Genomic DNA, 266674 nt, shown 5'->3' with positions numbered 1-266674 from the left:
AGAATTACGTTTTTAGTTCAGAGTTTATCGAAGTGTTATGAATGTGTGTACAATACAGACGAAGACTGTCAGGAACTCAACGTGTTAAATAAAATATTTTTTTTCTATACAAACTGCAATAAATCAAAGCTTATTACGATATGAATCGCTGAAGCCTTAGGTGCTTGCAAACATATATATTGCGATTTTAGCAGTAGATATGTCTAGGTTACACTATTTCCACTTCCAAGTTATTTTTTGGAGATAGTAGTATTATGCTGTCATGTAAAACCAGGCAGTAACAGCTTAGTGGGAGAACAAGGAACAGCAGCACACAGAATTTGGAGTTAGTTCTTGGCAGAATGTCATTCTGTGTGAAGTTTGTGTGCTCTTCCTGTGTCACCTTCCAACAGAAAATCCAAAGATAAAAGTTTTTGTTATTCTCAGAAGAAGATAGATCAGGCCCACAAGACATTTTATAACTAGCCCAGTATTTTTATGACCGACTTTAATCCAATGCAGAAGTGACATTACACTTCCTGCTGCTCAGGCATGGTCTTGAATTATTGTAAACTGAACAGTATGTAGCATCTTTAAAGTCGGAGTAGCATGGTGGTTAGTTCTTCCTGGCCTGATGGATGCGCAGTTCTAGGAGAAAAGTCTATAACCTCTGGAGTTTGTGCGCTTCCTCTGGATTTTTTTTCCTCCCTAATCCTTAAGATTTATGGAATAGGTTCCAAATTAGTCTTGTATGAGTGCAGGCATGACACCTGTAATGGACTGGTGTCCCATCCTGGGATGGTTTCCTCCTTGCTGCCAGGTTAGCCTCTGGCATCATTCGATTGTAAACTGGTTTAAGTGAATTGTAGAATGCCATATTATGTTACCTTTCACAATGGTCACTGCTACAAAGCAGTTTGTAAAGATTAATGGTTACACGATAATGATAAAATATAAATAAAAATTGCAGGCCATGTATTCTCGCCAGAGTAGGTTTCTGCTTTTTTTTTTATCTTGGACAACAAGGAGGTGCTGGAAATGGATAAGAATATGGATAAGCCAGCTAAACAGTTCAAAAGTGGATGTATGTAAAAACAAGTGAAGGATATCATTTTTAAAAAATGAATACTCTTTTTAATAGTTATCTAAATTATATCATGGTTGTTAAAACATAAAACACATAAATTCTATTTCTATTCCATTCTAATAAATAATAGCTTTTTTCCCTTTGGTCATGACTTTTTCTGCAAAATGTGAATGTATGCAGGAAATTAACTTTGATATGTCCATCTCATTATGAAACAATATAAAATCAAAAACGGCTGTATCCAATCCAGTTTGGAATTATTTTGTTTCTGATTAAGGTTGTAATTGTATAGGGTGGTCCAGATCTAATTATGCAATTTTCCTTACGCTATAACTTATGAAGTTTTTTACATAGAAAATCACCCAAAAATCCCAGACCATGGAGAAGTGTGCGAACTGACGACATGAAGAATCATCTTTGCACCGAACTGGAATTGTCCCTGCATAAATCGAAGTCATCCAGATGATCTGGATCTGCATAATTAGATCTGGACCACCCTGTACACAGTGGTTAGCACTGCAGTGACCAGTGCCTATGTGACTTTGTCCAGTGTGGTATCCTGTTCATTTCTAATTCATGCCTTGCACTTGCTGTGTCTGGGGTAACTCTGTGTCACTATAACTCTAATACAATAAGAGAGTGAAGAAACAGGAAGGAGAGGAACTGTAATTACATCCTTTCTTTGATGTGAGTCTTAAAAGAGTTGGTGACATAATAGAGCTTTTTTCTCTTTGTACTGTTTGGAGTGTCTCCTGTAAGAAGAGGCAAGTGGGAATGACAGAATGCTAATTTTCTTAATGTTGATCACTGTGGCTGTGAGCATACTGTGAAAAGTAATGTGGACAAAAATAATACCTAACAAAAGTGCCAGAAATTTGATTAAACTTTTTCCTCAACAGGGGAAAGGGAGTAAAAATGTTGAAGTGGGGACTATTCAGAGTTGAGCCAGAAAATAAGTATGACTTTACTAATTAGCAAAACTCAAGTTACATTTTTCAATAGCGCACAGAGACATTTGCATTTTTAATAAACAGTTGCTAACATGTACATGGTGTTTCTGATAGAGAATTACATGAATGGGGGATGGATGGGTTAATAATATTCTGACTTCTTTCAAAAATGACACTACTTTTAACATTTTAAATATATTAGCATGCATGTGATAGTTTTTTCAGTAGCTCATAAACCATGCAGGCTTCTCATTATTATCAAGTTTTGATTTCCAATTGAATCTAGAATAGAGAGAAAAAATATTAAGAAAGAGAATGAGTACCAGAAATGTATGATCAACAGATCTCCTTGTCAGCTAGATTCAACAGAAATCATAAATCCAGCCTTTTTCTGTAACAATTCTGCCAATTCATTCCCTGCAAAATTTCCTGACATTCCTGGCATGATCATCTGCATAATGGTCTTTTGTTTTTTATGTTTTTTTAGGTCTGTTGTTTTTTTTTAACTTAAGAAGTGGTAAATGCATTTCTTTAATTAAAAAGTTAACATTTATTTGTCAGGACAATTAAGTTAAATGTAAATGTTTAACATTCAAATTTATAATAATATAATAATGTGGCATCCATTTAAGCTTATACAGACTCTATAAAAACTTATAGTACTTTATGGCACAGGCCTTCATGATAGCACGGACTTCAGAGACCCCGGAAGCGTAGTACTGGTACTACTTACATTAAAACATCATCCATCCAACAGGCTCTCAGACTGCTAATTCAACTCTAAGTTATGACAAATTGCAAACTAGAAAGTGTCAAACTTTAACTATGAACAAAGCTGTCCACGCTCTGCGTTTCTTCACTACATGGTGCATGGTGAGTGACTTTATGTGTGTAGGATGGAAAAGGGGGCCGCACAGAATGAAGATTTCATTTTCAGGCTCATCAGTAGGCCATGTATAATTAATCTTTAGCTGGCAGTAAACTTAAAGCAGTGTGTTTTGATTGAAGATTTCCAAGGGTTGAGCTACAGGAGCCTAGTTTAAATGAACCGAGATTGCAAATGCAAGTGCAATTACCATGTAATCTGTCGGTAAACGAGCCACTTGTACTGATTGCTGCTTTGCCATCTTTCCATTTTTAAATTCACCTTCAAGGGCACAGAAGGGAGGATTGTGGTGGGGGAAGAGAATGAAGAAGCCAGCTCTTTTATCAAGTGACAGCAAACAAACAAGCCTTTTGTTTGTCATCAAAATAGTAGGCAGTGCTGTGGCAAAAATAGAGGCTGTGTGTTTTTTTTTTTTTGGGCATTTCCCAGGTGTGCAGCTCTCCCTTCTCACTAAGTGTGGTTTTTTCAACATGTTCTGTTTATCAAGTCAAAGCCTAATTGACCTCTCAATTTATAATAGTGTGACAACCAGCCAAAAAGTGCCACACTATTTTTATACTCTGGGACCAAGTTAGACTAAGAGTCCTTATGTTTGTGCCAGGTGAACAAAGCTATAGCAAAACGACTTTGTGTTCTTCTTATATTCTTATATAGCATGTCACACCTTTACTAAAAACCTTGGTGTTTAAAGACAAATTATTTCCAAAATAATATAAACCTGGATAGAGGAGAGGGGAAGAGTAATGTGGATGGGAGAAAAACTATAGTTTCATCCTTATAAGGCTGTTATTGCCTCCCTTGCTGCCGTAGTTACCCACTGCCATGCAGTCAAGTGAGAGTGCATGTGTCCAAGTGGCAGCCTCTCAAGGTGTCACCTTGAGCCAGTGGAAAGGATGAAAAGCATTAATGGATATCTTAATTTAAAGGGAGTGGAGGGACTGACTGGCAGCAGTGACTTCAGTGGCTTTCAAATATAAAGAACAGAGACAACTTGATGTGAGCCTACTACTGACAGAGTAGTAATAAAGTACTCTGACAATAAACATTGTCCTCTGAGTGGGAGGCAACCAATGTGGCCATTACGGTGGGTCATCTTTTTCCACAAGAACAATAATGTTGAGTTTTCTTCCATGGCTTATGTGTACTTTCCTTTTTGTGTCTTATTTGTTTAAGTATGTTTAATGTGTTTACAGTATGTAATTTTTGTTAATATTGTATTTTATTTAGTTTCTATTTAGCTTGTGTTGGTCTCTGATGTTGTTTGTATTTTGTGGAGGGAACCCCAAGAGGCAGGGCCACCCTTATGTCTCAGCAAAGGGACCACCTTCAGTGTATAAATTCAGGCTGGTAAGTGATTCCCTTAGCATTTCATTGATTGTTTTGGGAGTTGCAAGTGTTGCTTTTCTTTGATGATGCTTATTTCTGAATTTCTTGCTTCTTCTTTTGGGATTACTCATTACTGGATTATTGATTGAACTTGTTTGCTTTGAGTTGCCCTCTTAGGCAAATCCTTTTTTGCCCTTATTTTGCCTTTTCCCACTGTGTGCTTTATACATTTCTTTGTTTATAAAGATTCTTTGCTCAGATTGACTTTACAAGAAAGAGGTTTTTATGTTTTTTTCTCTCTTGTGAGACATTTTTTAGATCTCTTGGACTGTCTTGTTATTTTTCCAATTTTGGGTTCTGCTTCGTCCAAAGCCTGCAGTAGTCTTTAGAGGATGGCTGGTTTTGAACAGACCATTGAAGATCCTAGCCTGCCTTTGTGGTGCTTTGTGGAGGCATCATCACATTTTCATTATGTTTGTGCCAAGATTCCAAGTTATTTTGTCTCCATATACAGTATATTAATTTGTTTAGTTTAGTTTGATCACTTTCTCTTCGATTAAGTTTGAAGAATGTTGCAAAAAGGTACAGACACTACAGGCTTCTTGGAAGTGCTCTTTAGCTTCTTCCAATCTGCTAAAAAAGAGGAAAGGTATTCAATGCTTGGATATGAAAAACAATATGTCACTGTGTACAATAAGCAAGATGTGATGATGAAAAATGGCATCTGACTCCTGTGTCATAATAGGCATAGTGACCATAAACAACATTGGTGCAGCAACTCAAAAAATGGAAGTGACCATGCAAAGGAGCAAAATGTATTTAGCTTATACAAGAAGTGTGGCTCAAAGCTATTTATAACAAGTAAAAGAAAATTTACCATCAGATTACAGAATATAAAGAAAGAAAGAAAGAAGACAGCCAATACATGTAAGCAAACACATGAATAAATAAAACAAAATTGCAAGAGTTTCTAACAGAATTAAGCATAACTCAAATTACTCTATATAGTCATTTAAATCTCTAATAGTTGTAATGGTAAAACTCAGAGTCCAATGCTATGGTCATTTAGTTAGGGAGGGGTGGAAAACAAAAACTTCACTTGATGGTAGACTGGAGAAAATAAATCTGTAATGAGTCCAAGGCCTAAAGACCACCCAGTACCCTCTGGGCCTTCTACAAGACATACATATGATAAAGTTATTCGTTGTTATGGCACAACATCTCAGAAGATTTAATGCAGGATATTTTATCAGTAAAGCACAAAATGGACTCCCCCATAATATTGATAAAAATATAAACATCAAGAACAATTTCAAATAGTCCAAAGTAAAACAGACTGCATCCCAGGATGACAAAAACCAGATTCATTACCTTCACGTGTTACATTGACAGTGTCTAAAGATAGTATTTTGGTCCTTTAAAAGTCATCGTCCATTGCAAAACTATATTTGATATTTACATATTTGGTTCTAATCTGCCTTTTGGATTACTAGACAAATGTAATTATTAATTTTTTCTATAGTAGATATTTTAAGGAAAGTCATGCAAATTGCAGAATTCATAACCTTGAAGTCCCCATCCACTTTCTAAATCATTTTTCCAACTAAGAATCAGACAAAACCATTGCCTAGCCCAGCAGCGTTGGTCACAAAGTGGGTACAACCCCAAATGGACTGCCTTGAAATCTAAAAGTGAAAAAATAATAAATGTTTATTCTTAGTAGTGATTGGCATTTTGAGTCACTTTACCAATTTGATTCTTTCAAACTACCCATTAATGTGAGTCAATTTGTTTGATTCATTTAGAATCTGGCATAAATACAAATTTCAGGGTGGAGCATCCCGACTGATCGAACCCTATATACAAAGTTGAATCAAATTGTAAAGGCAATTTGAAAATTACGCAATAAACACAGGCTAAGGATCTGTGTTGGTATCTAGAAAGTTGCTCATTTGAATCCCCGTTACTGCCAAAAGGGATCCTACTCAGCTGGGCCCTTGACCAAGGCCCTTAATCTGTAGTTACTCCGAGGCGCTGTACAATGGCTGACCCTGTGCTCCGATTCCAAGGTGTCTACGAAAACTAACATATTTCTGCTACAAAAAATTGTATAAGGTGAAATAAAGCACAAAAATATATATTTAAATAAAATGTTCACAATAGGTCATGGGTGCTCTGCTGTTAGTCTGTTAGTCTAGCTGAAGCCAAATGAGCATGGACACTCCGCTGAAGGTTTGCACCATTGTTGAACAAACACTCCATAGAGTCATTTCTTTAGGCAGAGAGAGTGAAACCTGTTGAAATTCACCAATGGATGCAGGCGTCTGCAGATCAGAAATATGTTTCGGTACCCATCAGACTCAAACTTTATGGTTAATGAAGGCATTCGCCATGTCCATATGAGCATGTGTATGCCATGTTGATCATTGACCCGACAATTTCTACCCATTCATAAACTTTTTGTTGACTTATGCTATTTTCACTTCTGTACTGAGCCAACATCCTTCAGTGAATTTAATGTAAGAGTTAGAACGTGAGAATTTAACATCAGAGTCATTGTGCGTATTCAAACTACACATAAACCGTCATAAACATGTTGGAATGCGTCAGATTCTATCTGTTGCGGTTACTGCCTAATTCCAAAATTGCCTTTACTTTTTGACTTACCCTTGTATATAATTTAATAATTCATAAGTTGCTATATATCTATATAGTGTGACGGGCAGCCTCGGCCATTACCAGGCAGGGACGCCACCTGGATGGAAAGACCAGGGAAAAAGAGCCTCTCTGAGGCACTGCCTCTTCTGGGACACAAGAAGGCAGCCCTCCTGTGCAGCTGTGGCACCACATGTTGCTGCAGGGAACACCAGGACTTGGAATTTGGTAAAGCCCTGTTGGTTTCCGTGGGTGCTGCCAGGGGGAGCTGCAGAGCCATATGATGGATTTCCACCACACCTGGGAATGATTCCTGCAGGTAATCCTGATGAACCACCTGGAGCACTCCCAGATCCTGCAGGTGCACTCCAGTCTGAGAGCCAGAGTCGGGACAAAGCTTACTGGGAGAAGGAGGAGGAAGAGGAGGAAGAAGAAGACAACGACAATGAAGAAGAAAGAAGGTACTGAACATTGTGTGCTTGTCTATATTGAGGTGGGGAGCAAGGGAAAAGCACTGCCCCACGAGAAATAAATGTGTGTGACTTTAGATTTGTGCCTCTGTGCCTGTCTGTGTTTGAGTTTCGGGTGCTGTACGCCCACAACATTCCGCAATATATGTAAAGTTATGTTGTCACTTAAGGATTAAATTAGAGGGGTAATGATCATTATATTAGAATGGGGATATGTATATACCTACATTTAGACTTGCAATGTTCATTTCCCTGTTAAGTTGTAATGTGTTAGAAAGTAGTGTTTCTAAAGTTAAGCATTCAAGATATGGAAGGATATTGATAGGAAACAAGGTTGCTGTTTTGATATGGTCTGCCATGTGCTGGCAGCTGCACAGAATATAGCCTTTTTAAAAAAAAAAAGAAAAAGAAAAGAAATCAGCCTCCATCCAGTTCTTTTTGTTGGTTAAAAGAATTCCATCCACCTTAGAAAAGAAGCTTTATTAAATATATAATGCAAAGTTGACTGAATCATTCACTCACGCGCTATACGCCTTGAGACCAGCTGCCAGAAAGGGAGAGTGAAATACAGGAGGACTGGACTTGGATTCCTCGCACCCAAAACAATCCGACGGAACTTGTGCAGCTCATAGGGAAGAGGACATGGACATTGCATACACCAAATTAGTGGCGTCGAGCAGAATTCATGGTCCCCGAACCTAAAAAAATAGAATAAAACCTCGATTTGACGTTTTATAATTCGCATTTTCACACATAAAACATTTTTGGGTGCTGTGGTTGAAATAAAAAGCTCTTGTATGAAGAAGCGGGAGTCTTTTAAGCCAATACGTTTAGACTAAAAGTGACTGCCCTGATTTTGCCTCCTATCAGTTTTTTTTTTATTTTTTGACTGCTAGTATATATTTTGCTTCTGAATAATTCTTTCTATCCTGAACGCAACCGCATGAACAAATGAAAAGAACAATGTTGTCAGACAGATGCAAACTAAAAGATGATGGTTGCTGCTCTACTTCATCATGATGGTGCAAGGCGTACTTTGCTAATCGCGCTTCTCTAAAAATATCAGATCCGTGTCACATATACTGTAGATGAGCTGCAGGGTGAATGTTAGCCTGTTTAGTTTCAAATATCAAACGCAAGGTTTAAAAGCGGCGCAGTTGCTCTCAAAAAACCCTGCGATGTTGGTGGAAAAGAATACCATTGTGAAAGAACAACAAAATCAACAGTGATAATTCAACAGATTAAATGCACCAAATCAGGAAACTTCAAACCGGATGATATCAGTTCACACGAAAATAACTACAGCGCATATGGCGAAAAAAAAACCTAAAATATACGGGGTCCTAAGAAATTTCTGACAATCTACTGTTCTTAACACTTTTTCCCCATTGATCCCTACAAAAACGCTGCGTTTTTTTTCCTGTATTTCAAATTCCTTTATGTGTCCGCTGAAGTGTGTAACTGTAGAAACAAACGTTTAGAGTCGTAATTGAACCCGCGCAGTAGGCTACCTGACCCATTTTATGCATTTCGTTTGAAATTTTTTATGACATTATTATATATTAGAATACAAATAGACTTATTTCTATTCAAATACTGGATACCCTTTTTTCTATCTGGGTCTCTCGTCACACCGATATACTGTAAATAAGTCTGTCCTTCTACTGTGGGCTGGCACCCTGCCCGGGGTTTGTTTCCTACCTTGCGCCCTGTGTTGGCTGGGATTGGGTCCAGCAGACCCCCGTGACCCTGTAGTTAGGATATAGCGGGTTGGATAATGGATGGATGGGTGGAGGTTTGTCCATACAATGGGAAGAGATGGGCAAAGAGGACGAGGAGATGTCTTTTCTGTCACCATTGCAGCTATGCTCGATTCACCTGACGTACTGTAGTTTGCTACAATTATGACACGGCCAGCATTTCACTAATTCCCCTTTTCACTGATACGTTACCCAAATATTGCCTTTGGTAGTTTGGCAATGGCTTGTTGTACCAGTTGCTTGATTTGAGCAACATTTAGTTATCTTCTATTTCTTATCATGATAGATCTCTTTGTTGTCCACTAGCAACATATATAGATTATCTTGCGTTAATCAGTGTTTTGCTTGTAATGTCACACAACCAGTTTTTCATGTGTCATTTAGACTAAAAATGCACAAAATATATTTTTTCCTTTTGTAAGAGTTAAACATATTAACATGATATTCTAGCTCCCAAGAGCCAGCTTCTGTAGCCGAGGATCGGACCGCCAAGGTCCCCGTCTTCGGCCACCACCCAACTCACACTGCATCCGACCTCCTTGGCCCCTCCTACAGGTGTGTGAGCCCATGGGAAGGGGGACCCACATTGTCTCTTCGGGCTGTGCCCGGCCGAGCCCCATGGGTGCAGGTCTGGCCACCAGGTGCTCGCCATCGAGCTCCACCTCCAGGCAGGCCTGGCTCCAGAGGGGCGCCCTGGTGACCCACGTCTGGGTGAGGGAAAACGTTGTCCAAGATTTTTGTTCTTCATAGGAGGTTTGGTTGAACTTCTCTTTGTCTCATCCCTCACCTAGGACCAGTTTGCCTTGGGTGACCCTACCAGGGATGTTGTGGGTCGGTGGGGGGAGTACTTCAAAGACCTCCTCAATCCCACTAACATGTCTTCCAATGAGGAAGCAGAGCCTGGGGACTTGGAGGTGGGCTCCCCCATCTCTGGGACTGAGGTCACCGAGGTGGTTAAAAAACTCCTTGGTGGCAGGGCCCCGGGGGTGGATGAGATACGCCCGGAGTTCCTCAAGGCTCTGGATGTTGTAGGACTGTCTTGGTTGACACGTCTCTGCAACATCGCATGGACATCGGGGACAGTGCCTCTGGATTGGCAGACTAGAGTTGTGGTCCCCCTCTTTAAAAAGGGGGACTGGAGGGTGTGTTCAAACTACAGAGGGATCACACTCCTTAGCCTCCCTGGAAAAGTCTATTCGGGGGTTCTGGAGAGGAGGGTCCATCAGATAGTTGAACCTCGGATTCAGGCGGAACAGTGTGGTTTTCATCCTGTCGCGGAACAGTGGACCAGCTCCACACCCTTAGCAGGGTCCTAGAGGGTGGATGGGAGTTTGCCCAATCAGTCAACATGTGCTTTGTGGACTTGGAAAAGGCGTTCGACCGTGTCCCTTGGGGAATCCTGTAGGGGTGCTCCGGGATTATGGGGTACCAGACCCCCGATAAGAGCTGTTCGGTCCCTGTACAACCGGTGTCAGAGCTTGGTCCGCATTGCCAGCAGTAAGTCGAACCCGTTTCCAGTGAGAGTTGGACTCCGACAAGGCTGCTATTTGTCACCGATTCTGTCCATAACTTTAATGAACAGAATTTCTAGGTGCAGCCAGGGTGTTGAGGGGGTCCGGTTTGGTGGACTCAGGATTGGGTCACTGCTTTTTGCAGATGAGTTGTCCTGTTTGCTTCATCAGGCCGTGATCTTTAGCTCTCTCTGAATCGGTTCACAGTTGAGTGTGAAGCGGCTGGGATGAGAATCAGCACCTCCAAATCCGAGACCATGGTCCTCAGCCGGAAAAGGGCGAAGTGCCCTCTTAGGGTTGGGAGCGAGATCCTGCCCCAAATAGAGGAGTTCAAGTATCTCGGGGTCTTGTTCACGAGTGAGGGAAGAATGGAGCGTGAGATTGACAGGCGGATTGGTGCGGCGTCCGCAGTGTTTCGGGCTCTGCATCGGTCTGTCGTGGTGAAAAAGGAGCTGAGCCGTAAGGCAAAGCTCTCAATTTACCAGTCGATCTACGCTCCTACCCTCACCTATGGTCATGAGCTATGGGTAGTGACCGAAAGAACGAGATTGCGAATACAAGCAGCTGAAATGAGTTCCTCCGCAGGGTGTCTGGGCTTTCTCTTAAAGATAAGGTGAGAAGCTCAGTCATCCGGGAGGGGCTCAGAGTAGAGCCGCTGCTCCTCCGCATCGAGAGGAGTCAGATGAGGTGGCTCGGGCATCTGATCAGGATGCCTCCTGGACGCCTCCCTGGTGAGGTGTTCTGGGCACGACCAACCGGTAGGAGGCCCCGGGGAAGACCCAGGACACACTGGAGAGACTATGTCTCCCGGCTGGCCTGGGAACGCCTTGGGATTCCCCCGGAAGAGCTGGAAGAAGTGGCCGGGGAGAGGGAAGTCTGGGCCTGTCTGCTTAAGCTGCTGCCCCCGCAACCCGACCTCGGATAAGCGGAATAGGATGGATGGATGGATGGATAAACATATTTATTGTTGCTGACTTTGTGGAGGTCTGGTGAAAAACCTTCTAATGTCTGTGTGGGCTTTCCTTCTGTGGGCGGTGCAGTGGTAGCACTGCTGCCTTGCAACAAGGGGACAGGTAGGCCTTGTGTGGAGTTTGTATGTTCTCCCCATGTTCACATGGGTTTCCTGCTACAGTCTAAAGACATGCAGGTTAGGTGGATGCTAAATGGACCTCTGATGTGTGTGCTCATCCTGCAATTGGCTGGAACCCTGTCCAGGGATTAATCCTGACTTGTGCCTGATGCTTACTGGAATAGCCTCCAGCTCCCCCAAGATTCTATTTGAGATAGGATTGGAAAGTGGATGAAGTGGTAACTTTATGTTTGCCCCATATGGTATGCTGACTGGTATCCTGTCCAAGGATATTTCTTGCTTTGCCCCAGTGCTGCCAAGACTGCAGGTTGGAGAATGTAATGGTAAGTTAGAATATTTATAAATAACAGATGGACCAAGTGCCGCTCCTATCCTTAATGGGGAAAACAGAAAGTTACAGGTGTTTGTAGATTAACTTCTTTTGTTATTTTAGGAAGGATGGGGTTAGATCGAAAGCATAGGGCCAAATAGAGTATTATCTATCTATCTATCTATCTATCTATCTATCTATCTATCTATCTATCTATCTATCTATCTATCTATCTATCTCTTATTAACATCCTTTTTTATAACAACTCTTCTCAACCTTTATCAAGTTAGGCAATATTTTGTGAAACATGGTGATCCTTGCAGGTTCCCATAAAATAAATTTATATTTGATGTTATTGTATATATTGCTTCAGTGTTACTAATGCTGGGCGGCATGGTGGCGCAGAGGGTAGCGCTTCTGCCTTGCAGTTAGGAGACCCAGGTTCACTTCCCAGGTCCTCCCTGCGTGGAGTTTGCATGTTCTCCCTGTGTCTGCGTGGGTTTCCTCCCACAGTCCAAAGACATGCAGGTTAGGTGCATTGGTGATCCTAAATTGTCCCTAGTGTGTGTGCGTGCCCTGCGGTGGGCTGGCACCCTGCCCAGGGATTGTTTCCTGCTTTGGCTACAGCAGACTCCCGTGACCCTGTAGTTAGGATATAGCGGGTTGGATAATGGATGAATGTTACTTATGCCAACTATGATGTCTGTAGCTCTAATGATATCATAATAAAAATAAATTAGTTAACTTAGCAATGTGATAGATAGATAGATAGATAGATACTTTATTAATCCCAAGGGGAAATTCACATAATCCAGCAGCAGTATACTGATACAAAGAAACAATATTAAATTAAATAGTAATAAAAATGAAAAAAATTAAAATAAAATTAATGTTCGCATTTACAACTGGAATTGAAGAGTCGCATAGTGTGGGGGAGGAACGATCTCCTCAGTCTGTCAGTGGAACAGGACAATGACAAAAGTCTGTCACTGAAGCTACTCCTCTGTCTGGAGATGACACTGTTCAGTGAATGCAGTGGATTCTTCATGATTGACAGGAGTTTGCTTAGTGCCCGTCGCTCTGCCACAGATGTTAAACTGTCCAACTTTAATCCTACAATAGAGCCTGCCTTCTTAACAAGTTTGTCCAGGCGTGAGGCGTCTTTCATCTTAGATGAACCTAATGTGCTGGAGTATGACTCTCAAGAGCTAAATTTAGTGTATTTATGATTTTTCCCTTTGTGGAGACAGATATGTAAAATGTAGCTTTAAACAGCTTCATTTTGGAATAGGCTTTTAAAGTGCTAAAGGAAAGTGCTATAGGCTTCATTTATAGTCGAATGACACACTGCATTCAATTCCTGCACAGATGACTGTTTAGGTGGAGCAGGCATGTTCTCCATATGTTTATGAGTATTCTCCCTTATTATTATAATTTACTGAGGCATTCCAAAGACATGAGAGTTAGAGTAGGTTAAAATGCATCTGAAATTGGCCCATATGTGTGCCTATAGGTCAGTGTGTTTATGGTGGGCTGCACATTGTTGGTTCATGCATTACATCTCAAGTAATAATAGGGTGTGAAATTGAATAATGAATTAATAAATAACTGTTATTTCAGAAATACCTTTGACGTTGAGCTGGACATCAGGTGTCTTAAAATGCTGAGGGAGACATGATTTCTATTTTTTCTGCTCACCCACAGAAAATCCCCTTAAGGCCAAAAGCGAGAGGAAATAAAAAAAATAACCACAACATGATTTTATGACAATCATTGTGGTTGCAGGCATAAAAAGTACAGTGGATCATGGGGGACGAGTAAGTGATGGGATTGAAGCTGCATTAGGATTTAAGTGTGAATATTGGTGTGACAGTTAATGATGGCACTGCAAGGATTTTTAGAAAACTGATGAAGGTATATTCCCAGGGCCCACGCCACGCATTACAATTTACAGAGTGCAGATATTTCAACTTGTTTAATTATTTTTTTTCTGGTGTTTTGTGATATTTGGGAGTAAATTCTGTTCTTTTATCTAAAACTTACTTTGTTTTGGAAAATGTTTGCGTTAGGTACACCCATATGCTAAGTTTATTCCTCCAAAAATTTAGGTTTGATTTGTTCAGGAAATGTCAATCTCACTTTCATTTTCTGTTTCTGGAAGAAATTAAGAGTTACTAATTCACATTTCTATGTTTGCTGTTTTCTTTTAACATCCTTCCATCCACGAACCTGTTTATTCAGTTCAGGGTTGTTGAGAGCCAGTACTCATCCAAGCAGCAATTGGACAGTCCCATACACTCAGTGTCATTCATATCAGACCCATCTAGAGTCACTACTAACCTAACGTGATCATCTTAGAGAGTGTATTGTCTTGGAATCACACCACAATCCATCTCAGCTTAGACATTTGTACTGTGGTAACTGCTTGAGGCCAGCCACAAGCCCATAACATTTGAATTACAAGGCCATGAGAAGCAACTCCTTTGTACTCTAAGCAATAAGGGAACTCCTTTGCTCATGCAAGCAGCAACTGCCTCTTAGCACTGCAAGTAGAGTGCTTACGAGTGACATCAGCTGAGCACTCTCTCACTCAGCCCCCACTTTTGCACAGCACAGCCACTACACTCCACTTATCCACAGTGCAAATCCTGCCGACTGTGCCAAGTGTTTTGTCATGGAATCACACCATGATCTATTACAGTTGGTTACTTATACTGTGTTACATGTTGGTGGACAGCCACAAACATAGATCTGGATTACAAAGGCAATGAGAGACAGTTCATTTTCATGCTGAGCAATGGGAGAACTAACATATCATACATCCTAAAATGTCCAGGGAGAAAATTAAAAATAAAAACAAAAAAACGTTATTGATGGTTATTAAAAATGCCGGAATCCCAAGGGACCAAGCAAACCATAATCAGACATGTAACATGTAACAAATTATTCTCAGATCTACTTAATCCATTTCAGAGTTGCAGGGGATCATCTCTCTCTATGTCTCTTCACCCTCAGTACCTCCAGTCTCTGGTTTTTCTATACTCCACTACAAGAAGATCTGTTCTACTTCAGCCTGTCCGTTAACTGTCTCTACTTGTGGAGTGAGCTGTGGAGTAGGCTGTAAAGTAGCTAGTAGCTAAACTGCTCCAAATCTTTACTCAAAAAGACACCTCTTCACAAAGCACCTTGGGACAGTTTCAGATCTCTGCTCCTCTGTTCTCCTTATGGATGTTGACAATCATTAATTGTCAGACTATCATGACTGGTGTGACAGGGGCTTGGCATCCTTACCCAGCCGGGACGCCCTGCACACTATATTCAGGGGGAGCAGCCATGGACATTGCAATACCTTTCTCTGAACGCTAGTTGGCTGCCTCTCTGGGGTGGAACAGTGCCTTGGGATCCCACAGGGCATCCTGGGAATTGGAGTTGGGTGCAGCCCTGTTGGGTCCCGCAGGTGCCGCCAAGGGGTGCTGTATTTGGGACTCCTGAGCCTGTGTGGGCAACCAATTCGTCATACCCGGAAGTGCAGCCGGAAATCAGGGATCAAGCGCCTGGAGCACCTGGACTATAAAGGGAGCCAGCGACCACCACTCAGGGGCCAGAGTCGGGTGGGAGGAGGACAAAGCTTGGTGAGGAGTGGTGGAGAAGGAAGACGAGATTTGTGTTTATTGTGTGCTTGGGACTGTGTTGTGTCTGTGGGTATGGGGAAGGTGTAGCCCACAGATGAAGAAAATAAAAGTTTATTTCATTTTACACATGCCTCCCGTGTCTAATCTGTGTCAGGTCAGGCACTATACAGTGTCATTCTTACACTTAAAGCTTTTTTAATTTTTCTCTGTGACAGCTTAACATATTTCCTTGCTCTTTTGTTTCTGTTTAAGGTGTTTTAATATGTGGAATTCATTTACATGATTAGTTTTATGATTGATTCATGTGCAGTTTCCAGTCCATTTCCTTCAGATGACAACCAAGAGTTGTGGCATGTGACATCTCTATTCCAACACTATAAAGGCCAGTGAAGTAGATGTCATGGTTGTCTTAATTTCTGAATAAAGCAAATCAAAGTTCTCTTGGTTTAGTAGCATGTGTGTAATGATGCTAAGTTTTTTTCAACTTTAGTAATGACCTCTGCATATGTTTTTAACAAAGAATTCCGAGTTTCATCCCAATCCTGGTCCAGATTTCCTGTTGTTTTTCTAGCTATACTGAATTCACTGCTTGGGATCAGGAGATGGGTTGTGGTTTTATTAACTAAAGCCTTGGAATCCTCCACCTATCCAATGACACCACTGGTCTGGCCTGAACTGTTCCAGTTGACTAGAGTCAGGCTTGCTTGAGTGAGGCCAGTATTGATTCTGGCCAGTAAGGCTTCAGGTCTGCTTTTTGTGGGTGTTTTTGAAGGCCTCACCTGTTTTTGCTATTTTGTGGGGTTAGAATCACAACAAGTGCTTATGGAAGTTATTACGGGTGAATTCTGTGCAGTCTGTTACTAAATCTAATGAGGGCATTACTTTCTTACACAGAGAATGACATGTCAGTGGTCATTGAAATAAATAACACTAAGTACAAAAATCAGTTCTCCTTTGATCCCTAAGGTTTCCTTTGTCTGTTTTTAAAATCTAGATTAAGATCTGACAACTTTCAATCTCAAAAATATTGAAATATTCAGAAAATGTGATTTTTTTTTCTATAGAACTGTATGATGCAAAAAGCAATGTAAAGGGCAGGCACAGTAGTTGTCACAAGTGTCAAGAAAAGGGGAACATGCTGGAGTCATGGAAGTGCTGAGCCTTCTCCTCACAGGTGTGTCTCGATAAAAGAAGAAATCCAAGTTGTGAGACCTGAGAAAAGTGAAAGTGCAAACTTATTTCCTTCACCGAGTGACAGATAGTGAGTGACCTCTGCAGCAAATGAGAAGGGAGACTGGCTGACAGCTGGGATACTCTTGCCCACAGCGTACAACACTTTTTACAGAAGCAGAGACTTAAGTGAGGCTGCTCACCATCAGGGATCCTTCATTGCAGAGTGATAGCCAGCAGACTGTGAGAAAATGTGCCATAGCACTATATCTGTTGAACTCAGAGAGAACGCCTCAGCCTTAAAACGACTCTACAGTAGACACGCATTGCTTGTTATACTCACTGTGAGTTTACTTAGTCACCAAGATGTATGAGAAATAAAATTTTGTTCAAAGTTAATTATTCTATGCTTGATTCACCATTCACTGACATTTCATTTTCTCCCAAGAGGATGCATACAAGGATTTCAAGTGCTTTCATTGAAACAATACCTATTACATATGGAGTGATCTTCACACCAAGTCTATTCATGGCGTGAATGAAAGACAATGTAGTGATTTAACATACAACTAAAACACTCTGAATGTGCCAGGAGAACTGGAGGCTCATTAATGTTTTGTTTTTTTTAATCTCATGGCACAAAGATAAGATGACGATGATAATATTTTTAAACTCTGCTCTTCATTAACCTTCCATTATAGATGATTTCTCGTGGGAATGCACTACTGGAAAACAGTTTTGTGTTGCGTGTACTTGTGTTTTTTTTATTTTGGTAACTAAATGGGTCGCCTGGCTGGTTCCCCAAAACTCTTTCAGTCTTCCTGTGATCTGTCCACTCGGTCAATACAGGGTGAAGGCAACTCTGCACACAAAATATATTCTGTAGGGATTATACTTCACAGCATGCCTGAGAAAGAAGCGTCAGTTCTTGTTGCCACTGAGATGTTTAAAAAGGCAAGCATTTTGCATTGTGAGTGGAAGAATGCCTTTTGACTTTTAATCTTACTGTTCTGATGAGCGGCAGCACGGTGGCGCAGTGGTAGAGCTGCTGCCTCGCAGTTAGGAGACCCGGGTTCGCTTCCCGGGTCCTCTCTGTGTGGAGTTTGCATGTTCTCCCGTGTCTGTGTGGGCTTCCTCCGGGCACTCCGGTTTCCTCCCACAATCCAAAGACATGCAGGTTAGGTGGATTGGTGATTCTACATTGGCCCTAGTGTGTGCTGGGTGTGTTTGTGTGTGTCCTGCGGTGGGTTGGCACCCTGCCCAGGATTGGTTCCTGCCTTGTGCCCTGTGTTGGCTGGGATTGGCTCCAGCAGACCCCCGTGACCCTGTATTTGGATTCAGCGGGTTAGAAAATGGATGGATGGATGGATGTTCTGATGAGCTGTACTGCTGCATTTTCCCAGATTGCTTCCACTTGCCATTAAACGACTATGTGGAAAAGTGAGTACATGGAAACTGTTGACTTTTTAATCATATTTAAACAGGTGAACATTATATCTTCATGTAAACAGTGCCTACAGATAAAGGTATAGAAATGGCACATAAAATCGTTATGGTGTATTCATTCTCATAATCTATGAGGGACATTCAAAACATTTCCGCACTTTTTTAACTCTATTTATTAAGAATTTCAAAAACAAATTACATTTTATTTTCTACCTTCATTAGAGATTTGCTCAACATTTTAAGGCTTAATTACAACTCCTCCTACCTTCACCATTTCCAATGAAAATATAAAATTCTGGAATTTTTTTTAATGTCCCTCGTAAATTATTATTTGATGTGTGGAAATAGTAAGCCCATCTCTGAATTTATCTACTTCAAATCCATTTAACTAGAATAAGGCATTTCAGATTAGGTGGCAATGATAAGACCCCACTTAGTGAGTATGCAGGTGGATCCCATCTTATGAAAACCCCAAATATCGAGGGGCTGGTTTTCTCTTTGCTGTTGATGTGTATGACAACATCATGCCAAGGACAACAGAGCTCTCCAAGAAAGAAGGTTGCGAATGCCTATAAGTCTGGCAAAGGATTTAACAAGATCTGTAAATTATTCGGAATTGAGTTAAAGACAGTGTTGGGATAACAGAAAAGATTGCATTTCGAGTAGGTCTGCACCAGGGATCTTCTTGAAGTCCTTACCTCTTTACTTCAGTTATGGATGTATTGACTCCAGGAATAAAAGACCAACCCCTATGGTGCAGACTTTGTGCTAATGACACTGTGTAGCTCCAGAAAAGAGGAGATGGAGAGGAAGTTGGAAGAATGGAGAAGGGCTTTGGAAGATAGAGGATTGAATGTAAACAGGAATATATGAGGTTATAATGATGATCAAAATTCAGAAGTTAGCCTGCAGGGAAAGCTATTGAAAAGAGTGGTGGATAAATGTAAATATCTAGGATCAGTGGTAGCCTCAGATGGAGAATTAGATGCAGAAATAATCCATGGAGTGCAGTGTGAAAGGAGCAATTGGAAGAAAGTATCTGGAATATTGTAAGGAGAATTAAGGCGAGGGTAAAGGTAAGGTTTTTAAGGCAGTAGTAAGACCAGCAACATATGGAGCTCAGACATGAGCACTAAAGGGAACACTGGAGAAGAAATTAGATGTGGGAGAAATGAGAATGTTAAGATGGATGTGTGGAGTTGTAAAAAAGGACAGCATAAGAAATGAGACAATCAGAGGTCCAACAAAAATGATAGAGAAATTTAAGAAAGTACACGATAGTAGGCTGAAGTGGTATGGATGTGTGACGAGGAGAGACAATGAATATGGGCAAAAGAGTGATGGGAATGAAAAGGTGAGGGAAGCCAAAGTGGAGGTGGATGGATAAATAAAGAGAAGATCAGAAGGAAAAGCGCTTGACAGAGGAAAAGGTGTGGGACTGAGCTGTATGGAAAAGATAGATGAAGCACATCAACCTCACACAGAAGTGGGAAAAGATGAAGAGGAAGAAGAAGTAGTAGAGACAATGTACTGTAAGGAAAATCATCCACAAGTGGTGTAGATTTTAAATGACTAATAAGTTGTCTAGGAATGGCAGGCCCAACAAATTAAGCCCAAGAGCTGACAGTATAATACAACAAATCGTTTCAGGAACACCACAATTCCATTTCAGGGAGTGAAGGTAATGCTTGCAAACACTGGTGTCAAAGAACATGCATCTAAAATCAGAAAAAGACTGCACAAATTTGATTTGCATGTGAGGTTTGCCAGGAAAAAAGTCCTTGCTGTCCAAAAAGAATATTAGAGCAATACTACAGTTTGCCATTGAACATGCAAGCAACGTCCAGGTTTTCTGGAACACTATGCTTTGGACAGATAATTCAAAGGTAAGATTTGTTTGACTACAATACAAATAGACATGTTTGGTGCAAACTGAAGAGAGCATTTCAGAAGAAGAACCTCATACCAACTGTGAAGTATGGTGGTGGAATTGTTATTGTTTGGGGTTGCTTCATTGCCTCAGGGCCTGGGCAGCTAGCAGTCTTCAAGTCAACAATGAATTCTGCATCATATCAAAATATCCAAAAGTTGAAGTTAAACCAGAAATGGACAATTCAACATGATATTGACCTTAAGCACACATAAAAATCCACCAAGGAATGGCTCAACAAGAAGAAATGGAAAGTTTTGGACTTGCCTAGTCAAAGTCCTGATTTGAATCCCATTGAAATGCTGTGGGGAGATTTGAAAAGGAAGTACATGCAAGAAAACCCACAAGCATCTTGCAACTGAAGGAATTTTGCATGGTGGACTGGTAAAAACTTCACCAAGTTGATGTCAGAGACGGGTGGGTGGTTATGCAAAACACCTACAAGAAGCTATTTCTGCTGAAAGGGGCATTGCCAGCTCCTGAAGTCATTGGTGGGCTTACTTTTTCCCCAGTAGATCATTACATCTATGCAAATATTTGTTGAAGAAATGATTGAATAGGCAAATTTTCATTTTGTTTTTATTCAAGCATATCACCTTTATTGTTATGCAAGTATAAAGAAAAAGTCAATAATTTCCATGGGGTGTACTTACTTTTCACATAGCTTGGATCTGAATTGTTTAATGTATTTAGATCTTGTATTCAGAAGATGTCATGGTGGTTAGTATAGAAGGTGAAATATAAATAAAAACAGTCTGAGACAGACTGATGGGAACTTTATCTAAATACATTTGTTTGCTCACCTCATGTCTTTTTCCAAGTCCTGTAAGTGCAGTTTACATACATTTATTGGATTTTGGATTTTCTTGAGTCGCTTGCCTTACAAAGCAGTTACAGAGCCCTCTTTCATGAAACAAATATTTCAGATTTGGGGTTTAATGCATTTCCAACATCTGGCCATATTAATTATAGAGGTGATGCTCTTAGTGTTATTATTGAGATGTCTATTCGATACACTAACTAGGCCAGAACATTCTGCTTATGCAAACCTCCAACCCCGGGAGGATTATTGCCATTCTGATTTTCTCTGTGACTGGGGTGCTCTGTCGACTGATTGCAAGATTTGTTACTTTGGCAAGCCCAGCTTGGCCATTACTCTGATTGTGAGGCTAAGCTGCAGATGATAATAATCCCCAGATCTGCATGTGATTGCTGTTTTTACGGCTAGTCTCAGAGGAGCAGCCGATGCCTCTGCATATTAACATTTCTTAGGGCAGACTCCAGCAGAGTGAGGCCGTATAGGAGGCATTTTCAAAGTCAAAAACACAATAAATGTGAAAACAGACAGGCAGGGGTATATTGAGAGGGGAGTCAAGATTACATTTATGAAACCCAATATGGGTTTAAACCAAAGATGGTGCCAGAGGAGCCCAGCAAGGAGCTAGGAAGCAGTACTCTTCCTCATTGATAACTTAATATACAAGTTGATGTTTACAGTGTGGTAGTCACCAGGGACAAGCCTGCATCCTTGCTGTGATTATTCAACTGTAGGCTGCAGGTGCTTTCCTCAAAATTAAACAACAAATTAGAGATCTCATAAGCAAGAAGTTGCAGTCATACAGCTCTACCAAGAGCGCAAACTCCACTAAAACACACAAACATAGAACATCCTAGGGAAGCTAAAAATCATACATCTAAGATTTTTTTGACATAATTGGCTTACAAAGTGAATTGAGGAGTAGCTTGTACCTGAGGGTAGGAATGGAATATGTCACCTTTAGGTTGGTAGACAGATAGTGAACCCCAGCTTTCAGAGGAGTGACATGGTCATCCTGGGTTACCTTCTTCCTTGAGAACCTATGTAATGTGACAGCAATGGCAGCCAGTTTTGGAGTAATCTGTGATACCTCTCCACCACACCTAAAAAGAGTTGCAGACTCGTGATCTTGGTAGTTAGGGGGTACTTCATAATTGCAGTAAGTTTAATCCATCCATCCGTATACCCAATGTCCATTACCCTTGTGGCTTGTAGGGGGTACTGCAGCTCCCCAAACACCTGACACAAAGGCTTGGACACAAGTGTAGAAAATAAACAAGAGGATTTATTATGTTAAACGATTCCCCAGGAAGTGTTTCTCACAGCACAAACACAAGTCCAAAGTACAAGCACACAACTTTCTTTCTTTCTTTCTTTCTTTCTTTCTTTCTTTCTTTCTTTCTTTCTTTTTCTGTCAATCTCTCTCTCTCTCTCTTTCTTTCTTTCTTTCTTTCTTTCTTTCCTGGTGACTTCTCTGCCTCTTCCGCTCCTCCAGGTAAGCTTTGTCCTCCATCTGACTCTGGTTCCTTGAACAACAACAACATTTATTTATATAGCACATTTTCATACAAACAGTAGCTCAAAGTGCTTTACATATTAAAGAATAGAAAAATGAAAGACATAAATTATAAAAAATAAATCAACATTAACATCGAATAAGAGTAAGGTTCAATGGCCAGGGGGGACAGAAAAAACAAAAAAAACTCCAGATGGCTGGAGAAAAAATAAAATCTGTAGGGATTCCAGACCATGATACCGCCCAGTCCCAGCAGCAAGCTTCTTTTATATTGGTCCCAGGAGTACTTCCGGTGACCTATTAGCATGGTCCAGAAGCACCTCTGGTTAATGCAGGAATTCCAGAAAAGTTAGGTTCTGCAGTCCCCACAGCACCCTCTAGAGGCACGCCCAGAACCCAACAGCGCTGAGTCACCAACGTCCAACTCCATGCCAGCTAACGATGTGAGGGGAGATAATGCCCTGTGCACAGTACACTCTCTCCCCCAGCCGTTCACTACACCACTTATTCCAAACAGTGTCAGGCAATGGGGGGATCCAGACCTGGAGAGGGCACAACTCACTTCATTATTTTAAATAATGCATTCATGCTGTGTTTCCAGACCAGTGGCTCACAAACTCGGTCCATGGGACCCACTGTGGTTGCAGATATTTGTACAACCAAATTCGTAATCAATGAAAATAACTGATCTCATTTCATTAGCTGTTTTTATTATCTTTTCTGTATTTCTGCATTCAAAAAAGCACAGAAGTATGATTTTTAAATATTTTTTTGCTATAGCTTTAAATGTTAAACTTGCCTTGACATTAGAAATAAAAACTCTTAAACTCACATAACTCACAAGTATAGCAGAAACATCTCCATTTTGACGCTCTCTGTACTAGGAATCTTGTTTCAATTGAAATTCTTGCATTGATATGAATATGAAATATAGTATGTGTCGTCTTATTCTTTCTTTAAGACTGTAGATGGCCAGTTAGACATTCACCTAGAACTCATGTTTCTTCTGAAGCTAAGACAGAAACTGGCATTGGGCTACATGAAAGGAGAGCAAACTTAGATCCAAATGTCCCTACTATTGTAATAAAGTCATGGCACACTCCCCATGGGGTGAGATTGTGATCTGCCATGGGCTTTTACCTTGTCCGTGTTATATTATATATGAATCCTTAAATAAGAAAACTGTAGCTTTGTATCAAAAACAACCCTGAAAAGCTGGGATGGAGAAATGGGTAGATAGGTGGTGGATTCAGCATTGGAGCAGGGCATTCTGTCACTCTAGTGTGGCCGGTAGAGGGTTCTTCAGTTCCTCGAACATGCAACAAAGACAAGCTTGGACATAAGTGTAAAAGCACAAGAAAGTTTATTTGTGGGAAACTCTTACAATAAGTGTTTTCCATGCCACAACCACAAGTACAATAAGCACAGCACACAACGATACTTTGTCTCTTCCTCTCTCTGTCTTTCTCTTTGTCTCTGCCTCCTCCTGTAATCTGATATGAACTTTGGCTACACCTCCACTCCTCTAGCAAGAATTGCCCTGTACCTCCCGACTCTGGCTTGTCCCTCTAAGGCAGGCAGCTCCTTATATTTCCCACCTGAGAGTACTTCCGGTCTTCCATACACGTAGTCTGAAAGCACTTCTGGGTGAGGTTGGAGACCCATGAAGTAGGGCTCTTCAGTCCCTGCAGCACCCCTTAGTGGTACTCACTGAACCCAACGGTGCTGCACCAAAGAACACCATGTCCCATGATGCCCTTTGGGAGTCCAAAGGACCGCTGCAACCCACATGGGCTGCCATCTAGCGCTCTGGGTTAGATAATGCCCTGTGCATGCTCTCTCCCTGGTCCTTCCATCCCAAGGGTATTCCAGCCGGGTAAGGACATGGGCTGTCCCTCACACTAGATAAAACATTATTGTGTCGGCCCCTTGAATTCACAAGATCAACACCAATAGGCAGTGATACATAAAATCCGCATGCAACCCAGTATCTGCCTACACACACACAATAAATATCATAGCAATACCGTACTTTCATACTCAACATCCATCAAGTGAGCAAAACAACACACATGGTCCCTGTCTGAGTCCAACAGGATTTCTAACACTTTAATGGTGGTTTGAGACACACATCTTGCACCAATGCAATCCTTTGACAATGTGCTGTCTCTCTATCATTCTCATAAACAGACTGGACATCTACGTAAGAAGAAATTCCATACAAAACTAGACTGGCAGGGTGCTTAAACAGCTGACAAAAAAAACATTAAAAAACTTAATACATTTTATATTAATTAGGCTTAGCTGTTGTGCCTGGGAGAGGAACTATCTACACTAACAGTGGCTTGTAGCAAAGCTTTAGTAGAATCAGTGACTTGATAACTTGATGATGTTGGATTATCATCTTTGCTGAGTACAATTAAAAGAAAGAGCATCTGTGTTTTCATGCACCTGCTGTTTCAGCAGTCTCCTCTTTTTGTATTTGTAAAACAACAGTTTTAAACATTTTAACATGCTGTTCTTCACTGTTCATAAACAGGCACTCATCCTGCTCATTAGAATTGCTGTCAGTGCCCTAGAGTCAGGAATCAATGACCTCAGCTGGGACAGACACACTCTCTAGCCATTTGACACAAGCAGAGAGTGCATGGTAGTGAGTGGTACATTTGGAGAGGATGGGAGTCCTGCCATGTTGGTACATTTGGCCACCCTTGTTGAAGTGACACTCTAGGCAATTGCCAAGTTCACCTATATGGAAGAGTCAGGTGTGGAGGATAGTGCTTTTACTTTGAACCAGATCCTATATTTACTAAATGGCTGATCACTTCTAATAAGCTAAGTCTGTTCCGAATGAAACCATACTTTGTCATTCATACAGTGTCCACTCATCTGAAGTGAGTGATCTGAATGAAACTGTAGGGCTCTCCGGGGTTGGATTTTAACTTGAGCAAGAAGTTCCTACAATCCAAAAGCTAGACAGAATTGGATCACAATCTGAAGTGATGGACAGATGGATGGGTTGTCAAAAGAGATGGACAGACAGATGGTTTAACTCACACCAAAAAGACCATAAATGTAGCAGTCATCTCAACAAAAAGGCAGAAGATACAAAAATATATTAGAAGACCAGAACAAAACCACTAAACCAGCAGCCCTGTGATTTGGCTCTCTGATAATAAGGCTGGTGTGTGCGGCAAACGTGACCAAGCAGGTCCAGGTTTGGTGACCTCTGACCTTAATGCATCTGCTGGCATTTCATGTGCAGCACCTTCATGTCAGCAGCAGCAGCTGCACAACCAAATCCCTTCATTGTATTATTGTAATATTTCACTGATGAAAGTGATTTTGCCTGCCCAGCCATCCAGATGTTACTTTTCCTGTAAAAAAAAGACGAGGATCATTGGGTTATTAAGAAAGAGGCAAATATTAAAAGTAAGGAAGATAAGGATCCAGCAGAAAAGAAGATTACATCTGATTTTCATTTTCACTTCATTTACTTTGGGCAGCAATCTGCGACCATAGCACACTCTAAAAATACCAGACGACTCAAGCCATATTATATCTCGTAATCTCAGCGCAGCTCAAATCAAGTCGTGAGCAGTTTTCATGTCAACAAGTAAAATCCCCTTAAGAATTAAGATAACGGCTTGGAAATTGAATCAAATCCCTGGTCTGGAGGAGGAGGTGGGGTGGCAGAGGACAATCCTTTGATAAAGATCAAGAGGAAGCCTTTTCTACTGGATTTTTTTTTTGTTGTTGTCCCCTTTAGAGGACAATAAAATGTTCTTTGTGGGATTAGAATGCTTTCCTACCTTTAATCTTCATCTTGTTGATTTTCTATTGTAAAGCTGGTCAGGGTGGACGTCAGCGCCCATAATGAGGCTGGTGGCCCTGTGTTGCTCTTTTGTCAGCCGAGTCCAGAGCATAAACTGGCCATAAGTCTTTCAGACTTTCTGTTGCTGACTACTGAGAGTATTGATGGCATTGTTTAAATGTCTGTAAATCGTTATTCTATGATATCAATCTCAAAGGTGGTCTCTCCATCCATCCATCCATCCTCTTCTGCTTATCCGAGATCGGGTCGTGGGGGGCAGCAGCTTGAGCAGAAATACCCAGACTTCCCTCGGGCATTTCTTCTAGTACTTCCGGGAGAATCCCGAGGCGTTCCCAGGCCAGCCAAGAGACATAGTCTCTCCAGCGTGTCCTGGGTCTTCCCCTGGGCCTCCTCCCGGTTGGATGTACCCAGAACACCTCACCAGGGAGGCGTCCAGGAGGCTTCCTGATCAGATGCCCAAGCCACCTCATCTGATTCCTCTCGATGTGGAGGAGCAGCGGCTCTACTCTGAGCACCTCCCGGATGACTGAGCGCTCTGAGCACCTCCCGGATGACTGAGCTTCTCACCCTATATTTAAGGGAAAGCCCTGAGGAAACTCATTTCAGCCACTTGTATTCGCGATCTCGTTCTTTCGGGCACTACCCACAGCTCATGACTGTAGGTGAGGGTAGGAACGCAGATCGAACAGTAAATTGAGAGCCTTGCCTTACAGCTCAGCTCCTTTTTCACCACGACAGACCAATGCAGAGCCCACATCACTGCGGATGCCGCACCAATCTGCCTGTCGATCTCACGCTCTATTCTTCCCTCACTCGTGAACAAGACCCAGAGATACTTGAACTCCTCCACTTGGGGCAGGATCTCGCTCCCAACCCTGAGAGGGCACTCCATCCTTTTCTGGCTGAGGACCATGATCTTGGATTTGGAAGTGCTGATTCCCATCCCAGCTGCTTCACACTCAGCTGCGAACCGTTCCAGTGAGAGCTGAAGATCACAGCCTGATGAAGCAAACAGGACAACATTATCTGCAAAAAGCAGTGACCCAATCCTGAGTCCACCAAACTGGACCCTCTCAACACCTTGGCTGCGCCTAGAAATTCTGTCCATAAAAGTTATGACCAGAATCAGTGACAAAGGGCAGCCCTGGCGGAGTGCAACTCTCACTGGAAACGGGTTCAACTTACTGCCGGCAATGTGGACCAAGCTCTGACACCAATCGTACAGGGACCGAACAGCCCTTATCAGGGGGTCTGGTACCCCATACTCTTGGAGTACCCCCCACAAGATTCTCTGAGGGACAAGGTCGAAAGCCTTTTCCAAGTCCATAAAACACACGTAGACTGGTTGGCCAAACTCCCATGCACCCTCCAGGACTCTGCTAAGGGTGTAGAGCTGGTCCACTCTTCCACGACCAGGATGAAAACCACACTGTTCCTCCTGAATCCGAGGTTCAACTATCTGATGGACCCTCCTTTCCAGGACTCCCGAATAGACTTTTCCAGGGAGGCTGAGGAGTGTGATCCCTCTGTAGTTGGAACACTCCTGCCGGTCCCCGTTCTTAAAGAGGGGGACCACCACCCCGGTCTGCCAATCCAGAGGCATTGTCCCTGATGCCCATGTGATGTTGCAGAGGCGTGTCAACCAAGACAGTCCTACAACATCAAGAGCCTTGAGGAACTCCGGGCATATCTCATCCACCCCCAGGGCCCTGCCACCAAGGAGTTTGTTGACCACCTCTGTGACCTCAGTCCCAGAGATGGGGGAGCCCACCTCCGAGTCCCCAGGCTCTGCTTCCTCATTGGAAGGCATGTTAGTGGGACTGAGGAGGTCTTCGAAGTAGTCCCCCCACCAACCCACAACGTCCCGAGTCGAGGTCAGCAGCGCACCATCCCCATCATATACAGTGTTGACACTGCACTGTTTCCCCCTCCTGAGACACCTGATGGTGGACCAGAATCTCCTTGAAGCCGTCCGAAAGTTGTTCTCCATGGCCTCCCCAAACTCCTCCCACGCCCGAGTTTTTACCTCAGCAATCACCAAAGCCGCATTCTGCTTGGCCTGCTGGTTCCTATTAGCTGCCTCCAGAGTCCCACAGGACAAAAGGGTCCTGTAGGACTCGTTCTTCAGCTTGACGGCATCCCTCACTGCCGGTGTCCACCAATGGGTTCTGAGATTGCTGCCACGACAGGCACCGACCACCTTACGGCCACAGCTCCGGTCAGCCACCTCAACAATAGAGGCGAAAGGCGAAAGATGAAAGGTGGTCTCTTTTGAGTTTAATTATAAGACCTAATAATATGGCCCAGATGCCAGGGCTTTAGCGGCCTGTCCTACCAGGGGATGTGCACAAGGTGAAAAGGTTTAGGGCAGATAGTGCACAAGAGCCTCGCTTAACCAGTGTCTCCTTATGGCTTGGGGAGAGGTTGTGAGTCACACTTCAGGGGTCTAATCTCATACCTTGATGGATGTGGGGTCACTATTTTAGGGTCAGTATAACAACAAGGCTCATGGTTGTTCTATCTTCTCTCACTTTGTTGGCCTTAAAGATCACTTAAGATGGTGTTGCTCAGGGCTCCCATCCCAAATCCACATTGATCAACAGGTCACTGCTGGGTGGTGCATAAACCAAGATATTGTTAATTTCCTTGCACTTAAATCTCACTCCTTATTGGCCGCAGTGGTCTCCATTAGGAGGTCAGTGACTTGACATGATGATGCTCACTGCTGTGGTGTGTCAGTATTAAGCTTCAGAAGTGACCTCCTTCTGCTCAGTAAACTAAGATGAAGCAACTGTATTCTGTCTGCCAAACACAATGCCTTCTCAGTGGTCACTACTGTGAGGTCAGCAAACTGAAATGACTTTGATTTCTTCTCATTCAAATCTACATTCATGCAGCCATCCATTTTCTAACCCACTTATTAAATTCAGGGTCACTGCCTTTTCCAGCAGGAGTGGTCTTAAGAAGAGCCAGGACAACAGTAACATACACTCTCTCATGGATGGTTTAGAGTTACCACATTTGGGCGTAAATCTCTGACCGACTCAAAGAGACAATAAGGTTTAAAGAGTAAAGAACAAAAAATCAAAGTCTAGAGGTTAGAAGAAGTAGTCTTACATAAAACACAAAAATCAAAGATTTATTTTTTCAAAATACAAATCTCTTAAAATGGAGTCTTCACAGGGCCAGAACTGAGGAGGGGTACCCCTACAAAAATAAGAAGTGAACCAAGCCAGCACCTTAACTAACCAGCCCAGAAAAGGCTCGCCTAAAGTCAGCCTAGTCCCAAATAGCTTGAAAAGCCCACAGATCTATCAAAAAGTGGGGAGGATAACCATCAACCACGACCTGTGAACTAAAAGGGCAGCAAAGGTTCTTCGTAAAATGATGATGTATTAGCAAAATAGGAAATTAGATAAAAATGCTCAATACAGCAAAAAAATGACAAAACAATGTACCAAAATAAGAAATTCACAGCAACCCAATCCTAAAAACCACTATCTATAGGCAGAATCCAATACAATGGGCAAGAAAAATCACAAAAACCAACAAATCCAAACAGAAATAGCAATACTCACAGATACTCCAGACTAGCGAATGACCTCCGACTCCTCCTGATCCTTCCTAGCTGACTGAGGGAGTTGTGATGTCAGAGTGGCCCCACCTCCTAGGGCTCCACCCAGAAAGAACAACGAATTTGAGTAATTTTGAAAGAACTGTACACAATTAACCAAAATATGGAAGATAACAATACAAAGATGTCAGAAATCACAATAAAACACAGGATAATCCATCCATCCATTTTCTAACCCGCTGAATCCGAATACAGGGTTTGCCGGAGCCAATCCCAGCCAACACAGGGCACAAGGCAGGAACCAATCCTGGGCAGGGTGCCAACCCACTGCAGGACACACACAAACACGGGCCAATTTAGAATCGCCAATCCACCTAACCTGCATGTCTTTGGATTGTGGGAGGAAACCCACGCCGACACGGGGAGAACATGCAAACTCCACGCAGGGAGGACCCGGGAAGCGAACCCGGATCTCCTAACTGCGAGGCAGCAGCACTACCACTGCACCACCGTGCCACCCACACAGGATAATGCATAACAATATAGTTTTATCCATTTCTTGGATGACACAGAAGTGTTTGCGCTGACCCTTATATGGCTACATTGATGACACCACATGCTGCACATTCCCAGGGAGTTCTGGGAAATATCACCATGATAATTACCAACACAAACGTCAGAAAATGATGGCACCCACAATAAAACAAAATGTCGCTGCAACAAAATGTAAAAATTTTCAACTTTTTCAGGATGTGACAAAATGACAAAAATGAACTCCTTGGTTATAAAAACCTCCAACTCAACAAGATGATGTAAATAAAGGCACGACTGATGTACACATGACCTTAAGATGAACGTTCGTTCTTCTCCTTTCCACATCAAATTCTCCCTCAGTCCTCAGTAGTCACTTCCGAGTGTTCAGTAAAGTGGGATGACCTCACTTTCATCACACCTTAATGCTGCATTTTCTAAACCCCAGAGGGTCACTTCTGTGTAGTCAGTAAACAGAGATGAAGTTTCCTTCTACTCCCTCCCTCCTTCTCAGCATTCACCCCCCATTAGTGTGGTGTGGGTGATAAGTAATGCGAGATAACCTCACTCTCTTTTCAATCTAACCTTATGCAATCAAGCGTTTGCTATAACTTGCAATGAGTCTTTTACAGCTCTGGAGGAATTTTGGCCCACTCATCTTTGCAGAATTGTTGTAATTCAGCTTTATTTGAGGGTTTTCTAGCATGAACCGCCTTTTTAAGGTCATGCCATAGCATCTCAATTGGATTCAGGTCAGGACTTTGACTAGGCCACTCCAAAGTCTTCATTTTGTTTTTCTTCAGCCATTCAGAGGTGGATTTGCTGGTGTGTTTTGGGTCATTGTCCTGTTGCAGCACCCAAGATCACTTCAGCTTGAGTTGACGAACAGATGGCCGGACATTCTCCTTCAGGATTTTTTGGTAGACAGTAGAATTCATGGTTCCATCTATCACAGCAAGCCTTCCAGGTCCTGAAGCAGAAAACAACGCCAGACCATCACACTACCACCACCATATTTTACTGTTGGTATGATGTTCTTTTCTGAAATGCTGTGTTCCTTTTACGCCAGATGTAACGGGACATTTGCCTTCCAAAAGTTCAACTTTTGTCTCATCAGTCCACAAGGTATTTTCCCAAAAGTCTTGGCAATCATTGAGATTTTTCTTAGCAAAATTGAGACGAGCCCTAATGTTCTTTAGCTTAACAGTGGTTTGCGTCTTGGAAATCTGCCATGCAGGCCGGTTTTGCCCAGTCTCTTTCTTATGGTGGAGTCGTGAACACTGACCTTAATTGAGGCAAGTGAGGCCTGCAGTTCTTTAGACGTTGTCCTGGGGTCTTTGTGACCTCTCGGATGAGTCGTCTCTGCGCTCCTAGGGTAATTTTGGTCGGCCAGCCACTCCTGGGAAGGTTCACCACTGTTCCATGTTTTTGCCATTTGTGGATAATGGCTCTCACTGTGGTTCGCTGGAGTCCCAAAGCTTTAGAAATGGCTTTATAACCTTTACCAGACTGATAGATCTCAATTACTTCTGTTCTCATTTGTTCCTGAATTTCTTGGATCTTGGCATGATGTCTAGTTTTGAGGTGCTTTTGGTCTACTTCTCTGTGTCAGGCAGCTCCTATTTAAGTGATTTCTTGATTGAAACAGGTGTGGCAGTAATCAGGCCTGGGGTGGCTACGAAATTGAACTCAGGTGTGATACACCACAGTTAGGTTATTTTTAACAAGGGGCAATTACTTTTTCACACAGGGCCATGTAGGTTTGGATTTTTTTTCTCCCTAAATAATAAAAACCATAATTTAAAAACTGCATTTTGTGTTTACTTGTGTTATATTTGACTAATGGTTAAATGTATTTGATGATCAGAAACATTTTGTGTGACAAACATGCAAAAGAATAAGAAATCAGGAAGGAGCAAATAGTTTTTCACACCACTGTATCTTCTAAACATCAAAGGTTACTATTATAAAAGAATATAATATTTCTCTGTCATTTCACTCTTTCTCAGTTCCAGGGGTCATCATGCTGTGGTCACCATTCTGGAAGTCTGCAATTTTCTTTTAACACTAATTTGTTGTTTTGACAAGCGACATACTACCGATCTATATTAATTTATTTTGTATCATACTGCTACTTTTGAAAACCACTTGGTGCACATCCTAGGGTGAAATCTCCACAGCAAGCTGGATAGCGAGAGGCTATTTCTGTTCAAGTTCTCCGGCTCCATTAACCACATATCACATTTGCCATTTTTATTTCTGTATTTTTTCATCATTTATTTCCATTCTTGTTTCTGCCTGTAGTCACTTAAGGGAAAATTGTGTGGGAAAAAAATGTCCATTTGCTCGGGCCATCTGCCATTACGTCCGATGCACTCCGTTTCACGGCAGAATCAATTTACTCGCCAGACGACACGTATTTAACATTAGTGGTCTGGCTCAATAGAGAGCGTCCTGCAGATGAAACACGGAGAAACATTGCTAATGATAAAACGCACGCGGCTTCGGGGAATTCGGAGCTCCATAAGCTGTCACTCTCCATCCCATTAAACGCGCCGTGAGCTGCGCGCCGGACGCCGAGGGACCTTCGCTGCGCAGCCGCCCGGCTGTGTTGTTTGCACACGCCGCTCACATGGCGTCATGAATTATTCAACACTTTTATGCAAATTGCGCCGCAGCCGAGGATAGATACGTCCAAATGAACGGTACAGGCAGAGATGGACTTTTGTCCATTTAAACTGAATCAAGGAGTCGGTGAAAGATCCTGCAGGCAATTAGAGCGAAGCCTCCGACGGGAGGTGCTAAGTGGTCCGCCGGACCGGCCGTATTTGCGTCATTAATATGCATGAGGCCGGCCCGAGAGCCATCAAGCGGCGGACTCCGCAGTTCCCCAGCGCGGCACCGCTCATCAGCAGCACATTTGCGCTAATGTCCTGAAATGAATCCGCACTCATGTCAAACGGGTGCTTAAGACGAGAATTTAGCGCAAATTAATCCGGAAGCTGAAAAAGGGAGCTCTTAAGATCTGAGCGCTTCAAGATGCAAATGGCCGGCCGCACTGCCACTTTGTTTTCATTCCATTGGATGAATAAACGTGGGCACCATGTATGCATCCTAGCTGGCGACCCAGGTAAAGTCGAATTTGGTGTATGTAGCGCCTTTCTCGGTACAGATGTACCAATGTAAGGTGTGAGCGAGCTGTGGACATTAACATGCATTTGCTCAGATGAAAGAGGTGGGACAGCCATAGGCTACAGGCCATATCAGTGGCAGAAGGGTCAACAGGTATGAGTCTACCCACAGAGCAGTCTTAACAGCATCACAGGCCCATGACAAAGTAGTACGCTGGGGCACTTATTTTGATAGCAAAACAGAAACAACCGTAGGCATCAGAAACCTTGTGGACCCCTATGCTCCTGGGGCCCCTGGCAAGTTCCCATTGTGCCCATACATTACGATGGCCCATCAGGCTACCCAGTCCTGACAGGCAGTGGGGCACAGGCCTACCAGATATTGCACACAGTAAGTAACAAACCTTCTTTAACAATGTAACCTTTGATTATAATTTTTAGAACAACCCTCAACTGGGTCTCTTTAGAACACACCTAGAAGAGCCAAACACAACTCACAAAGATCCTGTCTGTGGACTTTAGGAAGAGCATTTGTAGGATTTGCAGGGATTAGGGTCTTGGCCCCCTCTGTGGGGAGTGAGGTATAGCACAACTTGTTCCTGCATGTAAAATCAAAGTTTGTGTGTGTGTGTGTGTGTGTGTGTGTGTGTGTGTGGGGGGGGGTGGTCTCCTTGAGATTGAACACACATAGGTTAAATAACAAATTTTCCATTGATCAGGAGTTATATTATATACAATAGCCAAGGAGATCAGGGGTTTGATGCTGTATCTGGGAATGAAAGATTACAGGCTGGGCACCAAAGATTAAGGTCTGGACAGTTCTCTCTCCTCCTGAGTCATGGGCTTCCTCTTCAACAAACCATAGCACATCAGGATTGGGAACCACACTTCTGCTCTCACCCAGAATACTACGTGTTGAGTGCTCTTCACTCTGTTTAGCCATGACTGCAACCCTATTCACCTGGCCAATACTATAGTTAAATTGGCTGATGAAACCACAGTAGTTGGATTAATTGCAGATAGATGTCTACAGGAGTGACGTGGGAAACCTGGGTGAGTGGTGTTGTGAAAAAAAACCTAGACCTAAACACCACCAAAAGAAAGGAGATCATCACAAACGTCAGAAGAACTAAGACAGAACACTTCCCCTTGCACTTTTATGGAGAAGTAGTGGAATATGTGCAGAGCGTCCAGTTCCTTGGGGTTTACATAACAAAGCAGCTGCCATAGTCCATTTACACCTCTGACCTGGTAAAAAAAGGCCCAACAGAGACTCTGCTTTCTTAGGAAACTGAAACAGGCCCAACTTCCACAAGAATTCCTGGTGAACGTCTGCCACAGCACCGTCGAGAGTGTCCTCTCCCACTGCATGACTGTGTGGTAGGCCAGCTACATGGATGGATCTGCGTTGTGTAGATATCTGTCATTCCAACAAATGGTGCATTGCAAATATTTGTAGTAGTGCATTTTATTACTTGACATGTTTGTGATACGTGGTGTGAATGACAGAGACATAGCAAGCAGATGGAATTGTAGATACATACTGTAGACATTTATCGTTTTATTAGGTGGATAGGAAGCCATCACAAGCTGGTGGCACCAGGAACAAGTTTGAAACCATCCTGAGCACACACCTACAGGAGAATTGCACAGCATGCAAACTCCAGCCAGGCATAGACCATGCAATGGACTGATTGTGCACTAGTACACAGTATACACATCCACACGAGAGCTGTCACGAAATTCATGAAACTGACGCTAGAGATATTTGCATTGTCAACATTAATAAAAACTTATTACATGTTGATCCTTATTTCTTCTACCACTGGAGGCACAGCTAACCGCAATTGGATTGGGTGCCAGTGTTACAGGACCCTCTCAGGCACACAGTCATGAAGGGATCAGTTTGGAAATGCCAGTGAAACTCCTCCGAGGATATGGCAGGAAAACTAATGTAACCAAATGAAAACTCAACACAGACACAAGGGAACATGTAAACTCCACATGGACAACCTTGAACCCATGGGGCAGCAGCAATCCCCATTCACTAATACTGCTGCCCATAGTTAGATAGATAGACAAATAGATACAGTCATATGAAAAAGTTTGGGAACCCCTCTTAATTCTTTGGATTTTTGTTAATCATTGGCTGAGCTTTCAAAGTAGCAACTTCCTTTTAATATATGACATGCCTTATGGAAACAGTAGTATTTCAGCAGTGACATTAAGTTTATTGGATTAACAGAAAATATTCAATATGCATCATAATAAAATTAGAAAGGTGCATAAATTTGGGCACCCCAACAGAGCTATGACATCAATACTTAGTTGAGCCTCCTTTTTCAAATCTAACAGCCTCTAGACGCCTCCTATAGTCTTTGATGAGTGTCTGGATTCTGGATGAAGGTATTTTTGACCATTCTTCCATACAAAATCTCTCCAGTGCAGTTAAATTTGATGGCTGCCGAGCATGGACAGCCTGCTTCAAATCATCCCATAGATTTTCAATGATATTCAAGTCAGGGGACTGTGTTGGCCATTCCAGAACATTGTACTTCTCCCTCTGCATGAATGCCTTTGTAGATTTCAAACTGTGTTTTGGGTCATTGTCTTGTTGGAATATCCAACCCCTGCATAACTTCAACTTTGTGACTGATGCTTGAACATTATCCAAAAAAATTTGTTGATATTGGGTTGAATTCATCCGACCCTGGACTTTAACAAGGGCCCCAGTCCCTGAACTAGCCACACAGCTCCACACCATGGAACCTCCACCAAATCTGACAGTAGGTAGCAGGTGTTTTTCTTGGAATGTGGTGTTCTTCTTTCTCCCTGCAAAATGCTTTTTGTTCCCACCAAATAACTCAATTTTTGTCTCATCAGTCCAAAGCACTTTGTTCCAAAATAAATCTGGCCTGTCTAAATGAGCATTTGCATACAATATGTGACTCTGTTTGTGGCGTGAGTGCAGAAAGGGCTTCTTTCTCATCACCCTGCCATACAGATGTTCTTTGTGCAAATTGCGCTGAATTGTAGAACGATGTACAGATACACCATCTGCAGCGAGATGTTCTTGCAGGTCTTTGGAGGTGATCTGTGGGTTGTCTGTAACCATACTCATAATCCTGCAAATATGCCTCTCCTGTATTTTTCTTGGCCTGCCAGACCTGCTGGGTTTAACAGCAACTGTGCCTGTGGCCTTCCATTTCCTGATTCAATTCCTTACAGTTGTAACTTACAATTTAAACCTCTGAGATAGCTTTTTGTAGCCTTCCCCTAAACCAGGATACTGAACAATCTTTGTTTTCAGATCTTTTGAGAGTTGCTTTGAGGATCCCATGCTGTCACTCTTCAGAGGAGAGTCAAAGGGAAGCACAACTTGCAATTGACCACCTTAAATACCTTTTCTCATGATTGGACACACCTGTCTATGAAGTTCAAGGCTTAACAAACTAATCCAACCAATTTGGTGTGGCAAGTCATCAGCATTGAGCAGTTCCATGCATTCAAATCAGCAAAATTACAAGGGGACCCACATTTTTGCACAACCAGTTTTTCACATTTGATATTATTTCATACAGCTAAATATTGTACAACTGCTTCACTAAAAATCTTTGTTCGGAAAACACCCAAGTACTCAGATGTTCCTAGGAAATGAAAGACATACCACTGTTATCTTCTTTTTGTTGAAAGGAGAGTAAATTATTATGCAGGCTGAGAGGGGTTCACAAACTTTTTCATATGACTGTAGATAGATGTGAAAGGCACTATATAATAGATAGCTTTCCCAAAGGGCTGTGTGCTTGACTGATTTTTTCATTTTTATAAACTTACTTTTAATGTATCAATAACTTTTTGATGACTTTTGACACCATTTGGGTCAAAGCAAACTGAGTTGAGAGGGATCACTCTTTAGTCCAGAGGTGAGCCAAAGTCCTCAATGAGCTAAATTCCTAAATCAAACGCTCTTGTAATTAAAAGATAAGAAATCCAATGAAATGTGAGATTAGCACAACATCATCAAGTCGTAAGATTCTTGATCACATCGTCACGTAAAGTATTTGTTTTTTTGAATGACAGAAAGAGACAAGATGTTTGACAAAGGAGCCTAACTCATTTCATGAAGCTTACTTGGGAGACAAAGGTGGAACTGCTTCAGAGAGTGTTCCGATTTTTTTGTTTTTTGTTTTTTTTTGTTACAATGGCACGATGATGAACCTGATTTTATATCTTTATAAACAGCTGAGAGTATCTGTGAGCTTTTCCTCTGGAAGCCGAGTAAAGCCGGAGGAGGACTGCTAGAAATTCTAAGGACGTTTTAATAGTTGGACACCAATCGAAAATGTAATCAGTTCTGAACAGAGTAAACCTTCAGTATATTTCTTTTTCTCACGTGCTTGCATAAGCCTCCACCCCAATCATTTTTTCTTCATATTAAAAATAAAACGACCAAGAGACCTTAATCACAAAAGAGACATTTATTTATTTATTTTGTGCACAATGAAACGCGAGTAATCCACAAGCCCCCCAGAGCTGTACAGTTTCGTGTGTACTGAGCCGATCAAACCGCTGCATCACATTACATGAAGCGCACCAGATGACAGGGCGGTGGGACGGCGAGGACATCTAGTGGTCATAACTAGAAACTGCACACGCTAAGAGCACGAAGGATGCCCGCATCCAGTGATGGATTTCACACGAGAGCAGCTTGACCTTTCAGCACGCTACCCATAACAAAATGCACAGGTTTGAAGAATTAAATACTGACACCTTAAAAAAAAAGTGATTCCAGAAAGCCATCGAAGAACGTGAGATGCCTTTTCATGTTCGACACTGACGTTAAAACTAAAGCACCGATGGTGAAGAACTCTTTGTACATTAGAATCTTATGGCCTTATGTTATTCTTAAAGGACTATTCAGCTGCTCTGGCTTGGCATTTTTCTTTCTTTCTGTTTTGATGAGCGGACATGTGCATAACTGGAGCTGCAGATTTCTTGGCCAACATTTTACAAGACACAAGAAGGGCTTAAAAATGGCTCACCACATTCTCTACTTTTCTAATAATACTGGGGTATTTCAAGCCCCTTTTGTGGTCCAGAAGATTCCTCAGGATGGGTTGGGCAGGAATACTCAATGCGTGTGAAGCTGTCCTACCTGTAGCTGCAATCATTATGACCAACGCAGACCAGTAAGATACAGTACTGTAGTATATTAAAAGAGTGAGGCAAGTAACAGCTGCAGTAGCACTTCAAGATCAAGGCCACCTTGTAACCTTTACAAATTCCATAACTAGCATCCATAAAAAAAAACAGATTAAGCCAGTGTTCATAAATGGAGATTCTGTTTGTTACACCACGATTTAAAGTGATCAATACTGAAATGATGGCCCTGCAAGTAGGAGTGCTAGCATACCTCAGAACCTGAATATGATCTTGTGTGGCACCCCGAGACACCAGCCTGGCAGTTCCTGTAAAGAGATGGCATTATGAAGGATGTCCTACATCACTTTCCTCCTGCCTCCCACATCATGAGATATCAATCAGATATCATCTTTTTAACTGGCATCTGAAGTGCACAGCAAATAGCCATGCCAACACATACAGGCAGTCTGCTGTGGGTGGCACATTCATCTGCACATAGCGTTTGAAAGCTCATTTTGATTTTTCACATCTGGGCCAACGATGGCACTCAGATTGGAATTACCGACCCAACGATACTAATAACACTTGATTTTCCGCAGAGGTGTGATAAATCAGGATTATCCACTTGGTGGGCATACAGCTGATCTATTGGCACACAACTTGTTTTCAGACCAAACATCTGTGAGTGTTTTTAAAAGAATTGAAAATCATACTGCAAACAATATAATGGCATAAAAAGGCCACATCCGAAACCTCTTCCATGTCACTAAGCCCATCAAATCCCCTCACAAAAGGGCCAGTTTCCATAAGCTGCGGTCTGCAGTTCCCCACTGTCTGTATACAAAGCTGGCCATCATGGCCGCCTGCGTACTGCAGATTCAAACCCACATGCACTGGACTCCTTTAAAAAAAAAAAAAGACTGGCTTCAATGAAACACCAGTGATATGACACATATTGGAAAAAGTACACAAAGAAAGAAAGAAAGCGGGATTTGTCCACGAACGTCTAAATATGGGCATCATGGTGGCACAGTAGTTAATGCTGCTGCTTCAGAGATCTAGTATTTCTGCTCATACAGAGCAAATATGAGACACCAGTGCAGAAATTAAAAGCACATCTTTGGATTTGGGGAGAAAAACAGAATCTTTGGAGAAAGCACACATGAACAGGTGAACATGAAATCTACATGTATGAGACACAACAGATGGGAATTGCACCCAACTAGGAGCCACAGTGCCACAAGGTGCCTCTGTGGCACAGAATAATAGCCCTAATGCATGTGTGAATGTCTTCTCACATGCAGACAAATTCATTTACTAATATTATTTTACCAACTTTGCTTATCCTCTTAACAATTTAAAAACTTTTGTCTTGGCATACAGTTCACACATGTTTAACTGACACTGAAAGCTCAGTCTAGATCTTCACAGGATCTTTTCTACTGAAAGCCCTGCTATGACAGAGTTGGCTGGTGAAGCCAGACTCTGAAACCCTACAATTGCTCGGTTACTTCCCATTTGGCATGTTTTACTCTTCTGCAGGTGACAGTGGTGGCCAGTTTTCAGTCACCATGAAATCCCAGGTACCTTCCTCGCGTCTATCCCACCCCAGTACAACTGTGCCTTACATCAAGGACATCATCATCTCGTTCTTGTCTCCAGTATACTTGCGTACCCCAATACGTTTTGCTCAGTTTTCTTAGTGAATGAACTGTGGTTCACGGGGAATCATTTTTACAAGAGCGCAGTGTGAGTTCCTGCCCCAATTTTGGGTTTCATCTTTGCATTCATTGACTGGTTATGACAAATATCAGTCACATTTTAATAATGCTGACAGTGCTCCGTACAAAATACGCGCCTATTAGTCATAAGCCACAAAAGACAAAGGAGTCGGGCCCATCATGTGCAGACCTCACCCAGGCTGTGACACGTGTTGGCGCACTGCTGCACACCATGCTATGTTCCCATAAACCAAATATACCTTGTAATTTATTTTAGAAGTTGTTCTTTTTGCAGACAGTGATGAGTCAAGAAAAACTACCATTTTTTATCATTTCTTAGGGAATCATTTCATATTCATTAATGTGCTGCTAGGCTCCCAGGAAGTCGTAATAAGTGATCTTGCCTAATGATTGTCATGAATTCACTGATATAAAGGTGTCATACCACCGCGACTGCTTTCCTCTTCTTGTCCTGTTACCGTGACCCTTAATGACTGCTGTGTTTCACCCAATCCTGACTTATTTGTAGGATTGACCATAAAGAGCTGAAGTCTTGAGATCACTTCTGAGGCACATAGTCTTTGATAGTCAAAGTAATATTGGCCATCGTATTAGGTAGCTTCTTCAATTACAAAACAAACCAAAAGAGTAAATCGATAAAAGCAGGGAATTCCTGTCCCAGCCCTTGCTGACTAAGACACCACTGCAGGCAGGATGCTTGTTCAAGTTCATCTTTCAGAATTCCTCTAAGCATTTGCCTTCAGCACTAACAAATGTCCATCTTTCAGGTCGACACTCCATTCTAGCAGCCTCCAGGCTGTCACACAGCAGTGAAGGGCTTCTTGTGAGGGGCTTCACTGCCTCCTCGGCTTATAAAATTAAAATCAAATGCTTCAAAATTCTAAATAATTTATTAACAGCAGGTTTGCAGTGGGGCCATCTTGACTGTAAACTATTATACAGCTCCTGCTTCCTCTCTTTAGTACTCAGCTCATCATTTAAGTGTCTCTACCCAGCACAGTCTCTTCTGAGCTGGGCCATCTTGTTACATCCGTGCTGGTCTGTGAGCACTGCTTCTTTGGAACCTGGAAAAGAAAGTTAAGAATAAAACATTAAAACCACCTCACAGACTGTGTATATCAGTGTGACAGCCTGTTATGGGGATAAAAATGTTATGTTTGTCAGCTTTTTAAAGAAGACTCATCCTATTTAACGTGAATGTTTTCATTTTAGGATAATGCAGATAAGATGCAGCTTTTAAATGAATAAACTATCCCACCAAGATGATAACTCATAAAGGAAAACTACTCTAACTTGTGATTGTGTGTATTTTAACAGGAGTTTAGCAAAAAAGGTTCAGAGAAAGGAAAATGCATGGACATGACAGTGACAGACAGGCAAATGCAAATGACATCAAGAGATGGGGCGAGAGGAGATGCAGAAGACGAGGTGAAAAGGCCAGCGAGAGAAGTAAAGTTTTAGAAGGCTAGGGTTGAGATCACTTTAGGAAAAGGAGACATTAGATCTGGACTTCTTTGAACCAGCAGCTAAACATATTAAGAGGAATAATAATCTGTTTTAATAGTGTTGAATTCTGGGAGGCATGCAAATACCTAAGAACTTAGTGAAGCACAGATAAACTAACCAGAGTGTACAGCTTCAGGCTGAGAGCAAGATCAAGGGAAATTCTCAGTTGTCTGATTTTTGACTGATATCACCTATTAAAAAACAGCCATCTAGCCATGATATTATTAAAGTTAGCACCTCTATTGGTATGATGCAGACATTATACGGCTTTTCAGAGAGGCAGATGACATTTTGCTTTTAAGACAGAGTGATGTGACACAGTTTTTTTTAAGAATGCAATGTTGGTATGAGAGACAGAAGACGTAGACAGTTCTGAAGCCATACTGAAACACTGCTGTCAGATGATGAAAGTACAGCGTCACCCAAAAAGGAAAATGCATCCCAATCAGGAAGAGGACAAAGGCTGTGCCATGAAGATGTGTGCTTTTAAATAATGCAATAGTTGGCTATATGGACATTGATTTGTTCAGATTGCTCAGATTCCTTCTAGTTTTTTGCTTTGTTTCTCTGGAAATAAACATAAATAACAATTAAATTAAAGTTTGAATATTATCTCACTGAAACTTGTTGTGTATATTGGTATCATCTGCTCCAAGTGATGAATGTAATTTATTTGTTCAGCTATATTGAAGGTAGCCATCAGTAAACTGAAAGATTTCGGCCTGCTGGCAGGAGGGTCTCCTGGCCTTGTCGGAGTTTATCTTGTATGTTTGTGAAGGTGTGAAGTGTCCTCACTCTGTTAGGTTTGTGCAGCCCTTTCAAAGGTGTGTATATGGGAAATCCCAGCAGGAGTGCATCTCTTGAAGTGATTTCTGCCTTTACTAAGGTAGTTTTTAAAATGCATCCCTTTCACGGGAAGCATGAACACTGCGACATCTGGCCCTTGCTAAGGTATTGCAGCTGAGGTAACCAGCCTTGGCCATTGATGAGATATTGAAGCTGAGGTAGGCAGCCTTGGCCACTGCCATGTGTGATGAGTGAATGTCACACAGGTAAGTATTGCAGGGTGTACGTGAAAACCAATGCTAATAGTTTCAGCATTTCCATTATTAACTTGTCCACCAATCAAAAAGAAAAAGTTGCATGATAAAACACAACATAAAAATGGCAAAATGAAATTTAAATAAATACATTTAAAAAAATGTAGATATGAAATCTTCACCCTTAGCCAATGGCAGAACCTACCTGTACAACTAAATGCTCTTTTCTTACATTCTTACACCTTCTGGAAGACCAATTTGTCTACTAGCTTCAGAGTCAGCTTATTATTTGTCTGGCTTCATTCAAACAGGTATACTTTTCAAAAATCCATCCATTTTGTGAAACTAGACCTACAGTAAAGTCACTGTGATTGTAAGATTATCTTGAAAGAAATGGCTGCAAAGCTGAACCAAGCCTGAATGAGATTCCACTCTATTACAGGGTATGGAAGCAGAAGCTATACCCATAAGAGAAGTTTATAAAATGTTAGTCATGTGGGACCCCTTTCGGTATCCATGATTTCAGTTTTCCATGGTTTACCATAGCCCAAAAACATTAAATGGACAATTCCAGAAATAAGCAATTTATAAGTTTCAAATTACATGCTAATCTGAGCCAATGTTTTTATCTTTTTGGATACATGATGTCATGTCCACATTGTTGCATTCTGTGTGCAGCACACAGCGAAAACCCTCCGTGTCTCACCTTATCTTCACCGCACTGTCATATTCATTCAAAGGAAACAGCATAAGTGTAATAATGAGCAATGTATTTTATTATTATTTAATGTTATTGTGTGTAATTTATCAATTAAGCTTTATCAAAGTTATGTATGTAAATGAAAACTTATTTGTATATAGGGTTTCGAACATCTGCGATAGATCTTGGAACGTATCATCCACAGATACAGGGGGGACTGCTTTACATTTGATGGGTTGTTTAGGATTTAATCTTAACAATGTCATAATAAATATGGCAGTTATTTAATAATTACTAGCCAACCCGCCTACGCCGCATAATCAGGCCGCTTTTTAAATGATTTTTAAGCACAGAGGAAAAAATAAACATTTGAAAAATCCGTAATTTAATAAACCACCAAGAAAAGTAACATTGCAACAATGCACACTACGAACCAACATACAATTGTCCGTGACTGAAAACCGGAGGAGCGCTGTCGCGCTTTCTCCTTCCAAAGCGAAGGACGGGGTTGAATGGCACTCATTCAGTACGCACTGGCCGCTTATGTGCCCGCCCCCAACTCCCTACCTGAGTCGCTTTCGTCTGTGTACAGTCCACACGCACCTGTAAGTCACGTTGACTGTTAATTTTCCAAACACCGCCTCAGTCGGTTTCCACGTTGATTTTTCATTTTTTATATATAATCCACCAAGTCACCCGACCATGGGGGGCTTTACAAAGGGCAGGGACGTAATCAGTGCGAGCGTATGACCCGCACGTACTGGGAATTTCTCGTTCGTGGAGAACAATTGGAAGCCACGGTCTCCATCACGAATGGGGTTCAACGGCTTACCCACGCCGGGTAGACACACGTTGATCCATTCAGTGTAGCGTGCGTGCAGTACCAGACATACAAGTGCATCACAGACCTGTTAATGCTTAATCTCACGTGGCTGAAAGCCACTTGTCCCTCTAAGAATTTGGACGCCGACCACTGTTGGGTTGTGTAACTATTTAGCAGGCGGGAGTCTCGTTCGTTTTCGGAAATAACCAGCCAAATCGCTCCACCAACTAAGAACTGCCATGCACCACCACCCACAGAATTGAGAAAGAGCTATCAATCTGTCAATCCTGTCCGTGTCCGGGCCGGGTGAGGTTTCCTGTGTTAAGTCAAATGAAGCGAAAGGCTCCACACCTGGTGGTGCCCTTCCATCAATTCCTTTAAGTTTCAGCTTTGTAACCAAACTCCCCCCTGAACCCAAAGACTTTGGTTACCCGGTTGGCTGCCGGATCGCCTGTTGCGGGGCCTGCATTGGTGAAGCAGGTGAGACGGTAATGAAACAGAGGCACAGGGCTTATTGGTTTTTAAAGACTGCTTCCTTCATTGGGTTTTAACCAATGCACGAAACGAACCAACACACAATCGTCCGTGCGGCGCTCAGGGTGGAATGGGAGGAGAGGAGAAGGACATCCACTCCGCTCCCTCCGTCATGTTAGTCTGCTGATTTCTCGTTCGGTAGACACTGCCTGCTCATGTGCCCACCTCCAACTCGTCACTCGAGTCGTTGTCGTCTTTGCACAGTCCAGATGCACCTGTGACTCACGTAGACTTTTCATTGCTCTGTGCGGTTTTGGCTGCTTTTGTATATATAATCCACCAAGCCACCTGACCACGGTGGGAGGGGGGTGTGTACAAAATGCAGGAGTATCTAAGAAGACGCATGTTTGTCGCGAGATGAATTGCTGTATGTAGCGTGTAAAACAGTTTGCTATAGTGCACGCGGTCGTGCGTCGTAACCGAAAACTCGTTTTTTAAAGACTGCTCACTTCATTGTGTTTTAACCTCAGTTGTAAAGGAACGTTTTAAGGATCCCATGCGATACCCATCGCAAACAGTTTTACACGCCGCATATGGCGATTCACCTCCGCAAGAAACATGCCTCTATTAACAGTCAAGGTGGGTCGGAGCTGCATGTGACCTCTACGACAGACGAATATAAATGACACCGGTTTTTCTGTGTCATCGCGTCCGAGTTGGTGAGTTGTCGTCGTATCCAATGGTCTTTGAGTTGGTGGGCGTGGCTCCTTCCTGCGTGCGCCATAGGTGTCTCACTTGTCGGTGGCTTAGTGAATCCATGCCCCTTCCGGCGTGCTTTCCATGGTTGTCTTGCCTTAGTGAATTATATATATAGATAATGGTGATGATTTATTACTATCCGGAGTCCTCCTTATCCCTGGCATATCCATCTAGATGGCATGTACAGTAGCTGGCTTCTGTCTATCACTGCTCTGAAGTGTAATTGTGGCCCTCAGTGCTCACCACATGTCTTGGGGCAAGAGGTCTGCTAGTAGGTTATGAACCAGAAAGAATCAATGGCCTCAGGGAGATCTAAGGCATCGGTGATGGTATGTCAGTCAGTGTAGATGACGACAAGAACAAATGCCAAGCCTCAATTTCTGCAGTGCCCTCTCAGTTTAAAAGTAAGGTCTCCTTTTTACACAATAAATTGTGATGAAGATGACATCCCAAATGTATGTTTTGGGTTGTTGTATATTCCAGGTATTGGAGTTCCTGTTTCTTATGCACAACGCTGTATACTTGAGCACATTTAATTTATGTAATGTTCACCTCTCGGAGGCATAACCAGTTTGTATTGCAACCTGCTGGAATGAATTTGGATGTTCATCAGCCTGCATAAAGTGTGAGCAGTGGCAAATGAGGACATTGCTCTTTAAATCGCCATAATCACTTCTGGAGAGAGATCATTAAATATCATTCAAATTTCTGGAATTCTGCAATATGAGTCTAATGCTATTAGATATCTATCACTAAGCACAAGAAAAATGTAACCTTTTAATTTCAGGAACCCTTCAAATATGTGAGTGCAGATTAATCTTCATTTAATTTCAAAAGCAATTGAGAAAAACTTAAATGGTTAAATTTTGGCATCCAATGAAGTGAAATGGGAGTAGGGTTTACTCTTTTACTAAGTGGGAATGGTGGACCCCTTTGTTTAATTTTTCTTTTTACTTTCACTTTAGGAAGAAGAAAGTAAAGTATCTCTGTCATTTTACATTTGCAGGCCTAGAATGGGGGCTCCTGTAATTAAATATGCATTATGTACCTTATATAAAAAAACAGAAGAAATGAATGATAGTTCTCCTTCATATGCTTCCTTTAACTTATTCAGAAAGAATGGAATGGAATGGGACGACATGTTGTTTAAATTCTATAAAAAAAGACCTCATTTCATTTCAAGGGAAACTCATAGGAAACTGAAATGGGGTCATATTTCATTATATTTAAATAACCAGCCACAGAAGTTCAAGAAGAGACCCCCACCCCCCCAATGGTATGGTTTTATTTCACATTACAGAGAAGTTTAGAACCCTCCAAAAAGAAGAAAATGGGGGGCCTTCTTCATTTTATGTCAGTACAGAATAAATACACGTGGTAAGCTCTCCTGCAATTTATACAGAAATGACTAAAAGAATGGAATGATGAAGAAGAGTCTCCTTAATGTCTTCAGTCTGGTAAATATTTGGGTAAAGAATTGAGTGGCCTTCTCAGTTTCATTGCAATACAAATCATTTGGGATTTTACATATTAATGATATATTCAAGCAAAATTCTATCCCTTTATTGGAAAGCATCCAGTGGGACAATTGGGCTAAAATTCCCCTCTCACTAATTCAGTTAACAAGAATATTTTCCAAACTACTTAAACTTGTGTTCAATGCATTCCTGTTTATACGGCTAAGTCCTTTCTTAAGACTAACTTTTTTTCAATAAGAAATTGTCTCATTTGAGCAAATCAGATTAGAAGAGATAAACTTGATATATCCCATGGGGAAATTTAGAATTAAAATGTTGCTCCAAAGATCTAAGACAAAAGGAGGTTTGGAACTAGCAGACAATCAGCTCTCATGCTGGCATAGTTTAAAAAATGCCAGCAGGACGCTGTGGCATGTGATGGATCGCAAGACCTTCAGCTCCATCGAGTACCGTGGACGTCTGCATAACTGGTAAAACCCAATGGTTTAAAACTCATTTAGATTCTGCTAGCAATTTTACACTCTTCAAATGAAATCGGGCAATTCTCCCTTCATCACAATATTACCGTTTTACATTTTATGTTACAAATTATGAATTTGAGACCTTTAAATTCTTGTATATAGAAGTTTGCATTACTCGATCAATTCTGAGAAATGCAGCTTGTTGCAGGGCATTCCTTTCATTATTTATCATTTTAATACAGTTCCCGAAAACTGTGTCCGTCGTCTATTACAAGGACACTTCTTTTAAATAACCGTACATACAGTATAAAGAAATAATTACAAAACCATATCAGCCTCTATAAGACACCTTCAACCTCTACACAACGCTTTAAAATGCTGGAAGGTTAAACTCTCAATCATAAAAAAATAAGGGGAAAGCTATTTTTCACAGAAAACAAATCTTTACAATTTGTTTAAGACATTGATTAATACAATATAAAAGTATAAACTGTATCATCTGCATAAAATATTTCTCCAGATTCCACATGCAAAAAATTTGGTGCCAAACACTAACACCAACGCTATTGGACATTACAGGAGTGTAGCCAGCCTCCCATGTCGGGTGGGTCTTTTTTACAAAAATTAACTTTTTTTTTTTTTTTAATTAGCTTTTAATGTTTTTAATTTCAATATATGTTATATATATATCTGAGGCCTAAGGGTTTCTTGTGAAAAGGTTAAAATAAACTGATATACAAGATGGACCTACTGAACCAAAAGCATAGCTTTGTCTCTCATTCTGATTCTTACTGAAGCATCACATTAGTGTTAATTTCAAAGCAAAATGCAGCCAATGTTTTTGTTTATAAATTAACTACATAGATAAATGAATCTTGCAAAACAGAACCCAACATTTGATAACGTTAAATACTAACACTACTTAACATGAAATGCTACATTTTATTCAGTTTCAAAAATGTAATTTTTCATTTGACTTTTGTAGGTTTTGTTTAAAAATTACCTTGTTTTTATGGCTGTTCATATTTCATAGTTGGACTTTACCAGATGGCCCTTTTCAAAAGAGCTTATTATTTACCACCTGCACTGCAGGACAGCTCATCCACCTGCAGCTAAGCATGCTCAGGCCTGGCCAGTACTTGGATGGGAGACCAACTAGGAAAAGCTTGGGGTGCTGCTGAAAGAGGTGCTGGTGAGGCCAGCAGGGGGTGCCTACCATGTGTGGTTCCCAATGTCCCAGTGCAGTGACGAGGACACTTTGCTGTAAAAATGGTGCCATCCCTTGGATGAAGTGTAAAATCGAAGTTCTGACTCTCTGTGGTCATAAAAGATCCCAGGGCATCCTTCTTATAGAGTTGGATGTATCCTGATGTCCAGGCTAAATTGCCCACCATGGCCTGATCATTCTGGACCCCCCCAATCATTCCCTGTATCAAACTGTCCATCTATCTCTCACCACTTCACCACCTAACAGCTAATATACTGACCATACTGGTGCAAAATGGCTGCTGTCACATTATCCTGGTGAATGCTGCACATTGGTGGTGGCTGAAGTGACTCCACACTCACAACGTAATAGTGCTTTTAGTGGTGAGAAAAGTTCTATATAAATGTCAAGAATTAATACTTATTATTATTGAAGGGTGGTGCAGTGGGTAGCGCTGCTAGGAGACCCAGGTTCGCTTCCCGGGTCCTCCTTGCGTGGAGTTTGTATGTTCTCCCCATGTCTGTGTGGGTTTCTTCCTGGTGCTCCGGTTTCCTCCCACAGTCCAAAGACATGCAGGTTAGGTGCATTGGCGATTCTAAATTGTCCCTAGTGTGTGCCCTGCGGTGGGCTGGCGCCCTACCCGGGGTTTGTTTCCTGCCTTGCGCCCTGTGTTGGCTGGGATTGGCTCCAGCAGACCCCCATGACCCTGTAGTTAGGATATAGCAGGCTGGATAATGGATGGATGGATGTTCTGTTTTGAGACAATTGTTTGTTTTATTTTTTCTAACTCTTTTCACCCCATTTTTCAAAACTACCGGTTGCTCCAATGGCACCATCAAGGTTAAAGCAGTTGATGCATACCAGCTATGCATTTTTTCGGCATGTAAGTGTAGTGGTTTTAATTTACATAATTTCAATATTTTGTATGTTTTTAATAAAACATAAATGTTATTTTATGAACACTAATATGTCTTATTTTTCTGGACTGCTAGCAGCCTGGGGTAGGTCGAATGACCTTACTAAACCCACCCTGGCTATGCCCATGCATTATATTTTTAGCATCCTGTTGTAGGCCTTTGAAATTTCTTCTCTGTTCTCCTGAGTGAACATACTAACGTACAGTAGTTGTCTTGATTACACTGCTAATATTTCTTGTCATTTTCCTCAACTGGAAGAAACCCTATGTTAACATTGACTCCACAATGGCCTATACTATACTCTCAAAAACAGGAACATGATGTTCATTTATCAGGGATCAACCCATGTACTCTAAAAAATAATGGCCCTGTTTAAAGACATTGCTCTTTTTCCAACCCCCCAGCAATATTTAGTATCTGGGACTTTTCCTTTCTCTCCATTATTTCCTTGTATGTTACTTAGAGATACAGAGACAAGAAATTATTGTGTAAACAAAAGGCACCGAGTAAGTGATAACAATGGGAATTACTCTTCCTTTGTTACTTCTGTCTTCTTATCAGAATTCACATCTACCCCAAGTACAGCCACGTTGAGGCAGAAATAAATGATCACATCACCTCAGGACAGAATGACAAATGGCTATATAGCTGGTGCTTACTGCCAACTACATAACTAGGATCAAAATCTTGACATGTATAAAAAGTACTAATGTGGAAAACCTTACTAACTGACCTATGAGATGTCAACTCTTATGACACCCAAAAGATGCAATACTTATAAATAAATAAAAAGAATATCAGACCTTCGTTCCTGGTCATGGCTGTTTGGGTAAGATGGCAAAAGGCGAGACAGCAGGTTCTGCTGCATTGCTGACGCTGACGGAAATCCAGAACCACCTCTCAGCTGCCGGAAAGCAATTTCAGCATGAACACTCCGAGAATTTGTCGTGATGAGTCCGCTAGTGTGTTTATACTTTTTATCTGCAAAACAAAACCATTACATTTTATTTTGAGCTTGCAGATTATGAAAAGAACTAACAATTACTGACACTTCAGAAATGTTTTGTTCTTAGAATATTAAGACAATTTCAGTCCTTAATTGTTTGCTCAATCCATAAATGACAAGTTGAATAGGAGCATCAAGTACATACCAGCCCAAGTTTATTTCAGTATCTGTCAGTTGTCACGCATGCGTGGCCGAGGATCTCCTCATGGGCTCAGCCAAGAGATGTGATAACCCGCCAGGCCAGGAGGGGTCACTGTCTCTAACATTCTCTTCTCGTTCTCTCCCTGCAGCACCGAGAAACTGCCCAGTGGGGGCACTTAGCCCCACCCAGTCTGGTCCTTGTCATAAAAGAAGCCCAACTGATCAGAAGGTGGAGTCACTTGCAAGCAAAGCAAACCACCAGGCACAGATCCAATGATGGACCCTGGTTTCCATAGCAAAAAGCCAAATTACTTTTTTTGTTTACTTTGCCCAAGCGGTCTGCTTATTGAAGACCAGGGGGTTATTTTTGTTGGACTTTCCGTCATTAAATGGGACAACCTGGTTGGTGTCCCAACTATACCTTTGCTTTGTGACCTGTCATTTCTGCACCCGACCACACAGTCCTAATCCTGCAGTCTATCGGAGTCTGCTGCTGACCAGTAGAGGGCATGTGGGACAAAAGAGAGTGCATGACAAATGTGAGCAAATGACAGGGCCAGTGACAAAGGCGTATAGAGATAAAATGCAAATGAATGCAGCACATCGAATCTCATTTAGTAGACAATCCACATGCCAGTTATTCAGTTGCTCAGAACCTGTAAAACACATGCATTTTTGGCTAAAATATTAGATCAAATCATAAACTAGAACATGCACCCCCATAGTACTGGGCTTTTGAATCAAAGATATGCCTTTCCACCTCATTCATTGGTCAAGAGTCCTGTCTTCATTTCAAAAGTAAAGTATTATGGGAATTTGTCTTCCTGTTTATAATGGCCACTGATTTTTCCAGAAGTATATATTTAACAATATTTTAGCTTTTGTTTTGCATGTTCTCAGCATACGACTGAATAACTGACATGTGGATTAAGTGGCACCAGTAAAGTGAGATATTTTTTCTTTTTTCCATGGACGTTTTTCACATTGTTTGCTGTTGTGTTGCATAAATCACCATTGGGTTCGATTATATCATATCATTTTTTTCGCTTTTGCTTGAAAACATAAGAAACAAAAGTTTTTCTTGGATGTTGTTACAAAATACATGGGGTAAGTGACATAAGAAATATCACTCTTCGGTGGAGTTTTCCTTTAACACTGAATATTCCCTTTTCTAAACACATTGGCAAAAAAATCAGACCAATTATTCTTTCTCTGTCAAAGGGCTTTGTAGAAATATACAGGGTGGTCCAGATCTAATTATGCAGATCCAGATCATCTGGATGACTTTGATTTATGCGGGGACGATTACAGTTCGGTGTGAAGACGATTCATCATATCGTCAGTTCTCACACTTCTCGATGGTCCGGGATTTTGCGGGTGATTTTCTATGTAATAAACTTAATAAGTTATAGCGTAATAAAAATTGTATAATTAGATCTGGACCACCCTATACTGTATACTGTAATGGGAAACATGCACCCTAAAGCCTAGACAAGTTAATAATTCACTTTGTATATTCGGAATGTTTGAAACCTCTCACATTTAATGGTCTCGTGGGGCAAGGCATCTTCAAATCCATGGGTCAGGACATCTTGACTCATCAAGTGCTGCAGCCCACCAGTCATGTGCATGTTGTTCATTCGGAGAGGGGCTGGCTTTGTCATGACAGGCAGAAAACCAGACAGACCGATTTCAAGTGTAGAATTAGCAGGCACAGATCCCTGTGACAAGATAAAGGAAAATACACAGATCAGGGAGAAGCCAATATTATCACACAAAAATGACTTCCAGCCTTCATAAAACATATGCTACTCATGAGCAAGAGCTGTCAAGTCTGGGCATAAAATACAACAGTGACACACTGCCAGCAGGTCTTTAAAAATCCCAATCTTGAATAAAAGGGCCACCACAGTGTGTCACACATACTTTCACAGAGTAACCAAAAAATGCCCCCCCCATGAATTAGGGATGTATTTTCAAGTCTCGCCCCACTTTCTGTCCTTCTGCTCATGAGTCATGTGTGGCTGGCTGTACCATATAGGCAAAACAGGCGGTCACCTCAGGCAGCTATGCCTTTTAGATTCTCTTGTTAGATATACACAGATGCACAGAACCTCAAAAGAAAATGTCTGAACTTATAAAGAGAAAGAACTCATATATAACCACAAGGGGATCCCCCACCTACTCCCACCCCCCTGCAGTTCATTTTGACAGCCGGGTATGAGTTATATGAAACCCCAAGCTGGATGCTCTTTGATCTGATATATATTGCTTTGGACGCAACATTTTTACTTTTGTCTACAGCAGCAAAAAAAATAAGAGCTGGCACTGCCAATCCCCACAGCATTCACCACTCATATGCCCAGCATAAATATAAAAGGCAAATTAAAAACTCCACATATTCCCTTGCTGTGCCTTCCAAGGGTCCAAAGCATCTTCCCAGACCTCACATATTAATTTCCTGACAATCCAAGTGAAACACAAGGTAAGCCATAATCTCCATGGTTTTTGTCAGGGGAATTCTAATGCTTTGGGGTCTGTTTGGATGGACTAAGTGGTGTCTGTTCCAAAGCTCCGCACACAGGGAATAAAGGCTAAATAATGGCAATGCTAACACTGTTAGGTAATGACTTCAGCATTGTTCTCCAATGATATCTAAAATGTTTATGTTACACTGTGATTATTTAGCAAAATAATTAGAGGAATCAAGGGATTATGACAAAATCAATCTATGTTTTGAACTCAAAGTCCCCATTCTACATTAAAGCTATGAAGCCTCTTAAAACACCAGGTCATTTCTGCTGAGCGTAGTCATGTGTGTGCTTAACAAGATGATTAACGGGGTCTGTCAGACGTAATAGGAGGCAAACTCAGTGGTGCATTATCGGGAGATGAGATTTCATCTAATCAGTCAGATGAAGCAAAGCTTAACTGCTTTTAATTCCTTCTATGAATTATATTCAAGGGCTCTTCTCTATTGTCTTGCTCAAGAAGGGTTCACCCATCATATTGAAAATACATTAAGAAATATGGAAAGAGAATGCACTGGGTAATACGGTGCGAGTGTGGGACAGCGCAGGAGACTCTTCAAAAACTATTTTGAAATGAGTAGAAGCTAACTATACTCAAGAATAACACAAGAACATTGCTGTGCATTTTCTAATTAGTAGGAGAATAGCAGAGCTCTCTTATTGATAAATATGTCGAAATTAACAATCCATGGATTCTCTAAACCTGCTAATTCCATTTTGGGATTGGTGGAAAGCTAGAAACTGTCTTGTTGAAGCTGGGCTCAGGTTTATTCTCTCTCACAGGGCCAGGTTATAACTACCAACTAATATAGTGTAATGTGCACATCTTTAGAAGGTGGAAGGACAAAACTGTTATGAACCAAAGAAAAACAGGGTGATGTCACACAGAGCAACCCAGACTGACATTCCACACATTTTGTTATATTGCAACCTTATGCTAAAATTGATAAAATTCATTTCTCTCTCATCAAACAGGACTTAACACTCCTGAATAATGAAGAAAAAACTGGGATTTACGAATTTTTGCAAATGTGTTAAAAATTTAAAAAATCCTGAAATATCACATTGACTCAAGTTTTCAGAACCTTTACTGAGCACTCAGCTGGAGTACATTTGGTAACCATTTCAGTTGGGAGTCTTCACGGGTATGACATCAATAGCTTTGCACATCTGGATTTGGGGATTTTCTGCGATCCTTCTCTACAGATCCCCTCCAGCTGTCCGGCTGGATGGAGACCATCATTAGACAGCAACCTACAGGTCTCTCCAGAGATGTTTGATTGGGTTCAAGTCTGGGATTTGGCTGGGCCACTCTATGACATTTACAGAGCTGATTCTAAGCCACTCTTTTGTGCTTAGGGTCTTTGTCCTGTTGGAAGGTGACCCTTCTGCCCAAGCTGTGATCCAGAGCATTCTGGAGCAGTTTTTCATTAAGGATTTCTCTGTCATTTGCTCCATTCAGCTTTTCCTCCACCCTGTCTAGTTCCTGCCACTGGAAAGCGAGCCAAACAGCGTGATGCCGCCATCATCCGGCATCACTGCTGGAATGGTATTGTACAGGTGATAATCAGTACCAGGGTGTCCTCCAGACATGATGCTTAGAATTAAAGCCAAACAGTTCAACTCTTGGTTTCATCATACTAGAGAATCTTGTGTTACATAGCCTGAGCACCCTTATAGTGCCTTTTTGCAAACATCAAGCAGGCTTTCATTTGCCACTATGCCATATACTCCAGATCAGTTGAGCACTGCATTGGTGGTTGACCTCCTATACGTTTCCCATCCTACACACAAGTTCTCTTGAGCTCAAGAGTAACCAGTGGGTTCTTGTTCACCTTCCCAAGGGCCTTCCCCTCTGATTGACTGGATAGGCAGCTCTAATAAGAGTCGTGGTTGTCTCAAACTTATTTCATTTAAGAATTATGAAGGTAACTGTGCTCTTGGGAAGCCATTGATGTTGCCGACAGTTTTTGAGAATGGTACCTCAAAACAGTCCTGTTATTAATCTCTGAAGGCAACTCCTTTGACTTCATGGCTCGGTTGTTTTCTCTTATGGACATCATCAACTGTGTGTCCTTCTGTAGGCAGGTGTGTGTCTTTCCTAGTCATACTGTATGTCATCAACTGAACTGAGCACAAGTGGACTCCAAACAAGGAGAGAATGAGATGCACTTGAGCCAATTTCAAGTGTCTTTTCAAGGGTTTGAATACTTGTATTAATGTAATATTTCACTTTTACTTTTAAATAAATTTGCAAAAATATCCAAAGCTTTGTCATTCTTGGGTGCTAAGTGTTGCTAGAAAAATGAATTTGAATGATTTTATCAAAAAGCTGCAACATAACAAATGCATACAAATGGAAGGGGTCTGAATACTTTCTGAAGGTACTGTATATGAAAACTGTAAAAGCCAAAAGTTGTATCTGAATGAGCAGGTCAAATCTAAAATTAATTCTGCACTTTCGTCACCATGTGACTTCTTTCTTTTGCAAGTTGAATAAAGGTGGTAGTTTTTTAGCTGGTAGAAGTACATGAATAAGCTCAAGTCATTTGTTCCTTTGTAAATTGTTAGTACTTACTTATTTTCTCAACATTCACATCGAAAGATTGCTCTCAAAGTACATTTAACTGAGGATCTCCACAGAGTGGGAAATGTATTGTACAAAAACCATCATGATGGAAGAACCTCCTTTACAGGTCAGGACCAGAAAAAAACATGATATTTCATTATTAGAATGTCACCAAAATTATATGGTTTTATCTCTGTCCTTGTCTTCTGCTCTTGTTAATTTTTAACTTTACTTATATCCTGCAGAGGCTTACAAATGTGAACAAAAGTTCATGCATCAGCAATCAGCAATCCAAACTACTGCCATTTTGTTTCTGTGATTAAGTTTCTATATTATGATACTTTGGTCAATTATTTGGCTATAACATTAAACTTTCATTGTTGCTATTGTAGACAGAAAGAGGAAAATACTGAAAAATGTAAGAAATTTGAAAAAAGAGAGAAAACCATCAAGCCTGTTTGTTTAGCTAATAGCTACACTGTCCCAATATCTCATCCAGCTTCTTCTTAAAGCTTGGCAAGGTCTCTGCTTCAGCTCCACGGCTCGGTAGTTTGTTCCCGAGTTCTTCCACTTTTTTTGAATAAAGAAGTGCTTTCTGGCTTCAGTGTAACAAAGCCTGAACTGGATCAGCAAATATGGCTGTGCATGACTCCATCGTTGGAGTTTTATTAGAGTAGATAGATAGATAGATAGATAGATAGATAGATAGATAGATAGATAGATAGATAGATAGATAGATAGATAGATAGATAGATAGATAGATAGATATTTACTTGTCCCTCGGTGAAAATTTGGCATTTACAGAAACTCTTTAAATAAATAAATAGCGGGGTGGCACGGTGGCGCAGTGGGTAGTACTGCTGCCTCACAGTTAGGAGACCTGGGTTCACTTCCCGGGTCCTCCCTGTGTGGAGTTTGCATGTTCTCCCCGTGTCTGCGTGGGTTTCCTCCCACAGTCCAAAGACATGCAGGTTAGGTGCATTGGTGATCCTAAATTGTCCCTAGTGTGTGCTTGGTGTGTGTGTGTGCCCTGTGGCTAGTGCCCTGCCCAAAGGCTTGTTTCCTGCCTTGCGCCCTGTGTTGGCTGGGATTAGTAGTCTCAATTCCAGTGAGGCATTATGCAGATGTATTACTGTTTGGTATGAAGGAGCCCCCCTAAAACATTTCTGCTGAGTAATTTGTGTCTGAAAGTCCTCAGTGTTAGTGTGTCAGCATTATTTAGAATGGCACTCAGTTTTGTTTTCACTTTCTCAGGAGGTCCAGAGTGTGTCCCATAACTGATCCTGCTCTTTTAATTAGCTTGTTGATTTGGTGGGCCTATCTAAGAACATCAAATAAGAAATTGTGTCCAGAGAAACACTAAAAAGGTTTCTGCAGATTGGAATAATGAAGAATCACCCTACTTCTGTACAAACTGTAGATCACATGAGCAGTCACTATAGCATCATCATGGTCTGTTGTCATGTTGGACTAGCTCTTGGGTTTTGGAGGTCTTTTGATTTTGAAATTTAAATTTATTTATTGCTTCTGTTCTTTTGTTTCGCCTTTGTGATGATGCCATTGAGTTGTTTCACACTTTGCGATTACTTTTGTGTTTCTGTAGTCAGGAGGAATCTACCATTAGGGCATTCTGGAAGGGTCTTTTCACCAATCCACCCTCTGCATTCTGAAACACTCGAGTCCCCACAAAAATGGAAAAGGGCCCCCTTGCTCAATCAAACAATCGAGTCTCCGCATGCTGAACGCAAGAGTGGGAAACACCGCTCAGCATTAAACTACTGGCTGCGTTATTAAAAGTATGGTAAACACTCTGTTAAGGAACTAAGTCACTCAGGGGCCTGCGAGGGTCTTAATCTCGCCTAAGAATTCTTCAGCCAATATTTCACTTTAAAATATTAAATACTAGCAAAATACCCGCGCTTCGCGGCGGCAAAGTACTGCCTTAAAATTTTTATTAAGAAGAAAATTAAACCTTTTTAAACTGAGGGAAAATATACCAATAATTATTTGTTAAGGATCTCTTTGTATACCATATTGTGAGTTCGGCCCTCCGGTTGTAATATGACCAAGCTGTGCGCTGAGCTTACTCTTGAGCATGTAACTTACAGTTGGCCAAGTGAAAAGTAATCTTGTTTCAAATCTCACAGCTTGGATTGCTGCTGTCATAATCGGTTTGAGTTTCATGGTTTGTTTCAATTACGACAGTATTTGTAGGACTTGTGTTGAAGAGACATTCGGCATCTGTCAAGCGTTGTAAGTATATAACCGGTTTCATTGATAAAATCACATCCAGCTTTTGAGAGTTTAAATATTCATAAACATCAAAGTGTCCACTACTGAAATCGTCACCTGTGAATCTAAGATGTTTAAGACCGTTACGTGTAGAATTTCGAAACGAAACCTGCTTAACTTTTGTAAGTAAGCTGTAAGGAATGAGCCTGCCAAATTTTAGCCTTCTACCTACACGGGAAGTTGGAGAATTAGTGATGAGTTGGTGAGTGAGTGAGTCAGTCAGTGAGGGCTTTGCCTTTTATTAGTATAGATAGAAGAAGACTGAACATAATGCACCAGAGTTCTGCTAATCGAGCTGAGGGTTGCAGGGAGCCAGAGCTTGTTTCAGTTTATCATTACATACTTGACTTTAAATGAAGCAAAACAGAAGTTCAGGATCTTATATATAAGTATTTTTTGAATTTATTTTTGTATTTATTTTTTTACAACCGGAGCCTAGCAAGACTAAGTGACTCATTTTAAGGTCTCACAGAAATGAAAATGGAAGGCTTGAACTGGCAACTTTGTGGATTAAAGTGCGACCCCCCAGGCCACTACACCACACCAGTATATTCTTAGTGCATAGCAAGTCATTTCAAACACATTTTTCTTGAGCCAGGGTTGGCAAGAAGTATCTGAGGTTGCTCCCATGGATTTTATCTTTAGGTAACAGTAGCTTGGGTTTACCTGCTGATCTGCAAGCTGAAGCTCGGCTCTCGTTCTCTCTTCCACTGTCACTCCAGTCCCATCAAGTGTCTGAAGGCCAGGAATTCGAAGTATGACTGTAGACCGATAGATCACCTTGCGACTCACCTAGCAGGAATGATTATAATAATAATTAATTACATGTATGCAGTACTTCTATAATCTATTCAACACACTTAAACACAGACAGTGGGAAACCACATCAACCACCACCAAGGTGTAGAATTCACATGGATTATGTGACAGCAGCCATTTTTTGTGTCAATATGCTCACCACACAGTAGCTATTTGGTGGTGAATGGTTGCTAGATAGTTAGCTAATAAGGGATGATTAGGGGACCAGAACAACCAGGCTGTGGTGGACAGTTTAGCCATGGTATTGGGAAACACTTCACTCTTTTCAAATGACACCCATGAGTCTATGACCATAGAGAGCAAGGACCTCAGTTTTACATCTCATCTGAAGGGCGACACCAGTTTTTATAGCACAGTGTCCCGTCACTTCACTCCGCTTCATTTCCAACTCCAAGCTTCCCTGGCTGAAGGAAGGAGGCTTCTCTTAAAGTGTAGCCCTTGACTACTTTGGGGGTCATGGCCAATTGGCTGACCAGCAGTTCCAGGCTATTCCTGACCCTTTGGGAAGTATACCACCATCTACTTAAAGGGTCAGACACACCTATATTTGGCTGCAAGCAAGGAGTAGCTTCCTGCTGCTCCCTCAAGGTGGTAGGGAGGACTTATAGGTGGTCTCTAGTCCTCCTTTGGCCACCTTCACTCCTCCATTTATGAAGGGATCTCCAATTCCCTGATTGTTCCTTTGTGTCCCATCCAGGCAGTGGTCCCAACCAGCTTCGGGACTGCACAAACAAACAAAAAAAAAACCTACAATACACTTCTGCACCCTGCTCACCTTAATACTGAAATTCAGGGTAATACAGCCCATCTGTTCGATTTCTAATCAGTGCCTATTTTGGCAGCACAAGTAAAAAGAACATTCTGGACAGGTCATTACTCTATGGGAAGGCACAATCACTAATAAAAGGCCAGTTCAGAGTCATCAATAATCTAACATGCATAATTTGAGACAAAAAAAAACACACACACACACAGAGCACCAAAATCATACCAAAGACTCTGAAGCAGCACTAACTGCTACATCACTCGATCAGACATTTTAATTTTCATACATTTCTTCAGAGAATGTCCCGCATAACTATGGGACAAGCTAACATGACATATCCTCATTTTACCTAGGATGACACCAAAAGAGAGAAAATCTGGCTGCGATCTATGAGAGGCTCACTCCAGAGGACCGAGATGAGCCCCTCACAAGTATTAGGGCCTAGGATTATCATTTGGGACCAGAAGGCCGTTCCAACAACTGTGCAATCTGCCTGCATGTTTCATTAACTGACATAAGAAGTCTTGATGCATTTTGGAAGAGCATCCTGTTGGGTTTACAGTGAAGACAGATGGGGGCTGTGAGGATTACCTGCCCTGTGGGACAGACGGTCAAGCTGCTTGATTTTATTCGATTTTTTTCTGCTACTTGCCGCACTTTTTTTTTTTCCAATAAAATTCATATTTCTAGCCCGAGCTGAAAATGACCCCACAGTGTCTATGACAACCTCTTTGCCATTTGGTTAGAGGATTTGTTTCGGATATCTTTAATCTGGCCAGTATTAAGAGGGAATATGCGGGCAATCACTTAATCCATTTAATTTTGAAATGTATCATTCTTACGGTCAGAGGATTTCACATTCTATAATTCCTTCTTATAGTGCATGCTGATGTTTTGTACATTAGCATATTCTGGCAGATTCTCATATTTAGAAAATTAAGACAGTTACTCACTTGGAATGAATCCAGGCATTTAAATGACAACGCACACCACTGTTTCTTATATGCTAAATGAAAACTGGTTTATAAATACTGCCACACATGCACATTAGTGCATCATCCTCTGGGTTCATCTGAGGTGCATAACAGCACCCCAGGAAGATAGGGGAGCTGCCAATCCCTCCACAGTACCGAGGAGACGCCCAGTGAGGTCAGCTGACTCCGCCCCTTCCAGTCTCCTGCCTATAAATGATAGGGTCAACGGACAGAGGCATCCCTCTGTGATCAGAGCACAATACAAGACAGAGCTGCTATTTCATAGCCTTCGAAGGAGACAGACACACTAAACTGTGATCGGCTCTCTATTTTTTGGCTATCTGATTTCTGCTCTGTGCCACAGATCACTTGTTTTGTTTTCAGTTTGATTCAATTACATGGGGAATGACTGGGTTGGCACCCTAACATGGGACTTGTTGTTCCACAATATATATTATGATTCATCATCCTGGCCAGATAAGGTTCAACAGAGAATGATATCTATCATAAAGATTGATAATATTTTTTATTATTAATGTTTAACAATGTAAATGTTTAAACAAATGTCTATCGTATTTTAATGCCCAGGGTTTGTTTCCTGCCTTGCGCCCTGTGTTGGCTGGGATTGGCTCCAGCAGACCCCCGTGACCCTGTAGTTAGAATATAACGGGTAGGATAATGGATGGATGGATTTTAAAGTGCAAAGAAGCTACAGTAGATAAACCAATGTTTGTTACCCCCAGAGGTTTATTGATATGAAAAAGACCATTTGGGTCAGTTTATGATTTAATTGCAATTCTTTCTTGTTCGTTTGAAACTACATTTGTGCATTGCTTTGAAATTGGAGAAAATGCTACACAAAGCAGGACTTGGCTTGGGGGGCTATGATTCAATACGTATTTCAAAAGCCACAGAATCGCTTTAAATTAAGGTTAATACAAAGGCGCAGTCTCGCCGCCATTTTTCATCCTGAGAAGATCAACTCTTTCGGCGGCCAAGATCAGATGGGCCATGCTGCTTGCCCTGTGCAGACTATTAGCTGGCTAAGAAAAGAATTGAGTGAAGCCTGAAACTACACATGGAGCACTATCAGGTTGTCTTGTTTGCAAAGTTACTTTCTATTTGCTTTTTGTTTTTGGTACTAGTTGTAATATTTTGATGTATAACACACAAACAAACATGTAACGTTTTCTCTCTTCCTGATTGCTTGGGGTTGCAGATGTAAAAGCAAGGAAGATTTTTAGAGTTTTCATTTTTTCATTTTTATTACTATTTAATTTAATATTGTTTCTCTGTATCAGTATACTGCTCCTGGATTATGTGAATTTCCCTTTGGGATTAATAAAGTATCTATCTATCATATAGTGCCTTATCTATCTATCTATCTATCTATCTATCTATCTATCTATCTATCTATCTATCTATCTATCTATCTATCGATAGCAGCAGCTAATCCTGATAATTTGGTAGGATTATATATTTGGGGCATTATTTTAAGGTCTACATAATAAAGAATATAGAGAAGAGAATAGGGTCACCACCACAACAAAACAGAAGGTGTGAGTTCATTTGGGTGCAATAATGGGTTGATGCATTATTTGCTTTAATCAACATTATACAACATATTCATATTTATAAAATTGGAGTTGTACTACTAAGCCAAAAGCTAAATGGACAATTTTACAAAGAATGTGCTGTATGACAGAAAGGATTCCTATGGAATGTCTTCAAACCCATCCAAAATCTAAAAATAAAACAATTGTTTTTTTAAACCAAAGCTCTAAAAGGAAGGATAATTACAGGGAAATCACAAAGAAGCAATTGAATAGAAAACCTCATAGCCTCTCTAGGTCTGCCTTTTTAGGTTGGCTGTTCCTGCACATCAGGTGGGATGGCTCTGGCACTTTGTAACAATTCCTTCTCCACCCAAAACCATCTTGTCTTTTGTAGCTCTGCCCATCTCTTCTGCTGTGCTGGGTGAATCCTCACATTTGTGAGTCTTTCACATTCAACTTTAAGACCATTAATTTTATTAAAGGGAATAGCAATTAACCAGTTTACTGAGGCTACTCAGTGAGAAGAGCTGCTCCAGGACTATCTAGTGACTCCCAGAGGATGTATACACCCAAACCCTAAGTAAAAATGGAAAGAGCAAGCATGCAGTCCAGGGAGGTACCAGGGCCGCCTGCTGTTTGATTTGGGTATGAAGGACCCCTTTGTCCCAGGATAGGACATCCCTGCTGCCACTTGTCACCCTGGCACTTCAAGAGTCCTCCAAAGCCTCAATTTTTAATTAGTGAGTTAGAGACTTTTGCCACTGCTTGATTACCACACCTCAACCTTTTGCAGGCTTCCTCTAAAGGCAACAGGCAACTGTCTGTCTCAGGGGTCTTCTGAAAGGATCTCTTTCATCACATACCATATAACATTGGATCAAACACCCCACATCCTTACTACTAGTTACTAAAGTTGTTCAGAAACCCACAAAGATTTTATTTTGCCTAATAAAATGACCCATTGAAAGTCTTAAAGTTAGTACTTACAGGATTGCCAGTAAGTGTGAGTTCAGTAAGTTTAGGCAGGCTCTCCAGTTTCTCCAGCTCCGTCATATCCTGCACAACATAAGGACACTGTGTTTACATGGTTTATGAGCTGCACACTATGGCATCAATGACCAACAAACAAAGTATGGCACCAGCTACAGGAGTTCAGAAGAAGAAGGTACAGAAAGTACAGGGTATATAGTCATCCATCATTCATTTTCTAACTAGTTGTTGCAGTTCACTCCTATAACACTAAAATTTAAGACAAAGCAGGAGATCTGTCATAGAAATTGTTCATGCTTTCTAGTCAAATTCCTATGAGTTTTTTTTGTTTTATATATATATATATAAAACATGTTAGAATTGTTTGACAAATTTTGAATACAACTAATCTTGTTCTGTTTCATAGCCCATCACTCAGACATAAATTACACAATAACATAATAATAATAACATAATACATCCTTCTTTCAACAGTAATTCGTCCAGTAGAAGACCAGACAGTTTTAACAGTTGTAGATATTCTATGGGATATTGTAAGTTGATGTTTTCATCTTCCGCATGATCACCACTAGCTGCTTCAGCATAGTCTATTGAAATGTATTTAAACAATTTGCCGTGTACCCAATCGACAATTTTCACATTAATTCGTTTGACTTCATCGTTTATCGGTGCTAGGATTGCCTGTGTACTCATTTCTTCTGGTGAGAACCCTTCGGGATGAAATTCCTCAATAAGATTTGGACATATGTTTTCTTTTATTGGGAACTTAAAGTGAGAAAACCAAAAAATGTATAAGAGTTGAGAGCACAGGAACTGTGTCTGACAAAAGTATTCACACGAATGAGAGGTGAGGGGACTGTGGGCATGGGCCATTAACCTGAAATAGTTGAGAGGAGGGTGGGACTTGAAAAACTCTCTTGGCAATAGTCTTGTCTCAAGATTTTCTTTTATAATAGAGATATACAGTATATATATATATATATATATATATACATATATATATATATATATATATATACATATATATATATACACACTAGCAAATACCCACGCTGGCGGAGAAGTATACATATGTACATATATACATATACACATATATATATACACACATACACACACACATATATATATATATATATATATATATATACTGTATATACACACACATACATATATATATATACAGTAATCCCTCCTCGATCGCGGGGGTTGCGTTCCAGACCCCTCCGCGATAGGTGAAAATCCGCGAAGTAGAAACCATATGTTTGTGTAGTTATTTTTATATATTTTAAGCCCTTATAAACTCTCCCACCCTGTTAACATTATTAGAGCCCTCTAGACATTAAATAACGCCCTTTAGTCAAAAGTTTAAACTGTGCTCCATGACAAGACAGAGATGACAGTTCTTTCTCATAATTAAAAGAAAGCAAACATATCTTATCTTCAAAGGAGCGCAGTCATAAAGGAGCGTCAGGAGCAGAGAATGTCAGAAAGAGCGCTCGCTAAGAAAAGCAAACAATCAAAAAATCAATACGTACTTTTAAGCATACAGATGCACCACGATAAAGCGGCATTTTGTAGAGGAGCGTCCGTGTCCTCTGTGCAAACAGCCCCTCTGCTCACACCCCCTCCGTCAGGCAGAGAGAGTGAGAAAGATAGAGAGAAGCAAACAAGCACAGCGCGGGAAACATATCTTATAGCATTGAGGAGTTTTAGTTAATATGTAATACATGCTCTGATTGGGTAGCTTTTAAGCCAACCGCCAATAGCATCCCTTGTATGAAATCAACTGGGCAATCAAACTGAGGAAGCATGTAACCTAAATTAAAAGACCATTGTCCGCAGAAAGCAGCGAACCAGCGAAAAATCTGTGATATATATTTAGATGTGCTTACATTTAAAATCCGCGATAGAGTGAAGCCGCGAAAGTCGAAGCGCGATATAGCGAGGCATTACTGTATACATACTGTGATAAGAATGAGTCGGAGACCTCATAAAGATTTGGGGCAGCCACCCGTACAATTGAATCGGCTGCAAAAGTAGTTTTAAATAGCACGATGTGCTTAGTTCAGAACTGCCTGTACTGAGGAAAAATGGCAGTTTTAAAGGGCTGGAAGGGAAATGACGTCATGTATGCCGGAACTGGGAGTGGTGTCCTTGTGCCCGGAAGTGACGTCATCCTTGGGGCCGGCAACGGGCGGGATTTCCCGGAAAAGGTCTGCAAGGGACTGAGAGAGCATAGTCAGTACACTCCGCCACCCCCTGGCCTGGTGTAGAATTACTAGTGTTTAGGCCCTTCAGCTGATTCCCATGCGCACGTGTGTGACAATACACATAAACATATATATACATATACACATATACATATATACATATACATACATATTTACATATACACATATATATATACACACATACATATATATATATATATATATATATATATATATATATATATATATTACACCCTTTGGGGTGTGAGCAGCTGTTGCTGGGCGTGCCAGAATCCATCAAGGAAGAAAATAGAAAAACATTATTTGTACAAATTCTTAATTTATCTATGCATCCCTAAATAATTAAATGGGCAGGCTATTTCGTATCAGTGCAATACGCTGTTTGTTAAAATGGATGACTGTTATGTGCACGTAGTATTGCGTGGGCATTATGAACTATCGTATCTGTTCAAGTTCTATTTAAATTTTAAATATAAGCAATTTTTATTTAGTCAACAGAAATATCTTTGGTAGGAATGTAAGTTAAATTTAGTCATCATTGCATAAATTTTTCTTCACCATAGAAATGTAAAGACTAAATTCAGTATATGTATATACAGGCAGTCCCCAGGTTATGTACAAGCTAGGGACTGTAGGTTTGTACTTAAGCTAAATTTGTATGTAAGTCAGAACAGGTACATTATTTTAATAAATGCTGTTGTTGACCGACTGTAACCAAGTGCTCTGCCAGTGAATGATGGGAGTTTCACCTCTCTCTGACCTTTTTATTATTTCTACTTTATTTTCAATAGTGATTGTTTTTCTCTTTACTATATCACCAGCACTTGCATTAGATTTGCGTTTCAGAGACATTCTTGAAGGGTGTAGACTGAGGGTTAAGAGGAGCTGTTCTGCACAGCACTGTCTATGTTATCACAGCAGGAAGGCACCCGTCGCCAACACATCTGATGTACTGACAAGAGACAACTTCCTGCTATGTATGTAACAGTACAAGCAGGCTTGCTATTGAGAATGTATGGTGGGCGGCGAGGGGCGGTTCATCACCAGCCCACCTCACAGTCACCTCCACTACAGTATGCTGCCTGCAGCTTCCGCCCACTGAGAACGAACACGGTGCAGCCAAAGGTGGATAATGAATCACCCACCACCTCCCCAATTCAACAGGCAGCCATCTGATGCACACTACAATGCTACGCCCCGCCGTCCTGTTCACCCTCAATGGCCTCAGTTCAGCCACAACTGGGTCACCACTTGCAGCATTACCAGCCGCCCACAGAGAACGAACGGGGCAAATGTGTGTGGTGGGCGGGCAGTGAAAACGCTTGCCACCGGGAGCCGCCCGAGGGATACTACACTGCGCAAGCAGCTAAATGGCCCCCCTAGCCTCCGTCCAGCCACTGCTTGCAGTGTCCCCAGGCCAAAGATGACGGAGCGGCAGTTACTGAGGTGCATGCATCGCAGTTGCGGCCCCGTTTGTAAGTTGTAGGTCAGATGTCCGTAACCAGGGGACTACCTATAAATATATAAAAATTAAACAACAGATAGTGTTTATGCAGTGAGTATAAACGTCTTCTGTTGTGCGTCCAAGTTGTCTCTCGTCCCCTCTGTGAAAGCATCTGTTGAGTTACCCTCATGTGCTTTCAGTGCTTTTTTTTGCTTTATTTTTAGTGTGTTTGGTTTATATATTGTGGAGCCGACCCGGACACAGACAGGCGGACATGTTGTTTTTCACCACCACACGTATTTATTATGTACAATATTTCCAAATATTAAAGTCACTCAGACTTAGTCACGTGCACAAACCCCCAACACACAGTCCTGGCCACACAAATGCCTCTTCTTTGGGCCGCCTCCACACTCCTCTAGTGCCTTGTCCTTCTTCCACCCGACTCCAGCCTTGAATGAAGGGAGACGGCCCCTTTTATACGCTCCCGGATGAGCTCCAGGTGGTTTCCAACACTCCCCCGTTGGCCACGCCCCAGTGTGGCGGAAGTGCCGGCTGTTCTCCGGGCAGCTCACCTGGTGTCCTCCTTAATCTTCCCCCCAGCACTTCCTGGTGTGGCGGAAGTGCTGCGGTAACAGTTCCCCAAGGCATTGGGGCGCCTCCTGGCGGTGACCATGGGCCATGGAGGACCAGAGGAGGGCGTGTGCCTCCTCCAGACCGAGAGGGGGCGTCCGTCCTGGTTATGCAGGAGGCCTCGGGTAGGGGACTTGGAAGCCCAGCCCTGTAGGGACCCGTGGCCACCGCCAGGCGGTGCCCCAGTGCCTTATCATCCGGGAGCCCGGCACTTCTGCCACACCAGGAAGTGCCGGGGGACGACAGGGGACACCCGGATGGCTTCCGGGTGTGCAGCCGGCACTTCTGCCACACAGGGGTGTGGCCAAGACTAATTGCCGGTAAGCAGCTGGAGCCCATCCGGGTTCCAATAAGAGGGGCCGCCTCCCTCCAGTCATTGGTGGATGTCGGGAGGTAGTTGGCAGAGCTGGAGAGAGGACAGGAGGCGGCCAGAGGAAAGGCACAAGGACTGTGAGTCCTGGACTTTGGGGGAATCGGTGCAAGAGGCACTGGGGGTGCACATGAGCACAAAACATTGTAAATATTGTACAATAAACGGTGTGTGGGTGAACAATATGATGTCCGTCTGTGTGTGTCCGGGCCAGCGTTCACAATATATATATATATATATATATATATATATATATATATATATATATATATATATATATATATATATATATATATACTGCTCAAAAGAATTAAAGGAACACTTTTTAATCAGAGTATAGCATAAAGTCAATGAAACTTATGGGATATTAATCTGGTCAGTTAAGTAGCAGAGGGGTTGTTAATCAGTTTCAGCTGCTGTGGTGTTAATGAAATTAACAACAGATGCACTAGAGGGCAACAATGAGATGACCCCAAAACAGGAATGGTTTAACAGGTGGAGGCCACTGACATTTTCCCTCCTCATCTTTTCTGACTGTTTCTTCACTAGTTTTGCATTTGGCTACAGTCAGTGTCACTACTGGTAGCATGAGGCGATACCTGGACCCTACAGAGGTTGCACAGGTAGTCCAACTTCTCCAGGATGGCACATCAATACGTGTCATTGCCAGAAGGTTTGCTGTGTCTCCTGCACAGTCTCAAGGGCATGGAGGAGATTCTAGGAGACAAGCAGTTACTCTAGGAGAGCTGGAGAGGGCCATAGAAGGTCCATAACCCATCAGCAGGACCAGTATCTGCTCCTTTGGGCAAGGAGGAACAGGATGAGCACTGCCAGAGCCCTACAAAATGACCTCCAGCAGGCCACTGGTGTGAATGTCTCTGACCAAACAACCAGAAAGACTTCATGAGGGTGACCCAAGGGCCCCATGTCCTCTAATGGGCCCTGAGCTCACTGCCCAGCAGCATGCAGCTCGATTGGCATTCGCCATAGAATACCAGAATTGGCAGATGCACCACTGGTGCCCTGTGCTTTTACAGATGAGAGCAGGTTCACCCTGAGCACGTGACAGAAGTGAAAGGGTCTGGAGAAGCCATGGAGAACATTATGCTGCCTGTAACATCATTCAGCATGAGCAGTTTGGTGGTGGGTTAATGATTGTCTGGGGAGGCATATCCATGGAGGGTCACACAGACCGCTACAGGCTTGACAAAGGCACCTTGGCTGCCATTAGGTATCAGGATGAAATCCTTGGACCCATTGTCAGACCCTATGCTGGTACAGTGGCTCCTGGTGCACGACAATTCCTGGCCTCATGTGGTGAGAGTATGCAGGCAGTTCCTGGAGGATGAAGGAATTGATACCATTGACTGGCCACCACACTTTCCTGACCTAAATCCAATAGAACACCTCTGGGACATTATGTTTTGGTCCATCCAATGCCACCAGGTTGCACCTCAGACTGTCCAGGAGCTCAGTGATGCCCTGGTCCAGATCTGGGAGGAGATCCCCACAACACCATCTGTCATCTCATTAGAAGCATGCACCGATGTTGTCAGGCATGTATACAAGAACACAGGGGCCATACAAAGTGCTGCGTACAATTTTGAGTTGCTGCAATTAAATTTTGGCAAAATGGACTAGCCTGCCACATAATTTTTTCACTCTGATTTTTGGGGCGTCTTTGAATTCAGGGCTCTGTAGGTTGATCATTTTCATTTCCATCAAGCGATGTGGCATCCTTTCGTTCCTAACACATTACCCAGTCTATATCAGTATAGATATCCAGGAGGATTTCTTTTTCCCATTGAGATCTGATGTGTTTTCAAAGTGTTCCTTTAATTTTTTGAGCAGTTTATATATATATATATATATATATATATATATATATATATATATATATATATATATATATATATATATATATATATATAAATTGTCACAGATGGCTGGGGGCCTTACCCTGCCGGGACGCCTGGAAGGACCGGGATGTGGCACTTATATCAACCGGACCACGAGGGCGCAACAGCCCTGGATCAGGAGAGGACCACAGGAGAGAAGTAAAGAAGTTCCAACCCGTTGGGACCTGTGGCCACCGCCAGGGGGCGCCTCAAGCCTCGTGGAACCCAGGAAACATTTACTTCCACCACTCCTGGGAAGATGATGGAGGAAGATACTTCCATGGACGCCCGGAGTGCTTCCGGTGCAAAGGGCAGCACTTATGCCACACCAGGCACCTGGAGCACAGCTGGGTGGATATAAAAGGGGACGCCTCTCTCCAGAGGCTGAGTTTGAGTCGGGAATGAGAGCAGGATGAAGCTCCCATAAGGGAGGAAAGGTGGCCACGGACAGTGAGAGAAAGCCCGAATAAGGAGTGATTGGTGCTGGGAGCACTGTGTGTTGTAAGGGACTGTGTATTTGGTCGTTTAATAAAATGTACTTTTATAAAGATGTGGTTTCCGACTGGTGCTGTCATGGCAAGTCTCACTATATATATATATATATATATATATAAATATCGTCATGGCTTTAAAGAAAAGTGATGAAGCAAAAAAGCCTAAGAGGAAGGTGGCGTATCAATGATTGAGGTGGAAAAAGAGCTTACTGCAAAACATGAAGTTACAGTAAATGCAATTTTAATTTTATTATACTGTACAATATTTACCTATTTTATTTATTGTTTTCATGTTTGATTTTATTATTTAGGGCATTTAATTGCATTATTTTTACCTTAAATTATGTGTTTTTGCTGTATAAGTTGATTGAAATGGGTATAGTCACACATGCATACATGGGAAGCAGTCTAAGGGGTTAACTGGGGATAAGACGCAGAGCCAGGGGTTGATGAACTGCACTAATGCTTTTTCTCCCTCTTCCACAGACCATCAGAAGGGAAGCCAACCTAGAACTCCACTCACCTCTCTTGCCAGACCAAACAAGGTCTGCGTGTTCCACTAGTATGAGTAAAATCTATTGCAGATAATCAGAAACAGGAAAAAAGTGATACTTTTCAACACACAGATTTAAAGTAAACTGAACCTGAAAGTCTTGTCATGCTTAACAGGAATGCAGTGTATTCTGGGAAAACAGAAAGTCAAAGCATGATTCAATGTATTTTACATAGTTAGAAAGTAAAGCAGGACCTTAGAATGTTTTCTATAGCCAGTCTGTTGTTGGCTTCTTCAAGCAGCTTTTTTGATTCATGTGGGAAAATAACCTTGACTTTGTGATACTGACTGAGTCATATTCTGTGTGTTTTGAGAAAGTGTAAGCTCTGCTAATGGGAGGAAAACAAATAAGTCGGGTGCTCATTTTGGGTGAGAAGGACTGCCTTTTATTAGATCCCCTTTTGAAAAACGTTTTCTCAGTTCAATTGCTTCTTTTCAGAAAGATCTCAGCCTTTCCAAAGACCTCAGCTCAGTTGCAAAAGTTGACAATTCGAAGGAGCCTCTCTCTATCTGATAACAGCTCAAAATGAACGCTTAAATGGATCTCTTTCTCTGAGCAGCTGGACACTTAGAAAAGACATCCCCAGCAAGAAATCATTTTCTTTTGATTTAGGGTTATATAATTTGTAAGTGAGGAACTGGACCTGCCCTGCGGTGTGCTGGCGCCCTGTCCAGGGATTGTTTCCTGCCTTGCGCCCTGTGTTGGCTGGGATTGGCTCCAGCAGACCTCTGCGACCCTGTAGTTAGGATATAGCAGATTGGATAATGGATGGATGGATGGAACTGGACCACCTGGGATGTCCTGCTGATAAGAAGGTTTAATCCCGGTTGTACAATTATTTGTATTGCTTACATTTGCTGCAATTGGCTTTGATGCAAGTAAATATAATATTTAAGTGAACGCTTTGATCAATGTCTCTGTCTGATTGCTCCTAGAGAAGTGAGAAGTTAACATTGATCATTCTTTGTCCAATCGTGGCCCCTTAAGGGTTTAAGGGGACACCTTTGTGAAGTCCTCTATTAGGGGTAAACTGGGTTAATGTGAAGTAATGAAAATAAAGTAAAGTCCCAGTCAGCAAAGCAGCCTGCCATTAGAGGTCCATAGGGTTGAATACATGGGGTACAATATGGACAGTGAGACAGCTAAGAGGTCACCGTTAACAGCTGTATTGCTGGCTCTCACACTTCTTCCTATCCCCATTAAAAAAAAAAAAGCTAAGAGGTTACAACAACCACAGCAACAACAACAACAACAATTTAAGTCTCGTACAACCCAAAATCACACAGAGTGCCACAATGGGCGTTAACAGGTCCCGTTTTTTGACAGCCCTCTTAAGAAAACAAGAGAAAAAAACAAAAGGAAGAAATCTTGGGAAAGGCAATTCAGACAGAGACCCCTTTCCAGGTAGGCTGGGTGTGCAATGGGTGTTAAAAAATGGGGTAAATACAACACACAAAACAGAGCACAAGTAATCCTCTTTACAGATCTAGATGGCCAATCTGTCATTACCACCTCAGGAATACAATACCATAGTACAATAGTAACAGTACAAGCTACAAAGCAAAATGCAGGAATAGATTATATCACATATGATGATACAGATTTGTTAGATTAGTTGGTACCTTTCATGTTTGGTGCATGCATAAGACACAAGCGCTCCATCAAGGTAAGCAATGTCACTCCACACCATGAGTGTGGATGGTTGCTAAAACATTTTCCAGTTTCCTCTGGGAGAATACCAGCATGCCGACAGACATCACTACCCCTATTCTGGAATATCTTGGTCCCTTCTGGGACACTCAGTATCAAACCAGCCCACAACAGGAATTGGTCATTCACTTATGTCCTCCACGACTGCAAAAGTCACGACCCCCTAATCAGGATGCAACTTTGGCCAATCATGACAGCTTCTAAGTGTGGCTGTGTCCACTTTGCCTGTAGTACTTTTTGTTAAAACGCTTTAACATTTTTTGTTATTGAACGCGGTTTCAGCTGGACAGGATCCCATCATTTCATTCTGTCTTTTTCACCTTACTTACACATGCCATCTGCGATCTGATAATATGATAAAACATGTATAAAGTAGGGATTAACTCCATTCTCACTCCCATTAGACCAATTTAGAAACATCCTTCGACTACATATTTGAGATGCTAGAGGAATATGGAGTACTATCTGTGCTACCAGTCTAAAACAGATTGAAATCTAAGTAATCAATGCAGACCTCAGCATTAACGTTTGCAGCGCACCATGCCTCTGTTATATGCCATTTGGTATGGGATTCATAAAAGCAATATTTTTTTCCTTTCATACATTAATACAAAGCACTTTACTAATCAGTCAGAATTTCACAATTCATCTGAACAGGATTACATTTACTGTAGACAACTAACAAAGAACATTTTTTATCTTAGTGTATATTTTCTCTTGCTTTTGCCTGATACAGTATATGTTTATTATTTAACAGTAATGCACTTTACCAATTGAATTTCCCATCTAGGGAATAAATTCACCTTTACCTTGACCTTAATGATTAATGACAATCAAGAACAAGTGTATCTATTGAAATACAGAACAAAACCCAGTCTTTTTACAACATGAGCGGAATATCTCAACAGTTAATGTCATAATTTAACAGATCTCTATGTGAACGCTTACGGCATCTGTGACTACATCAGAACACAATGGTGAGATTAACACAAACGGAGGAGGAAGTAAATATAAGAAAAATTGCACATAAATATGTTCCTTGCACTTTGTGCATGTTCTCTATGTATAGGGAGATTTTTAATTATAAAGAAAAAAGAGGCACTGCATCTAAGTTGTACCTAGGGACTTGTAAGTCATTTTAATCTAAATTTAAAGAATTTTTTGAAAAGATCAAACACAATGGATTTGAAAAAAATGTTCAATTAGAAGGTGCTAAAACGATTTAAAAAAGGTCATTCCTAGGATGCAAACCAATTTTACATCACAAAAACTACTGAATACCGAAAGGGACAAAAGTGACTCCATGCAGTTTCAATTTCTCCAGCATCCATGCAGGCCAGAGTGTTTGTTTTCCTCTTCTCCCTGACCACAGACTGCATTTTTAAATCGGACACGGGCTTTTCACGTTATAATCAATGAAATAGCATCAGTCCTCTTTGCGGTGAACTTTGACTGGATACAGTACATTAATAAATTTAGTAAGTTGTTTCCACAGAGATCATGGTTTTATTTATCATGCATATTATTAAAATGTAAAGTTGATGTAATAAGTCAGTAAATCCTCATGTGATTATGTGAGCAGCCTGACACTGGAAAATATGTGTGAACTTCATGTAGACTAGAGATTTCAGATGAAAACAAGTTATAGCAGCTCACTGGCCAGTTAGGGCTACGTCACTTTAGATGACATTTCCAGCGATTTTCAGTCATAGCCTTCATTTACATATTCTGAGCGAATTGGCACCAATCGTTGGTGTGCTCCTATGAATGTTAATCGTTTAGATTGACATACCCAGTGACTCAGCTAATCTGCAACCCGCCCTTGGTCGTAGGGGTGGGCCGTGTGTGTGTGCGACAGCTGACAACTAATGAATACTCATCCAGAAGTACAATGAATAGAATGTAGTGGTGAGGAGTAAAGAACGCACATGTTTTGATCCTCGCAAACAGAAGAGTGGCTCATCTTTCTGATGTCTCATCTTTTACATATTAAAACAGAATGGAAAAACGGGCCTAGACTGTAGCTGAACTCAACCCACCTGTTAACCTATTAACCCTTCATACAGCACTGGCTCCGTTAGGCAGTACTAGGGCTTTGGACCTCATAAACAGAAGAGAGGCTTGTCTGTCTGATGTCTCATCTTTTACATATTAAAACAGAATGAAAAAAGAAAAAGGGCCGAAACTATGGCTGAACTCAACATTCCTGTTAACGTATTTATTCTTCATACAGCACCAGCTACATTAGGTAGTATGGGAGCTTTGGGCCTCACAGACAGAAGAGAGGCCCGTCTCTCTGATGTTCCATGTTTTACACCATACGACAGAATGGAAAAAAGAAAAAAAAAGGGCAGAGATTGCTACTGAACTTGTAACAACTGTTAAGCCATTGTACATTATCAGTGTGGAAGAATAATTTTAGGGTAACATAGCATTCATCTTAAAGAAATAGCATATAGGGTTAATAAATGTGGGAAACCAAATAAAGGTCAAGTGAACAACAAAATGTACACTGAAATATAAGAACTGGTTTAGGACAAATACTGAGATGGTCAAGTAAATAAAGAATGTACCAGAAGAAAGGTTGATATAATATACAAAATGAACTGAAGGATGACTAAGAGATGACTAAGAAATCGGCAGATGTCCTATAAACGAAAATGGACAGTTGTTATATGAACTGAAATTTCAAGGGTGGTGGCTCATCTCAAAAGGTATAAGAAGAACCAGAATTTAATATAGTAGACTTTTATTGTATATGAATCATTTGGGTGTAAACCAACGAACCAAACCAGAGTAAAATGTATGCATTGATTGACATTGTATGTAAATTCAACCTCTATACTTTGTTTCTCTGACCATGCTGTAACGGACTGCTTCTGAAGAGGAGTAATTAAAAGATACAATGAACAGTTTTTCTCCTGCCTGATTACTGAATTGTCCTATTAGAGGATGTTTCTTTCTTTAATAAGATGTGTGGAAAAAAACCTGCACAGTTACTTTCAGTTGAGAAAATTGACAGAGTCAGTCAACGAGATGAGCAAATGCTATCAGCAAGTCTGACATACCCCATGACTAGAAGTCATGTAATGTTACATCGGCTTAACGTGACTTTGTACCTGGAGGTACAGAATGATCTAACATCATTATGGTTTTAAGTCCCATGTCCTATCTGCTTTATTAAACGGTTTACTATTTCCTATGAGGTGAGCCTGTTTGTGATTTCATTGAATTGGAGGCATTTACATTGCAAAAAAGTACCTGGGCCAAGTAGTAAAAGAACACCAGCCGACACTGGCAATGCGTTGAAGACATAGGATAGTGAAGTAAGGAGCAGGAAAGTGGAATTTCACCCTCTGTGGGGTCTGTCTGGCTGTGATTCCCAGCTTACTTCTGGGGTAGGCACCAGACCTCTAAGACCCTGAACCGAATAAACAAGTTAGAAAATTGGATGGATGCATGTTCTGGGTTCACATTCTCATAAATTAAGTACTTTTTAAAATCTATAAGAGGACAGAGTTCTGCCAGATAAAAATGCACAGTACCGCTTTGTGTCTGCAAATGTAATTTGTCACAAGAGACACAAGGAATGCATTATTTTAATAGGCCAAAATCAATTAAATAATTTGATTAGGTCTATCTACAGGCTGTAATTAAGAACTGAAGCATGCAAAAATTGAAATGAGGACAAATGAGACCAAATGACATTTGAGTACCTCGAGGCCCATTTCTAATTTGTGCTTGAAGGGTGAGAGGAAGCAGCCTCTAAATCCCACTTGACTAAATGTACAATAATGAGCCATAAACGGGACACCCACACTCTTCCTAATCCACAGTGATGCTACAGTGATTATTGCTTCCATGACTGCATCATATTAAATAAAGCAATATAATGCAACGAGATTCATAAATGTTTCATAAAGTCATCAGTTTCTCACTTTTTTTTTTTTGGTAAAATACATTAGAATGCTCACTTATTGTAATGCTTTAAAATGTTCTTGTTCGGGATTGAAGTAATTCTGTTATGCCCATTTGCATTTGATACCATTAGTAAACAAACTGCATCATTCCCCTAATTAAAATAACATTTCTTTTTTTTTTTTTTTAATTTGAGCATTAAAAATATGCCAGTGAACATTAAATCAGAATTTGGAACACAAGAGTAGTTCAGTGATTCAGCCTAGAATACAAAAAAATAAATAAATAAACAGAACTTATTTTCAGTATCATTGCAGCTTCATACCTGGATTTTATTTGTCCCTAAAAAAAGCTTGCGCAGTTCTGGTAATGGCTGCAAGTTGCTCAATTCCCGTATCCTGTTTTCAGACAAGTGCAGCTCAGCGAGAGATGTCTGACCCACAAAGGAATTGTCATTTATTGATTTGATCCGATTGCGATCGAGCACTAATTCCTGAAGGCGCTGGAGGCTTTCTAGCCCTTCTATTTGGCTTATTTCATTGCCTGTGAAAAAGAAAACAGAGCAGTGCAGGTTAAAGGACAAAATGAACCTTCAAATAACTGACAATATTAACAACAGGCACCTCACCCTGAGGATCACCTGCTAGAGCACTCTGAGGAAAGACCGACAGTGCAGACACCTTAGTTGGAATCATTAAATAATTTGATTATGAAGTGAGGACAAGCAAACATGGACAGATATGTTGGTGCCCCTCCACGAAAAAAGAAGAACCCACAATTGTCTCTGAAATAACTTGAAACTGACAAAAGTAATTGGTATCCATCATTGTTTATTGTGCATTTATCAAAAATCGGACTTTGTTTTAGAGCAGAATATTTCAAATAATAAAACACAAATGAAAATGACATGGACAAAAATGATGGGACCCTACATCTAATATCTTGTCGCAAAACCTCACCGCAAAGAAGTGATTCCTGGAGCTCTCCATGAGACTTCTGCTTCTGTCCACAGGTCATCCTCAGCAAACTGTTCCAGCTGTGTCAGCTTTGAAGGGGGTCTTCACCTGACTGCATGTTTCAGTTCTTTCCATAGATATTCAGTTGGACTGAAATCAATGCTTATAGATGGCCACTTCAGAAGTCCAGAATTTTGTTCTTAGCCATTCTAGGGGGGCTTTTAGCTGTGTGTTTTTGGTCATTATCCTGTTGGAGAATCCGTGACCTGCGACTGAGACAGAGCTTTCTGACCCTGGGCAGAACGTTTCACTCCAGTATGTCTTGATAGTCTTCAGATTTCATTGTTCCCTGCACAGACTCAAGGTGCCTAATGCATCAATGCAGCCCCAAAACATAACTGAGCCTCCTCCATGTTTCACAGTATGTCTGGTGTTCTTTTCTCTGAAAGCTTCATTTTTTTCCATCTGTGGACAAAGAGCTGATGTGACTTGTCAAAAAGCTCCTGTTTGGTCTCATCAGCCCAAAGGACATTCCCCCAGAAACATTGTGGCTTTTAGCAAATTCCAGTCTGGCTTTTTTGTGTTTTTCTTTCAACAGTGAGACCCTCCTGGGTCTCCTTCCATTAAGCCCACTGTCACTCAAAAAGCAATGAATGGTGCGATTAGACACTGATGGACCCCTTGGAGTTTAGCTTGTATCTTTTTAGAAGTTACCCTTGGTTTTTTGTCTACCAACCTCACTATTCTTCTGCCTATTTTGGGGTCAATTTTCTTCTTGTAGCTGCATCCATGGAGTTTGGCTATAGACCTTAAACTTCTGATTAATATTTGCAACTGCTGTCCCAGGAACTTCAAGCTGCTTGGAGATGGTCTTATACCCTTTGTCTTTAACATGCTTGTCTATAACATTCTTTCTGATCTCTTCAAACAACTCTCTTCTTTGCTTTCTTTTGTCTATGTTCAGTGCTCGACACAAAATGACACCCAAGAGCAAAGTGATGACTTTTCTCCATTGAAATTGGCTGAATAAATGATTGCACAATCAGAGATGTAATATGAATTCAAGTAAACGGTTTGAAAAATCACTCAAATCCAATTATTTAGGAACTTTTCTAGAGGGACTAATAAACGTCTCCAGACCATTTTAGATTATTTTTGAAGAATAAGCAATACTTGATCTGTTTTCACACTTGCTTTGCTTTACTCGATAACATATCAAACACATATAGGTAGGTACACAAGGGGGAATTGTTCTTCATTGAATCACTTTTCACGAGGAATACAGCACTTGTTCAGTGAGCTGTATGTGGACCAACACATCTGTCAATATCTGCCACTGTAAATGAGCCACAGTGCTACGCTAGCAAATGCTAGCGTAGGACATTTTCACTTGACTGTTTATCTGTTTGTTTTGGGGAGGATCACAATTGTATTACCTGAACCAGCCTTCGATCTTGTAGGCAGAGAACTAACTAACATAATGGGTCCATATTGTGCCTGACTGACTGATTATATACGTCACATTCTCACCAGGTCTTGACCGAGTGAAACACTTCCTTTAGGCTTGGTTTCAAGGGTGAGGCCTAATACCCCATGCTGTTCTGCAGGTTTTCTTTGTTTTATTTTTGAACCTAGTACAAAGGAGGTCAAATCTGAGATATTTATATGCCTGCCTACATCCCTTAAACCTTAGATCTGCCAAGTGTCACATAGACAAGTAAAGCTTTTGAACAACATAGTCTTCATAGTTTCACCAGTTTGCACAAGCCCCACCACCGTACCAAGGCTCTAATCTGAGAAGACAAATGGGAATGCTGGTATTCTTACCAGTGTGCTGTAAGTGAGGCATACTTTACATAATGTAAACAGGGATCCTTGTACCAAATAGAGATATTACTAATAATTCTAAAATTTAAAAACATAGTGGGAAAGGTAAAAAAAGAGACTAGCATACACACAGTACAAAAATAATACTATTCTACTGTACGTATTGATCTTGGCTTCATTAGGCTGCTGCCAGTATGTAGTTCTAACAGAAGCTGAATAAGTAGCTGTTCGGACCCTCCTCAGTCTCTCAGTCCTTCTTGCTCAAATAATCCCCATTTGTCGCTCTCTCCATTTCACACACACAAACACCTCTTTCAGCATTCTGTTTCCACACTCTCTATGTAAGTGAACAGTTGTCCTCGACCATCTCAACATCAGGTTTAATGTGTAATACATTTACCTGGGTTTACGTCTATGATTGATGGTTTCAAAGTTTCTCATGAAGTTCTGGGATCACCAGGATCAGCCAGTCACAGGTGGCTCAGTTTTCTCTGCATGTTGATACCCAGATAAAGTTAAAGGGTCAGACATCCAGAATTGTTTCTGCTCTGTTTGTCCTTGTCAGTACAATGCAGGACCCCAGTAATCCCCTTTATGGTTCCTTAATGCCATTTAACATCTGATGAAGGTAGCTGTTACATCAGACAGCTGGCAAGTCATTTTTATGAGAACCAGTAGATAGATGTTTGGGCGAAAAAGGTCAGAACCAGGAAATCAATAGACACGAACATCAGGCAAAGACGTGAGACAAAAAATGTCAGGGAAAAGGTCAGAGCCACACAAAAATCAAACAAGAAATGCTTTAAGCAAAGGACATAGAAAAAGTGCTTTGAATCTGCAACTCGGATGAGAAAATAATGAACTTTCAGCCGACCTTTTAACCTGTGGCAATGTGCACCAATGTTAAAACAACGGGTGTCCAAAAAAATAATGATTGTAAAGATACAAGGTGGCTGCCAAAAATTAAATCACGTAAATGAAGGCAGTGTGGCGGCTCTCTGGCTAAAAGATCTGTGCTGGTAACAGTGCCAATAAGGAATGCTACTCCGTTAGGCCCCCTGATCAAAAGCCCGTAACCTGTATTGCTCCAGGGGGCTGTACAGATAGCGGACTCTGTGCTTTGACCCCAAGCGTCTCTCCCTCTCTCTCCCTCCTTCTATGTGTATCTCTGGAGAGTGAGTTGAGGTAAGCGAAAAATTGCAAATTCCTAATGCAGGAAATTGAATATGGCAAATAAAGTGAATTATTATTATTAGGTAGCACTCATATAAACACTGTGGTGCTTACCTTGAAGATAGAGTGCTTTTAGATTTCCAAGTCGTCCGATCTGAAGATGCAAGAGGTTGGAGATTCCATTGTAGCCTAAATGAAGCACCTCTAAGCTTTCCATTATAATTGGTTGGTTTTCAGTCAGTCCAGTGTCCCTAGATGAGGAAGGACAGAAAGAGAGATACATGAGAAGAAACGAGGCACAAATAAGTTAACAGCTGAGCAGACTCAGACAATCAGACTAACCTAAGCAGGCCCAATTTCAAAAGATGTCTCCTTTTTGTCCAATATGTTGTCCTGCAGGCACTTAAATTTCTGGATATGTCATATCTGTTTTTTGCCTTATCAAACATGAAGAGTGATTATTATATTTATTTTCTAACAACCCTGCTCTTCCAGCTAAAAATGAAGTACTCTTCTCTTAATGCAGCTTGCTGTGTAATTAATGAATACATTCATTTATCTTTTTTAATAATGAGTATTTATCATTTAAAGGCAGCAGAGCAGGCAGAGTTTAAATTCAATGGCAGGGATTTGTCTTTGTGGACTGTGCCTGTGTGGTAGACTGGCGGCCCATCCCAGGTTGAATTTCACTTTCCACCCAACGCGCCCCAGGATAACTTTAAGTTCTGTGCAACCCTTTTAATTGGATAAAGCAGTTTTGTATACTGGATAGTTAGATGGCTGATTATTTGTTAAATTCTTGCACATTTTGTTTTTATCATTTTTATGGGATGTTAACCTATGGGAGCAGGTGAAGGGAACTGGAAAAAGAGAAAGCTGATGCTGATACTAATAATGCACCCCTCTGTCTTGTTTAGTTTCATTCTCTGTCTTGTGTCAAATTATTAAAAGATGCAAGCATTTCACAAATCATTACGTAAAATTAGCTTTTGGTTATGAAGGAAGTTAAATTTGCAGGACTTTAGGCTCCAGGCAAAATGTATCTGTAGTGCGCTTAGTGTAAGAAGGCCTATTTGTGAAGAAGCATTTCCTGTGTGGATGGCTTTGACCGGATTGAGAGCTCAGCAAAGATTGAGGGAGAAATGCTTTGGGAAGCTGCAGATCTAAATGGGTAATATAATGAGGTCAGGAAAGCAGAGTACACAGGGTACACAACTTTGTGGTTTCCTGATGTGATCTAATCTTGGAGTGATTCCTGAAAGCATCTCATTTAGAACCCATGTTCTTGACAGTCAGCTTATACTGTATATTAATGTGTACTGGACAACACAGCTCCTTCTATTTTATGTCAGGGTTAGGTATAAGAAAAGCAAAATAGACTTCTCGTCAAGAGAATCACAGTAGCATTGACACTTAGATCTTTTTTCAGCCTTTTTGTTGCTAACCTTGAGCCACGCAACTCCAGACATGCTAATCAGAGTTAATAGACCTAGACAAATTAAATTAAAACTCCACTCACAGGAACTTGACGGACAGACATTAATGACATTTATTGCAAAAAAATTGCACAGAGGTGGGTAGTCCTGGCACATCTCCCTATGTGTTTTACAAAAAAAAAATGCTTCTCTTGTCATCTCTCATGCAATGTGACTATCAGGAGATAAGGTGGCCCACTTGATGTCACAACATATAGTCATGTGAAAAAGTAAGTACACCCCATGAAACATTTTTCCTTTTTTAACATTAGATTAAGATTGACACAATTGAAGAAAAAACAACTTTGCAATAATTTATTTAAGGTAATAAAGTATATGCAATTTCCGTATGTGGAAGAAGTAAGTCGTCCCATGGCTTTAATAGCTGGCATTGCCCCCTCAAGACATTTCATATAACTGTCCAATAGTCTTTTACATTAACTGAGAGAATGTTTTTCACACTCTTACAAGCAGAAATCTTTCAGTTGTGTGATGTTTGAACTGTGTTTTGTGTGCATGGCCATTTCTGAACACTCCGTTCCATTCATTTCAGCCATCCCTTAGTAGAGTTACTTGGATGTTTAGAGTCATTGTCATATTAAAAGGTCCACGTCAGATGGATGTCATTTCCTGGACAAAATATAGTCCAAAACGGTCTAAAATGAGTGTTTTTCAGGTGTAGACGACAATAAGTTCCCCCTTAACCCCAAAAAACTTGATGTCTTGCATAAATAGACATCAAGATGAGATATCATATGTGGGGGTTTTCTCATACCGGTGAGTCAGATGGGTGCTGATTTCAAAGTATTTATCAACACAAAAAAAAAAAAACTTTTTTTGTGGGGTGTACTTACTTTTTTACATGACTGTATGTAATATGTTTAAGATGACTGTAAATGTGGGGTTGTTTTTTGTGATTGCAAGCTATAACTCCATTTGGAGATACAAGTCGTCTGTAATCGACACAAGGTCAGGACTCCAGTCTGTGTATTTTAAAGAGATAATTCCATCGTACTCAGTCCATTCAGGGCCTTTAGTGACTGTCTCACTCTTAAAGGAACAAGAAGGCCCAAGCTTGCCAGTTACTGATCAGTCCTGCCACAAGCTTTCCATGGTTCTTGCCCTGCTGTTTTAGTAGACTGTAAGACCCCCTTTTGAGTCACCTGCTTTTCAGCTTCCCTATAGATGTCACTGAGACCAGTCCTCACTACTGTGATGGTCTTTAGAGGTTCGGTTCCAATTCTAGAAGATCGCTACTGAGAGCACATGCACAGAATTTCTCATTTTGCCAGTAGATAGATAGATAGATAGATAGATAGATAGATAGATAGATAGATAGATAGATAGATAGATAGATAGATATGAAAGGGACTATATAATAGATAGATACTGTAGATAGATATGAAAGGCACTATATTATAGATAGATATATAGATATGAAAGGGACTATATAATAGATAGATAGATACTTTATTAAGCCCAAGGGGAAATTCACTACTCCAGCAGCAGTATACTGATAAAGAAAAATATTAAATTATAGAGTGATAACAATGAAGGTATAACAGACAGACAATAACTTTGTATAATGTTAACGTTTACCCCAGGTGGAATTGAAGAGTCGCATAGTGTGGGGGAGGAACGATCTCCTCAGTCTGTCAGTGGAGCAGGACAGTGACAGCAGTCTGTCGCTGAAGCTGCTCCTCTGTCTGGTGATGATCCTGTTCAGTGGATGCAGTGGATTCTCCATGATTGACAGGAGTCTGCTCAGCGCCCGTCACTGTGCCACGAATGTCAAACTGTTCAGCTCCATGCCTACAATAGACCCTGCCTTCCTCACCAGTTTGTCCAGGCATGAGGTGTCCTTCTTCTTTTTGCTACCTGCCCAGCACACCACCGCGTAGAAGAGGGCGCTCACCACAACCGTCTGATAAAACTTCTTCAGCATCTTATTGCAGATGTTGAAGGACGCCAACCTTCTAAGGAAGTATAGTCGGCTCTGTCCTTTCTTGCACAGAGCATCACTATTGGCAGTCCAGTCCAATTTGTCATCCAGCTGCACTCCCAGATATTTGAAGGTCTGCACCCTCTGCACACAGTCACCTGTGATGATCACAGGGTCCATGAGGGGCCTGTTCCTCCTAAAATCCACCACCATTCCTTGGTTTTGCTGGTGTTCAGGTGTAAGTGGTTTGAGTCGCACCATTTAACAAAGTCCTTGATTAGGTTCCTATACTCCTCCTCCTGCTCACTCCTGATACAGCCCACGATAGCATTGTCGTCAGCAAACTTTTGCACGTGGCAGGACTCTAAATTGTATTGGAAGTCCGATGTACATAGGCTGAACAAGACTGGAGAAAGTACAGCCCCCTGCGGCCAATATGCTTAATATGAATAAAATACATTTGAGTAATAATAAGAAGTGTATTTTCTCTCTCGCTCTCTGACTTAAAGGGTTAGTATAACAGCTATAATCAATATGCTGTCTGGAGTAAAACATTAAAATACTCTTCTTCTAGTATTTTTCTCTGTTCTTTATTACACATTTTGTATGCACATTGTAACTTTAAAACTTTAACTCAACACTGCTGACTCCAAATGAACTCTTTTCACTGTGGTTTCAATAAAACAGAAAATGCAAAGGTCTTGGCTGAAAACACCCGACCAAGACATCACTACATACCATACAACAGGGTGGATCAAACGCTCATCGCAACACTAAGTACAAGTGGAGAGAACATGCGCAGTAAGTGAACCGAGTGTGTCAGCGCTTTAATGGCTCCAAAGCAGGATCCCCTGTGCCTCAAACCATATTCAGGTGATGTATAGAGAAGTCCATGGATTGCACTGCCCCCTCACCACTCCGCTGAGACAAGCATTGTGTGATAAGTGGCTGTATTGGGACTTTCATGGAATTAAGCCGTGCAGTTAAGTGGAATTCCCCAATGAATACTGCATAGATTTGCCTTGGTAATATCTAAAGGAAATCAATTAGCTGCTCTAAGAACAACACACCATCTTTAAAGACGTACCTGAAGCCCTTGGAATTGGAGGGTTGCCCATAACCACTGGAGGCCACTTTGTGATACAGCAGCGGCCGGTTGGTTGCTTGTGACTGTGTTTTTTGACGGGGTAGGATAGACTCAATATGGTTGTGGTTCAGATACAACACCTGAAAACAAAGAGATTAGGGAACAAAAAATCAAATGCAAAGCCAACCATACTGAGGGTTGAAGGCGATGACTTGAGAAAAGAAACATTTATATAGAGCAACAAATAGTAACTGTTATTCAGACTTCTGACCCATCGACACTGACATCGATTGAAGCAGGAGATGCCTTTAGATGATTTGCTCTTAAAATGTAAGCTTTTGAAAACGTCTTGAGCATCTTTTAGTCAGTGCTTTAACTGAATTTGGTAAGATGAACTGCTGTTTTCTGACTGACAGATGAACCAGAACATTGTTTTTTTTTAGTTTTAGGTTATTTATCATCCTTCATAAACTACTCCAGGTGAAAGTCAAAGTGACCAGGCCAACCTATCCTCAGGAACAGTCTCCAGCTCCTAAGCCAAATGAGAGATGATATCCTGCCCTGTATCTCCCTACTCTGATCAGGGTCTTCTGCCAGAGGGCAGTGCCAAGTTGGCATTTCAACTACATGCAGACTGGCCCTTTCAATCAGGATAACCAGAGTTTCTACTGTGAATTGCTAACCCTATCACAGAGAGTAAACAAGACCAGCAACACTGCCTCGGGATATCATTTCGACTGCTTGTGCTCATCGTCTCATCCTTTAAATCACCACACTGTATCTGTGTTTATAGGAGAGGATAGAAATTATGCTTGACCAGTAAATCAGTTGTTGCTGGATTTACATTCCACTATTCCCATAGTCTGGTACAACATGATCCATAAAACTGCTGCTGCTGTATGGCTTTACTAGTTGACTGGTTTTGCGATCACCTTTACCAGTTCTGGTAAGGATATGAGTAGACTTGTTAAGAACCACCATAGGAGTTTTATTTTGGGGTTCCTGTTGTCTGATCCTACCCCTTAAACCAATCTGTTGAGGGTAACCCTAAGGCTCCACAGCACACAGCTCCAAAGACTGTCGCTGTCCCTCCACCCTGTCAAGGAAAGAAATGTACAACTATCCATCCATCCATTATCCAACCCGCTACATCCTAACTACAGGGTCATGGGGGTCTGCTGGAGCCAATCCCAGCCAACACAGGGCGCAAGGCAGGAAACAAACCCCGGGCAGGGTGCCAGCCCACCACAGAATATACAACTACTGATTTAAAAAAGTAAGTTTGGTATTTTTCATGTCAAACTTATTTCTTCACAATCATAGTACATATTAATTTGTCACATAAAACCATATATAAAAATGTTAAAAATATGTAGTCGGTTATTGCAGTTTACAATTGGGCTGAAGGGTACCAGGGTCCAGACATTAAAAAAGACTTAAACACACCAAATAGATCCATCTTTCAAGGCAAGAATGTGATCAGATATTAATCTCCATCTTGAGATTTCATAAATATTGCAAAATAATAGAAAGGAATTCCTTTAGAAAGGAATAAAAAAGTAAACACACTATTTGTTAGATTCAGCCATTTTAAAAGACAATGGACTCTACACCTCATCTTGCCAATTGTGTTTCTCTCCGCGGCAGTGGGTGAAAGGTAGGAAACGTGTGCTGGCCTGTCACGGGAATAACTGACACACATGCACGATTCTATTCACCCATTTCAAATTATCTTTATGGCTTTGTATATGTGTTATATGTGCAGTGGTTCCCAAAGTGGGGGTCGTGAGACATAGGGGGGGTGAGGCGATTTCCAAGAAAACAAATACTTTTTTTAAACTTTTTAGAAATTAATTAATTTATTTTTTTAGAAATAACATTTTATCCATAACTAACAAAAGATAGTAGTTAATAGTTACATTTAAAAAAAACATGCAAATTAAAAAGCCATCAGCCTTTCAAATTTCTTTCCGTTCGATCGCGACCCCTGAGGTGATTACGACAGTTTAACGACACATCAATGGCGTCAGTTGCAGCAGATCAGTTTACAGCACCATGTTAAACATTCCGACATGTGCACGTAACGTGTAGGTAATTTTCATCGCTTTATGCTTAGAATATTATTTTTGTTGAAATGAAACGTTGGTTAATATCGACCAATGACAACGCAGATAGGCCAGCGGAGGAAAGCGGAGAAGCACCACCGTCAGAAAGCCCATCGTCCTCAGGTACGGAAAGACACCGGAGTGTGCATAAAGAAGACATCCATAAACAAATGAGTAAATTACTATTAAAAAAATGATATGGTTGTTAGACCATTGTGTTCTTTCGTGTTGTCATGCTCATGTTTGGATAGGCCTATTGGCGCATATGCACCGTTGCGCGCAACATTTGTATATTTTAACCACTTCCGAGGATAGTGGGAGTCACGAGTCACTGGCACGGTTATTTTGGGGGTCGTGAGCTGAAAAGCTTGGGAACCCCTGTGTTAGAGAGCACACAACACACTAGGTCTGGACGAACATGCAGACTCCACACGGACAATGACCAGGCACATGATTCAAACCCATGAAGCAGCACCAGTAATGATTGCTCTACCTTACCACCCTACATAAAAGCTACTATTCTGCACATTATGCGACTACACAGAGCTACAAACTCACAGGTCCGCTTTCAGTAGGTCTTCCTTTTGAGTGTTCACATCCAAACTAAGCACTACAAGCCGTAACTGTAAATTATCGTGATTACCACAAAGAAGTCTACAGAAAATATGAATGTTTTGTTTTTTCCTCAATATGTGCATTTTCAAACTCTTAACTCAAAAAAACAGAATTGTTTTGAACAGCTTCGACATGTCTTTGATTTTGTGCTGATCAACGTCCTTATTTAGGTCTAACAGTAGCTGTGAGAAGACAAACAAAGAGGACATGTATTCTAATCTCAAGAAAATGAGTGCCAAGAAAAGAATCTATGATGAAATAGTTACATCTCGTTTCCTTTTGTTATTACATGAATACCTCATAAACATGGAAGGCATGTTTTCTTAAACCTTTGCCTCTTCAAAGAGGACATATTTTTTTATTATCAAGGCTTTTTCATTCACCTATGGACCCTAGTAGCCTTCAGCCCCATTGTAAACTGCAAGAACTGACAAGATGTTTTTAAAATTCATAAAAAAACACTTTTCTTTAGAATACAATTGTATGAGGCATACTGATATATACAATAATTGTGAAGAAATAAATTGGACTTTAAAAATACCAAACTTGTCCTCTAAGCACTTTTGACAATGCTTTGCAACTGAGAACTTGAAGACTAGCCATTTCTGGTCCTGAGGACTTGTGGCAGCTCTGTAAATTTTGGCAAATTGTGATTTTATTTATCTCTAAGGTTAAGAACCGAAAAAAATCTACTTTCTCTTCTTTTAATAAAGCTGGGTCCTTCAAGTTACCTTTGAATGAACCATTAATCACTTGAATCTGGTGTTGTGCCTCTCTTGCCAACTGCAGTAAATTTATTAGATGATTTGATGTCTAGTTGGGTTTAACTTGCTTTTAGTTAGCTGCGTTCCCGTTTGTTGTAAAGCTTTCTCCGCTTCTTTGTATCCTGTGCCACTTCCTCCATGTTTCTTCTCCTTGCTCTGTCTCTTGCTTCCTCTATCATCATATCTTTCCACCTGCTTCTTTTCCTGCTCTTCTCCTTCCTACTGGAATCCATCTTTCCACTCTTCTTACTGTTCTTGAGTCGTGTATGCACCAAACATGTGCTGCCCATCTTATCATTCTTGATACGCCTACTTCACTCAGCTCCATTTGACCACTCTTTTCTCTCAAATCACTGTTATTAATCATTCTTGGCCATCTTTTTCCCATAATCTGTTTCAAGCATCTTCAGTCAAACACATCCGTTTTCTCTTAAGTGCTTCGCTAAATGTCCAGCTTTCAGCTCCATACAAGGCTACCAGTACCACTAGTGCATTACTGACTCTTAATCTTTTTCCAAAGTCCTCTTTCTAACTTAACACGTACTCCTCCTGCCAAACCTAATCTCTTTGTCACATCTTTCACCTCCATCTCACTTCCCAATCTCTCTACTCTTGCTACTCTACTCGACTATTGCAATCTATTAATTTCTTTTTGTTCATCAATTTTTTCTCCATTTTGTTATGACTATGCTTATATTTAATCCCAGCTGCTCTAATTACGATCCAAATACTCTCAACAGGCGCTCCAACGATATCTACTCCTCCGCTATTATCTGTTTCATTAACCTCCCTCAGTACATGGCCTAACGCCAAGGTGAATAAACATGGAGACAGAACACATCCTAGTCTTACTCCTGCCATGTCCTTAACTTGCATTAGTAATGACAAATGTGACAGAACTTTAGAGGTAAAGTAGTTATAGCCACTAATCATAATGATGGAGAGCGAAGGTGTGTTGCATGTTAAATTAGCACATGCAAGTAAGAATTTCCCTGTACTCTGTACACATGACAGTAATGACCCCAAAGTCAAGAGTTCACTTACTTTTGCACATGAAGTTTTTGACAATTTATCTTCCCTTTTCATGTTTCAAGTGTATAAATGTAACATTTAAAGAACTACAGAAGTCTTTTAAAAAAACAATGAAGCAGTATGGCACCTATCCTCATGCTGACTAGAACAGGTCATTGTGTTTGAAGAAATCTCCTGTTTTTTTATATTAACAAAATGTTTCCATAATTTATTTTACGATCTGTCTTTACACAGGAGGCATTTGAACATTGGAAAAGTTTACCTTCACATTGGGAAGGAAAATTAGGCCACAAAATGATGTCAGACTGTTATGCTCCAAATTCACACTCCGCAGGGATTTAAACAGCTCAGCAGGTGAAAGGTCCACCGTCCTGGAGATTAGACAGTAAATAAAAGGAAATGTTACCTCCTACCAATTACTTAACATGTAATAGTAATCACAAATGCCACATATGAATCAGGGCAGAGGAAAACTGTACCCATTTAACCCACTGCACAAGTCAGGGACCAAACAAGGCCCTGGACAGCCAAGCTGGCACTTGCTCTGCCACAGATCTGCTTAATAATTTAGATTTCAGTTATTTAAATGCCTGCTTATTCTGAACGCATAAACCTGCTTATTCATTTTCTGAACCAACTTTTTAAAATTTGGTGTTGTTGAAGCCTGTGGTGGAACTGGGCCATCAGCGAGCCCCAAACCCCAAACATGATCACACAAATGCACTCCCGGGTTCAAATCAAAAGGTGTTTATTATACACAAAAAAAAAGTAACAAGTAGACTTTATTTCTCTCACAAACTCTTTGCAATTCCTCTCCTCTTCCCACTGCACTGCTCTCCTCCATTCAAGTGTTGCCTTCCTTCCTTCCTCCCAGCTCCGACTCGCCTGGATAGGGAGTGCAGTCCCTTTATTGAAGACCCGGGAGTCCTTCCAGTGTCAGGGCTGCTGCCTGTTAAAAGCACTTCCTGGTAATACAGAAGTCCAATATAGTAGGGAGCAGCTTTCCCTGCAGTGCCCTCTTGTGGCACTACATTTCCCGGCATTCCCTGCTGGTTCCCAAATGGGCATCGATATGGAGGGCTGCTGCCATCTAGTGCCAGGGGGCAATAAACAGGCTTCAGATTCGGTCCTTCCTTGTCCTCTTTATCTCGGCCAGGGAAGGTCCATGACACATGTTCAGTTGGGACACCTTTCCAATTGCCTGGGGCTTCCCGCTCAGGTACAGAATTCCTCCTCCCGAGAGCTCCTTTTTGGGTCTGGTGCCTTTCTCTCCCTTGGCCGGGACATCTGTCTGTCCTCCAGGAGCCTCCCATCCAGGTAAGGTACCATCTCCTCTCCTGGTCAGGATCCCCATCCATCCCATATAGCCATCTACAAGTCTAAGCCTATCCTGATGGCATTGAGTGCAAGGTGGTAGCAAATCTGGCCACTCACAGCCCACAGTCTTTTCTACCGAGCCAGTTAAGGGTTTCTTATTTGCACAACCTGCATGTGTTTTGGTTGTATGAGGAACATCAGAACACTCAGATGCAGAAGTACAAGTAGTCTCATATAGCCGTAGTGATTCTCAGGACAGGGATGCACATCTTGGGACACTTCACTAAAATTGTTGTAGTGCACAACAGTGAAAAGGCTCCGCCCACAGGGTTTCTTCTCAAACACCCACCCCCAATTCCCTCCAGTCTGTGTACTTTAAATGTTCAGGAGTGTGGTGTCCCATTTTTCCTTGCGTATGACTATAGACGCACAGAAAGTGACAGAACAACAGAAACTCCATGATACTGCAGGAAAATGGAAAGTTACAAGTTTTATCATTTCAAGAGCTCAGTAGCACAAGGAAAATTGAGCCCAATGATTCATTTATACATCTTGTTGTGATTCCGAATATTGCAGAACTACATGGAATAGCAACAATAATTTAATAATAATTCATTACATTTATAGAGCAATTTTCAAGGTACTTAAAGTGCTTTTACACAGTGATTGATGAGCAACTTCAACCACCACTAATGTGTAGCATTCACCTGGATGATGTGGTGGAAGCCATTTTGCACCTGTATGCCCACCCAATGTTAGCTATTAGGTGGTGAAGGTGTGAGAGATAGTTAGCCAGTCCAAGACAGGGGATGACTAGGGGGCCAGAATGACCAGGCCATAGTGGAAAATCTAGACAGGACATCAGGATACACCCTAGGATGGCACCATTTTTACAGCACCAGTGTTCCCATCACTGCGCTGGATCACTGAGATCCAGATTCAGACTACAGGATAAGTGCTCCCTGCTGGTCTCACCAACACCTCTTCCAGCAGCAACCCAAGCTTTTTTCCTGGTTGGTTTCCCATCCAAGTACTTGCTTAGCTTCATGTGGATGACATCTTCTGAAGTGCATGTGGAGTGGCTGATGGTCAACAGCAAACAGTGCATTGTGGTGTATGCTGACATGTCTGGCATTTCTAGTTAGACAGTAATATTAACCCTTTACTGTTACCTGTAGACATTGTCACACATGTGCGCATAGGGGACGGCTGATGGGCTCTAGTGATCGTAATTCTACTGCCCTAGGGTTGGCACTGTGTCCTGATGCTTTTCTCTCTTCCTCCCTCTGCAGGCCAGATGACTGTCGGCTATAACACCACTGACATCACTTCTGATGTCCATCCACTTTGCCAGTTCTGTTCTGAACACAAGTCTAAAAGACCTCTTTACAATTATTGCGTGTTTGTTTTTCATTTTCTTGCTATTCAGTTATACAGGGGGTTACCAGACTGGTACCCGTAACTCTTTATCATTGTTCTTTGATTCTCTTATAATGTGCAGTCAGCAGCTCTTTTCACTTCATTTTTGCTGGGTTTGACAGCGTAATATTTAGTTCAAATACATATTTTACAGCTCATGTCTCCATGGTCATAGCTGCCAATACTTTTAATCTCACATTGACTCCGAGTGTATCATCATAATAAGGTATTGTACTGTATTGCATTGACCCCCTTCTTTTTGACACCTGCTACATGCTCAACCTACCTGGAAAGGGGTCTCTCTTTGAACTGCCTTTCCCAAGGTTTCTTCCATTTTTTCCTTACAAGGGTTTTTTTTTTTTTTTTTTGGGAGTTTTTCCTTGTCTTCTTAGAGAGTGAAGGCTGGGGGTCTGTCAAAAGGCAGGGCCTGTTAAAGACCATTACGGCACTTCTTGTGTGATTTTGGGCTATACAAAAAAGAAATGTATTATATTGTATTGTATAACTGTGAGCAGAACAGGCCACACAGAGGTGGTTGCAATGCATGATTGCCTTTCACCACAAGCCCAGTGATGTCTTTGTATGCCAAACTATAATCTGGTTTAGTATAACAATTTTTCCCTACAACAGGTTATGCTTACTTTTAACGCTTGTAGTGTGTTCTCTACACACATGACAGAGACGGATATGTTTAAGAGGGATCTTTTCAGAAGGCGTTTCAGATAAGGTTTATTGGTGACAATCACTGGCTTGTTGTTGATCTGACCAGGTTAATAAAAGCACCACGGCTCTTTGCTGCTTAAAGCTACGCCCATACTTTGAGCTCTACCTTTGTGAGGCATTTGATTGGTTTAGAAATCTCACAATCAGTGAAACATCTGATTGTTCTCATCCACTTTTAAGCTAAATTCACTTGTCTCCAGATGTATATATTATACGTCTGGCCCTGCGAGACTACACAATGTGTAACACTGTAGATGGACAGACATCCCAAAGGAGATGGAGGATGATTCTTTGTCAGTCCATACAACCATAATAAATGAAATGAATGAAAATGAATGTCCAGTCAGGAGAGATCAGCAACTCTTACCCAACCGCGTGGCCAATAAAATGGAAGGACCAGGGGAGACAACAATGTTTGGATCCTTTAACCCCCGATACACAAGATGGCAGCATCCCAGAGTTAGGATTCCCACACAGATACCCACAGTGCATGCTGGGACCTGTAGCCCCACAGGACAGTCCTGTTGGGCTCAGTGGTGGTGAGCTGTTGGAATTGGTAATTCCAACTTTCAGGGTCTTCTATTTGACCTGGAAGTGCTTCCAGCAGGCTATGCCCTAGCACCCAAAGTGCCCCCAGGTCAAAGATAAAAGAAGCTGCTTGACCTCATCCAGGAGACTCGGAGTTGGAAGGCAGAGGACAACACTTGCTTGGAGAGGAAGAAAAGTAGAACGGAGAAGGAGGAAAGGTCTTTATTGTTGTGGAGGATTCTAGAAGGGTCTGTAAAGGTACTGGATAGAATAAAATCATTACATTTGAACCCATGACTTTATATTTATAACTCATGACATATAACCCATGACATTATTGAGTTGTGTGCAGGGTTTGAGGCTCAGTGACACCTCCTATCTTTCACAACAGATAATGACCAGGCTGATGTTTAAACCCTGTCTGTTAAAGTTGTGTGGCAGAAGGACTAGTCATCACACCACTATGACACCTTCTTTTATATTTTGTATAAATTTATCTGTAAACTATTTAATTCTTTTCACTGTGCATGGTAGGTCAGGATTCTTTCTGTGCCATGGCTATTCAAATTACCTTATGGCTGATCCAGGCAGGTCAAGCTCATGGACGTCAGAGTAGTCCGAGTGTCCCAACTTCTCTGTGACCATATCAGGCGTTAACCGGCCTCCAAAGGCGTCCTTTGCATTTTCACATTCGGAGGGCTCCTTGAAAGAGAGTTTAAGATTTGAGAAAACCTGAACACAGCATAACATATTGTATTCCTGCCTACGTTTCACAACAAGCAGACCCTCAGATCATAGTAAGTATTGTATACTCTGCCAGCTAATGAATAGTGTTGAGTGAACTCCATGATGTTAGCTTTGCCTCGAGTTCGGAGACTTCATGGAAGTGTTTCCAAATATCGCGGAATTTGGTGAAATGCATTGAAGTCAATAGGGAAGGATTAACTGAACTAGATTTGAGTGGATTATGATGGTGCAATTATCTTTAAAGTGTCCCTGAGGGCTAGCGAAATGTCTACAAACTATACTGGACCAATTATTGGGGCAAAAAAGGTGACCTGAGCTGTGTGGCACCAGTGCCAACCAAGGCACCACCGTGCCTCTGTGAGATCAAAGAAGAAAGAACACAGTCAGAGATGTGCAGTCAAACAAAGAGGAAATGCCAAAAATCATAGTCAAAAGTCAGAAAAAATACGCAGGTCTTTTAAAGGCCGAAAATTCAAAGTGGCATGTCATGACTGAAACTGTTGGCTTGTTCTATTTTTTGAAGTCGCACTGAAGGCTCTCCAAACTATCTGTGCTGATGCTTTGGACTTTTTCTTCTATCCAAAAGGCTAGAAACGACTTGCAAATAGTAATAAACCTTTTGTTATTTTATTATTTCATAGTGTCTCCTGTGTTTGGAGTGGGACATAAGGCTCCTTGAAGGTTTGGTTTTTTTCCTCCACGTGGCTAATTATGTATGCATAGAGCACACACCTTCTTCTTTTATACTGACGTGAAACTCAAAGATCAATCTGCACATTTGGCAACAAGCAGAGATAACTTGTTATTTATGCTGCAGATCCATCCATCCATCCATCCATTATCCAACCCGCTGAATCCAAACACAGGGTCACGGGGGTCTGCTGGAGCCAATCCCAGCCAACACAGGGCACAAGGCAGGAACTAATCCTGGGCAGGGTGCCAACCCACCGCAGGACACACACAAACACACCCACACACCAAGCACACACTAGGGCCAATTTAAAGTCGCCACTGCGACTGCAGATGCTGCAGATGTTTCATAAAAATAACATTTTGAGAACCTGCATTATTTACTTATCTGTTCTACAGCTAAGTCCCACAGAGCCTGTAGTGCAAATGATCAGCATTATATACCTGGGAGGGTTCGGTCCCATCCAGTGCTGGCTGTTACAGCTCCGGGGAATGTCGTGCTGGCCTCGCAAAGCATTATGGGGAGCTGGGAAAAAAGTTCACCTAAACTGGACAAATTACCAGTAAATAATTCAACGAACAAGGAGGAACACAGCAACTTCGCTGCAAATACTGCTTTGGCAAAATTCACTGATCAGCACTACTAATGAACTATAAAAAGACACGGTCAAGTAGCAAGTTCATGGAGTAGACTGCTAATGAGTCTGCCTAATTAGAAATGAAAGATGATTTGCGCCCTGATAGAGAATGTCAGCTCTTTAAAGCCTTTACAATTCTGGGGCTGCAACTTTCTTTTCATTTGTGCCCATATCCTAATTTAAATGTATTTTCCTTTTCCTGTTTCTCATGAGAGAAAGTAGACGTAAGCTGTTTTGACAGTAGACTTGACTTTTCTTTCTTACTTAGAAGATGCTGACTTTATGATCATATTGCACTGCATAAATCCCTTTGCATTTTGCTTTTGAAGTTACTTTTGAAGTCTCACTGAGAAAATGAAAATTTAATTCTAAATGAAAAATGACTAATAAACGAGTGGAATCTTTTTTTTGATAGTATAATTTTGAATACTTGGTACTTCCAACAAAACTAGCTGCTTTTTTTTATTAAAAAATGTATTATTATGCTAAATGCTGCCTCCAACCCAGAACAATGCTAAAAAAAAATTGTGCCAGTAAAACTGCGTTGGAAGGAAGTAATATACCAGCAGTATTTCAGTCTATACCAGAGTTTCCCAACCTTTTTCCTGTGGTGGCACACATTTTTGTAACCAAAAACATCCCAAGGCACACCACTGTTTAATTAACCACAAACACATTATACCTCATACACGTGCTCAACTGTCCGAAGTGGCAGGACTACCGGAGAAGCTGCTAAAAAAAACAGCTCTGAGATCAGCATCTCCCAGCTGTTTCGTCCCTTTGCCAGCTGCCTCAGAGGCAACTCGTATGCCCACTATCCACCAGCCCTGTGAGACTCGCTGCTGACCAAAAACCAGGGCAGAGGGACTCTAGCAGCCAGGAGATGTGTCTGAAGTAATATTGAGTGCTGTGTCTGCAACATCGCGATCACAGAGCTGCTTTCATGCCAGCTTCTCAAGGTAGTCTCGACCACCTGCAGAGCTTGTCTCTCTTAGGTTTGGACCCGGGTGTGCCACACTATTATTTCCATGCACACCCGGGTATCTCTCATGGCGCACTGGTTGAAAAACACTAGTCGATACATTGCAAGTGGATACAAACAGAGGCAGATCTGAACTTGAACAGTTACACCAGTGTTTCTCAAATAGGGGGTTGCGTCAAGGGGGGCGCGTTTGACCTCGGGGAACATGCTTTTTTATTTTTCTTTTAAATTTTTTTTGAATTTAGAATGCACTTTAAATCTTTTCTGTTACATTTAATAAAGCTATTCTTTGTTGTAAATTGGTCCATATTTCTTTCTTTTTTTATTCTCTTATACGTTAATAAGGATACAGTGTTATGCAGAGGTGTACTTATAACAATTTTATAGACAAATGATACTATTTATAGTCGCGCGGGGGGGCGCGAGATATTTTCTTCTTCCTAGGGGGGGGCATGACAGAAAATAATTGAGAAGCACTGAGTTACACTAACCAACAGCTTGCATTGACAAGGACAACAAAGTCATAATCTTACCAAAGCAGTCCAATATAGCATACATTTCATTTCTGTGTTTAAATAAACTGACTAGCCCAAAATAGCAACAAAATACGATACGGTTGGAACAGTGCTCATTTTTAAAAACTGAGTTATAAGTGCTGTTTACAGCATCCATGCCAACATATGCAGAGAACACAATATCACCATCCACTCAACAAATGACTTTTTTTTTCAGATGAAAACCCAAATATTGAAAACTTTTTAGTGAACTGTGAGTGAATTTGAGGAATGTCATCAATCAATTCATCGATGGTAGTGAAAAACAGTGGATGATATTTGCCAACTTTTAACAGAAGTATTAATGGAAGCCCATTTGACAGATGCATAATTAAAGGAGGCGGCACGGTGGCGCAGTGGGTAGTGCTGCTGCCTCACAGTTAGGGGACCTGGGTTCACTTCCAGGGTCCTCCCTGCGTGGAGCTTGCATGTTCTCCCCGTGTCTACATGGGTTTCCTCCCACAGTCCTTGAAAAATACCAAACTTTTCCTTTAAATCCTGCTCCAGCAAAGCATTCAAAGCATAGATCTACAGACATGTTGTCACCTCGTTTATTTCATTTTATCTTACTGTCTGTGTTGCCTTTGCTACTACAGTTGCTGGGTTAGAATCCACGCCAGCGGCTGTTCATACAGAGACTGCACTTTTTATCGGTTTCTGCCATGTGTTACTTCTGGTTCTCCTCTTATAATCTAAAGAGATGCAGGAAAGGATGGGTTTAGTGTGCCCTGCGTGTGCCCTTGAGAGGACTGACTCCTGCCTTGAACCCAAGGCTTTGGCCTTTCGCAACAACTCAAAAGGAACAAGCAGATCCCCAAAATGGTTTGTAGGATTTATATGTATTCAAGATAGTAAATAATTTATCAGACATTTAAGTTGATTTAAACTTTAAATCTGTATTGCAGACAAGAGGATACTTTATAAAATAAATACAGAATAGTAGAAATTACATTTTTGATCAAATGTGCAATGCTCTGATGATTTCTAAATTTAGCCAGGGCCAGGAAAATGTCTGTCTGCTTTTATAACACCCTTTATCCAGTTTAGGACAGCAAGATGCCAGTTTCACAACAGCGTTAGGTTAAAGGTGGGACCTAAACCTGGGTGGGGTGACATATTTGAGCTCACAACCAAAAATTCTGCGCCAGTTTAGAGTTGCCAATTAACTTATTAATGACATCTTGGGGACACTGGAAGGAAGCCAAAGTACTTGGAGGAAGACCCACTAGCAGTGCCCAGTAAGCTGAAACTGTGAAGCAGCAGCAGCACTAACACTGGGCCACCTTGGCCTTTCAGAGGTAATGTAGTACTTTCTGATCAGGTGTACACACTCTTAAAAATAAGGGTGCCAGTGTGTTTCTTCAGGGCGATGCCATAGGGGAAGCATTTTTGGCTCCCAAAAGACCCGTCGACATGAAAGTTTCAGAAAGAACCATTATTTATTTAGATTTGTAACAGGATTCATATAGTAAATAACCATGACAAGATGGTGACAGATTTGGGGTCCTGATGTTAAAAGGACTCTCGCTGCATACAATAACACACCCTAAGTTCAGGTTTTCTTAATCTGTTAATTTCCTGCAAGTTAGCCTACCAAACATTAAAGATTTCATTTTTTTTTTACATATTAGGAAGTTTTTCAAAGCGCAAAGAACCCATGCCAGAGTAAAACAGTGTTTTGTCAAGCAATAGATCTACGAAGAACCACACAACCCAATAAAGAACCATAAAGTGGCATTAAGAACCAGTGCACAGTCCCAGGCATGAGAATTCATCAAGATAAAATACATTTTTCATTTATTTTTTTGAAATTGAAATGCAATGGAAGTTTTACGTTTGATTATGAAGAAACTTGAAATTAAGCAACATTTAGAAATAATCAATCATTCATCTTACCACCGCGGATCCATCCAGGGCCTTGAGTGTTGGCAAATGGAATATAACAAAGAGTCTGTAGTTTTCTTGATTTTGCACAATCGGATTGCCATACAAATCCAGAATGATAAGGTTGGAGAGACCCTGTGAAAATAAACAGCCGACTCACATAAGCAGTGCAAAACATTCAATATATTAGAAAATCAGTATTCATGCAGCTCCGTGCAAATCTGAACAACCTACATGAGCTACAGCATGGGTGTCAAATGGCTGCTGCTTTTTGTTCCAACCAACAATAAAGAGAAGAAAAGCAAACCAACAGATGACCATCAAACTCCTTACAACTGTGCACCCATCATACAATAGCAGCTTCAAAAAAATAATTTGGAAAAAAGAAAAGTGATGGTCTGAAAAATATTCATCTGTTCTACATCATAATACATGTTGATAGTACTCTCGCAAGAAAAGAAAATCAGCTCTGTTGGAAATGTTTGGTGTAGCAGAATCATCCATCCATCCATCCATTATCCAACCCGCTATATCCTAACTACAGGGTCACGGGATCTGCTGGAGCCAATCCCAGCCAACACAAGGCGCAAGGCAGGAAACAAACCCCGGGGCGGGGCGCCAGTCCACCACAGGCAGCAGAACCAGAGCACTAAAAAGTCATTTAATTAATTCACAGGTTTCATTGAAGATTTGGCTCCTAATTATGGAACTGGTTGTAGCAAAAAGGTTGGCCTTCCAGGAACAAAGGAACAGACCTTGAGTCCCTTGAATTACCTGGTCATCTGTTGGCTTATTGATTGGATGCTGGGTAGCCTCCTTAGTGTTTTGTTCCACAGGGGTCAGTGCTGGGCTGGTGCTATTTTTATTACATATAAATGATTTGGATAGGAAGTATAATTAACAAACTGGTCGAGTTTTCAGATGATGCCAAGAAAGATTTTAAATCCATGAAATCATTACAGAGGGACTTAGAGAGCATATAGGCTCGAGCAGATTTGTGGCAGATGAAATTTAATGTCAATAAATATAAAATATTACATGTTAGAATTAAAATGTTAGCACTGAATACACAATGGGAGGTCTGAAAATCAAAAGCATACCTTATGAAAGGGATTTAGGAGTCATAGTGGACTCAACATTTCGACTGCTGGACAGCGTTTAGAAGCCATTAAGAAGGCTAACAGAACGTCAGGTTATATAGCGCCTTGATGTGTGGAGTACAAGTCCAAGAGGTTCTGCTGAAGCTTTATAACACACTGGTGAGACGTCATCTGGAGTACTGTGTGCAGTTTTGCTCTCCAGGCTACAAAATGGACAGGGGGATGCTAGAAAAAAGTCCAGAGAAGAGCGACTAGGCTGATTCCAGGCCTTCAGGGGATGAATTATGAGGAAAGATTAAAAGAGCTGAGCAGTCGAAGACATGATTGAAGTATTCAAATTTATGAAGGGAATCAGTACAGAGAATTTACAACTTTCTAGGATGTAGAGGGTGTAGTAACACACTCTGTTCCAACTCTGCTTTGAGACCGACAGAAGGTTTTTAAGTAATCAACAGTTGTTGGGACACCTGTGCAAATTGTTGGCTTCCACTTGCAAGGCTTAATTTACTGTTATTGCTGCAGAACGTCTGTAGGTGGTAACTATTAGTTGTTCCCTGACGGAAGACCATTTTTAATATTCTGATATTTCCTTTTTTCAGTTTTTTCTAACCTAAACCTTACGTTTAAACCTCTGGCAGTTTACTGCTTACCTTTCATCATTATAGGTCATTCATTGCATTTCAACTGATTAAATTTAAAGGAAAACTGGCAAAGCGAGGTGTTGTAAAACATTTGATCGATAGTGTTTGTTAATTACTTTTAAACTACTTTACTGAAATCAGATCTGAGTCTCGATGTGTACTCACTATGTATATAGTTATTTGTAATATTTATACTTGTATTTTACCTGAAAACTCACTGAGGAGCACCATACAAAAATACATTGACTTAGAGTCATTAACCTAAATGGTATGTAACAGACATCATATGTGAAAAGCGACACTGGTATACCAGGAACCATGGGGTGAGTATCTAGGATATCCTGAACAGGCACTGTGTTACCACAGAGGAAGCAAATGCTGTAGTGAAAGTCTTTGGAGTCAGAAGACTTTAATAGACATAGAGCAACTGGATACCACAGGGCCAGTAGCTGCAGAATAAGGTCCAAATAAAAAACAAGCCACGTGGCACAATAACAGACATTGGCACAAAGATGTTAGGTACTAGGAATAGTAGCTGTAACATAGCAAATTCTCATTGGTGGGTTTGTAATGGACATAAAGGAACCAGGTGACACAAGAGGAGTAGCTCAGGCAATATAGTGACAGGAGCCAGAACAAAGAAGCCACAAAAATGTATGGCACCACACAACATGTAGACAAGAGTAAGAAAAGTGAACAGCGATTTTATAGCAGTGGCCAGATGCCAATAGGGCGGGACGTTTAGGACCTGAAGGCACATTAGTTAGCTCAGGTGAAGTCAAGCACAGATAGGGCAGCCATTGGAGAAAAAGAATCCAAAATTAGGTGCCCCATAATTGACACTGATTTGGAAAGCCAAAGCTGTCATGCTGTTGTGGGTGGCTGGGAGGAGAAGTGAGGTGCACTGAGACGGTCAGTTCTAGTCAACAACAGAACACAGGAGGCTCAGGGTGGTCTGGGAAACAAAAAAGACAGTAGATGGCACAGCAGGCTCGTGAATACATGGAATATTGACAAGTGGATATAAAGAAGCAGAAGGGCCACAGTTTGCACATGGTGTGGGAAGATAAATGGTCCAACAAGAAAAGCAGCAGTGCAGCAGTTAAATAGCTGAACATGACACACGAGAAAGCATGACATCCTTCTAACTGATTACAGATCTGCATTCTTTCTTTGATGGTTATCATCATAAGTGTCAACCTTTGTTTCTTTTACACAAACTTTAACAGAAATCAGGCAGGATGCAGTAGGTGGGTGCACCAAACCTGTGTTCTTACCTTCAGGTGGTAGATGTCCCGGTTTGTAGATATATTGTTATTTCCGATATAAAATTCAATCAAGGAGGAAACTTTGTGCAGGCCCTGCAGTGAGCTGATATGATTGTTCTCAACAGAGAGGCAGTGAAGGTGAGGCAGTTTTTCAAGCACCCCTGTGTCCAGTGAAGTCAGGCGGTTGTTGTTCAGACTCAGCCGTGTTAGTTTTGTCAACTTTAAAAGTCCTGTAAAAGTCAAAAAAGAAATATTAACATAGACTGCACTAGGCCGTTTGATATGCTTGGCATTTGTAGTTTATTAGGTTAGTCTGGCTGCAGATGGAGTTTCCACTCAGTTTGGTCCTAATTATTACCAGAAAATGGACTTTATTATGTATACAAAAAACCAAAAAACAATGATCATGCATTGAATCGTTTACCTCTAGGATTCAAATGAAGCGTCTTAAAAAAAGCTGGTGAGGAATACCTCAGACAGCAGCCTGGAACTGAGAGTGCCTCAGCGCACTTTGTGTTAAAGGTTAGATCTGGAGTAGGACACTTGTGGTGTAGGAGTTGTTTACTCTTACTACTTTTCTTCCAGGTTTCTCACATGGCCCTCATGTACATCATCAGGTTAACTGTCACCACTATGCAGGCTTAAAGTCCATACTGCTGACTCTTACTCCAAAAACTCTGAAATAAATTGACAAACCTAAAAGAGAAGCCACTTCATTCTGACCATGGATTTATTGGCTGTAGGGCTGAACAGCAGTCGTCTTTACATGACTCAGCTCAATACTTCTAAAATGTCTGAAGGTGGACACCCTGTCCAGACCAGGAAGGGTGCCCCCCGCACCCGATCACAGAGGATCAAACAGCCTCCATTTCATCTCCACAATTTCTGTCTCATTTGATTTTTCGTCTTCCCACACATGTGCATTTCTTTTCTTCTCTTAGCTGCTGTAATTTCCGGGAAACCGAGAACGGCCAAGCTCGCATACGTATATAGCGTGTAAAAGTTAAAAAATCGATCTAGAAAAAACAGAGTTATAGTTGAAAATAATTAAGTGGCACGGTTTTTTGGCCCATGGTGTAGTGTGTTGCAAATTAATTCAGTCAACCAGCAGCAGTCGTCAGTCTCCCGGCTCCCACTAAGACTGAGCACAGTGGACTGGGAAGAGTCTGCACTCTGCAGCTCACGAATGCCGGGACGGGGCATACTTCATTGATGTCTGTTAGATAACAGCTTTGAATAGCAACTTGAAATTGCAAGGCGTCAGTCTGTTGCATCCGCATTATCTGTGCCAAGAAACTTGCCATCACAGAATGATGACAAGAAACTGAATGCATCAGTAAAAGCTGAAATGGCGGTGTTTCAGAGCAATGGCAAGCATGGGCGTTGTTTAGAACAAGTGTATCAGTATCTGATGACTGTGCCGCCTACTTCAGTGAAGTACGAAGCACGAAGGTGCGCTCTCGCATGGACAACCGCACACTGGACACGTTGTGCTTTCTACGCTCTTCTTACTGCAACTAACTAGATACATGTACTTATATGATAGCATGAACTGCTTGTAGATAAGGTTAGTCTTTTATTGGTGTCAACATATTGCAGTAGTTTTATTAATAATAAGTGTCGGTTGTTCTAAAACCGTTCACATGTGAGATGCCCGTGCACTGTGTCATCCCCAGAAGCCCGGGATTCCCGAGAATGACAAGTGAGATTCCTGAATTCCCGGGAATGGATTGCCTAGTGGCTGGGTCAGCTTCATAGAAGGTATGCATTCTTCATCTCAGTGTTCCTGCCTGAGCCACTGTAGGTAGAGCATTACAGCATATATAAAATAACATTCCACTTTCATATAATGTAATGAGACGCACTGCTAAGAAGGTAGAAAAGTCATGTCATTCCAATCTACTCTGGACTGAGTCTGGAATGGCTGATTTTCTTGCAACATGGGAGGTAACAAGGAGCAAATGTCCCAGTAAAACTGGCGCTCAAGCAAAATGGGGACAACTGCTCTGGAAATATTTACTTTTACCTGCAATTTTAACATACATGTGAACCCATCAGTTGAGCTTCAACACTGCATACATGTCAGGATTGGATGCGGATTGTGATGCCAACGAAAGTCGACAGCGAGGGTGGTGTTTCACTGCAAGGTCTTGAGTTATACTATAAGGTTTTGCACTGCGTCCAGTATGCCGGTGGATGTTCCCACACTGCTGATCCTCTCTCATGGTTGATGCTGGAGTACAATTGGGTATCCTAGATTCTATTCTCACCCTCCCCTTCTCTGGTATTAAGTTTAGAGCTTCTAAGATGGGTCCTCTGATCTCTTACAGTTTAGATATAGAGCGTAAGGTGGTATGATTTTACAATTGAATTTTAATGCAGCAAAAAGGTAATCAGGACATGAGGAGAAATCAGCAGGAGAGGGCATGGAACACACACACAAGCAAATAAGCATGTATTAAGGCAAAACATCAGGAAATGGGCACTAAGGTCAGGAACAACAAGAAACACAAGAAAGGAGGCTCACAAGATAATGAGAACTTAAGCAGCAATTCACATCAAGACTGAGCACTGCTTTGCTGAAATGTCATCTCAATTTGCGACAAAAGTGCAAAGTAAGTTTTTTGCCTTACAGTCTTTCTGAAAGGGGGTATAGTTAATGGAAAGAAGAGTGACAAGAGTGTGAGACCGTTACATTGTTAGGATGAATAGACAAGTTAACCCTAAGACCCTGAGACATTTCAAAATAACTAATAAGGCTGAGATAAGATAAGCAGGCTGTAGGCTTTGGACCACAATATGAACTGAGTCCAAAGATGGCAGTTATAATTATATCAATCCATTGTATACAGAAAAAAACTCACAAACTGAGTTTGAACAAATAGGTACTAAGGTCATAGGAACTAAGACTCTTCACAAGTAAGTTAAGCATTGATATTAATTGTGGTGCCATCTCTCTTTCCTCAGAAATTAGGAACTTGGGTGTCTTTTTAGATCCTGATCTGTCATTTGGGTTTTGTCTTAAGAATTTTATCAGAGCTGCTTCCCTTCAGCTGAAGGACATCTCACGAATCTGACTTTTTCTCCCTCACTTTGCCACTGCAAACACGTATCCATGCTTTTGTCACCTCTTGGTTTGATTAATAATAATGTAATGTAATGTCTTTACTCTTTGGTGTTTCAGGCAAAGCACTAAATAAATAGATTGCAACATTTACAGAATTCTACAGCCAGACGTTTAACACATGCTAAACATGCTGGGAACATTCTAACCACTTTACTGATTTCCTTGCACTGGCTACCCATTAAATATTGCACATCTTATAAAATTCTTTATGGTAGTGGCTCTATCTAAATTTCAAACATATTACGATACTATAAATCCTGTTGCAATATAAGGTCATCCAATGTTTCATTTCTTGTTGTCCTGCACACTAAATGCAAGTCACTGAGTGATCGAGCTTGTAGTTCTGCAGCTCCCAGCAAATTAACGTCCCCGCCTCTTTATCTTAGACATTCTTCTTAGATTGCCGCTATTAAAACCAATCTAAAGACATTTCTATTTAAATGTTTTTATGTGCTGAGCGTATTTTTTCATTTTTTACTAATTTATCTGTTTAAATTTTATTTGCTTTATTTCTTCCGTGTTTTTGGTTTAACTTATTTCTATACAGCGTCCTTGAGTGTTATGACAGAAACATATGAAAACAATGTATTATTATTATTATTATTAAAACATCAATATTCCTCATACCAGTTAACCAATGCATGTCAAAATGTGTGATCCAAAAGATCAAAACGTTCCACCAGACAAAGTTTCAGAAACCCCTGGCCTTCAGTAGAGTACCTTCAAGTTTTGAAATGCAGTTCCCATCCAGTGACAATTCCTCAATGCGCTGGCAGTTGTCTAAGCCCTCGATTTTGCTGATATCGTTGTCATTGAAAGAGGCCCAGCGCAGGTTATGCAGCTTGTCTAGGTTGGTCAGCCGTGTCAGGCTCACTCCGTTGAGATTCAAGGAAGTGATCTAAAAACATTGATACAAACATAAATAAATTGGTTGGTAATATGAAGAAGTCATTTTAGATAAAACTTGGTGACAACCAGATAGAGAGTTGTCTTCCATTTAAACGATGGGTGCACTAGCTCACATGACAGCTCTTCTCATTGTAATTTTCTTGTGTAAGATCTGTATGATAACATTTTATATCCCATTTTGCATAACAGGATAGCAAGTACTATAAATGATAACAAAGGTGGTTTCACGCAATTAAAATAAATCAGGATAAGTCAAACTAATCTGCATCATATTTATTACAATCAACATAGCTCACAAGTGCATCATTTTTAATGTACCATAAATATTTTTCTGAGTAAACAGTTACATTTTCAGCACTTCTTCCTCTTTGAGGTATCTAAAGGACAGTGCCACACATGTGTGTTTGGAGGAAACTCCAGGGCTCGTAAATTGGTCATTTTACCACGAGTCGAGGGTCTGTGCTGTCGCCTAATGCTTCTCCTGTTATTTCTCCTGCTAAGCCAACAGTCGGTGACGTGATGACAAATGACGTCCGTTCCAGATTCTGGTCCCCTGAGCCCGCCTTTTCCGTCTCACCTGACTTATAACCAGTTCCACTACCATCTTGCTTCAGTCATTTTTATGACTTGCGTCTGGCAAGACGTTATCATGCTCTTTTCATGAAACCATTTTATTATCTTCATTTCAGTTATATGGGGATCACCGGCTGGTGTCCAAAACCTTCATGATTTTTCTTTTCATTTATTATGATAGGTAATTCGATGTAACAGACTCTGCCCTGTATGTGTTAAGAGATGTTCACTTTAAAAATGTATTTATCTTAGAATAATTTTTTCTAGGACGGCACGGTTTGCACAGTGTTAGTGCTGTTGCCTCATAGTAAGGAGGCCAGGGTTCACGTCCTGGGGCTTCCCTGTGTGGAGTTTCCTCTGGATGCTCTGGTTTCCTCCCACAATCCAAAGACATGCACGTTAGGTGGATTGGCCATGCTAAATCGATCCTAGTATGTGGTGTGTTCGCCATGTGATGGACTGGCACCCTGTCCGGGGTTTGCTCCTGCCTTGTGCCCTTGTGCTAGCTGGGATAGGCTTCAGCACCCCCATGACCCTGTTCAAGACTAAGCAGGTTAGAAAATGACTCACTGACTAAGTTTTTCTTATCAATGGTATAGATGGGAATGTGGGTTTCTTTCTGTCTGGAACATTCCAGTGCAGTTACTTTTGCAGTATAATGTCTCACTATCATGCTGATTACTTTGATTGTTATTTTGTTTTATCATATGGGTGCTGCCATGCTATCATTCCCTTTGCTGGGGCACTGCTCCTGGTTCCCAAGGAACATGGTTTTGGACAGTGCCGCATCTTGTGTCATCAGCGCAACCCCTTAAATACCAGTGTGATGATTTATTTGTATCTGTGATTTAAATAAAAAAAACTTGAATGTAGTGCAAATGTTTCTCTCACAAATTTCTGGTTTCTGGGATTTCAGTTTCCCTCTGACTTTTTTATCTGATTAGTAATTAGGCCTTGTTGCAATAGATTTCATCTTTTTGGTTTCTGGTTTTGACTATGTTTCATATCCTGGGCCTCTTCCAGCCTTGGGGCCAAAGAGTATGGAAATGTAACTAAGGTGTGGAAGTATTTCAGGAGTGCTGGCAGAAATATGGGGGTCCACATTACCAGCTTGTGACAGCTGGCCCTAACATTTCTCCACATGGATACAGCTTATTATCTACAACTTTTCCTGAAAATTGTCAGGGATTAGCCCACATAAAAACCTGTAAGCATATGAGGTGTGAATGTTTAAATAAAAACAAAATTATTCCAGTAAAAGACACACTGCCACGAATCCCCTTCAAATAACTCTTCTTCACTTCGAACACACTTATCCCATCATTGTTACCACTTTCTGAAGCAGTTCTGGAAGAAAGTTCTCTTTCATGAGTGTCTTTAGATGCACTGGCACGTCTATCTCGATATTCTGCATGTCAAACGAGATCCACACATCAAGGTGATGATGATTGTGTTTTTTGACCTTGATGGAATTATGCGAGTTGAGTTTGTACCCAGGACCACTATGATGAACTCTAAATATTATAAGGGCTTATTAGAGCGTTTAAGAAATGATGTGGTTAGAAAACGACCAGAGAAATGGGCAAACAGTTTCATCCTCCATCATGACAACACTCCATGTTACACATCACTTCTGGTGCTGCAATTTCTGTCACGGAAAAACATTATGGTGTGTCCTCGTCCACCTTCTTCACCGGATCTGGCACCATACGACTTCTGGCTCTTCCCCAATGTTAAAATTACCATGAAAGGTAAATATTTTGAATCGATTCAGGACTTTGAGGCAGCTATGACAGCACAATTTGTACGGTAATATATTTTTTTATTTAAACATTCACCATATTTTTTGATCACACCTCATATGTGTTGAATATAATTATTTAGGATATATGGTAAACTGAAAGGCCTTGTTGATCACACTGCTGACAAAATTCATCTGAACAAATAGGGTTAAGTATGTTACAAGTACACCATTCCATATAAATTCCAAAGTTGTACCAATTTGAAGCAACAGACATGAATAAGCTTACCTTACCCTAACAGATCTTCTACAATAAAATTAAATGTAAACTGGAAAATGGACCTCATAATATTGTAGACACTTGCTTTAATAATTAATACACTAACCATCTTGAAAGAGAAATTGTCAGTCCTTAGAAAGGAAAAATGCAGAATTCTGGGAATAGCAAAGTTGACCCAAAACAGATGGGATTTGAAGTGATAATGATACTGCACACCACTCAGAAATTACACTGGACAACTGTTGTTTGCTTCCTAAAAAAGTTTTTGTGTTTATGAAAATACCAGTAACGGCACACTGCACGTACACTTGACTTGAGCATTCCTAGTTCTCATCCTCTTTCTCTGTACGTTTAGCATTCGTTTGCTCAGAGGTTGATGCGCTTGCTGCTTCCTGAGCAGCTCTTGTTTTCTCCACCCTTCCAGCCTGCTTCTTTTATTCTTTCGTCTGCATCTTTTTGCGTTAAAATTGATTAAGTCGGTGTTTGTGTTGCAGTTACTTAGTACGTTTTCTTTAATTTTTCACTTAAGCTGGCACTTAAGTCTTCAATCTGCCTCAAGAATGATTTAAGATATGAAGAGGTAGGGGAAGTGACGGCGAATGTGGTAGGGGTGAGAATGGCACCCGTACGCATGTGCCACACAGCCACCCTGCTGACCGCTGCCGAGAGTTGATCCTACAATAAAATAAAATAAAAATAAAAAGAGGAATAACCTTGGAAGTCAATCATCACCATGAAAGCAGATAGTAGACATTACGTAGTATATGTGTACCAAATTTCAGGTCACTAGGTCAAACGGATTGCGAGTTATATGTGATTTAAAATACTGGACAGACAAACGAACAGCCATGGTAGCGTATTATATAAGAAGATCATTTCAAACTGACATGTAGGAATTTGGATAAACATAAAATTAGCTTTCATTGAATATATTGAATCATTAACAATGCTGACACATTGCATTAGTTCAACTGAGCTAAAAATATTTGGCTGCTGATTTTCGTTTGTACTCGGCATCTGATGCTTCTCATTTCAGTGTACCACAATAGTCCGCCAGCACTAATGGATTCCTTTTGCTCTGATACCTCTTGTCCATTGTTGTAAAGTCCTAATGAAACATCTCCCCATTTTCATTACTGGCTGCACCAGAATTAGTAAGGGAGAATTCCAAGAAAATGAACGTTTAGCGACATGTTACATTTCATGGATTTGTATGCTTGATGCATGTTGTACCACAGGCAGGTGTTCTGCACCTTTCAAAAGAATGCCCAACCTCATTCTTGAACGTTTTCTATGCTGCCCCTGGCAACCACTAGCAGATCTTTAAACTGCTTGTCTTTGATGACTGGTCAGATTCGTGGATCAACAAAATGTCTTCCTTAATCTTGGCATCAGATCAAATCTCAAAATCCTTCACATTCCTTCAATTTTTTCACAAAATTTTTCATCAGCCCAAGTTTTATATGAAGAGGCAAAAATATCTTTGTTGGGCCGACAAGAGGTTTATGTTCCATACTTTTCTGTCTTGAAACTAAATATTTATGGAGTGGCCAGCTCTTCTTAAAGTAATTAGACTCTTTAGCATGGCTGTCCCATTCACAGTACTTGGTATATCCTGAGCTGCTTTCCTAGTAGCAATGCCACTACTATTAGATCACCACAGATGTTCCAAGTGTAGTTGCTGTACTAAATTTGTATACTTTGTAAGTATTATTGAGGACAGATGGGTATGCTGGCTGGATGAGGAAACGTTTTCTTGCCTGGCCAAAAGTATATAAATGATGGACCAGCAGAAGCTGGACACCAGAAGGAGATTCATCCTCCATTCAACAGGAGACAGTGATCCTCCAGAGGCATCCCAGTTTGGACACCCGCAGGGGTACATGGGTGTTAAGTTTTGGAAGTCCAGCCCTGTTGAGGCCATTGGGTGCTCTTAGGGAAGGACCTCCCTGGTTTCCACATGACCCAGAAGTGCTTCCAAGAGGATTTCTTCGTCCAGCTTAAAAGGACACTCATCAGGAGGACTGTAGGAGAGAATCTATGATTATATTTTGGCTGTTTTAGTATATTTTGGCTGATGCTCAATTGGAAAAGATGATTGAAAATTGTGGTGACACAGTGTCAACGGTGTGCAGCTCAGTGGCACTCCTTTGTGCTTACAACGTAATATATGAGAAGAAATTGCAGAAATACAGGATAGTGACCAACAGACCAAGATACATAAGATACATCCAAAACTGTTTTAAGAAGCAAACTCTGTGTTGTCCAATGTTAAAGAAGACTTGCTTTAGATGTACCCTTGAGAGTGACATTTTGCTTAAGTTCCACAACACTAGGTGACAAAGTTCTGACCTTTAAATACCAGCCTGTTTCCAGCTTTTCGACAGGGCTGAGCTTTTTATTGCTAAGCTGAGACAGGACCTGGGCAGAAGAGAGCAGACTGAGGCTTCGGGGTCGTACTTCATCAGTTCTGGAGTGAGCCAACAGAGAGACCTAGAAGTAATACATAAAGAAGCAAAGGGCTTAAAAATGACTGGCATTATGCAGCTGAACTAAACATTAATGCACATTTCTTGTTTTATGGAACAAACAAGGAAAAGGGAGGATGTACAATACTCAGTAAATCCATTCTGCTCAAATATCAGCCATTGCTTTAGTTTACTTTTCCATTTTTTAACCCTTTGCATAAAGATAGTTGAACTTCTTCGGAGTGCCATAACGACATGTTTACTTGCTCAGTCATCATGGTGATGTTAATAGTTTTCTGCTTAAACACAAAGCATTTCAGATGAACACCCTTTATATTACTACTCCTAATGACCTTAAGTAGAACAACAATTTTATCGCTTCTCTATAATAAAGGAGGCGCTTCTCTTATTAATAGAATATGCCCAGCTCGACAAAGACTAGCCTTTTTGTGCTTTTCTTTATGATTTGGCTTACCTTGACATCTGTCCTTGAGCTCTGTTGCAATCTGGGGTATTCAGTAAACTCACTTACTCCTAATTCTTTGGTTATTTATGTGACAATGATTTACTCAGACTGGAACATGGTGAACAATATCCTGCTTTGCATAGACTGCTGATCACATACATTCAGCAGGTCACCTTTAGGGGCTTTTCTTCTTCGTTTTAATTCTACTTTTATTCATTATGGGAAATATCTCAAATAAGTGCATGTTAGGTTCATTTGCAAATGTAAATTTGCCTAGTATGACGGAAGGTGGTGTGCGTGTGTGGGTCAGTAGGCTGACTCTCCAGTGGTTTACCCATTAGGCCAAACAGGCCAATATTTTAAGACGTATACCACAATTGTTAACTGAATCTGCGACTAAATAAAAACACGTTAACTTAAACTGGGACAGTATTCATACTCATGGAGGACTAAAAGTAATGCACATTACAATGCTGCTGCCAAAAGAGAAGTAACATAGCATTTAATGGACTGAAACCATGGATGGTCTCCCTGTCTGCACGATTTTTCTTGTATATCCCAAAGATGTGTGTGTGTGTGTGTTAGGTTAACTGAGGACTGTAAAATGGCCCTCCTAGAGGTGTGTGTGTGTGTGTGTGTGTGTGTTTGTGCATGATGAACTGATGCTCTGTCCAAGGTTAGTCCCTGCTTTGCTCCCCATGTTGTTAGAATAGGCTTTAGTCCCGGTGAGTGACCTCAAAATTTATTCAGTGGGTTTAAAATTGAAAAGATAGACGGAGAGAGGGCAGCACGGTGGTGCAGTGGTAGCGCTGCTGCCTCGCAGTTAGGAGACCCGGGTTCGCTTCCCGGGTCCTCCCTGCGTGGAGTTTGCATGTTCTCCCTGTGTCTGCGTGGGTTTCCTCCAGGCGCTCCGGTTTCCTCCCACAATCCAAAGACATGCAGGTTAGGTGGATTGGCGATTCTAAATTGGCCCTAGTGTGTGCTTGGTGTGTGGGTGTGTTTGTGTGTGTCCTGCGGTGGGTTGGCACCCTGCCCAGGATTGGTTCCTGCCTTGTGCCCTGTGTTGGCTGGGATTGGCTCCAGCAGACCCCCGTGACCCTGTATTCGGATTCAGCGGGTTAGAAAATGGATGGATGGATGGATGGATAGACGGAGAGCTTGTCAGCATGGATGTCAGTTTTAATTTTCACAGGCATAAAGCGATGCAGTGCTTGTGAGGGCTTCATTTAAGTATGCATTCTGAAATGACCACAGAGCATGTAGATATTTGAATAGCTCCAAAAACCTGTTTAACACGCACTAACCCAGGTTTCCTAAAAGTGGGTTAATCTAATGCATTAAAGGATAAGTTTGGTATTTTTCAAGTCAAACATACCTCTTCACAAACATAATATTATGCATTTGCCAGGTGAAATTGTGTTTTGAAGTTACAGTTAAGTGGCGTTCAGTAAATTTAAAAGAATATTTTGGCTACTCTGGTGCTTCACAATGGAGGCTATGGGGCACGGAGCAAAAGCTTAACAATTTACCAAATACTTTCATCAAGTCAAGATAGTTGTCGAGTATTGATTTTTGCCTTCCGTGTTTCTAACACATGTCTGTGACGACAAAAGGAGACTGAAAATAATTGTTTTATTGCACATTTCTGGTACTGTTTTTCTTGTGATAAAGATGCGTTTTTCTATTCGCTTGTCTGGATTGTTACATGAAGACAGAAGTAAATCAAAATCAAACCAATCAAACGGTCTGAAAACTTGACTGTGATTTGGTCTGTTGGGAGGAAACCAACTCCAGGGTGGGGTGAAAGGTTGTTGCGCGAGAAGCCTGAGTTCTGTGAGCTATCACGTAGGGATGGCCTTCTTTTAAAATTGTTGAACCTCATCTCATTATTATTTTTTTTATTCAGAAATAACAGGTATAAGACGGGAGTCAGTACTCGACAGCTGTCTTGGCTAGACACATTCGGTAAGTTTTTCAGCTTTTTCTTTTTACTGCAATGTAAAGCACCAGTGCAGGCAAGATTTTTTTGTTAATTTATAGAAGATGAGTACCTGTAGAACACAATTTTTCATGAAAAATGTATACACTCACCGGCCACTTTATTAGGTACACCTGTTCAAATGCTTGTAAATGCAAAAATGTTACCAGCCAATCACATGGCAGCAATTCAGTGCATTTAGGCATGTAGACATTGTCAAGATAACCTGCTGAAGTTCAAACTAAGCATCAGATTGAGGAAGAAAGGTAATTTAAGTAAATATGAACATGGCATGCTTGTTGGTGCCACATGGGCTGGTCTGAGTATTTCAGAAACTGCTGATCTACTGGGATTTTCGTCGCACACCCATCTCTAGGGTTTACAGAGAATAGTCTGAAAAGGGGAAACTATCCAGTGGTAGTGGGCGAAAATGACTTATTGATGCCTGAGGTCAGAGGAGAATGGCCAGACTGTTTTGAGCAGTAACTCAAATAACCACTCATTACAAGTGAGGTATGCCGAGGAGCATCTCCGAATGCACAACACGTCAAACCTTGAAGCAGATGGGCTACAGCAGCAGGAGACCGCACTGGTTGAAACACCTGTCAGCTAAGCACAGTCAAAGAACAGGTAATTGCGGCTAAAATGTGCACAGGCTCATCAAAATTGGACAATAGAAGATTGGAAAAATGTTGCCAGGTCTAATGAGCCTCGATTTCTGCTGCGACATTCAGAAGGTAGGGTCAGAATTGGGTGTTGTGATGGATGGTCGGCCATTTATCCCGGCCAATACCCCCAAGCCGCCAGGTGGAGCCCTCCTTGCAGCGTGGAGGTCCCCAGAAGACCAGCAGGGCATCATGGACATTGGAGTTTTTATGCAAAGCCCTGCTGGATGCCGTGGGGCCACAGGAGGGAGCTGCAGGGAGGACCGAGGGCTTCTTCGTGCCCTGTGACCCGGAGGTTCGTCACAGGAAGAGCGACGGACTTCCGGGTTGAAGAAAGGGACTATTTACCCTGACCCGGAAGGAAAAAGGACTTGTGGACTATTGGGCAGAAACACTTCCGGGTCAGGAGATATAAAAGGACTGTGGGAACTCACAGACGATGAGCTGAGCTGGGTGGAAGGGTGGCAATGCGTCTGGGAGCTGGAGGATTGGTTTATTGTTTATTATTGAGTATTTGTGAATTATATGAGTATTGTGGAGAAGAGTGTGCTTTGTGCACTGTGGGAGAAAAATAAAGTCAACATTTGGACTTTTACCTGGTGTCTGGAGTCGTGGACAGGGGTTCAAGGGAGCAAGAGCGCCTCCTATCGTTCACAGTGTCAACAACATGAAAGCATGGATCCATCCTGCCTTGTATCAATGGTTCATGCTGGTGGTGTTGTAATGATGATGGTGGAGGTATTTTCATGGCGGTTGTGCCTCTTAATACCAATTGAGCATTGCTTAAATGCCACAGCCTACCTGGTTATTCCTGCTGACCAGCAGGATAACATGCCATGTCGCAAGGCTCAGATCATCTCAAACTGCTTTCTTGAACATGACAATGAGTTCACTGGAGTCAAATTGCCTCCACAGTCACCAGATCTCAACCCAATAAAGCACCTTTGGGAAGTGTTGGACGGGAGATTTGCATCATGGATGTGCAGCGGACAAACTGGCAGCAACTGTGTAATGCTAATCATGTCAATTTGGACTAAAATCTCTGAGGAATGTTTCTAGCACTTTGTTGAGTCTATTTCATGAAGAATTACAGCAGTTCTGAAGGCAACTCGGTACTAGCAAAGTATACCTATGAAAGTGGCCAGTGAGCGTATATAGCATGTTTATAAAGAAATAAATCTGACTTGAAAGATACCAAACTTATCCTTTAAAGTTTAAATTTCCAGCGACATGCAAATTTTACCTTATGCAAATACGACTTACTTTCACTTTCAATTTGACAAAGAGCTGTCTTTGCTGTTCACAAATAACAAATGCTCATCTTTGTCATTTAGGTCACATTTTTTAATAACAAACAACAGAATCACTCACACTGGATGGAAAGTAAGAAATACAGTGGGAAACAACAGCTGGGAAGCATCAGCAGAACGTAATTCACATGCTGACAGGCCAGATTCCTACTTACACGCGCACACACACACACATTGTATTTTCAGTTGGGTGTTTACAACTAACATTAATTAAATGAATAAAAAAAAGGATTTTCTAGTAATACGTAAACATCAACACAAGGAAAAGAATCAGTGAAAAATAAACAAAACGAGAATAATCCCATGTTTTTCAGTACAATTAAGATTTTTACTTGCTAGACCTTTGCTCATTTAATTATATTAGGCTTATTTATTTAATAGAACGTACATTATTTAGCCTGATCGGCTTTAGTACTGAAAGTAAATGAGTTCATCAGGCACCTAGCTCAATTCGATTTGTTCCTAACAAATTGGTTTAGGAATATGGCTCTAATTATTGCGTTGTCTACAGCTTGTGCCGATTTAAGTGCCTGAATGTTTTGGCGTGTCACCTCTGCACTTTGAAACCATTAACCACTAGTAACTGGGCCTCCCCAAAGGTTAACTGCCTTGCCTGAGTTATCCTGGACCCCGTAACTCTCTTCAGTGCTGCAGCTGCCTCCTCCTCCGTGACAGGGACGCCATTGAGATGAGTCAGGCTCTTCAATCGGCCTATCACTGCCAGTCGTAGGGAGTCTGTCTTAAAGGAAAGACAATCATGTTAATTTCAAGCACATGCAAGTGCTTCCTAATCAGCCACACTCATACTTTGATCCCCTGACCAACATACATCTTACACACCTGTCCATCCTGACCTGTAAAGAATCACAAAGGACGCTGACCCCATGAAGTCTAGCAAGTTTGTTTTAGGTGCTGCGCTGGATCTATTTCCAGCCGGGATGCCATAATAGAAGAACAGTATGGAAGAAGGTATAACCCGGCCGGGATGTGGCCATGCAAAGGGATAGATCAGTGGGCAGTAGGAGGAAGATGGGATTTCAAGAGCAGTTCCTCCTCCAGTATAATAGATGTGCTCTGCTGGCATGGACCCAGTGAGGACACCTGCAGGGATTTATGGGAATTGTAGTCCTGAGGGACAACCCTGTCAAGGTCATCGGGTGCTGCCAGAGGTCAATGCAGGGAGAAGGACTCCATATTTCAGGAGGCTTCCATCTGACCCAGAAGTGCTTCTATCGAGTTATGCCCCGGTACCGTAAATACTCCCAAGTCTGACATAAAAACAAGTCTTCCCACCTCCTCCAGTGAGTCAGAGTTGGGAGGCAGGAGGCAAAGCCCACCTGGAGGAGGAAATAGAGGAGCAGTTTATTGGAAGACTGTGAAGTGGATTGGTCTGTAAAGAAGGTATTTTGTACAATAAAAACCATTATTTTGCACCCGGGACTGTTTAGTATGGAGGGTCTGGGGTTTTAGGGCTCAGTGGTGCCCCCTGTCTTTTACACCAGGTAATGCCATTTGAAACAGCTGCTAACTGCATTGCACCTTATAGACTGGCTGGTGCTATCTTCCATTAATGTCAATAATGGAAAACAAATCCACACAAGCAATACATCTGTCAAGCATAAAAGTCAAAAACCAATGGGCAATTTGATTCAAGTTTGAATTTTCTATGTGATGTTTACATGTTTTCCTGTGTGTTTATGTGGGATACTTCCAAAGGTACATACTGCCACACTTTCACATCATGGTGACATCATGCAGAAAATGTTGTAAATGAAAATAATATTATAGACAACAGCCAGCATGTGTTTATGAGGGGAAGGTCCTGCCAAACCAAGCGTATAGATTTTTGTTGAAGATGCAACTGGAATACATACTGGAATAGTTGACAAAAATAAAGAATACAACATAATTTACCTAGACTTTCAAAAAGCATCTAATACAATCCCACACCAAAACTACAAGCTGTGGGCATGAGATGTAACCTACGACACTGGATCTCTAGTTGGTTAACCGACAGGAAACACTGAGTACAGAAAAGAGGAGAATTCTCCACATGCAGCATCAGTGGAGTCCCCCAGGGGTCTTTCCTTGAGCCATTACCTTATTGGATTTATATTAATGACATTGATTCTGGTATAGATAGAAAACTTATCAAATTTTCAGATGACACTAAAATTGGAGGGATGGCAGACACTGAGGAGGCAGTTTAACATAGAAAAGTGCAACGTGCTACACGTGGGCGAAAGGAACATCAGTAATATTCACAAAATGGGAGACACTGTCACACAGGAAGCAACCTCTGAAAAAGATTTAGGGTATATATTGATCCAAAATTTTCATCAACTAAGCAATGCACAGAAGCAATTAAAAAGGCAAAGAAAATGTTAGGTTATAAAAACTGTTGAATTTAAGTCAAGGAACATTATGCTCAAACTATGTAATACACTAGTGAGTCCACATCTGGAGTACTGTGTGTAGTTCTGGTCACCACACTACAAGAAAGACATAGCAGCACTTGAAGCTGTGCAAAGGGGAGCAACCAGATGAACCCAGGACTAAAGGACACGTCATACTGGGACAGACGCAGAAAATTAATCCTTTTCAGTCTCGAGCAGAAGAGACAGCATGGAGACCTAATCCAGGTATTTAAAATCCTCAAAGCCATTGACAATGTAGGTCCAGCAACATTCTTTCAGCTTAAGGGTGAGTCACATATTTAAGGACACCAGTGTAGTGAGAAGTAACTTGAGTTGCCTCGAAAGCTTGCATATTGTAAACTTTTTAGTTAGCCAATAAAAGGTGTCATTTTTCTTGACTTCTCACTACATTCATAATGGCTAACAAGGTACAACACCCTAGTACTAAGGACACCACTGGAAATTAAGGGAGGTGCATTTAAAACTGAAGTAAGAAAGCACTTCTTTATGCAAAGAGTTGTGGGACTCTGGAACAAAACACAGAGCCACAGCATTGAAATGGAAACTTTGGCAACCTTTAGGGAAAATTTGGAGGAGATACTGGGACAGCTTAGCTATTAGCTAAACAAATGGGCTTGGTGGACTCTTCTCTAGTTTGCCAAATTTCTTATGTTTTTCTTATGTTAAAGGGTAGCACGGTGGCACAGTCAATGCGGCTGCCTCAAAGCTTCACAGGTCCTCCAATAAATTTCAAATCCTGGCTCAGGTAGTGTCTGGGTGGAGTTGATACATCTTTCCATTGTAGGCATGGATTTTACTTTGAGGATGCGACCACATCTCACAGACATGTTAAATGATGTCTGTAAATTGTCCACTTTGCCGATCTTTATAGTGGTGCTACGGATGATGTTATGTATCAAACATAATGGCGTCGCGATAAGATGTTACAAAACTTCAACTTAGTAACCATTATGAACTTTCAAAATTCAATGTGAAATTCACATTTCTCTGATTTCAAAATCCAGCATCCAGGAAAAATATGTACCTAACAACCACAGAGAGGCAGGAAAAAATATTATTATAACTCATTATAACACAGTCCCCGTGTGTGTCCTAACTGGACACTGCTTTGAAATGACTTTTGAAAACTGTAGGCCCTGTAGGCAGGGGTCCTCAAATCCAGTCCCGGAGGTCCGCACTGGGTGCAGGTTTTCATTCCAGTCAGTTGTGTAATTAGAAGCCATGCCTAGCAGATAACAAAACTTGGTAATTAATTCTATGGCTTGTGTCATTTTGCTTGACTTCTCATTGCATTTTTCCAAGACACATCTTTATCACATTGTAGATTTTCCATTTTTGTTGGATATTATTCATATGTTTTGTGGTTCAGAACAGACTTGTACCTCTTGGGTCTTCTTCTCTTCTCTCTCATTTATTTCAAAGCATCGCATTAACACAACACTTATACACAAGTTTAAATGGAAGCACAGTAGCTGGAGAAATGATGGTTTCTTTGTCATTGGCGCCTCATTATTAATTGATGACTGGTTAAGAAAACAGGCAACAATTAAAACCTTAATATAAATCTAAAATAGGAAATTATGGGCTTTGAATCATGACAAAAAAGTGAAATTAAAATAAGCTCAAAAAACATATGGGGTCTACTTAAGAAACTTGTTAAAGTGAAAGCCTGCAGTCACTGTGGACCTGCAGGATGTAATCGAGGAGTTTTGCTGTAGGGTGATTGCAGTACAGTTCAAACCAGGGGTCCTCAATCACAGTCCTGGAGGGCCGCAGTGACGGCTTGTCTTTGTTCTAACATAGTTACTTTATTAAAAAGCAATTCTTGACAATAATTTAATTTCATGACTTGTTAGTGCTTTAACTCCGCTATGTGAGGTAATTCTTATATCTTAGATTTTCTTCCCTTTTCTTAGGATATCATCCAAATGATTTGAAGATTAAAATGGATGAGTAATTCTCAGTCCTTCACTTTTTTCTCTTCATTTTCCTTCCACGTATTTAATTAAACTCAATAGTGCATGATAAATACACACAGAGGTGTAAATGGTAACAAGCTAAAAGGAGAAATGCCTGTCTCTTTTGTCATGTGCATGTTATTGCAAATTAGCAGTAATTAAAAACCAAGAATGTTTAAGACTAAAATAAGGAATAAGGGTTCAAAATCTTAATGAGCGAGACAACTAAAGTGAAGCAGAAGTGTTGTTTGAGCAATAAGTGCTTCTTATTAAGCAACTGGGTTGGAACAAAAACCTGCAGCCACTGAGGCCCTCCAGGACCGTGACTGAGGACCCTTGGTTCAAACCATTACTTTTGTGTCACAAAGCTTTATAAACACCACTCTACAAATATTGTGTCGACTTGTGCTGCTGAGAGAACTGCTTTGTGATACTTTTGATGCACTATAAAGAGCGTTACAAAAAATTGTTCATTTTAATTAATTGTCTGAAAACCTGATTTCTGTTCTTTATTCAAAGATTTACCTTTAGCCACGGGTTGTTTGATATATCCAGGTAGAGAAGGGCAGGGGTGTGCTTGCGGAGGATGGCTATCTCATCTCTTACTCTCGTCAGACAGTTCCAGCTCAGGTCAAAATGCTTCAACTTGCTTAGGCTTCTCATTCCCTCCAGGCCTGCTATGTGATTGTGGCTTGCATCCAGGTATTCTAAATTGGGCTGAAATGAACAAATGAGCTGAGAAAACTAATGTCTTTATAAGAAATGGTTAAAATGACCCCAACTCTATCCAAATCCAACTTGAGCATTTCTGGCATTGAAAATGATTAATTGTAACAGCAAACCTTTATATTGTGCCTTTCATAGTGCATACATTCCTAAAAAGCTTTAAAAACAAGTTAGGCACTTATCTTGAGAACTGGAGGGTTAGGGTTAGGGAGAGAGTTAGACAAGACCCTCTCAGGATTGATTTGGCAGTTAACCATTGTGCTTCCTAGCATTGACCAGGTTTTGTTTTTTTTTTTTTTAAATGTCACTGCAAATTTAACTTTACACACATCAGAGCAAGTGACATACAGTTAGCCACGACTGACGTAGCTTGGTCAGATATGACTGAACTTCAGAATAGACAAACAGGGACCAGCAGCCATTGGTAACTTGATGGAATGGACTTTTGTTTATTACATCCTGCTAAGATCTTGTTAATTTGTTCTGATCCCAAGCAGGCCTGGTCAGACAATCATCCCTCTTCAAACAGGAAGCTGAAAAGTTAACCTCAGATATCATAAAAGGGGGACTTCATACTCAACAAGAGAAATCCAGCGCTATCAGTTTCCCCAACGCTAAAGCTAAATTTCCCCTGGGGACGGACAAATGAACGGATAGACCGTTCGTTCATTCGTTCGTTTTTTCTATCTATCTGCTGCATTGAGACATCACATCGCTTATCTTCTACAGGGATGTCAAATTCAACAGCTGAACATGTTGATCTTGTTGCCTGATGAAGTCATATTACATGACTGAGAATTGCTCGTGACATTTCACATTTCTAAATGTTGTGAACGCACTCCTTTAATCTGACACCACATAAACGTGCTGCTAGTTGGAGCCGGTGCCCACATGAAGGCTTTACAGGTACAGGAAGTTCAGCCGTAATCTTTGCCCCTTTTTTTGTTTCTCCATTCTATTTGTGGTATTTACAACATGAGATATATTTCTCTTCCGTTTGCGAGGTCTAAAACACCCGTATTCCTTATTCTACTTCGCTGCATTACATACTGTATATTGTACTTCTGGCTGAGCGCACATTAGTTGTCAGCCCTCACACACACAGAAACCATTCCTATGATTTCAGGTGAAATTAAACGTGTTTGATATCCTCAGGGCAAGTCGCAGGCTGATCGGACCGAGTCTCTGGGTGTGTTACACTACATGGCTGGTGGTCACGAGGAGCAACTCACTGACATTATGTAAATGAAGTCTGTGATTGAAAATTGCTTGAAAAGTCATGTAATGTGACTGGCCTTAAGCTGAACTTTATCCTCCGATTATAATGAATATACACACATTAGACATAATGTATGTCTTAGCTTTGGAGCTGAGCAACTAAGTACTTCATAACATATTGTACTGTATGATGTATAATTTGCATGTGACAAGTAAAATTTGACTTGATCTGATTTAACTTGATTTGACATATGGCTGTTTTAGGGAGGCCAGAACAAAAATACAAATATACCTCCAGAGAAACAGACACTAAGTCAGCCTTATTTACAGTGGTGTGAAAAACTATTTGCCCCCTTCCTGATTTCTTATTCTTTTGCATGTTTGTCACACAAAATATTTCTGATCATCAAACACATTTAACCATTAGTCAAATATAACACAAGTAAACACAAAATGCAGTTTTTAAATGATGATTTAGGGAGAAAAAAAATCCAAACCTACATGGCCCTGTGTGAAAAAGTAATTGCCCCCTGAACTTAATAACTGGTTGGGCCACCCTTAGCAGCAATAACTGCAATCAAGCGTTTGCGATAACTTGCAATGAGTCTTTTACAGCGCTCTGGAGGAATTTTGGCCCACACATCTTTACAGAATTGTTGTAATTCAGCTTTATTTGAGGGTTTTCTAGCATGAACCGCCTTTTTAAGGTCATGCCATAGCATCTCAATTGGATTCAGGTCAGGACTTTGACTAGGCCACTCCAAAGTCTTCATTTTGTTTTTCTTCAGCCATTCAGAGGTGGATTTGCTGGTGTTTTTGGGTCATTGTCCTGTTGCAGCACCTAAGTTCGCTTCAGCTTGAGTTGACGAACAGATGGCCGGACATTCTCCTTCAGGATTTTTTGGTAGACAGTAGAATTCATGGTTCCATCTATCACAGCAAGCCTTCCAGGTCCTGAAGCAGCAAAACAACCCCAGACCATCACACTACCACCACCATATTTTACTGTTGGTATGATGTTCTTTTTCTGAAATGCTGTGTTCCTTTTACGCCAGATGTAACGGGACATTTGCCTTCCAAAAAGTTCAACTTTTGTCTCATCAGTCCACAAGGTATTTTCCCAAAAGTCTTGGCAATCATTGAGATGTTTCTTAGCAAAATTGAGACGAGCCCGTGAACACTGACCTTAATTGAGGCAAGTGAGGCCTGCAGTTCTTTAGACGTTGTCCTGGGGTCTTTTGTGACCTCTCGGATGAGTCGTCTCTGCGCTCTTGGGGTAATTTTGGTCGGCCGGCCACTCCTGGGAAGGTTCACCACTGTTCCATGTTTTTGCCATTTGTGGATAAAGGCTCTCACTGTGGTTCGCTGGAGTCCCAAAGCTTTAGAAATGGCTTTATAACCTTTACCAGACTGATAGATCTCAATTACTTCTGTTCTCATTTGTTCCTGAATTTCTTTGGATCTTGGCATGATGTCTAGCTTTTGAGGTGCTCTTGGTCTACTTCTCTGTGTCAGGCAGCTCCTATTTAAGTGATTTCTTGATTGAAACAGGTGTGGCAGTAATCAGGCCTGGGGGTGGCTACGGAAATTGAACTCAGGAGTGATACACCACAGTTAGGTTATTTTTAACAAGGGGGCAATTACTTTTTCACACAGGGCCATGTAGGTTTGGATTTTTTTTCTCCTAAATAATAAAAACCATCATTTAAAAACTGCATTTTGTGTTTACTTGTGTTATATTTGACTAATGATTAAATATGCTTGATGATCAGAAACATTTTGTGTGACAAACATGCAAAAGAATAAGAAATCAGGAAGGGGGCAAATAGTTTTTCACACCACTGTATGTACATATAGCTGTGTTTCCTGGTCTTAACCTGGACAGGTATTGTGGGAAAAATTAATGGTTGTAGACTAAAGGCATTCTGTGATCCCAGTTCGTTAAGAGAGTTGAGTCAGTTGAGTCTGGTGATGACCATCCACTCTTACCCCGAGACATCCCCTAGGGGGGCTAGGCCAAATGTTGTATGTCAAAAACCTAACTAATGCAGCTTCAAATATGGCAGAGAAGTACAGGATGGCAGGTTGTGATGGTTGTGAGAGATTACCCCAAATTGTAATGAATAACTATAGTTATTATAGTTATAAATATAGTGAGGAAAATGCGTATTGTCACCTGTACAGAGAACAGTGAAATTCTTAGTTGTGTGTCATGTCAACATGCAAAGCACTGCCACTCTCTGGAGCCTTTATGAACAAATACTATAAATCAACTTTGGTCCTCCCTTTCCCAAAAGTGTCTTGCCAAAAACACAACCAGAAAATCTTCAGAGTACTGGGAAATTATTGACAAAACCACCCAGCACATCTTTGGGCACATTTACAGTGACGGGATAGCCTAGTGTCATTGAGCTGCTGTGGAAGGAACTGAAGTGGACAGTTCATGAAAGACGGCTGGCCCAGAATTCCTAGAAGGGAAGGAACAATAATGCCAAACAGTCCATTTATAAGAGATGCTGCCTTTTAAAACGGACTTTCTTTAATAAATTAAGTGACTTTCAATACTCTGTGTCAGTGATTCCCAAACTCAGTCCTGGGGACCCCCTGTGGCTACAGGGTTTTGTTCCAAACAGCATCTGTTTTTAATTGGACTCCTGGGATAAGTGAACAGTTATTTCCAAAGTTTTGTATTTTGGGGACAATATAGACATTAGAAAACTAGTTTGGTATAAAAAAAATGTAAAAAAATTCAAATGTACCAACCAGGTATATGGAAATAATGTATTTTTTTTCTTTTTAACAATATTTTCATCTTAGTTTTCATTCTACCTTTCCAGGTGTTCTTAGTGTAATCAGTGGGCCTCACACTAAAGTTGTTGTGGCCTTTCATGATTCAGTGTTGTTTGCCAGCGTGTCAGTTTAAATTGTCATTATTAAGATACAATGAAGGGGGGAAACTGCACAGAGAAAGGGCAACATATAATGAAATCAGCAAAAGAGAGTTAAGCATTTAAATCTAGAGCAAAAGCAGAAATATTTCGAAATGTCTTATAAATGTAAAAATCATGCTGCTATGCTTTTCGGAGTATAGAATGAGAAGATACAAGAAATACCAGCTAATTAAATAAGCTCAGTCTTATCAGTTGCTGTCACTGATTATGAATCTGGTTGGAACAAAACCTTGCAGCCACAGTGGGTCCAGAGGACCGAGTTTGGGAAGCACTGCTCTGTGTTATTTATTCACAATGGGTATTTTTGTTTCTAAATTAAAGATCAAGCTAAATAGCTTCAGAAAATCAAAATAGGGCAAAGACTCGTGCTACTGTTCAAACAGCCCATGACAGTGTTAGTACACCATCCTACTTGGTTAAAGCACCTGCTTAACAAATGCATCAGAAATATATATTATTTCATCCATTCTTTAGTTCAGATACAAGTTTTTCATTGTCAGATTTCAAAGAAAATCTTAAGATTTTAAAAAAACACAGTGTGAAAGGTAAGAGGCCTGTCACAACAAGAAAGCCACAAATATACAAGAATCGTGCTCTTATTAATAAAACACACAGCAGAGTGATAAAGCAAAGGAGAACTGACAAGCGCAGTGAAAACAGAACGATAAAATCAAACTCTTCCACCTGAGGCCTCCTTTAACGTGTGCCAGGCAGCTTTGAGGCAGCACACAGGTCAGCACTGCTGCCTCACAGATCTCACAGCCTGGCTTTGAATCCACACTTAGCTGTTGTCTCTACTTAGTCTGTTCTCCCCTTGTCTGTGTGGGTCATTATCCTGGCGCTCTCATCTTCACACATCCCAAAATAGCGTGAGCTACAGTAGGTGGATTAGCAGTTCTAAGTCGTGCTCATGTGAATGTAAATGTGTGCGTGAATGGGTCGGTTCCTGACTTCTTCTTGATGTTTCCATTACAGGTTCATCTCCAGCTTAGCACCAAAGTGTATTAAGAGGGTTTGAAAATGCTATGTTACATCAGTGTATTCAAAACATCTGTCTAACCTTCACGATGGTTTGCAAATGTTAGCCCTTTCATAACATTACAAGATGCTGAGAAATTAATTCACGCTTTTGTTTTTATTCGAACAGATTACCGTAATGCACTGTTAACAGGACTATCTACGAAAGACATCAAACAGCTGTCATTAGTGTAGAATGCAGCAGCAAGAATCTTAACTAGGAGAAGAAAATCGGAGCACATCTCACCAGTCTTGGCCTCATTACATTGGTTACCTGTGTCCTTTACAACTGACTTTAAAATACTACTATTGGTAGATAAAGTTTTAAATAATCTTGATCCGTCCTACATTTGGAGTGCCTGTCCCACTACATTCCCAGTCGCAATCTAATGGTGGTCTGCTTATTAGTCCGAGAGCTACGTAATGAGGCAGCATTTCACTGTTATGCTCCACAAAATCTGGAATACTTTACAGATAAAGATATGCTAGACTAACACTGTGGAACATTTTGAAAAAGCTTCTGAAAATGTACTTTTGCTTTGCACCCTCCCTGACCATAACTTATCGTCTATTGGGGAGGAGCGAAAGCTTTAGACTTGTCAAAAATTTCAATCTCCAGTTTTCGACAGATCTCGACATTTTAGGATCCCCTGATATTGAAAACACTTATATCTTGATGATGGGTGTGCGTGTGTCACAGTTTCTTGAGGATGGTCTAGAGCTAAAACAGCTGAATAGAAAAATACTAAACTCAAAACTTAGTCCTGTTAAGATAACGGTGTGCTTATTAGTTTTGAGCCAAATTGTGGAAGAAAAAGAGGCACTCTAGAGGAACCCTCAAATACCGTAATTCTGCAATTAATTAAAACTTCTTCTCATCAATCACTATAGTAATGACCTATTTTATGATAAGAAAGATAAGCATCAGAGAGGTAAATAATTACTGAAACATTATAGAATAGTTCAGGTAACTTGGGTCCAAGAGCACAAAGCCTACTGATGCTCACGTTCACATTTTTAAAATTTGGCCCTTTCGGAGCTGCACTTTAGTTCTACTTGTAAAATATTCTATATGCAGTGAATGATTATATATTTCATGGTTTTGCAATCATCATCTCTACTTTTTTCTACTTTCCTTTCCATTTTTTTCTGAGGTGACAGTTTGGGCCACTTCAACCTGATCAAAGTACTGTGCAGCCCCCATAAGAGGATACTGCAACTGTCGACAAGACCCACTGCATTGAATCTTCTAGGAAGAAGCCTAAAAAGCAATAAAGAATGACTTAAGTACATCTGTGTTAGGTAGAAAGCTCTTAGGCAGAGGCTGAGCGGTCTTTTGGCCCTGGAACCCGTGCAGACTTTTATTTTTCTCCAGCATTGTGCCTCTGGAGTTTATTTTTTATTTTTTCTGTCCTCCCTGGCCATCTGACCATAGCATCAGACTTATCATTACAGACTTGAAAATTAACCTATGTTTTAGGCTTTTAAGATATCTCTGACTTTGTAATTGCATTTGATTTATTCTCATTTACTATTTTTGGTTTGTCGTTTATTCAGTCATATTCTTATCTATTTCTAATTTATTTTTCTCTTTTTCTTTGGCATCTTGCAAAGTACTTTGATCTACATCCTTTGCATGAAAATGTGTAATAGAAATAAATGTTGTTGTTGCCCACCCAATATATCAAAGCACTTCTTTTGTCATCTCGCATCTCCGTCTTACCCCACATGAGCACACTAGCTTTGACCTCTCTTAATTCAGCCTTAGGACTTTGAGACCACTCACTTCCCAATACCTACATTTGCAACATCACCTCCATCTAGTGGCCCTTAGCTGTTACTACACCTCTGAGCATTCAGTTGACCCTTAAACTGTGTTTCTAAACATAAAATAATAATAATAATAATAATAATAGCACATAAAAATAAATGAACAAACAGATCTTCCTTTTTAGTTATTAGTTTGACTTTACAGCAGAATCTGCAAACAGCCAAGGGCATTGTTATACAAAACCTGAGGCCTTCCTTACCAGGTGTGAGACATCTTCTAGATGGGTAAATTCATTAAAGCTGATTGAGAGTTTTCGTAAAGACGTCAAGCAGCTCAGGTCTTTCAGTTTATTTAAACTGTTCCCATGAAGATTGAGAATCTGTGAAGACAACAGAAAGACAGAGAAATATAAAATGGTCACAACAAAAGAAACTCCAATGAGGGCAGTAAGCACAGCATAGGTAGAATTATCACCAGCCGTTATTCATCAGAAAGAGTGAAAGGAACAAAGCAGTCAAACACTGACAATCAGTGTGTTTGTGTGAGCATCAGTGTCAAAAAAAAAAAAAACATTTAGAGGGGCTGATAATAACATGAAAGGAAAAATATTTGAGGATTATCTTTACTATTGTACTTGAGGCTGCAATGAAAAATATTAATGTGTGATTAACTGGTGTCTCAATTCAAGACAAGTACAGATTTGGAACTCACTACTATGGCTTACATGAATTTCTATAACTGGAGCACAAGCAGGCTTGTTTGGGTTACACAGCAGTGGGAACTGAACAGGCGTTTAAAGTTCACTGTTCCATACTTCCTACAATATTCCTTTCTACTATTTTGGATTTCTCAGAGTAAATCCGTATTGCAGTGTCATGCATCAAAGGAGTTATTTAACTAGGCTGTCTTTGCATGAGCAGTGGTGCCATTGCACAAATATCCCATGGCAACATTGTTCCTGAAATTCTTCAGAGAGTGGAAAGCAACTGACTTGGGTGAGGTGCCTTGTCACTCATGCGCGTCAGTGGATTACTCTCAGGACTCATCTGAGGTATGTACTACCACCCTGGATATAGAGGTGACACTGGCACTAACCACCTCCTCTTCTGTTACCCCCTCAGTGCTGAGAAGATGCCAGTGATGCCATTTAGCTCCATCTTTTCTGGTTCCCCAGCTATATATCCCATGATTACTGGTAAAAGAGCGTACCACAGGGTGGAGCTCCTAGACAAGTGACTAAGCAAGCATTCTAAGTCTAACAGAGATTCACAAGTTTGAGAAAACTTTTTTTCTGTTCTCTTCTGGCACTATCAAGCTCATGTTTTATTTATTATTTTCTGTTGATTAAATGGGGACCAGCGGGTTGACACTCCAACATTACTTCTTGTGGACTTGCAGCACTTCCCTCAGTCACAGGTTGATCAGACCTCCTCCATACAGCTCTGTCCTGCACCTCCTCCCCAGTTAAACCCATTTCCTTCAGATCTTCTTTTAATTTATCCCTCCACCTCTGCTTTGGCCCTCCTTGTTTTCTCTTCCGTTGTACTTCCATTGCCATCACTCTTTGGTCCACGTATTCTTGGTCTCTCCTCATCATATATCTATATCACTTCAACCTACTTTCCTGTAATTTTTTAGATTTCTCTCCCACTTTTTTGTACCTCTGATTGTCTCATTTCTTATTCTGTCCTTTTTTGTAACTTCACACATCCATCACAACATTATCATTTCTACCTCATCGAATTTCTTCTCCTGCGCTTCCTTTACCGCCCATGTCCCAGCTCCATAAATCATTTCTGGTCTTACTTTTAACCTTTGTCTTAATTCTTTAATCACACAATCTTACTGATACCTTCTTCCAATTGTTCCATCCGCACTTCACTCTATGGGTTATTTCTGCATCTAATTGTCCATCTTGGGTTACCACTGATCTTAGATATTTAAACTTATCCAGTTTTTTCAGTAGCTCTGATCATCATTAAATCTCATAGATTCATCTATCTTCAGCCCTCTGTCTTCCAAAGATCCTTCTCCATTCTTCTTCCTCTCCACTTCCTCTCCTCTGGTGCTACCAACACAGTGCCATTGGCATTTTAAAATGGAACAACAATGAAACAGAACAACAGTAAGGTCTGAAATCTGATTATATTACCATCACCAATATTTTTGTATTTGGTACAGTTTGTCATACTTCTTGTCAGGGTAATTGTATATAACTTATGACTCACAATATGCTGTTTCACTGCTTTTTGGAAAGAGATGATGAATTCATTGAAAACATTTCTCTTTATCCTTAATTGTTGGCAATAATGGATACAATGAGGCTATTAGAAATAAACTGGATACATTAGAATTAAAAGTCAAGACGGAGGTAAAAAGCTTAGGGGTAATTGTTGACTGTAATCTGAATTTTAAATTGCATATTCATCAGATCACTAGGACAGCATTTTTTCACCTAAGAAACATAGCAAAAGTTAGACCTCTTATATCTTTGAAAGATGCTGAGAAATTAATCCACGCTTTTGTTTTCAGTAGACTAGATTACTGTAACGCACTCCTCTCAGGACCACCCAAAAAAGACATAAATCATTTGCAACAAGTGCAGAATGCAGCTGCTAGAATTCTAACTAGGAAAAGAAAATCCAAACACATTTCTCCAGTTTTGATGTCACTACACTGGTTGCCTGTGTCATTCAGGATTGACTTTAAAATTCTGCTTATGGTTTATAAAGCCTTAAATAATCTCGCTCCATTTTATATATCAGAATGTCTGACACATTATATTCCAAATCGTAACCTCAGATCCTCAAATGAGTGTCTCCTTATAATTCCAAGTGCAAAACTTAAAAGAAGTGGTGAGGTGGCCTTCTGCTGCTATGCACCTAAAATCTGGAATGGCCTGCCAATAGGAATTCGCCAGGCTGATACAGTAGAGCACTTTAAAACACTGCTGAAAACACATTACTTTAACATGGCCTTTTCATAACTTCAATTTAATTTAATTTAACTTAATCCTGATACTCTATATGTTCAATTTCCTCATAATAACTATTCATGGTGGCTCTAAAATCGCTACTGACCCCTACTCTCTCTTCTGTTTCTTTTTTCCGGTTTCTTTGTGGTGGTGGCCTGCGCCACCTCCACCTACTCAAAGCTTCATGATGCTCCAACAATGATGGATGGATTAAAAGGCAGAAGTCTACGTGACCATCTTCATCAAGCCCTTCCGTGAAAACCCTAAATCCAAAGAGGACTGTTTCCTTTATGTTAGGTAGAATGCCCAGAGGGGACTGGGCGGTCTCATGGTCTGGAATCCCTACAGATTTTATTTTTTTCTCCAGCTGTCTGGAGTTTTTTTTGTTTTTTCTGTCCCCCCTGGCCATTGGACCTTACTTATTCTATGTTAATTAATGTTGACTTGTTTTCTTATTGTGTCTTTTATTTTTCTATTCTTTATTATGTAAAGCACTTTGAGCTACTGTTTGTATGAAAATGTGCTATATAAATAAATGTTGTTGTTGTTGTTGTTAAATCTCACAAAATGTTTTTGTCAGGACATTACGATGTGAAAATTGGACGTCACATTTTATCTCATTGTGCTCTTGACTCTCTATACTTGTGTTCATAGTCAGAGTTCACCTTCCTTTAACGGAAGACCCTGACATCGATCTTCACAAGTGATTTTGTACACATGATGCCAGGATGAGCTACAGCTTCTACAACCCTGAAGTGAATAACAAGGTTATAAAATTAAAGAATGGATGACTATTACAACTGTACTGCTAGTGTCTTACTGCATTTGTGTTTCAGTGTCTGCTGACTGAATGATAAAAGTAGAATTCTCATCTCGTAGTATATGAAGTCTGTGTGACCATGGCCTGACCCTGTATGATATGCATAGTATTATTTTCATATTGTGTAATATCATGTTTTGTTTTCATCAGATGTAACAGAAGCCACACTGCGCAGGTAAAGTGACACTTTTGACATTTTTTACTGAACCACTGGTAACTTCTCCCTACATAATAACCAATGAATTTCATTTTATAAAGTGTTTTTCTCAATGTGAATTTTAGACATTGTGATGGAGGTCTGCAGATTCTTACATATGACTGAGATGATTCTACACATCACTCTTGTGATTTTGGCAGGATGGCCATTGAAGAGATCATTTCAATACTGTGTCAGATCTGTAGCATGCGTCTGATGGTGGCGTGGTGGAGTGTCGGAGCATTACAAGCATCTTTAGATTGACAGGCATCAACGTTTTTTTTTCTGAAGTTCCTTCAGCATATCTTTTCATTGTGACATGACATGCACTAGAGTTCACATGATAAGAGCTTCACTGTGATAATGAAAAGCCACAGTCTGTGAGGTCAGCACAGAGAATGGCAGTTTCAATCAGCTCTACATGTTCATTAAATTACTCAATCAGGCTTCATGAGATATTCCTTTATATGTGGTGATTGTACTAAAAATAAAAACTGTTTTGTATTAAATGATACAGTAGATTACTGCTTTTATAAAATAAATCACATAGCCAAAACCTTTGACTGTAGTTTCCTCCTATAGGAGCATTGAAACATGTCACATGAAAAAAAGTTCAAAACAAACAATACTGAACTACAAATTAAACAATACATAAAATAGGAACTTGACTGCGAATAAGTCAAAATGAGAACTGTGCAACCTAATACTGTTTAAACAAGCCAGCACTCAGGGCCACATGAACTTTAATCTTTCAGTATTATAACCTTCTGAAAGAAATCATAAAACTCAAGACTGTTAGGCCTTTATTTAAACTCTTAAATCTCAAAACACACCTAAATGCTTCAACCTGTTGAAGTATTTATTTGATATTTTATATGCGTTGTCCAATATTACCGTGGACTGATAAATACTTACCTACACCTTGAATCTTTAGCTTTTACTTAATTTCTTTGGAATATTTTAGAAGACTGCAATCCAAATCAAATTGGCAACCAACTGTCAATGTAATATCAAACTGCGAGGTCTCTGCTGATTCCCACCCCTACTAAAGAGTCTCAGAAAATAGAAGGCCGGAGTATGAAAATGTGCTGTTAATAGATCTGAATAAAGATCTCAACATATCCAGCCTAGATACAAGATACAAGAAGTTTATTGTCATATACATAGTAAAAACACATGTTAAAACCATGTAATGAAATTCTTACTGTGCTTGCTCACCTTCATATACAAAGACAGAAAGACAAAAGAAGTATAAAAACAAATAGCAATTACAATTATAAGATTACAAAATAAGGTGCACGGTGCCCGATGACATACCGCAGCAGTCAGTACCGTTTATGAGGCTATGAGTTGTGGTTTCGATTGACTTTAACTTTTAGCATTGTTGAGGAGTCTGATTGCTTGTGGAAAAAAAACTATGTGTCAGTCTTGTGGTGCGTGATTTCACACTCCTGCCCTGAAAAAAGGATGACATTGATGTTGTTCATTCAATGTAAATGCTCTCTTTCAAGCAACTTAAGATTAGTCATTTAGTGTTGTAGCTTGAAATATTAGGTTTCAGATCTCAATCAAAGTACAAAAAAATGTTTGTATCAAAGTAAGTTATGGTGGATGGTGGTGGATATGGGGGAATAAACATAAAAATCCTATTTCAGTTAACCTAATATTTTAGGTTGTTCGTGTGCTGTGTGGGAGAGCCGTTTGTATTTTATTCCAGTCGAACTTTCCAGCGTGCTGGCTTTCCAACTGCCACAAGAAGAACACTTTCCTGAATGGAGTGGACGTGGCTATACAGGTCTGGTCATTTTCAGCAGCAGACTTTTATAGTGGAGGATTCCTGGTAAGTAACCCTGTTTCTCAACTGTTAATTTTAAATATAAGAACTCGTAATAAAACATACTTTTAAGAAAGCTGTAAAAACGTTTAATAATTTTTTGTTGTATATTTAAGATTTACACTGCAAAATGCTTGTGTATTTGCACAAGATTTTTAAATAAATGTATACAGCATTGGAATGTGTTATGTTCATAATATTTCTAATAGCATAAAAACAGGTTACAACCAATAAACCATTTTAAATTGTAACAACTTAAAAAATAGATTTACTTCAGTATAAAACAATTGAATTACACCCAATCACTCTAAATGATTTGCCTCAACTTAAAAATTGTGGGTTCAATAAGAGAAAAAGAATTCTATTGGTTCAGATTGAAACTATTAAGTGTGAATCATTACCTTAATTATTTTAAGTTGAATGGAGGTTATACTTTTTTCAGTGTTCAGCGTCTCCCTGAGGGAAGCAGTGTGAAAAGCGTGTGCTGAGGATGAGTATTGTCTTTATGTATTTATTGTCTTTATTGTCTTTAGCATTGCCTATGAACAATATGCAAAGAATCAGACAATCTGAAAGAACAGAATACATTCTCATGAAACTGCATGAACAGGCCTTTCAATGAATAATAAACTCAAATAATCAACCACAACTAAAATCATAAATTCCTCCTTACTGTTAAAACAGCTCTAGTAAGGCTGCGTTTTGCATCCTTCGATCTGTTCATCATGTCATTTTCAGCTAAAAGCGTCCCAAGGACTTTGCTCTTATCCACACTCAGGGCATCACGTGAGATTTAAAATTTCTGAAATGTGTCTTACATGTCGTACTCCAACAACACCAGTAGTAGTTAACTCATTCATTTTCATTCCTAATTTTTCTTTTAATGACATAAAAAATGATATGAAAATGAACAACTTATCCCATTCATTTTTATTTTGAAACTAAGGTGACAACTTACATTTCAGAAGCACTGGAAAAAAACAAACCTTGACAACACATCTTTAATCTCCTGCACTTAACCGTTTAAGAAATCTCCACTGGTTAATAGAGGTCAGCCTCACTGGAACAAATTTAGAATGAGTGTGAGGCACTACAAGATAAAGCAAATGAGAACTTACATTGCTTAACTGCAACAATGAGAATATCTAAAGGACTTAAAAAATTAGCCTGCACAGTGGCGTAGCTAGGGGCGGGTGGAATTGGCGGTCCGCCCATGGCGGCACATTTTTGGGGGCAGCATTATTGCTCAAAAGGCTCAGTAAAATTCGTGCAGGGTTGGGAAGATATCTGATTTTTATCTATAAATGCTTCAGAAATAATTTTCAGACTGTCTTCTGTGACGGTATCAGACACAGCAGTTGAAATTTATGAGGCAATAACAAAAATTAACATAAACATTACACCAATAATAATTTCTAGGAAGATAAACAACTAATTTACAATTAATAATTTTGTTTCATTATCAATCCGAAGCGTTCTTGCTCTGCACAGAAAACATCCCCACCTATCACTTGTACACTACACTGATTCTGGTTTTCACAGCGTAATTACATTAAACTAATAATTAGAACACAGCTTATCAGTGTGTCTATACTATATTCTTGTCTAGTTGATGCTTATAAATGATTATATGTGAAAAATTATTGTTTTTTCTCTATATATGAATAATTCCATGCAAAATTTACCTTAATTTTTCTTTATTCAGTAGAACCTTGGTTCACGACCATAATTCATTCCAAAACTCTGGTCGTAAACCGATTTGGTCGTGACCCGAAGCAATTTCCCCCATAGGATTGCACATAAATACAATTAATCCGTTCCAGACCGTACAAACTGTATGTAAATATATGTTTTTTTTTAGCTTTTAAGCACAAATATAGTTAATCATATAATAGAATGCACAGTGTAATAGTAAAGTAAATGTAAAAAATTGAATAACACTGAGAAAACCTTGAACAACAGAGAAAACTAACACTGCAAGAGTTCGCACTATAGCGCTAAGAACCGCTAAAAACACTTTTTTTAATGAGTTTTAAGCACAGGGAAAAAATGAACATTTGAAAAATCCGTAATTTAATAAACCACCAAGAAAAGTAACATTGCAACAATTCACACTATGAACCGATCGCTGTAAACAGAAATGAAAATAAAAACAAGCCCAGTGCATTCTTTAACTGCCTTCTCTACCTTATGCATCCAGCTCTCTCTCGTGTGTGCGTGTGTCTCTCTCTCACACCTGTGTGTGTGTGTCTGTCTCTCGCGCGCCTGTGTGTGTGTCTCTCTCACGTGTGTGTACGTGTGTGTGTGTGTGTGTGTGTGCGTGTGTGTGTGTCTCTCGTGTGTGTGTGTGTGTGTGTGTGCGTGTGTGTCTCTCTCACGCGTGTGTGTGTGTCTCTGTGTGTGTGTGTGTGTGTGTGTGTGTGTGTGTGTGTGTGTGTGTGTGTGTGTGTGTGTGTGTGTGTGTGTTGTGCTCTCTCTCGCTTGCTGCACAGGAAATGCGCAGGGAGAGGCTGAACACATACAAACCGAAAGGGAAACTGGCTTGTTCATATACTGAGTGTGTGGTCGTGAACAGAGGCAAAAGTTTGGCGAACGTTTTTGGTCGTAAACCAATTTGTACGTGTACCGAGACATTCGTGAACCGAGGTTCCACTGTATGTCATTTTAATTTTCTATTTAAATAGGTTAACATATTCAGATATATTGGAGAGTGGCAAATTGAAGCATCGCCCTACCCCGGGCGGCACAAACTCGAGCTACGCCACTGAGCCTGCATATAGTTGAAAATGTACTGGGATCAAGGGTGGCACAGTGGTTAGTGCTGACATGCTGTGTGAGCACGCCGTAGTCCTACTTTGTCTGTGTGAATTTTCTTTAACATCCCCTCAAATCCAAAGATGTGCACAATTAGTTATCGGAGAGTCTGCAATTTACCAGAATCTGATGCAGAGTTGGAGTTTGCCTTGAGCCCAGTACTGTTGGTTAGACTTAATTTTATTATTACAACTGTAATAGTCTTCACTGGTGTTCACAGTACACAAAAAACAAGTCCATCCATTTTCTTCACTCACTTAATCCAATAACAGGACCTAGTATGCAAGCAGCCTGTTGTATTAGTTGGAAATACAAGTAAGAATTTTAACGTGCTTTGTGACAATATTACTACTTCTACTGCTGCTTCTAAGATCTGGCCACTCAGTGTTGATGGTGACAGAATGTACGCCAGTAAGCATCCTGATAATCCAGGCATACATCCACATGTGTCAAACTCACAGACTTCTCAGACTAAAGAAGGGATGAACTTACCGTGATCTGGCTGAGGATATTCGCTTTGCACACCGACAGGATTGTCTTTTCATCAAGGCTGATTATTTTTGGTTTGGGCTTGTAGATTGGTTCCATGTTTAAGATTTCTTCATCAAGACTAGTGGCACCCTTAAACAGGACTTCTTTCAGATTACTTGAGCCTTCATCTGTCACTCCAGGAGACTTGACTTCAAGTAGAGAGGAGAACTGAAGCATTGGTTTCTCCTGATCATGGAAAAGAAATCGAGAGATTGAATAGGGACACACAGTGACTCAGGGGTTGGGTTGATTTGGGGACTGCTTAGGTTCAGATATGGAGCCACACAGCCTTAAATAAATGAAATAACAGAGTAAGTACAGTTCTAAAGTAAAACTTGAAAATACTGGCCTCAGGAACTCAAAAAGAGTTCAAAGACAGACAGGCAGATAGATAGATAGATAGATAGATAGATAGATAGATAGATAGATAGATAGATAGATAGATAGATAGATAGATAGATAGATAGATAGATAGATAGATAGATAGATAGATAGATATGAAAGTTACGATATAATAGATAGATAGATAGATAGATAGATAGATAGATAGATAGATAGATAGATAGATAGATAGATAGATAGATAGATAGATAGATAGAAGGGAACTTATCCGACTGTCACACCAATAAATAAGACAGTAAAGGAGCTGGAGGGTGAGTGGACTCCAGTTAGTGACACCAAACCAGTCAGGATGTGGTATAACTAACTTATCTTAAGGTTGCAGTGGAGAAGGCACTGACGGTTTTACAAATGTTTTAAAAGCTAAGCTACTTATTTACTCTGGAAACAGTTCCGCAAAGCACATATCAAACATATAACCGTAAATGACTGTTTTGCCAGCTTCAGTTTAAAATTAATTCATATTGGATTCATAAAACGTATATGTCATCACTAAACCATAGCATTTGTTATTTAAGACTAATCGTGAAAGGCAGTCTCACCTCAGTGAGGTACTCAAAGTCAATGACGTACTCTGGCAGGACAAGCTCGTGGTCAAATACAAACCACTCATTTTGTCTCAGACTGCAGTCACAGTTCCCGTGTTGATTTGCTGTACAGGACGCCTCTAAAATATACAATTAGAAACATTTTTACTATTGACTGGTGGTAGTAGGCTGAGCTAAAAAAACACAGCTAGAAAGCATTTTTATTAATAGGTCAGCCAGTAGTCTTACAACCTAATACAGTAGATAAGACTATTTAAAAATGACCAGCTAAAATTCAGAGGAACAAGACCCTTTGTTTGTTTGACACACTGAATGTCCTAGGAACTGCTCATTGGTCTCCATTCACTGGCAGACATCCTGGGACCCAGCAGAAGCCCACTATTAAGAAAACTGGAACTACATAACGCATACCTTTTGACTCTGCAGCTCCTGAACCTCTTGGTACTCTTCGAGTACGAAAGACAGAATGCGCCTTTGGGTAATTAGCCTCCTCAATTGGACCTTCATTAGCCTGAGCACTTCTTCCAAGGAACACTTTGGCAATGATTAGCTGACCTTTGAAAATATAACGTATATCAAGGCACTTCATCAAGTCATTTCAGATCTTTGCTTTTCTACAACGTCCAACCTGGCAACCTTTGCATAAGAAATCAGCTCAGTTCATAATTTCTAATGAACCTTCACCATATTTTGTAAAGTATTTGAATTCAGAAATGGTTTGGAAATGTATTTATTGACAGTCTCAACGTTACCTTCCCATTATCTTAAAGCAAAAAAGCCAAGTACTCACCATATCGGAAAGGAATAGGATCCAGGTTGGCCTGGCCTGATACTTCAGCTTGCCCCTTTAAATTCTCCAGTCTGGGCTCTTCACAAAGGCTGAAACTGTTAGACAGTGGTACAGCTTTCTCTTTACCGAGGGCCTGCAAGAGAATCAACATTATTATATCATGTTTATGCTAAGATTGTTGCATAAGGTTAAAAGTTTATCAACTCAAAAGAGCCTTGTGCCACACTCACATGCAATTGTACATACAGTGAATACGAGTCAAGCCATCACTGCAGTTACCCACAGGTGTCACACACATGCACTTGGAGATCAGCTTAAGGACTTATGTGTTTGTTATTCTCCGCTGAGACATGAGGGGGCACACTGCAATAACAGCCCCTATTCTCCTTTCCCCTCTGCAGAAAGCAAAACTGACGTATTTCCACTCGTGACGTCACTTCCAGGATCAGAACACCTGGACCTGCCTCTTCATCCAAGAAACCATTCAAATATTAAGAACTGCCATTTTGAGCACTCCGCCTGATTTTCTCAGCAAGACTCAACTCTGCCCTGTACAATGTATTTATTTTTACGCCTTTTGTGTATTTATAATATATGGAGTTTGCCAATGAGGCGCCTAAGACATCTTTCTTTGTCTTTTGTCTCTTTGCACAGGTTATGACCATGAGAAACATGCCCCCTAATGAAGGGCAAAGCTACCCCAGCAACAGGAGCAAAACTGCAGTTCTCCCAAAAACAAACAAGATAGCTGCCAGAACTGAACAAAATACAAAAGATAAAACGCTCACACGCAGAGGTTGGTGCATAAACAAATAACAGGAAAAAATCACAATAAATTCAAAATTATTAAAATAATTTCAAATTGTTGGAAACCTCTAAAGACAATTTAAAAATGAAGAATATCTTCCATAGAGTCACAAACGTGTGGCTATAACACACTCAAGCTAAAGGATATACAGAAATCATATTAAGACACCGCTAAATATTAGTTTTATTGGTCCATTTTTTTTCTTGAAAACCATTACATTTTCTTTGTTTCTAGGAGAGACAGACCTTTGTGTTCACTAAAGTAACAAAAATAATGCAACAGACAGTGTTGTGCACGAACAAGTTCAAAAGAGCACATTCATTGAACAAGCTCATTTTTCTATAAACGGTGAACTTAACGTAACGTATTTGCAAGTGAAGAACTTGAATGTGAGCTAGTTCAGTTTTATTTGACATTCTGAATCTGGTTTAGGTCCAGATTAAACGTTTTGCCTTACCCTGTGATGTAGGGGTGGCGCCGAATCCAAGTTCGGTATTCGGTTAAGCGCAAATAGTGGATTTTTACGAATATTTATTTTGTACGAATTTTTTGCCATTTATTTGAATTCTGAAAAAATAACGTAAAGTCAAATAGGCCTCTCTGTGTCTGCCTGCTTGTGCTTAACCTGTACCCCTGCTGACACGAGCACACAGTGAAGCTCCGCTTTCACTTTTAGGAAAACGTTGTACTTTGCGAGGCCACTTTATATATTTCCCCATTGGACATGCAATATGTGATGCGAACTTTGACTGGCAGCATAATACATGCTGGTTCCACAGTCATCATTTGTGTCACACGGTTGGAAATAGATTGGTAATTTATGCTTGCATCTATTTAATTTCTTTTTTGACCGGGAGGATATTAGCATATCTGATTAAACGTGTTTGTTGCTGGGTATAACTCAACAAAGTGCATTTAAATAAAACACTCTTCATAATTATTGTATTTTATTCAAGAACATTGTAATAGCCTAATATAAGGCATGCAAAACTGAAAAAAGTAAACTCATGGGTCATTTATTCTCACTCCTTAAAAAATACAAAATGAACTAAACATGAACTAGTTCAGAATTGAAATGGTGAACTATGAATGTGAATTTATTCATTTTAATCTGTGTCAACTGAACTTTGAGTGAGTTCTTGTGAGGTGTGAACTTGCACAACACTGGCAACAGTTGATAATGGATATTTCTTACCTATTAGCTAACCTTTTTGAATGCAAGTAAAAAAACATGAATTTCACTAAATTGAGCTTGTCGTTCTAATTTCATTAGGATTTGATAAAAAAACAAAATGAAAGGCCTTTAAAAATGCTACTGGATATTATGGGTACCTCATAATTTCTTATGTAGAAGGTGTGACAGTTTAAATCTTGGAATGGCTGTGTAGTGTTGACATGTTTTTTTAATCACAAGGGGATAATCAATCATGAATTCATTCAGCACGGACGAAGAGTCAAACAATGATGCAGTTAAGAAGGGATGAAAAGGTTACAGATTTCTGCTTGAAGGTAAAGTACCTGATTCCAGGAATTAAATGGTCACACTTCAAATTAGCTAAACAATCAGATCTTTTGTAGACTTTTTTAAATGACGTCTTCTGTGATCTTCTAGGCCAATAAGCAATGGGGTAATGACATATCAAGAAATTTATGGAACAACATGCAGCATCACAGGAAGGCATCATGTCTCCAACAACTTAATTTGTATGTTAAATGGGTATTGCTTTTAGGACACTTTAGTTTTCATTTTATATTAACTGTGCAGCCATGCAAATTTTGAAACTAAGCCTTCTTGTAGATTTGTTCATAAGAATTCTGAACCAAAACTATTGAAGAACAGGCATTCAGCTCCAGGAATTTCTGTTCACAATATGTTGAGGAACTGTGAAAGCCTGAACTATCTGGGGTTCTTCGGTGACTACTTATAAAACATCAGGCAATGTCACTATGGGAAGATTAGACAAATGGGGATGAGACAGAGGATAGGAGTCAGGTAGAGAACTTTGTTTCTTGATGAGAATTGTCTGAAACTTAACTCCTGTAAGGCCACAGAACTTATTACTGACTTTCATGCCACCAAAAAGCCTCTATGCCCGGTCACTATTCAGGGAGTGGATGTGGACATGGTGCATTAATTCAAGAACTTGGGGACCCAAATCAGTGACAGGCTGGTCATGTAACACAGAGGAGTTCTGTAAGAAAGGGCAGAGCAGACTCATTGTTTCTTAGGAGGCTGTGCTCACTTAATGTGGGTAGTGACTCCCTTTACATCTTCTACAACTCTGTGCGATGTTCAACACTGTGGTGTGCTGAGCTGGTAACATCACTTTAAGAGAGGCCCACCAAATGAACAAGCTAAATAAATGGGCAGGTTATGGGATGCACTCTGGACCTCCTGGAGTTCGTAGCAAAGAAGAGAATTAAAACAAAACTGAGTACCTTTGTGAACAATGCTGCACATCCTCTCCCTGACACACTAACACTGAGGACTTTCGGCCAATAAATTATTCAGCAGAAGTGTGTTAAGAAACACTACTACCAACAGCAGTACATCTGTATATGGCTTCATTGGGACTGGGACTGCCAGGTCAGAAGGTTTACTTGTGTTTAATTTTTTTCCTTCTTAGTCATTCTGGTATATATATATATATAGTGTCACACATGGCTATAATTATACCGTCTCACCAAGGGCAGGCGTTGTGTTTTAATGCCTCTCTCTTTTCTCCTCTACAGACCAGATGATTGACAGCTATGACATGACTGATGTTACTTCCAAACAAATGAAGGTCAATTGATCTATGTATCTACTAAATGTTTGCTTAAGACAACTAAAGAACTATGCATTTATTTTTTTATACACATATACCTGTACATAAGCTATGTGCATAAGCATGGTGAAAGCAAAACTTCAGATAAATAGCACAATTTTCCATACAATTTCTGCTCTGTGTTTACCTGACTTTCCTCTTCCCCAACACCCAGCGACTGGACAAGGACCCAGGCAGAGTGGCGCTGATGTTTATTTGAGCACATTATAACATAACACTCATGTCATCCAGTTTGTGGAGAAGAACTCTTACTACTGTGAAAATACAGATAAGCTGTGGTGCTCTGTTGTGATTTCACCAACTCTGAGGCTGAAAGCAGAATAATTAAAAATAACCATTTGCTTCATCAGTAAGCTCTGATGATGGACTTCATGCCACTTTTTCATAAACATACTACACAAAAATGAGCAATGTAAATTAAATTTCACAATGTTATTCTGAGTTTAATGAAAAGACTGAAAGAGTAAATCATGTCTTATGGTGTTACTAATGCTGTGGTATGTTATTTTTCCAGAATGGATGAAGTAAATTAATTTCCTATACAGAATGCTATGACGCTTTAAGGTCTAGTTTGACATATCCTCTTTTGAATACATTGTATTGGTATAAATAAAAAGCACTTTCAATTAATTTCTTTTGCATTTACAACTATATGAAGTCAGTATACGTAGACATTTGTAAAGAGACAATAATTCCTTTAGATTTAGAATTTCCCTTTATATTATTGTAATAGAAAAATGTTGGATTGTATTCAATAATGAAAAGAAAAATGGTGCAACACTCCAAAGAATCTGCAGTGTAGCCTCCTCAGTGTTATGTTTACCTCTGGAAAAATTTGTCAAAAATGTTAATTATTTGCAATAAGAAAAATGTTATTACATGTAATAGAAGCATATAAACACCAAAACATCACATGATTTTGTTCAAGAACATGTCACATTCTCAGAAACACACATAAACCTTAAGTTTAGGCAGGTTTTCATTGTGTAGATAGATAGATAGATACTTTATTAATCCCAAGGGGAAATTCACACACTCCAGCAGCAGAAAACTGATAAAAAACAATATTAAATTAAAGAGTGATAAAAATGGAGGTATAACAGACAATAATTTTGTATAATGTTAACGTTTAAAACCCCAGGGGAATTGAAGAGCCGCATAGTGTAGGGGAGGAACGATCTGCTCAGTCTGTCAGTGGAGCAGGACGGTGACACCAGTCTGTCGCTGATGCAGCTCCTCTATCTGGAGATGATCCTGTTCAGTGGATGCAGTGGATTCTCCATGATTGACAGGAGCCTGCTCAGCGCCCATCGCTCCGCTACAGATGTCAAACTGTCCAGCTCCGTGTCTACAATAGAGCCTACCTTCCTCACCAGTTTGTCCAGACGTGAGGCGTCCCTCTTCTTTATGCTGCCTCCCCAGCACACCACCGTGTAGAAGAGGGTACTCACCACAACCGTCTGATAGAACATCTGCAGCATCTTATTCATAGATAGATAGATAGATAGATAGATAGATAGATAGATAGATAGATAGATAGATAGATAGATAGATAGATAGATATTTAGATAAAGAAAGGCACTACATGATAGATAGATAGATAAAGAAAGGCACTACATGATAGATAGATAGATAGATAGATAGATAGATAGATAGATAGATAGATAGATAGATAGATAGATAGATAGATCCACCTTCAGATGTTTTTGTTCTTGTTATTTACTGCCATCATCAGGCCACAGTTGTATAATTTTACAAAATGACATTTCTTGGCTTTTCAAAGCCTTTCACCAAGCGACCCTCTTGCTATTTAGAAGTGCAGTACCTTATATGAATCAGTCTTCATGAAGCCATTCTCCAGGATGGACAGCAGTTCAGTCTTCCCATTCATAAGTTCCGGATTATTAACATAGAAAAGGTAGTCCATCAGTCTCTTATAACTTCTAAGAACAAAAGAAAACAGTATAAAATACTAACACAATAAAGCATTGGCTCAAAGAAATTATGAAGTGAAGCCAAACACAAAGAACACAAATCACCAGGTAGAATTTCACTTTGAGCTCTGATGATGTATGTTAAGAAAACATTTCAGAAAATTATGAATATCACTTGAATATCTTGGGGACTGTAAACCTTTCGGGAAGTTTAGATCTTCAGAATCCTGGGTTAAAACGTATCGTTCAGGATGGATATTGGTGGTTTGATGGGGGGTCATGTCCACTTCACAATCCAGCTCGACTTGTACTGAATATTACATTATCCTAAAAATAAGTCCTTATCATTCACAGTATGTGAATATACGTGTTAAAAATTGTGATATTTAAAGCAATATATGTATAAATAAGCTTTACATACTGTACAAAGTGTACTAAATAGTTATATGGCACACTATGTCATTAAGCACTCTTGATAAATGTAACAAAGTATTTTTTTATATGTGTGCCAGTTTCCTTGTTGGTCCTTACTGAGCCTCTTTGCACACCCAGGCCCGTGCTGAAGGTGGCTCTCTGTGTGGTTTGTTCTCAAAGCTTTTCTCAGATTAATTTCTTCCTGCTGCTGGGTGTCACTATATATTTAGTCCAAAGTAGAGCAAAGCAAAGCACGCAATTTAGATAAACACAGGCTGACAATTTCAGTCTTTAAAGTAGCACTTTTCAAGTCTTTGCTGCCACTGTCATGTTCAAAGTGTACAAGACATTGAGCACCACAGACAAATATGGCCAACACATCCAGTCCTTTACTTCCCCTGACCTCAGAATAAGTAGGGCACAGATGATCAATAAAATAATCTCTAAGGCTAGCAATACATCAGTCTGTATGAGTGGCAGTGCCAGGGAAACCTTCCAAACCAGCATGGTGCCAAAACAGGCAAAGTGGTGACTGAGGGTATTGGGCATACTGTGATGGACTGTGCCCTGTCCAGGGCTGGTTTCCACTTTGTGCCTAATGACGCTGGGCTCAGGCCAACACCAACTTAACTAGATTATCCATCATAATTCAAGGTGGTAGGGTGGTGCAGTGATACACCCTTCTGTCTTCTGTCTGATTTTGAAACATATGTCCATTTGTGTCTGCGGAATCTGAATGTTTTTCAGGGCCCTGCACTGGCTTTTCCAATTTTATACCCACATACCCAAATAAGCACATGTTAAGTTAAATAATAACTCCAAACTGGACATCTGTGCATGTGTTTGTGTGTTTATGTAAGTGGTCCTCAGACTATCCAGTGATGTTTCCTGCCTGAATTGGACTGAGTATGTTTGAGAATGTTATGACATAAAAAATAAATCAGGTGGAGGTAGTGCAATTAGGGGAATGGGCTCTGAACACTGCACAACCATCAAGACCATTGGCCTTCTTATAGCCAGTCTAGTCGACTTGTTTAACACAAAACTTCACATGGCAAAGGGACAACTGGTGCCTACATCTGCTTAGTAAAGGGCAACCCAGTGTTCTGCAGTTTCCCATGTTGTCCACTAGATGTCCCTGTTCCTCCAGAGACTAAGTTCTCCGAGAGGCTTCAATGTCAGGCCCAGCCACAGTCTGCCACTCTGATGATTAAGACAAATGAATCTTTTTCCCCAGTTTTCATATCAAAATTCCAGATGAGCACTGTTACCAGGATGTAAGAGTGTGACACTAAAACAAAACTCTAAGAATGGAGCTGCTACTGTTTGCAAAAACATCTGTCATCTCTAAAACTGCATTTAGGCAAATTACAGGTTGCCAGCACGCACGCCCCCACCCCATCCCTTTAGGCCCAGCAAACTGGGACTCAATCAGCAAAACCGCTGTTTTGAATTCGCTTATTTATGATAATATTTTCTTAACTATTAATTGCAATTCAGGCATTCAGAATAGAAGTGCACAACGCAGTCAGTGCCCACATTCAGTAAGCATTTATGAGCTTTTAATGTTCAATTACTGACCACGCAGAGCACTTCCATTCCCATGCTTCTATTTATAGTGAGACGAGAGGGACTCTTGTCTTCACCGTGCAGTTATACCACTTCTGCCGCATTATGAAAAAGTAATGATGTACTGTTTGACATTCAGAATCCTGCATAATGTATGACTCAGAATCAAGAAGGCCCAGCTTTCAAAGGAAATGAAGATCAGAATGCTGGGTCGTGTAACTAAAACAGAAATGCCTAACTCGGCAGGAGTGTATCCTCAAATTACTGGCTAATGGGGGAGAAGCATTTTAGCAAGGAGGGTTTGAGGTTATTGATCCAGCTATACATTTTCAGAAGGTGTGTGTTTTAATTATTATTGCATGACTATAGTGGATGGAGTGGTGGCTTTGAGGCTAGGGATCTGCGCCAGAAATCGGAAGGTTGCTTGTTTGAATCCCGTAAATGCCAAAAGTGACTCTACTCTGTTGGGCCCTTGAGCAAGGAAGGCCCTTAACCTGCAGTTGCTCCGTCCTGAGTGTGATGTTAACCTGCATCCAGCCCTGCAAGCAGGTCCTCCAACTTGGGGGTTGGTGGCAGGATTGGCACACCAGTGTGGTGCTGAGGTGTCACCCACTGCACTCGGTGCCCAATCCAGGTGGTTCATTGTGTGGTGGGTGCGGCAATGCACTTCAGCATATGCTCCTGACCTCCTCTCATAGTTAGATAAATACTATCAGTGGAACCTTGGATTGCGAATAACTTGGTTTGCAAGTGTTTTGCAAGACAAGCTAATTTTTTAATTTTGACTTGATAAACGAGTGATGTCTTGCAATACAAATAGTACGTATATATGCTTTGTCTGCCAAGCGCCATGTGATCACAACTGAGCTGATGGTTCTTCTCTCTCTCTCATTGTGGGATTGTGGGTAATCGTCTCCCGCTTTTTGTCTGAGTCGGCATGCCTCACTCATATAGTCAACATCCGTATGAGCGTATACTGTTTACTATAGCACTGTGACCACGTGTGTGTGTGTGTGTGTGTTGTAACGTGTGAGTCTCTGTCGTGCACCCCAAAACACGAAGCTGGGTCTCAGTACCTCAGTACTGGGCCAAGTAATGCTGTGCCCTGCGCATTTATAATGTTCCTGTATTACCCATCAACGGCGGCGCATAGCATGTCCACGATGTTTCGTATTCACTTTTACGGCGAACTGCTACAGTGCTTGGAGCCTGTGGTTGCTTCGAGACGCTCTTCCGCCTGTCGTCCCATTGGGTGGAATCCCAAAAGAGTTTAGATACTTACTCACACCAGCTATGATTCTTTTCAAAGGTAAAGTGCAGGTTAGTTTGTTTTATGTATTTTTACTTTATATTTTGTATTAATCATTTTTATATTTTTTATATGAATAGTTTTGGGTTGTGGAACGAATCATCTGAGTTTCCATTATTTCTTATGGGAAAATTCACTTTGATATATGAGTGCTTTGGATTGCGAGCACGTTTCTGGAACAAATTATGCTGTATCTTCAGTTTGCATCCCGGGCAGAATGTTGGTCTATCACCACACATTAAAAGTCCCCTACAATATAAGTTTTTAGAATATAGGAGGACATCCACATGAAACTGACATGAAAATTGGGATAACATGCAAAGTCTTCATTGAAATGCTTTCAGAGATGTTAAAGAGTTTGTAAGTAATTGCACCTACCATGGTACCATCATGATACTTCAGAGTATTAAAAAGGTTTATCATCAGCCCTCTCATGAGCCACTTTTGACTTTAGTAGGTAATGTAGTCTCCAGCATTACACAGTATGTAAGTGCTGCTTAAAATGGATTAACCTGAAAATTGCTCCAGGGGCGTGGTTGACCCCACGCCAAGCAAAAAGACAATTTTCCCTCAGGGAATAAAGTATATCAAATCAAACCAGAACCTTTACTGACAGTATGGGCAGTGCTGGTCCTAGGGTTATTTTGCACCTTAGGCCAAGCTTACTAGTGTGTCAGCCGACTTTTCTGTAGCTAACCTGTGCCATTGGGTTTTTCCCTTCTATTATCTGCACCCTAAGCCACTGCCTAATTCACCTCAATAGTGGCACCAGCCCTGAGCATGGGCACTTGGGCTTTCACATCGAAAGTCACTATTTCAATACAATTCCAATTTATTTAAAAAAAGATCTTCTTCAAAGGAAAAGGTTGACATTCGATTGTTAAAGAATGGTTGTTTGCTTTACCTTCACTAATACTGGCATTGAGCTACTCCAGATGTGCTGTGCAAAGCTGCAGTATTCTCTAATCTGTTGTTTTGCACTTCACTTCCACAATCATCCATTTTGTAATTTTAAATGGTTGTTACTTATTATCTTCAAAAGTAAAAATTACTGCCAGACCCCTTCACAATGTAGTTTTTTTTCCTTTTTCCTGTTGCACTGCCCAGTATTTTGATCTACAAGTGTACTCAGAGCAGTTTTACTAAATGCTTCTCCTGTTCTTTTAAAGTTTCGCTTTGCATCTGATTCTATTTAATGCTAAAACCTTCTCATTAAAGCAAATGGAAATATTGATCATAATTTGGATTTTTTCATTACAATGTTTTAAAATCCCCACTTTAAACAGCCTCGTCAACGTCAGCCAACATGTCGCGTCCCACAATTAGTCTCCATCTTACGTGGCCACTGACTTTAACACACTGTGATAAAAACAATCAGGTGACATGAAAAATATTCAGGCCACCTTTATTAAAATACTGAAACATCTGTAAATGAAAAAAGTAGACAGATGGTGTGGACCCTGGTTTGATACTATGACAATCCCGATATTCTGGGTGAGTCCACAGATGCAGACTGGCACGATATAAATGATACCCTGCCACTGCCCATTGGACACCTCCAAAATAATAAAACAATTTCCATCTTTCACCTGCTTGCCTCTTTCCTGCTCTTTTACTTTGTTTGCTATTCTCACCCTGTCACGGTCTTGCTAACTGAATTATATTCCTGTCGATTCTTTTCAGTACAGTGAGTGATAAAAGCAGCCACGAAAGGAAGCCTAAATCCTTACAAGCCATACTCGCTGGCACTAAACTTTGCTGCCATCATGATTGGGGCTGAATTTTGGGATCTTTTAGCCTTTTTCTACAGTGGACACCACTTTGTGTTCCCATTGTTAGGGTTGAGTCTTGCGTTTCTAGGGGCGTGGTCTCTGGGGTCATGACCTCAAGTTCATCAGCAAACAGAATAAAAGGTCAGCAGTTGCACTAAGTTTTATCTGACCTGTGGATAAATCCTTCATAATTCTTATATTAATTCTCTCTTTATGATTGATTTTTGTGTCTTGCCTGAATATTGACTGATTCTTACCTTTCTTCTGGGTTTTGGTCACTTCATTTTTATTTTGTTTGTTGTCTTTTGCCTTTTAAACACATCTCCTGGTTCAGTCCATAAAATTAGTTAATTGTTTCCTGGCGAGACAGGACAACTACATTATTATTAATATTTTTGCTTTTTTTTTATATTCACGGTGCTTCTTCAAAGCATGAAGTGCTTATGATAATGTTGTGGGGGGTCCCTTTTGTAGCACTCAGCTGGTGTCCTGCACTACAAACATATTGTGACAGGACCTGCTGCTGCAAAGACAGCTGTGAGGAATGGGAATCCTCTCGAAAGGGAGGCCACTGTTTGTGAAGACACAGGGAACCTCTGTCGAAGAGCTGAGAGACCGGTGTGAGGGATAGTGCTTCTGAGCGATTTAAGACTGGATCACCCAGCTGTCAGTACCAGACTGGAAACAAGATGGCATTGCAGATGTGTCCCGTATACAGGTTGCAGCTGCTCAGGATTTCGAGGGCCCTTATATTTAAGTAAAAAAATGCACAAGTACCATTAGGATGTAATTATTTTTGGCTGTTGGTATTTGTTCTTGATGACATACAGCTGTACTTATCAATAGCACCTGATGACCCCGATTCTCTTGATTCACTAGCACAATGTCTGACTTGTATCTCAGAATGGATGAATAGTAACTTTCTCAAGTTAAATAAAGAGAAAACTGAAATCTTAGTGATTAGCAATAATGGATACAATGAGGCTATTAGAAATAAACTGGATACATTAGGATTAAAAGTCAAGACGGAGGTAAAAAGCTTAGGGTAATTGTTGACTGTAATCTGAATTTTAAATCACATATTAATCAGATCATTAGGACAGCATTTTTTCACTTAAGAAACATAAGTAAAGTTAGACCTCTTATATCACTGAAAGATGCTGAGAAATTAGTTCACACGTTTGTTTTTAGTCGACTAGAGTACTGTAACGCACTCCTCTCAGGACTACCCAAAAAAGACATAAATCACTTGCAACGAGTGCAGAATGCAGCTGCTAGAATCCTAACTAGGAAAAGAAAATCCGAACACATTTCTCCAGTTTTGATGTCACTACACTGGTTACCTGTGTCATTCAGGATTGACTTTAAAATTCTGCTTATGGTTTATAAAGCCTTAAATAATCTCGCCCCATCTTATATATCGGAATGTCTGACACCTTATATTCCAAATCGTAACCTCAGATCCTCAAATGAGTGTCTCCTTAGAATTCCAAGAACAAAACTTAAAAGAAGTGGTGAGGCGGCCTTCTGCTGCTATGCACCTAAAATCTGGAATAGCCTGCCAATAGGAATTTGCCAGGCTGATACAGTAGAGCACTTTAAAACACTGCTGAAAACATATTACTTTAACATGGCCTTTTTATAACTTCAATTTAACTTAATTTAACTTAATCCTGATACTCTGTATGTTCAGTTTCCTCATAATAACTATTCATGGTGGCTCTAAAATCCGTACTGACCCCTACTCTCTTTTCTGTCTCTTTTTCCGGTTTCTTTGTGGTGGTGGCCTGTGCCACCTCCACCTACTCAAAGCTTCATGATGCTCCAACAATGATGGATGGATTAAAAGGCAGAAGTCTACATGACCATCTTCATCAAGCCCTTCCGTGAGAACCCTAAATCCAAAGAGGACTGTTTCATTTATGTTAGGTAGAATGCCCAGAGGGGACTGGTGGTCTCATGGTCTGGAATCCCTACAGATTTTATTTTTTCTCCAGCCGTCTGGAGTTTTTTTGTTTTTTCTGTCCCCTCTGGCCATTGAACCTTACACTTATTCGATGTTAATTAATGTTGATTTATTTTGTTTTCTTCTTGTGTCTTTTATTTTTATATTCTTTATTATGTAAAGCACTTTGAGCTACTGTGTGTATGAAAATGTGCTATATAAATAAATGTTGTTGTTGTTGTTGTTCTTGCCGTGGCCGCTTCTGTGAAGGTTATCATATTAATAATGTGTAAGAAAGCAAGTACAAAAGTACGTGTAACACCCAGAATCATTAACTTATGTTTGAATATATTATTTTTTGGCTAATTTGGCAGCCCTAATGGACTCTCTATGTAACCCAGCATTCTATTGTCATTTTAACAGTTTTTTCATGAATACATTTTTTTAATTAAATTTTCCATTTCATTTAAATATTTTAGATTGTAGAGACATGCACCTTTTTAACTAACTCAAGCCTTATGCTGTGGTGTAGTGGTTAAGACTTTGGACTTCAAACCCTGAGGCTGTGGGTTCAAATCCCACTACTGACACTGTGTGTCCCTGTGTATGTCACATCACCTGCCTGTGCTCTGACTGGAAAACCAAAAAAAATGGAACCAATTGTATCATAAATGTTATCAGTCACCTTGGATAAAGGCATCAGACAAATAAGTACACGTAAAAAAATATAAATGCTGCTGTCCCCTCCAGATGTTACTATAAGTGCTTTTAAAATAAGAATGTATGAGTTTCAGACAATGTGCAGAGTATCATTAATAAAATAAGTGAGCTCCGCTGAGTCATAGCAGCTCCGTGACAAACATTGTTTCAGATCAGTAAATATCAGATCTGCTTGGATCACACAGCTCCTTCACATTTTCTGTCTGGCCTTGTGCAAAAACAAAGAATTGAATATGCAGTTTCATATTTTGATGCTCCAGTAGATATTCCACCCTAATCCAATTCAAATACATTTTTCTCATTCTTCTTTAATAACAGAGAAATTATTAGGCTGGAAAAGAGTGCCAGACAGCTTTCCCATAATTCCAAAAGTTTACGATTTCTCTTCATTTGGTCATAAATGGCTGGCTTGTTTGATTCCAATCTTTTGAATTTTTTTTTTCTTTTTGTTGACTAAAAATCACACTTTTGCTAGTGCAGACCAAGCACGACGCAGAACAATGTGTTTATGCCTTTTTAAAATAAGCAATAAGGTTCTAAATGTGGAGCCTATGATTCATTACTCTTTATGCAAAACACAATAAGGAGGTGTTGGTGTTACAGGCATCATCGATATTAACGCAGTTGGCTAATGACTCGGTTTTTCAATTTATATTACAAAATATTTTCGAAGTCTGAAACTTCTCCACCAGGAATTCAGCATGTTTTATTTTGTTTAGTTTTTTTCTTTTAATTTATGGACCGTCATGACAACACTCTCCAAATTAATAAGCAAAGAAACACTTGTAAGACATTTTCACTTACTGGGGGAAAGAGGACGACTCCTCGCTGGCCAGCAGGGTGTGCGATTTTTCTTCAAACCTCAGCTTCAGCATCTGATTGTGCACTTTGACGATTCTTAAGATTTTCACTCCTGTGATTTGGTATGCTTGGAAATCAGAGGCGCAGAAACGAGAGAGGATTAAATCGTAACAGGAGTTGAACCTGGAGAATAAAAAAAGAAAGACGTAGAAGACAAATATTTAAAATCATCATAAAGAACATTTTCTGAATTAGCTACAGTCCTAGAGTGATATTGTAATAATTAAGTGATGTTTACATTTCTTTACCCAACATGTTTATTAGTCTACAAATCATAATGGCTCAGTAAGCTGTTCCTGTATTTCTATGAATAGAGTCCCAGAAACAAGAAGGAACTTGAACAGGGTCACCAGTGAGGCAGTGGCAGGGGCTGAACCAATCGTGGTCTTGTGGTTTACAGTCTGACATTTTAAATGTCACACCAATCAAAAGCTCATATAGGTTTGAAAAGCTGCGACATGTCATTATACTGAGGTAAATAATACTAAAACTACATTTTATTTATTCGTAGGCACCTTTCTAAACACTCAAGGACACCAAAAAATAGATAAAACACACATTATAAACAAAACTAAAAATACAAAATTTTAAATCAGACAGCAATTGTAATCAAGGAGAAAAAGCAGCCTTAAACAAACAAGTTTTAAGTTTAGATTTGAAAAGTGAGAACGATTCAATATTTCTAAGCTTAGATGCAGGCCCGGTTCTGCCGGTCGTGCAAAGGGTGCATGGATGAAGGCGGCCGCCTCAACAAAACGCAGGCTCGGCGTGGGGCTCGTCTTTTCCTGTCGAATGTCAGTAACTTACTTCAAAGAAAAACAGGCAAGTCACAACACGTGAATTGTGGCAGCTCAAGTACGCAACACATCAATCAAAAGTTTTTATAGTGTTAATCAGAATTTTACTGATGAATTAATTAAACTTGTCGGCGATTCTTTAAATGCGTAAGTCAAGTTTTCTTCTACCTACGAAGAAATTTTCTTTTTTTTTTTACATTAAGGAAATTGCAAAAATTTTACATTTTAAATGCACTGGTTTACAAAACGAGTTAAGGTATTATAGGGTGAGGGGGTGGCTGAAATTAAATGGCACGATGGCGGCTTTGCTTCTAGAACCGGGCCTGCTTAGATGGTAGTGAATACCAGAGCTGGGGAGCAGAGCATGGTGGTAAGATGGACGAGAGGGACAGTCAAGTGGATGGAGGAAGAGGATCTAAGGTTCGAGAGGGAATGGCAACATGGAGAAGATCGGGCAGATATGGAGGGGCAAGGTTATGGATGGCCTTTAAAGTTAACAGAAGAATTTTGAATTGAATGCAGAACTTAACTGGAAGCCAGTGAAGCTGCTGTAAGAGGGGGTTCTAGTAATGACGCGGGCAACTGAATTCTGGATCAGTTGAAGCGTATAAAGAGATTTGCGAGAAAAAACAAAGAAAAGGGAATTACAAATATCCAGACGAGAAGTGACAAGGCTATGAACAAGAATAGGAGTGGTGGGGGGAGTGAGGGAGGGGGGAATACAATTAATGTTACGCAAGTAGAAATATGCAGACCGGGAGATGTTATTGATGTGGGACTGAAAAGATAAAGTTCTATCAAGGATGACACTCAGACTCAATCTGTGTGGAAGGGGAGACAGAGGAATTATCAATAACAAATGAAAAATGATCAGTTTTGGGTAATGTTGATTTTGTACCAAATGATACACACAAAAAGTAGATGGCTTTTCTGTACAAAATGTTAGCAGTGGAAATTGCAATGTAATGCAAAGTGCTTGTGCTTCAGGGACATCATGAGAACAGCTCGGGAGTGCCATGAAGGTGAGAGGCTGTGTATCAGCAGAGAGAGTAAGCTTAGTCAGACAAGGGAACCTCATCAAACAATAAGTCATCCAAGTTTACGGACACAATCTGAAAAGAATACAAAGACTTTTGTGCATTTCCCTCGGTTTTGCATGTCTGGAATCCTCATTAGCGTTATGTACAATCTGTTGATAACAAACTCCTTATTTAAAGACATTTCATTTCCTGATATTTATCATTAACACTTTATCTGCCTTTTCCTGGAAGTGTCAAACAAATATCAGAGTAATGGCAATTCCTCCCTCATCTGCACTTCTGATAATCCACAAGTAACCTCAATGCCAGTGTCTTCTGTTTCTTAAGTTAGTTTCAAATCCTCATCTGACAGTGCAGAATCCAAGTCTTTAACAATATGCAAAACTTCCTTTGCAGACTATTAGGGACTCAGTTATCTCATGGTCTTTGCTATGGTCTAGCAGATAAAATCAAACAATACACTCTTGGAATCTTTTCTTGACACTTATGATGGTTTCAGCATTCTACCCCTTGATGTCGTCAACAGCCTTGAATGTGCTAAGCTACACTTTGCATTTAGTAACTTAACTTGTTGCTCTGCCCTTTTTGGTAAATTATTATGGAGGAAAGCTGTGTGCAAGGAAAAAAATCATTGTTTAACAAAATCTTGCACTTTTGCACAAATGTTGCATTTCTGCAAACCCATGATAAAGGGATTAATCAAGAAAATAACTGATTAGCAAAATAGTTCCCTATATATATATTGTCACATGCGGCCGGGGTGGAGCGCAGCCGGGACGCAGAAGGACCGGAAGAGGGCTTGTGCCTCCACCAGACCACGAGGGGAACGCCCTGGTTGTATTGGGGGCCAGGCGGCACCCGGTGCCTGAAGAACCCTAGAGCCCAGCACTTCCGCCACACCCAGAAGTGCTGGGAGAAAGAAGAATGGGGACACCGGAGGGCTTCAGTGCGCCGGCACTTCCGCCCGCAGGGGTGTGTCCATGGAAGAATGCGGGAAGCAGCTGGAGCTCATCCGGGTGCTATAAAGGGCCGCCTCCCAACAGTCTAGAGCGGAAGTCGGGTGGAAGAGGACGGAGCTGGAGAGAGTACTGGAGGCGGCCAGAAGAAAGGCACTAGGGACTGTGTAAGAGGCCCGGACTTTTGGGGAATCGGTGCTGGAGGCACTGGGTTTGTGCACTGAACTTTGTAAATATTGTATTACATACACACACTCACACGTATATATATATTCATGGCATTCGTAGTCTGAATCACAATCTGATTGTATGGGTGGTTATAACTATTCAACCATTCTATGATCTGCTTCGCATCTGAAAGAGGGCACTGGGGCAGATGTTTGCTGACTTGCAGACCAACCTGGTAGGTAACCACCCATACAATCAGATTGTGATTCAGACTACGAATGCCATGAATGTAATTAGCCTGATCTACATGCTGTCAAATAAACAAACCATGCGCCGCGGCTGCAATGTAAAAGGCTTTGCCTCTGGCGCTGGCGTCCGAGGTTTGATCCTTGAGAGGGTGCAGTGAGTGAATACACCTGATGTGTCGCGTACTCTTTGCATTATTTGACAGTAAACTATTCAACCATATATATATATATATATATATATATATATATATATATATATATATATATATATATATATATATATATATATATACTTTGTAGAGTCAAGTGGGGGCATTGCTGCTAACACATTCTCCGTTTTCATCTGCAGAACGGAAGGACGTCTAAAACAGAAGAAGCCCCTGCTCAGAAATCACTTTACTTAAGCACTTTTTGGCCCACAGCAACCACAATCATTCTGATTTGTCTTTCCGTCAATTAAAGAGGGTTTACCAGGGTGGTACCCCAACTCCATCCATTGGAATTTTACTTTGTAATGCATTTAGTATTAAAATGCATTGTACATTTACCTCCATATAGATGGCGATCACAAACATGAGCACTGCTCTTCAACATCCTGTACCAAATGACATACAATTGTAATTGTAATTTATTAAAGGAAAATTTAAGTAGAAAAAAGGGAAATAAAAAGAATGATAATGGGAGTACTGATCTCATTTGAATTGAATTTTAAAGCGTTTTTAATTTGTTAATGTAGGAAAATAAGAAGAGGGCTAATTTGTATAATTAACAAATTCCATTAATGGCTATAAGATGGGCACACTAATCCTGGCCTCCCAGGATGCGACTTTAAGACCCGGTGGTCAGACCATCAGCTCCAACAGGATTAGTATTTCCTCTAACTGTCTTTTTCATTTCCTGGCAATTTTTCTATTTCAACCATCCTTTATTAGGCTATAGTGTTGATTGTATCTGCCATCTGTTGGAATGAAAATGTATTACATTTTATTAGTACATACGTCATATGCTCAGGAATGAAGCCTTTCAGTGTGCATGTCACAAATGTCACTGTAGGAGTTGAGGACTGCAGTTTTGTTCTGTCTAACTCATTTTGGTTAGCTGACACTTCTGTACAGACAAATAGTTTATGATATACGGTATACTGAAGTGGCATGGTGTCAATTGCTGCTGCCTCACTGATCAGGAGCGTCCACACTTCTAGATCTTAAGTTATCCACTCTGCGTCACCCAGTGAGTCAGTGGTGCAGTTTAAATCAACAGCATTGGGATTTACCAGGGGTCAGACTTTAGATTTTTTATTTATTTGTTCAACGTGTCACATATTTTAGTTACTAGAAGACTGTCAAGTAAGATGTTTTACTGTACTGTCACATATCATTGCATCCATATGTCAGAAACAGTGGATTCCTAGAGGGGAGCTCCATAGGATTATCTTGATGAGAACAAGCCATTCATCCCAAACAAACTTGTCAATCCTATTCACCTAATTTCTCCAAAATAACTTCAAATCCAGTTTTAAAAATCCCCAAACTACTACTATCTACCACACACTTGGTAACTTAAAGGAGTTAAAGAGAGCTTAACAAGCGATTTTCTTCTTGAACATGAGATGCAAAAAGTAACGTAATAAAAGGACACATAGCTAACACACTGTTACACAGTCCTAGGCCTATATTGTTGTTCTAAAATGAATATTAAAGATTCCAATAAATGATTATTTATGTCAAAGCGTGACACTCCACTAATGTAAGTCCATTTCAGCTTTCCACTCATTCCGCTTCATTCTCAGTCAATAGGAAACAAGAATGCCAGAAAATTTAAGATGGCAAACGGTGGCAGGTCAAAACGTGTTTTAGAGAAAACAATAACGGAGGTAAATGATCACCAGACATCAGATGGACAGCCCTCCTCAAATCGAATATTTCCAACAGTCTCCAGCTCCATTAGTAAAAACTGCTCCATGATCTCACTAAATTCTGTTGTTCTTTGCAGCTCCTTCTGGAAGCACTTCTCAATCCTGCAAGTAGAAAAGAGAATCGAGTTTAGAAAACAAAGATAAAAAAAAACGCAGTAAAAAAAGTTGAATGAGACACCCTATTAGAAAAGTCACTTCTTTACAGAATGTAATTATGAGTTTCATGGATTGTTTTCAGAGTACACCATTGTATTTGTACTGTTATATTCATTTGCTTGATTGGGTTGTGTTTTGCTGTTATGTTCTGTTTCTTAAATATTAAATAAAACTATGATAAAAAGCATTCAGGAACAAAGACTACGGACATTGACCAAAGTGGAGTTTTTTTATCTAACATCAGTACTGTTTCATATGAAGAAAAACTAACAAGATGTTTCAAAGTAAGAACTCATACCAGTGGTGAAGCGTGGTGGTGCCAGTGTCACGCTTTGGGGTTGCATTGCTGCAACAGGAGCTGGATGAACAGCAGACTTTAAAAGAACCGTGAACTGTGGTTTGTATTAAAGAATTCTTCAGCAATATGTCAGGTCATCCAGCTGCAGTCTGAAGGGTTAAAGCTTTTGTGGTAATTCAAAAAGAAAAAGAATCCAAAATTCACAACCCAGCCACCATTAGAATAGCTGAAGAAACAAATCTGGAGTTTTTGGAATGCCTTATTGAAGCTCCATTAGGGACATGTGGCAAGACGAAATGAGCAATCGTTCAGTCGTTCTGATGGAAATTAGAACTCAATTAGCATTGAGTTCAAGCTGTTATGTAAGGTAAAATGGGCCAGGATTCTGTAATTGCAATATGAGCAAATGATCACTACATGAAGGAATATAAGGTTCATACACCTCAAATAATCAAATAGTGAGTGCAGTGGGCAATTCGTTTTTCAAATCTGGCTATGGAAATTTCATAACTTTAAGTAATAAATAAATGTATAACATTTTGAGTTTTATAGAATATTACCTTTTGATTGGACATCTGATAGCATTCACTGCGAAAAACATCATAGATGATGAGAAAATTGTTGACTACAGGCTAAAAAAACAAAAATATATATTTTTTTCTCATAGTTTTTTCTTTATGTTATGTGCATGAACTGTAGGAACTTACAAAGATGTAGTGAAACCTGAATTGAATAGGTAACAGCTATATTATTTTGTTAAATTCAGAGTGCTAATACTAGAAATTTCTAGTACAGAGTCTTCCAGGAGGAAAATCACTAGTGATCTTCAGTCAAGAACCACTTTGTGTGCCACTCATCCACTTGTGACTTCGGTGCTTCATCTCTCCCTAAGTCAGAAGGCCCTTCGTCATCTTTAGAGTATTGCAGAGGACTATGAAACAGCATCTGGTCTGACAGAAGGCTGTGGTGGAGTTCCCATCTCTCAGTGGCTCCCCTACTCATGAATTGTACAGGCACTCAAACACCAGAACGTCAAACATGTACAGTCAGACACGGGACATAACTTGTAAGACCAAGAGATTCTGTGTCAAATGAAGCTAGTGTACCATGTTTAAAATATCACATTTTCTAATTAAATTTGTCAATTGCCAAAATACAATAAGAATTCATTAGCCTGCTCAAAAGCCAGTCCATGCTCAACTGATACTTGTCTCACATGAACATTAGGACAACATAAGAACCTAAGAAGTCAGACAAATAAGAGGAGAGCCTTCAGTTCATCAAGCTAGTCTGGTTGGCTAATGTCCACGTTCTCCCAATATCACATACAGATAGATACTTTGAAAACTTGTTGTCCACCTCCAATACACAAATCGGTGGTTTGTTTCCCTTGGCTCTTTGTGTAAAGAAGTTCTTCCATCTTAAATGTGCTTTCCCTTAATTGCCACTGGTGTCCTCAAGTTCACAATTCACTATTTTCAGATCAACGTTACTAAGGCCTTTGAGAATTATGACTTCAGATTTTGAGTTTGGTCGACACATAGCCTTCTCTGCTCAAGACTAAAGAGGTTTAATTCCCATTTTTCTGGTCAGAGTAAGACATGCACTTTAGGCTCAGGGTGCATTTAGCTGCTCTCCTCTCTTTCCATGCCTTTTTTGTAGTGTGGTGACCAAAACAGCACACAGTAGTCCAGGCACAGTTTCACTACTGCATCATAAAGAATAAATGTAATGCACCTTGATGTATATTTTACAGTTTTTACATTTATTTTTATCTTTTTAATTTCTTCTGTACATTTCATTGACAATAAGTGCCTTGCGCATGGGAAAGGTGCTATATAAATAAAATGTATTATTATTATTATTATTATTATTATTATTATTATTATTATTATTAAAGAAAATGTTACACTATCAAAAAAAAATGATATTCTTTTCCAAAGCTTCTTCCTAAAAGTCCGAGTGGCCCATCTTGCACTTATGATTATCTGTATGCAGAACTTTTCACTTGACTACTTTAAAGTGCATTCTCCAAGGGTTTGCCAAGTTTTTAATACTGTCTGTGTCTATTTAAAATGTTTGTCCTCCATCTTTAATGTTTGATTGAATTTGTCTGAAGTTCACAAGCTAATTTACTGTTTATGCCATAAATATAATCTAAAAAGATTAAATGTTCAAAATGCAGACTGTGGCAGGGCTCCATTGACGACCTTCACCAAAGTGCAGCATTCTCCTCTTATTGGTTTGTAAACTACCTCTTTGGCAAAAACAGGAAGTAAATTATGTTATGTGCTTTGCCGTTGTCTGTTACTCCAGTTACCTCGCAAAACTGTCCAATAGATTGGTTTGGACCTTTCTCTCATGAAGCCATGTTGCCTGTAATTTATCAAAGTAGAGTATTAGTGTGGGGCAGGATAGTGCTGCCTGTTTTTATTTTGTCCGTCTTTGCTGATATTGTATTAGTTTTAACGCTTCTGAGGAGGAGACATGCAAGTAAGGATTTCATTGCACTATGTACTGAGACCTGTAGGGGGCACACCTGCACCCCAAACACAACCAATCCACACAATCACGGGTTCAAGGAAAAAGTTTTTATTCAAAGCAAAACACCTTCTACAGGTTTTTATCACTAGATTAATAAGCCACTGTTCTGTTTTGTTTCTTTTGTCTCATTTCCTTTTCCACCTCCACTCTCCTCCAAGCAAGCCTTATTCACCTCCTCCGGAACACTGACTGCTGGATGAGGCAGAGAGGCTGCTTTTTAACATGAACCCTGGAGTATTTCCAGTGCAACAGGATTGCCACCTGGAAGCACTTCCACATACAGTGGAACCTCTTTTGTAGTAGGGGAGCCTGTACCCAGCAGCTCCTCCTAGTAGTACCTGAGGACCCCAAAACGGCTGCCCAGCAAAACCACAACTCCCATGCAGCTCTTTGGTTGCCCAATAGAGAGCCATACAAAAGGGACACTGCCACCCAAAGTACGGAGAAACACAAAGCCTCAGGTAGCAGTTGCCCTCTGTCCTTTACTCATAATGACATCCTAGCCAGGAAAGGTACTTCTAACCAACCCCGTCAGGATGCCCGTCCATCCTTTAATTTATCATCGCTTCCTGGCTGGGTAATTAACCAAGAACCACGGCCAGGGTGCCAGTGAACCCATGTCTTCTATGACAGTGCACGTGATAATAAACCTGAACTTTACCAACTCCATCTCAGTCTGGTAGGCATCTGCTTCTAAAGCCTCACCACATAACATTTGCTCTCTTCATTCCCGCCCCAATTTTGTTCTTCCTTAATAAGCCATTTTTCTAATTCTGCAGCTTACTTATACTGTTGTGTGGCATTTCAATAAATTTGACCTCACTAGCAGCCCGTCCACACTTGGATTCTGCCTATCACCCTGTGTTACCACTGGCTCCCATCACCCTGAAGCGAGGAAACAGAAAGTTGAATGAAAAAGATTGTACTTTTAACTTTTGTGTGTCTTTGTACTTCTTGAAACAACCTGACTTTGATGATACCCATGGCAGTGTGCTGAAACAGAGATAACCCTGCTTCGTCATCATTCCAGGAGACTTGGTTCAAATCTCTACCTGTTTTTGTATGTTCACCCTGTGTCTAAGGTGGGGTTTTCTCCAGAATTTCTGGTTTATTCTCAAATGTCAGAAACACACAAATCATAGGACTGACATGAGTGAGTGTTCCCCTTGATGGACTGCTGCCCTGATTGTTTTCTCTAGCAATATATAAAATGAAATGGCAAACTGAACAGGGAGCATGCATGCCCCATAGCCACATGCTGCCATGTTAAGCCTGCTGAAATATTCTGAAGGGGGGCAAAGGGGAAAACTAAGACAAGTTTTCATACTCATCCATTTTCCTTTTCCAGAAGATAAGCCTCTCTTTGATCTTTGCAGCTTTGCAGACCATTTTTTGCTCAATGTTCAGGTCTTTCAAGGGTTCTTCAGCTTTGTCCCCGTCATCTTTCGTTGCCTCGGAAACAGAATGTTGTTTGTCGGCGGATCTGGTGGGCGACTTGCTGTTGGGTTTAGGAGATGAAGTCTGAATCTCGGATAATTCGTACTCCAGCTGTTCCAAAAAAAAAAAAGGTATTACACAAAGACTTCAGCTTGATTGGCAAAAACATTTAAGTAGCAATGAGTTAATAAGACATGCATACACACACACACACACACACGCAAGAAACTCCTTGGCAGCCCTAATTAAAACTGCACCGTGAAAGTGAATCATTCTCCCCACCAGCTGCGCTGTAAAGCTTTTAGCTGCCCACATACTGTCTGCGTGCTTGGGATGCGTAATTCACTGGGTGTCCTGCCCAGTCTCACCTGTGCCACCCGTTCTCTTTTTACCTACACTTTTTAGCACAAACATCAGATTCCTCAGCTGCTGAACTGGCAACTGCTGGATTTCATTTTTTTTCTCTGTCAATCGTGTCACCATTTCAGCCAATTGCCGTTGGACAGTCTTCACTCTCATCTTGTAGTACATCATTTTTTTCATCACAATGCTCTGGAAAAATAAAAAGTGCAGGTTAGCAAACAGTGGCTGCCTTCACGGAATACTGAAAAACAGCAGACATTGCACCTAATGCTATGCTACAGGAAACTGAAATGCACTCATCTATATACTTTGACTCAAATCACATCAAAATAGAGCTGCCATTTCACATACAGTACGTATGTCTATGGACAGAAAGCTGGAGCATCTGCAGAAACCCCATTCAGACCTGGGGAGAAGGTGAAGACTCTACATAAAAAGTGATCAGCCCAAGGCCACCTAGCTTTGATGAAGCACCACTAAGCACTGCCATCAATCAATTGAAATTTACACGATAGTAACAATAACACTTTTTATTTGATAGTACCTTTAAAGCTTAAAATACACAGTAATATAAAGCAGTAACACTAAGAGTAAAAATTCTAGGAATGGAAGTCAGACTCTAGTGTAGGCACAGAGCTGGACAGTTTGACATCCGTAGCAGAGCGACGGGCGCTAAGCAGGCTCCTGTCAATCATGGAGAATCCACTGCATCCACTGAATAGTATCATCACCAGACAGAGGAGCAGCTTCAGCCACAGACTGCTGTCACCATCCTGCTCCACTGACAGACGGAGAAGATCGTTCCTCCAACACACTATGCGGCTCTTCAATTCCACCCAGGGGGAGTAAATGCTAACATTACTCAAATTTATTGTCTGTTATACCTGCATTTTTATCACTCATTAACCGATAATATTGTTTTTTATCAGTATGCTGCTGCTGGAGTATGTGAATTTCCCCTTGGGATTAATAAAGTATCTATCTATCTAAATAACAAAAGCATAATAACACAACGTTGTAACCTCAACAGTGCAATTCAAAGTCCATGGACCAAACAGTTTAGAATTCTGTTAAGTGTCCAATGATCACATGTGAGAAGAAAGTGAGTTCCAGAATTTGGTTGCAGCGTAACAGAAGAACCTAAGCACCAAAAGTACTGAGATTGTAGTCTGGGATTGACTGTAAATTTACAGATGAAGATCGCGGGGAGTCGGGACCAGGAGGGAAGTCTGAAGAAGGTTTGCAAGATACAGTAGGTTGGAGCAAAATTCTGAAGAGTTTTCAATGTTAACAGCAACGTTTTAAAGTGCATCCAATGGGACACTGGAGACCACTGAAGTTGAATGAGTGGAGGTGTGACAATAATCCGTGTAACAGATTTCTGGATGAGTTGATGTCGATGAAGAAGTTTAGCAGTAATGCCAGCCAAAACTGAATTACAGTTCTAATTCCGTTCAATAAACTGAATAGTCAATGTGCGATGTAGGCAAGGCTGTACGCTGTGCTGTGTTAAAGCAGGGCCTTTTCTAGAGATGCTTCACAAATGAAAAAAGCAACCTGGGAAACATTATTTATGTGAGCAGTAAAAGATTAAAGAGTGTCACCCACCAAGACTCTTGGCCTCTGTTGAAATGGAAATAGCACGTCAAGCAAGGCAAAGATTGAAGCTGCAACTTTTTGCCACTGTCGATTTAGACCCAACAAGGAGTAACTCAGTTTGAAGCTATTCATTTTGAGAAAGCTATTTGTCATCCATGTATTAATGTCATTGAGACACAAGGGTAGGGTACGGGTGGTTTGGAAGTAGATGTAGAGGACATGTAGAGCTGTGATTTATCAGCAAAACTATGAAAATTAAATAGATGAAGGATATTACCAAGAGGAAGAAGGCAAATAATAATGAGGAGTGACTCCAATACTGAACCGTGTGGCACGCCATGACAAACTACTCGCAGTGTGCCCTAGCAGTGAGATATGAAGCAAGTCACCAATGTACTGTGGTTATACTGCACATTATTTTTTAGATTTTGGCACAAAACAGTACACAATACTATTAACAATAAATGGATAAAGATGTACTTTACCAACACAATGACATCTACATGTAACCTTAAGAGAAACTGTTATTAAGAAGAGAATAGGTGCTAAATTTACATTATGCAACAAAGCCAAATCACAGGCCCAACAATCAAATCCAAACAACTCTTAATAGTGATGAGCAAAATGATTGACACAATGCTAAATTTATAACGAAAGTGCAACAAAATGTGTGAAATAAATTGAGCTACGCGTCCAGCAAACTTTGTGCCATTGACACAAGAAGAGAATAGTTCAAGTTTGTAAGCAATTATTACTTCCGCATGTGTCTGCATGTCATTTAATATTAAATAACAATTTGTATGTATATCCTCAACAAGGACAAGGCAGTTGCTGTGTACTTGGTGGAGGGGAGATGTGGGATCTTTGGCAGCAGCCACTTCATGTGCTTAGATTTAGCTGTGGAGAAAACTGAGTAATGTGCCCAATGGGACGTTTTACTGTGTCTTTGTGTGGAAAATTGGTGAGCATGTGACATTTTTAAAAAAACGTTCTGTACGCCTCTCCGGTGACATTAATGACAGGCACAAATGCAATTGATTATCCCGGTGTGGTGTGGATTACATGTGTTACACAGCTGCAGAAAAGAACACAGATAACCAAGGACGTGTGAAAGAGGGTTTAGGGGGTCGTATCCCTTGTTTTCCACCAAAAAAATAATTTAACCCCTCCACCCCAAAACTCATTAGTAAGTTTTGTATTTCACAATTGCAAAATCGCCTGCAGAACGAAATTTAGTGTTTGTTTTGTAAAACTGTTCGCTAACCAAAACTTGCCTGTTTTATTCACTCTTATTGTTCAATGAGAAAGGATAGCAAGCAGGCAAGAGGGAGATAGAGAGGAGAGGGAACACCAAGGAAGTGAATAACAGGTGAAGGAGATAGCCACGGCTCTGCGCAGCAAGTGTGGGAAGACAGGATACACTGGGGGTGTCGGATTCTGTTATACAGTATGTGGTGTTTCAAAAGGGAAATGTCCAAGGACTACGGTGTGAAAGAGAAAGAGTGGTAGCAAAGGTGACTCCCCCATTAAAATAAAAATACAAGAAAGGAGATAATCAGATGGCTGGACTCCTGTCCCTCTACTCAGAATGAAAGAAGACAAGTAGCATGCTGCCTTGGAGACACACCGTTGACCGCAGAGGGCAGACAGGTGCCGTGACTTTGGGGTACCATCCATGTGATGATGTGAAATGGAGAGGAGCTAGACCTTTACTGATTTCTCATGGGTGAGTGGAACTTTACTGAAGAATTTTTATTCTCGCCTTTGTAACACACTACAAGAGCCATCCATCCATTATCCAACCTGCTATATCCTAACTACAGGGTCACAGGGGTCTGCTGGAACCAATCCCCGTCAACACAGGATGCAAGGCAGGAAATAAACCCCGGGCAAGGTGCCAGTCCACCGCAGCACTACAAGATATGAAGCATTATGATGTTTTTGAACTTTGCTATACTCCTGCATGCTTTTTTGGTTTTCACCTATGAAGTTTGTTCTGGTGTAAGATTCCTGCATATTAACTTTTTCCTTGTTTCAGAACTTTTATTTTGCATCAGTCCCTTTTGGATTTGTTCACCGCTTTGCTTTTGCTGTGTACGATATCCAGCCTTTTCAATAAACATTTATTATTATGCTAACATGTCTAATCATTCCGTGGCTTTACCTGATCTCCAGTTCAATGATGGCCTCAAGGCCAACCTTAGAAAATGCCAGATCAGCATTACCAGCTCGGAAACCCCTATGGCGTTGTGCGATTTATCAAGCGGCATTTCATTTGTAGATGGATTGCCTCTCTGAAGAGATGGACACAAGACAGCAAGAGAAGGAGAGGAAAACCAAAACAGACTTGTGGTAGTCCCCATGAATAGAACGTCCTGCTTTTGAGAATCCATAGCTCGAGAGCTGGACTTGTAGGCCGTCTGCCATGACACATATACTGCTGAGGAGTGTCATTCCCATAAAGACTGACCACTGAGAGATTGATTGGGAAATGTGAAATCCAAAGAGGAAGAGGAATATAATAACAAAAGGATGACATAATATTTCAAGATGTTTTTAAAATCTATAGATTTTGTAAAAATGTATAATACAATAAATCAAGATTTCAAGGGAATCTTATATAAAATCTGTAGTATATAGTTATCTATAAGACTCTGAACATCATAATTGGAAGAATGTGTTTCTTTTTACCTCTGCTGCATCTTTTATCTGCTTGTTGGAGATGTCACATGTGTCGAGCCTCTGCAGCTTTGGCATGTGGTAGATCATGTGTGTGGCGTAGTTGCAGAGAAGACAGACTGGATTTGGGTGATACTGCGGATCCTTCAGCGCTAGATCAGTTAAGCATGGGAGGTTTGCAAGACGAGTCAGTTCCTGCAAAAGAAGCAAAAACTAAATGACATTTCCTTACTCCCTGTTAAACATTTAAGGCATCAGACACTTCTAAATTTACAACAGCATGAAGGAGAAGGGCAACAACCCACACAGCTCTCAAGCCGAACATTGGGTTTTATCGTGTCTTTGCGCCGAGTGACACAGTTGGAAACAAATAAAAGTAGGCATTAATGCTTGTGGAGGGTAATGCCTAAAATAAGAGAAAATGCACAGGGGATAAAATAAAATCAATAGGGATACATTTTTAGAAAATCTTGACAGAGGGTAGAAGAATTCCCTTGAAGCCAATACAGCTTGCTAAAGTGCGAGCTCAGCCATTACCGGTGTGTACTGAAGAGCGTTAGGAGGACATTTATTTTCAGTAACACCACCACTAAAAGGAATCACTTCTCCACACACAAATAAACATGAACTCCCAGTAGCCTTGAGCAATAACCTCATTCACTTCTTTTAATAAATGCTACATTTATTAGAACCTATAATAAATGAGTATAGTCCCCATTTTTTTATTTTATTAAAATCACACATCATTCCACACAAATAAATCAATTTTTACAGACATCCAACCATCCATCCATTATCCAACCCGCTATATCCTAACTACAGGGTCACGGGGGTCTGCCGGAGCCAATCCCAGCCAACACAGGGTACAAAACAGGAAACAAATCCCGGGCAGGGCGCCAGCCCACCGCAGTTTTACAAACATAAGATTGAAAACAAATCAACCCCCACCCTGAGAAAGAGAGTTAAGCCATCAGAGTAAAACTTAAAGCTAGTAAAAAATAAGTAAATAGATGAATTAATAAGTGAAGAATAATGATCCATCCATCCATCCATCCATCCTCTTCCGCTTATCCGAGGTCGGGTCGTGGGGGCAGCAGCTTAAGCAGAGAAGCCCAGACTTTCCTCTCCCGGCCACTTCTTACAGCTCTTCCGGGAGAATCCCAAGGCGTTCCCAGGCCAGCCGGGAGACATAGTCTCTCCAGTGTGTCCTGGGTCTTTCCCGGGGCCTCCTCCCGGTTGGACGTGCCTGGAACACCTAACCAGGGAGGCGTCCAGGAGGCATCCTGATCAGATGCCCGAGCCACCTCATCTGACTCCTCTCGATGCGGAGGAGCAGCGGCTCTACTCTGAGCCCCTCCCGGATGACTGAGCTTCTCACCCTATCTTTAAGGAAAGCCCAGACACCCTGCGGAGGAAACTCATTTCAGCCGCTTGTATTCGCGATCTTGTTCTTTCGGTCACTACCCATAGCTCATGACCATAGGTGAGGGTAGGAGCGTAGATCGACTGGTAAATTGAGAGCTTTGCCTTACGGCTCAGCTCCTTTTCACCACGACAGACCGATGCAGAGCCCACATCACTGCGGATGCCGCACCAATCCGCCTGTCGATCTCACGCTCCATTCTTCCCTCACTCGTGAACAAGACCCTGAGATACTTGAACTCCTCCACTTGGGGCAGGATCTCTCCCCCAACCCTGAGAGGGCACTCCACCCTTTTCGGCTGAGGACCATGTCTCGGATTTGGAGGTGCTGATTCTCATCCCAGCCGCTTCACACTCAGCTACGAACCCATCCAGAGAGCTGAAGATCACAGCCTGATGAAGCAAACAGGACAACATCATCTGCAAAAAGCAGTGACCCAAACCGGACCCCTTTAACACCCTGGCTGCGCCTAGAAATTCTGTCCATAAAAATTATGAACAGAATCGGTGACAAAGGGCAGCCCTGGCGGAGTCCAACTCTCACTGGAAACGGGCTCGACTTACTGCCGGCAATGCGGACCAAGCTCTGACACTGGTTGTACAGAGACCGAACAGCTCTTATCAGGGGGTCCGGTACCCCATACTCCCGGAGCACCCCCCACAGGATTCCCGAGGGACACGGTCGAACGCCTTTTCCAAGTCCACAAAACACATGTAGACTGGTTGGGCAAACTCCCATGCACCCTCCAGGATCTGCTAAGGGTGTAGAGCTGGTCCACTGTTCCGCGACCAGGACGAAAACCACACTGTTCCTCCTGAATCCGAGGTTCGACTATCCGATGGACCCTCCTCTCCAGAACCCCCGAATAGACTTTTCCAGGGAGGCTGAGGAGTGTGATCCCTCTATAGTTGGAACACACCTTCCGGTGCCCCTTTTTAAAGAGGGGACCACCACCCCGTCTGCCAATCCAGAGGCACTGTCCCGATGTCCATGCAATGTTGCAGAGACGGTCAACCAAGACAGTCCTACAACATCCAGAGCCTTGAGGAACTCGGTATCTCATCCACCCCAGGGCCCTGCCACCAAGGAGTTTTTTGACCACCTCAGTGACCTCAGTCTCAGAGATGGGAGAGCCCACCTCAGAGTCCCCAGGCTCTGCTTCCTCAGTGGAAGGCATGTTAGTGGGATTGAGGAGGTCTTTGAAGTACTCCCCCCACCGACCCACAACGTCCCAAGTCGAGGTCAGCAGCGCACCATCCCCACCATATACGGTGTTGACACTGCACTGCTTTGCCCTCCTGAGACACGTGATGGTGGACCAGAATCTCCTCGAAGCCGTCCAAAAGTCGTTATAATAAAAAATAAAAAAATAATGATAAATAGAGAAATCCTCGGTGCTTTAAAAGCTTATTCTAAAATGTTACTGATTAGATCCTGCCAGGTTCTGGAAAAGTTCTGCACAGATCCTCTAAGTGTGCGAATTTGATTTTTTCCAGTTTCAAATAGTATATAACATCAGTTACCCAGTGACTTAGAAGAGGAGAGTTAGGATTCTTCCAGTTGAGCAAGATATAAGTCTACGTGCTAATAGTGTAGTAAAGGTAATTACAGTACAGTTTGTTTCTCCTTCTCCACTTTTATTATAAAAACTGATTCAAAGATATGCACAGAGTAATTCAGATTAAACTATGCAAGAACAGTCAGAATGGAATTGCTAAAAAGATCACTACATATGTGAGTTTAGTGGGAAGTGAGTTTAATTAAAGATGATCAAAGGTAATTAAAGGTGAATTTAACTGTCATTCTAATACTAAGCAACTGGAAAAGATTCATATGATTTCAAAATGGAGATTCCCCTTTAAAAATCTAGTAAAACTCTTTCATCCTTTTAGATAATGTTCTCAAAATGTCACGTTTAGTCCATTGTCAACCATGAGAATACTCTGGTCACGGAGGAAGTGTTGGGCACAAACTGGTTCACTCCTTTTAATATTTTAATATTGACAAAGTCCATAGGCTCCCAAAGGTTAATTCAATAAAGCGAAATGAAAAGGCAGGTTTACTAAAAGTGAAACTAGAGGCTCCTTCAGTCATCTCTCAGGTGTGTCAATTTAAGGTAGGAGCTCCAGTCATCGAGTCATGCTGGGAGTGTCTCGCTTTTATAGTGGACGGAGTTAGCTACCCTCTGTGGGAAGAAAGGGAGATGTTACCATCAGGGGCCATGCCCCCTTGAGTCCTGAAGTGGAAGCACTTACCTCAGATGAGCCCAGAAATCAAATCTCAGGTGCACATGTGTGACACCATTTATTTATTTATTGAAAACACTTATTCCAACAGCATGGCTGTGATAAACATCTTGCACAAGATAGGAGCTAACCCTGCATGATGGATTAGCACTTTCCACGGCACACTGCCTCACACTCTTTACCACATGCTCACTTGTACTAGGCCAGTGAAGGTCACAATATAATGTCAATACTTAGTAGGTTTTTTAAAGTTGTCATTACAAAATGGATTTCAAGCAAACATTCTACAAAAGGAGCAGTGAGATAAGGAAGACTGCTTTGGATGAGTACAAAGAGGCACACAGACATTAGAATAATGCCACGCTACTATGAAAATGATTACAAAGGAACAAAGGAAAAAAGTAATGGTTTTTTTTTTGACTGATGGGCACCCCCTCCAGGACTAGTTCATTAGCCTTGTGTCCACTGCGACCTGAACTGGATTAACAAGTAAGAAAATGGATGGGTAGATTTACTATTCACCAGTTCATCTTCCCCAGAGACCCCTTTGACCTCAATTCCTACACCTCCTATATGGGTACCACTGCGGGCAGCAAGGCCAAATTAGACATGATATTAAATTTAAGAATTTCAGCATTTCACATTTAAGCTTTATCTAAATATTCAACAAAGATTTGTGCAGTGTTTAATGGAATAATCTAGACTGAAATCATTTCAATTTTTTATAACCATTTAAATGGATAAAGCAGTGAAGTCACATTATTGCATTCTGCAATTATGGGAAAACAGCTTTACCAAAGTAATAAAAAATTAATCAAGCATTAAAGACAACAGTCAAAAATAGCAGTGCCAAAAATCCAGCAACTTAGAATGTGAGCACATGAGAAGGCTAGGAACAGACATCTGCTTAATGACTCTGCTACAGAAAGGACAGTGGATTGAGAAAGTATTCAGACCCTTTCACTTTCTGCACTCTTTATTGTGTTGCAAATTTAACTTACAAGAGGATAAGTTTGCCATTGTTGCCCATCAATCTACACTCAATAACCCATGATGGCAGAATGAAAACATGATAACCAGGGTAACCGGACAAGAAGGGTCTTGGACAGAGAGGCGGTCAAGAACCCAACTGTCACTTTAACAGAGCTTTACTGGTACACCACGGGATGGGAGAACTTTACAAAAGGACATCCATCTCTGTAGCATTCCATCAATCAGCCAATCATGGTAGAGTGGCTAACTCTCACTGAGAGTTTACCAGATAGATAGATAGATAGATAGATAGATAGATAGATAGATAGATAGATAGATAGATAGATAGATAGATAGAAAGGCACTATATAGTAGATAGATAGATAGATAGATAGATAGATAGATAGATAGATAGATAGATAGATAGATAGATAGATAGATAGATAGATAGATAGAAGGCACTAGATAGATAGATAGATAGATAGATAGATAGATAGATAGATAGATAGATAGATAGATAGATAGATAGATAAAGGCACTGTATTAAATAGATAGATAGATAGATAGATAGATAGATAGATAGATAGATAGATAAAGAAAGGCAGATAGATAGATAGATAGATAGATAGATAGATAGATAGATAGATAGATAGATAAGGCACTGTATTAAATAGATAGATAGATAGATAGATAGATAGATAGATAGATAGATAGATAGATAGATAGATAGATAGATAGATAGATAGGCACTATATGATAGATAGATAGATAGATAGATAGATAGATAGATAGATAGATAGATAGATAGATAGATAGATAGATAGATAAATAAAGGAAAGAACATGCTAGATAGATAGATAGATAGATAGATAGATAGATAGATAGATAGATAGATAGATAGATAGATAGATAGATAGATAAGGCACTGTATTAAATAGATAGATACATAGATAAGGCACTATATGATAGAGTGATAGATAGATAGATAGATAGATAGATAGATAGATAGATAGATAGATAGATAGATAGATAGATAGATAGATAGATAGATAGATAGATAGATAGATAGATAGATAGATAGATAGGGTCAAACTCCACACTCTACGTCTGATGAAGACCAAGCACTGCTCCTAACTTGCCTATTATCATCCCTGTGGTGAAGCATGGTGGCGGTAGCATCATGCTATGGGGGTGATTCTTAGTGGCACTGAGAGGGAGACTAGTCAGGATTGAGAGAAAGATGAATGCAGACAAATACAAAGCGTCCCTGGAAGAAAACCTACTCCAGAGTGCATGCAACCTCGGACTTGGATAACAGTTCACCTTTCAGCACGACAATGACTTAAAGCATACAACCAAGACAACGCCACAGTAGTGGCTGTGTGACAGGTTTCTGTCTGACCTTGAGTGGCCCAGCCAAAGCGCAGACTTAAACCCCACAGAACATCTGTGGAGAGACCTGAAGATGGCCGTTCAAAGACAATTCCCATCCAGTCCATGGAGCTTGAAAGGATGTGCCAGGAAGAATGGAATAAACTGCTAAGATTCACGTGTGCAAAGCTTGTAGTGACATACCCAAGATGACTCTAAGCTTTAATTGCTGCACATTGAGCTAAAGTGTCTAAATACTTACATGAAAGAGAGATTTCAGTTTTTTATTTTTAATAAACTGAAAACCTTTCTGAAAACATGTTTTCTCTTTGTCATTATGGGTTATTCAGTGTGTATTGATGGACAAAAATGGGAAATGTATCCATTTTAAATAAATCAATAAAGTATGTAGTAAATGAAGGGGTCTAAATATTTTCTGAATCCATTGTATAATAATTCTGGTGGATCTGACCGAAGGCTCACTGATTCCAACTAGCAAGGAAAACTCTTGGTTTGGTGGTAGGATTGGCACTGCAGCCACTGTAAAAACCTCACACTTTTCCACCCAATTCAAAACTAGTGTGGTACCCAAGTGGGTTCTAATTTGGGACCCTGAGGTTGTTTGTCCATCATAAGACCTCTTTAAAGGACACCAGTGGTTAAGTGACTTAACACATGGACACACAGAGGGTTAATGAATAAGCTATGGAAGCATTACAAGCTAAAGTACATGATGAGGCATCGATTGCTTCACTTCCAAGATCAGCGTTTTCGGGACACACTGGGAGTCAGCAGCTGAGCCAGGAAACGCTCTGGGATGCCATGCAGGAAGCCGAGCTGACTCAGGGAAACACTAGAGGTTAGTCGCTAAGCTATGAATCAGAATGTCAAGGAGAAACATCCATGGAGTCAGTGGATGAGTGGAGAGAGAGGTGAAGTAATACAGAGAAGCACAGTTACCAGAGTGCACTTCAGTCATTAAAAATTGCTCTTGTGCATAAAGGTATTATTCCAGAAGGGTGCAAGGTGGCGGTCAAAACACACTTGCTGAAATGTGCAACGTTCAGGCTTTTGCTGCCATGTGAAGCCATACATTACATAACATTCTCAAGCCCTCTTAATTCAATGGGATTTCTGGCAGCACTGAGGTAGAACAGTAAACAGTCTCTGACAGGTCAGCAGCCCACCACAGGGTCAGAGGACACTCACATTCACACAGGCCTCAGTCTGGAAGCATACATTCACCTATCTAACCTGCACCTAAGCAGACACAGGGAGAATGTGAAAACTCCATATTGACAACGACTGATTGTAGGATTCAGGAACACTCATCTGAAACCAGTACATCAAAATTCTCTACTTTGTTATTACAATCATGTTGCTGTATTAGAGGACTTAAAAGTGGCAAAAAAAGTGAGAAAACTGTATTTAAACAAATAATATACAAAAATATGTGGTAGACAGCATACTGATACTCGAGTCTATTGCACCTACCATTCAAAACATACCTCTTTGTAGCAAAAGCTGCTTTTGATCCTACTGGTCTCCATTTTTAGATTTTTGCTTAGTGGTGAAGTGGTTGCGGTCCATTATAATGGCACAGGATATAAAATACTTCATTATTTATTTTCAATCCACAATATGCTTTGACAGTTAGTTTGTTTAGGTTGAAGTCCCACTGATTTCTATGATGTTTGATGTTTAAAAAGATTTCCACAGACTTTGAGTCTCTTGGCTTGAACATTGTAGGGAACAGCAGCTTTACCCAGCTGGATCACCAATGAGATGGAAGGAATAGGGAGAGAGAGCGTGCACAGGGCATTATTTCCCCCAGGATGCCTGATGGCAGGCCCCTTAGGTTGCAGCAGCACCTCAGATTCTCACAGGGCAGCATGAGACATGGAGTTCTTCTTCGACTCTGTGGGTGCCACCAGGGGGTGCTGCAGAGACTGGGGAGCCCTTTTTTTGATGAGGTTTCCGTCTCAGGAGGAAGTGCTTTCAGAGCAAGTGTACAGGAGGACAACGCTTGTGAAGAGGAGTGGAGGAGGCAGTGACTTGTGAGAGACAGACAGAAGACAGAGTTGCTGGGTGCTATCTTGTGCTTTATTATACTGTGGCAGTGGTGCAAAACACTTGATTTAAAGCGTTTCCCACAATAAAAGACACTCTGTGCCTTTGTGCCTGTTTGTATTGGGTGTTTGGGGAGCTGGAGCACCCCCTGGTGTCCACAACATGCATTCATTGGAAAACTCCCGAGTTTATTTTGAACTTCCTACTCTGCTTGTTTTAGGATATTTGATGAAAAAATTCAATTAGATTTTTAGCCCATAAAGGAAACTGTTTTTGTTGGTCTGTTTATCTACAATGCCCTTCTGTGTAAAACGTGAAAAAGAAATTCAACTAATTGGTTGATTTCTTCTTGGTGCATTAATATAAACATTGTTTTTTATACTCTAATGAAATAGGAAATTCATTGCAAAGCGAGTGAATGCCATGAACTTTTAGAAATAAGATTGAAAAACCAAAAGTTTCAAATCTAATTATAAATTTTAAATACCTGACCAAAATCTCAGAGTACAAAAAATTTGCTGGTCAGTGTGTAACCATCCATCAACTTGGTTCATTATTTAGAGTTTTCTGTTGAAAATGAGTGAAAGAATTCATTTGTATGTACAAACGGGGACCCATACATTCCTAGAATTGCTGAAGAAACATACAGCAATTCCCTTTCAGTCACCTTCAAAATATTCCTCCCAGCGCTGAAAACATTTCCCATACTTCCCTTTCATTACCATGTCTACAGCCGTCTGCATTTTTTCATGGATTTCTTCCATGGTAGCAAATCTTCTTCCCTTCAGTCTCGATTTGAGATCTGGTGAATCAGAGGAGATGCAAAGTAACAACCAAATTGGTTTTAGTCAAAAACTCTTTTGACTCACAACACAGTGTGTGTAGATGCACTGCCCTGGTGCAAAGTCCAGTTTTGGTTACGGCTCTTTTCTAAGCATGTTTTTTTTCTGAAGCTTTCCTCTAGACACCTTAACACTTCAGCACAATATTGCTGATGAACAGACTGTTAATGGGGAACAAACTCTTTATGAATAAGTCCATCAATGTTGAAATATGTGATAATTTGAATTGACTTGACCTACTTTTTTCGATTTTGGAGATGCTGTTATCTTCCACTGTCTGGATTGTTGCATCACCTGTAATGACCTTTCATAGAAATCCTGGGTCATTTCTATGCCAGTCTTTTTATGTCCTGACACACAGCAACATGACTGTCATTCACCAGATTTGAGGGAACAAATTTTGCAGGCTGTGGCAAATCTCAAGATCTTGTGTTAAAATCCATTGAATCTTGAAATCCAAGAAAAACCAATGATTTCTGCTAGTTTAGGGGTGGGCAGTGTCGGTCCCGGTGGGCCGCAGTTTTTGTTGCAGGCCAGTTTCTTAATTAGAAAACAATTCTTACCAATAACAGGTCTTATTTAATTTATTGGCCTTTTAGTGTTTTAATTGTGCAATTTCCAGTAATCGTTAGTCATAGATTTTACTCCTTTCTAATGATAACATCCAAATGTTTAGAAGCCTAAAACAAATAAGTAATTTTCAGTCCTTCACTTGTTTCTCTTCAGTTTCTCTTCCATAAAACCAGAAAGTGCACAATGAATAAACACAGGTGTAAAGGAAGACAAGTTAGATGGAGAACTGCTGGTTTCTTTGTCATTTACATCTTATTGCTAATTAAAAGCCATTACCTTGAGCATAGGAAAGGCACTATACAGTGGTGTGAAAAACTATTTGCCCCCTTCCTGATTTCTTATTCTTTTGCATGTTTATCACACAAAATGTTTCTGATCATCAAACACATTTAACCATTAGTCAAATATAACACAAGTAAACACAAAATGCAGTTTTTAAATGATGGTTTTTATTATTTAGGGAGAAAAAAATCCAAACCTACATGGCCCTGTGTGAAAAAGTAATTGCCCCCTTGTTAAAAAATCACCTAACTGTGGTGTATCACACCGGAGTTCAATTTCCATAGCCACCCCCAGGCCTGATTACTGCCACACCTGTTTTAATCAAGAAATCACTTAAATAGGAGCTGCCTGACACAGAGAAGTAGACCAAAAGCACCTCAAAAGCTAGACATCATGCCAAGATCCAAAGAAATTCAGGAACAAATGAGAACAGAAGTAATTGAGATCTATCAGTCTGGTAAAGGTTATAAAGCCATTTCTAAAGCTTTGGGACTCCAGCGAACCACAGTGAGAGCCATTATCCACAAATGGCAAAACATGGAACAGTGGTGAACCTTCCCAGGAGTGGCGGCCGACCAAAATTACCCCAAGAGCGTAGAGATGACTCATCCGAGAGGTCACAAAGACCCCAGGACAACGTTAAAGAACTGCAGGCCTCACTTGCCTCAATTAAGGTCAGTGCTCACGACTCCACCATAAGAAAGAGACTGGGCAGAAACGGCCTGCATGGCAGATTTCCAAGACGCAAACCACTGTTAAGCAAAAAGAACATTAGGGCTCGTCTCAATTTTGCTAAGAAACATCTCAATGATTGCCAAGACTTTTGGGAAAATACCTTGTGGACTGATGAGACAAAAGATGAACTTTTTGGAAGGCAAATGTCCGTTACATCTGGCGTAAAAGGAACACAGCATTTCAGAAAAAGAACATCATACCAACAGTAAAATATGGTGGTGGTAGTGTGATGGTCTGGGGTTGTTTTGCTGCTTCAGGACCTGGAAGGCTTGCTGTGATAGATGGAACCATGTATTCCACGGTCTACCAAAAAATCTTGAAGGAGAATGTCCGGCCATCTGTTCGTCAACTCAAGCTGAAGCGATTTTGGGTGCTGCAACAGGACAATGACCCAAAACACACCAGCAAATCCACCTCTGAATGGCTGAAGAAAAACAAAATGAAGACTTTGGAGTGGCCTAGTCAAAGTCCTGACCTGAATCCAATTGAGATGCTATGGCATGACCTTAAAAAGGCGGTTCATGCTAGAAAACCCTCAAATAAAGCTGAATTACAACAATTCTGCAAAGATGAGTGGGCCAAAATTCCTCCAGAGCTGCAAAAGACTCATTGCAAGTTATCGCAAACGCTTGATTGCAGTTATTGCTGCTAAGGGTGGGCCAACCAGTTATTAGGTTCAGGGGCAATTACTTTTTCACACAGGGCCATGTAGGTTTGGATTTTTTCTCCCTAAATAATAAAACCATCATTTAAAAACTGCATTTTGTGTTTACTTGTGTTATATTTGACTAATGGTTAAATGTGTTTGATGATCAGAAACATTTTGTGTGACAAACATGCAAAAGAATAAGAAATCAGGAAGGGGGCAAATAGTTTTTCACACCACTGTATATGTTGTAAATAAAATGCATTATTATTATTATTATTAGTATTATTATTATTATTATTATTACTGAGCAGTGTGGGCATCGTTAGCAATAATTGACTTTTCATGAAGCAATTCGGTTGGAACAAAAGCCTGCAGCCAGGATTATCACCACTGATCTAGTTCAATAGAATGACGATGAGCAACCACAATTGCTTCTTGAATTTTCACATCTTTTCCATCTAATAGAGAGACTGAAGGACAGCGAGGTCATGATGAATCCTTGTCTGACATAATGCCCATCTTAAAACACATGTAACACTCTTACACTTGCATTTTTTTTCATTGTCTGGTCTTTAAAAGCTTGTTCCAGCATAGTCATTGCTTTAGCAGTGACTTTAACAAAGCAAAAAACAAAATTTTACACAAACTCTTTGCTCTTGAAAATCTATTGTGGCAGCATGGAGAAATGACCAAAAATCGCTCATGTTTCATCCAAGATTGTAGGAAAAAAAGGCAAAAATATGCACTCGTTCAATGATGCCTGATGACTGATTAGCCAGACTGTAGGCGTATGAGCATATCCTAGAACTACACCTTACTCCTAGGTCATTGACCAATTCAAGGAAATTTTGTGTCCCTCCTCAGATTCTCATAATCAGATCCCATGCCTCATAATTGAATGGACACAATGACCTTTTTAGGTATGTGCAGGGCTGTCTTAACAGCATTATAGGCCCCCTGGCCAAGCAGGGCACAGGGGCCCCTACCTACACAACTACTCACAGGAGTACAAATGTAAATGGTCGATAAAGTTAAACATATATTTATTGTATTGGTACTTCCAACAAAATCAGTGTTTAAACATTAAAAAAACATGACAGTAAGTTTCATGTTGCTAAAGCAGCATATGCGTATATAAAGTGCTTCATGTTAATTTTATAATATATCTCTCTATTATAAAAGAAAATCGTGAGACAAGACAAGACTACTGCCAAGAGACTTTTTCAAGTCCCACCCTCCTCTCAACCATTTCAGGTTAAAAGCCCACACCCACGGTCCTCTCACCCCCCATTCGTGTGATTGTTTTTGTCAGACACATTTCCTACACTCTCATCTCTTATGAATTTTTACGTTTTCCTCACTTTAAGTTCCCAATAAAAGAAAACTTATTATGTCAAAATCTTACTAAAGAATTTCATCCCGAAGGATTATCAACAGAAGAAATGAGTACACAGGCAATCCTAGCACCGAGAAACAAAGAAGTCAAACAAATTAATGCGAGACGAAACTATTGCCAAGAGATTTTTTCAAGTCTCACCCTCCTCTCAACCATTTCAGGTTAACAGCCCAGACCCACAGTCCTCTCACCTCTCATTCATGTGAATGCTTTTGTCAGACACAGTTCCTGCCCTCTCAGCTCTTATTTATAAATTTTTACGTTTTCCTCACTTTAAGTTCCCAATTAAAGAAGACTTATTATGTCCAAATCTTATTGAAGAATTTCATGCTGAAGGGTTAGCAAGAGAAGAAAGGAGTACACAGGAAATCCTAGCACCGAGAAACAATGAAATCAAACGAATTAATGCAAAAATTGTCAATCGGTTACATGGCAAATTGGTTAAATGCATATTAGTAGACTATGCTGAAACAGCTGGTGGTGATGGTGCGGAAGATGAAAACATCAATTTATCCGATAGAATATCTAAAACCATTTACACCGTCCGCTCTTCCACTGGCCAAATTAGTGTTGAAAGAAGGATGTATCGTAATGTTACTGCATAATTTATGTTTAAGCGATGAGCTATGAAATAGGACAAGATTAGTTGTATTCAAAATTGGTTGAAGAATTCTGACATGAAAAATTTTAACAGGCGACAAGAAAGGTAATGTAGTACATCTTCCGCGGATAACATTAGACACCAAAGGATATCTTGATATGCCATTTGTATTAAAACGTTTACAGTTTCCCGTTAGAATAGCTTTTGCTATGAAAATTAACAAATCACAGGGACAAACATTCGAAAAAGTCAGTTTATTTATTAGAGAGAAAGAAACGATATTCACTCACAGGCAGTTATATGTTACGTTGTCACAATGTAACTCCAAACACGGAATCAAAATTCAGTGCAATACTGATGAAAAGTTAATTCCAAATATTGTTTTTACTGAAGTTTTACACGAAAAGTGTAAGTTTAAAAAGTATTTGCGTGTAAATTTCAAAGTAAATGAAAATGTATAACACAACACATACCTCTAACACAACATGAAACATAATTTTCTTTCAATTTATTACGTTTTACTATTTTTTATTATGGTTAATTATTCGCTGTAATGTAAAATAGTTAGTTCTATTATGCATGAAACTAACAATCTGTTTAAATTGTACATCCGCTTCCCCATATGCGAGTGGCAGAGCCGCAAAGTGGCTAGCACATAACGCGCACCCGGGGGTTGGCAAGCGAAGCAAGCAGGGAGCAGAGCCCCCCTAGTACTGTAATATGTGTTAAGAGCAGTCCTTCTATTCTACTTTGTCCAAATAGTTTTTAGGCGAGTGTAAATTTCAGTTGGCAGCCATCATGAAGGCATCACATTTAGAGTTAGGGTTACAGTTAAGAATTAAATTTGCAATAAATTTCACAGAACAGGCTGGCTCGGCTCATATTTTGTTTAGGAATTCTTCCAAATTAAAGTATCAAAATGAACTTATTTTACAAAATAAGTAAATCGATCAAAGTTTTACAAGCAGAACCAAAACCTCCGTTTTATTATAACCCAACTATTTATCACTTCTCAGATGACGTTTTCTTTGGTTAGAAAATCTGGAAAACCATCTAGTATCACTGAACATTAAAAATGCTTTTACAGACCTTAAAGGAGCATAGTTTATTTCCAGAGAGGTTCAGCTTTTCTAGACGCAAATTTGAATCAAGACTTTCACCTAGAATGGAATAGGAAAGTAGAAAAACACATTAGTTTTTAAAAATAAATATTAATACTCATTAATATAGACCATCCATTCAATTTTTGAACCTGCCTAATCCAGATAGAAGGAAGCACATAATAGCAGCAATGTGCAAGTTATCAGTTCTGGGGTCTCATTTATAAAAGTCTGTGTGGCACTGAGCATGAAATTATGCGTATGCATGAAACATAAATATACATACACAAAAAAAAAATCTAATTCATAAAACCTGGCATACACACGTTTCTACATAATCTACCAACTTGTAAATGTGCATGTGCGAATGCACCTCAAACCCTGCCTGGTTGCCACTCTGAAATAACCATATATGGACTATGCTAATCAGCCTCATACATATGCAATCACAATGCTGGTAAAGGAGCCTCCCACTTGACACATCCAGACTCCACCACCTTCATGTCGGGAGTTTAGTAAGGTGCCATTGTCTGAGTGGGTAGCCACTACCACCTGGCACGTGTATGACATGATTCCTGCTGTAATGAATAGTATAAGCAGCCATATGAAAAACTGAGGGTTCAACCAGTTACTTTACCAACAAGCCAGCCATCACATACAGCACCACCAGCAAGTCATCTGTCAATGCTACTTTGCCTTAAAAGAAATTAATCTTGGATTGATCCATGCCACCAAGCCAAGATGTTTGTCAATTTTAGCTTGGCATTAAATATGACTTGTGCATTAATGGTATGTCACTGCTCGCCATTATCAAAAGCAGCGTCATTCTCAGTAGGTGCCCTTGTTGCAATATGAGAGCTGTCAATTGCTAACGATTACATTACAAAATGGGACATTGCCAAAAATAACCTTTTTCAGGTGGCATATACAGCCAAACCATATGGAAACTGAATGTAATGCCTTGTCAGTAGGCGTATGGCTTCTAGCACAGCAGGCAAAATGGAGCTGAAGCTTGGCTGAGATTTTCCTGACCTCCTGGTCAGTTCCCTCTAGGTAGATACATGGTGACAGAAAGCCAAGCATTGTTAAAACTTGAATATGAGCAGATAGAGCCTGATTTTAGGCTGCCTGTCTTTCTAATAGTGATGGGCACAATAACACTTAGTTTCAAGCTTTGGGGTCCTAAATCAGTTCATAAAACAGTCATCATCATGGGCAAAAAATTTCTGGTGACCCCAAAAGCATGTTCCCTTTGTATTAGACCATTTGCATAGTCTTCAAACAGCGGCAAACAAGCCATTTCGTGTCAAACCATGAGGTTATGAACAGGCTATAGGGCATGAGATTTAGAACTTTCTGTAAACAGCGAGTGAGTCACGTTTGTGTTTTTACTGCACTTTGGTATCTAATCCAGTGAAGTGACAACAGGTAGGTCATATACTGTAAACTGAAGAAAAAACCAAAAAGTTCTTCAGTGCAAATATGCAGCATTTGCCATCCTAAAAGGGAACTAAAATAGAGTCTATACATTATATTTATCAATTTTGAAATTTAATATGTTTGTCATGTCATTAAACATTATAGTAATGAGTCGGTGATATGAAATATTGCATGTGTAATTTGTCCTTATACATGCAATATTCTGTCAGATGTTCTTTTATAAATCCCACCTTTTGCATGGAAAGTTGTGTACAGTACACACATTTCAAACCTGTTTTATAAATCTGACCCCTGGACAGGGTGCCAGCTTACTGATGCAGTGCTTTAGCCTGCATTGACTGTCAGCAGACTGCGTAAAATTCATTGTAAAGGACCTTATAGGGTGCATGTACTGTACAAAGAGACCCCCTGTAGCCCTCTACATCATTCCTCTGTCTGAATACAATTTCCTCTTAAACTGCAGACTTAAACTGAAGCAAGATTTTTTTTTTGGAGTTAAAGTTTGGAGAAAATTCAACAATTATTTCATCAGATCTTTATAAACAGTGGAGCAGAATTTTTAATACCATTAAAAGATGAGAAATTCAGTTTTAAAATTTCATCCAACAATAAAAATCACTTTTCATTTCAAATTAGACTGGAAATACATGTCTGATGAAATATGTAAAGCAGATACTTCACCTGAACATTTTTTATCTGATTAAATATTAATGTTACATTGCTGAAAGGAGTAGGAATAAGCAGCACGAGTAGCTTTGGTCATTAGATAAAAAAGGAATATGAGAAGGGAAAGCGGCAGGGCATTAAGTACAGTGTGTGGGATGTGTCAGACTCGTAGATGGAGACATAGAAAGACTCAGGAAACCTGGGAAAGTCCGAATGTGGAGCCTCAGTCTGAGACACAGAGAGCTGGTGTGGCTTTTTCTTACAAGGCAACAGCTGTCTGATTGAGTCGTCCATCCATGGTCTTAAGCTGCACAGTCCAATTCACAGTTAGACAAATAGTCACAGGGAACAACCTTCATTCTGCAAAACTACAACAAACTGACATGTTTCTTGAGAAAACTATTTCATTTTAGCCATTTCTGAAAGTAGAACTGAACTTGTTAATAAAAATAATTAAGGATAAGCTAAGGGTGTTGGGGCAGCATGGTGGCGCAGTGGTAGCGCTGCTGCCTCACAGTAAGGAGACCCGGGTTCACTTCCTGGGTCCTCCCTGAGTGGAGTCTGCATGTTCTTCCCATGTCTGCGTGGGTTTCCTCCGGGTGCTCCGGTTTCATCCCACAGTCCAAAGACATGCAGGTTAGGTGTATTGGCGATCCTAAACTGCCCCTAGTGTGTGCTTGGTGTGTGTGTGTGCCCTGCAGTAGGTTGGCGTCCTGCCCAGGATTTGTTCCTGCCTTGTGCCCTGTGCTGGCTGGGATTGGCTCCAACGGACTCCGTGACCTTATAGTTAGGATATAGCAGGTTGGAAAATGACTGACTGACTGACTAAGGGTGTTGGGTATTAGGGCACTGAATGTGGCACTTGGTGCCACGGCCCACCTGCCTAAGGTAAAGTCATCTCTGATGGAAGATCACAGGAATCATGGGAATTGGATTGGTTTGGCCCAGCACTGTTTCAGCTGTGGAATGGCCAAATGGGGGAGGCAGCTTGATGGCTGAGGTCTCCAGGACTCTAAACAAATCCAAACCCCCCCTTCCTTTTGACACCCACTGCACGCCCAACCTACTTTGAAAGGGGTCTCTCTTTGAACTGGCTTTTCCAAGGTTTCTCCCATTTTTTTTCCCTACAAGGGTTTTTTTGGGAGTTTTTCCTTGTCTTCTTAGAGAGTCAAGGCTGGTGGGCTGTCATAAAGCAGGGCCTGTTAAAGCCCATTGCGGCACTTATTGTGTGATTTTGAGCTATACAAAAATAAACTGTATTGTATTGTATTGAATGGATGCTGAAAATGGGACTTTGCAGTCATAGGTAAAAAATAAATGAAACATTTCAATTTCAGTTCAATTCAATTCAATTTCAATTTTCATTTCAAGCAGTAATAGCCATTAGAAATACCAATAATGTATTGGCTTTTTTTAAAACCAATTTAATGGTTTCTTGATTAAAAAAAGTTATCGATTTCTGTCAAAGACATGAAGACATCTGGGTGTGTCCAGACGTTTGAATGCTAATGTAAATGGAAGGACTGATGGATGGGTGGATGTTTATTTTTTTAAAAAGTAGCCTGAAATAGTCTAAAAACATTACTAAATTATTCCTCTGTCTATAATAAAACTGGGATCTTAATATATTTTTTTTCATAAATCAACACAAAGAAGCTTATAATGTCATCATAAATTAATTACAAAAAATAAATAAATAAACAGAAAATCACCGATTATTCTTTCCCATGACATACCAAAATAGCCTGGTGACACCAGATTTCTCTATAGAGTGTTCTGCCAGAAAGAGTGAAGCAGAAAATAATTAAGAATGACACTATAAGATGAGACGCGGACAAGAAATCAGGGAAAGCTTCATAGCCAGCAAGCCAAACATCACAATTTTAAATCATAGTCAATATTTCATTTGCAATCACTCGTTGGCTAAGAATACAATCAAAAGGTCAATGTACCAGTCTCTTTCTTTTTTACTCCGTGAACTCAGATGAATAGAAATTGTTCATTGTGACCTTTATACTACTGAGCCTGTGATGTATATATACTGTATACACTCACCTAAAGGATTATTAGGAACACCATACTAATATGGTGTTTGACCCCCTTTCGCCTTCAGAACTGCCTTAATTCTACGTGGCGTTGACTCAACAAGGTGCTGAAAGCATTCTTTAGAAATGTTGGCCCATATTGATTAGACAGCATCTTGCAGTTGTTGGAGATTTGTGGGATGCACATCCAGGGCACGAAGCTCCCGTTCCACCACATCCCAAAGATGCTCTATTTGGTTGAGATCTGGTGACTGTGGGGGCCATTTTAGTACAGTGAACTCATTGTCATGTTCAAGAAACCAATTTGAAATGATTCGAGCTTTGTGACATGGTGCATTATCCTGCTGGAAGTAGCCATCAGAGGATGGGTACATGGTGGTCATGAAGGGATGGACATGGTCAGAAACAATGCTCAGGTAGCCCGTGGCATTTAAACGATGCCCAATTGGCACTAAGGGGCCTAAAGTGTGCCAAGAAAACATCCCCCACACCATTACACCACCACCACCAGCCTGCACAGTGGTAACAAGGCATGATGGATCCATGTTCTCATTCTGTTTACGCCAAATTCTGACTCTACCATTTGAATGTCTCAACAGAAATCGAGACTCATCAGACCAGACAACATTTTTCCAGTCTTCAACGGTCCAATTTTTGTGAGCTTGTGCAAATTGTAGCCTCTTTTTCCTATTTGTAGTGGAGATGAGTGGTACCGGTGGGGTCTTCTGCTGTTGTAGCCCATCCACCTCAAGGTTGTGCGTGTTGTGGCTTCACAAATGCTTTGCTGCATACCTCAGTTGTAACGAGTGGTTATTTCAGTCAAAGTTGCTCTTCTATCAGCTTGAATCATTTGGCCCATTCTCCTCTGACCTCTAGCATCAACAAGGCATTTTAGCCCACAGGACTGCCGATACTGGATGTTTTTCCATTTTCACACCATTCTTTGTAAACCCTAGAAATGGTTGTGCGTGAAAATATCCAGTAACTGAGCAGATTGTGAAATACTTAGACCGGCCCGTCTGGCACCAACAACCATGCCACGCTCAAAATTGCTTAAATCACCTTTCTTTCCCATTCTGACATTCAGTTTGGAGTTCAGGAGATTGTCTTGACCAGGACCACACCCCTAAATGCATTGAAGCAACTGCCATGTGATTGGTTGATTAGATAATTGCATTAATGAGAAATTGAACAGGTGTTCCTAATAATCCTTTAGGTGAGTGTATATATATATATATATATATATATATATATATATATATATATATATATATATATATATATATATATATATATATATATATATAGAGAGAGAGAGAGAGAGAGTATATGCTCAAAACAATGTGAGATCTTTCTAAATATGGTTGAAATGTTGTCCACTTTTAAAATTATAGGACATGTTGTGATTGCTCTTTCTGCTTAGTTTTCATCATATGTCCTTTCTGAAGGGCTTCTACAAGCTCTTGGATTTTTATTAAAATTCACGCAATCTGAAGTGGGAGTACAGCTAAGAAAAGAAGGTGCCTTGAGCATCGGAAAGGTGCTATATACTGTAAATAAAGTGTATTTTTATTATTTTTAAGTAGAATAAAGAAAGACCAACTGGAGTCTGACCCTCCCTAAATACAGCTTATCACTTTTGGTCACTGCTTAATTCATCAGACATTAGCAGCATTTTTCAGAAAGTATTGATTATTATGTATTTACTGCTACTAAAAACAAATCACTGTCAACTCTTGCAGCTTCTGTCATGTGCCAATAGCTGTCCACTATAATCTACACCTACATGAATGTAAACAGACACACTGGGCCTAATATTTCAGTCAAACTCTCAGAAATGCCGTGTGTGCTTTCCAAAATTGAATTTCTATAAAACTAAACACGTTTTGACCAGCACTTCACCCAAAAGGAGATTTGATTCGGCTCAGTGGGTGCAGACAGCCAGTAATAGCTTCCCCAGAATACATGTTATTTACAACTTACCAATTTTTTCAATACCGTTGTCTGCAAGATTCAGCTCCCTCAAACTCTGTAAGGTTTTCAGCCCCTGTGATGAAAGTTATAGAAATAGATTATCATTTTTATTTCATAAAGCACCATTTTTGCCATTTAAGTTCACATAGAAATAATAATACATTTCTTCCCAGATATCAAGTGTTTACAGAATAAAAAGAAACCAAGGACCCATCACCATCTCTCCATGAACCATCTTGTAAATATTTAAACAAAAATGGCTGGCATATTCGTCAATATCACAAAATAAGAGCACAAGGATTAAGGCTCCGTCACAGTTGTACATTTTAACAGATGAAAATCAGTATTGTTTATTTGTTAGTACACTAAATGATACAAGTGTTTTTATATTATTTTTAACGCAGATCATCCCCTGATACTGACTTCCCATCTGCTTCACTTTACTGTCTTGTGCTTCACAAACATAAGACTGAATGTAGGGAGGACAGCATGGCTTCATGTCTCAAAGCTGCAGCTACATTCTTAAAACTCCTGGTTCTTTAATGGCATTTTATGGTTCTTTACTGGTTTGTGTGGTTCCTTGTAGAACTATTCCTTGTCAAAGCATCATTTCAATCTGGGAAGAATCTGTGTTATTGTATGCAGTGAGAGTCTTTTAAAAACACAACCCACTGAGAGTTCACAAATCTGTTACCATCTATTCATGGCTATTTACTGCATGGAGTCAGTTACAGATCTGAATAAATAAAGGGTCGTTCTGGAACCTTCATGTCTGTCACATGTGCTCAGTGTGAAGCCACTCTCATCTGTGAAAAGAATGGGGTGGCAATGGTGGACCTGCCGATTCTGGTATACTCTGGCGAATGCATGCTGTATGCTAAAGGGCTGTGATGGGCTGTGAGCACAGGTCTCACTAGGGGACGTTGGGCCCTCTTGCCACCCTCATAGAGTTTCTTTCTGACAGTGTGGTCAGAAACATGTATACCAATAGCCAGCTAGAGGTTATTTTGTAGTGTCCTGGCAGTGTTCCTCTTGTTCTCCTCGCACAAAGGAGCAGATACCAGTCCTGCTGCTGGGTTGAGGCCCTTCTGCATCCCTGTCCTGCTCTCCACGTGTAATGGCCATTTTCTTAGTATCTCCTCCATGCTCGTGAGAATGTGCTGGGAGACACCAAGAGTGCAAACCTTCTTGCGATGGCAGTTATGGATGTGCCATCCTGGAAGAGCTGGACTACCTGTGCAACTTGGTTCAGCTGCAGGTACCGCCTCATGAGACAAAAATCAGTCAGGAAGATTAAGGAGAGCACCACCACCAAAACCATTCCCTTTTTCAGGGTTGTCTTACTGTCACCTGTCCAGTGTCCCTGTTGTCATTTGCACCAAAGCAGGTGAAGTTGATTCACAATCACTTCTGCTTCCTAACTGGACAAACTGATATCCCTGAAGCTTAAATGACTTTGTGTTAGACTGCGATGATTAAGTGTTCCCTTAGTTTTTTGAGCAGTGCATAAAACACTGACATTCGTACTGCCGTGTTGGTGACACCATGTGCCACACACTTCTGGTGGCTTTTCTGTAGCAATAACATGGCAACAATAAACAATCAACTGCAAAAATGGTAGTGTCCATGAAAAACAACATGGTGTTGCAGAATAATATGAAAATAAATTGGAAACTGTAACGGGAGGCTGAAACAAAAATAATTGAAATAAATTGATTCTACATATTAAAAAAACCCTGAAAGGGACAATAATTATGCTTCAAAAAATGAGGGCTAACGCAAAAAAATCCTATGTTCAAAGCAAATTAAAAGATAATGCACTACTTGTTCTGTTCTATTTACCTCAGACGTAGGATGTCGGCACCAAAACCTTTGTTGTTTGCTCCATTGATATAAACAGCAGTTGATAACCACACATTATGCCATATTATGTGCATCCAAACATTGCAGCAACAGGTCCAAAGATAGCAGTTGGACAGTACTGTGTGTGTGACTGATTTAATGAGACACAAATAGACAGAAGTGCTAATAAACAGATTGAATACTACAGCTTTCACTAAAGATTGCAGTCTATGCCGCCAGTTTGTATTGACATCATGATCTGAAGTCAGACAAACTGAGATTTAACACACATTTCCAAGTTGGAAATCCCACTTGTGGGGGGGGGGGTTCCAGTTCAAAATGACTGACTAGGAACTCGGAAATTCTGGCATCCCACTTCAAATGGAACACAGTGTAAATGTGTAGAGATGTGAGATTGAAGCTAATAGTCAGCATACTGTTCCTTCATACCTACTGTATATGAGCTAACCATCTACATCTAAGTAACAAAATGTTAGCCATAGATGTGTGCATGAATGCACCCTGTGAAGAACAGGCACTCCTCATATGGCTCCCTTCCTTTTGCCCAATGTTGCAGAGAAAGGCTATGACTCCCTGCAACACTGAAAACTAAGAGTAAATGAGACGGTGGGTGGAACATTCAAGTAGTAGCACTTTCCAATTTGGCATATTCCTATGAAATCATAAAAGCCTTCACAAATACAATAATTTAATAAAGCGTGGAGGCATGAATATACTAAGCTAGATACACAGAATAAAGCCTTCTGTACACAGGGAAACAAATCCTTCAATTCAAAATGTTTAATTTATTCAAAATTAGTCTTTACCATCTAGGGTCCCAGGGGAACATTATGTGTTTCCACCTGAGCATCAGTGCTCGCTCTCGCTCACGCTCTCTCTCTCTGCTAGTGGCTCTCCTGATTGGCCTAACAGGGTGTACTGCTCCCTATCCTCCCACACTGGCATTCTGAGTTGCTCTTTGGTTTGAATTTCTTTCACTCTCTCTCTCTCACGGTCTAGTGGAAGTTAAAGGTCCTGAAGACTATCCCAGCAGTTATGGGGTAGGTAGAGGAGAAACAAACAACTTCCAGCCAATATTGAACAGTACGCCAATGTACAGACACCTACACCCCTCACTCAACAGACCAAATTCAGACTTGTAATCTATTGTGCAAGTCTTTGGATTATCAGAGTAAACCCAATGTCACATTACGTGACTTCTGGTCATTTAGTATGTCAGACTTGTTGACTGCTGTTGCTGATCTTGTTGCTGACTTTCCAACAAAGTTATGCTCACCTCTTTTTCTAATAGCCAATAGCATGTTGCCTAACAGTTTAACAGATATGGTGAGTTCAGGTGCCATCTTGATACAGTATGTAAAACACAAGATGTCAGACAGACAAGCTCCTTTTCTGTTTGTGAGGTCCAAAACACTCGTCTCCCTTATTTTTCATTGCTGCATTCTATGCATTGTACTTTTGGATGAGCATTTATCGGTTGTCAGCTGTGATGCACATTGGAGACAGCCCTACAACTAAAAACAAAATCAAACCTGTTTCATTTTGTAAGGGTGAACTGTGGACCAGTTGTAGTGAGTTACTAGGCATGTCACATTATGCAAATTGGCTTCACAGGAGTGCCCGGCCAACGGTCTTCAACTCAATAAATAATGTAAATGAAAACAACTGAAAATTGTTAGAAAAGTCATCTAATGTGTCATTGCCTTGAGCCTCAATACTAAAAGGAAGCTCTCATGTACATATGGAAGATGCATAAACTCCAGGAGTCAAATCCAGAAACATTCTTAAAAGTAAAGGTGTCAGAGTGGTTCTTCAGAGCAATGCCATACAGGAACCAGAGTTAGGAGATGCCGTGCGTGGTGACCATTGTGCAACCTGCAACATCATCCAGTATGACCAGTTTGGCAGTGGGTCAGTGATGGTCTGGGGAGGCATATCTTTGGAAGTTCGCACAAACCCCCACATGCTAGAGACAATGGTACACCTGACTGCTGTTAGGTACCGGGATGAAATCCTCAGAGCCATTGTTAGACCTTAAGCTGATGCAATGGGCTCTGGGTTCCTCCTGGTGCAGGTCAGTGCACAGCCTCATGTGGCCAGAATGTGTAGGTAGTTCCTGGATGACGAAGGCATTGATGCCATTGACTAGGCCACACATTCCTCAGACCTGCATCCAATTGAGAACCTTATGTATCGGTGCATTTGATGCCACCAAGTAGTGCCACAGACTGTCCAGGAGCTCACTGATGCTCCAATCCTGGTCTAGAAGGAGATCCCCCAGGACACCATCAGCACATGGGGGCCATACAAACTACTGAGTCACACTATTAGTTGCTGTGATAAAATCAGCCTGTGATTTCAATTTTTGACTTTGATTTTCAGAGTGATGTTGACTCAAGCCCTCAATGCGTTGGTGATTTTGGTTTTCATTAACTGTTCTCAACGAATTGCATGGTATTACTCAGCAAAGATTTTCCACTTGAATATTTAATTCATTGAGATCTGATGTGGGATTTAAGTGTCTCCTTAATATTTTTGAGCAGTGAACTTCCTGGTTGTCTGTAATTACAGATTCAAAATAACTCTTTTTTTGTGATTGCAATGTATTAGTATTCATGGTGTAAAGCACAGCTTTCAATTTTGACCACCATTTGGTCAGATGATTTGGTGCAGATGTTTTGGTTTATAGATTGATTTGGCAATGAACCTTGGGCCATTTCACAACTACGCTTCATCTCCTGATCCAGTTCACTACGAATCTACGTTCTTCCTTATAGATGTGCTGAGCGGCAGAACATGGATGACTGTCCAACAGACAGCACACTCACAACATGTCAGTTTAGAGTAACAAATCATTTATTTATTTGGCTGATTCTTTAATCCCAGAGAGATACAATTGGTTACATTTCCTTTTGCTTTTTCCAATTGAAGCACAGAAAATTACTTGCTTATGGTCACCCCATGTCTAAAGTAGGATATGAAACCACAACATAAGGGAATGAAGTCCATACTGCCTGCCTATTAACCTAACATCATCATCTCTGGAATATGGGAGGAGATGCTAGTATAGAAGTCACATTTATCACTTGAAATCTTTCACCTCCTTTAATGATGCACTCGCTGAAGGACAGTGATAAGACTGTGAAGTGAGTGCATGCACTTCTCACAAAATCTGATTAAATATTCAACCATAATTTATGAGGAGGCTGGATGGCTAACCTATTCAATTCTAAAGCAAGGGACATTGATTGCATTGTCAGTCTCCTGTGTGTGATCTTTAATCCAGTTTTTACAGAAGATTTTATTTTATCACTAGAGAGATTAAAGCATAAAAGGATTTCAAAGGAAACCTGATTGGACTGTTTCGCTACATGCCAGGCCAAAAAAAAAAAACAGTAGGCCAGCAAAGTGGAAGGCTGGCACTGAGAGGATAAATCTTGAAATGAGACTACCGAGTGAAAAGAATGAAGAAAAGCAAAGAGAAGGCACTTCCACTGTAATGAAGCCAAACCCATTAGAGATAATAATATGGTTTATTTAAAGCATGCCTTTTGCAGTGTTCAAGTTCTTAAGATGATCAGGGCACACTACAAATGTTTACACTTTTTTATAGTACACTGCTAAGGACATGACTGATCACACATGTACGGTAGGACTGAGAAAAGGGAATCAAAGGAGCAGCTGTAGAAGATGCTAGGAAACTCAAATATCTGTCTGCTTTGTCCTCCAAAGTCATTAGTTCCCAGCTTAATTCATCTCGTACGTCTCTACCATAAGCCACTCCAACTTCCCAGACATTTCCTATGACAGTTACACCAACAAGACACTGTCTGAAATGATTACATGATTGTGGAAGATTCCCTACACCTTTCTATAGTGAACAGCATCCCAAGGTGCTTTCCAAATACAGTACAGAACAATTGTTTCAATTCTCTGCAACTGGAAAGTTGGCAGACAGATTGACTAGATCAATGTCGTTTGGTAAAGAGTGATGGGTATTGATCCAGAGATCTTGCGGATTCCACTATAGCCACTAGAGGGCCATGCTAACTGTCAGAGAACTAGTTGCCTGAAAAGATCATGGAGATCACATGCCAGTTTAGTTTCCTCTAGTTCTTAAAATCTAACTGCAGGGCAGACCTGTCTCAGTTTTTGGTCCCAGCCAATCAGAACTGATTGAGTTAATTGAAAAACAGATGCATGTGAAGTTAGGAGGAGATAACAATGTACGATTAATGATCAAGAGACTAAGGCCTTTGCTGACACAGAGCATTAGGCCAGCCAGGGTTTCTTTCCTAGTTTGTATTAATTTTACATTTTAATGTTGTTTTGAATTGTTGTTTTTTGCATCTTTATGTAATTTCCATTAGGTTTGCTTATTATTTGTTATTTGAATACTAAATCTTCCATAAGTCCTTATGTTTTGTGGGTGAAATCCCAGAAAGTGGAGCTGAATTGTTCCGCCAACGCACTTCCAGTTTCCTCAGGGAGTCCAAGTTGTCAATTTTACCAATCTTACTGTCATACAGGAGATGTTTTTGTAATTGAGGCCACTGCTTTATACTGATGTCAGACAGAAGGATCCAGCAGTAGATCATTGAATTACCCTCTTCTTTGCAGGCATTTTTCATAACTTTCAAAATCAACTTCCTATTTTGAGACCTGTGTAGGCCAAAGCCTGCCAGCGTTTGTTGTGTGCTGGCTACCTGAGGCCATATCTGTGGAATCTAGGGTAGGTATTGACCTTATTTATGGGACTTTTAGGGGGCTTCATACCCTTTTCACCATGTCTGTGACTCTAGTATATGAAAAATCAGGTGGAAATTGAGTGCTTCTCCACATTGCCAAATACAAATTCAAAGCAAACTCCTAGTATAGTATGTCTTTGCGTGATTGAATATGTAAAAAAGTTATTTATAGAGAAGCAGTTACCTCGATTGTGTTAATCAAGTTGTTGTTCAGCCAAAGAACTTCCAGTTTTTCCAGAGAGTCCAAGTTTTCAATTTTCCCAATCTTATTGTCATAGAGGAAAAGTTTTTGTAACTGAGCACAACTTCGAAGGCCTTCAATTTTCTGTGTGGGGGAAAAAAAACAAAGGAAGTTAACAGTTACAGTTATCTGACAGAGTGTGTTTCTATATATAAGAAAAGTGCTGATTGGTAAGAAGACAAAACTAACATGGGTAGACGCTATCATGGATGATGCTAACATACAACTTACAAAGGCTGGAAGACATACTGTAATTAATGACAAAAATTCCCATTTTGCAAGCAACAGATTGTTATGAATTTTGTTATTTTATTAATTTTATTTTGGTTGCAATTCATGCGTTGTGTGCAAATTCTGAATTGCTGAATTAGGTTAATCCTTTCTTGATTCATTTTTACATTTCTTTTCACTTCTGATTTTTTGTCTAATACAACATCATTTTTTTGGCTATTACTATCATGACTGTGGAATTACTCTGTGCCCTGCACATACTATTAGTAGTACTGTTACTACTGCATCTAAACTACTCAGTAATCCCCCTAGTTGTGTCACTGCTTTATACAAGTATTACAAATACACATTTTGTAGTCTTCTCACTAAAAAAGAGGAGTTTAAAATGAACTTCAAAAGGGATGGTGACATTTCCTAATAAGGCTACTTCTTGGCTGTACTATTTACCCTACTGACAGGGACCCAATTCCCCCACTCTCTAAGGGACATCTAATTGGTCACCTGAAAACCCCATCTCAACAATGAAAGATTTATACCCAACAAAATAAAAACCTGACACTTTGATGACCCAAGATTATGTAGGACACAACAGTGATGAGTGGAGAAGGGGGATAGAGAGATATGAAATAAGCACAAATAAAGTAACATTTTGTTTTACAAAATAAAATTAAATACAATGAAACCTTGGGTCACGAACATCTCTGAACACGTACAAATCAGGTTACGACTAAAAAAGTTCGCCAAACTTTTGCATCTGTTCACAACCACACACTCTGGTGATGAACAAGCCAATTTCCCTTCCGGTTCGTATGTGCCAATAATTTCCGCACGTGTTCAGTCTCTCCCTGTGCATTCGCTGTGAACTCTTTGTGCTCTATTTCGTTTCTCGTCAGGTTCGTACGCGCCTGTTTCCGATGGGAGTGTTAGCTCCGTGGAAATATGTTCTTTTATATTGCGGCGTTTTAATAATATTTTAGTTAAATAAGTATAAAGTATAACGGCGATATCCCTCTTTTCGGCGATAGGCAGCGACAAAGTCACAGAAAAGACAGAATATACTTAGCTTGTTTAATGCGGCTTACGTTGCTTTAAAATGACAGGGAAGACCAGTCAAATTTCATCTCTAACCGCGGGGATTCGGTCGTGTAGAAATTGCTTTTTTTCTGTCACAACGGAGGTGGCCTTGGAGTCTATTTCTTCCACTCCCACAGGTCTTCAAAGCTTGGCAAGGTTCCAGCATTCTTTTATATTGTGTCCACACGACCAAATCCCCCAGTACAATGCCAAACAAGGTAGACAAACTTAGGCTAAGCAGCAGACAGTCAGATCATATAACACTTAGGCCTTTTAGAGCTGACAACAGCTGTTCTTGTCTGTCTTTGTGCTTTGCCTAGCCCAGCAATTCTGAAAGCTGACACTCTGTGCTAAAGCTGGCTCAGCTCTTCATGGCATGTTACACAGAAAAAGAATGAAAAATACATTTAAAGAGAGCTAAAACAGATACAGTGACACAATTCTTAATATTATAACAACCTTAGTATAACAGCGCCGGTGATTTACGCACGCGTTCAGTCTCTCCCTGTAGAGTACATTGTTCTCGGTCAGACGTGCATCGCGCAGAGGGACTTTACCACAAAACTGTAATCTCCTCTCCACCCAGCTCCTCCTCGCTTCCTTCATGCCAGAACTCGACTCATGCAAGGTTAGTTTTCTTGGTTGTTTATGGTTAGTTTTTGTATAAATTATGGATTTTTCAAATATTCATTTTTTTCCCTGTGCTTTAAAAAAAAGTGTTTACAGCGAGCGGTTCGTAAGGTTATGCGTGAACTCCTGCAAGGTTAGTTTTCTTGGTTGTTTATAGAGAAAAGCCAAGCAAAATGACACCTTTTATTGGCTAACTAAAAAGATTGCAATATGCAAGTTTTCGAGGCAACTCAGGCCCTGTGCTTGTTTATGGTTAGTTTTTGTATAAATTACGGATTTTTCAAATGTTCATTTTTTTCCCTGTGCTTGAAACTCATTAAAAAAAAAAGTGTTTACAGAGAGCGGTTCGTAAGGCTGTAGCGTGAACTCTTGCAATGTTAGTTTTCTCTGTTCAACGTTTTCTCAGTGTTATTCAATGTTTTTACATTTAGTTTACTATTACACTGTGCATTCTATGGTATAATCAACTATACCTGTGCTTAAAAATATATTTATATACAGCTTGTATGGTCCAGAACAGATTAATTGTATTTACATACAATACTATGGGGGAAATTACTTCGGGTCACGACCAAATCGGGATGTGACCAGAGTTTTGGAACAAATTACGGTCGTAACCGGAGGTTCCACTGTATAATACAAGGGTTCTCCATTTCCAGCCTGACCCCAAAGCACTCCCAGAACATCATAGAACATAACCAATCATGAAAATACACTATGCTCCAGGAGGTATACTTGTTTGTCTTGCCAACAGTTTCTTTTTCAAAAACTGTTTTGCACATGTACTTATTTTAAGTCTTAATTTTGCTATTTCTCCCATCAAGTTAGCAGATTCAGAATGATTTTAGGATGCTCAAACTACTTCAACCAGCTCCTTTCGACACAGAGCAGCAGAAGTTCTACTTTGAGCACCTCCCGAATGTCTGCACTTCTCACCCTATAAGGCTGATCCCAAACACACTATGAAGGAAACTAATTCCTGCCATGTGTATTTGCAATCTTGTTCTTTTAGTCACTACCCAAGGCTCATAGCCATAGGTGAGAGTAGGAACACAGACTGACTCAGTAAATCAAAAGCTTCACCTTTTGGCTCAGCTCCCTTTACACCACAGTTAACCTGTGCAATGTCTGCATGACTATGGACTCTGCTCTGATCCGCCTGTCAATGTTCCACTCCCTTTGTTCCTCATTCGTGAACAAGATCCCGAGATACTTAAACTCCTCTGCTTGAAGCAGCAGCTCATCCCCAACCTGCAGAGGGCACTCCACTGTTTTCCATCTGAGAACCATGACCTTGAACTTTACACTCCGCTGCAAATCGCCCCAGTGTATGCCTAAGGCCACAGCTCGATGAAGCCCACAGGACAACGTCATCTGCAAAAAGCAGAGTACTCCACTACTTATTGGCTCCAACTAAACATTCTGTTCATAAAAATTATGAACAGAATCAGTGACAAAAGCCAGCCCTGGCAGACTCCTACACCCACCAGAAATGAGTCTTACTTACTGCCAGCAATGCAGACAAAGCTTTCACTCCAGTTGTACAGGAATTGAATAGCTCACAAAAGTGGGCTCGGCACCCCATACTCCCAAAGCACCCCACACAGTACAACACAATCGTATACCTTTTCCAAATCCACAAAACACATGTAGACTGGTTGGGCATACTGCCATGAGGACCTCCAGAATCTTTGTGAGTGTAAAAAGCAGGTCCAATGTTCCACGGCCAGGACAAATTCTGCATTGTTCTTCCTGAATCTGAAGCTCAACCAACAGTTGAATCCTTCTTTCCAGAGCCCTGGTATAGGCCTTCTCAGGGAGGCTGAAGATTGTGACTCCCTCAGGTCCCCTTTGTTAAAGATGGGAAACACCAAGCCACTTTATCAATCCAGAGGCACTGTCCCTGAACTGCCACACAATGTTGAAGAGGTGTGCCAGTTAGGATAGCCCAACAACCTCCAGCAACATCTGAAACAGCTACCTAAGAAAGAGAATAATCCAGTAGATATTTATTCAAGTCCATAATATGATAATGCCATTCTGGTTTTATGTTCCAATGCCAACACAGAGATGTGATTTGTAATAATCAACTTTAATCATTCAAAATACCAATTACAAGCTTCCATTACAGGCTTATATAGTAGGGAGTACTGCCACAATCTCCTTGCCCCCAAAACCCAACCAATACCCCTCTCGCTGCAGATGCTTAACACAGTCCAAGATTTAAGTTCAGTATTTAAGACCATTGACAATTTCTGTAAATTCTATTTAAGGAACATGGGCAGTATACACACTAATAGGAGCACACGGAATAAACAAAAGTCCACAGTGTTGGAGGCAACACCTTATTCTCTTAATAAGTCCAAGTATCTGAGGAAATCAGAAAACTGTTTTGGGTCAGAGAAATTTCTTTATGAAAGGAAATTCCACAACAGAAAAAAAAACATCCTTGTCCCCATGGCAACAGTAGACTCACTCTACAATCTGGACTACGAAACTGCCAAGAGCAATCACAGACAAACAGAGCTAATGCAGTATTCATGTCCTATCAGAAAGGAAATCCAAGTTTCAGAGTTACAAATTTCACATGAACACCCTACAAAATCGGAGCTCCACGTTAGACAATTTACAGATGTAGTAGCAACTTTGAACAGCAAAGGTGGCAGTTGAGAGGATGTGCAAGTTCAGTTAACATCATAATGATGTGCTCTACTTGCAGTGTTCAGAAGTTAATCTGCACAGCTGACTACAGAAGTTTGTCAATTAGCTTGTGCTGCAAGGAGATCGCTTCTGAGCCTAGACATTGCAGCTTTGTGACTGACCACCAGCAGTTCACCAACAGTGCAAATCTCCAAATGGAGATGCTCTGTGGTGTGAGTTCATAGCAATTTACTAGTTTCATAAAGATGGTATAATAATATTAGATTCAAAACATGAACTTAGAAAAAAAAATACAGTAATCCCTCGCTATATCGCGCTTCGACTTTCGCGGCTTCACTCTATCGCGGTTTTCAAATGTAAGCACATCTAAATATATATCACGGATTTTTCGCTGGTTCGTGGATTTCTGAGGACAATGTGTCTTTTAATTTATGCTACACGCTTCCTCAGTTTGTTTGCCCTGTTGATTTCATACAAGGGATGCTATTGGAGGATGGCTTAGAAGCTACCCAATTCGAGCATGTATTACATATTAACTAAAACTCCTCAATGCTATAAGATATGCATCCCGCGCGGTGCTCGATTGTTTGCTTGTCTCTGTCTCTATCTCACCCTCTCTTACATTCTCTGCACCTGACGGAGGGGCTGTGAGCAGAGGTGCTGTTTGCACAGAAGCTGTTTGCCTAGTGGATACGGACGCACCTCTAAGAAATGCTGCTTTATCGCAGTGCTTCCAAAAGCATACTTATTGATTTTTTGATGGTTTGGTTAATCTCGCTCTCTCTCTCTCTCTGACGTTCTCTGCGCCTGACGGAGGAGATGTGAGCAGAGGAGCTGTTTGCACAGAGGCTGTTTGCTTAGAAGATACTGATGCTCCTGTAAAAAATGCAGCGGCAAACTTAAAAGCACACGTATTGATTTTTTGATTGTTTGCTGTTCTTTGCGAGCGTGAGCTCTCGCTCTCCCTCTGAAATTCTCTGCTCCTGAAGAGAAGAAAATCTATTTGCATTCTTTTAATTGTGAGAAAGAACTGTCATCTCTGTCTTGTCATGGAGGACAGTTTAAACTTTTGACTAAAGGGTGTTATTTCATGTCTAGAGGGCTCTAATAATGTTAACAGTGTGGGAGAGTTTATAAGGGCTTAAAATATATAAAAATGACTACACAAACATATGGTTTCTACTTCGCGGATTTTCATCTATCACGGGGGGTTCTGGAACGCAACCCCCGCGATCGAGGAGGGATTACTGTACTTCAGAAACCAATTGTTGCACCTATCACAGGTCAGAACTAATATAGATAAAATCTTAGGAAAGACCTGTTAGACAAATTCTGGCCAGCTGGCCTGTGGGAATACAGGGGACGGAGATGAAAGGACAGGAACAGGCCAGTAGCTGGACTCAGAGTGGTGGTGATGGGCGGTGGGTTTGAAGGCTTTGTATCAATCTACTTGTAACCGGTTTCACAAGGGGCCTTTGCTATATCCCTGTGTAGACACATCAGAAGCATTGTTTTCATTTGTATGAGCTCCAATATCACTGACAAGGACACTTTAGATCTTATGATGCTTTTGACCAGGAAGAAAGTCTGAAGTGGAATGGATACAATGAGTTTATGAGCCTGTGGAAAGTTGATAAGTTTAGAAATATGAGCACCCTTTTTCCCTCCATGAGGAAAGCAGGAACTGGAATGGGGGCTGAGTCATCCTGAAACAAGACTAGAATGAACCAGGGGAGACAGCCTTTGTCCCATTGGTCTGGGAGGTACATCAAGGAAGCAGGACTATCATAATTTTAGCCTAACAAAGAAACTTTCCCTATATCTACATACTATCTGACCAGATGCCAAGCTGCTGTCTCTTTCAATCCATCTAGAAGCCATGCTAGAGAAGAGGTGATGCCGGACGAAAGACCAATCAACATGCTAAGACAGAGAGTCATCTGGTAATCTAATCATATTGGATGCTTAACATGAGTCAGGTTGTATTAATATTGGTTTGTCACGGTTCTTGTACTGTGTTATTTTGGACATATAATTCATGAATAAATGTTTAACTCTAACGTTAACCTGCCTGTTGTAATAATTACCTCGGGTTAAAGATGTAAAAGAAAGGGGGAAGTATTGAACTACAATGGCAGTCGGCCTTAACAATGGCCAGGATGGTAAGAATAAACACAAAAGACTATACAAGTAAATGTGGTTTAGGGCATTCTGTTATGATCTACATAGCAAAAGTGTAAGAGGGAAAATAGGGTCACCCTACAAGGACAAAACAGGAGAAAAGAAGGGCATCCAAATTCTTCAAGTTGTGACATAATGCTGACTTTTAACCCCAGTCTATTGAATAAAATAAAAAAAATATACAGAAACTTGGTTAGCAAGAAGTGGCTTTTTTGTGGTTGAATTCTATTTAGAGCAACACAATACACTACATATCTCTTTGAGGGCTGAATATTTTTTCCAAAAAAAAACGCAGTTTTCTGAAAAGCACCCAAAGTAAGGGTCTCATACATAAATCAACATAAAATATCAGTTGCTGGGTGCTATAGCCAGGACTTTCTTTGCATGCGAGAATGGCAGCAGCAGTCGCGGTGCTATGCAATCTGGTTTGTACCTCATGTCATTATGAGTGGCGGTCTTCATGAAAACAAACATGTTCGGCACCACGATTACCTGGAGATTGATCATCTGATGCTGGTACCTCGCTTTCCTTTTCGATCTCCAGATCCATTCGATGCCATTCTTGTCATTGTTTGCACTTCACTACTCGTGCAAGCTCAGGTAACCTCGGTCAAACCAACAAAGCTAACTTTACTTCTAGCAAAGACAGTCGAACTAAAACATTACAGCGAGTTTTGTCACCTTTTGCAGTTGCTTACTGCTCTCAACCCCTCCCTGCTGACAAAAGTCGGCATCCGCCCTGAAAGAGTTAAATACATTTATCTTTCTCTTCATTTTCATGAAAGTATAGAGAGGTTAGGAGCATGCGCTGATACGGCACATTGCTGCACCCACCACATGACAAATCAACTTTCAACTCAGGGTCCCAGATTAGGAGCCGAGTTCAGCCACACTAGCACCACACTAGTTCAGATGGAATGGAACCAGTGTAAGTTTTTTTATGGCGGCTGGAGTGCCAATTCTGCCACCAAACGCCAGGTTTTTTCCCAGGTTCATCTGGATGCAGATTAATGTCATACCCAGGACGGAGCAATTGCAGGTTAAGTAGAGTCACTTTTGGCATTTACGGGATTTGAACCGACAACCTTCTGATTGCCAGTGCAAATCCCTAGCCTCAGAGCCACCACTTCACCCATATGAAAGTATAGTTTATCTTTAATTGCAGACTAAGTAACAAATGAACAGAGGCCACAGATTTTTCACAAAAATCAGGATGAAAACACACAGGAATGGACTAAAGTAGGAAGATGAATCGTCACAAGTCAGCTCTCTGAAAACACCAGTAGCACATGAATGCATCATAACAACAAATGACACAACAGTGCACTGGGGTCTCTGATGACACTTCTTTACACAGGCTGGCAGCCAACAAGCTATACTATTGTTACGTTTCAGCTGGGGTTCCTCCACTGGCTGGGGTTTAAATTCTTATTTACTGCTTTGTTCAGTTTTGATTCTTTTCATTATGTTAATACAATACAATATTTTTTTTGTATAGCCCAAAATCGCACAAGAAGTGTCGCAATGGGCTTTAATAGGCCCTGCCTCCTGACAGCCCCCCAGAATTGACTCTCTAAGAAGACAAGGAAAAACTCCCAAAAAAACCCTTGAAGGGAAAAAATGGAAGAAACCTTGGGAAAGGCAGTTCAAAGAGAGACCCCTTTCCAGGTAGGTTGGGCGTGCAGTGGTTGTCAAAAAGAAGGGGGTCAATATAATACAATCCACAGATCAGAACAAATCCTCAATACAGCATAAAAATAAAAATTTTAGAAGTGCGGAGTAGAATTTAACAGTAGATGATATCACATAATATGATTTGGATTTGTTTAGAGTCCTGGAGACCTCAGCCATCAAGCTGACTCCCCCATTTGGCCATTCCACAGCTGAAACAGCGCTAATCCGATGAAAGGACCCCTCTTTCCCACAATTCCTGCGTTCCTCCATCAGGGATGACTTAGGTAGGCAAAACAACTTGGCAGGTGGGCTGTGGCACTGAGTGCCACATTTGAGTACCGAGAAGAGAAACAGAATAGGTGAGGGTTAGTATCAAATTCTAACTATCATGTTACTTATGTTTTAGTGCTAATGACTAACAACAGAGATGCAGTCTGTACAGTTAATCAGCAGCTCTAGTCAGGATTAGCTAAACTGAAGTAGTGAGTCTTCACCCAGGATTTAAAAGCTGAGACCGAAGGGGTATCTCTTATAGTAGCAGGCAGACCATTCCACAGTTTAGGGGCCCTGTAACTAAAAGCTTGACCGACCACTGTTATTTTATTAATCCTTGGAATCATAAGCAGACCGGCATCTTGAGATCTTAATGTGCGCTCAGGTTTGTAAGTCATGATAAGTTTAGACAAGTAAGCCAGACCTTGGCCATTTAATGCTTTATATGTTAAAAGGAGGATTTTGAAATCTGCCCTAAACTTAACCGGGAGCCAGTGTAAGGATTTAAGAACTGGAGTTCTGTTCATACTTTCTTGTTCTTGTAATAATTCTTGCAGCAGCATTTTGGATTAACTGGAGGCTGTATAAAGAACAGTTTGAACATCCAGTGAACACCGCATTGCAGTAGTCAATCCTACTAGAAAAAAATGCATGAATTAATTTCTCAGAATCCTGTTTATTTAGAAGCGCCTTGATTTCCCAACATTTTTAAGATAGAAACATGATTTGGACAACTTTGTAATATGCACTTTAAATGACATGCTAGAGTTAAAGATAACTCCTAGATTGCGGGCTGATTCAGTAAAATTAATGGGGATTCCAACTGAGTTAAATGATGACAGAATATTGTTGTGATCGGCGTCATTCCCTCCAACAATTAACATCTCTGTTTTATCTGTGTTTAAAGATGAGTAGTTCTCATCCATCCACTCCTTTAATTCACTAACACAACTAATTAAAGACAACATCTGAGAAACTTCATTTGATCTAAATTAATAGCTGTATATGTGTTTATGGGAGGTTCCACAAGAGACCAGACAACCAGCCTATCATTGCCAAAGACCACCCTCAGCCCTGTAAAGGAGAAGGTGTCCCACAGTTCCTGGCAGTTCATTGCACATGTGCTAGAGAGTCGGTGAGAGTTAATTATGTCTCAATAAGCCTATGCTTATTGCATTTTCTGCTTCTGCTCTGCTCTGTTTTTTTTACCTTGGTTTGGACTATTCTATTAAGACTTTGTTCATCTTGAATAGCCTTTTTGCTTTTTTTGTGCCCACGGAGCTTCGTGTTATTTCTGGGTATTTTCATTAAGAATAAATCTTTTATTTTATAAATCGTCCACGTGTCTCTCTATAACCAGGTTTCCATCCAAGGAGTTTTGGCGAAAAAATATTTAGCGCTTCAAATTTTTTTACCGATATAATAGCTGATGGAAATGCTAATTATCGATAAAATGTTGTACATGTCGACATAATATTTTTCCGTTTAACTTTAGCGCATAAATTCCATATCGATACTTCAGATGTCACAAAAACTACATTGGAAACACTTTTTGTCGGAAAAAAGGGCTTTAACGCAAATAAATGTGTCACATGATACAGCCAATGCAGTAGCGGACAGGCTGGGTCTCCTGCGACTAAAAGGGGTACCTGAACTCCCTCCACATCAACTGTAGCCTGGGGGTGTCTCTCAGGATGTCTAAATAATACAAAAACCGCAAAGGTAATTTACTGTGCCAGTCAAAATATTTAATAAACTGTGTGTTTCATTATCTAAACATTTTTTTCTTATTATTGAATGGCAGATGTTTTAGCATATATGAGAAATTCTCTCATTAATATTAACTTTAGTTTTTTTTTGATTAAACATTGTTATTTTGTATTAATTCAAATTTCAGTTTTAATTAAAAACCTTAAGGGAAGAAGGTTACAGTACTAATTCAGTTGTTATCGCACTGAGAAGGGATGTTGAAAGGTAGGCTCACCTGTACAGATCCGATGCTGCAAACACAGCTGCATCATGGGCACTTCCAGGAGTGCCAACGCAAATGTCTCGTATCATGTACCTGTCATCAACAAGGGCCTGGAGAACAATAGATGGTCACCCTTTGCGATTAATGTAATCGCGGTAGCCTTCCGTCGGGGGAAGAATAGGCACATGCGTGCCATCCAGCGCACCATAAATCTGTGGCACAAGATGCACCAAGGAATTGCGGTATGCAATTTCATTGGCCTCCGCTACAGTCGGAAGTCTAATATATAACGCTGCATTAATTTTTCTTTAATAGCGGTGCACACAGCATATACACATCGATGGACGGTAGTTTTACTAACCCCGAAAGTTTCTCCAACTACTCTATACTCGGTGCAGGTTGCCAGCTTGTAAAGGGCGATGGCAATCCGCTTTTGGGTTGGAACTGGTGGTCGGTGGCAACCTGTGATGGCCGCAACATCAGGACTGATGAATCCACACAACATCTCAAACGTCGTCCGTGTCATTCTAAAATGTTGCAGCCAGAGATTTTCTGTGAAGTGTCTCTCCACCACCTCCTCCCAGAAGGTCTTATTCCGTCGTCTCTCCCATACCCGTGGGTTTCGTCGCACTGGGGTACTTTCTTCGAGCTCTAGGGCTATCAGACAAGCAACTGCTTCATTCTGCTGTTGTCTTCGGATGTTATGTACAATTCCAATTATTTGTGAAACTGAAATAACTAGCAAATTTCAAAAAACTGTCTGAATAATCTCTCCATTTCTTTGTTTCTTTGTTTAGTGGAGGGGGTGTAACGTGGAAAACAAAAGGCGATAATTTGCGACATACACAAAATTATGTATGGAAACGGCTCAAGGGCAGATTTTTTTTCGCGATACAACAAAACTTATGCGACAGTTCGTTTTGGGGGTGACGTCATCACGCACACCATTTTATCGATAAAAAGACAAGTGGATGGAAACAGGCTGGAGACAGCACATTTCGCACATTTTTATTACGTATATTCTTGTTTGTCGATAACAAAACGTTGCAAAAAACTGGATGGAAATTTGGCTAATGTTACTAGCTGGGGTTTTTTGATGGGACTTCCCCCACTAGTTGTCATTTTAGTAACTGTTCAGGACTTAAAGTACATGTTTTGGGGACTCTCAAGTGGCATAACAGCTATTTGCTGGCCTGAGCTTTGTCTCCTACTCTTTGGCATTTCTTGTAATAACCAGGATAACTGGGTTCATGTCATACTTTTGAGTGCAAGACATTTCAAAAATAACACATAACTTCTGGGTCATGTCCTGAAGTAAGCAAAATAAAAAATTCTAATTACAAAGGGATTTCATTAAAAAAGTGAACAGGCATCTGATTGTAGACTTTGGTTGCATTAAAAACCTGCAAACACAATAATGAAAATCATGTGTCATTGCTTCAAAAGTTTATTGGAAAAAGAGCTAATATTTCAGGCTTCTATAAGATATAATCATTAGTCCAGAGCAGTGATTTCAAAACTCAGACCTGGGGACCCCCAGAGGCTACAGGTTTTTGTTCCAACCAGACTCACAATAAGTGATAATAATTGATCTCATTTAGTTAGCTGGTCTTTATTTCTCTTATTTTATTCGACTTTCAGAAAAGCACAGCAGTACGAATTTAACATTATAAAACATTTAGAAATATTTCTATTTTTTGCTATAGCTTTAAATGTTTAACTCATTTTTCTTGTTTTCCTATTATTCATTGTATCCTAATAGTAACAACTAAAAACAAGCAAATAAGACACCCAGGCAAACAACACCTAAATGATGAAAGGCTGCAACTACTTCGGCATCAGACCCCTAATTAGTCAATTATGAAAAGGCAGAAGAAAATCAGGAAGAACAAAGATAAAAAGTAAAAAAAAAATACATCATCCACATATAACTAGTTAATCTTTTATTAAAATATATTAACACACTTACTTTTGTAATTTAATCATTGATCCTAAAACACATAAACTGGGAAATAACAGTTCACTTAATTAGGCTAGGAATCCAATTAAAAACAGAAGTTAGTTGGAACAAAAACCTGCAGCCCCCCAGGGTCCCCAGGACCAAGTTTGGAAAAAACTGGTCTAGAAAGCTTAAAAAATACATAGCATATAAAAAAAGATGCCATTGCAAAAAAAAATCTCTCTCTAAATTCTCAAGAAATGATATTTCCAAAATGAGTCATTAGGAATTAGTTTGGCTTTGTGATTTATTAAACATTTGAATAAAATCAGTCATGGGTACGAAGTACCTGATGTGCTTTGACTAAAATGAAAACATGACTTCAAATACAAAACTACACATTATTACACATGTCAGATGGTTAGACAGTCCAGAGAAAACAAAATGATCAAATCTTCTAAACATGTAGAATTGAGAAATCCATAGCCTGGGCATAATGTTATACCAAAGTCTAAGTAGTAAGAATGGAAGAAAACAACAAAACAGAATCTCCAGCAGGATATTAGTAATTGGAGAAAGGAACTGATCCAAGCTATCTAGCTACTCACTTCTCCCCAGGCAGACTTTTAATACACTTCACCTTATTCTGGTATTCCTAGGGTAGGTGCTGAATGGCCAAATCAATTTAACGACAAGGCAGGCTCACAAAGTTTATGCATGTGCAGCCTGCGGACTTTTATAGCCAATTCATATGATATACAACGGACTGTGCCAGGCAAAGTGTTGACAAACAAAACCTTTTGTTTAAACCACATCTATTTTAATATTATCCATCCATCCATTATCCAACCCGCTATATCCCAAATACAGGGTCACGGGCGTCTGCTGGAGCCAATCCCAGCCAACACAGGGCGCAGGGCACCAGCCCACCACATGTTTTAATATTAAAATATGTAAAATAAAATCAAAAACAAATGAATTAAAGAAATGCATTCCTGAATTGCTATCACAACTGTCAACAGAAAATGACTAGTGACTGAGAGATGAGAAGGCATTGACAGTTATTTCCACTGATTCAGCTTTTTTCTCCTCCTAAAACAGTCGGTGACTAACGTTTCTTTTTGTAATAGTTTGATCTTACAGTTGGTATATTGTGGTATGCAAATACAGTGGAACACACAAGTGGGGACCTGAAAACTCCAGGAATCAGTCAGTATCAGTGGAGAAGGGTGTAGTTATGGTAGTCGACTAGATTACTGTAACGCACTCCTAACAGGACTATCTAAGAAAGACATCAATCAGTTGCAATTAGTTCACAATGCAGCAGCAAGAATCTTAACCAGAAAAAGAAAATATCACCAGTTTTAGCATTCCTACATTGTCTACACATGTCATTGAGAACTGACTTTAAAATACTACAAGTGGTATATAAAGCTTTAAATATGCTTGCTCTGTCCTATATTTTGAAATGTCTGTCCCCCTTACACTCCAAATCATAACCTTAACTCTTCTAATGGTGGTCTGCTTATACCGTATATAACTGCGTATAAGTCGGGTCTTGAAACCTGAAAAATCGATCATAAAATCAGACCCCGACTTATACGCCCATTCAAAAATGCGACACTTACATTTTTTTTTACATCTTCTTGCTTCCTCCAATCTCGCATCAGTTTCTCAGACACATCGAATTTTGTTGCAGCAGCGCAGTTACCAATTTCTTTTGCCACTTCAATGACTTTTAATTTAAAACCAGCTTTATATTTTCTTCTGATTGAACGCTCCATCGTAGATAAGGGATGCTCTTACGATAAAGGTGTATGATGGTGTGAGATAGAAAAAACAGAAAATAGTGAAAATGTCGCTTCGGTATAGTTTGGGTATTACCGTGTGGTCACGTAGGCACAATACATCAAAAAAAGGCTGTGTGCTCCGTGGTTACCCTCTCAGGTGGGCGTTAGCATATCATAATCTCTTGGACCAATAGTGTGAGTTGTCCGCATTCAACTTATACGACCGATATTATAAAACACCGGAAATTATACAGTAAAATCAAGCCCCGACTTCTACATGGGAGAACTTAAATGCGAGTATATACAGTAATTCCAAGAGCTAAGCTTAAAAGAAGTGGTGAGGTGGCCTTTTGCTGGTATGCACCTAAAATGTGGAATACTTTACCTACAGAAATTCTACAAGCTAATACTGTGGAACCACTACAAAAAAGCATTTTTTTTATTTGACTTTTTTGTCTTCCGGGATCTGCAGTCTTTACCAATGTCTACTACTTTCTGCTGCCTTTTCTGGTTCTTCTGTGGTGGTGATTCGCACCACCACCACCTGATCAAGGTACCATGCAAACACCTGTGATGATGGAATGAAGGAGGCTGTCTCAGCTGTCCACAAGACCATCCATCCATCATCCAATCCGTTATATCCTAACTACAGGGTCACAGGGGGTCTGCTGGAGCCAATCCCAGCCAACACACGGCACAAGGCAGAAAACAAACTCCGGGCAGGGCGCACACACACACACCCACACACTAGGGAAAATTTAGAATCGTCAATGCACCTAACCTGCATGTCTTTGGACTGTGGGAGGAAACCCACACAGACACGGGGAGAACATGCAAACTCCACGCAGGGAGGACCCGGGAAGCGAACCTGGGCCTCCTAACTGAGAGGCAGCAGCGCTACCCACTGCGCCACCGTGCCGCCCCTGTCCACAAGACCAACATCATCAATTACTATCACGTGAAGCCTGAAAATTAAGAGGTTTGATTTAAGAACATTGATGTTAGGTTGAATGTCCAGTAGGGGTTGGGTGGTCAATTGGTCTATTGGAACCCCTGCAGATTTTGTTCATTTTCTCCAGTCTAAGTGGAGTTTTTTTTTTGTTTGTTTTTCTGTCCTCCCAGCCAACTAACCTTACCCTTTTCTTTTGTTACTTATTATTATTATTATTGCCTAATCTTAATTGCTTTTTTCATGTAACTTTCTCTTTGACATCTTGTTCTATATAAATAAATTTTGCTGTTACGTCAGTAGGTATTGTATGCCTACAATCTTGATAATCAGTCCGCTGAGTGGCATTGTGCCGAGTTGATTGAGTGTACCTTCACGTGCATGCAGCATAGAGCACAGCTGAAGGGCTTTACCAATGATAATACCCTGCCGCTCCAGGGGTTGCTGCTGCATATTAATGTATTTTCCCTTCTTCCCTCTGCAGATCAGAAGACTGATGGCCTTACCACCACTGACGTCAATTCTGGTGTCCGTCCACTTGGACCCACCCCTTCCTGCCAGAAGTCCTCAAAGCAAGAAGATCTACTATCTTAGAGCACTCAAGATTTAGACTTGTGTCTGAGAAGAGGTTTTTTTCTCAATGCCATTTGGTGCCCCAAACCTTTATGCTATACTGTCTAGTGTTTTACAGTGTATTTCTAATATTAATTCTACAATCCTGCACATCAGTTCTGTGATTTTGTTTCTCTAAGTCAAACAAAACACATCAGGTCATATCGAAGATTTAGACATTGACAGACTTAATAGAGAAGCTCCCCATGAACAGACTGCTTATCAGCAACACTACATTGAACTGTTGAGCCATACTCATAGGAAAGCAAGAGCGGTGGCACATGCAAAACTTCATTTTTACACCATAACAGCAGACCTGCAAACACCGCTGCACCATGACAGCTCATCTACATCCACTGAGTCTGCTCCCCGAGACTACTTTTGTTCCCGAAATTAAAATTGAGACTCAAGAGAAGACAATTTGCTACTGTGGAAGAAATCAAGAAAAGAAAATTATAGGAGCTTCTAGACATGGAAAGGTTTCAAGAGATGGAAGAACAAAGTGTGCCGTGCATCTCAAGGGTAGATGGTGGCTACAAAGGAATTGCAGTAAATTATATAATAATAATTTTTTTTTTAACAGTTCTGGGAATTTTTAGTCCTTCCTCATAATGCTTAAGGAACAGTCCAAAAACAAAGCAAAAACCCCACAAGGAGGAGAACAGCCGCCTCAACGTATGCACAAAAAGGGCAACAAAGAATCTTCAAAAGCCAAAGATTTATTAATTACAATTTTAGAAAATAAGGCAAAAAACTCAAAAGAGCAAAAAGAGGCTCAAGGAGTTGCCTAAAAAGGAAACCCACAGCAATCCAAATCTAAACCACAGTCCAGAAATCAGAGTTCTTGAGCCAAAGTGAAAACCAAAAGAAACAAATTGATAATTCCAGCACAAAAAAACAGTCATAGTCACAGAAGCTCCTTTAACTGAATGATTCTCACCCCTAAGCCTTCTCAGCAAGTTTACGTAGCCAGAGGAAAGGCTCAGGAGTGGTGACATTAGGGTGGCCCCGCCTCCTGGGGCTCCACCCACAAAAAACACGAACCATAACTGTATTTAAAGTGACAGTGAAGATTCATAACATAAACTCAAAAAGAAGAGCAAAACAAAAAACATACATAATCTCAACCAGATACAAAACACTGTAAAAACTTTTTAAATATGATTCTAAATGTATATTGAGTACCATAGTGACACAGTGGATGATGTTGATCCCTTATGGATCCAGTACCCTTGGTTTGAATCCAGTCATTGTCTATGTGGACTATGTATGTCATCCACTTTTCTGCATGGGGTTATCTGTCTAAATCCTCAAAGACACATCTGTTGTAATTTTAACTTGGCGCAGTGTCAGTGTGAGAGTAGGTGTGTGTGTGTGTTTGAGTGGTCATGTTGTTTGTAGTCACTATCCCCATTGTGTGACACAAGGGTCACATGATGTATTCCACACCTAAAAAAGATGGCAGCATATTTGACTGACACCTTTATTCAAAGTGATTTACAACATTTGATATGCGATTGAGTCCCTAGTGTGTGCTTGGTGTGTGGGGGTGTGTGTGTGTGTGTGCCCTGCGGTGGGCTGGCACCCAGCCCAGGGTTTGTTCCTGCTTTGCGCCCTGTGCTGGCTAGGATTGGCTCCAGCAGACCCCCGTGACCCTGTGTTAGGATATAGTGGGTTGGACGATGACTGACTGAGACTGACTGCAATTGATTACATTTATTTTGTTTTTCCAACTGGAGCACAGGCAGGTCAAGTGAGTTGCTCATAGTCACACAGGATCTGTAGTGGGATCTGAACCCACAAACTCAGGGTTTGAGGTCCAAAGTCTTAACCATTCACAATGCCACACTGCCTGCCTATTGGAGAAGAGCATTGCTTTGCTGAAGCATTAAAGGTTATTTTTGCCAGAAGTTTAAAGAAAAGCACTTTCTGCACATGTCAGGGATCAAACACCCATCACTATCTTGTAATTGCGGCTCCCAGCTGATGCACCACTGATATGTTATCTTAGTGTTGGATCAAAGATTAACAAAAACACTTGTTTTATTAGAGCAGGAAAAGGAAACCCAAGCTAGTAAAGGTACTTTTGGATTGGAAATTTCTTTTGTTTCTGGACTTATATGTTGCCTTACGTTTTGGTGCCTAATTTTCATTGACTTCCTGGTTTATGAATTCTTGGGTGTCCCTGAAAATGATTTTGCCTTTTCCTTTTGGTGCCTGCCGTTTCCCAGTATCACTGTTATTCATAACTAATACTTCTTTTCTTTTACAAAATCTAATGCTACTGGGTAGTCTTGTCAGGAAACCTAGGCAATAAGGAAAGATGCTACAGTTTTAGTATGAACGGTTAATACTGGGACTGATTGGTACTGCTATAGTTGTGCTTGAAAGTTTGTGAACCCTTTAGAATTTTCTATATTTTTGCATAAATATGACCTAAAACATCATCAGATTTTCACTCAAGTCCTAAAAGTAGATAAAGAGAAACCAGTTAAACAAATGAAACAAAAATATTATACTTGATCATTTATTTATTGAGGAAAATGATCGAATATCACATATTTGTGAGTGGCAAAAGTATGTGGACCTCTAGGATTAGCAGTTAGTTTGAAGGTGAAATTCGAGTCCGGTGTTTTCAATCAATGGGATGCCAATCAGGTGTGAGTGGGCACCCTGTGTTATTTGAAGAACAGGGATCTATCAAAGTCTGCTCTTCACAACACATGTTTGTGGAAGTGTATCATGGCACGAACAAAGGAGATTTCTGAGGACCTCACAAAAAGAGTTGTTGATGCTCATCAGGCTGGAAAAGGTTACAAAACCATATCTTAAAAGTTTGGACTCCACCAATCCACAGTCAGACAGATTGTGTACAAATGGAGGAAATTCAAGACCATTGTTACCCTCCCCAGGAGTGGTCGACCAACAAAGATCACTCCAAGAGCAAGGTGTGTAATAGTCAGCGAGGTCACAAAGGACCCCAGGGTAACTTCTAAGCAACTGAAGGCCTCTCTCACATTGGCTAATGTTCATGTTCATGAGTCCACCATCAGGAGAACACTGAACAACAATGGTGTGCATGGCAGGGTTGCAAGGACAAAGCCACTGCTCTCCAAAAAAAAACATTGCTGCTCGTCTGCAGTTTGCTAAAGATCATGTGGACAAACCAGAAGGCTATTGGAAGAATGTTTTGTGGACGGATGGACCAAAATAGAACTTTTTGGTTTAAATGAAAAGCGTTATGTTTGGCGAAAGGAAAACACTGCATTCCAGAATAAGAACCTTATCCCATCTGTGAAACATGGTGATGGTAGTATCATGGTTTGGGCCTGTTTTGCTGCATCTGGGCCAGGATGGCTTGCCTTCATTGATGGAACAATGAATTCTGAATTATATCAGAGAATTCTAAAGGAAAATGTCAGGACATCTGTCCATGAACTGAATCTCAAGAGTAGGTGGGTCATGCAGCAAGACAACAATCCTAAGCAAACAAGTCATTCTACCATTGAATGGTTAAAGAAGAATAAAGTTAATGTTTTGGAATGGCCACGTCAAAGTCCTGACCTTAATCCAATTGAAATTTTGTGGAAGGACCTGAAGCGAGCAGTTAATGAGAGGAAACCCACCAACATTCCAGAGATGAAGCTGTTCTGTACGGAGGAATGGGCTAAAATTCCTCCAAGCCAGTGTGCAGGAAAAAGCAAAAGTTACCGGAAACGTTTAGTTGCAGTTATTGCTGCAAAGGGGGGTCACACCAGATACTGAAAGCAAAGGTTCACATATTTTTGCCACTCGCAAATATGTAATATTCGATCATTTTCCTTAATAAATAAATGACCAAGTATAAAATTTTTGTCTCATTTCTTTAACTGGTTTCTCTGTATCTACTTTTAGGACTTGAGTGAAAATCTGATCATGTTTTAGGTCATATTTATGCAGAAGTACAGAAAAACTTTCAAGCACAACTGTAACTCTACTAAAATATGGAGATTATTATCAATGTTTTATTAAAAGTTCTATTTTTGTTGATTTTCCCTTCAGTGGTAGATCAATTGCTGCTATGGTCTGTAAGCCAAATGTCTGTATATGGATACAGCATATGATCAGCCTACATACCAATGCATATATTAAATATATAAATTTAACTTCAGAAAAGAATAAAAGCTTTAAGTGAGATATTTTAGAGCCTGGTTTACTATAAAACTATGATCACAATGTTAGCAGCAGAAAATGTATTAGCTGAAAGCAGAAGCTTCTACAGCTGGTTTGCTTTAAAGAGCCTAAGGATTAGCTGAGCACGAAGAAGCAGCAGGGGCTCCGAAACTTCAAACTGAGAGCAAGCTGAGCTTTCTTTTTCTTTTCCTTTCCTTCTTTTTGCTTACAGGAGTTAAAGTTACTAAGAAAAGATGGAATATGCCTGCTAATAAATTTTAGTCAACATGGCATGTTTTGTTTCCTTCTTAATTACCAGTAGATACTTTCAAAACAAAGTACCACAAACACATTAAAATTTGTTGCACTGCCTTCTAAAAGTCACAGCTCATCAATGAAGGGATAAAGGAATTACAATTGTGTCTGCCTGTGTCTGCCTGTGTCTCAAACAATTATATTCTACTGCCTGAAGAAGAGACATATGATGAATCGACGACCTATTAAAGCACTGGAAGACATTGTGTTGTGTTTGGGACTGTTATTAAAAATGAGCAAATTGTGTTCTTTTTTTATTGTCATGTTCTCCTGTGAGAGTCTTTCTGCTGTGGAATGTAAGAATTAAAATGGTTTTCCAGAGTGCACTATTTTCCTGCTGGATATAATATAATATGTTGACTTCTTATGTTAGAACTCAAGCTCAATGTATACTGTTGATTTATTAAAAATTCATACTCAATTCTAATGTAAACTCAAATGTTTATTCATCATGGTTCTTTTCCCAAACATTGTCTTAAACATATTTAGATCAGTTCCTCAAATGTGTTTAATCTTGTATCAACTGTTTCCTTCTGGCCATATCACAACACTTCAGATTTAGGTATAAACGTAAGCTCTGCCATACCAAAATGTCCTCTGCTTCAGCTGTTCAATCTTGTATGTGTATTTCTGTTTTGAACTATTGTTGTTTTCATAGACTGATACCCTGAAGTTGTCTTGTAGAAGAGGCTGGTTCAATCTAGAATTCACAGCAGTGCTTTAGTGGTTTTGTCAAGATCGTGCAATTATTCACTTTTGTGTTTGTTTTTAATCTTACTATTAATCCTGTGACATCATAACTGACACCATTGTGATCAAAATTTTGTTCAACATTTTAAACAAGATATCCATCTGATTTTGAATGTTTGACTAATTTACCTTTACTTTTAGTCGACTAAATCTGATTTACTTTTCCTCGACTAAAATTTACTTTTTGTCGACTAAAACTAACAATAATTAAATGACTAAACTGTGATTAAAACAAAAATGCAATTTGGTCAGAATACTGTCGAAATTAGCACTGCTTATTGTGCCTCTTTAGCTCTGTTGAGCTTTTCCTTGTATTTTGCTCTTTTTGTAAATATATCCTTGATTTACAAAGATTCTCGTTTATCTTTTTTGCATAAACCAGGGGTTTACAGTTATGCTCCAATCCGTGGGGCTTATTGAAATATTTTGATACATGGTCTGCTATTCTGTTAGCTCCCCATTTGTTTGGCCTGATCTGGATGAAGACAGTAGGTGGAAAGCGGGGCCTGGCTGAATTCAGGCGTGGCTCTGCGGGACAGACCAGTGAAGATCATGGCCTGCTTTGGTAGCTTACTTTGGAGGCCTTACAACAATTTTGCCTTTGTGATAACTCTATATTATAACACTTGTGACGTTTGTAATGAGTTTTCCTGTTACTGAAAAAAAAACTCTCATTAGTGCCAAAGCTTCTACTTAGGTTTCTTCTTTTCACAGATCAGTTCCTTATGGTGATAGCCATGCTTTATTTGTTTTTATATTGAAGCTCTTCAAAGTCACATTTCATCATTATCTCATCGACTACAGTGTCCTATTAAACATAACCATATTGAAGGATGAGAGTTTTTGAGGAGAAAGGACATCACCAACATGACACAGTCCTGATCAAACCCTTGGCTACAGGAACAGAAAGAGACAGAAAGTGTGTACTAAAGAAGGAGAGAAAGAGACTCAACCTTTTACAAGGAGTGCATCTCAGCATACTAGAGTGGAAACTCAGTAGTTTGTAGTGGCCAGTAGAGACTGTTGCACCTGGTCCTCTGAAAGTTCATAGATTACAATAGTCCATCCTGACATTGTGGAGTGGAACCATGGACAGGATTCAAAGGCTTTTAAACCTTGCTGAGGACTTGGTGTACAAGAATACCACAGGTTGCTAGGTGGAGCTGCCCCTTTAGTCAAGAAAGGAGGTCATTGTATGGTTTTGTCAGCAGTGACCTTAAGACGGAGATAGCTGGCAAGAGATTCTATTGAGTGTGGAGACAAGAAAAGAGCTGGGATGAAGACTCGCTGACAGAAAGAAGGGCAATAACGAGAGGGAAAGAGAGAGAGATGGCGAGATGTGCAAGTCACAACTGCGACATGTGACAAAGACCTGTTGAGGATGGCCCAGAAGCAGTGCAGCTTCTGCTTCAGTATATCTACCATATAACTTTTATTAGTTATAATAAATACTCCATTTTTGATATCTTTATCTTCTTGGCATTATTCCAATTCTAGCAAGACATTGTCTCTCCTGTTACTGCCCTAAAGAGAGATGATAATCTGAGGCAGTTAATGGTAGACTAATAAAGACTTGCAGTTTACCTTTCACTATTATTATGATTTGTGATGATCAAATTACATATTTGGTCAGATTAATTTGGGAATGCAGATATTTCTTCAAGTTAAATATACAATATTCCACAATCAGATGGAAAGGTCAATAGAGATAATGCACAAAGAAGAGGAGCAATTAAAAGTGAATCGATGAAATTACATGTGAAAATATGGAAGAACCAGGAAACTGGAGATCACAGATGCTGATAACGCCAGCGTTTGAATGCAGTTTAGAAGATGAGAACCATCAGTTTGACTTTAAATGATGAAAGCAAAGAATAACACCTGATCTTTGTGTAAATGAAGTCCAACAGTACACCAAAAGCAGGTAATACTATATGTTGCAGTGGTAAAGACAATGGACTTTAAACCAGAAGGTTCCCAGATCAGTTACCAACTTTTCCTCAGTTTACAGCTTTCAGCAAGTGACTTAACCGGTCTGTGTCCCACCTCTGGGGAATATCTGTATACAGTCGTAGCATAAGTTAACTCAAGTTGCTTGTGACCAAGGCCAGAAATGTAGATTATCCGGTCACATCCTGAACACCAGGCCAATAGTATTGCACCTCTATTATATTAAATGGGATAATTCTCAGAACTAGTTGAACAGTTTGGAAAGAACATTTGCAAAGGAATTCAGGGATTTCACCATCTGGAGTGTATAACATCATTAAAAGATTCACTGAACTGGGGAAACCGATATGCGTAAAAGGCAAGGTCCCTTAGCCATATCAAATGCCCGTGACCTTCAAGCCCCCAGACGGCTCTGTATGAAAGACGACATTCTTTTGTAACGAATGTAGCCACATGAGCTCAGGAATACATTGGAAAACTGTTGTCAGTAAACTTAGCTCATCGCAGCACCTACAAATGCAAACTAAAACTACACTAAGCAAACAGCAAGCCATAAATCAGCACCATCCAGAAATGCCAGTGACTTGTTTGGGCTAAAGCTCTTCTGAGTTGGATTGAAGCAAAGTAGAATTGTGTGCTCTGGTCTGACGTGCCCACCTTTCAACTTGTTTTAGGAGAAAATGGACATTGTGTTCTCTGGGTCAAAGAGGAAGATGATATCATGATTGTTACCAATGCCAAGTTCAAAGGCCAGCTTCTGTTATGGTATGGGGGGTGGTTAGTGCCCAAGTCTCGGGAAACTTGTACATCTACGAAGGCACCGTTAATGCTGAAGGGTTCATATGCATTCTGGAGCAACATACGTTGCCATCTAGACAACGTCTTCTTCAGGGATGTCTGCTTATTTTAGCAAGACAACACAAAGCCACATTCAGCACGTATTACAACAGCCTGGCATCAAAGTTAGAGAGTGCGGGTGCTGGACTGGCCTGGCTACAGTACACAAATATCTCCTACTGAAAATGTGTGGCGCATTACGAAGCACAAAATACACTGAAGGAGATCCAGAAATGTTGAGCAGCTCAGGTCCTACACAAGCCAGAATGGGGGAAACAAAAATCACACTTTTAACTTTACAACAACTAGTATCTTCATAGTTCCCAAACGTTTATGGAATGTCATTAAATGGACAGGCGACGTAATAAAGTGATAAACACACTCCTGTTTCAACTGTTTTGGAACCTGTTGCAGGCATCACCTTTAGAATATGTCCATATTTACCAAAATAAATTAAGTTTATTATTTTAAACCTCACATGTCTTGTCTTTGCAATATATTCAGATAAATATGCATAAAATAGCATTTAGAAATCACTGGTTTCTGTTTTTATTTGCATTTTACATCAAGAAAACGATGTAATTTAAGTTCTCCCAATATATGATCCAGATACGTTTTAAATGGTGTCACTCTCTCCCACTTGAACGATATGACTGGGCAGTTTGTTCCAGATTCCTAGTTTAAATCCAATGTAAAACAATTAAACAAGCAGCATGAGAAAAATGTAAAGGAAATCCCAAAAGCCTAGTAGCATTAAAAGGAAGGGCAACAAAAACTACAAATTGTTATGAACATAGGAAGAAATGTAAGCCCCTGAGGTGCTAAGGTCACGTTACAAACCGGTGTCAGAGACACACAAGCCAGTACTTAACCCACTTCTGTCATTATTGTTCAGACTATCCCAGACATCGTCCAAAGATTCCAAGACTGAAGTGGGTGATAATTGGAAAAAGGAGGACCACACTTGGGATCAGACAAAAAGGAATCTTCTAATGGGAAACTGCACACTTTAATTAAATAAAATGTTTCTATGGTGCTTTTATTTTTTTTTTCACAGTAAATACATTTATTTTTAAAGCTTTACAAAACAAAAATGTGGAAGCTGTTCTGCCGGTGCTAATAAGGAACACACAGCGACTTTTCTCAAAGAAGGCGGAATGGTGACAAAGCAAATACAAATAAGATTAACGTGGTAAAAATGCAGAGGACATTTTCACATAATATAAAACAAACAAGTAAATTGGAAAAAAAAAACACATTAAAACTTAATGTTCACTCACCGTTAGCTGACATTCAATAATCCAGAGCTCCCTAAGCAGAGGGCAGTTGTCCAGCCCTTCAATACGTCGAATGCTTTGTCCTACCAGCATAAGAGTTGTCAGTTTGGGAAAATATGACAGTCCAACCATGCGGGGATACCCAGAGAAGAACATCTCCAACACAGAAACACTCTCGCCATCCTGAGAGACTTTGTCGTATAAAATCCCGTTGCCGACACACTGTTCACAAAACAAAAATCAGACAGTATCAAATACCATATACTCAAGCAGGTGCATTTTGAAACCACTAAGCACCACAGACCAAAATTTCTGAAATGCTGCCATACCAGGCAAAATGGCAATGCAGAAACATTTGACTTCAGAGACTTCTGGAAAGTTTGCATAGAAACTCTTCACGGTGAACATCACCCCAGAGTATTTAATATATCCGTCCATCCACCCATTCATTAATTTTCTGAAAAAAAATATCCAGGGCAGATTGACAGAAGCTGGAGCCTATCCCAGCAATCACAGGGTGAAAGGTGCTGAGTGGATGAAGTGAATGCACAAACACACACAGGCCCATTTAACAATCCCAAATCACCTAAAGTCAAGAAAGGAGAGGAATACTGGAAAGCTACCAACTGTACAGGTATTCTCAATTTACAAATAGTCTCAATGCTATTTATCACCTTCCAACGTTAACTAAGTCCCAATGAGTTTTGGGCATAACCTTGCATCATTTTAATTAGTTGCCAGCCAAGTAGTCTCTGTATTTTACTGCCCCTTACATGGTGGCCACCAATCCCAAAGTACTTAAAATGCAATATTTAAAAAGGGAAAATAATGCTATAAACTGTTTGGCTCTCTCCAAATGATTTCATTCCACTAGCAATAAATAATGCTTGTTTCACATACTGCCTGTTGGTGTTTTTACCTGGTCATTAGTTTAAACTAATGTTAAATTTCAACTCACCTAGTTTCACTACTGCATTGTGTCTCCTAACCAATGATTGAAAAGGAGCATAGACCATTAATCTGCCTCTCATTTATAGCTTTTGGTGTAAAACATCAATTTTATGTTTATCATATACAAAAAGTTATAAGTTAATGTAATTTTGAGTTAGCTGGACTTACAACCATTTGCAAAGCTTTAGTTTATATATCCCTAGAAAGCAATATGACTATGGTTAACAGTCTCTTTCTACTTCTAACCTCAGAGGTTAAGTGCTGTTTAACTAGCACGTGGTTTACAATAATACCTAAGGGGTTAAAGAACTTTCTTAACATGTATTATAAAAATAACCTCCAAGGCTAAGCTCTATTCCTTAGCATGCATTTTAGAACAAAAAAACTTCGGAGGCTATTCAGCTTAACTTAACATGTGTTACATTTGTTTCAAAGCCTAACTATTAAAGAACATTCACCAAATAGGAATATTCAGACTGAGCACCTCAGAGGCTTAGTTCCAGCATGTGTCCACAGTAAAAAGAACTGTAACTTTTCAGCACTAATTACAATGATAGCCGGCAGATAACCAGCACAATTATTGACAATTTATTAATAACGAAATCAAAATTGCATACAGTTACAAAATAGAATTAACTTATAAAAACAGCCAAATAAAGAGTAATAGAAATCCACAGATAAGTATTTCTGTCAACTGGAATGCATATCTTCCATTTGTATATTATCCAATTATACACTGTGGACTGTCCCCGGTAGTTTATCCCGGCCATGTCCCCCAAGCCGCCAGATGGAGCCCTCCCTGCAGTATGGAGGTGCCCCGAAGACCAGCAGGGCCTTATGGACGTTGTAGTTTTTATCCTCAACCCTGAGGGATACTGCAGGGGCCGCAAGTGGGAGCTGCAGGGTGGGCCGAAGACTTCTTTTTGCCCTATGCCCCAGAAGTACTTCTAAGTCACATGAGCGGAAGGGATGATGTACTTTCAGGGTGAAATAAAGGACTATTTACCCTGACCCGGAAGGAATAAGGACTTGTTGACTGTTGGGCAGGAACACCTCCAGGTCAGGGAGTATAAAAGGACCATGGGAACTCCCAGACAATGAGCTGAGCTGGGTGGTAGGAGGGCAACGCGTCTGGGAGTGGAGGATTGGTTTATTGATTTATTATTATAGTATTGTGATTGTTTATGAGTAGTGTGAAGTGGAGGGTGCTTAGTGCACGTAATTATTGTAATAAAAATAATTATTGTTGGACTTTTACCTGGTGTTTGGTGTGGTACCTGAGGGTTCAAGGGAGCACTAGCACCCCCTACTGCTACAACACTAAAAACCTAAAGTTAGTTTGGGATCAAAGCTCATTCAAATGGGACAATCTGTGGCTATAAAATCTTCAAAAGAGTTAACACCATTTCCATTTGCTGCTGAGAAATACAAACATAGGGAGAAACGAGCTGACACTTTGCGCATCATAAAACCCACAGTTTTACCAATAGGAAAAAATACCTGGCGTTTGCTTCATTAATATGCATATTTATAGAGGGATTTTTCAAAGATACTATGCCAGGAGTGTACTTTTCAGAAAATAACTCCAAAAGATTCACCACAACATTAAGAATAATTTAAGACCAAACATGAAAATGAAGATGTGACACACGCCACAGAAATTTTTAAATGAATTAAATGAATTTTACCTCAGGAAGGGAAAATGGGGGGAGGACATTGAGGGGGGGAGAAGAAAGAGAGCTTTGCCATTTCTTATTTATCCTTTCTACCTCAATAACCATTAATGCTAACGCAACAATAAGCTTCATAGTCATAGCATCTGGCAATAATTTGAAATCTAGGTCAAAGCTATCATAAGTAAAAATGGAGTACATTAACTTAGACTACAAAATGTCAACAAAAGTTCAGAAGCAATGTTTTTACAACCAAACAGTGAACTTTGTGATTTGGAATGTCAAAGGTCTGAATCATGAATTAAAGAGAAAGAAAGTATTCACTCACTTAAGACATTTAACTGCCAACAAAAGTTTTTTATAGGAATCTCACATAATAAGTTTGAACCAGTTTCGGTTGCAACACGATTGTATTGGCCATACTTTCACTCCAACTATACAAAGAAAACTAGGGGTGTGGGAATCTTAATACACAGAACTATCCCATTTGCAACGTAAGACATAATCTGTGATCCTGAAGGGCACTATGTCATGGTGATGGGCAATTTATTTAATACTAAAGTAATTCTAATAAATATTTATGCACCTAATGTGGATGATAGAGATTTCATCGAAAATGCATTTGCATCTATTCATAATGTGAACACTCATAAAATAATAATGGCTAGATACTTTAATTGTGTTTTAAATTCGGACCTGGATAGGTCTTCAGCTACAGTGGCGATAACATCTAATACTGCAAAAATAATTACACAATTTGTAATGGATCAGAACTTAGCATAATTTCCATGATACATGAAGATATAAAAGTGTCTGACTGTTCACTTGGCAGGGTGGTGGAAGACTTTCAAAAGCTGTGTTCTTTTTCTGGAGAATAATAGTTTATTGAGACAAAAAGAACTCTTTCTTTCCTGGATACAAACAGCAGTTTATTGCTGATGAAGATGCAATTTCCTAGTGCCACACACTCCAATTTCCTACATGCCTTTCGTACTGAATACTTTCCCAAAAACTCTTTAAATGAAACATTTAACAGAACATTCAGCCACTTGTGCATTACTTGGCAACTAAATAATCTATTTTATATAGCATCTTTTGTGATGAATACCTTACCTAAGAGATTTACAGTACAAGAACAGCATGAAATGTAACAAGTTATATATCGTTCACACATATCCAATCCAGGGCAGCTCCCTGCCTTCTGCTAACTGTTGTCAAGTTACACTGTGGCTTCTCATAGCCTGGCCTAGGAGAACTAGTTTTAAAAGATGAAGGGATGTAAATATTTATTTAGAAGATTATTGCAAATTCACCAAATCAGACAAAGATGGAATTTGGGCCTATAACTGCCTAAATGTTATAGCACCTTTCAGGATGAAGTGCAGCACTACTATTACAAACACACTTTAGTAACTCCCGGTTATGCCACACATTATAAGGATAGACCTTGATTGATATATCCAAATCAATAATTTCAGCCCTTCTTAATAAAAAAAAATAAGTTCCTCACAGATTACTATAGTAAAAGAAAATGCAAGACAAAGAAACCAACAATTAGATTAAAATATGCAAATGTTGCATGAATAAGCATATTTAGGCACTGAACACATGCGTCTGAAAACAGGATGAACATTCCAAATTGCTTTTCACGGCGTAAATAAAGAAAGAGAGGGAATAAAAAGGTGGCTTACCAGCTCTTTGAGGATTTCTTCATCTGCATACAGTTTGTGCTTTTCACTTGGTGTCATTTTTGAAGTCTGTGCAAAGAAAGGCAGCTATTAGGAAGGGCTGGTAGAACAACAGTACAGTGGCACAAGCGAGACACAGCCATGCGTCCTCTGCTGTGCATCAATTTTTGATTTTACTAAACAGACAACCCGTCAAAGAGCTTCAATTACATAATTACTAAAGAACAAATTGTACAGCATGGGCATGAATTAAAAAGGCAGCCTTGCCAGATGGGTTGAGGAAATACAGCAAGCAGTCTGAGTGTGTCATAAGAGGAAAAGGGCAATGTGACGAAAGCAGCTCTATAACCAGGGATATTCAACTGAAGCCAAGGACTGAAAATTAAAGATAAACATGAAATCAGTATCATGTATCATATAAATCACTGGGTTGGGGTTTGCCTTTGGATGAGTTGGTGTTAAGTGTTATATATTTTTGATGGGGTGTGAGAATATTTTAATTGTGACGGTGTGCTGTGAAAGGCAGTATATAAAATAGTGACTGACTTTCTGTCCACAGCTGGCATTTTATGCAAAATGGCCAAGAGATGATGCAGTGGAAAGTCGTGGTGTTGCAGATTTCAGCGGCCCCACTGATTCATCATGTGAATCACAAAAAGCCTTGACATCTGCCAGTGCCCAAACTTCACTAGTGCAAAAGGCTGAGCAGATTAGCAATGTAGGAGATCACAGATGAAGGCAAGAATCTAGAATGCTTCCACAAATTACACCTAAAATATAGTAGACAATGAAGAAATGTATTTAGTATACTGTATTAATCCCCAAGGGGAAACTGTCTTTTCATGTGACTTTTGGAGGTCAGAGGGCATTGTACAGCAGTGGAGCAATCTTCAGGATAAGGGCCTTGCTCAAGGGCCCAACAGAGTAGGATCTCTTCTGGCAGTAACAAGATTTGAAACAGCATCCTTCCAGATACCAGCTCACATCTTTCGTCTCAGAGCCACCACTCTGCCTTGAGTCAGGTGATGGTCAAGAAGAAAAATGTTACTGAAGGGAACATCAAAGCTTATTCAGCAGCAATGGAAGAAGTAGGTTACAGCCTGAGGTGGGCAGCAGCACTTTCATTTACTCTGTTACTTGTATTTAAGTGTGCTTCTAGGAAAATTCTGTTTTTCAGAGTAGTTTTTGGGAACAACATGTTTTACTTTCACTCAAGTAAACAAAAAGATGCATTTTTAAACCATTAAATGTGTTACCCATGTCATGCATGCAGGGCACACTCTGAGTTCCACCCAGGTATGCGATACCACCCGAACCGAGAGTGGGGGCTGCCACTAACTGTCTTGTCTTCTCCTTCCTCCATAGTGTATAGTGAGGGCAACTGACAACACCCCTTCTGGTCCCTGGGCCATAAAAGCGCAACAGCCTGGAAGGAGACGTCACTTGTTGTCTAAGCGATCTGAGCAAAAAAGCTCCACATCCAAATAGCAGCTGAAGAAACCACTAAGAACAATTAAGCCATATTGTTACGGTTGCAGCATTAACTGTTTCATGTGAGCAACATCGTTCATTATTTTTGTTTAAAAACCTTAAGTAAAAGGGAACATCTGGTTTGGCACCCAAAAAGTTACCTGCATATCAACCTGTCATTCCCTCGGACGATCACATCCTCATTACTGATACACCTAAATTTATTTTTAACATCATCAAGTCTCTTCCATCACAAATGAACTACTGCCTGTTTGTCACTGTCAGCTGGCTTATTCTGCTCATTTCATTGGTCGTTTTCAGCTATCTGTCTCAGTTATCCCCTTCTAGTAATGGTAACCTACAGTGAATTGTCCATAATTGGCTGTCAATCACAGATGCCCACTAGTTGCCAGCAAGTCACAACTTTGACCAGACTTTAAGGAAAAGGCACTCCAAAAGATGCTGCCCATTTTTCTGGAAGATCCAGCTAAGTTAAAAAATTAGAGCCAGGAGGAATTCCAAAGTAGATCAGTGAAAATACCAGGCCTCAAATTTAGTCAGTGTTTAGACTGAAAATGGAAAAGCAACAACAGTTCTAACACACGTTTGGTAAAGATAAAGGGCCATTTGTCAAACAGAGAGACGGGGCTCCAGCCAGATGACTCAATTAAATTTGAAGTTTAGATGTATAAGTATCATTGGGGAAAGCTAGCATCCATATTGTAGCGCTATAAATGTCACACCCACTATAACAGAAAGTTTGGTTGAGTCTGACATCTTTTGGACAAATGACACCAGACTGAGCAGGAAGTGGATCTTTATCCCTCCGAGCCAGAAGAGACAGAGCCATAGGTGGAGCGGAAGTGACAAGATTCTTTATGTGGGTCGTCCATGCTTCCATGTGTGATAGATAGATAGATAGATAGATAGATAGATAGATAGATAGATAGATAGATAGATAGATAGATAGATAGATAGATAGATAGATAGATAGATAGATAGATAGATAGATACTTTATTAATTGTCATTCTTGTATACTAAAAGAGTTAAAATTTCAGACTGAGTGATGATCTGCACCATCATTTTATGAAAACACATGGCTGTGTTTATTTTTCTTCTTCTGTATAGCTAGCCTGCCAAATTGTTCTCTATGTAGATAGAAACATCTGCTTGTTTTCTGAATAGCATTTCAGCATCAACATTAGCCCTGGAATGTTATTAAACCACTAGCTTTGCAGGTTGCAGAAAATAAGTTTTGATTTTGATGTCCTAAATTAATCATTATTATAATGTTATTGTAGATATTATCTATGCAGCCTGCAGCATCACACATCCATGAATGTCTGCCCTTTGGCATAATGTACAAAAATGCTTCCAGAACAGTAGTAAGACGCAGAAAACCCACAGACAGAACATTTTTAATATCTTAATTACACATTACTTATTGAATGAAAATGTGAAATGTTACTATAATATGTGTACAGCTGTGGCACAAATACAATTGTAGAAATGAAATATATACATCACAAAAATGTCTTCTATATTTCTGTTATTAAAACAGTTCAAGTAGTGGCTTCAGTAGTATTTGGAAGGACAAAATAACAACTTCCTGCAAAAAATTAACTTTCAGGGTTTCAAAATCGATAAGTGGCCTTGTCAGCATCTGCAAATATCAAGAATAAATACAGCATATTAAAGTGTATGTCACATGTGCATTACATACACATTTATCAACTTTAAATTTATCATTGTAAACATGTAAACATACTGCGGTCCCCAGAGGAGGGCTTGTGCCTCCTCCAGACCGCGAGGGGGCGTCCGTCCTGGTTATGTTGGGGGCCTCGGGTACAGGGCTTGGAAGCCCAGCCCTGTAGGAACCCGTGGCCACCCCCAGGCGGCGCCCCGATGCCGGAATATCCCGTGTGGTCCCCGGCCGGGCCCAGGAGGACCAGAGGAGGGCTTGTGCATCCTCCAAACCGCGAGGGGGTGTCCGTCCTGGTTATGTGGGGGGCCACGGGTAGAGGGCTTGGAAGCCCAACCCTGTAGGGGCCCATGGCCACCACCAGGCGGCGCTCAGGTGCCTGAGGAACCCTGGAGCCCAGCACTTCCGCCACACCAGGAAGTGCTGGGGAAGACGACAGGGGACACCCGGACGGCTTCTGGGTGAGCAGCCGGCACTTCCGCCACACTGGGGTGTGGCTAAGACTGATTGCCGGGAAGCAGCTGGAGCCCATCCGGGTTCCTATAAGAGGGGCCACCTCCCTCCAGTCATTGGCGAGAGTCGGGAGGAAGGAAGGCAAAGCTGGAGAGAGGACTGGAGGCGGCCAGGAAAAGGACTGTGTGGCCTGGACTTGGGAGTTGGGTGCAAGAGGCACTGGGGTTGGACTGCACGATAAACTTGTAAATAGTAGTGTGTAAATAAACGGTGTGTGGTGGAAATTATGATGGCCGTCTGTCTGTGTCCGGGCCAGCGTTCACAATACCTACAAGAATAAAAAGATCATTAACTGTTTGATGACTAAAATATGAGTGTTGTGGTGCTTCGTGTCGTCTCACCATTCCAGATTCCTAGGTTGAGAAAAGCCAAGCAAAATGACGCCTTTTATTGGCTAACTAAAAGATTACAATATGCAGGCTTTCGAGGCAACTCAGGCCCCTTCTTCAGGCAAGATGAAGTACGGAAACTGAAGTTCCCTGTGTTTATATACACTCTAGGACAAGAAACAGCATTGATAAATCTTTAAATGAAAAATCTTAAATGTAAAACATTAATAGGTTAATTCAGGCTAAGATTAATTTAACAAGAGAGAGAACAACAATGTATGGTCAAGATCTTTGGATAAGATAACTGTCCAACAAAGTCCTTGGAAGTTTGTGATGAGTTTTTCAAAACAATATGGCTCTGTAGACAGATTATCTGTGTCAGTCTGAGAGATGCAAACAGTCCTCATACCTGGCTATAAACCTCTTGTCTCTATTCAAGCCATGCTGTAATGTATTCAATTTTAACATGAGTTTAACTTCCCATTCTTTTCTCTCCTGCTGCGTTTTGAAGTTGCCCATAAGCAGTGTGACTTTAAAGTCCCTCTCACAGTGTCCATGGCTGTTGAAGTGGGCCGCTACAGGAACATCTGTGTTGCCACGTTTAATGTGGAATCTGTCTACAGAGCCATATTGTTTTGAAAAACTCATCACAAACTTCCAAGGACTTTGTTGGACAGTTATCTTATCCAAAGATCTTGACCATACATTGTTCTTCTCTCTCTTGTTAAATTAATCTTAGCCTGAATTAACCTATTAATGTTTTACATTTAAGATTTTTTTACATTTTTTACATTTAAGATTTTTCATGGGCGGCACAGTAGCGCAGTGGTAGAGCTGCTGCCTCGCAGTTAGGAGACCCAGGTTCGCTTCCCAGGTCCTCCCTGCGTGGAGTTTGCATGTTCTCCCCGTGTCTGCGTGGGTTTCCTCCGGGCGCTCCGGTTTCCTCCCACAATCCAAAGACAAACAGGTTAGGTGGATTGGCGATTCTAACTTGGCCCTAGTGTGTGCTTGGTGTGTGGGTGTGTTTGTGTGTGTCCTGTGTTGGTTGGCACCCTGCCCTGGATTGGTTCCTGCCTTGTGCCCTGTGTTGGCTGGGATTGGCTCCAGCAGACCCCCATGACCCTGTGTTCGGATTCAGCGGGTTAGAAAATGGATGGATGGATGGAAGATTTTTCATTTAAAGATTTACCAATGTTGTTTCTTGTCCTAGTGTGTGTATATAAACACAGGGAACTTGAGTTTCTGTGTTACATCTTGCCTGAAGAAGGGTCCTGAGTTGCCTTGGAAGCTTGCATATTGTAATCTTTTTAGTTAGCCAATAAAAGGTGTCATTTTGCTTAGCTTTTCTCTACATTCATAATGGCTAACACGGTACAACACCCTAGTACTACAGATTCCTAGGTTCAAATCATAGCTCTTTCATTATTTCTGTGAAATCTGAATGTTCTCCTGTGTTTAGGTGGGTTTTAACAAAACACACACACCGACATACACAGAGACAAAGTGTATCTTTACTGTGGAGTGTAAATTTCACTCGCAGTCAATATGGGTGAAGCTGTGTGTCCTGGTTCCTAAAACTGACGGGACAGGTGCCTTCTCCACCAAAGCACTGGAAAGTGTCAATGTGTTGCATGTTTATTAGCACGTGCATGTAAGAATTTCATTATACTCTTGTAAAGAAGAGTGAATAAGCTATTAATGTTTTTTTATATAAATGTCTAACAATATAATATTTTAAAATATTTAAACAGGCAGGAAAGTTAAAGTCTAATTTTAAAATGCAAGGAAGCTGTAATAGCCAGTTCCTGCTCGGGGACATTCACGACTTACCAAATCAGATAAGACAATTTGGTATGGGAAGAGCTGACCAGATGTGCTGGGACACTTTACATTCTATGACCCATCCCATTCCAGGGGGAAAGCTTGGAGGATGGACAGGTTTTAGATTTATGACCCCAGCAAATGTGACTGAGACAGGCCACTAAGGAAGAAAGTTGTATAAAGTCAGATGATGAGTTGTCTGAGAAGAGAGCAGGACCAGAGTGTAACTACAAGTTTATGTATTGCATGAAACTAAACATATAGCACAATCAGGTTGTATGGTTTATAAAGACGCATTCTAATGGCTTATGTTTATTGTCCAAGTTATAATGCTTACAGATTAATAGTTATTATCTGTAACACATAATAAAATGTACAACTCTTTCTCCTGCCTGTTCTGGTACTCTGTCGAGTGGCTTAGGGTTACAGTTTGTGAAAGAAAACCGGCGGCATATGGAACTACATTAGCAGTCAACCCTGAAAGTATGGTAAGAGTAATAGGATCTGAGGCATTCTGGTAAGATTTACATAATAAAGAGTATAAAGGGGAATACACTGATCTTAGGAGCCTCTCCGTACCCGTGACAATAATGACCCTATAAATCTGTCATTAAGGTAAGCAGATTCACAAAATTATTTAATGAACTTTTAACACATTCTGTTAAACTGGTAATAAATTTAATTAAAAACTGCTGAATTTGTTCAAGAATGAGTCATGTCAGTCAGTCAGTCATTATCCAACCCGCTATATTCCAACAAAGGGGTCTGCTGGAGCCAGTCCCAGCCAACATAAGGCGCAAGGCAGGAACAAACCCCGCGCAGGGTGCCAGCCCACCGCAGGGCACACACACCAAGCACACACTGGGGACAATTTAGGATCGCCACTGCACCTAACCTGCATGTCTTTGGAATGTGGGAGGAAACTGGAGCGCCCGGAGGAAACCCACAGAGACACAGGGAGAACATGCAAACTCCACGCAGGGAGGATTCGGGAAGTGAACCCAGGTCTCCTAACTGAGAGGCAGCAGTGCTACTCACTGCGCCACCGTGCTGTCCTGAGCCATGTTAGTTTTAATAATATTATTGAAAATTAGCATAACATGCAAATAAGTAGTGGTTATCAAAATATATTAACCATACAAATAAATAAATACTCTTTTTTGGCCATGAGTTTTATTGGAAACTGTACGCTCAATTTATTGAAACTATGTTTTTAAGGTGCTGAAAATCTTAATATTGTTGTAGTTTCAGTACACCTTCTAAAACCTAGCTTAAATCAATGAAACTTGAATAGCTTTTTAATTTGATACTTTTTAACTTTTTGTTGAGTGAGATTTTGGACAAGTGCTACTTTACTTATAAACACTGGTATAGGTTACTCTATACACCTCTGGTTATACTGCAGGACTGCTGTATGGAGAAAGCCTAGGCATTTGTCCATTTGTATTTCATAAGCAGATACATACACGCACAAAAAACATTTTTGTATGAATAATACCCACAAACTTTAATATGTTGCACCCAAGCAAGTAATAGGGCTAACATTATTTAAACTCAAGGGTACGTTCTGTAAAAACATGAATCTCATCTGATTACAAACATGAAATCCTTACTGCTCCTTACTGCTTATGGCTATGAAGAAATTCCTCCAACACTGCTAAAGGACAAACGTTGGTAACAGTGCAGTGTTATAGGCTTCCATTGGCTATTTTTGTTTCAGAGTGAAAGTCATCGATAGAAAAATAAGCTAAGTGTCCCATTTCTCTAGTGAGCTATTTTCTTTTTTTAGTATCTCTGCCAAGGGCACTGAAGGAGGGGGAAATGTTTCAGTTTCAAGAAGTGATGAGCAGTGTCTGATCTTCAGATGTGAAGAAACGTTCGATGTTTGTCTCATCAGAGTAGCGAATGTTTTTCCTCGTGCCCTCAGAGTGTCCTTTAAATGCCGTCATATGCCTTTTACTCAAAAGTGGCTTCTATTTAGCAAGTCTGCCATAAACCTTTGACTGCTATAGTCCTGCTGAGGTGACTGTGCTTCTGACAGGTTCACCTGTCTCAGCAGAGGACTTCTGATGCTCTGAAAAAGTGACCACTGGGTTTTTCTTCTTGCCTGGTCTCTCAGTTTGGCCTGATGTCCAACTCTTGGAAGAGTCCTGGTGGTTCCAAACTTTCAACATTTTACAATTATTGAGCTCACTGTGCTCCTGGAGACATTCAAAGCTTTAGAGATGATTTCATCCCCTTGCCCTGATTTATGTTGCACCACAATTTAATCATGGAGGTCTACAGCGAGCTCTTTGGACTTAATGACTGGGTTTCTGTTCTGACATGCAGTGCGAATTGTGGTCTTTATGTACTGTACATTGGTGTGTGCCTTTCTAAACAATGTCCAGTTTGCCACAGGTGGACTCCACCCAAGTCCTAGACACATCTCAAGAAGACATAAAGCAAACAGGATGCACTGATCACCACCTTTAGTGCCACAATAAAGGGTCTGAATACTTACAAGAATGACAGATTTCAGTTTTTGATTTTTAATAAATTCATAAACCTTTCTGAAAACATGTTTGCACTTTGTCATTACGGGTTATTGAGTGAAGACTGATTGACAACATTGGCAAATGTATCCACTTTTTGAATCTACTGTATCCGACTGAAATCCAACAAGAGGGTTTCCTGCCTAATGGAGGAAAAGGGTCTGCCAAATTGCAATTGTGATCAGAGAAGTCCAGCAAATATCAGAATGGACTGTCATGAGAGGTTACTGACATTATAATGTATAGTTACTACCTAAGAGTTTGGCATTTAGGAGATACAAGAAGGGAGGCCACATTTTATCTAAGCATAGACTCCCACCAAGTAGCAGCTGAGGCCTGGCTACCTACTGGCATGGCTAAGCAGCAGTGGAAGGAGATGATTTAGAGAGCTGACCCTGACACAAAAGTGAGCGTATGGCAGGCCTAGAAGTGAAGTACACGTTGGATTTAAAATGATTGTACGCAGCTGGATCTAAATGAGATGAGAGAGGTGAGGTCAGCCGGGGCAAAGTCTTGCTGAGAGGAAGGAAGAATAACTTAGGTGTACTGAGAAAAAGTGAAGATATGAATGAGTCATAGAAAAATTTAAATACAGTAATTGCTACATATGTCAAATTAACTCCAAACTTGACAGGGAAAAAGAATAACAGTATTTTGTTTTTCCTTTTACTTTTCTTTGTGAGTTTTGAGGAAAGTAGGCCAACCACCCAGACAGTTAGGGGTACATTATGTGTGCTTGGCCAGCGCTTATTTTTGAATATAATGGGGAGCTCATTATGCCTTTGCTTTCTCTACTTGGAGTGCCAACGCTGCCATAAAACACATTCCAACATATAAAGCATTCAGAGCAATCTTCAGCGCGAAAGAGCTATATAAAAGAAAGCTTCTTATACAGTGCCAGGAGATGGTTATTCAGGTCAAGGAAGTCAACAGTCTACTTCTGCTTGTGATCACCATGACGGACTTGCACCCTGTGCTGGGTGGACCCTTCAGCTTGCCATGGCTACAAATAGGTAATCAAATGAACAGATCAATCAGCAAATAACCTTCTTCATCAGTGTGTCAAAGAATGTTTTATGGCCATGACTCAGTCTCTTTGTTACTTTACCATATGTGCCTTAGTGACTGAAGGGAGTATAGAGAGCTGAGGAATGCTATAATTAACTTCAAGATATGACTACTTTCTTTTGTAGCATGGAAAAGTAGCCTAAGACATATGCTGAACAACATAGATTGGAAGAGGATCACATCCACAGCTCAAGGGCAGGTGGCAACCCTTTTACAACTTTAAGAACAGGCTCTTTGTCCCTAGGAGACTGCGTTCGTTTAATGTAAGATGTGACATCCTTCACATCTTCTCTAACTGTGTGATGGCCAGTGATTTTCTACACTGTGGTGTGCTGGGCTGGTATCATCACTTCAAGAGTGGCCTACTGTATCAACAAGCTAATTAAAAGGGCAGACTTGGTTATAGGATGCACTCTGGACCCCCAGTAGTGAAGGGGAGAATTAATACAAAACCAAGTGCCATTATGAACAATGCTGCACATCCTCTGTCTGAAACACTAACACTGATGACTTTCGGCCAATAAATTAGTCAGCAGAAGTGTGTCAAGAAACAGGAGAGGAGATTCTTTATACCAACAGCAATTCTTCTATATAATGCCACACAGTTACTGTGACAGCCAAGGCAGAATTTTTCTTTCATTTGAATGTTCAAAAAGTTCTGTCTATCTATCTATCTATTGTGACAGATAGAGGACACTGTCATCCCCTTGAAACTTCCGATCAGACGCCAGATGCCAGACACCAGATAAAAGTCCAAATAATTAATTTATTTGTACAATACAGTGCACAAAGCAACCTCCACTCCACTATACTCATAAATAATCAATAACCAAATCAATACAATAATCCTCCACTCCCAGACGCGTTGTCACCCTTCCTCCCAACTCAGCTCAACGCTGGGATCTCCCACAGTCCTTTTTATAGTTCTTGACCCGTTTCTCTTCTCACTGCCCATGTGACTGGCAACACTTCCGGGTCGGATGAAAACTCCTTTTTTCTTCAACCCAGAAGTACGTCATTTCTTCTGTCCACATGACTGGGACGTACCTCCGGGCTGTAGGGAAAATAGTCCTTGAACCTCCCTGCAGCGCCCTCTGGCAGTCCCCATGGTATCCAGCAGGGCTGTGAATAAACACTCCATTGTCCATGATTCCCTGCTGGCATTCGGGGCACCTCCATGCTGCAGGGAGGGCTCCATCTAGCGCACAGGTGTCAGGCCTGGAGGGCCGCAGTGGGTGCAGGTTTTCTTTCTAACCCTTTTCCTAATCAGTGTCCAGTTTTCACTGCTAATTAACTTCTTTTCCCTCTATTTTAACAGCCCTGTTTTTAAGGATTAAGTCTTCTGAATTAATTCTTTTCTTCATTAAATGACAGCCAAACAGAAATGAGACATGAATCGAGCCAACAGATGACCAGCTAAATTGGGGCCTTAATGAGAAGAGGATTCTTGCTGTTAATTAAACCAGTTATTCAGTTCCATGGTTTGTTGCTGCTCTCTTTCTGCCACAGCAGACATTTCCAAAACTGTTGATATTCTGTTTTTTTCTAAGAACTCCTAAAATGTTTTGGCAACCTGAGGGATCAACCTTACTGAGATCTTCATCTTTATTTTCAGATTTTGTTTGATGGGTACAGGTGAGCTGGTCATGTCCTGCTTGTTTTATGTCTCATTACTGTCTGGCTGCTAATTAAGGAAAAAGCAACAAAGGGGCCTGAGTCAAGCTAATTAAAGCTAAGGTTAAAGAAGTTAATTAGCATCAAAAACTGGTCACTAAATAAAGAAGATGGTTAGAATGAAAACCTGCAGCCACTGCAGCCCTCCAGGACTGGAGTTCGACACCCCTGATCTAGCGGCTGGGAAGTATTGGCCGGGATGAATGGCCGGCAATATACCACACTATATACCAAACACATGACGTGTCCTATGTTGTATGTCTATGTTCTTAGAACTATTGCTCATTTCATAGTCGTATTCAGGACTGGTCTGGCATAGTTGTGTTTGTCATTTTTATGTATGCACCTTATGCACAGAGTAAAATTCCTTGTACAAGATAGTGCTTGGAGAATAAACTCATTTCTGATTCTAATTTAATCAAGAATGCAACATACTGACCATGATAGTAATGAGTGTGAGGACCTCATGAAAAAGGTAAACATGGCAATAACGGTAAATATTTTACTTATACATCATTTTCTATCAACTCTACACATTGCCAGGAAGCCAGGAAGAGCTGTTGAACACTAGCATCTGTTTCAAATTAAGAAATGAAATAAAGGAATCACAGTATCAAGGGAAAACTTAAAGAATCCATGTGTTTTTGCCTCTGAGAGAGGCTGTCAGGGCCTTAAATAAACACCAGACACCATACTAGAACACGGCATCCGAATATGTTACACTTTAAGTTGCTTTGCTATTATTGAACACTTGCAGGCACTTTCTAGGATGACAAGCAAAGCAATAATGGTGAGCCACTAAGCCCAACACATAGAGTAACAATCATCAAAAACATAGAGATGACATAGAAAGTGCAACCACATTTGTAGGCCATGGCCATGCAGAAAAGTTACTTATGAGAAGACTTCCAAGAGCTGAAGCTGTTATCCAGTCTAGTGTAGTATGCTGTATTTTTCTTGATATGAGCATACCACTGTTCACAAAATATAACGCTAAGAATATCAAACAAAACCCTGGTCTTTTACGTGCCTTTTCAATCATTTTATTCAATAAAAATCTCATTAGATGTTATGGTGCACATCCATGGCCTCAAAAGCTGGTATTGCCGGCTTTAGTAGAAATGACTTATTGTAAGCGTTTTGCATAACTGCCCACCAGTCACTAACATCGACTTGGTGAATTTATTGCCAGCTCCTCCATGTAAAATTCCTTCATTTGCAAGATCTTTGTGGGTTTTCTTGCATGTACAGCCCATTTCAAATCCCACCACTACATTTCAGTGGGATTTAAATCAGGTCTTTGACTAAATCAGTTCACAACTCTCCATTTTCTCTTATTGACCCATTCCTTGGTGAATTTGCTAGTGCATAGTGCACCTTGGATCATTATCATGTTGAAAGGTCCATTTAAGGTTCAACTTCAACTTTTGGATGGATGACCTCACATTCTCCTCAAGCAAACTTTGATATGGGACAGAATTCATAGCTGACTCAATGACTGCAAGTTGTCCAGGCCTTGAGGCAGCACAGCAAAATAACCGCCAACCATAAAATCTCCACAATAATGCTTCACGGTTGGTATGATGCTCTTCTCCTGAAATGCTCTCTTCAGTTTATACCAAGCATATCTGCTGTTACTCTGGACAAACAACTCTATTGTTAATTCATCTGTCTAGAGCACATTGTTCCAGAAGGCCTGGTCTTTGCTTAGATGTCCAGTAGCAAACTGCAGTGTTGCTCTAATCTTCATCGAATTTTGGTGTCCTTGGAGACTTCGACCAGTATCAGACATTCAGCTCTAGGGCTGAATTTGCTGAGCTGTTCAAACCTGGAAAAATTAGCAGTCATTTCAAATCTACGGCTCTTGTAGATGGTTTTCCTTACAGTGGAATGATTGAGTCCAAATAATTTGGCAGTCTTTTTAAATCCCTTACTAGATCGGAAATCCACAACCTTCTCTCTGAAGGCCTTGAAGAGCTTGACAGGACAGCACCACATTCGTCAAAGAGAACACCAGACTCTTGGTATCTGCGGGTTTAATAAGACAGTTTCCACTTGCATATTCCCTAAAGCAGGCCCAGCCTTAGGCATAGGCGAAGTAGGCGACCGCCTAGGGCCCCGGTGTCCGGAGGGCCCCGGCCCGCCCCTCCCCTCGCATGTTTAAATCACGTGGGCCAGCGGGGGCGTGTCCGCGTGGGCGGCTGTCGAAAAAGGGACGCAGGGTGATGACGTCGTAACATTACAGGAAAACGTCTCCTTGATCTAATTTTCACGCATTTCGCAGAGCTTCCAGGGGGGCTCTGCCCTCCTCAGGGGGCCCCTGGACCCCCCTTTCGCCTAGGGCCCCATAATACCTAAGACCGGGCCTGCCTAAAGGAGGGTCTAATCATTCCTAATCTGGAACACCAGATTCAAATTTGATGGATCTGAAGTGGTGATAAATGTACGGGTGGATGTACTTTATCCACGTGACAAATCTTTATTTTTGTTTATTTAGATTATGCAAAGAGTCAGTTTTATGAGTTTTTTGTTCAAGTAGATCACCTTTATCTTTTAGGCACTGTTTTCACAAAGGTCTTATGTTTGCCTGTTCAAATATGTTGAAAAACCACTTAGTCACTGTCTTTTTAATTTAATTTTACTAAGCTTGTAATCACAGCACAAGAAGCAAAACACAAATCAGGAAAAAAAATATAAAGTACAATATGTTAAAACTTAGCACCCTACCTAGTCACTGTCTGTGTCTGGATTGCACAGTCTCTCCATGGTCATGTTGGGCTTTCTACAGGATATTCCAGCTTGCCTTCCACATTTCAGAGATGTGTGTTTTATTTTGATAAGGGTCTCTGAATGACCCCAGTTTGGGGGTGATTGTGCCATGAGATGGAGTGGTGCTCCCATCTAGGGTTGTTTCCGACATTGTACTAAATCTGCTAGGATAGCCGTGGCTCTTTGTAACTAAGAATTGGATGGAAGGATTAAGAAAGTGTACGGATGAATGTTTAACTCCAAAATGTTAGCATTATTACCTTTCCCTTTTCTGCTCCCCCAATGCCATTTGAAATGAATTGTGTTACATTTGTTTTGACCAAGAATGATGACATGTCAATTGTTAAAAGGCCTAGTATACAAATTCTGTATTAAATTTCCCCATTTATTGATTACAGCAGGGATCAAGATTCCTAGTGCATGGTAATTATAAAACACTGGTTATAAATATGTAAGATTAACACATTACCTTCCATAGTGTGTGACATTATTAAAAACAAATGTCAAACCTGATGATAATTAATATTCTTACTGCAGCAAGTCACTGTTCCACCCTCTTGGCCAAAGCTCTGGAAATACTCAAACTAAGTACAATTATACCCTGCTACCAAATTATGCATGAAACAGAGCTGAGAAAGAATGTATCATTCTTCATGAAACATTATTTTGCACTTGACTACAGTAAATTGCACACTTGATCCTGAAGGACCCTTGTAGCCATTGCTTTGTGCTTCAAGTAATGTTTTAATCGACAGTTATTTCCTGTCTGTAATTGGACTCCTTGCTTAACTGAACATGATATTATTTTAAGTTTAATTGCAGAAACACCCAGTTAGATCTTATTCACTATTCTAAGAACTTTAGCAAGTGTTTTTTAATGTGTTTTACTTACAGAAGTTTAACTGCTAAGATTCTGAATAACTTTCCAAATGTCAGTCTTTAAAGCAGCTGCTTAATAGATAGATAGATAGATAGATAGATAGATAGAAAGATAGATAGATACAGTAGATACTTTATTAATCCTAAGGGTAAATTCACATACTCCAGCAGCAGCATACTGATAAAAAGCAATATTAGATTAAAGAGTTATAAAAATGCAGGTATAATTGACAATAACTTTGTATAATGTTAACATTTACCCCCCCGGGTGGATTTGAAGAGTCGCATAGTGTGTTGGAGGAACGATCTCCTCAGTCTGTCAGTGGAGCAGAACAGTGACAGCAGTCTGTCGCTCTACATATTGCTTCTCTGTCTGGAGATGATCCTGTTCAGTGGATGCAGTGGATTCTCCATGACTGACAGGAGCCTGCTCAGCGCCCATCACTCTGCCATGGATGTCAAACTGTCCAGCGCCGCGCCTACAATAGAGCCTGCCTTGTTCACTAGTTTGTCCAGGTGTGAGGCGTCCCTCTTCTTTATTCTGCCTCCCCAGCACACCACCGTGTAGAAGAGGGCACTCACCACAACCGTCTGATAGAACATCTGCAGCATCTTATTGCAGATGTTGAAAGACGCCAGCCTTCTAATGAAGTATAGTTGGCTCTGTCCTCTCTTACACAGAGCATCAGAATTGGCAGTCCAGTCCAATTTATCATCCAGCTGCACTCCCAGGTATTTATAGGTCTGCACCCTCTGCACACAGTCGCCTCTGATAATCACGGGGTCCAGGAGGAGCCTGGGTCTCCTAATATCCACCACCAGCTCCTTGGTTTTGCTGGTGTTCAGGTGTAAGTGGTTTGAGTCGCACCATTTAACAAAGTCCTTGATTAGGTTCCTATACTCCTCCTCCTGCCCACTCCTGATGCAACCCACGATAGCAGTGTCATCAGTGAACTTTTGCACATGGCAGGACTCTGGGTTGTATTGGTTCAAGTTCAAGTTCAATGAATATAGGCTGAACAGGACCAGAGAAAGTACAGTCCCCTGCGTTGCTGACCACAATGTCAGACCTGCAGTTCCCAAGACGCACATACTGAGGTCTGTCTGTGAGATAGTTCATGATCCATGACACCAGGTATGAATCTACTATCATCTCTGTCAGCTTGTCCCTAAGGAGCAGAGTTTGGATGGTGTTGAAGGCATTAGAGAAGTCCAGAAACATAATTCTTACAGCACCACTGCCTCTGTCCAAGTGGGAGAGGGATCACATAATGAACACATAGGTGCAAATGGAGCTTAATCAAAAGCCTCCTTAAGTGTGAATGGTTTTGGGTGTGTGCTACTGTGCTTTGCCGTGGAGTGATGGACCACCCAGGGTTGTTTACCCTTTGCCCAGTGTAGTTGTGAAAGAAAATTTAACTGCTTGCAAGCTACTAAGGGTTAAAAGCTGTTTTTGCTGTTACAGCAGGTTATTCATACAGGTGCCTGTCATAAGATAGGTTGCAGTAAGCTGACAAAGGACAACTTCTTTATTTAGAATGCGTCCGTTAGACACAGGAAAGGTGACTTTTCCTTCTTTAGGACCCCTTTTGCAATGTACACAAAATAGAAACGGTTAGCCGATGCACGCAATGTAAGATGAAATGCTTAGATAATCATATTGTGCTTATTGATAAGTAAGGGGAAGGAGGCAAATTATTAAAAGTCGAGTAAAACAGAAGAACTTTGATCTTCTGCCTTGCAACGTGGAATCCATGTACTCATCTGTAACTGAATAAAGACCGATTGATTGAACTATCCCTGTCTTCCTCAGGGGTTACTTCCAAATGCTGTATAGAAACCGGTCAGATCAGAAACTGAAGAGGCCATCACCTACGCAAAGAGTGCATCAGAGCACAAAAGGAGGCATTTAAACGAAACAATGAGTATTCAGTAGATACAACTATGTTTGTATCACTAGAGATCCATGTAGCACCTTTAAAAATGTTTGACGCTTCAGACAAAACAGAAAGTGAACTGACAGACTAAACAAAGTTTTTAAATTGTTAGCAGTCTACCAATCACTCACATTAAATATCAAGTTTACTAGTAACGGTCATTATATAAATATGGGAAGAGCGTTAAAAAAGAAAAGAAAGAAAAAACTGTTGAAAAAAAATAAACAAGTTGCTTGCACTAGATGTACGGTTCCTTAAATAAAGAAGAGCAGGACACATTAAATGCAATATTTAAGATTGTCGGGACCACCTGGAGTTTGCATATCGTTACAACTGGTCCAAAGTGGATCCCTGCCATATCTCTTGCACTTCACAAAATTCTGGCACAAATGAATAGTAAAAACTGAGACTACTACATATCTCAGAATTTAACACTGTTGTACCATAAAAAATGATCACCAAGCTCACATACTTGGGGTTTGGTGACACCCCTCGTAACTTGATTTTGGACTTTAGAAAAAGGAGACCCCGGCATAGACAGGATGACAACATCACTTTTTTCAATGCTGATCCTCAGCACTGGAACCCCACAGGATGGTGTAGTTAGTTTAGCTAACTGCCATACTCCTTTTTCACCTATGTGTGCTGAACAAACAGCACTCCGACTACATCATAACATTTGCAGATGATACCACCATCATAAGTCTGATCTCCAGCAATAATAAGATTGTGGGCAGAGAAGAGAAGAGATTTCTGACACAGTGGTGCAGGACACTTAATATCAGAGCTGATCATAGAGTTCAGGAAGCAGAAGACAGAGTAGACTCCTGTCTACAATGGAGGGTGCTTTAGAGTGTACTGTCGTCATTTTAGGACTGTAGACGCTATATTTAGAAGCAAGCTCTCTGTTACAGGATGTTCAGATGTACTGTAATGAAATGTGAATGAACCTGAATTTTTACTTTGTCATTCATACCCACATAATGTTTTACTTATTAAGCAAAGCTCAGTATATTTCTAAATGTATGCATACTCATTGTACCTGCACAATGACAATGACGTTGAATCATCAATGTATTGTGACTACGAATTCTCCATCAAACTGAGCTGTAGTCATGTATCAGGGAGAATGTATCTATGCCTCAAGGGAACTGAGAGGACATAAAGAGATTTCATGACACAGATAAAGCACCGATCGTTATGTTAAGTCTTTTTGAGAAAAGCTATCAGTCAATGTCAACATTACCCAATTATAATAAGTGAGTAACATCATGGGTTCCAAAACCCCAACACTGAAGACATACTTAAGGTAAAAGAAAGACGCCATTCCATACGAGAGGCTCTATCCAGCTGGACCTGAAATTAAACCTGGAGAGGATAACACGCTTTACATTTTCTAGAGTTACTACCACTGCTATCAACAAAGAGGCCCTCAGACGTCTAATAAAAGCCTAAGATGCTTCTATCTGTGCTCAACAAAACAGGTCATTGTAGCCTGGTAGCCCACCTGCTCAGCTCAGGACCACAAGCCATTACAGAGTATAGAGAAGCTGGCTCAGAATATTAGTGACGCACAAGTCCCTTCTGTTCAGGACACACATAACACAATGTGCCTTAGAAATGTACACATTATTATTAAAGACCTCAGCCATCCTGCACCGTCGTCTTCCTCGGTCATGTAAAATGGTACAGGGCCTACAACAGTCGCTCTGCTAGATACAGAGACAACTTTTAAAATCATGTCACAGGGTTATATAACAACAGTTCATACCGACAAATGCATAACTGTTATATATATCATCTAAAGCTGCTAAGGTCGGATACTGGATTTACTGTGTTTGTTGTATCCATTGTCTGCTCTTGGTACTGCACTGATGTCACGAGTCTGGGGAAGACATGCAAGCAATAATTTCACTGGAGAACAAAGTCTTCAGATGACAATGAAGTTGATTTTGAACATGAATAAAAATAACAAATTGGTCCTCAGTTAATACAATAGCATAAATTAAGGCTTGGTTGCCAGCTTTATAAGGTTAGACTATGGGTCTTCTCTAGTGGATCAAATGGAGTTTTTCATTTCTTATTTTTTGTCATCTGGACATATTTTTTCAAAATCTATTTTACACCATATGTTTCAACTATTTGCAGCATGGAGTAGAATTCTAAATGTATACATTAATTAATCTGTATGTATAAATGTATTATGCATATATGTGTAAGTGGTATACTGGTAGAAACAAGACACCAGCAGAAGTTTGTGAACCAGCAGAAATCTTCATTTATAATTTTATCTGTGAAAAAGAGCCCATCTTCGCTACAATAGTGATGGCATGTTATGGGGAAATGGGCATTTACCTTCTCACACTTCTGGTACTTCTCACCATAACCTCTCCAGCTTCAAAACTCATTTATGATTGCATGTTTGGACTTTGAAGAAGACCTCCGTCACTCCCCCAAATCACTCCCACCTCATTCACTCTCCAAGATCATTTTAGGATTTGATAGTGGACAGTTGAAGAAGCTGATAAAAGAGTTTAGTGATTTGTTCTATTTCAAACACTGAAGATGATGATATTAAAGTAACCCCGGATAGCCGTTAAGAAAAATAAGCACCTTGCTTAGGACACCAAGGGAAATGAAGAGTTTTTATAATATTAGTAGAAAACTGTAAGTATTAACTTGTTTTTTAATTAGAAAACAATGGAATGGGAAATATTTTGTTTCATACAAATAATGATGTTTCTTCTCTAAAATATCTTTTTAAAATTGCACACCAGTGTTGAATTCTGCAGAAAGAGAATTTTGAAAACCAGTCATGTCTTGAGTGTAAAGTCTTTCTTTAGCAGGCTGTACGTATTGTAGGACTTGATTTGATGACCTCTACTGTGACATCTTAGTCATGGGAGATGGACATTTCCTTTAGTTTCTCTTGTCAGGGATGCCAGGGGCAACGACCCGGCCGGGACGCCTTGTGGGACCGGAAGAGGGTCTACGCCCACCCTGGATCACGTGGGGGCCACCACCCTGGTTGCTTTGGGCGCCACGGCTAGAGGGCTTGGAAGCCCAACCCTGTAGGGACCCGTGGGGACCCTGGACCTCAGCACTTCCGCCACACCAGGAAGTGCTGGGGGGAAGAAGAGAAGGGACACCCGGAGAGCTTCCGGGAGAACAGCCGGCATTTCTGCCACACTAGGGCGTGTCCAGGGAGGAATGCCAGGAAACAGCTGGAGCTCATCCGGGATGATATAAAAGGGGCCATCTCCCTTCATTCGAGGCTGGAGTCGGGTGGAAGCAGGACAAGGCAGGAGAAGAGAGAGTGGAGGCGGCCCGAAGAGAAGGCAATGTGTGGCCAGGACTGTGTTGGGGTTTGTGTGCACTTGATTATTGTAAATAGGATCTTGTAAATAAAAGTGTGGTGGTGATGAACAACATGTCCGCCTGTCTGTGTCCGGGCCACTTCCACACTCTTGAAATAATTATTCTTCATGTTCATAAATATGTTTTGGAAGGGCGATTTTAAAGTCTCGTTAGGCTTGCTTGTTTTAGTTCAACTGGGGAGTCAAAGGAATTGGGAAGAATTGTTCTTTGAATATTTTCTTTTCTTATTGTCAGTCTTGTTTCATTTGTTTACCGTTCAGTCTCCAAAGCACACATTTTCAAAGATTCTGTATCTTTTTAACGGAATTTGTGCAATATTTATTTCTTGCTCTGGTCTTTTTTATTTTGCACAATCAAGAAGTTTTGAATATATTATATAATATATAATAAAATCAGTAACATTTCCATTGATGTAGATTGGGGGGTAGTCTGCGGTCAAAGTTCAGTATTGTGCGCAAGACAAACCTCCATCCCACTCTTTTCTGAGACAAGCAAACGGGGGCACAGCTACGACGGAGAGCTAGACGCAGTTTTTACCCCCTAAAAATTAAGAAAAACATGGCAGAAAAGCTAAGGAAATTTTTCAATATATTAATATCATTAAAGGTGAACCGATCAACTTCATGTTATTCAGGAAGTTTGTATCAAACAAGTAGCCCTTCGTATTACTCAGTACCCTTGAAGTAGCTCTCAGTTTCAAAAAGATTGGTGACCCCTGGTTAAGAGCATTGTGGCTGAGAATTTCCACCTTTGAGCACGGTGGTGCAGTGGTAGCGCTGCTGCCTCACAGTTAGGAGACCAGGGTTTGCTTCCCGGGTCCTCCCAGCGTGGAGTTTGCATGTTCTCCCCATGTCTACGTCGGTTTCCTTCCACAGTCCAAAGACATGCAGGTTAGGTACATTGGTGATTCTAAATTGTCTCTAGTGTGTGCTTGGTGTGTGGGAGTGTGTGTGTGTGTGTGTGCCTTGTGGTCCTGCAGTATAACCAGAGGTGTATAGAGTAACCTATACCAGTGTTTATAAGTAAAGTAGCACTTGTCCAAAATCTCACTCAAAAAAAGTTAAAAAGTATCAAATTAAAAAGCTATTCAAGTTTCACTGATTTAAGCTAGGTTTTAGAATACAACAATATTAAGATTTTCAGCACTTTAAAAACATAGTTTCAATAAATTGAACGTACAGTTTCCAATAAAACTCATGGCCAAAAAAGAGTATTTATTTATTTATTTGTATGGTTAATATAATTTGATAACCACTACTTATTTGCATGTTATGCTACTTTTCAATAATATTATTGAAACTAACATGGCTCAGGGCAGCACGGTGGCACAGTGAGTATCGCTGTTGCCTCACAGTAAGGAGGCCTGGGTTCACTTCCCGAGTCCTCCCTGCATGGAGTTTGCATGTTCTCCCCGTGTCTACGTCGGTTTCCTCCCACAGTCCAAAGACATGCAGGTTAGGTGTTGTGAACCTCGCCCCGGACACAGACAGGCAGACACGTTAATGTCACCCACAAACACAGGTTTATTCTCCATTTCTCTTTTTTACAATTCTGCTCACCAACCCCCCTCAGTCCAGGCCACTCCAATGCCTTCTCTTTTCTTCTTCTCTTTCTCTCTCTCTCTCTTTTCTTCTGACCGCCTCCTTCCTCCTCCAGACGTTGCCACTCTTCCACCCGACTCTTGTCAATGACTGGAGGGAGGCGGCCCCTTTTATAGGAACCCGGATGGGCTCCAGATGCTTCCCAGCAATCTCCCACAGACACACCCCCGTGTGGCGGAAGTGCCGGCTGCGCACCCGGAAGCCGTCCGGGTGTCCCCTGTCGTCTTCCCCCCGGCACTTCCTGGTGTGGCGGAAGTGCCGGGCTCTTGGGATAATCAGGCACTTGGGCGCCGCCTGGCGGTGGCCACGGGTCCCTACAGGGTTGGGCTTCCAAGCCCTCTACCCGAGGCCTCCAGTATAACCAGGACAGACGCCCCCTTTCGGTCTGGAGGAGGCACAAGCCCTCCTCTGGTCCTCCTGGGCGTCCCGGCCGGGGCTGTCCCTGGTGTGTGCTTGGTGTGTGGGAGTGTGTGTGTGTGCCTTGTGGTCCTGCAGTATAACCAGAGGTGTATAGAGTAACCTATACCAGTGTTTATAAGTAAAGTAGCACTTGTCCAAAATCTCACTCAACAAAAAGTTAAAAAGTATCAAATTAAAAAGCTATTCAAGTTTCATTGATTTAAGCTAGGTTTTAGAATACAACAATATTAAGATTTTCAGCACTTTAAAAACATAGTTTCAATAAATTGAACGTACAGTTTCCAAAAAAACTCTTGGCCAAAAAAGAGTATTTATTTATTTATTTGTATGGTTAATATAATTTGATAACCACTACTTATTTGCATGTTATGCTAATTTTCAATAATATTATTGAAACTAACATGGCTCAGGGCAGCATGGTGGCGCAGTGAGTAGCACTGCTGCCTCTCAGTTAGGAGACCTGGGTTCACTTCCCGAGTCCTCCCTGCATGGAGTTTGCATGTTCTCCCCGTGTCTGTGTCGGTTTCCTCCCACAGTCCAAAGACATGCAGGTTTGGTGCAATGGCGATCCTAAATTGTCCCCAGTGTGTGCTTGGTGTGTGTGTGTGTGCCCTGTGGTGGGCTGGCGCCCTGCCCGGGGTTTGTTTCCTGCCTCGCTCCCTGTGTTTGCTGGGATTGGCTCCAGCAGACCCCAGTGACCCTGTAGTTAGGATATAGTGGCTTGGATAATGGATGGATTAATTAAATCCGCTATCACAAAGCATTCTTTTCAAAAAACACTTAAAACACATTTTTTCAGAAAGGCATTTAACGGAGCCTGACGATGACATTTTTCTCGCACTTTCTTTCCGTTTACCTCTCTGTTCATGTGTTCAGGAAGACTTGCATTTCTATCACAAATTCTGTTTTGTGGTTGGGGTTTTTACTTGCAGTATTTGTACTTTTGCATTTATTGAGGTTTATTGTCTGTTATTCTAATTCAGCTTTGTGCTTCCTGCATTGATCTTTATTTAATGTTTTATGCTGCTGTTATTTCATATCTGATGTTGTGTATTTGATCGCTTTTCTGCTTTTTCCTTCTTGTTCATTCTGAAATTCTGTGAAGCACTTTGAGCATGGGAAAGGTGCTATATAAATGTATTACTGTGATTACTTTAATTAATTATAAAAAGAGCATTGCAGCTTTGAACCATCCACTTTTAACCAATAAAACGGAGACAACAGAAGCACCTAAACTGGATTTGCTCTGAAAAGTATACACACTTAGGTTATAATGTGGCACACACTGCAGCCATGATCATTTTGAATTACCGCCCACCCCTAATACGTGTCTATGTGCAGTGGTGCTTACATACTAAAACTTCCAACCTGGATGGGAGCTTTCATTTCTAAGACCAGATACTAATCCGGAGTGATGTTTCTTTTCACAGTTTATTCAGTTAAAGCAGTTGTCCTGAGCTACGTCTTTACTTCGTGGGTTTCTTAGCACTGGAGCTTAGTTCCCCAGAAAGGAAACTGTATGATATTTGAATTACCAATGAATCAGTAGTCACTTGATGGCAGTCGCTTCAAACTCTAAATACAAATTTGAGTCATTACCAGGACTTGTCTTTCAAAATCTAAATCCTTGACGTCTCTGTTAGGTAGTTGAAATCACTCCACAACCCTTCTAGCAGCAGAACTTTAAAAGGTGGTATCCTATGAATAATCCGATTAAACACTGCTGACATGTTGTGTTCTCCATTATATTCTGTGTCTCCACTCACCAGCAGGCAGGCAATGTGTACTGAAAGGCGTTGTCATCCCGCTGTAGCCCTTTCTGCAGATAAAGGGTCGAAGTGCACCACTTCATTAATCGGTCATTGTTACATTTTACAAGAATAACTGACATTTATCAATGTACTGCATGTAATTGCAAAAACAGATCAATTTGTAAATCACACTGATGAATTCCCGTGTGTCTAAAATCTACGCTTGTTCTGTATGGGTTTGTACATCAAAGTTTCTTTTTTAATTAAATCACATATCCGTGATGCATCATGTTAGGTACTTGGGTCAACACGCAAGGCTGAACAGGGTAAGAACGTTCACAATATACTCTGTTATAGTACAGCCCAGGTGGGAAAGGTGGGCTACAACCTGGCATGAAGTGCTTACTGTATATATTAAAAGGATGTTGTTTTATTTTAAATTTCTTAAGATTTATCACTAATGTGTTGTGAGTCTTTCCAGAATAATTTGAATTGAAAGCTGAATAAAAATTGCTAGCCATTAAAAGCATCAGCCATATTGAAGTCTAAGGACCAGGATTGAGGATCATTGTTCTGACAGAACGAACCTAGAGATTCACCTAAACATCGTGTTAGTACACAGACAATACTACAAGAACTAATGAATGTTTATCAGCAGGAGATTTCTGTGAACCTGTTCATGTTAGGCTATTCCAGAGTTTTTTGAGATGTAAAAAACTCTTTGAGACCGCCACTCTTCTAGTTAAAAATTCCATTAAGCTCTGTACTCGTAATACCTCTTTACTGCATTTTAATACAGCCTACTTGTTCTGTTGTTCAGCTTAATGTTCGAAACTACGGCCATTTTCTGTTTTCGAATGGTATTCCAGCAAGGACACGAATCCCTCATTGCTGGCTTTCTACTCAATCATGAGGGGGACAATTTAGAAGAACGCTGCCATAGTAACAGCTATTTTTATTTCAGCACTTTAAATTTCATTCTTGCCACGTCTGTCGGGAGCCAGCATTATAAAGAAAATTGCTTAACCCTCTTTATTTATTCTTCATCTCACTGTCAGTCTTCATATTAAAACAGTGAAGCACTAAAGTGAAATGCTCGCTGGGAAGCCAGTGCCCTATGCTACTCAAGATGCTCCTACACACTCATCCAAATGCTGTGGGGAAAACAAAACTTGATGTCAACCCACAAACAATTAATATTCCCAAAAAGCTGCTAGGTTGTTTTTCATTTTCATCATTCTTTTTTTAAAAGAAGGTGTTGTCGAAGAGTTTTGGGGGAATTTTCAAGTCACAAAGACTGAACTGACAGAGCACTGAATCAAAATGACTCATGTTAGCTGCCACTATAAATAAGATCCCATTTTAATGTGCTTAACAAGAAGGAGAACCTTGTGCCACAATGTCTTAAGGCAACTCTGAACCTATACGAAATCTGTATCAATGAAATAATAAGGGATATGTGGGATTTACTGGGATCAAATTCCACAAGGTGATAAAAAGGTGACATAATACCTTTTCATATCACTATCACAAGACTCTGTAAAACAGAATTTAGTGGTAACTGTTGACTCTGACCTAAACTTTAAATCGCATATTAACCAGAACACCAGTACTGCACATTTTCAGTTAAGGAATATAACAAAAGTTAGACCTCTTATAAGTTTACAAAACGCAGAAAAAAATAGTTTAATCATTTGTTTTAGTCAACTAGATTACTGTAATGCATTCCTAACAGGACTGCCTAAGAAAGACATCAATCAACTGTAATTAGTGCAGAATCTGAACTAGAAAAAGAAAATCAGAGCACATCTCACCGTCGTTATATTGCTTACCTGTGTCCTTCAGAATTGACTTTCAAGTACTACTAATGACTTATACGGCTCTAAATAATCTCGCTCCATGCTATATTTTGGAATGCCTGTCTCCCTACACTCCAAGTTGTAGCCTTAGACCTTTTAAGGGTGGTCTGCTTATAATTCCAAGAGCCAAGCTTAAAAAAAGTGGTGAAGTGGCCTTTTGCTGTTATGAACCTAAAATCTGAAATACTTTACCAATAGAGCTACCTCAGGCTAATACTGTGGAACATTTTAAAAAAACTGCTAAAAACCTGTTATTTTAATTTAGATTTTTCATAGCTACATTTCATTTGTACTCCTAATAGAGTATATGGGCACGGAATTATCATATTCTTCAGGGATCTGCAATCTTTATTAATCTCCACTTCTCTCTGCTGTCTGATCAATAGAATGAAGGCCGGTGCCCCAGCTGTCCACAAGACCAACTTCATGAAATCGTATCATGTGAAGCCTGAAAACAAAGAGGACTGATTTAGAAACATTTCAGTTAGGTAGTATGTCCAGTGGGAGCTGGGCAGTCTTTTGGAAGTGGTACCCCTGCAGATTTTGCTTTTCTCTCCAGCGTAACTGCAGTCTTTTTTATTTTTGTTTTTTGATACTGTATATATGGATGCTACTCTTCTACTTGATATTTATCTGTTTTTAAGACTGTTTAGATTCTTTTTTTCGTTCTTTGTTACTTAGTCTATTATTATTATTACCTAATCTTATTTGTTTCTCTTTTCTTGTAATTTTCTCTTTGTAATTTTGTAAAGCTCTTTGAGCAATGTTGTTTGTATGAAAACGTGCTATATAAGCAAATGTTGTTGTATGAGGCACTTTATATTAACATTGTGAAGCCCGGGGCACGTACAGCCGCCCTAACCCGACACACACAGGCAGGACATAAGTTTCATCACACAGCACATAATTTATTTACAGTCAGGGAAGCGTTTCTTCTTCGCTCCCCCCAAAGTGCAGCACAGTCCATACTGCACCACAGTCCCTTCTCTTTGCCAGTCCTTCTGCCTCCACTCCTCCTCACGAGCTTCGTCCACTTCCTCCCAACTCAGGACATTAAGTGGTGGTGGTGGTGATTGGCTCCTTTTATAAGTCCTGGGAGTGTTCCACGTAGCTCATCAGGATTACCTGGAATCACTCCCAGGTGTGGTAGAACTCCATTATAGGGCTCTGCAGCTCTCCTGGTGGCCCCCACGGAACCCAGCAGGGCTGTACCAAACTCCAGGTCCCAGCATGCCCTGTGGGAATCTGTGGTGCCACATCTGCCCAGGAGGGCTGCCATGTAGCGTCCCGGGGAGGTATTGCCTCATTGATGTTCTCTCCCCCAGTCCTTCCATTCTGTTGGTATCCCAGCCAGGTAATGGCCGTGGCTGCCCATCACAATGCACAAGAACAGTTAACACAAAATAGTTGCTTTAACTATAAAAATCATTCATTTTATTACAGTAATGGAGCTAATTGTCTTACGGTGTCCTAGTGGGGCACCACATTTTGTCTCTGCAGGAACCAAACAATGAAGGAACAAGCTTCTACCTTCAATTTAAAAACCTTCTCCCAGCACTCCTAACACTGCAATGCCAGCCCAACACACATAACTCTCCTCCAAGATCACCTTTTTTCTAATCAAACTTTATTTAGTTTACATTTTTTTCACAAGATAAGTCAATAGCAGTAATTCCATGTCCATATATTCTCTAATACAGAATGCTCTTCAGGATTTTGAAAGGAGGATGCACACTATGGCAAAAGCTGTAAAATGCAGAGAATTTTGATTGCCTATAGTTGTCAGGGCCTTGAAAACTCCAAATGGGGTCAAGAAAGGAAAGAGGAAGACTGTGGTATTTGACCAGGATTTAAATATATTTTACTAGGTGGCTCCGCCCTCTGCTCGCTTCGCTTGCCCACCCCGTTGTTTGGTTTACCGGATATACAATTTATACAAGAGATTGTTGTTTTCATGGGAATTGTTACATATGCATTATTTTCACTTTTACTTTAAAAACTGTTGTAAATACAATACTTGTCCTTTATTTCTGGCCCCGTGCGTGGTTACATCTCTTTCTCGCCAATGTTGCTCGCGTTGTGAAGGGGGGGCGGCCGAACGCACGCTAAGGATATGCCGTCGGATCATCTGCTGTCTTTCTGCTGCTTGCGAGCTGCCTGTTCTGCTCGTCGCATGACGTTGTTTTAAGAGCTGGGAGCACATGATGCTTGTCTGCCAAAAGCAATCCAAGAACTGCTAGGTTAGATGTCTGTGGACTTGTTTTAAATGATGGCTCACTGCCTTGTCTCACGTGACGTTGTAAAAACAATACTTGTCCATTATCTCCGGCCCCGGGCGTGGTTAAATCTCTTTCTTGCAGGACGTATAACGCTGCTCGCGTTGTGAAGGGGGGGCAGCTTCGATCATTTTAAAGCCTGTACAGCCGCCATCCTTTTTGTCACTTCATGTCTCTGCTGCTCGCATTGTGCTCGCTTCTCCGTGATCATATATCTACACCTGACCGAATTGCGTTTTCTTTGAAATTAAACGTGTCGTTGCTTTAACTGTTGCGGGACCACAGATTCTCATAGCGCATGGTCCATTATTGTGTAAATCTACATTTTGTGCATTGAATGATGCAAATGCGAAAAGACTTTGCTTTCTGCTCTTTGCCTTTGATTTCTGACCTCGCTTTGTCCTGCTATTTTTTCAGTTACACCTGGTCCTGATGATTAATTTCCTTTTGTTTGCGCTAATGCGATCTTTCAGTCAACAACGTTTCATTTATAATGTATTGTCTTTTATACGCTTTATATGCACTGAGACCCCCGTATCTGTGTGTGCTGCGTGCCTTTACACTACTGTTTTTTTGATGGTCGTAGTCTGATATTACTTGTAAGTATGTCTTGCAAGAATCTCATGTTCTATATCCCCGGGAGAAGCTCAGTGGCCATTCTCTTTCATCTCATGGGTCTTTTATTTGTCTTCCATGATTTTAACGTGAAGATCACGTATATCTCCTAGTCATTCCCTCCCACAGGATTTTTTTTATAATAGAGAGACATTATCTTCATAATGAAGTAGCTTTGCTTTATTACTAATCACCTTGCTATAGCAGGGTGCCAGACTGGGATTATGATTGCAGGCTACAGGGGCAATGTTAGACAGACAGGACCTTATGAGAGCCTGGTAAGGTGAAAATGAACTCTGGCAGGAACAATACTTACTGTATTGCTGTGCTAATAATGAAATCCCATTGGGGGTCATGTAGAATGTAATTTCTTCAGGGGCTTAGAATCTGGAGAATTAAGGTGGAGGAACAATAAGTAGTTTAGTAAAATTTCCATTGTCCAAGAGGAGGCAGCAAGGAGGTTTTTGATGAAATAGAAGAATAGAAGAATTTGCGCACAGGCACATAGATGTTTTGTAAGCACTGTAATGGCCCATGGTGGTGAAGCCGGAGCCGAGTCTAAAGACAAAACTCTCAGTTTACAAGTTGATCTACACCACTGTCCTCCCTGATAGTCATGGGCTGTAAGTATAGACTGAATGACATCGTGAAAACAAGCAGAATAAATGTGGTTTCTTCACAGGGTGGCTGTGCTGACACTTCTTGATTGGATGAGAAGCCCAGCAGTTCAAGACAGTTTGAAAGAAGAGTCAGCATTCTTTCGAATCAAGGCAAGGCAGCTGAGGTAGTTTGAGCACATTGTAAGGATGCCCCCGATGCGGCTCCCCCTAGTACTGCAAAAGGCATGTCTCAATGGACGCACTGGAGGGATTATATCTCTTGGCTGGCTTGGAAACACCTAGGAATTCCCCATAAAGTGCTGGAATATGTAGCAGGGGACAGGGAAATCTATGCTGAACTGCTGGGCCCATTGCCATGAAAACCTTCACTAGGAAAAGTGGCCGAGTAGATGAGATGAGATGCTGCACATTGTTCTGGGCAGGATATCTATACCCCTACTCTCTCTTCTGTTTCCTTTTCCGGTATCTTTTTGGTGTTGGCGCATCTACTCAAAGCACTGTGATGTTCCAACAATGATGGATGGATTAAAAGCAAGAAGTCTGTATGACCATCAACATCAAGTGACTCCGTGAGAACCTTAACTACAAAGAGGACTATTTCATTTATGTTAGGTAGAATGCCCAGAGGGGACTGGGCTGTCCCGTGGCCTGGAACCCCTGCAGATTTTATTTTTTTTTCTCCAGCCGTCTGGAGTTTATTTTTTTGTTTCTTCTGTCCACCCTGGCCATTGGACCTTACTCCTTTTCTAAGTTAACTAATGTTGTCTTATTTTAACTTCTTATTTTGTCTTTTATTTTTCTTTTCTTCATTATGTAAAGCACTTTGAGCTACTTTTGTATGAAAATGTGCTATATAAATAAATGTTGTTGTTGTTGTTTCTGGGGGCTGCCTGGTCCTTTAAACATGAGTCTGGGCTCCATAGTTTAGAAACTCTTGACTTGGGCCATTAGGGACGTTCTAGGTGGATGGCCTGTGGAGTTCTTGAGAAATTAGCAGACTCAGAAAAATGGTCCCTGGCTTGGGCTAAAATGCTTCTTGCTATCAAACCTTGGAGCAGAGACATGACATAAAGCATGGGTTCACAAGTGGAAGGAAGAAGGCCAAAAGACTGAGTAGAGAAAAAAAAAGAATATTTGGTTTTGTGTGAAGGTGAGCTGCAGATTTATCAGCCAATACATTCACACATACTCTATATGTTGTGTGTCACTTTGTGCCATTGTGACCCCAAATAGAACAATACCTGACTAATGATAGTTACACAATAAAGGAGACTGCCAATAATGGACTGGCACCCCATCCAGATGGCAGGATAGGCTCCAGCCCCTGCAGCTCTCAGCTTGAATAAACTGAGTAAAGGAAACTTCACCGAGGTACAAGATCAGCACAACAAGAAACATTTGTCTGACTCTGTTAGGCCTGCAGAGCTACTGTACATGAAAACAGCCTTCCCTATCCAATGAGATGACCACCTCTTGCTTCTCCGTACCTCTTTGTCTTTCAACTTTTATTTTCTTGCCTCCTGGCTCCCACTTGCAAATTTGGAGTGTGATTTCTGCTTCATCCTCCTTTCCCTGATGTGAAGTGGACCTTACATCTACTGGGTTACCTGACCTCTGTTATAAGGATGAAATAACCAATTCCTACCCTTTGGTTTCCTGAGGTTAAAGCCCTTCCTTGTAACCATACACTCATATTGGTGCTCTGTTAATGATAGCCACCAGAGTATCATTCATACTGACATGGCGTACCACCGCTAAGCATTAGTCCAGGTAGGCCAGTTACTGGATACCTCCTTTCTTTAACCTGTGCCATCCTATATTAAAGTGTAACCCCTAGTGATACTCAAAAAAACTCAAGTCAATTACCAGGGGTCATTTCTTCAAAGCACCTCTGTATTTTGTAATTTATTTTCCTATTTCCAACTAAAAGCTCACACTCCAGTTTCTGAGCAATCTGGGACATACAAGAGCCAAGAAAAAGCATTTGCCACTGTCTCATTTTCTGTGTAGCGTGGGAAATTTATTAAGGTCTTCTATTTATCACACTTGTATACAGAGGGGACTGCAACAAAAAACAAGTTAGAATATCAACGCATTGCATAACACTCAGGTGTATTCAGGGACTTGATTAACTGGTTTAATAGTTTAGAATTTTTTAGCCATTGCAAAGAGTCAGTTGTATCAACAGGTGTCAGACAAGTAAAAGAGGAAAATATATAAAAGATAGCAGGTTGAAGCAATCTCTCGCAAAGTAAACTTGAAACAATAAGCTAATATGTAATTAAAGTAGCACAGAATGTTCCTCTGTTTTAAGATAGCGTCACATGCAAGTGCTTGGGTAGCACTGAAGCAGTTCTGTCAAGGTAAGACAGTCGACCACAGGGCAGGGGCAAAAGTGAATGCTAACCACTTCTTCTCTCTTCCCCAGTGACCAGAGGACAAGTCCTAGGGTGGACCATAATGTCATTTCAGGTACCACCATGGAAGTCCTGCTCCTTCCACCCCAGAAGCTACTTAAACCACAAAGGCACTAGAAGTTGCCACTCATTCAGACCAACTCACTTAGCGTAACAAACACCGCAATGGAGAATAGCTTTTGAGACGGGGACTTGCAAGGACCTGAGACTTCCTTATTGTTGCTTTCTTTTTCCTTTCGTTTCATCTCATTTACTAAATAGGGTACCTGGTTGGTCCCCAACTCTTTATGAAATTGAGTTTCCACAGACAAGTTCACAAATTCAAAAACAACGTTTTAGTGGAAATTTGGAAACTTCAAAAATTTGATTAGTGTGCTGCATTCGAGGTATTTCACAACTTAACTTTCTTGACAATTTTCCTAGAACAATAACTGTGCTAGGTTTCAACAAAATTGGTCTGCTGGAAACCAAGTTGTTTCATGCAGACAGACAAGACAGACATGGAAATCACAGAAGGTGCTTTTTACATTATATGCAAATACACCTAAGAAGAAACAAAAATCTGCTACTCCTTTATTTTTTCATACATCCATCAATCAATTTTCCTAACCCGCTTATCCAGGGCAAGATAATCAAAGTTCTCAAGTTTGAAAATAAGGGATAATTAGGGCCAGATGTTTGAATATTTTGGTTGACAGTCAAGCCTGGATTAGAAAGCGACTAAGTCTGGCCCTTGGCATCAAGGAGAAACTGTAAGTACACGGGCTTCGAGATACAACATCCATCCTTCCATTATCCAACCCACTATATCCTAAATACAGGGTCACGGGAGTCTGCTGGAGCCAATCCCAGCCAACAAAGGGCGCAAGGCAGGAAACAAACCCCAGGCAGGGCGCCAGCCCACCGCAGGACACAACAAGCTACTATCCAAAAATAATCACTAAAAAAATTCAGGCAAAATGACACCTTTTATTGGCTAACTGAACAGATTACAATATGCAAGCTTCTGAGGCATCTTAGGCTAATGATTACAAGTTGCCTGAACGATGGGGTCCTAAGCTGTCTTGAAAGCCTGCGTATTGTAATCTGTTCAGTTAGCTTATAAAAGGTGACATGACATTTTTCCTGACTTCTCATTGTATCCATTACGGCTAACACGATACAACATTCTATCAATAAAAACTTTGTAAAAAATGTTGTTAATGCCTAAAAGTTGCAAAGACATTTCTAAGGCTCTGGGTAATATTATTTTCTAAAGAAGGGTCTGGGACAGTTGTGCATCTTTCCAAGAGAAGCTATTCTTCAAAAATCTCTCTAAGAGCAAAGAACAAAAATCTTCTATGAAGTCACACAAATCTCTACGGCGTTATCTAGGGATGCGCAATCCTCTCCTCTTCAACAAAAAGCAATAGCAGTAAAGCAAAAACTGATGTTCACTGAGAAGAACATGAATGTTCACCTCAGCTTTGCAAAAAGGCACCCTGAGGATCATTAAGGATGCTGGAATGACGTTGTAGGGACAAAAGACTCAGAGGTGGAATGCTTTGGTCAACATGGGCACCAGGTATTGAAAAATGGTTAACAGTGCACTCCACACTAACAACCTGCTGTCTTTAAGGGTTGGAGGTGCTAGTGTTAAGGTTTTTCTCCGAAACATATAAGAAATGTGTGTATTAACTAAACACAATTAATTAAGATTTTTGGAATAATTTAGTCAAAAAACAAACCTAAAACACATTAAGCTACTACAGTAAGACCTGAAACAAGATGTTCAGCTTTAACAACCTACAAATGCCACGGAGGTGAAGTAGGTCTCCATGGAGGATTGGCCCAAACTGTGTCTCCAGCTCCACATAAGACTGTAAAACAACTAAGGGTAGCATCTGATTTCAACGATTTCCATTGGAGACGGCAGGTATTGAGTCAAAGGAGACAATTATTTTTTTAGGCAGTGCAGGAGACTAAATAAGACATTTTTTAGTAAGAGGCGGTAAACAAATAAGGGAAACGTTCCAAATTAAAACAAATGAATAAACTAATTAACACTTAGCAGTTTCTCTGGAGACAATCATTAAAACTGACAGTGGAAGTTAAACGCTCCGTGGATGAAGCAGCCATTTAAATTTCACTTCTGAAATAAGAAACAGGCTAATTGGCCATAGTTTCATTGTGACTCCCTTGTTTCAAATGCATTCCTGCTACCCAGTTTGCATTTAAGAATCAAGCGTCTAAGAGTGGGTTCTCTTTTTGAATAGAGTATGGTGTGTAGATGTCAAAATGGATGGACTGTCAGCCCAGTCAGAAGTGACGGTGGGTCTCTGCCTGGTTGTGTGGTGGTTGCTGGTGCCGTTCCTGTCCATGAAGCCTCAAAGGGTGAGCAGGGAGAGAATTTATCCAATCCAGTTCCTTCAACAGTATGCTACATGGCAGCATCCCTTAGGTGGATTTCCCAGGTGCACACCAACAGGGCTACATTGGAGTTGTAGTTCCAGTGGGCAACTCTGCTGGGTATCTTGGAAGATGCCAGGGGGAGTCCTTATTTTAAGGAGGTTCTGCCTGACCTAGAAGTTCTACCTGAATTCAATATGGTGGCACCGGAAGTACTCTTGGGTCAGACATAAAAGAACCCACTCAACCTCATCTGGGTGAGTCAGAGTGCGGAGGCAGGATCAACGCTCACCTGGAGAAGTAGAAGACGGGAAAAGAGCAATACACTGTTTGTGGTTGTGAAAGTGGATCTGGCTGACTTGTGAAGGTACTGTGTTTAATAAACAAAATCCTTTATTTGAACCCGGGACTGTGCTGGCTGTGTTGGTGTCGGGAGTTTTCCCCACTGGTGTTCTTAGAGCCAAACAATTTACCAGCCAATCCATCAGTCATCCACCTATCTCTCTGTCACTACCATTGCCCAAAATCTTTGGACTCAACAAAGGGACTAGTCCAGGATGGTACCCCAGTCCTTCACACAGCATACTTACTAATCAAGGCTATCTTAAAATATAAAGATGACCTTGGGGTTGGTGGCAGAACTGGCAGTCTAGCCACTCAGAGGTGTCACCCATTGCAGGCTGTACTTGGGTCCCAATCTGAGTTGTTCATCGTGTGGTGGGTGCAGCAATTCACTCTAAAAAAAACCTCCCAACCTAAAGCACGTCTTCAAGGACAACCGATCACAAAAATAATTTTATATTTCAATTTATCAAAAACGAGTAATACTGGCAGCAACAACACCTGCAGCTATTAAATCCCAGGTTAAATGACTTGTAACCTTCGCGCCATCATTTAAACTTCAATGCATTCAGAGTACAAGAGCTACGGATATAGAAACAGCTAAAAAAAGCATCACAAAGTCCAAATTCATTCCTGGCAGAAGCGGTATCCACTCTTTAAACAGGTTCATACTTTACTATTCCAAGCCTAACCTAACATGAATATTTCTAAACTGAACATGTTTATCAGAGAGGAAACTGGATATTTTTAACTGAAAAATAATCTCAGGGAAAAGAGTAAAATGAAACACTGAACATCAAGCAATGAAAAATATTAAAAAATAAAGGCCACAAATCTTAGACAATAAGTTGTGAATAAAGTCGTAGGAATTCATGGATTATGAAAAGGTTATAAGATTATTACTGAGCAGCTGAGACTTTCATTATTGGTACATTGCACTTCACACCACAAGTCTCTAAGCCCCTAAACGGATCAGATGCTGTTCAAACAGAGAACCCAGACAATAAGTTGTGAGGATTTTATAAAGCTGGGAGAGAGTATTCACACAGTAGAACTGAACCACTTAATGACAAATAATAAGAAATCATGTGCAATAACCTAGAAATCAGTCTGACCAGGAGCTGTGCAATAATTCACATCCACAAAGCATAAACGTACATTAAAAGCCTGAAAATGTATAAAACGGTGATGCAGTGCTGCTTAGCAGGTGGTGATGCCCAACTTGAAATGTTAACCATAAAGCCGTTCTTCAATCAAAACCAGTGCCTACCTCATTAAAGGAAAGGGTTTATTCTTGCAGACTATCGATATTGTTCAGGGGAATTGATATTGTACATGCATTATAAATAGAAATAATTATATTAGACCGTGTGCCAAAAGTAAGTGAACCACAAGGTTCATAACTGAGTCAGCAAATTACGTATGATCAGGTGCTGAAATGGATGGATTCCAAATGAATCCATCAAAGACCCAATGGCCTGGACAAACAGCAGTGGCCAATTCCTCTAACGGGCAAAGTAAAAAAATCTTGTAGGCCTGGTCAATAGAGGCCCCATTATTATTTCAGTATCATCCATTCTCATTGGAGCTGCTGCTGAGACTATTGGAGAAATGTTTTTTGTGAATTTCCCCTTGGGATTAATAAAGTATCTATCTGTCTATCTGTTTATATTAGCTGTTAAGACTTTCCCATTCTCTTCTGTTCTGAACCTTACACTCATTACCTGTCCTGATCATGGAACTGACCGCAGACTAGAAATGTTAGACCAGATATCTGACCTTAAGCTAATTCTGCTTCTGCAGTTTGTGTTTCCCTGTACTGTAGTGCCAGGTGGCCAGGTGATTTACCACAAGCTCATTTCCCTCTCCTATATCATATGGAGGATTTACAAAGTTAATTAGAATTAGAATTAGGTAGACTCCAAGCATTAAGCTAATCGGTGACTCTAAATTGCCCAAGTAATTGGAGTGAGAGTGTGTGTATGACTGGGCCCTGAAATGGACTCAAATTTGTTTCCTGCTTTATGCCCAGAGCTGCCTGGAGAGGTTCTGGCCCCTCGTCACCATGAGCTGGTTTAAGCAGGTTTGAGAATGTAACGTAAGGCTGTATTTAATTTATTCTAACTCTCATGTAGGATTTCACTCAATCACCAATTTTTTAAAAGGCATCACATTATAGGAAGGAAAAATAAAACATTAGAAAAATTGCGATGAGAACAGGCCATTCAGTACAACAAGCTCGTCCAATCTATACACTTACATTGTGCAAAATAATATCAAGTCATGATTTCAAGGACTCGAACGTCCTGCCGTCCACCACACTATTCTGTAGTTTATTCTGTGTATGTACGGTTCTTTGTGTGAAGAAGAACTTTCTACCATTTGTGCAAAATCTGCCATTAATAAGTTTCCATCCATGTCCCTGTGTTCTTGTTTCTGAACTTTTTTAAAGTAACAACTGGGATCTACTGTACTAATTCCTTTAATAATTTCAAACACTTCAGTCATGTCACCTCTTAAATCTCCATTTTCTTAAAGTGAAAAGGTTCAGCTCCTTCAATCATTCCTTATAGCTCACACCTCTTATTCCTAGAATCAGCCTAGTCATGCGCCTTGGGACTTTCTCTAGTGCTGCTATGTCTTTTTTGCAATATGGAGACCAAATCTGTACACAGCACTCCAGGTGAGGCCTAACTAGTGAGTTAAATAACTTAAGCATAACCTCCCTCGACTTGTACTCCTCACCCTGTGCTATATGACCTAACACCTTATTTGCTTTCTTAATCAGTTCAATACACTGTCTGGATGTTGATAGTGATGAGTCTGCCATGACTCCCAGGTCCTTCTCATAAGGGTTTGTTCAGGTTTCACCCTTCCCATTGTATATTCAGATCTAATATTTTTACTTCCTACATATTCATTAAAATTCATCTGTCACAAATTTGCCCCAGCCCGTACACTAAGTCCCTTTGTAATGGTTTGACTGATTCACAACATCTGCCCTTCCACCTAGTGTTGCATCATCTGCAAACTTAACCAGCGTACTCTCAGCGTGCTCAGTTTTCAAGAGCAGCTGTCCCAGCACTGAGCCCTGATGGAAACCACCTTTAACATCGCCAAATTCTGAAAACAATAATCCCCACACCATTACCCATTCCTTCCTGTTTTTAAGTCAATTGTGCACCCACCTATAGATTGCGCCTTGAACTCCCACTTCTTTTAGTTTGATCTCTAACCCTTCATGAAAATCAAGAGAATTAATATCATATGCCCCTCTGTTCTCATATAATTTTGATTTTTCCTTATAGAATTTCAGCATATTAGTGAAACAAGACTTTCCTCATTTCAACCAGTGCGAACGGTTTTCCTAACATTACTCCATGTAATGTTCAATATTTTCCATGAATTTACCTGTGATGTATGTTAAGCTCACTAGCCTAGAGGAACTGTGAAACAAATTATCAGAATTAAATGGAAGAAAGAATGTGAAAGATATATATACACTTTAGAGGAACTACTTGGTTACTTTTTATGAATAAAAACCAAAAAATCCCTTTCAGCTGTTTAAAAACAAGTATGGTCCAAACAAAAGGTAACTAGAAAGGGTAGGGGTTACCTGCAAGTGGGCCATCTACTGAAAACACCCAACAAGCTCATCAAAAGTGGGGTCCCTGGTGGGCAAATAAGTGAAAACTCATTGGCTTCAACACAGTGAATGTAATCCGAGCCCATAGTATACCTCCTTCTCACCGCACTACATAGCCTACTGAACCACTAAGAGAGGCTTGAAAAATACATTGTGCTTCACAGAAACAAGTAAGGTAAGGTCCTTTTTATATAACACCATCATTACATAGCCAATAGCGCTGAACACATTGCCAGTTGAGACTGTAAAGAAGAGCAAATTTATAACAAAAAAACAAATACAATTAAAAAGATAATAGTTTCCAGATTGTGTTTCACAATACACAAACAGACGTGACTGACTAGCTAGCTCTTTTGGCATGTGACAGCAGACTGCAACTCCACCGCTTCATTTGGCTTTCCCAGTTGATTCCTGTTACACCTCCAATAGAACTGATTTACACAACAGTTTGTTTTGTTTACCAAAGTCTTGACAATGTTGTTTGCTGTTTTTACAGAAGAGCGCTGTCACGACATGAAGTGTCTTCCTGGATGCCACACTCTTAATCTGGCTTGTTCCATTTTTTAAATAGCTGGCTGTATTAGCGAATCGTGTATTGCACACAAGCCTCTTTTAAGCTTGGCAGTCTACTGCTTTCCCTTTCCTCTGATTGTGTCCTGTTTACACTCAGTTTTCTGGTTCTTTGTTCTGCTTAGAACATTTTATTTTAAAATGCAGGAATTTTCATCGACATTAAATGTATAATGCTTTAATTCTGAGACAAATCGGAAATATGGATTGAAAATTAAAGTTAACTAAAAAGAAAAATCTTGGTTCAGAAACAAAAGTAATGATGTCTCCATTCATATCGAATTTCAATCACAACCTATAAATACTCAATTATAAAACATATCTCAAAAGTAGGTCAGCAACAGACATTACGTTATTGTTAAGACTTTACCGCACATGTCATTTGAAATCCGGCATCTGCGCGTTTACTTATCGTTTTATATATTTGAGTTTGATAGAGATAGATAGATAGATAGATAGATAGATAGATAGATAGATAGATAGATAGATAGATAGATAGATAGATTCAGTCGAGCAAGAACAATTTTCAAACAAAAAAGACAATTATAAAAAAAAAACACATCAATACACATTGCTAATAATATTCGACGTGTGCACTGCTTCGCACCGACATCATATTTCCCTATTCGTCGATCTATAGCGTCCCTACCTTTTCAGTCAGCCTGCCCCGTGTGTGATCATCCCGGCCGCCTGCTTGTTCTCAGGCTCCTGTCCGTCTCTAAGGAGCTGCGCGTCTCCGTTGCTCGGGAACCATGTTGAATTACCATCACAGGACGGCAAGCGGTGTGGGACAAAACGGATGTAATTATCAAAACAAACATACTTGGGCCAGCAGGTTAAATCACGCAAGCGCGCATTAGCTTCTAGTTAGTCGAGGAAAAAAGTATTTTACTTGCACCTTACTCATTTAGATGATCTAATAGTTTGTTTAGTTAATGTTTTATCATTGTAATTAATGTCATATTTCGTTGGTAAGCAGTCTGGATCTCTGGGCATGTTTAACTAATCAAAAGTATTGATTACCCTAACCGGAAAAATTACTGAAACTGTTTTGTGGCACTGTCTGAGATTGCGGATGGGTGGTGTCTGTCTTGTCCTCGATACTGCCTGGGAACTCTCCGCTTACCCCGATTCTGTACCGACTAACCAGGATTGACCACAGGTGATAGGGTTTTGTTCCGCGTCTTTGTGGTACCACGGTTAAGATTCTTCATTGTGCCGTGGTAATAAATCAGACTTATTTTGTGACGCCGTTTTAAGATTATCATTCAAGCCCTCTGTTTGTTTAATGGAAAGATCATAAAAAGTAATTCATTTTAATAAAGGTTGGTCAATTTAAAACGTTTGCCTCATTTGACTCTACACATTGGACGTGAATTGTAGAACATTATGGACTTGATCTTATCGAAAAACTCTCAAAGAGGCTTTATTTATGAGCTGGGTATGTAATTTTTGTGGTAGCCTTTAACACTAGAAACAATTTTGTTCACATTGAGCAACTGCAAGGCGCTTTACAAAACAAACCGAAATGCAACTCGGTAGAGCAAAATAATTCCACGAGAAAACAAGCGTGCCCAACTGTGGGTTTTGTTGGACCCCGGGGGGTGTGTTTGAGTAAGGCACACAGAAGAACGCGTTATCAGTCTGACTTTTATTAAAGTTAATAATAGTGTGACGACCCGCTGGTGCGCAAGACGGAGGAAAGGACTCGGAACGCAGGTCGTAATCGTCCATTAAAAGGATCGTTAGTGCCTTCGCGATCGAATCTGCTTTCTTCTCTGCTGCTTCACTCGACTCTTCCTGCGCATTAGTTCACCTGAGGGGCAGTGGCAACACCAGCTGGCACACTTTCTCTGACTTTACTAGGCAATCCAAAGTCTGAATCGTATGTGAGGCTCACTGACGCCCACGCCGAGGTCACGGTCCTCTATAATTGTCTATACAGTAGTACTTTATCTGCATACTCCCTACCCCCTCCAAATTCTCGGCAGCTGCTTTTACTGCTGGCTTATCCAAGTAGCCTCACCCCTTTGGACAGTCCGCGGCCACCTCAAAACGTGTCCCTTTCAGGTCCGGACCCAGACCATTACAATACTCTGTCGTATTTCATTCTTTTAACTGGAACTTGGGGTCCCGGAATCAGGTCCTGGAATCATTGTTATGTAACCCGGCTGAAACGAAGCGGTTAACATTAAATCACGTTCAAGGCATTAAACACCAGTAGTGCAGCTCATACTTCCGGAACGAACGTACAGGTGACCAGGTCGGCCTGGCAGTGTCCAGAAGTATCACCCGAATTTCTTGTATTTTTAAGGAGGCGAACTACTGTCTAAAACATCGCTGTTGACTTTAAAACTCGAACAAATGGCCAATGCAATATGTGTATAACAAGCTGAAATAGCATCTAGATTCGTTTCAAAATTCATTTTACTTTAACATAAAATAATCTACTGATAACTGATAATACTGTAACACCGGACCTGAGAGAAAACCAGGCAGGTGAAGCGAGCTCAGTTGCGGAGTCGGGGGCGGGGTCACGAAGCAAGAGTGTCAGATTAAGGTTTGATTGACATTTGTCAACTGCCCATTAGCGCTCCGGTCTGCTGCCCGAGAGACTTGACCCCGTGAAGAAAGACTATTGTGAATGACGAGAAGCCTGAGTTGACAAGACGCTGCGCTGCTGAACACTGCGTGATGTCGAAGAATGTGATTGCTTGCAGTAAGATGACCACTTTCTCGATGTTATAGTGTACTGGAGTTTTTCATCTAGAAAATAAGTGAACAATACTGTTAAACGAATAGGAATAACGAGGGCACATACAGGGTAATTAATCGAATTTATTTTGTGAAGATTCTTGATGTCGAACAATTTAAAACTAATTGAGAGTCAGTAAATGTACTTTTTGTGACAGTAATCCTGAAACTATTCAACATGTATTTAGGTCAAAGTCTATTTAAAAAATAATAAAAAAAAAAACTTATGGACCGAGTTAGTGACTAATTTTAATATCGGCTTTGAAAAAACAACTCTAATCGTCCCTAAATATTTTTTGTTTTCAAGAGGAGTGCATTCCATTTTAAGACACCCTGAAATGCATTTGAGATATTTTGAATTGCTCAGGACGTTATTCTGTGATATCTAAAAATGCATTTTTAGATACCCCGTAATAGGGTGTCTGCTGTTTCAAATTACCGAAAAGTGTAGTCAAGATGTGACTGAAGTGTTTGCTGTCAACCGGCCATAACTTAACGATTCATTAAAGAGCAGATATTGTTGACTTCCGCTTATGTTAATCAGTTTCAAAATGCATTGTTTTATGTGTTTAAACAAATCCGTGTGTATGTGTACTAATTCCGTATTTTGTAAACTTTTTACATTTTAAATGAGAATCGATAACAGCACTCTGCGCCTGCGCGCACTCAGCAAAGGGCGCTGTAAAAAATACCTTAAAAAATATTCCTGATATTTTCACATTGACCCACTTTTGAGATATGTAAAATACAGTTGTGCTATGTCAATTTCATTTCCTGATATTTAAAAATAGGTTTCTACCCTGTTTGAGATATCTTAAAATGCATTTCAGACATCTTGAAATTAAATTTGGGATGTCTTGAAAGAAGATGTCCTCACAAAGTCAGGGACTTTCTTGAATATATCTGAATATAATTTTCTAATGACCTCCTGTACATTATCTTAAAATGCATGCACGATTAACATGATACATTCAAAACATACACTTCTTGAAATATATTGAGATAGAAATTGAAATATATCTGAGATGAAGTGCATTTGAGATAACGGACTTTTTGCTGCCTCACTTCAGTTTCTGCTCACTTCCCAAAGCCACGCAGGTTAGGCAGACAGGCGATTCTTAACTTGTCCAAATGCAATCGGAGTGGACGTGTAAACGAGTGTGCCCTGGCAGGTAATGTTCCTGTCCTGTGCCCGATTCTTGTTCAGTGACCACTGGTACTGGAGAGTGAAATAAAAACGAGAGTGGGGTTAGCTCTCAATATACAGTACATTGTCTTTCAATGTATCTTTTTATCACAACTCTAATTTGCACCTGCACAGTGTGGTGATGTGAAAAAATATTCAACCCGTTTCTGATTCTCTCTGTTAATGCAATTTTTTGACATTGAATGCTTTTGGGTATTCATTTAAAATCTGGTACTAGACAGTGATCACTGGACT

At 40.4% G+C, this 266674-nt stretch overlaps 1 protein-coding gene across 1 annotated transcript; it reads right to left on the bottom strand.

The window, feature by feature from the left end:
• Window positions 1–38069: 38069 nt before the first annotated feature.
• On the bottom strand, window positions 38070–263209 carry lrrc9 (leucine rich repeat containing 9). Its single transcript, XM_039741349.1, has 33 exons — window positions 263129–263209; window positions 223903–223968; window positions 219591–219809; window positions 194264–194404; window positions 187478–187541; window positions 181333–181403; window positions 167096–167278; window positions 162839–162994; window positions 162333–162553; window positions 157978–158109; window positions 152827–153006; window positions 144185–144302; window positions 138724–138856; window positions 138345–138488; window positions 137928–138052; window positions 136948–137172; window positions 128077–128196; window positions 120660–120851; window positions 116352–116477; window positions 111204–111344; window positions 106069–106246; window positions 102231–102451; window positions 99225–99347; window positions 94289–94419; window positions 89993–90101; window positions 85215–85354; window positions 80825–80961; window positions 77080–77297; window positions 63497–63565; window positions 59061–59186; window positions 52543–52723; window positions 50659–50836; window positions 38070–41554 (listed from the first exon to the last, which is right to left on the bottom strand). The coding sequence occupies exons 2-33, from the start codon at window positions 223957–223959 to the stop codon at window positions 41515–41517; spliced, it is 4599 nt and encodes a 1532-aa protein (XP_039597283.1). The 5' UTR covers window positions 223960–223968; window positions 263129–263209; the 3' UTR covers window positions 38070–41514.
• Window positions 263210–266674: the final 3465 nt, after the last annotated feature.

This window comes from Polypterus senegalus, chromosome 18 (genome assembly GCF_016835505.1).
Source record: "Polypterus senegalus isolate Bchr_013 chromosome 18, ASM1683550v1, whole genome shotgun sequence".
Lineage (NCBI taxonomy): Eukaryota > Metazoa > Chordata > Cladistia > Polypteriformes > Polypteridae > Polypterus > Polypterus senegalus.
Note: the sequence above shows the minus strand (reverse complement) of the source record. Positions and strands in the feature narration are given on the sequence as shown.

Bases quoted from the DNA above. Each gene is read 5' to 3' on its own strand.
- lrrc9 (XM_039741349.1), bottom strand. From the start codon at position 223,959: ATGACACCAAGTGAAAAGCACAAACTGTATGCAGATGAAGAAATCCTC. The intron at 138,489-138,723 runs GTGAGTACTTGG...ATATTTTCAAAG, and splicing joins TCCTATTCCTTTCCGATATG to GTCAGCTAATCATTGCCAAA. The intron at 99,348-102,230 runs GTAAGAACACAG...TTATTTTCACAG, and splicing joins GGGACATCTACCACCTGAAG to GGTCTCTCCAACCTTATCAT.